We start from the raw sequence: 288,358 nt of genomic DNA on the forward strand, positions 1-288,358 counted from the left end.
GCAGGTTGATGAGAAATTCAGACACTTCTACTGAGGCTTGTGGGCTCCGTCTGCAAAAACGCAGGCAGCAGCTGCCTATGGGCCTGTTACTGGGGGGCTGTGATGGGCTTGGGGGCCTGGGCTATTTTAGGGGGTCTGTGGGTGTCTGAAAGTCCAGGCGGGTGTGTGCCACAGTGAGCAGCTGTCTCTGTGCCAATTGTGCGTGTGCATGTCGGCACTCCTGTGGGCTGCTGTTTGTGTATGGATGGATGTCAGTGTGACTCCGGTTGTGTGTCAGGCTAACCGTGGGTAATTGCAAGTCGATGTGTGAGCCAGTGTACGTGGGTGTCTGGCGTCTGTCGGTGTCACTGGGGGTGACTATGGTTTGTGTCATCCGATTATGGTGCCCCCTGACCCTCCTCATTAAAACTTCAGCTCCAGGAGGGTAAGGATCTTCATCTCTTCCACCCCCAGTGCTAGAACAGTGCCTGGTACATAACAGAGGCTCAGTAAGCAAGTGCTGGATTTGTGGGCTGCCAGGTGACTGTGGATTTCTGCATGTTCCTATGTCCTTTTCCTGTATGTCATTTTCACTGCACATGTTTTATTGTGTCTGTCTGTGGGTCAGTGATATTGTAGGTGTCCAAGGGTATAATCAAGTGTCAGGGTGGGTGACTATGGGTGTAGGTACTGTTGGAGTGTTATATCTGTTTGTGGGTGACAGAGTTGTAATGGGTGTCTAGGAGGGTCAGTTTAACTGTATGTATGTAGGTCAAGAATACTATGACCCGATGTCAGGATGTCAAGCATCTGTGCAGGCCTTGTACCATCTGTGTGTATGTGTCTCAGGTTGCCTGGGTGACTGTGGGTGTGTCCTTGCCCGGGCGGGCACATGGACATCTACGAGTGCATGTCCAAGTTCTTGTGAATAATGGTGTCTATATGTACCTCTGTTGGGGCATTTACCTATCTGTGGTTGTCACAATTACTCTGGATGACAGCCCATGGGTGCCCATGGGACGGTGAGCCTAGGAGTATCTGTGGGTGCAGTGGAAAACTATGTGTGTGTCAGCGTTATATGCAAGGATGTGTCTACCACGGTCGGTGGCAGCTTCATTTCTCTGTGTGGCACTGTTTTCACGGGTGTCAGTCCTGGATGTCCGCGTCATTGTGGGTGATGTGTGTGCCCACGTGGCAGTGTTATGATGGGTGACTGTGTGTGTGCATGTGTGCATCAGCGTTCTTGCAGGTGATGGGAGTAATAATGGGGATGAGGTACGTCGGAGTATAGGGTGTGGATTTGGGGGTCTTCACCAGCGATTTGGGAATATCTAATTGTGACTCTGTAAATGTATCTGTGAGCCGTCCAGGGAGGTGGAGAATCGGTGGGAAAGGAAATGGGGGGAACTTAAATGTAGTGGGGTGGGGGGGCACTTCTCAGGTCCCATCAGCCAATGAGGGGTCTTCTCCGTCCCCTCCTCCCTTCCCCCCCACCTCATGCCCTCCAGGGCGAGGGCCCTGTGAAAGGCGCCCTGTCGCTTTAAAAGGGCTCCCCAGCAGTGGGATTCCGGGCCATTTTTCCTTTTTATGGCCACTTTTGGAGGGCGTGATCCTGTTAGCAAACCTTCGCCCCAGTAAATACCCTGCAGCCTCCGCCGGTAATGACAAGCCGGCGGGGAGCCCACTGAGGGCTCCGGGGCTCCGGCAGGCGGCGCCGCTGCAGCCCCGGGCCCGCGGCCGCAGCGAGGCCCGAGCGAGGCCCCCGCCGGGATCGGTCTCGGCAGGGCCCGCACAGGCCTGCGCGGCCGTGAACTTGGCCGGGAGCGCCTTCCCGAATGCGCGCGCCAGCCGGGAGCCTCTCCCGGTCCCGGATATCCGAGGCCCCCACCCGCTCGGCGCCCCCAAGAACAAAGCTCGCCGCCGCCCTGTCCCAGGGCTCCCGCGGTCAGGTGTCAGGCGGCCTGGGCACCACTGCCCCTACGACCCTCGTCATGCCTCCCCGCCCCGCAGGGGCATCTCGGCCTGCCCTGCCCGCGGCGGCCCCCGCTCACTCGGGACTTGTGTGTCTGTCCCCTGTGGAGGGGTCTGGTCCTCCCGGGGCCCCTTCTCCGGGAAGGCGAGACACAGAGAAGCCGCCGGGGCCTCCCCGCCCCCCTTCCCCAGCCGCCGCAACAATGGAGGGCCGGGCTGCAGAGGCCGGGTCGCCAGCCCCCCGTCCGCGAGCAGGTGCGCGAGGGGGCTGCGGCCGGGTCCCGCCGCCGCCCCGCCCGGCCGCGCCCCCTCCCCGTGGGCGGCCCCCGCGCCGCTCGCGCCCCCAGCCCGCCCGGCGCCCGCGCTCACCTTGTTTGGGGCCGCCTCCGCGTTTCCCCTCTCCTGTCCAAAACCCTCCCGGAAAAGCCCCCCGAGCCGAGGCGCCTGCACGGGAAATTGCATTTTGGCGGCTCCGGGGCTGGGCGGGGGCTCCCCAGGCCACGGGCAGGGGGAGGGGGCCGCGGTGCTCCGGCGCCGGCTCGAACCCGCGGCCGCCGCCTCCCGCCCACCCGCCTGTCTGTCTCGGTGACGTGCCCGCGCTCCCCGCCGCCGCCGCCCCCTCCCTCCTCCCCGCGCCGTGCCGGGCGGTGGGTCCAGCCGCGGCCGTGTGCGCCCCGAGGCCTCCCGCCAGGCGCACCGGGACACAAGAGGGGATGCCCATGGGCTCCAGGACGCAGCTGCCGGGCTCCGCGCAGGGAACACGGGGGCGCGAACGGGCACACGCAGGAACCCAGATGCACGCAGACCTGAAAGGCGCACGGGGAGCAAACGCGCACAAAGGCACACGGACCACAAACACAGGGAAGGGTGTGCAAGGGGCTTCCAGACACAACCCCACCGGAGGAAATTGTAGGACACGCAGGAGCACCCGCCACACAAGGATGTCCATGAAACCCAGCTACACGCATAGGGACACCCAGGGTCACACAGACACATGCAAGATACAGACACACACCACCTCCAAGGGACAGGAGGAATGTCCTCAGAACTGAAATAGAGTACATAGAGGATCCCGGGGCGCACACGGAAAATACTGGCACACAAATACACAGACTCACAGGAATGGCCCCAGAACACACACATGCATGCACACAGGCCCAGGGGCATACACAAGGTACACAGACATACAGGTGTAAACATAAAACCAACACAGCTCCCCATTCATCGGGTGCACAGCCATGGGAACACCCTTACACACAGCATGGATATATACACAGACACAACACACGGATATATACACAGAACAGAAACCCACAGAGACCATACACAGTCTCAGGGGCACATGCAGACACACAAAGGTCACAGGCACACAACTATATGCACAATCACTCACGTACAAAGGGTAGAGGCACACTGGAATCCATAGAACCAACACGCACACCCACAAAACCCCCGGGCAGGTCCCCAGGGCCACAGGGGTCTACTAGGACACACAAAATACAGGGACACTTGGGCATATGTGTGCCTGGGACCATCTGGTGTAGGCACACACACAGGCTAGGTATACAGGTCACATACAGGAAGTGGACTCAAAAGTTGAACATGGGGTGGGGCTCTTCTGGCTTCCTGGAATTGCTCACACGGAGCCCCCATCTTCACACACACACACGCACACACACCACGTACATGGGCACACACAGTAGGAAAAGTACACTGGCTGAGGAGTCCTCCAGGGATCTGCGCACAGGTCCCCCCCGCAATACTCCCTAACAATACACTCAATCCCTGCCTGTCGTGGCCACCTCGACTGGTGGAAAGAGGTCACCTCAGGGCAGACTGTGGTACCAGCCGGACCTTCCATTGGCTGGGACTCAGCTGACAGATTTCTCATTCAGTTGATTTATTTCTCCCCCACTCCAGTCTGAAAAGGGGTAAAGGAAAGCTTCGAGCCCCCCACCCCCAAGCCCAGGCCTTAACCTTTGTGGGCCGGGGCCCTGCTCCACCTGGCCATGCCCCTCCCCTTTGGGCCCCCTCACCACAGTCCTGTCTCGCTTCTCCTTGACAAGTCTCCCTTTCCCATACCCTCCCCCCTTTCTTCAGGTTTCAACCCAGAAAGCCAAGCTCCAGCTGGTCCAGGAGGGTGGATGTCCCCAGGACCCACCAGAGGCTATTGGGGTTCAGCCCTACTCTATACCTGACTTCCCCGCAAATGGGGGATAATTCCCTGGAAGAGAGGGCCACGCAAGAAAGAGGATGAGAGTAAGTAGTAACTGGGCCTCCGTGGGTGGGGACAGCTTTGTTGATGTCTCTTATGTAGCCTCCCCCTTCTAACTGAAAAGGAGGGGGTTGTTTTGGAATATACAACATTTATTCATTCAGTCCCAACCATCTCAGACTCTTCCTGGCAAGCCAATGAAGTGAATATTGTAATTTTTACATATGGGCAACTGAGGCCCAGAAAGGGACTGCCTCTTGCCTAGGGAGGCACAGCCTGTAGGTTGCAGAGCTGGGAATTTCCCCAAGGCCTTTCCTCATCTGCTTTCAGGATGGGCTTGAAGAAGCTCTCCCGCCAGCTTTCTGGCCTGCTGAGCTTCCCTCAGCTGCCAGCAGGGGGAAGCAGACTCCAGAGCCCTCCCGCTGTGGGGGCAGGCTGGCTCTCAATTCCCTCTTCCTCCCAGCCCTCCCCACATCCCAGCAGCTGAAGACTCTGCCCGGACCCCGCAGGCTGGAATCTCCAACTGTCAAGATGCAGGGGCTCCAGAAGAAAGGAGCTTTTCTTAAATAAAGCCCCTAGAACTGACATCCCGACCAAGGCCTCACTCGCACGTGGTCCCTCTCTTTTTTTTTTTAAACATCTTTATTGGAGTATAATTGCTTTACAATGGTGTGTTAGTTTCTGCTGTATAACAAAGTGCATCAGCTCTACAGTATACATACATCCCCATATCTCCTCCCTCTTGCGTCTCCCTCCCACCCTCCCTATCCCACCCCTCTAGGTGGACACAAAGCACAGAACTGATCTCCCTGTGCTATGCGGCTGCTTCCCACTAGCTAGCTATTTTACGTTTAGTAGTGCATATATGTCCATGTCACTCTAAGCTCTAGCTCTACTCCTTCTTGCTGCAACACAGGCTGGCAGGCAGCCTCTGCATTCCTGAACTGGGTCAGACCAGGAGAGAGGATTCCTGGATCCCGGCCCAGTGTTTAGTCCCACCCCTACCCCAAAGTCCTCTGAATAGCCCCTGGAGCCCAGCACAGGATGGGAGGGTCAGCGGGGGAAGCCCCAGTGCCCAAGCCGCCTGGTTCCTTCTGGCGTGGGAACTGCCCTCCCCACCCCACCCCAGCCCCCAGTTCCTGGGGCCCCTGCCAGTGCTGACTCATAGGGGACCCACGGCTGTGACTCAGCAGCGGCCCTTCCTGAACCTCTCCCTGAGAGATTTCTCACCCTATGTCCCTCCTGTCCCCTTGAGGGTCTCCTCAGGGACCCAGATGTAGGCTTGGTGGGTGTGTAAACCAAAAGGCCCTTCTCAGCTCCATCAGTCCCTGAGCCCCAGTCCCCAAGGACCCCCAAGGCTGTGGCTCTGGGTGGATAGGCCTGGCTCTGGGGGTCTAGGGCAGGGCCCATGTGTGCCCAGATGTGTGCCCCAGGCAAGGCCCAGGCTGTGAGCATGCCTTCCTCTGCACTCCACTGGAGTCTGGGCGGAGGGTGCTCCAGGTCCCTGTGAGGCCTGGGCTGGGAGCTAGTTTACTCAACCACAGACCTGCTCCTCCAACAATTTTCCCCCTATCCGGAAATGGCAGCTCCATTCTTCTAGCTACTCGGGCCAAAACGTTTCTTAACAAACGCAATCCATTAACAAATTCAGTTACTGTCCCTTCTAAAGGCACCTAGAATCTTACCCTCTCCAGAGCCCCCATGCAGGTCCAGCCCCCATCATCTCTCCCCTGGACCTATGCAGTTGCCACCTCCTTGCTCTCCCTGTCCCAACCTCCCACAGTCTGTTCCACCGCAGCCCAAGGGCACCTGTGAACACCTTAGTCCCTCTTCTGCTCAGAACCCTCCATGGCTCCCATTTCATTCATACCAAAAGCCCAAGTCCACTCTGCGGCCCCGCACACTCTATCCTGTCCCCTCCCTCCCTCACCTCCTCTGCTCTGTCCCTTATTCCCTCTACTCCAACCACATGGGCCTCCTCACTGTTCCTCAAACACACCAGGTATTGTCCGGCCTCAGGACCTTTGCACAGGCTGTTCCCGCTGCCAAGAACTCTCTTCCCCCAGATACCCACCCACGTGGCTGCCTCCCTCACCTCCTTCAGGTCTCTGCTTAAATATCATCTCCTCAGTGAGACCTTGCCTGCCCCCCCCCATTTAAAATCACACCCCTTGCTTTATCCTGCTCTATTTTTTCTTTTCCATTGGCCTATCACCTTTGAACACACTCTATGTTTTACTGCATATTCTTGTTTCTTGTCTGACTCCTTTAGTCACATGTCAGCTCCCTCAGGGCAGGAAGCTTTGACTTGATCACTGTTGGAGCACTGAGAGCAGAGTCTCAGACTGTTGTGCGGACGTATTGATAATTACCATGTTCCTGGCATGTTGGGGAACAAAAAGGACATAGCACCCTCCTGCCACTGTCGGGTGGGGCAGATAGTCACATAGCTAGCTGATTGCAATGAAGAGTTTTCAGTGCTGAAAGCCAGAAGCACAAGGGAGTATAGGGGAGGCATGGGGCCAGCCTGGAGGATGAGGTGCAATCAGGGAAGGCTTCTGGAGGAGGTAAGTTGAGGCAGGGCCTTGACAGCCAGTGAAGAGTTTGGATGTAAGTATAGGGCTGGAAGGTTTGGAGGGTTTTAATTTTTAGTTAGGTTTATTGAGGTATCATTTACATAGAGTAAAATTCAGCCCTTATACTATTCTATGAGTTTTGACAAATGCATAGAGCTGTGTAACCACTGCCTGAATCACAATATAGCAGATATAATAGGAGTATGAGGTCACGAGCACCAGGCCGTGCACACAGCAATGGGGACACGGGTAGAAGCAGAGGGCCAGAGGGGAGACCAGTGTGGCTGGCTATCCATTGGCCTGGATTAGGACAGAGGCCTGGGGGACAGGTGGGAATGGGAAGCTTCAGGAAATGGGGCGGACAGGTCTCAGAGGTGGACCAAGTGTGGAGGTTGAGGAGGAAGGGTGGGCAGGTTGAGTCAGAGGCACCTGTGGGCCCCCCGGGAGGAGATATTCAGAGAGGGAGGTCATCAATACGTGGTGGTAACCAAAGCTATGCCTAGGTCGGAGAGCATTTGAGAGGCATTTCACAAAGACTGAGGAGGAGGAGGATGGGAAGGAGGGAGGAGAAGGGCCACCAGGAGAATGTAGTGTCCTGTGGCCAAGGGGGAAGTGGGCAAAGGTGACAGATTCTTTTTTTTTTTTTGGTCATGTGGTGTGGCATGCAGGATCTTAGTTCCCCCACCAGGGATCAAACCCATGCCCCCTGCGGTGGAAGCATGGAGTCCTAACCACTGGACAGCCAGGGAGTTCTCAAAAGATGACAGAGTCTATATAGAGGTCGAGGACAGTGATGACTGGGAAAATTGTCCTGACTCAGCAACTTGGTGTCAGTGGTGTGATCAGGCAGCCCCTTGAGAAGGAAGGAAGGGAAGGAAACAGGCGGTGAGCCCAGTGCGGCAGTCTCCGACACAAGTACTGTATACTGTAAGCCACAAACGCAATGACATATGTGTAATTAAAAAAAATTTTAGTAGCCCCTTTGCAAAAAAGTAAAAAGAAACAGGTGAAATGAATATTGATAATATATTCTATTTAACCTGATATACCCAAAATAGCATCGTTTCAACATGTAATCAAGATTTAAAAAACCCTCTCAATCAGATATTTCACATTCTTTAAAAAAGCTTGAGGGACTTCCCTGGTGGCACAGTGGTTAAGACTCCGTGCTCCCAGTGCAGGGGACCCAGGTTCCATCCCTGGTCAGGGAACTAGATCCCACATGCATGCTGCAACCAATAGTTTGTGTGCCACAACTAAGGAGCCCTCGAGCCACAACTAAGGAGCCTGCCTGCTGCAACTAAGACTTGGTGCAACCAGATAAATAAATCAATATTTAAAAAACCCCAAAACTTTATATTTACAACACATCTCAATTTGGAATAGCCACATTTCAGGTGCCCAGTAGACAAGTGACAAGTGGCAATGTCACTGGTAAAGCACAGATCTAGACAGGACCCAGTTTTGCCCTTGTATGACTCACCTCACCTCATTCACATCTCCTTAATCCCCACCCTATGGGATCCTGTCTTTATTAGTTGATTTCCCCCACAAACACGTGTACACAAATGTTCATAGCAGCATTATTCATGTTAGCCAAAAAGTGAAAAATACCCAAATGTCCATTAACTGATGAATGGATTTAAAAAAATGTGGCGTATCCATACCACATATGATTTGGCAATCAAAAGGAATGAAGTTGTGATACATGCCACAACATGAATTCATCTTGAAAAGTGAATGAAGCCAGTCACAAGTCACATTATATGAGTCCATTAATATAGAGAGACAGAAAGTAGTTTAGGGGCACCAGGGGCTGGGGGAGGGGAGGGACTTGGGGAGTGACCACCTGTGGGTGCTGGGTTTCTTTTGGGGGACAGTGACAATGTTCTAAAATCGATTGTGGCAATGGTTACACAACTCTGTGAATATACTAAAAACATTGAATTATTTAAATAGGTCGATTGTACGGTATGGGAATTTTATCTCAATAAAGCTGTTATAAAAAATATTTAACCTTAATTACTGAGTGTTTCTGTGCTCCCTTAAATTGTGCCTCCCAATGGAGTGCCTCTCTCTTCTCAACTTAGTCCAGGCCCTGCTCTTCTTCCCAAACACCACGCTTAAGAGGGACAGATAAGGTGGAGAAAAGGCCCCAGGGCAGGTCCAAGGAGGGGAGGCCAGGGCAGAGATGTACCCCCAGCGCCCTTGTTTCCTACCGGAAGTCATGGGCTTCCCTGAGTTGCAGGCTCTCCGAGGTGGGAAGAATGATGCCTCCAGAGCCCGATTCCAAGGGCCCCGGCCTACCGGCGCAACCAGACAGCCTGACTCAGTTTGCCCGCTGTATGCGTGTGACCTTCCGCTGTCCCCCTAGTGACTCAGGCTGCTTGGAAGCCCCCTCCCTGGGGATGCTTGGCTGCCCACGATGAGTTTTCACAGACATTGTGAAAGTGGGCTGGCGCCTCCCGGGCCCAGGCCGGGGTCCTGTGGGCAGGCCACCAGGGCCTTGTCCCCACAGCCCGTCTCCCCCAGAGGGCCTGGGTCTGGGGGAGGGAGGTGGGGAGCTCTTCTCAAAGGGCCTTTGTGGGAGCGGCTGGGACGCTTGGGGGGGGGGGGCTGCCGGGGGACCACGCCCTGCGTGACTCACTCTTCATTGCTGGGCAGTGACTCACGCCTAGGCCCCCCCCTCCTGCCCGCTTGCAGCAGGTGCTGCCAGCGCCAGTTTCGGGATGGGGGCCCCCCGAAGCCAGGTTCATGCCACCTTACAACGGGCCTGTGATCTGCACTCATTTCCAGGGGTGCCCGCCCTGCCCTGCCCTCCTCGCCCTGCAGGGCTCAGACCACGGAGAAAACGTCCCACAATCCCTCTTGTTCTTGGTGGGATGGGGCGGGGGGCACAGCCCTGGTACTGAGATGTGCCAGCTATTATCTCACGAATGATTCGTGGAATCCCCAAACCACCGGAGTGGTAGGGCGTTCTTGCTACCTCCTTTAACAGATGAGGAAACTGAGGCTTGGTGAGATTATGAAGTTTGCCCAAAGACCCAAGAAGCAGACCAAACCCAGAGCTGGGGCATATCAAAGTGATGCCCGCGTGTATATAGGTAATGACCCCAGCTGCCTTGTGCACCAGTAATGGGTTACTGCAGCCTGTAATGTTGCGTCCATTTTACTGATGAGCAAACTGAGGCAATGAGCGCCTAAGCCACACCCGAGAGTGAGAGGCTGGGACGGGATTCGAACCGGTATCTGCAGCCGGGGCTTTTTCCGACGCTTCGCAACCGGCCTTGAGCACCCACTTGGGGGCTGGGGCGCCCCAGCCGCCGGGCCCCTCCGGCCGCCGGGGCCAGCCGGGACCCGGCCGCCCGCCAGGCTGCCGGGCGCCGCGCCCGCCTGCATCACGCCGCTGTGAGTCACCGAGCGCGCCGGCCCCGCCCCCCGCGCCAACAAACAGCGCGTTGCCTGGCAACCGCCGCAGGTTCCCCGCCCGGGCCGCGCTCGAGGACCGGGGTTCGAGCCTCCAGCCAGGTGGAAGCTGTGAGAGGCTCCGCGAGCCGGTGGCTTTATTCAGATTAGGAACTTAGATCAGGCCTGCAGTCCTGGTTAGCACGGAGATGAGGGCAAAAGACACAGCAGTGGTTCAACGGCAGGGGAGGTGGGGGTGGCGCGGGGTTGGAGTTGAGGGGGGTGGAGAACAGAGGGTCCCTAGGCCAGACCTGCCCCTGGTTCTCAGGAGGCCGGTGCCAGGGTCAGGGGATGGCACGGGAGACTCGCTGTGGGGTGAGACGTGCCCTGAGGAGCTGGGCTAGAGCTGTGGTCAAGAAGCCATTGTCCTAGAGGGATCTGGGGAGCCGACCTGGGACTGGGGATCAGGAGGGCTGTGGTGGGAGCTTTTGGCTTTTGACCATCCCCCCACCCTCAAAGGAGCTAACACAACGAGCACGTTCTATGTTCCAAGCTCTGTTCTACACACGTGTGTACCTATAGACATTAATGTTCACAACAGCTCTCTGACATTCCACTGGTATTATTCCCATTTGACACATGGGGAAACTGAGTCACAGAGAAGCAAAATCCTTTGCTAGAAGAGCATCAAGCTTGAAACCAGGCAAGGTGACTTGGGCTCCTTTGCTCCTGTCAGTGGGTGCATGCCCCCTCTTGGGGGCCGTCCTATCTGTGGGAGTCTCCAGCGTGGTTATGAGTGACAAGTCCACTCGGAGCTTGGGTGGGACATGTAAGGCTGTAGTAGGGGCTGGGTGGGCTCCTTGGGGACTGCTGACACAAGGCTGTGTCCTCCAGAGGCTGTGCCAGGCCCCCTCCCAGGCTGCCAGGCTATTTGAGGGCAGGGAGAGAGTTCCCCAAGGGGCAGCATCACTTCACTCTAGGCTCCCCAGGACCCATACTAGCCACCTCGGAGCTGCCCATGGGACCCCTAAGGGGGCTTCATGAGGGGTTTCGCAGGGCCCCAGACCCCGTGGGGTAGGGAAAAGAGTAGGCACCAACGCTGGAGCAGGGTGGGCAGGGACATGCCCCAACCCCACCCCTGGGTACTTTTGCGTCATTTAAGAGACGTTCATTTTACTTAAATGATTGATTAAATTACCCATATGTTTGAGTGAGGAGACAGAAGCGTACAGAGTCTCTGGAGAGTGTAAAGTCAGAGGGTCATGGTGGGAGGTGAGAAAGGCTTCCTGGAGGAGGTGATGGCCTAGGACCTGAAGGATGCTCACGAGTTGGCAGGTGGGTATGAAAGGCAGGTTGGAGAGAAGGTGGGGACCTGACAAGCAGGGTCTTGTAGGTGGCAAGGGGGAGCACGGTGGAACTTTTCGCAGCGGATGGTAGAAGGGAGATGTGACTGGATTTAATTGGCTCTCTCTGGAGAATGGATGGAAGGAGTAAGGCTGGAAGCAAGGAGACCAGGGAGACCTGACTGTTGGAGTGTTTTCAGGCCAGAGATGATGGTGGCTCAGAAATACAGTTGCCAGATTTAGCAAATAAAAATACAGGAGACCTAGGTAAATTTGATATTTAGATATAGAGCAAGTAAAAACATTTTTTTGGTAAAATATATCCCAACTATTGCATGGGATATACTGATACTAAATGATTCATCGTTTATCTGAAAATCAGTTTTAACTGGGTGTCCTGCATTTTATCTGGCAAGAGTACTTGAGGGTCTCAGGGAACCCTGGGGATGGGGAAACGATAATATAACAACGATGGAGCAAATGCACTTTGAAGTGTGTACTATCATCCCCATTATGCAGATAAGTAAACTGAGGCCCAGAGAGTTTTTTTTTTTTTTTTTGTAACATGTCTCTACAGTTAGTAAATTGGTGACCCCCGATTGGAACCTAGGCATGTTGATTACAGTTCACCAGCCGATTAGAGCTGGCATCCCCCCCCCTCCCCGGGAGTGGGGTGGGGAATGGAACTTAGGCGCCAGGGTTTCCTCGGTTTCTGGTGACCCAGGTAAGGGCCTTCTTAATGCAATAGACTCCTCAGCCCCCTCTTGCAGCCTGGGATCTGTGCCACCTCCTTTGCGCCTCTCCTCTCAGGATACTGAGGCAGTGGAAGGGACGGGAGTCGGCCTCAGGGGGGCTCCTCTCCCTGGCCGAGGCTCGGCCTCGGCCTCCTCCAAGCCGGGAGGATCCGCCGTCTGCGCCCGCCGGCAGGGGGAGGGGGAGGGTTATTTTTACCTCCCTCCAGGCAGCCGGGGCGACAGGAAGCGAGCGCGCAGCCCGCCAGATGTGGGGAGCCAGACAGCTGGGAGCAGCCACAGCTGGACTGGCGGCCGGCTGGGGGCGGGGGGAGGCAGGGTGTGCAGAGGGCGGATCCCAGGCTCAGGTCCCCCCTTTGTTCCCGGCCGCCCCAGCCTCCCCTCTGAGGTCCCCCCTCACTCCCATCCCCGCTTGCTCATCTCAGGGGTGACCTCGCTGTCCCCCATCTTTGCGCTAGTGTCCCCGGTGCTCATGGGCTCTCGGGAATCGGGCGGAGAGGGGACCCTGCTTCTAGCCCCGGGGACCCCCTGGTCCCAGCAGAGTGAGGAGTGGAAGGGGGAGACAGCCCCTCGCCGGCCCTGCCTGCCACCGCCATTGTTTACCCGTCGGCTGCCTCCTAGGAAACTTAACCCGCCCGCGGTAATTTTATTTGGGAACTTCGGCCAGTTGCCATAGCAACCCCCAGTGACGTCAGAGGGGCTGGGGCCCGAAATCCCCGGGAAAAGGGGGATGGGTTTAGGGGGGAGACCCCCCAGGAGGGACCCTCATTAACCCTGCGGCTGCCGGGCCCCAGTCAGAGGGGAGATGGCAGCCAGATGCGACACCTCTTGGGCGCCCCCATTCTGGCCCGGTGCCAAGTTAGGGTGGCCGGCCAGGCCCTGATGTCATCCAGTGCTGGGTGGGTGGTGAGTCAGTCCTCGGGTGGGGACTGGGCCAGGCCTGGGGGGCTCTTCCTATCTGACTCACCCCTCCCCCAGCACCCTGATGGACCTTGCCCTGGGGATTTCAGGCACCTGGCTGGGGGTCCCCATAGATCCCTGGGGTCTCTCTGCCGCTCTGAACTGTAGGTGGGTAGGCAAGGGCTTTTCTGGTTCTCTCAACACCAGTTTGGTGGGGTCGAATGAAAGGGTGTCAGTGAACTGGGGCCACCACACAATGTCCTTCCCTGGATGTGGGGAGTGGCTGGTGTCCTAGTGAGGGGGCAGGTGGTGGGATCCCAGCTCAGTCCATAACACAGCCTGTCACCAGGGTGACGGGAGGCAGGGGCCCTGACTGGCAAGGAGGAGCAGAGCACCAGCCTGGGGCTGGGCTGGGAGGAGCCACCCTAACCACAGTGACGTGGGACTTCCTCGGCAGGGCCTGTTTGATGTCTCTGTGTGCAGCGTTGCCATGGGGCCAGGCAGACGGCCCTGCGTATGAGCCGGGGTGGCCTACAGGGTGACTGAGTCTGTCAGGGTCCTTTGACCCAGCTCCCCCAACCCAGGTGTGCATGACTGCATAACCCTGGCGTACCTATGTGAACATGCTTATCCAGCTTTGACCCCGCCTCAGGCCCTGGACCAGGAAGGACATGGTGCAGCTCATCTCTGAATCTCATAACAACTGCAAAAGGCACATTTTCAGGCCCATTTTACAGATAAACTGAGGCTCAGAGAGGTGTGATTACTTGGCCAAAGACGTCCAGCTAGAAGCTGGGGAGCAAAAATTGGAAACAGTTTTTCCACTCTGCTTCCCGCCCCCCACCATCACACTGGTCTCCTCACTGTTTCTCAAATACTCCAGGAACTTCCTGCCTCAGGGCCTTTGCACTGGCTGTTCCCTCTCTACCTGAAACTCTCTTCCTCCAGATGTCTGCATGGCTTCTCCCTTGCCTCCTATAAATCTTTGTTCAAATGTCACCTCCTCCTCAGGGTAGCCTTTCCTGACCTGGCCCCCACCACCTCCCTCCTCATCTCCTTTGCCCCCTTCTATTCTCTCCCTAACACATACCATACCACCCAACACACCAGGTGTCTTTATACCTGTCTATTTATTGTGTATTTCCCCATAGATGTGGACTCCATGAGGGCAGGGTTTTTTTTCTGGCTTGTTCTCTGCTGTGTTCCCAGTGCCCAGAACAGCACCTGGCACACAGCAGGCACTCAAGAATGTTTGAAGAATGAACAAATGGGAGTGTGTGTATGCCCTGTGCCACTTGACCGCTTGGCCTGGTCTCACCCTGGCCCTGTCCTCTCACCCCTCCCCGTCATTACAAAGGATCAGTTGGCCACATTGGAGAGCTCCGATCCCTGTTGGCTGCTGTCCCTGGGTAAATTGGCCGGCTCAGGACCAGGGTGTGTGTGTGTGTGTAGGGGGCAAATGTCAGGAATCCAGATGGAGGGCTGAGGGCACCGGGAGGACCCTCCAAACTTGGGCTGAGGGAGGCTGAGCTGTGGGGGTCCAAGCCACTTGCAGGGAAATGGCAGAGTGGCTTACATGGGCTCAGGGCCTTTGGCACGGGTATCCCTGGAGGCCATCGTGGAGGAGGCATTTCCCCTAAATGTGTGCCCGATTGGACTAATAAGGAGAGGAGGATGGTTCTGGATGGGAGACCTTGCCCTGCGGTGTAAAGGTAGTCTTCTGGAGGGGTGGCGTGGAGGGGGTGCCCCACTGTAATTTAGTTGCTGTATGCTTCTGGAATGATTGTGTGTGTGTGTGTGTGTGTGTGTGTGTGTGTGTGTGTGTGTGTGTGTGTGTCCACAGGAAGACTCTGGACCCTGGGAACTCCATTCCCCTGTTTGTAGCTGCTCAGGAAGCCATGTGGCGAGTGCCCCACCCCCTCTGGGCCCCACCCTGAGTCGGGGAATTCTGTGCCACCCCAAATCTCCCCCTGGGGCCCCACAGGCGGCTCTGCCCCCTCCTGCCCCAACCTGCCAGATCCTGCAGCCTGGGCCAGCCTGCCCCTTGGGCCCCAGAGAGAAGAAAGACCCAGGAGCCCCCAGGGCTGGGCCCCATGGGATAGTAGCTAGGTGTGGCTTCTGCCCCTCTCTCCGCAATCCCACCAAGATCCAAAGTAGGAGCCTGTTGAGCTGTACTGAGGAAATGAGGGACTCTGGAGGAATTCTGGGGTGCAAAGTGACCCAGAGGCACCCAACCAGCTCCTCCAGTCTTCTGCCTGGGTCTGCTGCTGGGTCGCCCCCTCCCCACCCCAGCTTTAGTCTTATTGCCTGGGAAGTGGGGTGGTGAAGGATCTGACCCCCAGCCCTAATTATATGACTTTGGAAATGTTGGAGCGGGGTAGGGTGGGAGAAAAACCGTCTCCCATAGCAATGCTCACACAGGTCTGGGAAGGGTCCTCTGGCTGCAGAACCTTGCTGTGGCATCGTGGTGGTGGTGGTGGTGGTCTGGAGGCCATTGGCCCCAGTCCCATCTTGGAGAGGGCAAAGTGGCATCCAGGCATGCCCAAGGAGGCTGGCTTGGCATCAGAGGGCACCCCGCCCCCCCTTTGCTGAGTTTTGTTCCTGGCCCCCCACCTGGGCACAGGGCCAGGCCCCAAGGCAGGGCCCCGTCCTGGGGAACAATGCCTCCGTGTTCCTCCTCCCAGTGGAGGGGAGGTCGGTGGAGGATGAGGTGGGACAGACACGCATGCAGGGAAGGAGGGAGGGATCCAGGGAGGGCCTCTCTCCCAGGGATACTCCAGGAGCTGGGGAGTTTCCCAGAGGCCCTGGTGTGTGCCGGGAAGCCTGAGGGGGGAGGGGACCTAGACCAAGGACCACCTGGACTGGGGTCAGAAAGTCTTCAATGGCAGCAGGAGAGGGTTGGGTGGGATAAAAGGAGGGACTTCCTGAGGCTAAGGAACGCACTGTGGAACTGGGAAGAGTGGGGATTCGTGTTTGGCAGAATCCCAGAATACCCAGGCCCATGCCCTCCCAGGGAAGGGAGGGGGTCCGCGGTGGCAGTGTGACACCCATGCCCCCTCCATCTCCCCTCCCCTTGTCTGCGGCCTCCTGGGTTTCTCTCCCTGCCTAGGGCAGGACCTAGGCCAAGAGGAGTTTCGGAGGTGCGATGTGAATTAGGACCCCTGCTCCCGCCCTATCCCAGCAGGAAGAGCGTTCGCTGAAAAACTGGGGCTAGACCCCGAGTCCAGGACCCAGAGGGAGGAGCTGGGCTGAGTATGGGGCCCAGGAAGAGTTGGGACAAGGGAGGAGAAAGTTGGGGCTGAGTTGGGGACGGGACAGAGTTGGGGGACCGGAGAAAGAAAGTGGGGGCGGACCGGCTCCGGGGGCACATGACGGCGGCGCCCGCCCCGCCCCGCCCCGCGCCCGCCCCCTGCCCGGCCGCGGGGGAGGAGACGGGGAGGTTTTAAAAGCGATTCGACCCCGCGGCGGGCCGGCCAGTGAGTGGGATGGAGCGCGGTCGGCGACCGCCCCCGGCTCGTTTCGGCCCCGCCGCCCGCCCGCCTGTGTCTCCGCCGGCCGGGCCGGGGCGGCGGCCGGAGCCCCGAGTGCCGGCTCCCCTCCCCCGTGGGTGAGTCGGGGAGGGAACCGGGAGGGAGGCGGCGGCGCCGTGGTGGCGGCGGCAACTTTTCCGCGCCGGACTCTGGGGCTGAGTGGGGGTGCGCCCGGCGGGTCCGCCGGCCCTTGGCGAGGGGGAGGGCGCCGCCCCGCGCCCCGCCGCCGGTGGCTGGGGGAGGACCGCGGGGCCCGTGTAACTGGTGGTGGCGGCGACGGAGTCCCGGGGCGCCCCCTACAGAGCGGGGGAAGGGCGGCCCACCTCTACCCCGTCCCCTGGGACCCGCCGCGGCCCCCCCCCCCACTCCCCCCCCAGGAGACTCCTGCGAGTGTGGTGGGGAGGACGGGTCCCAACGCGACCGGCGCAGGTCGAGGTGGGCAGGAGTTGGCCGCAGGGTGGGAGGGTATGTGCCTCGCTTGGGGTGGAGGGAATGGCCTCTGGGGGTGCACGTCTGGGCTTTGTAGGTCGGGGTCTCCCAGAGTTCTGTGGATGCGGGTGGGAGACAGTGGTTCAAGTTTTTGACATGTCAGCCAGTGAGTGAGGGGAAGGCCTTCCACAGAGGAGAGGGCTGGGGCCCAGCGGTACAGCCTGGGCTTAGGAGGACTTGGGGGACCCTCTCCTCCCTTCCCACTCCTTCTGGCCCAGTGGAGAAGGGCTCATTCATAGGAAGGGGGCCAGGTTTGGGAGATTCCTGGAGGGCTGACTCCCCAGCCCTGCGTAGCTTGGGGTCCCCGTGCCCTCGGGAGGCAGGAAGAGGGTGAAAGGACCCAGACTGAACTCTGACCCCTTCATCCTAGCCCCAGACTGACCTCTGACCCCAGCACCGGACTTGACTGCTACCAAAGCCCCCAGCCGTACGCTGACTGTCCTATGCAACCCAGCCAGGCCCAGACCCAGTGAGTGGCCTCTTGAATGCCTTGGAGGTGCAGTTGGCTCCCTGTCACCTGTCCCCTCTGCCCCAGCCCCAACCAGCTGCCTGTCCATGGCTGGTGGTATATGAGGGTGAGGCTGGGATGTGTGGGACCCTTGGCAGGAGGGGTGTCCTCTGGCAGCCCTGCCCATGCCAGCCCGAGCTGGAGGGCAGTACCCAACAGGTGCCCGGGCTTAGAGGCGAGGTGATGTAGGACACACCCTGTCCGCTCGCCCACGCACCCTGCCCGGGCCAGCCGGTGCGCATGTGTTCACATGCCACCGTCCTGGGAAGGCATGGGCCCTAGGGCCTGGTGCCAGCTCTGTCCCAGCGCCCAGGGGGCACCCATTGCCCTCTGTCCTTGCAGGATGTCCTCTGGGAGCTCCCTCAAGACCCCAACGGGCAAGTCTTGTCTGTGGGCCTGGAGGGGGCCCTAAAATAGCTGCTAGCCTGGCTCGGGGCTGGCACGCGGAGCACATGCGTGACAGGGCGTGTCCAGGGGGGTCGGGCCTGTCTGCTGGCCCAGCCTCTGAGTCTCGCAGACCCTTGCTCACTGGAAAGAAACAGCAGAGGCAGATGCTCCAGGGGTCCTCCCCGGGACCCCCCTACCAACCCCTGCCTGTTGTAAGTGGAGGCCAGATGTTCTGTGCAGGCCGCAGCTGCGGGGCAAACCCCTGACCCATTTGCAGTCACAGGGTCACTGGCCCCATGGGTGTAGTGGGATGACCTGTTCTCTGGGGGCCCAGGTGATGCTTTGATATACCGTAAGGCATTTTTCAGAGTTTGCCCTTCACTTTGGGAGGCTGGGTGGGGGAGTCTGTTCGAAGTGAAGGACACTGCAAGGAACCCTGGGCGGTCTGAAGAAGACTCCTTCTGGCCCCTCTCTGGGCTGGCTGGCTGGCCCTTTCCCACTTTGGATACACTTTATGCCAGGATCAGGCCTGGCTTTTCCTTAGACTTCCCGCATGACCTTGGGCCTGGTTCTGAATCCTCTGGGCCTCAGTGTCTCCATCTGTATATGGGAAGCATTGGGAAAAACGAGCAGATGGAAGTGTGTGCTTCCCTTCCCTGTCCTGAGCCCTCACTTTCAGATCACTTGGAGGGCACTCTGGCCACCTTTCCTCCTGCCATTGGGTGTCCTGTGTGAACACGGAGGTGCGCCTGGGGAAAGGCCGGTCCCCCGGGAAGGACGTACTCGGAAGCCAGTGGGTGTGGGTGTGTGAGAATCCTTGGGCAGAGAAGGACACCGCCATGCTGGGCACAGCTGAGTCATGCTGCAGCGGCGCCTTGCCCCAGGGTGCTGGAGCTGGCGTCGCCCTGGGTGTGGTCACTGAGCTGTGGCCCTGGGCAGAGCAGGCCTGGGTGGTCTGGGATGGGGTCCTGGATGGTGAGGGGCCAGGGAACTGACTTCTGAGATGCTAAAGCCCCTTGGCCTCCCTCTGGCCTTGGTCAGGCGTCATCGTCCAGGACCATGGTCACCCACACCCTGAGAATACCTTGGGGAGCCAAGGAATCCTGACCTTTGGGCCTGGGAATTGTCAGGGTGCTATAGGAGGGGGACAGGGCCTGGAAGCCAACAACTGCCTTCAAGGCCATTGGCCCCCAAAAGGCAGGCCAGGAGGCCAGGACGAGGGTAAGGCCGAGACGGACCTGGCAGTAGGGTGTACCCCTCAGTAAAGGGCCCAAAGTGTGGCTATCAGGGATCCCCTGGGAATTCTGTGACTGGTCCGAGGGGGAGTAAAGTTGAAGGCAGGGGTTGGAGCGTGGCGTGGCTGGGCACCATGGGGGCTGGGATGTGACTTGCACGGTTCCCCTATTTATAACAAGTGATTCAGTCCTCACTTACTCACCCCTTCCTGAGCCTGCCCCCCTCCCCCGAGCCCTGGGTGGGCAGCGGGGCCCACCCACTTACCAGTGCCCTGCCTCCCTCCAGCCGGGCGCCAACCTCTGAGGGCTGCCCATCGGGCCGGTTGTTATGGTGGCCACGTTGGGCCGGGGGTGAGGGGTGGGGGGCGGGTGGTCAGGCGGCACTTGGCTGGGCAGCCCAGGTTAGCGGCTGGCTCGGGGCCTGGCCTCGGGAGCCTCTGCGGAGAGTCTGGGCCCATTAGGCAAAGCGTTAGTGACAGGCTGGGAGGGCGGGCAGCAGCAGCGGGCAGGGCGGGGCCTGCAGCCCTTGGTATTTTCCGATCCCAGCTGCTCTGAGAGGGTGGAAAGTATTTGGGGACCAGGCTTGGGGGCGGTGGTGGTGGCGCCCCCGGCGGAAGCTGCCCCTGATTCATTCTTGGAGCATGGGGTTGGCGGGGGGGGGGCAGGCATTACAGAGTATGTCTCACGAGTCCACGCCCTGTCTGCAGAGCGTACTCAGACATACATCCATACATCCATCCATCCATCGGTGTGGCCTGGGGCCTGCTGTGCTCCCTGCGCCCAGGGCCCTTCCTCCCCACAATGCCTCCAGCTGCCAGGAGCTTGGCCCTCCTTGGACACCATCTCCCCAGAGCCTGAGAGACACGCCTATGGTAACGGGGGCCCTGCTTCTGGGCACCTGCATGACGGTGCCCCCTCCACTCGAGAACCAGGCCTTTTGCGCCTGTGGGGATGGGGAGTGGCCTTGGCCCCGGCCCGGGGCTCTGTGCAGGGGAAACCCCACAGGAAACGGGCCTGGCCAAATGGCCGCCCTTCCCGTTCTCGTCCCTGGGACACGAATGTGCTGTCTCACTTCCGGAGGCGGCCCAGGGAGGCCGGCCGCCCTGCGGGGCCTTGTCTGCTCCTGGTTGGTGCCCCTAAACCTTGAGGGAACAGGGCTGGGCTAGGGCCCGACCGTAAAGCGGGTGGCCGGTGTGTATGTATGTGTGTATGGAGGAGGCACAGAGCAGGACACCTCACTCCACCTGTCTCCCAGTGGCGGCCACCACCTACCAGATCTGGACGCTGGGGTCCTACCCGTGTGCAGCGTCTTCCGTGCCATCATCCTTCCTGTTTATGCCTGGTGAATGGTGACAGAGTAGCCCCATCCTAATTACACACAGCACTCGCGGGATCCTTACCATGACATTATCCCCGCTTTGCCGATGGGGAGACGGAGGCCCAGAGAGACTGAGTGACTTGAGAGCCACCCAGCTGGGAAGCTGCAGAGCCAGGGTTCATATGCAGCTGGACTGGCTCCAGAGTTGGATCTCCTAGCCGCAGGACTCTCATCACACGGGAGGTCTCTGTTTACTGAACACAGGGCTGGCTTCATGGGCATGTGACCTGTGTCATTCACAGGGTCACCCGCCACTGAGAAGGACCTGGAGCTTGGGTTCATGCTCTGCTGTCGTCTTGAAATTCTTAATTTGTGAGCAAGGGGCCCCAAGTCTTCATTTTGCACCGAGTCCCACAAGTTCTGTAGGTGGTCTCGGTGCCAGGTACTTGCTAGGCAGCACTCTTGGTGAAACCTCACCATGCTATGTGGTAGAGACTCTTGGCTCCATTCTACAGATGGGGAGACTGAGGCTTGGAGGGCATTTGGGAAACTGCCGAGCTGGAATTTGCACCTCGAGCCTGGGTCCGGTGCTCTGGGGGCGTGCGTGCCTCGGGGGAGACCTGGGCGCCCGCTGCCAGCATCCGCTCACTCTGGTAGGGTGCGGGCTGAGGCCTGACCACCAAGGAGACAGGGCCACGCGGGGTGGCCCTGGTGGTTTCCTCCTGCCCTTCAGGCTTCTAGGAAGTGGCGCCAGCTGGGGTGAGATCACTTCCTCACCCTCCTGCCCGCCACCCCCTCAGCTTCCTCTCCCCGTGGCCCCAGTTAGCCTGCCCAGGGCTCAGTGGTGGGGGTGGTGAAGAAAGGGAGGGGGGACCTGGCTCTGGGAGCTTCTGCAGGCTCCTTGGCTGAAAGTGGCCCTCTGGGTGTCTCTACCTCTCTGGGCCCGGGAGGCATGGCTGGGGCTGGGGGTATCCAGCCTGGTGGTCTAGCTCTCTTTAGTGGCTGCTGCACGTGGGGAAAAAGGGCTTCCCTGCAAGACCTCAAAGGATGGCAGCAAGTGGGGACCTGGAGGGCAGATGTCCTCAAATCTCATTACCTCCTTTTGTCTCTCCTAGGTGCCAGCTGCTGGCCCTGCCCGGTGCCCCCCCACCCCTGTGCCATGGCCGGCTGGGGTTCCTGGGGATGGGATTTGCTGCCTGTCACAAATCACATTGCCAGGGATTTCCAACCGACCCTGAGCCCTGCCTCTGGGGCCACCGCTGTCACTGCTTCCGCTGAGGACACTGACCCAGGGATGGGGATGGGGTGGCAGAGAGGCCTCCGCCGCCTGCGTCTGGCCTGGGGAGCAGGGCTTAGCTGCTTGTGAGCAGGTCCACAGCAAGTCGTGTTCACAGTGGCTAAGTTCCGCCCCCCGGGGCCCCGCCTCCTCTGGCCCTGCCACCTCTCCCCTCCGCCTGCCTGTCCGACCTCCGGGCCTCCCTGGGCTCTGCCTCCCGTGCCTACTGAGCTGAAACACAGTTGATTTGTGCAGACTGGCTCAGTTCAGCAGGAACAGGAGTCAAGCCCCCTTGGAGTCTTCGGCCCCCGCCTGCCTTGGGTGGGCCATTCGCCTCCTGTGAGAAGAGATGAGGACCCTGCCCTGGACCTGTGTCTGGAGGAGGAACCCGGGGACGAGTGGAGCCTGGGATGGGATGGGTCAACCCCGCTGTCTGCTGCAGGCCCCCTCCTCCAGTTCTGCACTTGGGGACCCTCACACAGTCCCATCTCAGGCTGGGCTGTGTTCCCAGGGAGGACGGGTAGGCAGGCGGGTGGCCAGCCTTTCCATGAAAAAAGGAAGCCAGCTGTGTCCCCGCCTGGCCGACCCTCGGCCCCTCCTCTCCCAAGCTTGCTTGGGGGATGGCTGGCTCGCATCTTCCCAGCAGTCAGTTACCCAAGAGGAAGCTGCCTTGGGCCCCCAGACCGTTAAATGCCAACTCCAGGCTTCCGGAACCAGGCTGGCCCGACCTGAACCTGCCTGGCCCCTTCTCCCTGGGCCTGCGGCTTCCTAACTTGGGGGGGAGGAGCCATGACACCCTCATGGCACGTGGGGCAGGGAATGAGGTCCCTGTGGGCCCAAAGGACACAAACAGGCCCGCTCAGTCCTTGGGTGGCCCCAGGGCATGGACGCATTGAGACTTTGTCCATCATCAGATGGAATGGGGCTCTTTTGGGGGTGAGACTGGGGAGGCAGTGTGAAGCCCCCCCCCGAGTTGTCTCAGTGTACCCGTCCCACTGGGGCAGGGGCAGACAGCAGCTTGGGAAAGTCTATGCTGTGTGTCGAGCCTGTTGTCCAATTAAATAAAAGCTGCCCCCTGCCTCATTCTGAAGGTCTGGTGGTTTGTGATTTATTCTGGCCTCCAACCCTGGAGTTTCTGGCTTTTTGACTGGGGAGGGTTGATTGGTCTGAATTTACTGTCCTGGCATCCTGGGCTCCTGACTTCACAAGATCCCCATCCGCCTGCTCTGAGGAAGGTGATAATTTAGTCACATGGGCGGAAAGGGTGCCCTCGTCATGGAAAGGTGACCTTGAGGAGTGTCCTAGGGATGGGTGTTGACCCCACGTGAAACCCTGGGCTGGAGGGACTGACTTTCAGGGGTGGTGTGGTGACAGGGAGGACTGTTCTTGGAGGGACTTAGATGGGATCATGAGGCATGCCCCACATCCAGGGCTGGGCGTGGGAGAGAATGGGACCCAATCTAAGCTGGTGGCTGGGGGTGACCCTAAGGGAAACACTGGACATTTGGGGAGAACTGGGACCTGAAGGTTTTGATCTAGTGACATTTGGGGATGATTTAGACATAAGGGACAACTGGGGCTGGGGGTAAGATTTGGGGTGTGTGGCATCTGAGAAGGCTGGTGGGGAACTTGGGCTTGAGGTGTGTATGTGGGCCCAAGGGGGACATCTGGCTGTGACTGGGACCTGAGTCGCGCCCTAGGTCTGTGGGGAACACCTGTAGATGACTTTGAGAGGTGAGGGGCACGGTAAGGGGCACCCCAGGTCTGAGGATGTTTGGAGGGAGCTGGGACCACAAGGGCCAAAGCTGATGTAGAGTGCTCAGAACTGCCACTCCTACCCTCCCAGGCCTCCAGGCGGCACTAAGGAGCGTGCGGGTCAGCGGGGGGGGGGGGTCTCCCTGCACATACCTGCGGGAATACGTGAGGCGGGGCAGGAGGTGGGACCGCCTCCAACTGGTTCCCTCCAGCGCAGGGAGGAGCCACGAACCAATCGCCAGGCCCAGCGCCACCGAAGGCCCGCCTACTGCTGCGCGCGGACCCTCGGCGCCCTCTAGCGGCCGGCTCCGCCCAGCCTCGCTCTGAGCCCCGCCCCTCCGGGAAGCCTCTGTCCTCGCCTGCCCCGGCCCTGATAGTGACCCAGACAGTCTGTCCCTCTGTTCGTCACTCTCTAAAGGCAGGAAGCCAGTAAAGGAAGGCAACCAAGGGCCTTGTTGCCATCCTCCAGATCCCTCACTCTATTTGGGGACTGGGAGCCTCATCCGCGGTGTAGGAGCCCAGACACGCCCCCCCCACTGACCTCACCCACCAAGGCCTTGTCTAAGCCGAGTTTCCACCTTTGGGGGGGCGTGTCTTCCCCACCCAGCTGCACCCAGCACCTGACACGCACCACCGTCCCGTGCTCAGAAACTTGCAATCAACTCCAATGGCTACTGCTGGAGCCAGGGCACCCCCTAGTGGCCACTCCCACCGCTGCATGGCCCATGCAGCCCGGGCCGAGCAACCAGTGGCCCTACGCCAGCAAGGTACTAAATCTAGCTCTGTCGCTTTCTAAAACTGAGTGCCCTTTCTTAAACTTTGGAGCCTCAGTTTTCTCCTCTGTAAAATAGGAATGCTAATCCTACCGACTCGTAGCGCTGTTATGACAGGTGTTGTAACAGATGACAGGTGTAAAGCGCAGGTGTCAGCCCCCGGCTTGCTCATAGTGAGCTCTCTCTCCCTGTCTGCTACCATCCATACTGTCACCACTGGAGGAAACCAGCAGTGGCTCCCATTGCACCCCTCACTTGAAGCTGTACCCAGAGAAGAGGCTGGAGATTTTCTGTGGGGGGGGGGAAAAGGAAGCCCTGGCAGGGGGCCACAATGGCGGCGGCGGCGGGCGGGGGCAGAACATGCCTTAGTCTCAAAATAAAATTAAAAAGAACAAGCTGTGTTCAACCTTTAAAAAAAAGGAAATACAATATATGGTTCAATAAATAGAAAAAAGTTACAAAATGTGGTAATCTTTGTACTTAATTACAAGAGGAGAAAAGATAGAGGAGGGTGATTGTGGGGTGGGACACTCTCCTCCCTGGGCCAAGGTGGGGGAAAGGGAGGCCAAAGGGAGACAGCAGCTGGGACTTGGGGATGCAAATAGAAAGACAGGCTAGATGGAGAGAAATATGGGAAGGGGGAGTAAGACGAAGGGCAGAGCAGGGAGGCAGAGGATCAGAAAGGGAGAGACAGAGGGCCAGAAAATGCTAAGATGTTGGCCTCTTTCCTTTCTAGATCAGGGGGAAGGGGGGGGTCCCTGGCTTGCCTGCGCTTGGATCCCCCACACACACCAGGTTTGGAGGACAGTGTGAGCCTGGCTCGGTTCCTGAGTTGTATGTCCAGTGACTAGCAGGTAGGGGGAGGGACAGTAATGAGCCCCCAGCCCACCCTGGGACCCTGGCACCCAAGGGAATGGGAGTCCTGGCGGGACGGGTGGTGAGGTATGTGGCCGAGGCCTGAAGCCTCTTCAAATCCTTCAGTGGGGGTGAGCCATTGGTCCCAGCTCTGCAGCCTGGAGGGGGCGCAGGCCTGCGGGTGGGACCCCTGAGGCAGTGAGGGGAGGGTACAAAAGGAGTTTAGATGCCCTAACACAAGCCCTCCGGGCACCCAGAGTTGGTTGCAGGGAGGGTCTGCTACGTTGACTCTGAGAGCCAGTTTCTGGAAAGTCCTGCCTCCCAGCTCATCCACCCCAGCCCAAGGGAGACCTGTGGGTTTGGGGAGGGAGAGCTTGCCTATTGCTTTTGGGGTGCTCAGGGTGGGGTCATACCGGCTGCACAAGCACACACCCCCTTCCAGGCCTCTGGGTGGTGGTATGGCTTCTGATCCTTGCGTCTTGCACACTCGCTAGGCACGCATGTGCCCTAGGCACGCATGTGGCAGGATGCGACCCCCTGCTTCCCACCTCCTTCTGGGCTTGGAGGGGATGGCAGGCCAGACCACCCAGCTGCAGCCGGGCTCCTTCCCTGACTTAATACTGAAATGCCACATAGGCCTCCAGTGTTGAGGCCCGTGATGGAGGGCGGGTGCCACAGAAGCAGGGGCGAAGGCGGATGTCCCCACCGCCTGCCAGCTGCCCCTCAGCCGAAACGCTCCCGCACCAGGAGCATGAGCTTCTTCTTGCCCTTGTAGGTCTGTTTGAGGTTCTCCAGGAACTGGGCGAACTGCAGGTGCCCATCGGGCGCCAGCAGGAAGGTCTCGCGGGCCTTGCCCAGGAACTCGATGAAGTCGCCGTAGTGCCGCGGGCTGATGTGCGTCAAGCGGGAGTGGCTGGTGGTGATGTAGGCGGCCACCGCCGCGTCCAGCAGCTGGCACAGCGGTGCCCGGTCGGCGCCCAGCGGCTTGGCAGCCCGGCGAGCCCCGAGGGGCCCCAGGCCGGGCGCCGAGAGGGTCCAGCGGCGCAGGATATCGGAGAGCATGGGGGCGCAGTGGATGCTGCGGATGATGAGGGGAACGATGGCGGAGAGCTCGTGCCGGCCCAGCGAGTGGCTGAGCGAGCAGGCCCAGAGCACGTCATTGACGGCCGGGTGGCTGTCCTGGTTGAAGGCGATGCTGAGCTGCGCCAGGGCCAGCGTCGCCAGCTTGTAGGCCCGCAGCGGCAGGCCGCGGTGCTCCATGTAGCGGGCCACGGTGAAGAGGTGGGCGTGGCCCAGGCCTCCGGCCGCGGCGTCCAGCACAATCTGGTAGGCCGCCTCGAAGGCCGCGTGGTTCTTCTCGCACAGGGTGAGGGCGGGCAGGGCGCAGTTCTGCGGGTCCTTCATGGCGCACTGTAAGGCCAGGGTGCGGGCGCATGCCCAGAGCTCCTCCCGCCGGGGCGCATCCAGCTGCAGCCGCAACAGCGTGGCATGGGTGGTGCCCGTCACTGCCACGATGGTGGCTGCCTCCACCGGTGTGAATAAGGAGTACCAGTTCTGCATGATGTTCATCAGGGCTTGCAGGCCTGTGGGAGAGGACAGGGTGACACTGGTCAGGAATGGGACAGGGGGCTACCCTGTGTGCATGGGTTTATCCCGACCTACTATCCCCACCAGCCAAGGCTAGAGCTGTACCCCCTCTACCGCCACTCTTGGCTTGACAGAAACTTCACTTTACTTTTCCAAGGGAGGAGAGGGCAGCTGGGCTGGGTGGGATCTGGGGGGTGGGGGCTAGGCATTGGAGGGACTGTCCCTTCTCCAAGCCACTTCAGCCTAGCCAGACTCCAGGTCTTTGTCCAGCTCGGTCCCCCCTCCCAACATTCCCTCCTGGCCTAGGCCTGAGCACAGGCTGGAGTCGGGGAAATGGCTCTGCTTCTCCCTCATGCCTGCCCAGTTCCACAGGGAGGTGGGTGGCGGGTCCCCTTGGGGACTCTCACCGACTTCCGTGGCACAGCTGACCAGCCAGCGCACCATCTCCCTCCGACGCCAGGTCATGGTGTTCAGGGTCATCTGCATCACCTGCAGCATGGGATGGGGAGGGGTAGAGAAGGGGGTCACCCAAGCCAGGGCTGGCGTGTGGAAGGGGGGCGGGCGGGGGATCCTTAAGGGCCCCGGGAAACTTGGAAGTTAAGGGCTGAATCAATGAGCCATACAATCTGGGCAAGGGGCTTCACCTCTCTGGACCTCAGCTTCCCCATCTGTAAAATGGAGATAAAAACAGTATCCACCTCATCGAGTTGTGAGAATTAAGTGAAAGTATGTAGGTAAAGCTCTTTGCACGGTGCCTACTTCTTCAAGGTGCTCAGCTGATGCCAGCCATTACTGCTAGTGTTGGTGTTATTCTGAGGCCCCATGGATCCTACCTGGGACCACAAACCAACCCGTCCCTTCTCTCTGGAAAGTTCCATGCTTCCTGTCAGCAGATTTCCCCCTGCAGCCCCAAACAAAGCACCTGCCCTACAGGTCCCGCCTTCTTCAGGTCCCACCCGCAATAAGCACCTTCCTTGCTGGCCTCTCTTCTGAGGCCCCATCCCCAGGTCCTGTCCGGAAGCTTCTAAATAGTGGGTCACCTGCCTAAAGCACCACCCTTATCTCAACTCCCACATGTGCCCCACAATGGCTCCGCCCCCCTCAGGGGGTGGTTCAGAGGCCAATTCTGCCTCCTGCCAGCCCTTTGCTGGCCAGTTCTACCTGGGAAGGTATCACCCGAATCTGTACCTTATTCTGTTACTTTACTTTGGCCACCGTCTGAGGCCCCGCCCCCAGGAGCCCCATACCTGTCTATCCCCTCAGGCTGCAACCATGCCTCTGCCTTGCCCTTGCAGCACTGTCCCTCGTCGGGCCCCTGAGGATGGCCTGGACACTCACCTGCAGGCCCTGCCTCCATGACTTTCAACCACAGACCCCACCCTCCAGAGGCGGCTCTTCACTCACAGGACTATCCCCAAGCCCCGCCCCTCAGTGGTGACCCCTCCTTCTAGGCCGCAGTCCCCTACAGGCCCTTTCCCCAAGAAAGCTCCTTGCAGGCAGGTTCTGCCCCTTCAGTTTCAGCTCCGCCCACCCGTGGTTCTTACGGCACACCAGCCCCAGGCCCCACTCCCAAGGCCAGCACCCTTAGGCTCTGCTCTCTCTTGTGGCCAGTCCACTCACCTGCATGCTCCGTGACCCCTTTCCTTGTCCTCAGCCACACCCCCGGAAGTAGATTCTCACTTTCAGGCTCTGCTACTGAGTCACTCATTCATAGGCCCCACCCTCACTGGTGACTCCATTCCCTCACTCTCAGGACTTACTCACTCACCCTGCTCCTCTGTAGACCTGCCCAAGAGGTGCCCCGCACATCCAGGCCCTGCCCCCAGAGGCGATGCTTACCCTCAGGCCCCGCCCCTAGAGGCAGACCTCACACTCAGGTCCCACCCCCAAGTGGCCCTCACCTGGCCGGCCCTCAGGCAGCAGCCCCCTGCCCCCATCCTCCCTGCGGCCAGTTACCTGCAGGCCAAGCTCCAGCGCAATGCCCAGCAGTGTGGTGTCTGGTGGCGCACTGGCCGGCGTGGCAGTCTTGCAGGCGTCCTGCGCCAGCTTGAAGAGCAAGGCTGGAGAGTGGATGTTCTGCTGGATGGAGCCCAGCACTGCGTGCAGCCACTTGGGGTCTCCTGGGGTTGGGGGAGGGACAGAGGATATTGTGGGCATACCCAGCACCAGCCCCTGCTGCTGCCTGACCTGCTCACACTGGTTCCTCTACAAATGTGCAAATGTGTGAATGTGGACGGTGAGGCACCTGGCAATGGTTCTATGAAGACCTAGACCACTCTCGGCACGCCCCTTTTTCTCTCCTCTGCCCCTTCCTTTCCAGTGGGAGGAAGCCACCCAGGGACCCACTGGACCCCTAACTGTCAAGGGCACCGATTCTGGACCCAGATGCCTGGGTCCAAATCCCTGCCACTCACAAGCTGTGTGACCTTGAGCAAGTTGCTTCACCTCTCTGTACCTTGGCTGCCCCATCTGTACAAAGGGTAATACTAATGCAATGGTATGTGTCTCACGGGGCTGCAGTGAGCTTATACTTGTAAAGGCCTTAACATGGCAAGAGTTACACAAATGTGAGCTTTTATTACTATTATTATCATTGGCCCAGATCCTACAATTCTGTTACTCTGCTCCAGCCACATCAGCCTCCTCTCTGTTCCTCAAACATAACCGGGCACAGTCCAGCATCAGGGTCTTTGCACTGGCTGTTCCCTCTGCCTGGAATGCTCTTCCCAGATGCTATGGACTGAACTGTGTCCTCCCCAAAATTCACATATTGAAGCTCTAACCCTCCAGCATGATAGTACCTTTGGGAGGTAATTCTGTTTAGAGGAGGCCATGTGGCTAGGATCCCCAGGATGGGATTAGTGTCCTTATAAGCAGAGAAGACCAGAGCTCTCCCTTTCTCTGCCATGTGAGGAGGCAGTGAGAAGGCAGCTGTCTGTAAGCCCGGAAGAGAGCCCTCACCAGGAATTGACCATGCTGGCACCCTGATCTTGAACTTCCAGTCTCTAGAACTGTGAGAAAATAAATTCCTGTTGTTTAAACTACCAAGTCTATGGTATTTTGTTACGGCAGCTGAGCTAAGACACCAGATACTGGCGTGACTCCACCTTCACTGTCATGTCTTGGCTTAAGTGTCAACCTGCTTTATTCCCCTCCTTATCACTTATTACCTCTCACTGCGTAACTATCTTCTTTACCTTATGTGTTGTCTGTCTGCCTTCACTAGAATTAACATTACAGAGCACAGGATTTGGGACAGTTTTGTTCGCTGCTGCCAAGCTCAGCACCTGGGACAGTGCCTGGTACATATAGAAAGCGCTCAAGGAGGGACTTCCCTGGCAGTCCGTGGTTAAGACTCCACACTTCCACTGCAGGGGGTGTGGGTTTGATCCCTGGTTGGGGAACTAAGATCCCACATGTTGTGTGGGGTGGCCAAAAAAAGAATGCGCTTAAGGAAAACTGTGGGTGGGATACGGTAAAAGGATAAAAAAGCAGGCAGGAAGGAATGAGGGAAAGGAGGGAGGGGACTAAGGTAAAGGAGGACAGGGGGACGGGGGTGGGGGGCAGCCGCTGTCCTCACCCTTGGCGGCGGTCAGCATGGCGGAGGCCAGTTCACACTGGCGGGTCTCCAGGTGGCCGAGGATGAACCAGCGGGGGAAGCGGTTGCTCATGATGGAATCCAGTGGGTTGCCGTGAGGTTCTCCAGCTGGAAACGCTGTCTCCAGTATGGGCAGCCTGTGGTGAGGAGAGAAGCAGCCCTGCCCTGAGACAAGGCTGGTGTCTCCATCCTCTCTAGGAGAGAAAGGCCTCCTGCCTCAGCCAGAGCCTACCCTCCTAGGCCAGCAAATCTCTGGGCATCCAAAAAGATGGAGGATGTATGTTCAAGATATTCACGGCAATATAAAATAGATAAATAAGGACCTGCCATATAGCTCAGGGAACTCTACTCAGTACTCTGTAATGACCTATATGGGAAAAGAATCCAAAAAAGAGTGGATATATGTATTGATATATGTATAACTGATTCACTTTGCTGTATGTACACCTGAAACTAACACAACATTGTAAATCAACTATATTCCAGTAAAAATTTAAAAAAAAGATGTTCATTGCAGTGTTGTTTATACCCATCACTGTGGGGTTGATTAAATAAATGATGCTCTATTCACGCACCAAGGGCTGATAAAGAGGTAAGGGGATTATTTGTGCCCTGATGTGGCCCCACCCCTCGCTCACTCTGCTACAGTCACTGTTCCCCTTGACATCCCTCACATACCACCAGGCACAGCCCTACCTCAGGGCTTTTGCACGAACTATTCCCTCTGCCTGGAACACTCTCCCCTAGACATTCTTGTGACTCCTCCTCACCTCTTTCAGGTCTTCGCTCAAATGTTTTTCAAGAAGCTCTTCCCTGACATGCCCAACACACGGGAGAGTGCAACTTCCTACTCCCAACTCCTTCCACCCCTTTCTTGCATGTCACTGTCTGACATACAGCATAGCTTACCTATAAAATTTATTTACTGTCTCTCCCTAACTACAAGGTCAGCTCCATGAGGGCAGGAATTTTTGACTCTTTGGTTCACCGACACTGCCTCTCCAGCACCAGAACAATGCCTGACACACAGCAGGTAAATAACAAATGTTTGTTGAATGACTCAACGTCCCCCCTAAGATATTTTGTTCAGCAGCTCACTGTTTACATGCATTCTGTGCTAAGGAAGTTTTTCAAAGCTGTTAAATGTAATCAATAGCATGGAATAGGAGTCAAGACCGTCCTGGTTCCAAATATCTAAATGACTTTGCTACATAATTCGGGACACACCTTAAGCCTGTTTATGTGTAAAATGGGGGTAAACATACTTATTTCACTATGTGAGTCACAGATTTAGATCGGGGGGGGGGGGTCAGCACCTTTTTCTGCACAGGGCTGGACAGCCAATATTTTCAGCTTTGTGGGCCATTTGGTCTCTGTCACAATTGTCACTGTTGTATAAAAGCAGCCTAAGACAATAAGGAAATGAGTGAATGGTGCTCTGTGCCGATAAAACTTTATTTCTGGATGCTGAAATTGGAGTTCCACATACTTTTCACGTGTCACAGAATATTGTTTTGATTTTTTTCCAACTATCTCAAAATACAAAAACCATTCTTATCTCATGGGCTGCACAAAAACAGGCAGCGGGCCAAATTTGGCCCGTGGGCTGTAATCTGCTGGCACTGGCTTAGAAAAAAGTCGAGCACATGAAAGAGCGTTCTCTAAATCATGGCTCTTAACAGATGATTCTTTCCAAATATTCTGGAAAAATGCACTCCGAATTGTTAATAGGTGCCTCTGGAGAATAGGATCAGAGGATGGGGGACAGATTTCACTTTATTTGTTGGACATGGTTCACTAGAGACAGGGCCTTTTAAAATTCTGCTTCTATGATTCGCTGTTGCACATGGGAAATAACCCGGTTATTCACTGCAACATCTTTTTGGAAACAGTGTAAATGTCTATCAGCTCCAGATTGGTTTTTTCCTGGTGTATCCCTACAGTGGTTCACATGCTATGTGACAGGATATAGCTTTTAAGATGCAAATGTTCAGTGAAAACAAGGTGCAAAGAATAGGTGCGGTATGTGTCATGGAGTAAAGGAGAACCAACTTTTCATTTTCAGATTATGGGTTTGCAGAAATATGGACTCTTGCAGTATAGATAAGAAAGTGGTGCCACTGCTTGCCTCCAGAGAGCTTTGGGTAAGTTGGGACAAATCTGCCTAGAAAAGGACTCTGAATTCTGTGTCATGTGGATATTTCTCAAATTCAAAATAATATGACATTTCTAGTGTGTAATCAAGAGCACAGGGCAGTCTGGAATGCCCGGATGAGGGAGGTTGAATGAACCAAGCTGTGAGTTCAGGCAGAAGGATGTGGCTCCCAGTAGCCTCCCATTCCCCACTCCTGCCCGGCCCAGTGGGAGTCCCCAGCTGCCTCTCCTCACCTCATGGCTCGCAGCGCGAGGCGGTAGGCCAGGTCGGGGTCGTAGGGCAGCAGTGCAGTAAACAGGTAGCGGGCACAGGTGTGCATGGGCACGCTCTCGCGGAACAGCACTTCTCCAAAGCCGCTGAAAGGACCCCCTGCAGGGGCAGCCTGAGCTCAGCCTCAGGGTGTGGGCTTGCACGGCCCCTCCCCAGGTCTCCCCACACCCCAGGCTCTGAGTGTGGGATGGGCAGACTCAGGATAGAGTGGCTGGGGCTAGAGAGGTCCCGGGGGTAGGAGCACAGGACTAAGACTGAGACAAGCAGGAAAATCCACAGAAAAGAGACCCTGGGCACCCCTGGATAGGGGGCAGGACTCAGATGCAGGGTGGGGCCAGAGGGTGGAGGTGGGGCTGCACCTGCTCCAGGGGTGTGGCCAAGCCAGCTTCCTTTTGCAGTAGGGGAGGGGCCTCACAAGGCAGGACCGTGGGCAGAGCCAATCAAAGTCTAGCTGGGCACCAGCGACTAGGCTCATTGGCTCCAAAGTGGGCAGGGGGTGGGGGGGGCCTCATCACTCAAAGCCGTTATTGGCTGCCAGCACTGCTGGGGGCGGGGCCAAGGTCTGGAGCTCACCTTTTAGGAACTGCCAAGGTATGGAAAGGCAGTAAGGACAAGGAGGTGGAGCTAGGGGCGGCGTCTCCCGATCCAGCAACAACCAGGCCACTACAGTACAGAGGCAGGACCCTATCTTTCAGGAACGGCCAGGCTAGCAGTGGGGCCTCACCTTCCAGCAGCTGTCCCGCCTGCTTGCGCAGCACCTGCACCAGCCGCTCGTCCAGCTCCACCTCCTCCAGCAGGGCCAGCAGCTGCTCCTCGTTGCGTACCACCTTGTCCTGGGCATACAGCCCCTCGGGCAGGGCCCGCTGCTGTCCCAGGCCCAGCAGTGCCACCTCTAGCGCCATTGCCAGGTAGGACTCCCCAGGGCTCCCGGGCACCGGGACGTGCTGGTAGGCCACCTTCCGCTTCTCAGGGCCTGATTCTGTGGGAGAAGGACACCAGGGCAGCTAGAGGGGAACCCCTTTTCCTGGGACTCCAGTGGTCCTTGACCTTAAACACGGACACCGTGTGTGGGGTCGGGGGGGGGAGGTTTAGGGAGAGCTCAGCTGCTTCCGCACACACCAGGGGGTGGGGCCCACCTTCCAACAGCAGATAGGCCTACGGTGGCCTCACTTTCAGAAGCTAAGCCTCTTGGCACCTGGCACTGGCCGAGGGGTGTGGCCAAGTGTAAGGGCGTGGCCTCACTTTCTAGGGGTACTGGGCAAGAGGGCATGGCCAAGAGGCGGCGATTTTCCCACCTCCTCAAGGGGCCCCCAGTGTGGGTACCTGGGTAAATGGCAAGGGTCTCCTCCTCTAGGTGACAGGCCTCCAAGAGTGCCCTGCAGAGGCAGCCAATGGGGTCCAGGGGGTGGCCCACCCATCCTTCCATGTTGGTGATGCAGGTGGAGCCTTTCTGCAGTAGCTCTGCAGGTAGGAAGAGAAGGCTCAATGCCCAGCCCCCCTCCACCAAGCCCCCGGGGGGGGCTTCCTCTCCCTGAACCCCAAGCCCAACCTCCCAGTGCCCACTCACCATCTGCCCACCCAGCACCCTTTTCTCTGCCCCCTGAGCTCTGCAGCAGCTCTCACCTCCACGGCCCTGGCCTCCTGTCCCACACCCAGACCCAGGCCTGGCTAAACTGGGTGCTTTCTAAAACATCCAACCAGTGTCGTTCCCCTCCTTATAACCCGTGATCCTTCCCACCTCTCTCAGGCCCAGCCAGCTTTCAGGGCTCCCAAGGACTGATATGAAAGTTTCCCTGGGGTGGTCACCCATCCCACCTGGAAGCCCATCCTCCAATCTCCTGCCACAAGCCGTGCTCTCCCTTGCCTCTGGGCTCCTGCCCGTGCTGTTCCTTCTAACTGGAACATTGTTGCTCCCTCCTCTTCTCCTGGGAAACTCCTAAACATCCTTAAGATCTCAGCTTAGCTCTCACCTCCTCTGGGGGGGGGCTAACCCTATGCCTTGAGGCTAGGTCAGGGGTCTGCTCAGATCCCAATGCCCCCATTTCTCCCCCATTACACCCTGTATTCAATTTCCTGGTAACTGACCCATCAACTCAAGTCCATCACCCAGAGAACACAACTGGTAGCCTCTCTCCTGTCCCCCCATATCTAGTCCACAAACGTGTCCATTTTTTGGGCCAACACAGTGTGAGTTTTTTTTTTCCTAATACAGTTTTCAAATTGTTGCCCATATTGAATAAAATCAGTAAATTCCACATTAGATTATCTGGACTTCTGGCTTCTCTTGAAAAATCAGAAGATCTGGCCACACGGGGTCCATGTTCCTGAAAGGCACGTGGCTACATCTATAGAAACTACATTTCCCAGACTTCTTTGTGTGAGGTGTGGAAGGTGGGAGAGAATGAGGCCATTACTCTCCTGCAGTAGCTGTGAGCAGGTGTGTGGCTGTCTGCAGGGCACAGACGTGAGGTTTGCCAGCAGGTTCTGGGTTGTCCTCTTGGGAACTGCCCTGCCCCCCTGTGAGGGCTACAGCCTGCTGAACCTCATGTGCTTCTGAAGTTCAAGTGTGTGAAGCCAAGCAGGGGCTTCCCTGACTTTCAATCCTGCGGCCCTTCCAGTGGTTTTGAGAATCCTCAATCCCCTGCATTAGATATTTTCTGCTCAAGACACCTAGAGTGGTCTGTTTTCCTGCTGTACCCACGGACTCTCCAGGTTGCCACCGCCCCCAGCTGTTGGCATTTGTGTCTGCGGCCCCAGGACACGATGATAATATTGGTGCCCACCTTTTTTCTGCTGCTTGTAGGTCTCAAGCTGATGTCGCCGCTGCAGCCGGAGTGTGTTGACTATGGCGCCTGCCAGTCGCAGGGCCTGGCGGGGGTATCCGTGGGCCCTCAGGGTGTCCACACGTGCGCAGGCAGTGGGGAAGGGCTCGCCCAGCCAGAGTGGGCGGCCCTGGGGGTCAAAGGTTGGCTTGTCACCACCCCCGTTGCTTGTGAGGCTGGGGCCGTAGGAGTCGCTGGCCAGGATCCTCTGCAGGTGGGCGTCACTCCAGTGCAGCGACCCAGCCTGCAGGGCGCGGCCAAACACGGTGTGGCGGGAACCTGCAGCCTCCACCTCCTCCTCCTCCTCCTCCTCCTCTGGGCCTGTGGGAGAGGCGCCCAAATGCAGCCCCATGAGGGGGGCCCTAGCAGTCAGGCGCTGGTCAGCTCTGCCCCACTGAGTGCCAGCTTGGTGCTAGGCTCCAGGTGCAGCGATGAGTGTGTGTTATCTCCCCAAATCCTTCCAGCAGCCTTTTAAAGGCGTGTGTGTGTGTGTGTGTGTGTGTGTGTGTGTGTGTCAGTGGAGATATTCCTTCATATGAATGGACCACTGATCTTGAACAACTGTGACTCTCTGTCCATCTTTCTCCCTCCACACTCCAGTTTTTCCTCTCCTTCACTATCTTTCCCTCTCCCTCTCTCCCTCCATCTCTGCCTCTCTTTACTTGTCTCTCTCTTCTCAATACCCGTTTCCTTTTCTATCTGTTTCCCCTACCCCCTGCCTGATTCCTGCCTCCATGGCCAGAAGGAGACTGAGTCAGGAGACCAGCCCAGAACTATAGGCATCTTAAGTATTTCACATCGCTGTCCCTCGGGCTGCCTGCTGCCCCTGTCCTGGGCACTCCCTCCGGGCTGGGAGGCAGGCAAGGGCTGGTCCCCCCTGCCCTGCCTCCATTTTCCCCCAGAGCGCCATGATGGGGTGGCTGGGCCACAGGAAGTAGTGATGGTTTGTTGGGGGGAGTGGCGGGGACCCCTCTCCTACCTGGGCTGAGGGCTACGGTGGGCTGCAGGCTGGGCCCATCAAAAGAGTAGTTGCCTTCCTCCAGTGGGCACACGTCCAGCTTGTCCCACTTGGTAAGCATCTGGAGCCAGCTCGCCCGCTCCTCTGGTTTGCAGTGGGGGCTCAGGACGATGCACACCCACAGGGCCCCTGGGGAGAGAGGGCAGCAAATGTGGGCACGGGGGAGGCTCAACATTCATGCAGCAGGAGCAGCACGCACATACGGAGTGCCCGCTGTGTGCTGGGCACTGGTCTCTGCTCAACCCTCACCTCTGGCCTCTGAGGGTGCAATTCATCATCTCTTCACTTTACAGTCCAGAGAGGTAAAATCGCTTGCTCAAAGTCACACAGCCGGGAAGCCAGAAGTTAGGACTCAAACCCAGACTACTGGACTCCTTTTGCAAAAAAATTTTTTTTCTATAGCACTTATCACCATCTATCACAGGGGTCAGCAAACTATCACCTGTGGAGAAAATCGAACCCGCTACGTGTTTTTGAATGGCCCGTAAGCTAAGATTTATTTTTACATTTTTAGATGGTGGAGGGGGTGGGGAATAAATAAAAAGAACATTTTGTGACTTGTGAAAATGATTTGAAATTCAAATAAATAGTGTCTGTAAATACAGTTTTATTGGAATGCTACCACACCCACTTTGTTATGTGTGTCTGTGGCTGCTTTTCTGCTACAACAGATAAAATCGAGTAACAGCGACAAAAACCAAATGGCCTGAAAAGCCAAAACTAACTATCTGGCCCTATGGAAAACGTGTTGACCCCTGGTCTAATGGGCTTGTGGGATTTTCTTGTCCGTCTGCCCTACTAGGTGTCAGCTCTCTGAGGACAGGTATTTAATCTCTCTTATTTCTTGCTGAAGTCCCAGCGCTCAGTACAGTGCCTCGTACATTGGCGGTGCTAATGAATGAGGAAGGATTCACAGACAAGACCCTAATCTCAGGTGGGCAAGACCCTAATCTCAGGTGGGCAAGCCTGGGTGCCTGCCGCACTCCGGGGTCTGGGACTTACCCAGCTCATCCCACAGCTGGCGGCACTTGTCCGTCATGCCGGCGCCCTGTTGCCGCCACAGGGCCAGGCGCGGATCCTGCAGGAATTGCTCAGTCATGAGGATCAGCATGCGTGCGCCATTGGAGTCCCGCATTCGCAGCATCTCCCGCACCTGCGCCAGACCAAACGGTGAGGAGGGGCGGGGCTCCGGCACCCAGCAGTCTAGTCCCGCCCCCCTGTACCCGCCCAGCCAGCACCTTGCAGAACATGGAGCGCAGCTGCTGGCTGGCGCCATAATAGCCGCCGTTGGAAAGCAGCTGCTTCACCTGCTCCTGGATCTGCTCCTCGTCCAGGTGCCAGCAGTTGGCGTCCTCGATGCCCGCGCCCGCCGTGGGGTCTGGGGCACCTGTGGGGAGGGAGGGACGGCTGAGGCTGGGGCTGGGGGGAGGGGGTGTCTGTCATTCAGTCCTTCAAATCACCCAAACCATCCCAGAATTCCATCCATCCCACCTGAAAACCCATCCATCCATCCACCCATCATCTTACCCCAAACATCACCTACCAATCCATTTAAACCACTCAACCATCTGTCCACACCCCCATGCCATGCCATGCATCTTTCCATCCACACATCATAACCCTTAGCACACCTACCTACCCCATTAGACCATCATCCACCCTGCCCATAACTCCCACCTACTCACAACTATATACCCATCCCACCAGTCCATCCATCCACCTACCCACCCCTATTTGTCTTTCCAACTCATCTGTACTAACCACTCAAAATACCCACTGACCTATTCATCCACTGACCTACACAACTCTGCTATCCATCCATCCAATGAACCCAAACTTTCCATCTATTCTTTCCCCACCAACCACCCTTCATATGTATCTCCCCAAACACCCACCAGCCCATTGGTCCATCCATACATCCTACATAAAACACCCACCTACTTGATCCATCCACCATGTTAGTCCTCACATAAGAACATTCAGGCACGCATCAACTCACCCTCAATCCATGCACCCCTTGGTCCTTCCAGTCTTCCACCAACCCCATCTGTCCACTACCTCAAACTCCCCAATCAAAGCCCATCCCATCCTACCCTACCACCAATTACCACCAACTCCCTATTCACCTATCATCCTAGTAAATCACCCATCCACTCATTCCATCCATTTTTCCACACCAACAGTTCACCCCAACACCCCATCATGAACACCTTCTATATCCACCCATAGCCACCCTCAAATATCCATTCATGCCTCCACCCACTATGCATCCGTCTACTCACCCACCACCCTACTCCATCCTTCCATCATTATAGTTAAGCAACACACTTGTAGCTCCAAACCACCCCAGAACTCATAACACCTCCTGGTCTATCTCCTACCCTGTCCCACTTCTGACACCCACTAATGGCCACACATACTCCTTATGACCTCCACACACCCATACTCAGGCCTGCTCCTGTGATCTTGAGACACCCCCACCCTGGGGCTGGATCTTCCCACTGGCTGATTTCTTGACCATTCATCTGCCCAGGGCCAGATCAAATCCAGGATCTGCCACTTACTGAGGTGTGTGATCCTTTTTTTTTTTTTATAACATCTTTATTGGAGTATAATTGCTGAGGTGTGTGATCCTGACCTCATGCAGTGGTGCTCCCCCACCCCTGCTCATGGATCAAGGGTACCTCTGGGGTTTTTTTTGGCCACACCACGTGGCTTAGGGGATCTTAGTTCCCCAACCAGGGATTGAACCTGGGCTGCAGCTGTGAAAGCACTGAGTGCTAACCACTGGACCACAAGGGAATTCCACAGTCAGGGGTACCTCTGGATGCTGTGACAAATGCCTGTGGCACAGCAAGTGAGATGGCTGTGAGCTGGGGCCTCACTGCCCCATCAGACCTTGGGGCGCCCTTACCATGCACCAGGTTGATCTCGGAGCCCAGCAGGAGGATCTCGTCCGCCAAGCGCTGAGCAGTGGGCAGCACCTCAGTGTGGTGGGCACTGATGAGGTACTGCACGAACTTCTGCAGCTGATCCCGGTTCATCTGGGAGAGTGTCTCGGAGATGGGTAGCCGCAGCTCCACCTGGCGGGCATGCCGAATGCGATACAGCGACAGGGCCACCACATGAGCACAGTAGAAGAGGTCTCGGTTGTCGCAGCCGCAGCTCACGGATGTGATCTTGCAGCGGTCAAAGCTGATGGAGACATGGTAAAGGCGCTCGGGCTCTCCAGGGCCCCCTGGCTCCCGGATATTTCCGCTCAGGTGGAACCCTAAGACCAAAACCAAATTGTCACTGCTGTGTCACCCCAGAGATGGGTAATCTTTTCCATGGTGCACAGCAAGACCAGGTGCAAATCCCAGCTGAGTAACCTAGCACAAGTCACTTAACCTTGCTGTGCCTCAGTGTCCACATCTGTGAAATGGGAACAAATAGTAACATCCTCCTCATGCGTTTGTAATGAGGATGAAATGGGTTAATATTGGCAAGTGCTTAGAACACTGTTGGCAGATAGTAAGTGCTTAATAAATGTTTGTTCTTCTTCTAATTCTGAATAATATTATTACAGCAATGCTGTTGAAGATGATTTTCTTAGCCCTTGGGTAATCATGGATACAGCCCAGGCTCCAGGTGCCCTGTCACTTCCTGGGAAGATACCAAAGATACTTGGGGGGCGAGGGATTGAAGTGGCCGGCCAGGGGCCAGGTCACCCCATCACCCCCCACCCCTCCCTGGCCCCTGGGGAGCCCAGATGCCAGGCTCATCCGACTGGTTGGGCAGCTCAGGCCCCAGCTGGCCCTGGCTGCGTCATGCAGGGAGACGGCGGCTTCCTCATACCGGCTGGAGGTGGCCGAGCCTATGGCCAGCTGGGTCATGTCCAGGCAAGGGGGCCCCCAGGCTGACAGGGTTCAGAGAGGGTCATCTTGGCTGAGCCCCTGCCTCCAGCTGGGAGACATGACCTGCCCCCATGGGAGGTATGGCATTCCAGGGCTCACCTGCCTTCTGGCTCAGCCTCTACTGGTTCCCTTCTCAGCCCTGCTGCCTGAGGTCTAGAATCATCTTTCGTCGCTAGCTCTAAACCTCCACCCCTTCCCCTCTCCTGGACCCTGCTGCCTGGGGTTTAAGACCACTCCTCACAGATGATCCCCAGCTTCCACCCTAGACCCCACGGAAGCCTCGTTGCCTTAGGTGTGAGACCATTCCTAAACCTCTGAACCCAACCTCCACCTGAGTCTTTCTGCCTGACGTCCAAGACTGTCGCTCATCACTGGCTCTAAAACGTGGCCACTCTCACCGAGGACGCCGCAGCCTGAGGTCTAGGATCATCCTTACCTCTGGCTCTAAACCTTGGACCCAGAGCGTCCCTGGGTCCCTCTGTCTGAGGTCTGGAACCTCCTCTCACTTCTGGTTTACCATCGCTCCTCAAAACCACTGCCTCGGGCTTCCCTGGTGGCGCAGTGGTTGGGAGTCCGCCTGCCGATGCAGGGGACACGGGTTCGTGCCCCGGTCCGGGAGGATCCCACATGCCGCGGAGCGGCTGGGCCCGTGAGCCATGGCCACTAAGCCCGCGCATCCGGAGCCTGTGCTCCGCAACGGGAGAGGCCACAACAGTGAGAGGCCCGCGTACCGCAAAACAAAAACAAAAACAAAAACAACCCACTGCCTCGGCCCTGCCTTCTTCCCTGCTCTCCCCCCTATCCTACCACCTCTACCCCTATGCCTCAACTAAGCTGACTGAGGTCAAGGCAGACCCTTGATCTTGAGCTCATAGTATCTTGTACAACCCTCCCTGGGCATCAAAGCCTGACATTTGGAACCTCCCCCAGCCCTCCATGTCTGCTTTGGACCCCCTGGCCTCCCAGGGTGGGAGGGGTAGGGGGCAGGCACTCACCCACTTGCAGCACACGATCTACGGCCCCGCTCTGTAGCAGGTGCAGTCCACGGGTGAAGGGCACCCGGGCATCGTGCTCGCCCTCCGGGGGCTGGTAGCCCAGTGATGAGTACATGCATATCTCCCGCTCGCTGCGTGGAAACGACCAGAACACGATACGTTTCTGGACCGGCTCTGGCACCCGGGAGAACCGCTCCTCAACCTGTGGGAAGGCCCAGTGTGTTAGAAACCCTGGCGCTTGAATCCTGGCTTTGCTGCTTACAAGTAGTATGACCTTGGGCAAGTCACTTTGCCTCTCTGAGCTTCGTTTTTTCTCGAGTGTAAGAAGATGTTAAGAGCACCCGCCTTCTGGGTGTCATGAATATTACATATGCACTAATATATGTACAGCGCTTACAATAACACCTGGCCTATTGTTAGTGTTCTGGAACTTTCTGCGGCTTCCCTCCTGGATGTCAGGTCTCAGGGTCCTAATGTAAGGTAGTCTCACCTCTCAGGCTTTGAGGGGGGACGAGGGAGGAAGACAAATGTGATAAGAAGACCAGTGATCAGGCCTACGTGTTCTTAGCCTACATTGTGCTAAATGCTTTATGTGTGCGATTTCCCTTAATTCTCATAACAACAACCCAGTATTTTTGCAGCCTGGGGAATCTGAGGCTCAGAGGCGGAGTGAATTCACTTGTTCAGGGTCCCACAGCTGGTGAGCTCCAGCTCCCAAGACAGGCTCTCTGCTCCAGCTGCTAAGCGTTCTCAGGAAGGGAGGGGTGTCCTGCTCACCCCTGGGGGCTTTGGGCAATGAACTGATCTGGTTGAGCCTGCGTTCCAATCCAGGCTTGCTACTCACTGGCTGAGTGTCCTTGGGCAAGTTTCTCAACCTCTCTGTGCCCCAGTTTCCTCAAAGAAGGAGAACAACTCCCAAAAGGCTACAGAGGATTCTGTGAGTTTCTGCAGGGCAAGAGCTTTCCTAGGGCCAGACCTGCCCAGGGCAGGTACATGGGAGCCCTGGAGAAGGTTTTAGGATTACTCTGGGGGGGTCTCACACACAATGAAGGGGCAGGGACCTTTCAGAGCCCCCAGTCCTAGGTTTGAAAGGGAAGTGGGAGGACCAGTGACTGGCCCAGGCCTCGGGGACAGTTGGCAGATGACTAAGGAGGGATTTTCCAGGCCATGAATCAGAGCCCGCCCTATCCACACTTGGCCCAGACCCATCAGTCGCAGCAGACTCACTCTGGAGAGGCCAGGGAGCAAAGAAAGCCCCCCAAGGCCAAACAGAGGACAGAGCCTGTGGGGGCCAAGGAAGGCTTGCTCAGGTCCTGGCCACAACCCAGCTCCGTGGGGACCCACACTGAGGCTGGGAAAGGGGACTTTGCCCAGCCCTGGGGCATCCTGGCAGGGCCCCCCAGAAGTTATAGGGGCAGGATTCCAGGTGCACCTGTCCAGGTACCGAAACCCAGGCCCCACACCTGCTGCCAAACTCTGGAAGGACTGAGATGGCTGCGGGGCAAGGGGAGAGTGAGCATGGGATAATGGGGAGGGGGGACTCTGACGATGGAGTAATCTCTGCAGCCAGCCAGGAGGGGCTGGGCAGCCCCAGGTGGGAGGTAGTTCCAGAATTACTGAGGGGTGTGTGAGTGTTAGTGCCTGAGGGAAGGATCTGCAGGAGAAGAAGGGGGTCCCCATGGGACAGGTAGGTTCTGGAGGCTGGAGGCAGGGATTGGAGACAGAAAGGGGTGTCTTGGGGCCGGGCTCTATATAAGTGGGGGAGTCCTCTACTGGGGGTGTAGGACAGAGATCTGGAGTCTCTAGGTGCTGAGATCTGCTCTGTTCCCAAGTGGGGGCAGGTTGTAGGAGTTGGAGAGAGGAGTGAGGATTGAATGGGGTGCCCTAATTGGGAGATGAGGATAAGGTGGGAAAAGAGAGGTACCCAGGGTTGTGAGAGGACCATGGGGCAGGAGGAGAAAAAGTGTCCCGAGTTGGGATCTGGGGCACTGAGGGAACCCCTGGGTCTTGTGGGCTGAAGGGCAGAGCTGCTGGGGAAGGGATGGGGGTGGGTCATAGGGTTTGAAGGAGTGAAATGGGAAGATGAGGGGATGTCTCGGGCAGAGTTAAGGATCTTGGAGGAGCTCTCTGGGGGTGTCTCCGATGGAGGCAGGTCCGGAGGCTGGAATCTGGACAGGGGGAGAAGGTATGTCGGGGACGGGGCTGGGAGTGGGTCCCTCCCCACCGCACTCCTCGGTCACCTGCTCGAAGGCCCAGCTCTCGGCTACTCGCTTGGCGCTGAGGTCCAGCAGCGCTTCGGGTCGGCCCCGGCCGCGCACTGCCCCGGCCCCGGCGTCGCGCTCCTCCGGTCCCGCGGGGCCGTCCCGGCTCCGCTTGGCCGCGGGGGGGTCCATCCGGCCTGGCCGGGGCCGGGGCGGGGCCTGTGTGTAGGGGGGGGTCGGTCCGACGCCTACTCCGCCTCACCGTCTCCCGCGACCCCTGCCCGCCTTCCCGTCCTTCGTCCGCGCTCGGCCGCCCCGGTACTCGCTCCGCACCCACCCCCGGGCCGGCGGGGTGATGCGGCCCCTTTAAGACCCTTCACAACAATGAAGCTGCCTCGGCCTCCGCTTTATCCTCGGCCGTCGTCCCGCCCCCACCGCCCGTCCCCATTGGCCCCCCTTCGGCCTCCGAGGCCCTCCTCCGCCATTGGCTGCACCGCCAGATCCGTCTCCAAGTTCTTGCTGTTCATTCGTTGTATGCACTGCCTGTCTTTTCGGGACTACTCAATCAGGGCGCTCAGCGAGCAGCGCTGTCAATCACGGGACGCCGGAGACCAATCACAGTGGGAGGAGACCACCGGCGCCGGCCTTAAGCGGAGTTTCGGGGCGGGTCCTGGGTTCATTCACAACATTCCTCCCCCGCCCCACTAGGGCTGGACAGCGCTCCCCGGGCAGCTGGGGCTGCGCCCACACAAGGCTTTGTTTACTGAGGGTCGCTTCCGGGCGCCGCGAGGGGACAATCAACACTGCTCGGCCCGGGAGCGAGACAGAGCGGCGGGATCCCCGGGCAGCCCCTCAGCCCCGCCTCCCTCTGGGCTGTGTGACGAGAAATTCAGCCTCTTTGGGCGGCGGGTCAAGTTTTGATGCTTTGCGGGATGGAGGGATCACAGGTCCCTTGGTAGAGTTTATGGGGGCTGCGGACACCCTCGCTAGAAATAGAGCCCAATCCAAGCCCATCCTTGAGCCCCAAGCTAAGAATCTCCAATCCATTCTATGCCCTATATATTACGTTAAGTCCTATGAAATTACTGATTTTCAACAATTTTTGATACACTAAATGGCAATTTCATAAGGTTCAACGTAATAGATGTCAAATCCGACCACCTCTGATTATTTTTTCTGATTCAGCTTGTCTAGGTCACATCTCTTGATGTGACCTTGAAGCAGGCAGTGGTCCTCATCGCCGGTCCCCGGCGCCACCACCCCTGCCATCTCCATGTTGCTAGAGAACCCTGCATTTCCCCCTCGCCACACTTCTCTCCGTTATCATTACGTTTCTTTATCTATTTCAGCAGTTGTTTAACTTCTGTCTCTCCCCGCCCCACGGTGAGCTCCAAGGGGCAGTCTAATTGTCTAACTGATGCACTGCTTTACTGCCAGCACCTGAACACCTCGGGACATACAGCAGTCACTCAATCTATATATAACTTGTTGAATGAACCAGCTCATGCTTTGCTCCCATTCCACTGAAATGATCTACAGAGCAGGAAAACCGAAGCTGGCCCCTAAGTGGCCTGATTGCTGCCCCTGCCTCTCCCCACATGGAAACTCTGCCTTTTTCCTTCCAGGAATTTCCAGTTTCACAGCTGCATTTTCTGGCCAGTCCCCAACCCACCCTTCAGTAAACTCCCTCCGACCTGCACTGTCCAGTATGGTCACCACTGGCCACAAGTGGCCTTTGAGTCCTTGAAATGGGACCAAGCTGAACTGGGCTGTGCTGTCAATGTAAAACACATTGGATTTTGGAGACTTAATAGAAAAAAAAGGCGGCAAAATATGTCATTAAGAATTTTTTATATCGATTACATGTTGAAATAATACTATTTTAGATGTTTGTGTTAAGTAAAATACATTATTAAAATTAATTCCACCTGTCTCATTGTGTATTTATTTTATTTTATTCTATGCGGTATCAGGGCGTTTAAAGTTACATATGCAATTTGGATTGTAATTTCTATGGGACAGCAGTGGTCTTGAGAAACCACAGCTGACCACAATGACAACAATGAAACAACAATAATAATAATATACTGATTGCTTATGTGGTGCTCTAGCTGTTCAGACACATTATCAAACGTAAGCCTTCCAACAGTGCTGCGAAATGGGGATGTCATCTCCATTTCTCATATGAGGAAACTGAGGCTTAGAGAGGTGGAGTTCTTGCCTGACTGGGAAGCCTTAGACTTATTAGAGCACGTCTTTCCTGCAAGGATTTGAGGCAAAGATAGACTTATGGGGAAGGAGAAATGGGTGGGGAGACAAGCAGGGAGAACATCAGTGAAACAAGTATTTCAGGTGCTCCCCTAGCAAACAGGACCCAGGGTCCAGGTTTTCCAAGCAGCCCCCTTCAGCATTTAGTATGTGGCTGGCCCTTGTCCCTGAGGATGCTTCAGTGGATGTCCTGAGATGCTGAATCAGAAAAGGCACTCCAGGCCAGTGGAACAGGATGTACGGGAGGAATAGAGAATGGGACATCACAGGGTGAGGATGTTTTATTTTATTCTCTCACAAGCGATACTAATATTTTCATCATCCCCATCTCATGGATGAGAAAACTGAGGCACAGAAAGGTCAGGTGACTTAACCTAGGTCCACAGCAGGAAAGGGTAGGGCCAGCATTCAAGCCCTGGTGGGTGGGCTGGTCTTGTCACATTGGCTGGGGATCAAATGCACAGTTTGGGAAACACCAACATTCTATTCCGTTCCTCCGATTTTACAGATGAGGGCAATGAGGCCCAGAGAGGGTCAGAAAGTTGCCCAAGGCCACACAGCAATCCCTGGAGAATGTGAGAAGTCAGGAAGGCCCTTGGGAAAATGGGGGTTGCCTCCAGGATGAAGTCTCCAAGACTGTTTCACGCCTACCCTCTTCCTAGCAACACTTTTAGGAAGGGTGACGTTGCAAGGGGTGTTCTAGCTACCCGCAAGTCCTCCCTTCTCAGTGTAGCCAGTGAGTCTGGGCCTCAGGAAAATGGAACCACATTTATCCCGCCTGCCGCTGTGAGCTCACTGTCTAGGCATCCACAGCTCCTGACCCCAAACCCACATGTGTACTGACATCAAGACCCATGAGAAACAGGGTGACTCTGAAGGCTGGGATGAGGGGGCCCACGGCCCCCCCACCCCCCAGTTCTGTGCCACCCCATCCTAACATTCTGAGGGTCCCTCCCTCTGCTACCCCCCTGAAGCACCCCAATGCCCCTGTTAACTCAGGCAGGAAACCAGCCAGGGCAGTTTTACTTCCTGGTCCCGATGCAGCCCCTCTGGGCTGCCCAGCTGGCAAGATTTGCTTCTTACATTTCTTCTCTTCCCTTTTGGAACACAAGTTCATGGGCAGAGAGTCAGGGCCCTGCCAGGAAAAATGGGCATTCCAGGCAGAGGGGGAAGGTGGAGGCAGGAGAGGAAAAGGCTTGAGCAGGAATAATTGTCTGAAAAGCAACATTTAATGACTGCCCTGGCCCTGGGGAGTGGGGAGGGGCAGGGGAAAAGGCAGGGAGTAGACAGGCTGAGTGGCTGGAACTGGGCTTCCCTCCCCATCCAGGAAAACAAAGGCAGCTGTCACAGTCTTCAGACTCCCCACATTTCCATACTCAGGGAGGGGTGTTAGGGTCTCCATTTAACAGATGAAGAAACTGAGGCTCAGAAAGGGACTTGCTGAAGAGAACAAGAGGTGTAGGGATTTCCCAAAGTCTGGGGCTCTTGGCTGCGACACTAATGGGGGATTTGTGGGCAGGACCCACATGCTAGGAAGGACCTAGCATGGGAGGGCAAAGTCACCCAGGTCAGTGATGGGGTGGAGGGTGGAGGTGGTGGGAAAGTGAGGCTGTTTGGGGAGGCCGAGGGAGTGGGGTGAAGAGGGAACAGGTGGGTTGACATTCCAGATCCGAAACCTGTCACACCTGAATGCCTTTCCTCACCCCTGGGGTCCCCCTCAAAGGGGCTGGCGTCAGAGGGACAAAGGGAGCCAGTTTACAGGAGTCCTTGGCCAGCCCGGGCGCCGCCAGCGGCAGTGGGCTTGGCCCGGGTTGGAGGCGCCTCCTGGTGGCTGAGGGAAGCGCCAGATGGCGCCCAGAGCCCAGCCGGTCCCACCCCTCACCCTTTCGAGATTCCAGACAGAAAGGTTAAAAGATAATTTTCAAAAGCGGGTGCAGTCAAGGCTCTCACCGACAAATAGAGACGAACACGTGTTAAGATTTTTTGTATTGAACTCCTGTGGGAACCAGGCAGATGTTATAGGAGGTTCAAAAGAGAGTCCGGAGAACGGGCACTTTTACAACAGATCAGACTATTTGAGTAAATAAATGTGCGAATGGAGGCAAATTGGTTTTTCCACAGGGGAGGAGGGCTGTCAATGGAACCTCAGCTGCGTGGGCCACAATGAGCAGATAAGAGTGGTTCTGTATTGCTATCAGTTGCTTACAATTCATGGATGGAGCTGTGAAATAGTTCAAAGACGCTGTTATGAACCAGCTAACCCGGAAGGGAAGGACGTGTTGTATAGCGATGACGCTTTGAATGGTCAGAACTGATTTACAGAGACGCAAAATGTTCCTTGCAGAAAGAAACAATTCCTTCCTTCCTTCATTCAACAAACACCTGTTCCTGGAGCAACTATTGTGCGCTGTTCCAGGTGCTGGTGACACAACAAAGATGCAGAGTAGAAAACGGATGAGAGTGGCACAGAGTGACCCCTTCCAGGAGCAGGGGACAGAGAACGATTCTCTGAGGTGACACCTGGGAGGGGGAAGGAACAGGAAGTGAAAAAGGCCAGGGGGCAGGACTGGGTGGAGGCGGGGGTCTGGAGGGGGTGGCCTGGGGCTTCCTTGCTTGCTGTTCTTCCCACTAGAATGTCACTTCTCAGCTCTACCTAGCCCAGAGGTTGGCATGCAGTAGGCGCACAGTAGATGCCCAACGTGCAAAGCGACTCCGTATCAAAGGGCAGAAGTCACTCGCTGTCTGCTTAGGGGAGAGACCGCTGTGAGGTGGGCAGATGGCAGGAGGGTCCAGGTCCTGTAGGTGGGGCTCAAGGAACGGTAGACTCTGGGCATCACAGAGCCAAGCGGCAGCCCTGCCCTCCAGTCCCGGGCCTGGGCCCCATCCTCCGCCCCTCTCCTCCCCCTAACAGGAACCCTGAGCCCCGGGCCCCAGACAACTCCAAACTGTGAAGTCTCGCCATCAAATTAGGGCTCTGCTGCCACAATTCCTGTGCTTTTGAGATGTAAATCAGGATTTTTTGTTTTTTTTTTTTTGCATGTGAAATTACCGTTCCTGCCTTTTCCGGGGGTTAAAACTCACATGGAAATTTCACCATTTAGAAGGGTCTAATTCAGTGGCACTTAGCACCTCCACAACATTTGCAACCACCAACTTTATCTAGCTTCAAAACCTTATCACCTCCCAGAGATGACCCCATACCCATTTGCCGTCACTCCCCATTGCCCTTCCCCCAGTTCCCGGCACCCCATAGAGAACCACCATCGCTATGGCTTTGCCTCTTCCGGACATTTCACATGAATGGAATCACACATTATGTGGCCTTTCGTGTCTGGCTTCCTTCAGAATGTTTTCCAAGTTCACCCATGGTGAACTGTATCATTCTGTTTTATGGCTGAATAATATTCCATCCTGTGGATAAACTACACTTTGCTTATCCAGTCATCTGTTGGCAGCATCTGGGTTGCTACCACCTTTGGGTGACCATGACCGGTGCTGCTGTGAACGTACGTGTACGAGATACTGAGTCTGTGTTCGATCCCTTGGGGTGTGTGCCTGGTGGGCAACGGCTGGGTCACGTGGTAACTCCAGCCTGAACTTACCGAGGAGCCACCAAACTGTTTTCCAGTGTCTGTCCCTTGCTTTTAAGAAAAATGTTGGGAGTTCAGTCACCCACCTCGGGGTAACAGCCGCCGCACTCCCACCTCCCTCCAAAGACAGTGGCTCAGCTGATCCCACAGGCACAGATATTTTAGCGGAGGGGAGCCCAGGATGGAACAGAACAGAAACTTGGTCTGTTAAGAGAGGCAGCAGATGGGCGGCCGGGAACACGTACTGGGGCTCCGCCAGTGCCGGGTTCAAGTCCCTGCTCTGGAATGTTAATGTGACCTGACCTGGGCATCATGAGGACTGAGGTGATGTGTAAAAAGCACCAGAGCAGGGCCTGGGCCACAGGCAGTGCTTCATACTTGCTGTTCTGACTTATGACTTTTTTTAAAGATCGAGGTGGCACTGAGAAGTTTATAAGTACATTCTGGTTTAATCGGCATTTTGACTCTACAAGGTGGTGTCAGTACCTGTCCTGCAGATGGGAAAGTGACTCACTAGGCTGCCTGGCCGGTCCCCGGCAGAGGGGGTGACACAGGCATGTCCGTGGAGGGTATGTAGGTGAGTCACCCAAGGCAGGAGGAAAGAACACTCTCCCCTGGCTCCCAGGCTGGAGGTGCAGAAGCCCATTCGTCCCTCGCTGGCACGTGGCTAGCCTCCTGTGGAAACTGCTGGGGATGGCCTGGTCGGCGCACCTGGCCGCAGGCCCCAGCGCGTCCCGCTCACAGGAGCATGTGACCGCGGGAGGAATGACAAAGTCAGGTTTATTGCTCTGGGTTAAGCCAGTGGAGACAGGATGTGGGGAGGGGTAGGGGGCACAGCAAGTTGGTGAAGACATCCTCCTGGCCTTGGCCTGCGCTTGGCCTGGCCTTGGCACGCTGGGAAGCCAGCCAGTGCACTTCTGACCTGCTGATCACCTGCTCACGGGCCAGGCCCCCAGTAAAGTTTGAGGCACAACCCAAGGCTCTGGGGAGCACGGCCTCTCCTCCCTGCACAGGCCTGAGCACAGACAGGGCTGCGGCGATGGCCTCTGCTGGGGTGCATCCTTAGGAAGGCGTCTTGGTGGAGGCGGGGTCTGCTGCCTTCTTTTTGGTGGGGGCCTTCAACAGCGCCAGCTTCTTGGGCAGGCTGGTGCTGGCTTTCATCAGCACATCATGTTCGATCTTCTTCCGGATCCCGCCCTCCAGGTTCTGGGGGAGCAACCATGGCATAATCAGACTGGGGCCTGAGGTGGGAGGGGGGGCCTGGTCTGCTGCCCTTTCTCCTGTGCGCTCACAAGGGGCCGGACCAGCAACTCCCCCCGAAACACCACCTGAGAGTCTGGTGGCTGGGGCTTAAGTCCTGCTTCTGCCCCATACTCTGGGAACACTGCACACCGAAGAACCCCTTCTCATCTCTGGATCTCAGCTTCTAGACCTCTGCCCATTTCCACTTCACAGCTGGGGAAACTGAGGCCCATGTGGTGAGCAGGCACTTGCCCAGGATTCCCAAATCATGTGAGCGATGGGAGATTGGAACCCAGCACGCCCAGAGTCTCCAGCCTCAGCCTCCAGGCGGGCAGCCTCCCCTTGTCTCTGCTTTGCTAATGGTGAACTGGGGCTCTGAGAAATAGGGCTGCAGGCAAGTAAAGGCACAGGAACCAGAACCCAAGTGTCTGGGTCCAAAACTGGTAGTTTAATCATATTACCTAAACTGCTCCCTTGCCCTACCTGTGAGCTCCAACGACCATGACAACCATGACTGTCACCACACGCCTGGGCGCAAGGGAAACAACAGCAAAGACACAGAAAAACCTCTGCCCTCATGAAGCTGACATTCAGTGCGTGTGGACAACACAGCTGTCAGTGACAAATTCTGGTAAACCTTTTTTTTTTTCCTTTGGCCACGCCCAGTGGCATGCGGGATCTTTGTTCCCCAACCAGGGATCGGAACTGGAACTGGCGCCCCCTGCAGTGGAAGCGCAGAGTCTTAACCACTGGACCGCCAGTGAAAGTCCCTCTGGTCAACTGTTGAAGGATAACAGATGACAAGTGCTGCTATGGAGAAAAGAATACAAGGGATGATGAGTGAGGGATGGGGTGGGGTTGCCATCAGGGATAGCCGCTCAGAAGCAACGCTTGCAGCCAGACTTGACTGGGAGGAAGGAAGCCGTGCAGATTTCTGGGAGAAGAATCCAGGCGGAGGAAACAGCTAGTGCAGAAGTTCTGAGGTGGGGCACGGAGCAGCTATGGGGCCAGTGAGGCTGGAGGGAGAGAGGGAGGAGGTGAGGGCAGGGAAAAGACAGGAGCGGAGTGTGCCGGGTCCTGTGGGCTGTGGGGAGAACCTGGGCTCTTCCTGAGTGAGGTGGGAGCCACGGAGGGTTCTGAGCAGAGAAGGGAAGTGCCCTGATTCAGGTGCTCACAGGTGCCCTCTGGCTGCCATGGGGAATGGCGGGGCCAGGAGATCTGGGAGGATGTGACTGCCCTGGTCCAGGTGGGAGATGATGGGATGGGACCAGGTTGGGGGGGTCAGAGAGGTGGGAAGTGGGTGGAATCTAGATTAATCCTGAAGGCAAAAGGGATGAGATCCAACCTGTATGTGAGAGAAAGGGAGAATCCCGAGTATCTGGAAGGAGAGACTGTGGCAGGATCATGGTGGAGTCGGGGTGCACAGTGGGGGTAGGATCAGGACCCTGGTTCTGGACATACTGAGCTTGAGATGCTCACGAGACACTTTCCCCCTCCGGCTGAGACATGGAGGTAAGCAGGTTGCTGGGTTCCCAGGTCTAAGAAAACTGAGTCTCTGGCGATCCAGTGGTTAAGATACCATCTTCCACTGCAGGGGGCACGGGGTTCAATCCCTGGTTGGGGAACTACCGAAAGCTGTGTAGCGCAGCCAAAACAAAAAACAAAAAACTGAGGCTCTAAACAATTTGCTCAAGATTATAGGGTGAGTTAGTGTGTGTTGTACAATTAGAATTCAGGTCTGCCTCCACCAGATCTCTTTGTAACTTCTCTTTGCAACCTTAACAAAAATCTCTTTGCAACTTCTTTATAAGATCAACCCTATTCACCTGCACACGAAAAAGCTACACTTAAAAACAACCACAAAAACGTTTATTTCAGCCCTGTGCTGTTCTCAGGGCTTTACAGGTGTCCTATGGCATTGAATTCTTACAACTCTAGGAGAAAAGTGCTATCACTACAACCATTTCTTCTTTAAGAAGCTCAGGGTGAAGATATACTAGCTGTCGATGGAACTGCGCTTTGCTCCCAGCACTGTCTTCTTGCAAAGCTGGGGTTTTCAACCCCTTTCCCAGGCTGCCTTCCCTCTCGAGGTCTATTAACGAGGACAATTTCAGCGAAAGCAGCCAGTGTGTGCTGAACACATTTTGCGCGCCACTCGTGGGTTTAGGAGTCTCACTGATTGGGAGATAATGTTTCCGTACCCACTGCACAAGGGAGGAAACTGAAGCTCACAGCACTGGGAGTTCTCCATCCCGGGTCTCTCACACGCTCGAACTCACCTTCTTGAGCTTTTGCTGTTGCACGATGCGTGCCTTCTTGGGTGCGATAACGAGACCTGGGGAGAGATGCGCTCTCGTGAGGCCGGAGAACCTCGGGCCCACCTCGCCCCCCAGTCCCCGGCCCGCTCCTCACCGCCCTTCCTCGGGCCCCGGTTCCGCTCCGAGGCTGTCGCCGCTGTCTTGCGCTTCGCTGGTTTCCGCGCCTGGAACTTGCGCTGCCCCTGCGCCATGATCAGTCATGCACCGGAAGAGGCGGGGCTGTGGGAGGTCGCAGACGAAAAACGCAGGGCACGATGGGATACAGTGGGGCCGGAGGGCGGAATGGCTCACGGGATACAACGTGGCAAAGAGTTAAAGTGACCACTACCCACGACGGTCGATGATAGCCCGCATTTCGCAAAAATTTCGAAGTAAAGGTTATAATGATAAGCTAACACTTACTGGGTGCTTATCTGCTTTATAAAACTTATGCTGTTTTATGCTCTTTATACATAAACTTCAAGTCTAGGACTTACGGTCAGGCAAGTGAGGCACTCTGGTGCAAAATTTAAGGGGTGCCCCGAACTTCAGTTATCAAGATAAAAATATATTCAACATTCAAAAATAATATTTTAATACAATGAAAAATCGTCCAAATACAGCCTGTGGACTGGCTGCTTGATGTTGTAAATAAAGTTTTGTTGGAACGAGGGCTGGTATCAGGAGTGGAGGGAGTAGGGTCAGGATACGCAAGGTCAGGGTTTCGTTCTATTTAATATCTTTATATTTTGTTCACCATGGATTGTTTTTGCATTAATTTTGATTTTTCGAAAGTAATGCATGAAGCTATTCTTTATCTTGACTACTGAGCTTCTCAGGGCCTCCTCTAAAATTTTGCACCTGAGGTGTCACCCTAATTCCAGCCCTGAGAGCAACCAAAAAGGGAGGTACTAGTATTGTCTCCATTTTGTAAATGAGGAAAACAAAGCATGGAGAGGTGAAGTGATTTGGCCAAGATCACACAACAGAAAAAGCGGTGGAGGACTTCCATGGCGGCGCAGTGGTTAAGAATCTGCCTGCCAGTGCAGGGGACACGGGTTTGAGCCCTGGTCTGGGAAGATCCCACGTGCCTCAGAGCAACTAAGCCCGTGCGCCACAACTAATGAGCCAGTGCACTAGAGCCCACGAGCCACAACTACTGAGCCCGTGTGCCACAACTACTGAAGCCCAAGCGCCTAGAGCCCGCGCACTGCAACGAAGAGTAGCCCCTGCTCGCCACAACTAGAGAAAGCCCATACGCAGCAACGAAGACCCAACACAGCCAAAAATAAATAAATTAATTAAAAAAAGAAAAAGAAAAGGCGGTGGAACTGCGATATGAACTCGGGCAGCTTGACTTCAGCTGCTGGGATCTTAAGGGCCATGCAAAGGCCCTGTCTGCTTTCTCTGTTCTGGGAAGAATTGTGGTTGGGGGAACAAGGTCAGCTTTTGGGCAGGCCATTCAATAAGTTTATTATAAAAATAATGGGGGCAGGATATGGACAGCTAGGTTGGTTACTTCTGGGGTCCATCTAGGGTGACCGTGGCACCTAGGGCTTCCCGGAGCTCCTCAGGGGCAAAGACACCCAGCTCTGTGATGATGCCGCCAGTGATGAGGTCGTGGGGGGTGACATCAAAGGCAGGATTCCAAACCCCAATTCCTTCAGGGGAGAGGGGGGAGGCAAGAAAGGCAGGTATTAGGCTCATTGAAAGTTCTCAAGCTATTGTCACCTGTCTCACTCACAGTGGTTTTTGGGATTGGGGAATCCTTGAGAATCTAGAGATCCCCACCCCCAAAGTGCATGAAGGCATGGGTTTTGATACCAGTAATGAATTTAGACCCCCCACATTCCTGGATTGTCACTGTCTAAGAAGAAGCCTTCAAAGTCTTATATACATCCACCCACTTGTGCCTGCTCCAGGAATTTCTTTAGGAAACTCCAAGAATCCACCCCAGGGCCTTTGCATGGGCTGTGCCCTCTGCCTGGATGCTTTCCCTCAGATACGCACATGACTTGATGTTTCACTGCCTTCAGGTTTTTTCTCAAATATCACCTTCTCAGTGAGAACTTCTCTGATAACCCTGTCTAATCCACCCCCTGCACAGACACTTCCCATATCCTTCTGTGCCTCATTTATTTCTCCTCAGCCTTTACCCCCTTCTAACATACACTGGAATTTTGTTATTTACCTTGTTTGTTGTCTGTCTCCCCACTGGACTGTCAGCTCTATGAGGGCAGGGACTTTTATGTTTTTTTTCACTCCTGTTTCCCCGGCCCTATCATGTCACCTGGCACTGGCCAGGTGCTCAAAAATATTTGCTGAATGAATAACAATCTCTTACACAAGAGGCTGCAAACTCTGTTTTCTCTGGTTCACAGTTTTTTAAGCCCACTGAATTAGCTGCCAGCTCTCCAAGTGTGGGAGCTTTCAAACATATAACAAACGTAAGGCTTCTCTTAGAAAAATCAGAAGAAAGACCTGTTCTCCTGGGGTCTGCATTCCCGTGATCCTGGGCCAGAACAGAGTATCGGGGTCCCCAGGGGGGAGGGACACGGTGGGTTGTCAACTCTGCTTTCCATGGTCTTATGGGTTTTGATCAGTGCTAAATAATTAAGCCTCCAGGAAAGCAGGAGCACCAAAAAAATCACGAGAAAATATATATTTTTTCAGAATGAATGTATCTATTTTTATTATCTATCTATCTATATTCTTTTCCATTATGGTTTATCACAGGATATTGAATACAGTTCCCCGTGCTAGACAGTAGCTCCTTGTTGGTTATCCATTTTAAATATAGCAGTGTGTACACGTCAGTCCCAAATTCCCTATCCCTAACTGGTCCTTTTAATAAAAGGTTTTTGATCATACTTGTTACTATTTAACGAGCACTAAGGGCCAGGCACTGTTCTCCACTTCACGTGGGTTAATTACACTGAACCGCCTCGGGTATATGAGGTAGGTCATGAAAACAGCTCATGGGGCTCTTAGGGATGAATTTTAGGCAACCAGGCTACACAGCCGGGAAGTGTGGGGAGGCTGAGAAATATCTGTCTCTTCATAAGCACTCGGCCAGGTGGTACTCTTATTTCTTATTCAGGTGAGAAAACAGAGGTGGAGAAGAGCAAGGCAATGCGCTCAAGGCTTCCCAACTCATTAGCTGTATCTTCTGACCTTGAATCTGACTTCCAAGACGTGTCTGCTCTAAAATATGGCTTGAAGGAGCACCTTATGCCCCAGAAGGCTGATGACACCCCAAATACCACCTGCTGCCTGTGAAGGGGTCAGGGTGCCTCAACAGAGGTGCCCAGGCCTATGGTGCCCCCCTCTGAGCGGATGGCTTACCGGGTGCCGCAATCCTGACCCCGCTGACATGGGTCAGCTCCTGGCCAGGACGCTCCTCGATGATGATCTCCCGGCCCGTCTTCAGGTGGAGGTCACACGACGAGCTGGGGGCAGCCACATAGAAGGGGATGCCGTGGTGCTTGGCGGCGATGGCTAGCTGGTAGGTGCCCACCTTGTTGGCCGTGTCGCCATTGGCAACCACGCGGTCGGCTCCCACGACGACAGCTGGGGAATGAGATGCCGGGAGTCACCACGGGGCCCTGGATGCCTGGAGCCCTGCCCACTGGCACCCCCCACCTGCTGACCTGACACTCCATAGTGGGCCATGGCGGCTGCCGCCATGCTGTCGGCGATGAGGGTGGCGGGGATCTGCTCGTAGACGAACTCAAAGGCCGTCAGCCGGGCTCCCTGGTTGTAGGGCCGGGTCTCCGTGCAGAAGGCACACTCCAGACGGCCCAGGCTGTGCAGCGAGCGGATCACACCTGTGGGGCCCAGCCCACCGGGAGGATGAGATGCAAAGGGACAGATGGGCAGGGCAGCCCACTGGTTAGCAGCATGGTTCTCCAAACCATGCAGTCCCACCCCCGGGCCCTTGCAGTGGCTGTTCTCTCTGCCTGGTACAAATGTGTTTAGAGAATGCCTTCTCCGTGAGGTCTTCCGGGATTCCTCCATCTCACAGAGCAACCCTCGCACTGCCAACCCCTACTCTTTCTCTTTAGCACTTGCCACCTTCAAATGCATCATACGTATTTGTTCTGTTCCTGTGTCTGTTCCTCCTATTTTCCTGCTCCTGATGGCAGAGATTTGATCTACTTTCTCCACTGCTGGGTCCCTAACTCCTAGAACTGTGCTCGGCACACAGTAGGTGCTTAATAAATGTTGAGTGACTGAAGGAATGGATGCATGTATGAATGATGGGGTACACAGGAGATAAGCATTTACTAAGCATCGATATTTGTTGAGTGAATGAATGAATGTCTTGCCATCAGAGCCTCAGGCCCAAGGGTGGCACCTAGGCAGGTAGCGAAACCTCCTGGAGAATTTAGGATCAAGTGGAATCCGCTGCCTTGAACTCCAGGACCCAGTCCCCCTGGTCCTGGTCACAGCTACCCTAATCTTTCTTTAGGGGGCTACGCCCTACCCCTCAGTCCTCTTGGAGTCCACATCCCACCCACTTTCTTTTTTTTAAATTTTAATTTAACTTTATTTTTATTTAAAAAGTATTTAATTTTTTTTTTTGGCTGCACTGCACGGCTTGTGGGATCTCACTTCCCCATCCAGAGACTGAACCTGGGCCACAGCAGTGAAAGTGTTGAGACCTAACCACTGGACTGCCAGGGAACTCCCCCCACCCATTTTCTAGGCACATGGCACAGGCCAGGCCTATCGAGTGACTGATCCTAGATGGACAGATGACTCCATCAGAGCCCCCGAGGTACAAGGAGACTTTTCTAACACTGTCGGAATAGAGACCCTAGGCTCTTTTCCTTGTGATCTGAACCCTGGCCGACGAGTGGAGCATGAGGGTGATGCCACCATGGAGGAGGGCAGATCTTAGGGATACGGATAGATGGACCCTGATGCTATTATTTGGGCCTCTGGATCCAGTCATGCCTGAAGCCAACCCCCTGAGTGTTTCTGTACAAAAACTAATCAATTCACATTTTGGGGGGTGTATAATTCACATTTGGGGGGGTTTGGGTATATAATTCACATTTGGGGGGGTTTGGGTTTCTTTCTCTTGCATCCAAAAAGGGCCCTCCCCTATCCCTGTGATGCCCACTCACCTAGGGCTGTACCATAGCCAGCAGTGGCCAGCGCACCGGTGTTGCAGTGTGTCAGCACTATCACCTTGCCGCCCTCGGGGGCTGCCCGCTCTAGGAGGTGGCGGGCTCCCAGGTCCCCGATGCTCCGATTGTCCCGGAGGTCTTTTGCCAGCATGTCCTCGGTCCAGCGGATCACTCTGGGGCCGACAGGGGACTCTGGGCACAAGTCACAAGCCTTCAGGGCCCACACCAGCCCCTCCTCCCTGCCCAACACCGCTCTCCTGGAGCTCCCCTGCTGAAAGCCTCTCACAGCTGTGGGTCTGGACCCTTCTGCCACAGCCACCTGACTGTAACTCCATTTGCTCTTGAGACACACTTACTAAGCACTTCCTGTGCATCAGGGGCTGGGGGACACAGCAGTGAACAAGACAAAAATCTCTGCTCCTCTGGAGCTGACACGGAGGTGGGGGAAGCAGGTGATGAACAGACAATAAAGTGAAGGGAAAGGCAGCGGAGTCAGGAGACAGAGGACAGGAATGAGCTGTATTATACGGGGGGTGGGGAAGGCACAAACCTGAAATCTGAAGGAGAGGAGATTAAGTAGATGGATACCTGGCTTGCAGAAATGGTGTGTGCAAAGGCCCTGAGGCAGAAGGCACCCTGGTGGGGGTTAAGGAACATGGAGAGTATCTGTGCAGCAGATGGGGAGGGAGGGAGTGGGAAGAGAGCAGGGAGAGGACGAGGGCTAGAAACAAAATTCTACAAAAGCAAAAACTAGGTAAATGAGGTGGCACTTAAAAGGGCCTCCAAGGGCAGATAGGGCTGGGGACGTTCAGGGAGCTCAAAGTCAGGGCATTGAGTTCAAGGATCTCGGGGCCAGGCTGCCCGGTGGTGAGTCCCAGCCCTGCCTGTGTGGCACTGGACTAAGAGCACTTTGCCTCAGTTTCCCCATCTGTAACATGGGTCGTTGTGCAAAAAAAAAAAAGAATGAATAGCCGCCGGTTAAAGCAGCGCTTGGCACAAGGCTCCTCTACCTCTCTCGGACCGCCTCCTCCGTGGCGCCCTCCCGCTCCGCTTCCTGGGCTGCGAGGTCGGCCAGGTCTCGGGCGGCGCGGGCCATGTTGACGGCGGTGGGCCGGGCGGTGACAAGGAAGCTCAGAGCGTCGCGCACGAAGGCCACGAGCGCGGCAAGTCCGGGTCCCCCGGCGCCCGCCTGCAGCTCCACGGCGAGGCTGAGGCAGCCCACGAGCGCAATGGCTGGGGCGCCGCGCACCTGGTGGGGAAATGGGGGCGTCAGGGACTGCAGGCATGGGAAGCCCCCCACCCCGGTCCCACCGAGCGACCCCACCTTCATAGCGCGGATGGCCTCCCAGGCCTGGCGCACCGAGCCCACCGCCTCATAGCGGCTCTGCTGGGGCAGCAGCAGCTGGTCGAGGATCTGTAGTGAGCCCCGCGAGTAGCGGATCGCCTCCAAAGTCATGCTGTTGCAGCCGCGATCACCGCCTTTCCCGGGGCTCAGCTGGCCGCGCGCACCAGAGGCGGGGCCGGAAAGGGCGCAGGAGGCGAGGCCAGGGCCCCAGGGGTGGGACCTCTCCCGGAAGGAGGAGCGTGCGCACATCAACTTCGCTGGCTCCCGGGACCCGCCAACCAGGCGCCGGGTCCTACTTCACCTTCTCCGCCAAACCTGGGCAGTTAGCCGCCCCCTCGGAACCAAAATGGTGCCACTATTTATAGGGTAACTATTGCATGCCAAGCCCTGTGTTTGGCGTCTGGCTATAGCAAGACTCCTAAGTGCCAGGTGGGTACTCTCAGGTGCCTGACTTCTTCAGCCAGAGCCAGTGCTGCCTGTGGCCTCACGTAGAGCAAGGCACCAGAAGGGGGTTCTGAGATCCAACAGACTCTTACTGCTGCCTTGAGACCTTCCCATCCCCGCGGGGAGTAAAGGCCTGCGGGCTGGGGGCCACCACTACCTCCGGACAGGGCACATTACAAGTTCAGCAGAATTCAGCCGGAACCTCAGCCCCGAGAGGTCCGTATGTCTGGTTTGTTCACCACTGCATCTCCAGTGGCTCGGATAGCGTCTGGTGCACTGCAAGTGCTCCGTTAATATTTGTGAAAGGATCCTTCTCCAGGATTTAGGGGGAGGTGCTGGGCCATGAGTCACCTGGTGGATGCTCAGCTGTTTTTTTTGCTCAGTTTACTAGTTTCCGTCAAAGGAAGCAACACGCTGGGGACTCTTTCATGACCCTTCCAGGGTGCCCCCATGGGTGGGGGATAATGAACAGCCCACACCTGTGTGCTCCATCCCCTTCTGCATCCGGCCTGGATCCTGAGCACCCCTGCTGTCCAGTCCCATTTTCATCCTTCATACCCAGCCTGTGCCACCTCCTCCAGGAAGCTGGCACCGATTACAGGCCAGCCTGGGCTACTACCTTTCAACTCTCATCAAGCTGGGTGGGGACCCAGGCTGTGGTCACAGCATCAACATTGGCTGATGAGATGCTGGGCAAGCTTAGTTGGGTTGCGGGGGGAGGGGTGCAGGCATAGCTCCTGGGCCCATCTAGTAACCTGAGGCAGAGGCAAAGAAGCAGGGTTTTAATGCTGGGAGGTCGGGGGTCCCACAAGGCACAGACACTCTCTCCAGGACCAAATAAACAACAACTCCATTACTGTGAGGAGGTGAGGTCTGGGGAGGGTGGTCACTGAGCTCTCCAAGGGCTGGTGGGTTAAGGGGCTGCAGCCTGTGAGGGGCCTCCTCGGTGGGTCTTGGCCTCCTGAGTGAATCTGGCCCCCAGAATCACTCACTCTCCGAACCGGAGTAGTCAGCCACGAGGGAGGAGCTGAGGCTGCAGGGCTGGGGTGTGTCCTGGGGGTTGGCTGCCTCCTGGGAGGAGCCTGGCAGGGGCTGGGGCCTGTCCTGACAGCTCTCCTCCTGCCCCGGTGGCCTACTGTTCTTGCACGTCTTGGCTGTCTCCTGAGAAGAGTCTCTGGGGGATGTGGGCCTGTCCTGGGCGGTGCCCTCTGGCACCCGTGGCTCCCCAGACTTGGGGGCCTCAGCTGTGTGCTGAGGGCTCTCTGGGACCTCCCGGGACCGCCGCCGCACAATGCCCAGGTGCCCCACGGTGATGGGGGAGCCAGTGGGAGCAGATCTGCGGTTCTGGGACAGCTTCTTCAGGACACTGCTGGCTTTGCTGCTGCTGGCGCCAGGTCCCGGGCTGGAGGGGAACCAGGAGCGGCTGATGATCTCTGTCCGCTTGAGTTTCTGCTTGTCCTCATATGCTGGGGATGGGGAGAGGGAGGGGGGAGGAGGAGGTCCAGAGCCGCCCTCTGCCCGAGCAGCCCCCATCTCCCCCCACCCCGCCCCCCTCGCCCCCTGGCCCCCACGCACAGTCTAGAGTGTGGAACTTGAGCAGGGCGGCCAGCCTGCGGTCATCCTCTGTCTCCGGCACCAGCGGGATGTCCAGGCTTGCCTTGGCCTGCAGGGCCTGGTCCCTCTCTTCCTCCTCCTGCATGGCTTTTTTCTTTTCCTGTGTTGGGGAGAAGGGGTTGGGGAGGGATGGTGGGTGTCAAAGCCGTGCCTCTTTGCCCTCTGAGCTGGAGGGGAGAATCCCTCCGGTGTTCAGGGTCTCAGTTTCCTTCTCTTCAAGCTTATGCGAGGAAAAGGCCTCACACAGCGCTCGGGACATAGAATTTGTTCAACAGCAGGAGACACAATCATTAGTATGTGTACCACTGGGTTCTTCACTCATTCATTCTTTCCACAGATATTTACAGAATGTCTTTCTGGTGCCAGGCCTTGTTCTAGACACTAGGGACACAGCAGTGAGCAGACAAAGTCTTTTGCCCTGGTGGAGCTGACATTCTAGTGGGTGGGCAAGACAAAGTGGTGAGGGGAGAAAGAATGCTGGGAAGAGGGTAGGAAATAGGCAGCGGGTTCAACTTTAAATGTGGTGTGCATGGTAGAGGGGAGAGTTAGGGACAGTATCCTGAGAAAATCATGTTTGAGAAAAGGTGTCTGAGTGAGGGAGCCATGTGGGTATCTGGTGGAAAAGTGTTCCAAGGTGGAGGGAACAGCCTGTGCAAAGGCCCCGAGGCAGAAGTGTGCTTGCCAGTGAGGTGGCCAATGTGGATAGAGCAGAATGAGCAAGGGAAAGGTGGAGATGGGGGTAAGGAGGGGAAGGGGCAGATCATTTGGGCCTGGTGGGCCAAGGGCAGGACTCTGGCCATTGGGAGCCACGGAGGGTTTTGAGCATAGCAGGGATGTAATCCCACCCAGGCGCTCACTGGCGCCCCCTGGTGGCTGTGAGGGGAACAGCCTGTGGGACACAGGGCATGAGCCCCTGGGGACCAGGGTGGAGGGACTGTGCTGGTCCAGGCAGGAGATGATGGAGGCTGTGGAAGTGGTCAGAGCCTGCCAGAATTTGCTGACAGATGGGGAGAGGGGAGTGGTGGTTATAGCAAGAGGAACCAAGGCTGACTCTGGGCTTTACGGGCTGAGTGTCCGGAAGGACAGAGATGCTTCCATTACTGAGAAGGGGAGGATGCAGGCAGGGCAGGTTAGGGACTGATGGGGCTCCTTGGGATGTTACGTTTGAGGGTCTTTAGACCCCATTCGGGGATGCCCACAAGGCAGGGGACACCAGCTCTGGGCAGAGGCCTGGCCAGAGAGGTACACTTTCAGTAGCAAATAATTAGTAAGAAAACCCACAATTTTACTCCTAATAATAACAACCACAGGATGATCAGAAAAGGTGATGTGAAAAAATGGGAGTGGCAAGATGATGAATACGGAGCTTGTGCCTTGTGGGGTCGCCCGGGATGCTCCTGCCCGGGCTCTGTTTGCAGGCTCCAGGGGTGTAAGCTGCCCCACAAAGCGAGGGAAGAGGCAAAAGTTCTCATGTTCCCAAAGGACGTTCCACTGCCCTGTCGGATGCCCGCGAGGGTAAAAAACCCATTTCTATTATACTCCTCTGACCCCAGACCCCCACTCCCTGTGACTTAGCTCCACTGAGTATTTTTGGCACAATTGTAGTAGCCATTGTGTCACTGACAGCAACGCCCTAGGGTGTCCTCCAGCTACGACCCTGTCCCCCTGGGGTCGGGAGTCTGCGTTTGCACCTGCGCCCTCAGTGGCTCTACAAGCAGGTACAGGTGTCTGGCCCAAGCATTTACATGTTGAGACAGGCATTATACATTTTATAGGTAATTTCCTTTTTTATCTCTAGGGATTTGACTCTAGGGATGATTGTGGAAATTACGTGGGGGTGGGTTGTCAAACTATGGATTTTGTTTCAGGACAGCTGATCGGTGCCCTCCTGGGCCTGTGCCTGCCCCGGCCACGGCGGGGTGTCGGGACTCACTTGTGCCCCAGCTTGAGGATTTCTTCCCTTTGAGAGTCTGCTGTGAGGGCCAGAGTCCCCAGGGGAAGGGGCCACATGCTTAATAGTAGCTGCTGGGCTAGATGCCTCCCGTGGGTGCTGTGATGTGGGGATGTGGTGGCGAACGGGGAAACCGCGGGTGAAATGGCCTGCCTATAGCTGGGAGGTGGTAGGGAGTGGGCTGGACCTGGGTCTCAGCCTGCTCTTTGTTCTCCTCGCTGCACTGCTGGTGATGCCAGGCCACCCCCGCCTGCCCGGGGTCCTGACCCCGGGCCGGAGCCCTGCTCACCCGGAACCTTTTCCGCAGCATGCTGTTGAGGGCGAAGTCGTCCTTCCAGGCGCTCTGGGCCTCCTGGATGTGGCTCAGGGTGGGGAGGGCCTTCTTGAGCGTGCTCCGGTCGGCCTCACCGTGCTCCAGTCGGAACATGGCATCTGTCTCCAGCTTCTGCTTCTTCTCGTGCTCTGCGAGAGTGAGAGCGGGGCTGGGCCTTCAGGGCCCTGGCTCGGGGCTGGGCTCAGGGCTGGCAGTGGGCTCGGAGCCCACGCTGGGCGCTCACCTGTCGTCAGCACCTGCTCGTTGTCTGCCATGTCCCAGCGCTCCTCCTTGCGCTGGGCGCCGCTCACGATCACGTAGTCGCAGTTGGCGGGGTCTGTCTGCATCTCGATGTAGTTGATGCAGAGGTGGCATTTCATTCGGAACCTGGCAGGGCGGAGGGTGATGGGTTAGAGTCAGGACACCGTGGCCCGCTTCCTTCCATCCGTGCGCGTCATCAACTAGTGTTCACGGAGCACCTGCTACATGCTGGGCTCCGTGTCCGGGGGACAGCCGTGGCTGAGACAGATATGGTTCCTTCACCCCGGCACTGACCTTCTGTCTGGAGTTTGTTCACTTGTTCATCCATCCATTCATTTGTTCGTTCGTTCATTCATTCAACAAACCCTCCTGAGGGATGGAGCAGAGCCTGCGGGGCCTTGTGGGCCACGGGGAGGACTCAGGCTTTTACTCTGAAGAAGGTGGGAACCATGAAGGGTTCTAGGCAGGATGTACCCTGACTGACAGACCATGATGGTTTCCAGGAGACCCCCCAGGGAATAATCATCAGGCAGAGGGTAGAAACTTCCCTCTGACTCAGACTCCTTTGTAGCCCCCTCACCCTGCGGCCCACCAGGCTGCCTCTACCTGTAGATCGGGGTCGTGTAGTAATTGCCAACCTTCTTCTTTTCCGCATTGTAACGAACACCTAGGAGGAGAGGGAGAGAATGAGGCTAGGGCTCAGGCCACCCTCAGCGTCTTTTCCTGGGGTGGGGAGCAGATGGGGGTGGTATTTTACTCCCCTGCAGGGGAGACACCTCTGGAGGACACTGAAATTCAAGCACAAAAGAGCCATGTCTAGGCTGCGGGATGGGTGCTCAGGCCACAGAGGAGGGTGGGCTGGATGGAGCCAAAGGGCCTGGGTTCAAACCCTGGCGCCACCCCACCGGCTGTGCGACCTTAGGCCAGCTGCCCTGGCCGTCTGGCCTTGGGTTCCCCATCGATTGGATAGGGATGCCTACGATGCCTACCGCACAGGGCTGGTGTGAGAACTGCAGAAGCTATTAATACACACGGATCGCTTAACACTGGGCCAGGTGCTCAGCAAGCATTCAAGAGGGTTGGCTTTTGGGAATTCCCTCCCTGTCGGTCCAGTGGTTAGGACTCCGTGCTTTCACTGCCGGGGCCCAGGTTCAATCCCTGGTCGGGGAACTAAAATCCCACAAACCGTGGGGTGCGGCCAAAAAAAAAAAAAAAAGGTTGGCTTTTATTATTTTTCTAGAGAATCCAGGTTTTTTGTTCCTTTTTCACTAATTACATGGTATATTCTTGACTCTTATCTTGCTTACTGAGTGAAAAAAGCTTAAACTAGAAAAACAGAGCTTGGGGGGGTTGGTGGTGTGGCCTGGCCGGCTGTTCCTTTTCTGGGGGGCTGCTTCTGTTCACGGCCCTGAGGTTGACCCATGTGCGGTGTCAGGCTGCGCCCTGCTCTTTGTCGCCTGAGCGCCTAGAGGCCTTTGGGGCAGATGCCCCTTGCTGGGTCTGATCAGGGGGATGTGTTGGGGGGAGTCATTCCACTTCAGCAGTGGGGTGGCCTGGCCCCTCTTTCTTGCACTGGACCCTCCTGCCGAGAGCTGCCGGCTCCTGTTTACAGAGCGAGCTGCTGCCCTGGGCCAGGCGCCGTGGGAAGGGCGGAGGATCCCTGTACTATAGTGGAGGAAACGGAAGCCAGGAGGGTCGAGTCACCTGCCGCAGGCCTCAGGGCTGCTGAGCAGGGCCGCGGACCCATGTCTGTCCATCCATCTGCGCACCTGTGGGCACGATCAGGGGTCTGAATGCTCACGGTAACAGTAAGGGTAGTGGCAGCAGCAGGTTGAGTTTACGAGCCCTCGCGCATGCCACATGCTGTGCACTAAGCACTTTATTTTTTATTTATTTTTGGCGGCGCTGTGCGGCTTCTGGGATCTTAGTTCCCCAACGAGGGATCGAACCCATGCCCCCTGCAGTGGAAAGCGCAGAGTCCTAACCACTGGACCGCCAGGGAATTCCTTGCACTAAGCACTTTATATGCCACACAGGCGGGCACTCATACCACCTGAATTTCACAGATGGGTAAATCGAGGCGCATGGTGGCTCAGTCGCCTGCCAAGGGTCACCAGCTAGGAAGTGGCAGAGATGGGATTTGAACCCAGAGCCTGCTAACCGCTCTGCCATGAGGCATCCACAGCCCACCAGGCACTTGAGCCCACTGTCCCCTACTTGACTCCTGACTGGGACCCGTGCGGAGATGGTCTCTCACGGTGCCCAGCAGTTAAGGGGCTCGCTGGCTGTGGGGCTGAATGGTGGGGGTCAGGGTGGGGAGCAGGGGAGCGGGCGGAAGCTCACCCATGCCGATGTGGTTCTTGCAGCCGTCACACCAGATGTTATAGGGCATCTCAAATCTGCACAAACAGAGAACAGCTCATTTGTCCCTGTCCACGCGGGCTCTCCCAGGCTCTCCAGGTCAGCGACTCTGGCTGCAGTCACATTGCAAAGGGCGTGCAAGTGGGAGGGTAAAGAACGGTGGTCAGGCCAGGCCAGGCCAGGCCAGGCCCATCACGTGGCTCTCTGGCCAGCTGACCCAGTCTGGGCGAGCGTCTCTGCTGGGTGCTGCCCTGTCTTCCATATCCCACCACGTCAGCTACACAAGTTTCCAAGCAGAGGAGGAAGCAGGCTTCAGGGAGCACTGGTGTTTGATTCCGGTTTAGCTAAGTTGTTGCAGTGACACCGGTTTTTTTTTGTTTTTAATACATTTATTTATTTACTTTTAGCTGCATTGGGTCTTCGTTGCTGCGGATGGGCTCTCTCTAGTTGCGGCGAGCGGGGGCCACTCTTCATTGTGGTGCGCGGGCTTCTCACTGCAGTGGCTCCTCTCGTTGCCAAGCACAGGCTCTAGAGCACAGGCTCAGTAGTTATGGCTCACGGGCTTAGCTGCTCTGCGGCATGTGGGATCTTCCCGGACCAGGGCTTGAACCCGGGTCCCCTGCATTGGCAGGTGGGTTCTTAACCACTGCGCCACCAGGGAAGTCCCTGGGTTTCTTTCATCCAGTTCTATTTGCAACGTGCAATTCTGGTAAATTTCCATTAACAGCAGTAATGGAGCTTCTCTTTTAAAACAGAACCATTAAGTAATGAATAATGAGGTGAATTTAAGACACTGTACAGATGGGATGAGGGCTTGGCAAACAGAAGGCAGGGTGGGTGGCTGGCTCTGGCGTGTGGGGGCGTGGCGGGAGTTGGAGGTGGCCTTCAGCTCTGTGGCTCTTGCGGCCACTGCTGAGATTTGCATCTTGACTACTTTTCCACGGAGGTTCCTGCCGGTTTTGCCACTGGATGCTCTGCTCAGGCCCGGGGCGGACCCCAGAGGCTGAGGGCAGAGTTCATGAGGCAGAGAGGGGCTTCTGCTTCCCGCCACGGCTGACCCACAGGGTGCTGGCCAGAAATACGAGGAGAACCCCGGAATAGCCGTCGTCCTGGCTTGACTGCAGCAATGTCCGTGCCCTTTGCAAGATGACTCTGCAGCCATTCCTGTCAAGAGGTGGAGTGTGTTGCCCACCCCCTCCCTGCATCATGACTTGCTCTGGGGAATCAATGAGACAGAAGTGACAGGGTACCAGCTCAGGGTCTCTGCCTCAAGAAGCCTTGCATGCCTCTGCTGGCTCTCTTTTGGAACCCGGCTGCTGCTGTGTGAACAAGCCCAGATTAGCCGGCTGGAGGATGAGACTTGGAACACAGCCCAGTCATACCAACCAAAGCCATGCTGGACCAGCCAGTCCCCAGCCAGGCAACCCCCAAACATGTGAGACAGCCCAGCCCAGGTCAGCCAAGACCAGCCAAGGGCAGCAGAGGCATCCAGCTGAGCTGCAGACTCGTGAACAACACGAGTGCTTAACATGTGCCTATCGTTTTGTTATGCAGCAATGGCTGACTGATACAGCAACTTTCTGCTTTATGGAATTAAGACCCTGCAGCACTGGGCAAAATCAGGGGGTGCTGAACGCTCCTTGAGGTTGACACCAGGTGGCACAAAGGGCAGGGGTCCTCAGGTGATGCCAGGGCCTTACCTGATGATGAGGATGCCCTGGGACAGCTTCCGAGCCCGCTCCCGAAGAGGGTGGCTGTTATGGTATCTGTTGAGTGAGCCATGCTGTGTGGAAAGGAAGAGGGAGCAGATTAGCACTGCTGAGCTGGGGGAGCTCAGGCCCTCTCTCACAGGCCGAGAGAGGCCTCATTCTTATGTCCTGCTGGGAGTGTTAACAGCAAAATGGGAGGCACTTAGGCTTTGGTGAAGCAAGTGGGCTTGGAATCAGGAAAACAGGAGTCTGCATCTTACCTCTCCCATTTAGGAGCTAAAAGAGCTGTGTGACCCTGGGCAGTGACCTCACCTTTTGCCTTCCACAGCCCTATGAGTCAACTGGGGACGAGGATCATAATTACCTCCAGGTGTTGTGGGATCAGGTGAGATGACAAGACCAGCAAACCCCTGCTGGGTACTTTAAGTGTGTCATCTCACTTTAATCCCTCAACGTTTCTGGGAGGTCACGTTGTTTTGTTTCCCCTTTGGACCTATGGGGAGACTCTGGTGTAGAAAGACCGAGTCATGTGCAGGGGACCACATAGCTGAGACATGCTGATTCATTTACTAGCCCCTTACTGAGGGCCCACAGTGTGGGGACACAGATGCAAGTGAGACAGATGAACATCCCTGCCCTTGAGGCGCGGACATTCTAGAGGGGGAGATGGGGGGCTTCCCTGGTGGCGCAGTGGTTAGGAATCCACCTGCCAATGCGGGGGACACGGGTTCAGGCCCTGGTCTGGGAAGATCCCACATGCCGCAGAGCAACTATGCCCGTGCGCCACAACTGCTGAGCCTGCGCTCTAGAGCCTGCGAGCCACAACTACTGAGGCCCGCATGCCTAGAGTCCATGCTCCGCAAAAAGAGAAGCCACCGCAAAGAGAGGCCCACACGCTGCAACAAAGAGTACCTCCCGCTCGCTGCAACTAGAGAAAGCCCGCGTGCAGCAACGGAGACCCAATGCAGCCAAAAATAAATAAATAAAATAAATAAATAGAGGGGGAGATGGATAATACGCAAATAAATGGGTGATGCATCACGGAGTTAAGAAGGCTACGGAGAGAAATAAAGCACTAGGTCATGCGATAGAGAACGAGAGGGTGGTCAGGGAGGCCCTCGGTGAGGAGAGACCTAAAGGAAGGAAAGGAGTCTTGGGGTCAGAGGGAGGGAGAGGTTCCAGGCAGAGGGAACAATGAGGAGGCCAGACGAGCTGGAGCTGGGAGGGTGAGGGGATCTGACCCAGAGGCCGTGTGTGGGACCTCATCCTGGACTCCACTGGAAACACACCACACCTGACACTGGGCATGCTGGTGTTTACATGGGTCATTGACCAGGGTCACACTGACCACCTGGGAGGGAAGGCTGCCCCAAGACTCAGGTGACAAGCGCAAGGCAGGGAGACCTCGGGGGCCGCCCGGGCTTCTGCAGCTGTGGTTCTGACTCCAGGAGGGGATGAAGAGCGTGGGGCCCCTACCCGGCGGGGTCGCTATGCTATCGTGGACATGGAGAAGGAAGCCTGCCCCTTACCTTTGTAGGGTTGAAATCCGGAGGGTAGTACTTGTTTACGCCTTTCCTTTCACCCTGGAAAGCAGAAGAGAGACGCGAGTCAGAGAGGGTCCTACAGGAGACCTACTTGTGCAGCCTTGAGGGACGAGACCTGGACAAGGAAGACAGGGATATCCTGGAGGATGGCCCAGGGCTCCGTGTCCCATCGAGGACTGGTGACTTGGGGGAAAAAGCCCCACTGTTGGGAATTCCCCGGCGGTCCACTGGTTAGGACTCAGTGCTTTTACTGCCGTGGCCTGGGTTCAGTCCCCGGTCAGGGAACTAAGATCCGGCAAGCTGAGCGGCTCAGCCAAAGAAAAACAAACAAACAAAACAAAACCCACTGTTGTCGCTGTGGAAAATTCCGCAAGGGTTAGACTCTCCTAGAGCAATGGCTTTCACAGTTATTTTGGGACCGTGACTTAAGGTAAGACATATTTAACCCCAAATACACAAGCACAGGTTTCAGGAAAGAATGCTCACCCAGCTGTGAAACTCTCTTTTAAATGCTGACAGCCAACTGCTGAATTGACTTATTGACTTAACGATCCACTGAAGCAGTGGGTCTCAAACTTGGCTGCATGTTACAACTACCCGAGGAGTTTCTAAAATACTGATGCCTGGGACCCACGCCCAGAGGTTCTCCTGACAGAGGACCTGCTCTAGGGCATGGTGCCTGGACACAGGGCTTTTCCAAAGCAACCCCGGAAAACACGTGTGTATACACATCCCTGTACATACAGGTCCATTCACAATAGCCAAATGGTGGAAACAACCCAAGTGTCCATCAGTGGATGAAAGGATAAACAAAACGTGGTCCATCCATATAATGGGATATTATTCAGCCATAAAAAGGAAGGAAGCTCTGATATATGCTGTAACGTGGGTACACCCCGAAAAAATCATGCTAAGTGAAAGAAGCTGGATACAAAGGGACACATGGTACATGATTCCATTGATACGAAATGTCCAGAACGGACAAATCTACAGAGGCAGAAAGCAGACTGGTGGTTGCCAGGGGCTGGGGTGGGGGAACGGGAGTGACTGCTGTTGGGTATAGGGTTTCCTTTTGGGGTGACGGAAATGTTTTGGAACTAGACAGAGGTGGTCATTGCAAAATATTGGGAATGTACTAAATGCCACTGAATCATATGTTTTAAAATGTTAGTTTTATGTTATGTGAATTCCACCTCATTAAGAAAAAAAAAAAAAACAGGAAAAAAAAAGAAAAAAGCCCCCTGGGTGATTTTAGTATGCAGCAAAGTTTGAAAACCACTGCACCCGAAGACCATGATCCAGAGTTTGAAAATACCTGAGAGCTTGGGCTCAGGGGTGGGGAAGGAGACTTTTAGGGGAGGGAAAGGGCTATTCAGGGGACCCCTTCCCTTCACCTAAAGATCAGAAGAGAAACCCAATGAGCACAGCCTGTCTACTCACCATCTTGGAAGCTGCCTACTGGTCCTCAGCTGCCACTCAGCCAATCTGAAAAGACGACGAGACACTGCTTTGCCGACTCACTGCCCAGTGCCACCCTCCTGGACAGCCTGGCAGACAGTCACGGCTTCTCTGTGAAGATGCGGTGGGCTGTGCGTGGTGGTGGTGGCGGCTCAGATGATCCTCTCCGCAGGTGTAGGAGGCATCCAAGGAGCGGCGTTTGTCTGTCTGGAAAGGGAGTGTCCTGTCCACTCTCCATCCAACATATATTTCCCAGCTGACACTTCTCATCCCTCCATGGCCCCCATCATCACTCACCTGGACGAGTACAGTCACCTCCTCCCTAGGCCCCTGGCTCTGCCCTTGACTCTCACGGTCTGTTCTCCTCGTAAGGGCTAGAAGGATCTGTGAAAATATAAATCTGAACTATCGCTTTCCTGCTTAAACCCCTCCAGTGATTCCCATCGCTTTGAGAATCAAGTCAAACCCCTCCCCATGGCCTATGGGGCCCCTGCCTGCCTCTCCGAGCCCACCTTTTACCCCTCTCCCTCTCACTCACTGTTTCAGTCACTCTGGCTTCCTGGCTGCCTTCGAAAGCTAAGCAGGTGCAGGCCAACTGCCTTGAACGCTGCTAAACACCTACAACACACAGGATAACACCCACAAGTGTTGTCACAGGTCTCAGCTCAAACATCACCTCTGTCAGAGGCCTCGTCTGATCACCTGATCTAAAGTCACTTCTTCGCTGGAGCTTCCACCACATCACCCTGTGTCTGTTTACTTGTTCACAGTCTGTCTCCTCCGCCAGGTGCCACTGTGCTACGTCTCCGGCACCCAGGACAGCTCCTGATAAATGCTGACTTCATCAACCTCTGATAACTGACTGAGGTTCCATAAGACTCAGTGTGGGTGACACAGAGACACTGGGAATTTGGGGTTAGCAGATGCAAACTATTACATATAGAATGGATAAACGACAAGGTCCTACTGTATAGCACAGAGAACTATATTCAATATTCTAAGATAAACCATAATGGAAAAGAATATTAAAAAAAGAACATATATATATATGTTTAACTGAATCACTTTGCTGAACAGCAGTAATTAACACAATATTTTATGTTTTTTTGTGTGTGTGTGTGGTACGCGGGCCTCTCACTGCTGTGGCCTCTCCCGTTGCGGAGCACAGGCTCTGGACGCGCAGGCTCAGCGACCATGGCTCACGGGCCCAGCCGCTCGGCGGCACGTGGGATCTTCCCGGACCGGGGCACGAACCCGTGTCCCCTGCATCGGCAGGCGGACTCTCAACCACTGCGCCACCAGGGAAGCCCTAACACAACATTTTAAATCAACTGTATTTCAATTTAAAAAATTAAAAAAAAATTAAAAAAAAAGAGAGACACTATGAGGGACTAAAGCGTAGTCCAGAATGGGGATTGGCAGATTTTCTCGATTGAGGGCCAGAATTTCTGTCCCAACAGCTCAACTTGGCTCAACTCTGCTGTCACTGCTAGAAAGCAGCCATAGACTGCTGAACGGGTGTGGCTGCATTCCAACAAAACTTTATTTGTGGACCCTGAAATTTCAATTTCACATGATTGCCACATGTCACAAAATATTATTCTCCTTTTGATTTTTTCCCAACAATTTAAGAAGTTAAATCCATTCTTTGCTGGTGGGCTGTACAAAATCACGCAGTGGTCTGGTTTTGGCCTGTGAGTGTAGTTTGCTGGCTCCTTGTGCTCGAGTCAGGAAGTCACTGTTTCTGCAAACTTAGCTGCGCGCTCTCTAATAGTTACTGTGTGCTACCTGCTACAGAGAGTCCAACATCATTGCCCCATTTACTCTATACTATGTTAGTATTACCTCCAGTTGACGAATGAGGACGTGGGAGCTTAAGTAACTTGCCAGGGGTCAGAAGCTGATAGGAAGGCAGAGCCAGGGTGCAAAGCCCCAGATATAAAGTGTTCCACCATCCCCCCAAACTCCTCTCCACCTCGGATCCTCCATCTGTAAAGTGTGCCCCTGGACCAGATTTTCTTAAAGTCACTTCCAAACTAAAAATGCTTTTGCCAACAAAATAGCTAAGTGCCCACCCAAGCTTTGGGGGCACAGTTCCCTGGGCTGGAATCCCTGCTCCATCCCTCACTAGCTGGGTAACCTTGGCCAATGTCTGAGCCTCCCTGAGCTTATATTTCCTCACCTGTAAAGAGTGGATGACGGCAAGAGGACTTTCTGGAGTTGCTGTAAATGAAATAACATACAAACATGGGTAATGCTTGCACAGAGTAAGTACTCCACTTACAGGAGTTGGGGGTCTTACCGTGGTTTTATCACCCCAGTGAGTGGTACCGGTGGGGCTACAGGGTGGATGTATAGAAATCTCTGGTCCTTGGTGTCAAGAATAATGATCAACCCCACTGGCTCAGGGCATAATGCTTGGGCTTGGATCCCGACTCTGCTTTGCTTGCTAGCGGCTTGACTTTGGGCAAACTGCTTCTCTCTCTGAGCCTGTTATCTTATTTGTAATATGGGGTTTATACAAGTATCAACCTGATGAGGTTGCTGTCAAGACTCAGTGAGTTAAAGTATCTGGAAGAGCGCCTGATGCTGAGTTAAACGTTTGTAGTTCTGATTATTTCTCATGCCAAACCGTTTTACAAGCATCATTGAAAAAAATCTTCACCAAGACCCAAAGAAATACGGGCTTACTGTCCCATTTTCCAGATGAGGAAAACCTGAAGAGGTATATAATATGGGCTAGGGTCAGGTCTGGGGTCGCAGCTAGGGCCCGGGGTTTTGTGTCGGGGGTCGCGGTTGGGGGGCGGGCAGCTACCGAGCATCGGGCCCACGTTCCCGGAGCCCCGCGGCCCCCGGCGCGTTCGACCCCATAGGGCGGCTCCGAGGCCGGGTGAAGCAGTGGACGGACCCCCAGCCGTACCGGGCCTAGCCGCCCCTCTGGCCGCCTGCACTTACCTGCCCTCCTCCTGACGTCACTCCGCGCCCGTCCCGGAAGTCCCTGCTGGGCGCGTAAGGGGGCGTGGCGCACTCCCCGCGTGACAGGGACGCCTGCGCGAGGCGGGGCGAGGAGGCAGCGCAGCGCTGACTGGCTGAATGTCTAACACGCTGCTCGCTCACAGCCGCCGGAGTGGACCAATCCGGGCCTGCCCTTCCCAACTGCGCGCACTACACAATGCCCCACCCTCGGCCCCGCCCACTTTGCCTGACCCAATCCGAGGACCGCCTTTCTGATGATGCTCTGCAGAGAGCGGGATTTCGCCAGCTGAAGCGGTGGAAAGGAACTCCAGCTCCTGGGCCAAATCAAACCAGCCCCTTGTGTTTGAATGGCTAGCGAGTTAACAAATGTTTTTAAATTTTTAAATGGTTGGGGGGGGAAATCAAAAGAATAACATTTTATTACTTGTGAAAATCAAATGAAGTTCAAATTTTAGTGTCCGTGTATAAAATTTTATTGGAATCCATCTGCGCCCACTCATTTACCTGTCTGTAGCTGCTTTCCCACTACAGTGGCAGAACTGAATGGTTGTCACAGAGCGCCTATGGCTCATGGAACCTGAAAATGTACTGTCTGGCCGTTTACAGAAGTGGGTCAGCCCTTGTCTTAGAACCTTCAGATCAGCTTGATTTTGCCTTCTGCACAGGGCAATGGCTTTTGAATGTACTTTTGTGCCTTGTACAGTTTAGCAAGATCTGTTTGTTCGTTTGTTCGCTCAACAGCTGTTTACTAGGTGCCTGCTATATGTCAGGCCGTGGGGATTATGGAGCAAAGGACACACCCTTTTCTCACTGATGAGGCTGGCATGTCAACTGGAAATTTATCGAAGACAGTGTGAAAAATGATGACACTGGTACTGCTACGATTGCTACTATTACTATACTATTTGGTGCCAGGCCCTGTTCTAAAGCTCTCATAAGTCAGATCTCGTGTAATCATAGTGCTGCCTATGGAGTGCTCACTACTCCCCAGACATCATTCACCAGTGCTCACTATTCAATGAATCACCTCGGAATGCTGATTCCAGGAGATGGATAATCTATCATTTTCATTTTACAAATGAAGAGACAGGCCCAGAGAGATTAAGCAATTGGCCCAAGGTCACACAGCTAGTGAAAGGTGGAGGATTTGTCTTACATCTGCTGACACTAAACCTTGTTCCTTTAACCTCTGAGCTATACTGCTTTGGGTTGTATGCATTAAACATAAGGGCTGTGGGAACCAGGAGGAATCTTTAACAAGGATCGGGTGTTTGGGAGCGGGCACAAGTGAGGGTGAGCAAGACCCCTGTGATGGGTGACACCGGAGCTGGATAAAGAGAAGCCAGGCAGAGGAAGCGGGGGGCAGGGCAGAGGACTGCTCACGGATCCTGAGGAACAAGATGGAGCTGCACTCAAACCCCAGTAATCTTGCTTGCTACCTCTGAATTTTGGTTGAGTCCTTGTCTTGCACCTGAAAGAAGAGCTAGTGACTGAAAAGCCACAAAATACTCCCTTGTGAGTAATATTTTGGTGAGAAGTGTGAGAGCCCTGGGCTTTCAAGGGACGTGTAGAGCTTCACTCTTTTTTTAAAAAAATCCTTTATTTATTTTTAATTTATTTTTGGCTGTGTTGGGTCTTTGTGGCTGTGCACGGGCTTTCTCTAATTGCAGCGAGTGGAGGCTACTCTTCGTTGAGGTGCACGGGCTTCTCAGGGCAGTGGCTTCTCTTGTTGCGGAGCACAGGCTCTAGGCGCACGGGCTTCAGTAGTTGTGGTGCATGGGCTCAGTAGTCATGGCTCGTGAACTTTGTTGCTCCACAGAATATGGGATCTTCCCAAACCAGGGCTTGAACCCGTGTCCCCTACATTGGCAGGTGGATTCTTAACCACTGCACCACTAGGGAAGTCCCGAGCCTCACTCTTATTACTCAAACACAGCTCACGTGATGGAAACAAACGTCAGCCTAGGATACGAAGAGACTGTCTATAAAGATGCCAAGCGCGAGGCAGTTACCGTGGGACCAAGGGAACTGGCTCAGGGAGAGGAAGACAATTAGACAGGCCGGGCAGGGTGACAGGAAGGGACCTGGATTCTAGCTCTTGGGAACCCTGACCAAGTCACATCACCTCTGTCTGCTTACCTGTAAAATGGGATATCTCAGCCCTGCCCATGGGAACAAATGCAGTAAATGCCTACCAATGCATTTGTAAAACAGTTTGAAGAGGAAGAGAGAAGCCAGTGGGCCGGGAAGGGCGTTCCAAGATCATGGTGTGTCTTTGGGGGACAAGAGCAGAATGACCAAGGAGGAGGAGACCTCTAAGCACCAGGAAGTTCTTTACATAAAACTGAAACCCACTTCCCTGCTATTGGCATCCACTGTGTGGTCCTATTCCTAACTTTGGGGGCCACAGAGGACCGACCCCTCTTCCACGTGGCAGCCCTCCAGCTCCCTCCCACCTCTAAGAGTCTGTGGTTCAAGCCTACCTCTGTCTTCATGCCCCAATCACCAACCAGCTCAGAAAGCAGGCCCAATAGGTTAGACGTTTTATATTTAATCTGTGACTGTGACCAAAACTATTTGGGGTGACTGTCCAGCCCCCACCCCTACCTTTGTGTGAGAACATCCAACCTCCAGAGGGTGCTGCAGCATTTCTATTTATGGCCCATCTTTGGCCACAGCTGATTGGATCAGGGGTATAGATTTAACCCAAGCTGGGCCAATGGGATTTTCTCCTGGCAATTTACAACTGGGATCCAGACATGCACAGGAATCTGCTTGTGGCTTAATCTGAGGACATAGAACTTTGGGACTTAGTGGGAAGCCATCTTTAGCCACGTGCAGAGAAAAGCAGAGATGAAAACCGTGTGGTGAGAAAGAGAGAGATAAAGAAATAGAGATAAAGAGGGAAAGAGAGAGAAAGAGAAAGGAATAGAGAGGCAGAGAAAGAAATAGAAAAACTTTCCTTATCCCTGGAGACCTTTCAGTTCTTAAGTGGCTTGATATATCCCTGTATCCCTAAAATAAACTCTCCTCTTTGACTAAGCTAATCTGAACAAGTTTCTCTTTCTTGCAAGCAAAAGAACTTTAACAATGTGTGTGTCTAAGATGCAGTGTTGGTATGTGGAATTTACAAGCTCCAGATCGTTCACCTCATTTTTTGTGAAAACTGACACCAAGACTAGGGAGCCTCAAACAATTCATTCTATAGATAGAACTGCAAAGTATGAAATAGCTATAGAATGATAAAAATGAAGTCCAAACCAAATTAATCATCTTTTATAAGTGAGCACTGAGGCTGGTCAATAATGCAAGCTCTCTGATTATGGAAAACAAGGTAACAGGATTTGAAATTCAGGGGGCTACAAAACCAGGACGATGGACCTTTGTGCAATCCTACTGCTCTGGGTCTCTTAACATGAAGTTGTGCTTGCAGGTTACTTAACACATTTCCCAGGAGTATCAGAGTTCCAGATTTGGTGGTTGAGGGGCTCTGAGTCCAGAGAGAAAATGAAAGGTAGGATCAAGAACTCGACAAAAGGAAGCTTGATACATTTTCAAATCAACTGCAGACAAAACAGAAAACTCAATGACAGGCCTATATATCTGCCTCTGTCAGATCCTGATGAGATCAGGACAACACTTGGGTTTCTCGGACAAATCCTCTTCCCGGTGCAAGCTGGAAGACAGAGAGGACAGGGCCAGCTCCTACGTGGGCCACTCCTCCAGTGGCCAGGCTCTGAGCACACAGGGCACCCAGGGAACCTTGGTGTCCTTGCCATGATCCTGTAACTCCAGAGGAAGGGGCAGGAGAGGACCTGCAAAACGAGAAAGTTCAGTGCCACACCTCCAATTGTTAGCTGCGGCACCTGGCTTATTCTGCAGTTAAATTCTTTGGGGGAAACAAAAATATGGAAAAGGAACATCTGACAGGTAAACAAGGTCTTCCTGTATAGCACAGGGAACTATATATATTCAATATCGTGAGATAAACCATAATGGAAAAGAATCTAAAAAAGAATGTATATATGTGTATAACTGAATCACTTTGCTGTACAGCAGAAATGAACACAACACTGTAAATCAACTTTACTTCAATAAGAAAAAAAGAAAAGGAACATCTGATTAGAAATACGTTTCGTGTGTGAAAAGAGGAGTGTGGCGATGCAGAGGGCTTTGAGCCCACGCAGGGTAGTGAGAGCTACTTAACTGGGCTGCTGTCTTTAAAGAGGAAGAAGACAGGATTGGATTAAATGAGAGAGGGAGCCTCCCTTCCCAGTGGTGGAAGGGCACCTTGAAGCCACGAGGCCCCATCATGCTTTGTGGCTCTGTAATCAGCAAGAGAGAACATGGAGCAGGTCTGGACCTTGAAGAGTTCAATGGCATCTGCAAACTACCTCCAAACAAGAAGAATGACATGCTTAACTCAGGCACTGCTTTTACTGTACCAGGTTCAAAGGACTTTTAAAGGAGGCCTGCGCCTTTATGGGTTTAGGAAAACTGGGTTCTCGGGAGCAGCGGGTTCTATTCTTGGCTCTGCTGCTTGGTATTTTAGTTGACCTGGTGTGCCATAGGAAGGGTTTGACAATCTCTTGGAGTCTACTGTTCTTGAAATTTAAGGAGAGAGCAAGGAAGCAGAGATGCAGAGACACTCATAGCATTTCTGGCTTTCTAAGTCTTTTAAGGAATAACTCAATGCATTTTTGCATGCGGCTGGGGGGAGGTACCAACAGAGTGCATGAGGAAGGCATTTGCTGCTCTCTTGGTGGCCCTGTTGCAGTGGTGCCTTATTTACCATTAATTGCCCACAAATGCAGTTTACTTCATAATGTCCTTCTGACAACCAAATCTGAAGGACACGGGGGCAATAAGCACAAGGGTGCTGTGTTCAGTCACAGGTAGGTGGGCCAGAATTTGGGCTAACGCATGCTTTGGTCCTGGCTTGAAGCCTTAGAGTCTAAGGCAGCGTCGGCAAACTTTCTGTAAACAGCCAGATAGTAAATATTTTACACTGGTGGGCCAGACAGCTCCGTAGCAACCGCTCAGCTCTGGGGTTGTTGAATGAAAGCAGCCACAGACAGTACGTAAAAGAACAGGTGTGCCTGTGTGCCAATACAACTGTATTTCTAAAACCAGGCAGAGGGGGACTTCCTGGTGGTGCAGTGGTTAAGAACCCGCCTGCCACTGCAGGGGACATGGGTTCGATCCCTGGTCCGGGAAGATCCCACATGCTGAGGAGCAACTAAGCCTGCGAGCCACAACTACTGAGCCCGCATGCTGCAACTATGGAAGCCTGTGCGCTAGAGCCCGTGCTCCACAACAAGAGAAGCCACCGCAATGAGAAGCCTGCGCACCACAATGAAGAGTAGCCACCTCTCGCTACAACTATAGAAAGCCCGTGCAGCAACGAAGACCCAACGCAGCCAAAAATAAAAAAGAATAAAAAATAAAATCAGGCAGAGGGCAGATGGTTTGCTTAGCCATGGTCCAAGGGATCAAAAAGGTGAAATCTTTATCTTCAGTGCACCTACAAGTCAGATCTACCAGTCTTTTTGATAAAAGCAGCTGCAAAGCTGCTGTGGATAGGTTGCAGGGAGGTCCTGTGTTTGGACCATGATCATTTGCTTACTGGTTGTTACAAAGATTTTAACTTCAAATCTAGGGATTTGAATTCGGGCCCCATCACTTCCTAATTCTGTGACCTGGGCAAAGTTGTTAACTACCGTATGGCTCAATTTCATCACCCCAAGATGGGGAGAATGATCCTTAAAATTCAGAGTTGTGGAAGAGGCTTCATGGGATAACATTGGGAAGGCACTTAGCATGATGCCTGGTACTTTAGTCTAGATTCCACCAATGTTGACTCTGTAGTCTTTGGCTTAGAAAATAGGTTTTCCCCTTTCCACTGAATACATGAATTGATGTTTATCAAAATGGACATGAGACAACCAGTACTTGTAACTTTTGGTCTTTTGCATCTAGGACATCTATGTTGAGTCACTCTATCAATTCATGATGATAAACACTGTCCATAGGAGAAATGGCCCTAAAGAAAAGAAGTGTGTCCAGAATATCACCCTTAAAATAAATTAAAATCTTAAAAAAGAATGTTTGGGACAGAACCCGTGCGCGCCTTCCAAGAGTGGAGTCTCTGTTTCCCCCAGCCTTGTTGAATTCCTGTGATCAAACCCTGCTGGCCTTCAAAGCCAGATTCTCTGGGGGCTCCTCCTCCTATTGCCAGACCCCCAGGCTGGGAAGCCTGATGTGAGACTCAGGACTTTCACTCCTGTGGGAGAACTTCCACAGTACAGTTATCTTCCAGTTTGTGGGTTGCCAACCTAGCAGATAACACCTATAAAGCCTGGAACAATAGTAAAACAAACGAACAAAGAAAAACAAAATGAAACAAACAAAAACACTAGTTAAAGGTACTGGAGAATAATCAAAAGCAGGCAGAAACTCAGAAACTGGAAGGAATTCACACTCGAAGGGATTTGCACCAGGTCACAGAAGAGAATTTTGTACTAGGACAGCTGGAGACGTGCTTCCGTCTAGAGATACACCAGAAATACATCTACACGTGGAACAACTCCTACAGAACACCTACTGAAGGCTGGCAGAAGACCTCAGACCTCCCAAAAGGCAAGAAACTCCCCACGTACATGGGTAGGGCAAAAGAAAAAACAGAGACAAAAGAATAGGGACGGCACCTGCACCAGTGGGAGGGAGCTGTGAAGGAGGAAAAGTTTCCACACACTAGGAAGCCCCTTCGAGGGCGGAGACTGCGGGAGGCGGAGGGGGGAGCTTCGAAGCTGCGGAGGACTGCACAGCAACGGGTGCGGAGGGCAAAGCGGGGAGATTCCCGCACAGAGGATCGGTGCCGACCGGCACTCACCAGCCCGAGAGGCTTGTCTGCTCACCCGCCGGGGCGGGCGGGCCTGCGAGCTGAGGCCGGAGCGCAGGGAGAGGACTGGGGTTGGCGGCTTGAACATAGCCTGAAGGGGTTAGTGCACCACAGCTAGCCGGGAGGGAGTCCGGGGAAAAGCCTGCACCTGCCGAAGAGGCAGGAGACTTTTCCTTCCCTCTTTGTTTCCTGGGGCGTGAGGAGAGGGGTTTAAGAACGCTGCTTAAAGGAACTCCAGAGACGGGCGCGAGCCGCGGCTAAAAGCGCGAACCCCAGAGACGGGCGCGAGCCGCGGCTGAAAGCGCGGAATCCAGAGACGGGCGCAAGCCGCGGCTAAAAGCGCGGACCCCAGAGGCGGGCGGGAGACGTTAAGGCTGCTGCTGCCGCCACCGAGGGGCCTGTGTGCGAGCACAGGTCACTCTCCACACCCCTCTTCCGCGGAGCCTGTGCAGCCCGCCACTGCCAGGTTCCCGGGATCCAGGGACAACTTCCCCGGGACAGCGCACAGCGCGCCTCAGGCTGGTGCAAAGTCACGCCGGCCTTTGCCACCGCAGGCCCGCCCCGCACTCTGTGCCCCTCCGTCCCCGCCGGCCTGAGTGCGCCAGAGCCCCCAATCAGCGGCTCTTTTAACCCCATCCTGTCTGAGCAAAAAACAGACGCCCTCCAGCGATCTACACGCAGTGGCAGGGCCAAATCCAAAGCTTAGCCCTGGGAGCTGTGAGAACAAAGAAGAGAAAGGGAAATCTCTCCCAGCAGCCTCAGAAGCAACGGATTAAAGCTCCACAATCAACTTGATATACCCTGCATCTATGGAATACCTGAATAGACAACCAATCATCCCAAATTAAGGAAGTGGACTTTAGGAGGAAGATCTATGATTTTTTCCCCTTTCCTCTTTTTGTGAATGTGTATGTGTATGCTTCTGTGTGAGATCTTGTCTGTATAGTCTTGCTTCCACCATTTGTCCTAGGGTTCTATCCGTCCATGTTTTTTTTAAATTTTTTTTCTTAATAATTAATTTTAATAACAATATTATACTTTACCTTCGTTCTTTCTTTCTTTCTTTCCGTCCTTCCTTCCCTCCTTTAGACAACGAATCATCCCAAATTGAGGAGGTGGTCTCTGACAGCAAGATTTAGGATTTTTCCCCATTTACCTCTTTTAGTGAGGGTGTATGTGTATGCTTCTGTGTAAGATTTTGTCTGTATAGCTTTGCTTCCAACATTTGTCCTAAGGTTCTTTCCGTCCCTTTTTTTTTTCTTTTTTTTTCTAAAGAATTTTTTAATTCAATAACTTTATTATACTTTATTTTATTTTTACTGTATCTTCTTTCTTTCTGTCTTTTTTCCTTCTTTCCCTCCTTCCTTCCTTCCTCCCTCCCTCCCTCCCTCCTTTCTTTCCTTCTTGCCTTCTTTCCTTCTTTGCTTCTTTCTTTCTTTCTTCCTTCCTTCCTACCCTCCTATCCTTCTTTCTTTCCTCATACTTCTACTAATTCCCTCTACTTTTTCTCCCTTTTATCCTGAGCCGTGTGGATGAAAAGCTTTTGGTGCTCCAGCCAGGAGGCAGGGCTCTGCCTCTGAGGTAGGAGAGCCAACTTCAGGACACTGATCAACAAGAGACCTCCCAGCTCCACATAATATCAAACGGCGAAAATCTCCCAGAGACCTCCATCTTAACACCAGCACCCAGCTTCACTCAACGACCAGCAAGCCACAGTGCTGGAAAACCTATGCCAAACAACTAGCAAAACAGGAACACAACCCCACCCATTAGCAGAGAGGCTGCCTAAAATCATAATAAGGCCACAGACACCCCCAAACACACCACCAGACGTGAACCTGCCCACTAGAGAGACAAGATCCAGCCTCATCCACCACAACACAGGCACTAGTCCCCTCCACCAGGAAGCCTACACAACCCACTGAACCAACCTTAGCCACTGGAGACAGACATCAAAAACAGGAGGAACTACGAACCTGCAGCCTGCAAAAAGGAGACCCCAAACACAGTAAGATAAGCAAAATGAGAAGACAGAAAAACACACAGCAGATAAAGGAGCAAGATAAAAATGCACCAGACCTAACAAATGAAGAGGAAACAGGCAGTCTACCTGAAAGAGAATTCAGAATAATGATAGTAAGGTTGATCCGAAATCTTGGAGATAGAATGGACAATAGATTGGACAAAATGCAAGAATCAGTTAACAAGGACCTAGAAGAACTAAAGATGAAACAAGCAACGATGAACAACACAATAAATGAAATTAAAAGTACTCTAGATGGGATCAATAGCAGAATAACTGAGGCAGAAGAACGGATAAGTGACCTGGAAGATAAAATAGTGGAAATAACTACTGCAGAGCAGAATAAAGAAAAAAGAATGAAAAGAACTGAGGACAGTCTCAGAGACCTCTGGGACAACATTAAACGCACCAACATTCGAATTATAGGGGTTCCAGAAGAAGAAGAGAAAAAGAAAGGGACTGAGAAAATATTTGAAGAGATTATAGTTGAAAACTTCCCTAACATGGGAAAGGAAATAGTTAATCAAGTCCAGGAAGCACAGAGAGTCCCATACAAGATAAATCCAAGGAGAAACACACCAAGACACATATTAATCAAACTGTCAAAAATTAAATACAAAGAAAACATATTAAAAGCAGCAAGGGAAAAACAACAAATAACACATAAGGGAATCCCCATAAGGTTAACAGCTGATCTCTCAGCAGAAACCCTACAAGCCAGAAGGGAGTGGCAGGACATACTGAAAGTGATGAAGGAGAAAAACATGCAGCCAAGACTACTCTACCCAGCAAGGATCTCATTCAGATTTGATGGAGAAATTAAAACCTTTACAGACAAGCAAAAGCTGAGAGAGTTCAGCACCACCAAACCAGCTTTACAACAAATGCTAAAGGATCTTTTCTAGGCAAGAAACACAAGAGAAGGAAAAGACCTATAATAACGAACCCAAAACAATTTAGAAAATGGGAATAGGAACATACATATCGATAATTACCTTAAATGTAAATGGACTAAATGCTCCCACCAAAAGACACAGATTAGCTGAATGGATACAAAAACAAGACCCTTATATATGCTGTCTACAAGAGACCCACTTCAGACCTAGAGACACATACAGACTGAAAGTGAGGGGATGGAAAAAGATATTCCATGCAAATGGAAGCCAAAAGAAAGCTGGAGTAGCAATTCTCATATCAGACAAAATAGACTTTAAAATAAGGACTATTAAAAGAGACAAAGAAGGACACTACATAATGATCAAAGGATTGATCCAAGAAGAAGATATAACAATTGTAAATATTTATGCACCCAACATAGGAGCACCTCAATACATAAGGCAAATACTAACAGCCATAAAAGGGGAAATCGACAGTAACACATTCATAGTAGGGGACTTAAACACCCCACTTTCACCCATGGACAGATCATCCAAAATGAAAATAAATAAGGAAACACAAGCTTTAAACGATACATTAAACAAGATGGACTTAATTGATATTTATAGGACACTCCATCCAAAAACAACAGAATACACATTTTTCTCAAGTGCTCATGGAACATTCTCCAGGATAGATCATATCTTGGGTCACAAATCAAGCCTTGGTAAATTTAAGAAAATTGAAATTGTATCAAGTATCTTTTCTGACCACAACGCCATGAGACTAGATATCAATTACAGGAAAAGATCTGTAAAAAATACAAACACATGGAGGCTAAACAATACACTACTTAATAATGAAGATATCACTGAAGAAATCAAAGAGGAAATCAAAAAATACCTAGAAACAAATGACAATGGAGACACAACGACCCAAAACCTGTGGGATGCAGCAAAAGCAGTTCTAAGGGGGAAGTTTATAGCAATACAAGCCCACCTTAAGAAGCAGGAAACATCTCGAATAAACAACCTAACCTTGCACTTCAAGCAATTAGAGAAAGAAGAACAAAAAAACCCCAAAGCTAGCAGAAGGAAAGAAATCATAAAAATCAGATCAGAAATAAATGAAAAAGAAATGAAGGAAACAATAGCAAAGATCAATAAAACTAAAAGCTGGTTCTTTGAGAAGATAAACAAAATAGATAAACCACTAGCCAGACTCATCAAGAAAAAAAGGGAGAAGACTCAAATCAATAGAATTAGAAATGAAAAAGGAGAGGTAACAACTGACACTGCAGAGATAAAAGAGATCATGAGAGATTACTACAAGCAACTCTATGCCAATAAAATGGACAATCTGGAAGAAATGGACAAATTCTTAGAAATGCACAACCTGCCAAGACTGAATCAGGAAGAAATAGAAAATATGAACAGACCAATCACAAGCACTGAAATTGAAACTGTGATTAAAAACCTTCCAACAAAGAAAAGCCCAGGACCAGATGGCTTTACAGGCGAATTCTATCAAACATTTAGAGAAGAGCTAACACCTATCCTTCTCAAACTCTTCCAAAATATAGCAGAGGGAGGACCACTCCCAAACTCCTTCTACGAGGCCACCATCACCTTGATACCAAAACCAGACAAGGATGTCACAAAGAAAGAAAACTACAGGCCAATATCACTGATGAACATAGATGCAAAAATCCTCAACAAAATACTAGCAAACAGAATCCAACAGCACATTAAAAGGATCATACACCATGATCAAGTGGGGTTTATTCCAGGAATGCAAGGATTCTTCAATATACGCAAATCTATCAATGTGATAAACCATATTAACAAATTGAAGGAGAAAAACCATATGATCATCTCAATAGATGCAGAGAAAGCTTTTGACAAAATTCAACACCCATTTATGATAAAAACCCTGCAGAAAGTAGGCATAGAGGGAACTTTCCTCAACATAATAAAGGCCATATATGACAAGCCCACAGCAAACATCATCCTCAATGGTGAAAAACTGAAAGCATTTCCACTAAGATCAGGAACAAGACAAGGTTGCCCACTCTCACCACTATTATTCAACATAGTTTTGGAAGTTTTAGCCACAGCAATCAGAGAAGAAAAGGAAATAAAAGGAATCCAAATCAGAAAAGAAGAAGTAAAGCTGTCACTGTTTGCAGATGACATGATCCTATACATAGAGAACCCTAAAGATGCTACCAGAAAACTACTAGAGCTAATCAATGAATTTGGTAAAGTGGCAGGATACAAAATTAATGCACAGAAATCTCTGGCATTCCTATATACTAATGATGAAAAATCTGAAAGTGAAATCAAGAAAACACTCCCATTTACCATTGCAACAAAAAGAATAAAATATCTAGGAATAAACCTACCTAAGGAGACAAAAGACCTGTATGCAGAAAATTATAAGACACTGATGAAAGAAATTAAAGATGATACAAATAGATGGAGAGATATACCATGTTCTTGGATTGAAAGAATCAACATTGTGAAAATGACTCTACTACCCAAAGCAATCTATAGATTCAATGCAATCCCTATCAAACTACCACTGGCATTTTTCACAGAACTAGAACAAAAAATTTTGCAATTTGTATGGAAACACAAAAGACCCCGAATAGCCAAAGCAATCTTGAGAACGAAAGAAGGAACTGGAGGAATCAGGCTCCCTGACTTCAGACTATACTACAAAGCTACAGTTATCAAGACGGTATGGTACTGGCACAAAAACAGAAAGATAGATCAATGGAACAGGATAGAAAGCCCAGAGATAAACCCATGCACATATGGACACCTTATCTTTGATAAAGGTGGCAGTAATGTACAATGGAGAAAGGACAGCCTCTTCAATAAGTGGTGCTGGGAAAACTGGAGAGGTACATGTAAAAGTATGAGATTAGATCACTCCCTAACACCATACACAAAAATAAGCTCAAAATGAATTAAAGACCTAAATGTAAGGCCAGAAACTATCAAACTCTTAGAGGAAAACATAGGCAGAACACTCTATGACATAAATCACAGCAAGATCCTTTCTGACCCACCTCCTAGAGTAATGGAAATAAAAACAAAAATAAACAAATGGGACCTAATGAAACTTCAAAGCTTTTGCACAGCAAAGGAAACCATAAACAGGACCAAAAGACAACCCTCAGAATGGGAGAAAATATTTGCAAATGAAGCAACCGACAAAGGATTAATCTCCAAAATTTACAAGCAGCTCATGCAGCTCAATAACAAAAAAACAAACAACCCAATCCAAAAATGGGCTGAAGACCTCAATAGACATTTCTCCAAAGAAGATATACAGACTGCCAACAAACACATGAAAGAATGCTCAACATCATTAATCATTAGAGAAATGCAAATCAAAACTACAATGAGATATCATCTCACACCAGTCAGAATGGCCATCATCAAAAAATCTACAAACAATAAATGCTGGAGAGGGTGTGGAGAAAAGGGAACACTCTTGCACTGCTGGTGGGAATGTGAATTGGTTCAGCCACTATGGAGAACAGTATGGAGGTTCCTTAAAAAACTACAAATAGAACTACCATATGACCCAGCAATCCCACTACTGGGCATATACCCTGAGAAAACCAAAATTCAAAAAGAGTCATGTACCAAAATGTTCATTGCAGCTCTATTTACAATAGCCCGGAGATGGAAACAACCTAAGTGCCCGTCATCGGATGAATGGATAAAGAAGATGTGGCACATATATACAATGGAATATTACTCAGCCATAAAAAGAAACGAAATTGAGCTATTTGTAATGAGGTGGATAGACCTAGAGTCTGTCATACAGAGTGAAGTAAGTCAGAAAGAAAAAGACAAATACCGTATGCTAACACATATATATGGAATTTAAGAAAAAAAATGTCATGAAGAACCTAGGGGTAAAGCAGGAATAAAGACGCAGACCTCCTAGAGAACGGACTTGAGGTTATGGGGAGGGGGAAAGGTGAGCTGTGACAGGGCGAGAGAGAGTCATGGGCATATACACACTAACAAACGTAGTAAGGTAGATAGCTAGTGGGAAGCAGCCGCATGGCACAGGGATATTGGCTCGGTGCTTTGTGACAGCCTGGAGGGGTGAGATAGGGAGGGTGGGAGGGAGGGAGACGCAACAGGGAAGACATATGGGAACATATGTTTATGTATGACTGATTCACTTTGTTATAAAGCAGAAACTAACACACCATTGTAAAGCAATTATACCCCAATAAAGATGTTAAAAAAAAAAAAAAAAGAATGTTTGGGAGTTAGGCTTGATGTAACTGCTATATACAGACAATTGAAATATGGAAGAAATGGAATGGACCCCCTTACCCATACCACCCCCTTGGCCAAATGGAGACATTTATTTATTATTTATTTATTTATTTATTTATGGCTGTGCCACGCGGCTGCGAGATCTTAGTTCCTCAGCCAGGGATCGAACCCGTGCCCCGTGCAGTGGAAGAGCAGAGTCCTAACCACTGGACCGCCAGGGAATTCCCAACAGAGACTTTTACTACAGATGGTTCTCCTCCTTAAGGAGTGTGTTGTCCAAAAGAAATGAGTACTATTGACAATTTTAAGAGGAAGTCTCTCCTTTTGTTGCTTCTGAGATGGATCTAATAAAAGCATGGAGACGCTAAGAGAAATTCAGGACTCGGAGCCTTGGGACTTCCCTGGTGGTCCAGTGGGTAAGACTCCATGCTCCCAATGCAGGGGGCCTGGGTTCGATCCCTGGTCAGGGAACTAGATCCCGCATGCATGCAGCAACTAAGAAATCTGTATGCTGCAACTAAGAAGCCCGCATGCTGCAACAACAACAAAAAGATCCCGCCTACCGCAAAGAAGATCCTGTGTGTTGCAACTAACACCTGGCGCAGCCAAAATAAATAAAAACAAAAATCTTTAAAAAAAAAGGTGAGTCAGGCATCCACCGTCTGACTCACCTGCATTAAGGTGATGTTTTCAAACAGCGAACCAGAAGCATATGGAACAAGCTTTTGGGATAAGACCAGGATGCAACACAGCAGGGGCGGGGCACAGGAATCAGGCTCAGGGACCACAGAACTGCCCCCCATCCCCCACACCATGAGCCCCAGGTAATCGATTCCTTCACCTCTTGCGACCAGGAACACAGGTGAATGCTGCCCTCCGAAAGTGTGCTGATGACACAGAGCCGACCCAGATGAGGGAGGAGATGCTTTGTCAGATGAGAGAACTGGTGAGGTAACAGAAAAAAGGGAGGAGGGAAAAAAAGGGAAATGTTGTCTAGTACACCAAAACTTCCTAGAAGGCTGAAACATAATCTTAAACCTCAAGCAAAATATTTAGATTGACTTTATTGATGACTTACCCAAATATGCCTTGTTCAGTCATTCATTTGACACATTTATTCAGTGTTACTAGGTGTCTAGCTCTGGTCTAAGCACTGGAGATGCAGTGATAAACAAGACGGGCAACCTTTGCCCTCTTTTTTTTTTCAGCTGCGCCGCGCGGCTTGCAGGATCTTAGTTCCCCTACCAGGGACTGAACCCGGGCCCTCAGCAGCGATCTTTGCCCTCGTGAGCTTACATTCTGGTGGGCTCAGGTTGCATCATCCTGGGCAGACCATTTTCTATGAGCAGGATCCTGATTCCTTCAAGTTTCTGCTCTTTGAAGTTAGGTCATAGAATCTTCTGACCCATTACTCCAATCTGGCAACTGCAGAGTACATGGAAAGGCAGGTGGATGCTGAAGAGAATTAACTAAAGGGATGATCTATGGCTTTTTGTACGAAGACCAGCCAGGTCAGAATAACTTACGTAGATTCTTGGGACATTCCTATAATTTAAGCATCACATCACGGGGCATTTTATTGTGTTTTTTTGTTTTTTTGTTTTTTTTGCGGTACGTGGGCCTCTCACTGCTGTGGCCTCTCCCGTTGCGGAGCACAGGCTCCGGACGCGCAGGCCCAGCGGCCATGGCTCACGGGCCCAGCCGCCCCACGGCATGCAGGATCCTCCCGTACCGGGGCACGAACCCGCGTCCCCTGCATCGGCAGGCGGACCCCCAACCACTACGCCACCAGGGAAGCCCTCATGGGCCATTTTAAAAGGCCAGTTTTAATTTAATTTTTCCTCACGCAAACATCAGGATGCCTTGTGCTTAAACAAGCCCCTGCCACTGCTGTGTTAAACACCACCATAATTTACTTGTTAGAATCAGGGATAATAATGAGTTTGTTTGAGTGGTAACAAAAGCCTGGACGAACTGACTCTTTTCTAATCTCTTTTTTTTTTTTTTTTGGCGGTAAGCGGGCGTCTTACTGTTGTGGCCTCTCCCGTTGCGGAGCACAGGCTCCGGACGTGCAGGCTCAGCGGCCATGGCTCATGGGCCCAGCCGCTCTGCGGCATGTGGGATCCTCCCGGACCGGGGCACGAACCCATATCCCCTAGCATCGGCAGGTGGACTCCCAACCACTACGCCACCAGGGAAGCCCCCAAACTGACTCTTTAACATGTGTTTAAGGGACCAGGCCAGGAGGCTGAGAGAAGTAACAAAAGACATTTGGGAGTGAAGGGGGCACTTGGAGGGAGGCTGGGTGGCTTAAATGACTTCAAGGTTGGGGGAGGTATCTTGTCAGAATCTGAGCGTTTCCATGTCCTTAGAAATCATCTCACTGTCTTCATTTGACAGACGGGAAAATCAGTCCAGAGAGCTTAAGTGAAAAGGCCACAGAGTTTGTAATGGCAGAACTTGGTACAGAACCCAGGTCTCCTGATTTTTGCCCAACGCTTATTCCACAGTTGACCTGTCCATTACAGTCATCCATTGTACTTCATATAATGCAATTGGGATAACCAGTTTCCAGAAAATTGGGCTATTTTTAGGGTCTCCAGAGAGAGCGAGAATTAATATATACTTCGGGGCATAGAACATGGTTCATGAATTCAAAATTTACTTAGTGAAAAAGGAATAAATTTATCTGTCTTTTAATTTTTGGCCCTGGTCCGTGGTTCTCAGCTGGGGAGAGTTGTCCTCCAGGGGACATTTGGTTGTGACAACTTGGGGGGGGGTCATGTTCATGGGATCTTGCGGGTAGAGGCTGGCTATACTGCTAGACAGAAACATCTTACAGTGCACAGGACAGTCCCCGCTACCACAAAGAATGATCCGGCCCCAAATGTCAGTCGTGCTGATGTAGAGAAACGCTGCGCTAGAGGCACAGGAACCAAAACGGGAGCTCAGATTGGAATCTGGACCCTGGTGGAGATGCTAGGCGGGCTGAAGAATTTGCCAGCAAAGGTATTGTTTCAAAATGTAAGCATCTTTGGGCTCTTAAATCCATCACTTTCCCCATCCCGTTTATAATCCGGATGGTATTCAGGGCATTTGGGGCTGCTATCTCTTGCCCTCGCTCCTACTTCCCACCCCCAACATTTAAACACAACCTGCTCACTCCTGCCACGGCACAAGGCTCATCGCACCCCTAGATCCTCCAACGGGGGTTACCCCAGGGTGGGCAGCTTCCCCTCCTCGTTCTGCCAGGCACTAGCTGAGCCCCTTGAGTGGGTCTCACTTCATTTTTCTGGCTTCAGTTTCCTTCCCCGTAAAAAGAGAATATGCCCACCTCCTCGGTTTGTTGAAGGGCATCCCTTCACGCTACTACTCCCACCACGAAGGCCCCTGAGCGCTCACCACGGAGCCCGCCCTGTTCCCAGTTTTATGAATCTTCTTCGGTCTTTGAGGTAGGAACTGTGAATCCCCACTCTAAAGATGGGGAAACTGAGTCTAGCCAGGGACCTGGAGTGCGGTCTCACAGCTGTGAAGGAAGGTGCCGGTCTGGAAGGCGGGTGTCTTCTCCCTGTGACCCCGCTTCCCCGCCAGGCGAGGCTCTCACAGATGAGCAGGACCCAAGCCAGGGTCTGAGGAGCCCAAGGTAGGTGCGGCCTCCGCAGCGCAACACCAGTCCTCAGGCGCATGCGCGAGCGCCAGTGCGCCGGGGCCTTTGGGAGGCTGGCCAAGTGTCCCAGGCTCTGCTCTGAGGCCCGCTCGGTTGTCAGGGCAACCGGGGCGTGGCGGGCCGAGAACTTGAAGGCCTAGGCTTCCTTTGTTCGTTCACAGCCTTTTACCTCAACTTGGTGACGCTTCTCCGAGTTGTTCTTTGTTGTCCCTTCGTTCATTTACTTTCCGATTGGAGAGAAGCTGATTTTCTATCCCCATGACCATGAAATGACAACCACGGGCGGGCGGATCCCGGCCCAGATCCGGTGCTGGTGGGGACCACTTTGAAGCTCTCCCTGTGTCCATCCGGTTCACACCCACGTGCCATTTTTTTCTTAACTCTCTTGCTTTCGTGTACTCTATAATTTATTACCGATCTCTATAATTCATCTGACTTCTCCGGCCAGATCCTGCGAAGGCCAAATCACGAATCTGAATTTTGTGGAGATGACTCATTGGTGACTAATTCCATTAGGAAAGCATTCTCTGCAAAGGAATTCGCAGCAGGATTTCTTTAAATAGAAAACTTCCTCAGTGCACTCAAAACGATTCACTTTATATAAAATTCATTTAAATACAAGATCCCACCTCCCCTTTTTCTACATATAAACTGCTGTGTATGGCTGTTCATGTTGTGCCTGGCTAAGAGGCTGGAAAGGGGCTGAAATCCAGCCTAGGCTGTGTTCCTCAAGTTGAAGGACAGTGCATCTTATTCTAATTCTGTTAGAATGGATGCCTTTTTCATGGAAACTTTGCATGAAGTTTGCATCCGCGCCAGCTACCTTCCTGCACATAATAATTTTACCGTAATTAGTTGCATGGCTTTTAGCTTTATGGAATGTTTATAACAAGATTTTATAGTATGTCATTCCATTTCATTCATGCCACAGACTTTGTGTGGACTCAAGTCTTTGATTAAAATTAAACAGGGACAAATAAGGTCACGTAGGATTGGGTATTGTAAGGTCGGATCTTAACAAACGGCACCGTGAAACAGAGGAAAGCTTCAAGTGAGCTTTGTTTGGGAGCGCTCCCGGGCGAGGTTCACTGGTCCGAGAGAAAGAGGCCAGAGAAGTCGCGCCCGGGCGAGGGTTGGGCAAGATTTTATAGGGGAAGAAGGGAAAGGGCTGTGGCGAATCTGGGAGGGTGCAGGGTATTCCTTATTTGGTGGTCTTTTCAGGTATCGTGGCAATATCTGGTGCCGGTTGCATCAGTCTTGGGACCGTTAGTCCCGCCCCTCGAAAGGCGGGAAGGCTGGGCCGGGTGGAAAGTCTCCAGGTCAGTTCCTGGAACTGGGTGGTCCGGAAAGTCTCCAGGTCAGTTTCTGGAGCTGGGTGGTCCGGAGAGTTTCGGTCTGATGCAACCTGTGAATCTGATTGCGTTCCCCTGCCTCGGGCCAGTTGGCCTTACAGGTATTAATTCTTTTCTGTGCTCCATCATGTCATCCAGGAACCCAGATTCCTTCCATCTTGTTGCTTGTCCAGCTCCTAGGGTCTGTCCTCAGATACACAGTAGGAGCTGGCTTGCCTCTATATCCAAGTTCCCAGCAGAAGGGGGAGGAGGAAGTCTAAGGCGAGTAGTTTTGTGTTTAAGGAGATGACCTCCAAATTGCTCTGATGTTTGCTTGAATCCCATTGGGATTCAACGTAGTCACACGGCCACACCTGGCAGCAAGGGTTCCTGGGAAATGTAGTTTCTAGCTGGGGGCCATATATACCCCTACAATTCAGGAGGTTGTATTACTTAACGGAATAAAGAGAGAGTGGATGCTGGGGATTTTTTTTTTTTTTTTTTAAGTTGTGAACCTCTTGACGGTAAGGACTGGCTGATAAGCAGCATTGCATAGTAGAGAAGCAGGGATTCCAATCCTCCCTGTGCCTCTTACTGACTGTATGACCTTGACCAAATTATATCATTTCCTAGCCTCAGATATTCTAAGTGTATAAAGTATCCTTTATAATATCCTTTATAATAAACCAGTAATAGTAACTAAACTGTTTTCCTTGAGTTATGTGAGCTGATCTAGCAAATTATTGAACCCAGGGAGGGGATCATGCGAGCCCCTGATGTATAGATGGTTGGTCATAAGTTCAGGAGGCCCAGGATTTGTGATTGGCATATGAGGTGGAACTGAGCCCTTAACTTTTGGCATCTGGCATGAACTCTGAGTAGTTAGTGTCAGAACTGAATTGAATTGTTGGACACCCAGCTGGTGTCCAGAGAGTTGGAAAATAGGTTATTGGTGTGGAAAAAATACACTTGGTGTCAAAAGTGTAGGTAAAAACATCTCAACAGTTACCTTATTTGGAAATACGGTCTCTGTAGATACAATCACGTTAAGAAGAGGTCATTAAGGGGGCTCTATTCCAATATGACTGGTGTCCTTATAAGAAGAGAGCACTGCAGAGAGAAACAGAAGAAGGCCGCATGAAGACAGAGGCAGAGATTGAAATGTTGTTATCACAGGCCAAGGAAGCATGGCCATGCCAACACCTTGATTTTGGACTCTTGGCCACCAGAACTATGAGAGAATAAATGGTGTCTTAAGCGACCCAGTTTGTGGCAGTTTCTTAGAGCAGCCCTAGGAAACTAATACAATAGCAGAGCAAGGGAATGAAAGTACCTGGGTCCCGAGTGATCAAACAGAGAGCAGCTGCTGTGCACAACAGGACCACTTACCTGAGGACAGTTACCTGAATAAGGTTCATACTTCTGCATTCTTTATACCGGTACGTTTTTGGGTGTCTGTTCTAGCAACTTAGTTCTTTTTTACCCTGTTAATGATCTTGACAACATGGAACACTGAAGTTTCTTTCTTCCAGAAGCTGCTCTTTCACTTTCCTCCTCCTTCCTTTTTTTCTCATTCCATCTGTTTTAGAAAGCTAACTTTTTCCTCTCTTGGAATATCCCTTGTTTACTACTCTAGTTTTGTGACTGACTGCTTTTGAGTGTTGCTTTCGAGGGAGAATTGTAGAAGTTGTGAGAGATGTATGTGACAAACTTGGCATTCTGTAACACCAACCAGATTACCAGTTTTTTTTTTTTTTTGGAAGGTTTTGGAGAAAACAGCATGAATCAACCAAATTATTTGTAAGTAAAATTAGAGTAGTTTCAAGCTGTCACTTTTCTCTGCCCTACACACATTATTTGAATAAGTTGGCAGGAGAATGGTGTTTGAGTTTGTGTTAGGGAATCATGGGGATACAAACCTGGGTTTAAATTAGTGAAATTTAAAGGGGAAAATACTTTAATTCTTAGAGACAGTGTAGTGTAGTCATCAAGAGGGCAGACTCTGGTGCTGGGCTGTCTGGTTGAAGCCTTATCTCAACCATTTCCTGACTGTTAGACCTTGGGAGAGCACCTTAATTTCTGTGCCTCATTTTCCTCATCTGTTAAATGGGGATTGTCCTAGTTTGGGTCCCCTTGAGGCAAGGACTTGGGATCAGGTTGTATATTTGGAAGGCATCAAAGAAAAATTGCACTGGACAGTGTTAAACAAGCAAGGAAGATTTCATTCAAGACTATGGAAACAGGGGAGAGAGACTGACCTCAACTCCTAATACAGCAGGGGCAGCTGGGAGGTTATAACCAATGGGTAGGGTGGGGGAAACAGTGGATGGACAGTTACTAAGAGGAACTTGGTTATGTGTCAAGTGTGGGGAGATTCTTGCTCAACTGGGCTCAGAAGGACAAGAACAAGGGCTGGCCAGAGAGAGCTCAGAGGAGCCCAACTAAAGTTTGGCCAAAGAGAGGGGTCCTTGTCAGAAGTGACCCCAGGGAGCATGAGTGAGGAGAATATGACCAACAAGGGGGAAAAGCCAAGATAAGGTGTGTTATTGCGGCCACTGCTGTGGGCCACAGGGTAAAGATTCCTCCTAACAATGTCTGTTTGAAAGCTGGAGGCAGGAACATTTATCCACTGGATCAGGTTCTCCATCGGTTGAAGGCCAAAACCTGAAGCCTGTCTTTTTAAACTTTTTATTTTGAAATGATTTTATTTTTTTAATTTTTAAAAATTTATTTATTTTTATTTTTGGCTGTGTTGGGTCTTTGTTGCTGTGTGAGGGTTTTCTCTAGTTGGGGCGGATGGGGGCTACTCTTTGTTGCGGTGTGCAGGCTTCTCACTGCAGTGACTTGTCTTGTTGCGGAGCACGGGCTCTAGGCGCGCGGGCTTCAAGTAGTTGCGGCACATGGGCTCAGTAGTTGTGGCGCACGGGCCTAGTTGCTCCGCGGCATGTGGGATCTTCCTGGACCAGGGCAGAAACCCGTGTCCCCTGCATTGGCAGGTGGATTCTTAACCACTATGCCACCAGGGAAGCCCTGAAATGATTTTTGATTTACAGGAAAGTTACCAGAAGAGTAACTCTGCTTAACTTAACTCTGCTTCCCTGAAGGTTAACATCTTATATAACCAGAGATTTATCAAAAGTAAGAAATCAACATTAGTAGAATACTGTTAAATCAGCTACAGCCTTTCTTAGGAATTCACCAGGTTTTCCACTAGTGAAAGCTTTATCTGGACCAGGAACCCATCCAGGACAGCACATTTCATTTAGTGTCACATCTCCTTTGTCTCTTCCAGTCTGTGACAGTTCCTCAGTCTTTCCTTATCTTTCATGATCTTAACATTTTTGAAGCATTCTGGCCACGTATTTTGTAGAATATCCCTCCTGATGTTTCCTCAGAATGAGGTTATGCATTTATTTTATTTTATTTTACAAGTGCTTGTAGAAATAGGATTATAGTTCTACACCCAGAAAATCAGTTAAAAACGTTATGGTAGAGAATGGCCATCACCAAAAATATCTACAAATAATAAATGCTGGGGAGGATGTGGAGAAAAGGGAGCCCTCTTGCACTGTCGGTGAGGATGTAAATTGGTGCAGCCACTATGGAGAAGAGTATGGACGTTCCTTAAAAAATGAAAACTAGGGGCTTCCATGGTGGGCCAGTGGTTAAGACTCCACACTTCCACTGCAGGAGGCACGAGTGCGATCCCTGGTTGGGGAACTAAGATCCTGTGGGCAGCCAGAAACCAAAAAAACAACCCCCCTCCCAAACCTAGAGTTACCATATGATCCAGCAATCCCACTCTTGGGCATATGCCCAGAAAAGATGAAAACTCTAATTTGAAAAGATACGTGCACCCCAATGTTCATAGTAGCATTATTTACAATAGCCGAGCCATGGAAGCAACCTAAATGTCCATCCACAGAAGAATGGATAAAGAATATGTGGTATATATACATAATGGAATACTACTCAGCCCAAAAAAAGAAGGAGATAATGCCATTTGCAGCAACATGGGTGGAGCTAGAGATTATCACACGAAGTGAAGTCAGACAGAGAAAGACAAATGTCATATAATATCACTTATATGTGAAATCTAAAAAAATGATACAAATGAACTTAATTATAAAACAGAAATAGACTCACAGGCAAAGAAAACAAACTTAAGTTACCAAAGGGGAAGGCTGGGGGAGGGAGGGATAAATTAAGAGTTTTGGATTAACATATACACGCTACTATGTAAAAGAGATAAACAACAAGGACCTACTGGATAGCGCAGGGAACTATATTCGATATCTTGTAATAACCTGTAATGGAAAAGAATCTGAAAAAATATATAAATATAAATATACATACCTATATATATCTGAAGAGCTTTGCTGTACACCTGAAACTAATACAACATTGTAAATCAACTATACTTCAATTACAAAAAACACTGTGGTAAATAGGTATAGCATAACATTTGCCATTTTAACCATTTTAAGTGCTCAGTTTAGTGGCATTAAATACACGCACATTGGGAGTTCCCTGGTCATCTAGTGGTTCGGATTTGCTGCTTTCACTGCTGTGGCCCGGGTTCAATCCCTGATCGGGGAACTGAGATCCCACAAGACTGCAGTACGGCTGAAAAACAAAACAAAAAAAACCCCTCAGAAAACAACAACAAAAAACCCCACTCACATTGTTGTGCAGGCGTCCTCACCATCCATCTCCAGAGCTCTTTTCATCATCAAACTGAAACTCTGTCCCCGGTAAATACTAACTGCCCATTCCCCTCTTCTACAACCTCTGGCAACCATCATCTACTTTTTGTCTCTATGGATTTGACTGTTCTAGGTATGAGGTTACGCATTGCTGGCAGGAATTCATAGAAGTGATGTTGTATTGTCTTTGTTTTAAGTCTGTTTGGACTGCAGTAACAAAACACCATACATGGGGTGGCTTAAGCAACAAACAGTTGTTTCTTACAGTTCTGGAGGCTGGGAAGACCGAGAACAAGGGATGGGCAGATTTGCCATCTGGTGAGGGCTTCCTGGTTCAGAGACGGCATCTTCTTGCTATGTCTCCACATAGCACAAGGGTTGAGGGAATGATCTGGGGTCTGTTTTATAAGGGCACTAATTCCATTCATGAAGGCTCCATCCTCATGACCTAATCACCTCCCGAAGGCCCCACCTCTTTTTTTAAAATTTATTTATTTATTTATTTTTGGCTGCGTTGGGTCTTTGTTGCTGCGTGTGGGCTTTCTCTAGTTGCAGCCAGCGGGGGCTACTCTTCGTTGCGGTGCACGGGCTTCTCATTGTGGAGCACGGACTCTAGGCGCATGGGCTTCAGTAGTGTCACGCCGGCTGAGTAGTTGTGGCTCGTGGGCTCTAGAGCACAGTCTCAGTAGTTGTGGCGCATGGGCTTAGTTGCTTTGCAGCACGTGGGATCTTCCCAGACCAGGGCTCAAACCCGTGTGCCCTGAATCGGCAGGCGGATTCTTAACCACTGAGCCACCAGGGAAGCCCAAAGCTCCACCTCTTAATACCATTACATGGGCACTTAGACTCTTAACATATGAAATTTGGAAGGACACAGACTTTAAGTTTATGGCAGTCCTTTTGATTATATCCTGTTAGGGAACATGTGATGTGGTATGTTGATGTTAACCGTGACAAGCTGCACCCCAGGGGTCTTCAACCCCACACTTTCCTCCAGCCTGCAGGGTTGGAGAAGTCTGGATCAAGTGAAAAGATGTGTGGCATAGTCTTGAGATGGGACACAGTCAGCAAGAGGTCACGTGAAGCTGGCAGGAACTGTCCCTTGAGGCTGAAAGCAGAAGGGACTGAAAGAAAGGGACACGTAGCACTAGAGGGTCTACTGCAGAAAGGATGACAAAACAGCCCATCAGCTCCCAAGAGTATGCTCAAGAGTAAATAGATTAATATGGTGCTTGGTACATAGCAAGCTCAACAAGGGTGTGAGCTGGGCTTCCCTGGTGGCGCAGTGGTTGGGAGTCCGCCTGCCGATGCCGGGGACGCGGGTTCGTGCCGCGGAGCGGCTGGGCCCGTGAGCCGTGGCCGCTGAGCCTGCGCGTCCGGAGCCTGTGCTCCGCGGCGGGAGAGGCCGCGACGGGTGAGAGGCCCGTACAGCCAAAAAAAAAAACAAAAACCAAAAAAGCAAAAAACAAACAAGGGTGTTAGCTACTACTACAAGATGCCAACTCTGGGGTAGTATCTGTCCGAGACTGTCCAACTGTGGACCCCACCAGCTTACCCAGTGGCAGCACCTTTATTTCTTGGCATTTCCTAAGACCAAGAAGCTAAGCAGTCCCAGTAGCACTGAGACCAAACATTTTGTGTCTCTCCAGAAATATTTCAGAAACCAACAAAAGTAACATGACTGAAGCTGGAGGACTTAGGTAACTTCAGCTTCTGCTCCTGCCTTGTAGTGAGTCTATTCTCCATACAGCAGCCAGAGGGAGCCTTTGTTTTTCCTTTTAGCAAAGTTTTCACATTTGTATATCACTTATTTTTTTGCTTTAAAAAATTGAAGCGAAGTTCACAAAACATAAAGTTAACCGTTTAAATATGAAGAATTCAGTGGCGTTTAGTACATTCTCAGGGTTGTGCAACTGTAGGCAGATAAGGTAGGGGTCCCCAGAGAAAGAGAACCAGACATGGCTTTCTTTTCTTTTCTTTCTTGGTTACGCCTCCCGGTGTGTGGGATCTTAGTTCCTCAACCAGGGATCGAACCTGCACCCACTGCATTGGAAATGCGGAGTCTTAACTACTGGACCTCCTGGAAAGTCCCAGGCATGGCTTTTTTTTTTTAATATATATTTATTTATTTGGCTGTGCCAGTTCTTAATTGCGGCTTGTGGGATCTTTAGTTGTGGCATGTGGGATCCAGTTCCTTGCGAGGGATCAAACCCGGGCCCCCTGCATTGGGAGTGCAGAGTCTTAACCACTGGACCACCAGGGAAGTGCCCAGGACTGGCTTTCTTGACATAAGTGAAGCCATTTCCGGCCTAAGCCATTTTGTGATCTAAACCTGGATGCCGTGCTTGCCCTTGAACACGTCTCAGTAATCACTGATCTTCAGGGAAGTGAGGGAATGCAGGAACACAGGAAAAACAGTCAAGAAACAATAGTTCGGTGATAGAACAGAGTCCTAGTTCCTCCTCGAGGGTATACATAAAAACCTGAGGGCTTCCCTGGTGGCGCAGTGGTTGAGAGTCCGCCTGCCGATGCAGGGGACACGGGTTCGTGCCCCGGTCCGGGAAGATCCCACATGCCGCGGAGCGGCTGGGCCCGTGAGCCATGGCCGCTGAGCCTGCGCGTCCGGAGCCTGTGCTCCGCAACGGGAGAGGCCACAGCAGTGAGAGGCCCGCGTACCGCAAAAACCCCACAAAAACCTGATACGTGTCTTTGAGTTCTGCAGGAACTAAGGCTCCCGCCCAGGTGGAGGATGGCATGATGGTGTTGACCCTCGCGACTCAGGCAACTAAAGCTTGGACTCTGTCGACCTTGCTCCAATTCTACGCTGAGCTCTCCTCTGCTCAAGCCCCTTCATGAATATGCTCGTACCCTTAGCTTAAAACCTCCCCAATATTGCTGTTTGGGGAGACACTGCTTTGGGAAATATCCCCAGTGTTGCTGTTTGGGGAGACACTGCTTTGGGAACTATCCCCAGTGTTCCCCTTACTTGCTGCAGGTAATAAATCCTTCCTTCTTCCCATCTTTGGCTTTGTTGTGCCTTTTGGGTCAATATCCTACCAAGAGGCAAACTCAGTTTTTGGGTAACACAACCATCACCTCTATCCAATTCCAGAATATTTTCATCACTCTAAAGGAAATTCTGTACTCAGTAATCATGAATTGAATGTAATAGCCAGAACCCCCATAATATTGGGGTTACTTGGAAGGTTTTTTTATGCCTTGTGTGGGGCTGCACCCTTTGTCATGCCCTTATATGACTCAACTTTGCTTTTTTCCCCACTTCTCATTTAGGTGCAAGCTGAGTAAACAATCAATTAAATCACTCACTGATTTGTTTGTGGACAATCATTTATTTTGTGTCAGGTGCTGGACCAGATGGTGAAGCTACAGGGATGGAAAAACTTGCCCTTGCCTCAAGGTAGTTACACTTGATAGAGGAGGTGAAGCAACTCAGGCATGGTAAGTATCAGAGGCTGCCAAACTATGGCCCCAGGGCCAAATCTGGCCCTCCACCTGTGTTTGTAAGTAAAGTTTTATTGGAACACAGACATGCCCATTTGTTTACCTATTGTCTATGGTTACTTTCATGCTACAAGGGCAGAGCTGAGTCATTGCGAAAGAGACCGTTTGACCAGAAAAGCTGAAAATATTTACTTCCTGGTCCTTTAAGAAAAAAAGGCTCATCAACCCTTGGTATATATAATTATGGCAAATTTAAAGTGTGGACAGAGAGCCTTGGAAACTGAAGAAGAGCAGCTAGCTGGGGGTGGGAACAGTTGCAGTGGTAGGAAAGGCTTGCTGGTGCTAAAACTTAGATCCATAAATGGATAAATCTTAAGCATACAGCTCGATGAATTTTTACATTTGTATACACCCAAGTAACCACTACTAGCTTCCAGAGGTAGGACATTTCCAGCTTCTCGGAGGCTCTCAAAATCGTTGGTGTAAAGGACACTGTGTCGTAAGTCGCTTCATCCAGCTTTTCGTTTGCACTCTCTCCTGCTATGTCCTTCCAACTTGCTTGCCTCACTGCTGCCTGGAACTCCGCTAGCGGATGCTTCGGATCGCATGTGTCTGAAAGGCTTGGAGTCCCTGTGGTTCTCACCAGTTGGTCTTCGAACTGCATTACCCATTCTGGCGCATGACACCCACAGGAGGGTACAGGAAATCTGTCGCCGTACCCAGATATTAGACGTTGTCTCCGAAAAAGTTCTTTTATTTACCCTTTCCGTCTAATTTGCTCCACGAATGTGACTTTATTCACAAGTCCTACCTGGATTTTGATTATTTATTTTTTTCTAACATTTGGAAAGAATGTCAGCCTTACAAAATAAGTGGCCAAAATAGCAGAAGAAATTCCATTCCTAGGTATACGCCCCAAGGAACTGGAAAGAGGTACTTTGGAAGCAAAAACTTGTACACAAATGTTCATAGCAGCATTATTCATAACTGCCGAAAGGAGGGAACTACCCAAATATCTATCAATGGGTAAATAGATGAACGTTGTGTATCCACACAATAGAAAATTATTCAGCCATAAAAAGGATTGAAGCACTGTCTTGTGGGGGGAATGCTTTGAGATTCTGCAAATATCCTATTTCTCAGCAAACTTTTGACCAGTAATTTTAGTATCTAATGATGGTTCTTGCCTGAAACAATTATTATCGCCTCCCTGGATTAAAAAAATTGTGGCAAAATAGGCATAACATAAACTATATCATTTAAGCCGTTTTTAGTATACAGTTCAGTGACATTAAGTACACTCCATCCCCATCACCACCATCACATGCAACTGTCACCGCTATCTATCTCCAGAACACTTTCATCCTCCCAAACTGAAGCCCTGTACTCATGAAACAGTAACTTCCTATTTCCCCTCCCCTCAGCCCCTGGCGGCCACCACTTTATTTTTTGTCTCTATGAACTTGACTATTCTAGGGACCTCATATAAGTGGAATCAGGCAACATTTGTTCTTTTGTGTCTGTCTTATTTTGCTTAGCATAATGTACCTGGAGTTTTAAGATGAGAAATTGTATTTTTCTTCCCGCTCTTAGAATGAGCACAGGTGTTATGGGTTGGTCCCTAGGTATGAACTCATATCAGGAGGGTTTTCCAAGTTTTTTCATGTCTTCTTAGCAACTCTGCTCTTCTGAATATCTCTAATACCTTTACCCACAAGTTGGAAGAAGAGAAATAAGACAGGTAGAGATAGAGGGAAACATATTTATTCACTTTCTCTATAACTTTTAATTAACTATTTTCAGAATAGAACCAAATACTTCTCCTTTTGCCCTGGGATGAGTTAGTGATTTGAAATGGCTTTCTTTTCCCCAAATCCCAATTCTTCTTTTTTTGTCTCACTCTGACTATAATTTGTGGTCTGTCTGTAGCATTTGACATTATGACCACTCTTTGTCTTTAAACGTGTTCTCTGCCATTGTGTCTTAGTTTTGTTTTTCTGATAGTTTATTTGGAAAGTGGCTTCAGGAAGTAGTAGCAGAGAAGCTGGGAGAGGGAGACAAGTAAGAAGAGAACCCCAATAAAGGCTGCATTGTTGAGCTGGTTATCACTGCGGGCACATGGTGAAGAATACACCTCAGTATGAGCCCTGTGTAGGAGGGAGTTTGGGACATTGACCCACTGACTCCCTTTCTCCATGGGCTCAGAGTTTCCTCCTGTGGGCTTGATCTCCCCTGTACTCCTGGGCTGCACCTGCATTCAGAGGAGCCTTCTGTAGCTTAAGAAAATCTCTGAGGCAGCAAAAGGAGTTATCATGGAGGGTACTTGAGGTAGGAGGCATTGTGGATGCGCAGAACTTATGCCGCTTCTGTGTTGAAATCAGAGGTGGGCTAAGGGCATGGGACATGGGGCAAAAAAGTGTCTGCCTTGGGTTTTCAATGTACTATCTGTGCAGGGTTGAGTAGTGTCCCCTCAAAAGTCATGTCCACCTGGAACCTCAGAATGTGACTTTATTTGGAAATAAAGTCTTTGCAATGTAATTAGTTAAGTTGAGGTCATCCTGTATTAGGATAGGCTTCGTATTAGGGTTCTCCAGTGAAACAGAACCAATAGAACTTCTGTCTGTCATCTATCTATGTATCTGTGTGTCTATCCGTGTATCTGTTTCCATTTATTTCAGTCTTTATAAAATTCTCTTAATGGAAAAAATTTCAATTCCCTGGAAGACTATAAAAGGCACCTGGAACAGTTCTTTGCTCAAAAAGATAAAAAGTTTTGGGAAGATGGAATTTTGAAGTTGTCTGAAAAATGGCAGAAGGTAGTGGAAGAAAATGGTGAATACATTGTTCAATAAAGCTCTTGGTGACTTATTTTTACTTAAAAACCAAAGGAAATTTTTGGCCAACCCAATATTTATCTATGTATCTAGTTATCTAACTATGTAGCTATCTATATATCTATTTCTCTATCTATCTACCTCCATCTCCATTTCTTTCTCTGTATAGCTACATACATCTATATCTATATATATTTGAAGAGTTTTCCTCCCCTCCTCCTCCCTCCCTCCCCTCCCCCAACCCTCTCCTCCCCTCCTCTTCCCTCCTCCCCTTCCCCCTCCCACAGGTACATCCAGAAATAAGGTTAAACCTTATAAATTTTTAAAAAATAATTAAAAAATAAAATAAATTTATTTATGGCTGCGTTGGGTCTTTGTTGCTGCGTGTGGGCTTTCTCTAGTTGTGGCGAGTGGGGGTTACTCTTCGTTGTGGTCTGTGGGCTTCTCATTGTTGTGGCTTCTCTTGTTGTGGAGCACAGGCTCTAGGCACACGGGCTTCAGTAGTTGTGGCACGTGGACTCAGTAGTTGTGGCTCATGGGCTTAGTTGCTCTGTGGCTTGTGGGATCTTCCTGGACCAGGGCTCAAACCTGTGTCCCCTGGACTGGCAGATGGATTCTTAACCAATGTGCCACCACGGAAGTCCCTCTATTTTATATATAGTAGTGTGTATCTGTTAATCCCAAATTCCCAATTTATCCCCTCCCCTGACCTTTCCACTTTGGTAACCATTAGTTTGTTTTCTATGTCTGTGTTTACTTCTGTTTTTGTTTGTTTGTTTTTGTTTTTTGCTTTTTGTTTTTTTGGCTGTGTTGGGTCTTCATTGCTGGGCGCAGGCTTTCTCTCTAGTTGCAGCAATCAGGGGCTACTCTTCGTTGCCGTGCGTGGGCTTCTTATTGTGGTGGCTTCTCTTGTTGCAGAGCATGGGCTCTAAGCATGCGGGCTTCAGTCGTTGCAGCATGCGGCCTCAGTAGTTGTGGTGTGTGGGCTCTAGGGCACGTGGGCTTCAGTAGTTGTGGCACACAGGCTTAGTTGCTCTGCGGCATGTGGGATCTTCCCAGACCAGGGATCAAACACGTGTCCCCTGCATTGGCTGGCTCACGGGCCCAGCCGCTCCGCGGCATGTGGGATCTTCCCGGACTGGGTCACGAACCCGTGTCCCCTGCATCGGCAGGCGGACTCCCAACCACTGCGCCACCAGGGAAGCCTGGTAGTCAGATTCTTAACCACTGTGCCACGAGGGAAGTCCCGAATACTGTCTTGTTGTTGTTGTTTTCTTTTGACCATGCTGCACTTCTGTTTTATAAATAAGTTCATTTGTATCATTTCTTTAAGATTCCATATATAAGTGATATCATATGATATTTGTCTTTCTCTTTCTGACTTATTTCACTTAGTATGATAATCTCTAGTTCCATCCACGTTGCTGCAAATGGCATTATTTCCTTCTTTTTTGTGGCTGAGTAATATTCTATTGTGTGTGTATGTATATACATATATGTGATATATATATATCACATTTTCTGTATCCATTCATCTCTTAGCAAGACCTTTCTTTTTTTTTTTTTTTTTTTTTTTTTGTTGTACGCGGGCCTCTCCCTGTTGTGGCCTCTCCCGCTGCGGAGCACAGGCTCCGGATGCGCAGGCTCAGCGACCATGGCTCACGGGCCCAGCCGCTCCGCGGCATGTGGGATCTTCCCGGACCGGGGCACGAACCCGCGTCTCCTGCATTGGCAGGCGGACCCCCAACCACTGCGCCACCAGGGAAGCCCTGCAAGACCTTTCTTGATTGGGTCTGCATTAGCTCTTCAACTTCACTTCCTGCTGCCACTCATGCCTACCCTAAGGGCAAGCCACAGCGAAATCTGTGCTGTGTTCTTCATGGCTGGGGGCCTTTACACAACTTTTTCTTCAGTCTTGACTGTCTCTTAGTCATCTATGTAATTCCTTTTGTACTCTATGCTCAGTTCAAGCATCACTTCTTTCCAGAAGTTTTTTTCTTATCCTTTGAGGTAGGCCCCTCCCACCTCTGTGAATTAATAGTACTTATCACAATGTTGTAATAATTAGCTTTCTCCTCTAAGGGCAGTATAGCAAAGTGGCTAAGAACCTAGACTCCAGAGTCAGCCTGCCTGAGTTTGAATCCTGCTTTTGTTTCTTATTAGCTATTTACATAAACTCTGTGACTCTGCTTACATACATCTAAAAAAGGAGAAAATAATAGTATCTTCCTCCTATTACACTTATAAGGTTTTAATAAATTTATATAAATATATAAATATGTTTAGATATAATATAAATATATGAATATATTATTTATTTAAAAATATTTATTTATTTATTTAATTTGTTTGGCTGGGCTGGGTCTGGGTTGCGGCACATGGGATCTTCATTGCAGCATGTGGGATCTTTAGTTGCGGCCTGCAGGATCTTTTAGTTGTGGCATGTAAGATCTTTAGTTGTAGCATGCGGGATCTTTTAGTTGCAGCACGTGGGATCTTTTAGTTGCAACATGTGGGATCTTTAGTTGCGGCATGTGAACTCTTAGTTGCAACATGTGGGATCTATTTCTCTGACCAGGGATCAAACCCAGGCCCCCTGCATTGAGAGCAAAGAGTCTTAGCCACTGGACCACCAGGGAAGTCCCTATAAGATATTTAGTATACACTGTGGATGCTAGTCATTGTAGTAGTCATCTATTGCTGCATAAGAAAAGAACCCCCCAATACTCAGTATCTTGAAATGACGATGTTTTAAACGTTCTTCTTTTGACATATAGGCATTCAAAGCTAATTTCTCTCTAATCATTTCTTTAGCAGCATCCCACAGCTTTTTACATGATACATTTTCATTATCATCCAGTTAAAAATATTTTCCAATTTCCACTGTGATTTTTTCCTTTGATCTATAGGTTATTTAGAGCTATGTGGTTAAATGTCCAAACACTTGGGACTTTTCTAGTTATCTTTCTGTTGTTGATTTCCAGTTTAATTCCACTGTGGTCATACTCTGTATGATTTCAGTCTTTCAAAATGTATTGAGACTTGCTTTCCAGCCTAGCATATGGGCTACTTTGGTGAATGTTCCAAAAGCAACTATCTTTTAATCTTGCCTCCACGTCTGAGGGTTGACTGGGACTTGGCTGAGACATGTGAGGATCAGCCGGCCCGCCTGGATTCATGCATGAGCTTCTCTGCAGATTGCATCCAGGTCCACTTCTACTCTGTATGTGTTTATTCTGGGGCCTCAGCCAAAGAAGTAGCTGTTCCCCGGGGGAAGCTCTCTGCCTGGTAATGACAGAGACAAGAGGGCAAGTGGAAACACATGAGGTCTTTTGAGGTCTAGGCTTGTAAAGGACATAGTGATTCTTCCACTACATTCCATTGACCAAAGCGGGGCATATGACCCAGTACCAACGTGTATTAACTATGTCTTCTTTTTTTTTTTTTTCTGTATTCTGATGCTTTGACCTCTGGGGTCTTGCTGACCCTGCAGATACTGCCCCTCCTAGGGTTAGTCATTTCCTAGAGATAATAAACAACTTGCCTATGAATGTACCTTTCATGTGCAAACCGGGCAATCCTGAGTTCACACTCCAACCACCTCTTTTATGGGGCTCTTGCACTCAGGGCCACTATCCACCTGACCTAATCAACTCAAGTCCAGGTATTGGACAACTAGGGGCAGCATCTATGCCCAGAGGCTGCTGAAAGTACTCAAACTAGCCAATCCCAAGTCTGTGTACCCAGCCTCACCTGTTTCCTCCTAAGGGAAACACAATAAAGTCTACCCACACTTCCCCCTCCCCTCTTCCTCTGGCTGACCCTGGTGCATCCACGTGTGGCCTCACATGGCTTGCCATGAACCCCTCCTTATGGAAACTTGGAGTAATAAGCTATCTTTTCAATGGAAATCATCTCCTGATCTATTGGTCTTACTATAAGTCAAGCTTTCTAACATACATTTTTATTTCATTGTTTTATTTTATTTATTTTGCCTCGCTGGACAGCTTGCGGGATCTTAGTTCCCCGACCAGAGATCGAACCTCGGACCATGGCAGTGAAAGCACGGGGTCCTAACCACTGAACGGCCAGGGAATTCCCCCTAAAATGCACTATTTTAAAACACAAGGGGCAGGGATTCTACCTCTCGTGAGAATGACAGTAAAGTCCCATGGTGCAGGGTATGGTTTGGGGAGGGGTAAAGAAATGGGACCAGTAATTCAATCTACCACACTCGTTACTACTTCTCTTTGTTACTATTTACTCTTGTTACTACTTCTCTTGTACTCCTCACTGTACTACAAGCTTCCAAGGGCAGGAACTGGCAGAATCCTCTGTGTTTTCCGAAGCTTAGCATAGCACCTAGAACGTAAGCACTCCATGAATGTATATCAAACAAATCAATTAATAATAGGAAGCCCAACTCTTCTGGCACCCTGATAGACTTGGATAAGGTGGTGTTGCTTCCCAGACAGCAGAGAAACTGTCCTGGTTCCACAGCTGGGCACTTTGACCCAGATTTGGAAAGAGAGGAAAAGGGTATGTTTTCATGCATCGCTTCTGCACTCTCTCATTTTCTCAAAATCTCTGCTTGACATTCCATCACTGTGGGATGTCGAGGTCCCCACGCGGCATTTGTCTGACATGCTGTGAAAGGGCGTTTTGAACATCTTTATTTCGGGATTTTGACAGCATCGCCTTCACACCCATCAACTCCTTCCACTCAATCTGTTCCCACAAGGGCAGAGACGTTTCTACTTATCTTTGTGTTGACCGGGAGTTGCAGATGCCTATTTTGTCTTGCAGATATTCTGTCTTTTTTTTCTCACCAGCTTCAAAATATTCTAACAACCCACATTCCAAGATTCGCATCTATCCTAAGGTTCCCTGGCCCTGAAATGGTTTATGCAAATCTTGAAAGCATTCCTACTTTCAGAGGAGAAAAATGGCTCTTTAATCTGGACAACACAATTTGCTTGTGGGTAGAGATTGGAAAATGTAGATCATCCGTGGCGAATGTGTATTGATAACCAAGTATTTTCTGAAAATCTCCAATATTCTTCCTCTATATCCTTTATTAAACTCTAACTTGGGGGGCATTTTGATACCCAGATTCCATACTTGAATTAATTAAAATTTTGGCAATAGACTAGGTAACTTGTTCTTCTAACATTTTATTTTGAAAATGTTCAAACTTATAGAAAAATTACAAGAACAGTACAATGAACATCCACAAACACTTCACCTAGACTCTCCAATTATTAACATTTTCCATGTTATTTTCATCTCCCTATGTCTCTGTCTGTCTTTATATATATATGTATATACATTTACACATGTATTATTTTTCACAGTTTCATTGACATATAACATTGTGTAAGTTTCAGGTGTACAACATGATGATTTGATATATGTATATATATGTATATATATATATTTTTTATTCTTTTGAAGTGTAGTTGATTCACAATGTCGTGTTAGTTTCAGTGATTCAGTTATACATATATACATATTTATGTATACACACATATATGTGTATTTTTCAGATTCTTTTCCCTTATAGGTTGTTACAAAATATTGAGTATAGTTCCCTGTGTTAGACAGTAGGTCCTTGTTTATTGACATATGTATGTATCGTGAAATGATTACCATAGTAAGTTTAGTTAACATTTATCATTGCACATAGTTCAAAAATCTTTTTATTGTGAAGACAACTTTTCAGATCTGCTCCCTAAGATTTTTTTTTTTTTACTTAAAATTAAAAAAAAATTAGCTTTAACTTCTTCGCATCTCATTTTCTCTATTTGTAATATGTAGTGAGGAGAGGTGGGACAGCTGCTACCTCACAAGATTATTGTAAGGATTGAACAAAATAACCCACAGAAAAAGCTTTGTCTAGTGTCTGGCATACAGTGTGTGCTCAGCAAATATTATAATCATTCCCCATACCCCATCACAGTGCCTTGCAAGTAGTAAATCCCTCAATTGTTAAATGACAAATAAAATCAAGAATTTCAATAGAATATTTTAATCTATGTTAACACTGATAGTGGTCCCAGGTTATCAACAGGACATACCATTACCAGGGACATAAGCTCTTTTTTTTTTTTTTTTCGGTACGCGGGCCTCTCACTGTTGTGGCCTCTCCTGTTGCGGAGCACAGGCTCCGGACGCGCAGGCTCAGCGGCCATGGCTCACGGGCCCAGCCGCTCCGCGGCATGTGGGATCTTCCCGGACCGGGGCACGAACCCGTGTCCCCTGCATCGGCAGGCGGACTCTCAACCACTGCGCCACCAGGCAAGCCCCATAAGCTCTTTTTTTTAAAATTAATTTTTATTGGAGTATGGTTGCTTTACAATGTTGTGCTAGTTTCTTGCTGTACAGTAAAGTGATCAGTCATATGTATACATATATCCACTCTACTCCCTTAGATCTTATTTTCAAATATATAATACAGTATTGTTAAATTGTGTCACCACGCTGTACATGACCCTGATTCTTTTCAACAGCACAGGTTGAGTACTTTGTGGAATGCCCCTCAGTTTGGCTTTATCTGATGTTTTCTCCTGATTAATGCCATTTTGGTGCGAAAGTTGTGGAAGTGGTGTTGTGCTCACTTCTGGGTATGGCTGGGGACTTTCTGGCTCTAGTGTGCACTTGGATTTTGTCGCACATGGATAAAAAGAAAATGGTACTAGCTTAACAATGAACCCGAAGAGCACTATCTGGGAAGTTCATTGGATTCTGGGTTTGGTAATCTGCGAGGAACATTTAACCCAGTGATTCTTGACCTGGGGTGCCTTTTCTCCTTGGAGAGTTTGATAGAGCTGGAGACATTTTTAATTGTCGTGAATGGGGTCAGAGGGGGCTACTGCCATCTAGTGGGTGGAGGCCAGGGATGCTTGTGAACTTCCTATAATGTGCAGGACGGCCCCCACTGCAAAGAAGGATCTGGACCCAACTGTGCAGAGGTTGAGAAACCCCGGTCTCTGTTTATATGAAACCTACAGAGCTGTCATGCCCCCAGAAAGGCCCAGGTGTTGGTACTATTCCATGAGATTCAGGTTTAGTAAAAATACAGCCACTGGCCGATGAACTCACAAGTGTAGGTAGTGTTCTACATGAGGGGCAAGTTTTTCGCTAACACCACAAGGGTCTCTGGCCCAATGAGTGGAGTTTGATAGTAATACTTGCTACAAATGTATGATTTTAATGTACGAAAGCTTTAAGGAGAGATGAAAACATTTTAAAGATGACCTGTGTTTTCTTCTGCTTTTCTCCATGATTTCTTAATCTTGGACCTCTCAGGCATTACTTGGCCTTTCTGTTTTCAGACTAACTTGGTGTATCCTGCTGTACGATCCTAAAAAGGGAGCTCACTCAGCGGGTCTGATGTGGTGGATGCTTGCCCAGGAAGTTCTGCGCATGCGTGGCACCATCTCCCGTGAACATCCATGGGAGGTCATGCGTGATCTCTACTTCTACAGAGATCCTGAAGAGACTGAAAAGGAAGAGCAGGCGGCAGCTGAGAAAGCTGTGACCAAGGAGGACTTTCAGGGTGAATGGACTGCTCCAGCTCCTGAGTTCACTGCTACTCAGCCTGAGGTGGTGGACTGGTCCAAAGGTGTGCAGGTGCCCTGTGTACCTATTCAGCAGTTCCCCACTGACTGGAGTGCTCAGCCTGCCACTGAAGACTGGTCTGCAGCTCCCACTGCTCAGGCCACTGAATGGGTAGGAACAACCACTGAGTGGTCTTAAGCTGCTCTTCCACAAACTCTTAAAATGGAAGTAGGTTGACGGAAAATAAACAGTTTCTAAAAAAAAAAAAAACAAAAAATACAGAAGGTTGGAGCATGGGGGCTGTATGCCTGCGGGTGGAGAGAATTCTAGAGGACCGAGGATGGGATTTGAACTCAAACAGGAAACAATAGGGAGGAAGAAGAAAATCAAAACCTATTAAAAAGTCAACACTGAGATATTCCAAAATTTCCATAAGTCAGATATTGTAAAGCAAGTCATTCATTTGTTCATTTATCCGTTCCTTCAATAATATGTACTGTGTACCTACTATGGGCCAGGTACTTTCTAGATGTCTGAGCTACAGGAGTGAATAAACAAAGCTCCCATCCTCAAGGGGTTTCAATTCGAGTGGAGGGTGGTGGATAATAAACACGAGACATAGAGACTTCCCTGGTGGTCCAGTGGTTAAGACTCCATGCCCCCAGTGCAGGGAAACTAGATTGGTCAGGGAACTAGATCCCACATGTCACAACTAAGACCCGGTACAGCCAAAGTAAATAAATAAATATTAAAACCTCCCGAGACATAAAGTATGTTAAAATGTGGTAAAACGTGGTCCAAAAGGATACATGCACCCCAATGTTCATTGCAGCACTGTTTACAATAGCCAAGACATGGAAGCAACCTAAATGTCCATCGACAGAGGAATGGATAAAGAAGATGTGGTACCTATATACAATGGAATATTACTCAGCTATTAAAAAGAATGAAATAATGCCATTTGCAGCAACATGGATGGAACTAGAGATTATCATACTAAGTGAAATTAGTCAGAGAAAGTGAAATATCGTATGATATTGCTTATATGCGGAATCTAAAAAAAAATGATACAAATGAACTTATTTACAAAACAGAAACAGACTCACAGACTTAGAGAATGAACTTATGGTTATGGCAGCGGGGGAGGGGAGGGGTGGGGTGAGGGGAGGGATAGTTAGGGAGTATGGGATTGACATGTACACACTGCTATTTTTAAAATGGATAACCAGGGACTTCCCTGGTGGCTCAGTGGTTAAGAATCTGCCTGCCAATGCAGGGGACACGGGTTTGATTCCTGGTCTGGGGAGATCCCACATGCTGCGGAGTAACTAAGCCCATGCACCACAGCTACTGAGTCTGCGAGCCACAACTACTGAGCCCATGTGCCACAACTACTGAAGCCCACGCCTAGAGCCCGTGCTCTGCAACAAGGGAAGCCACCGCAGTGAGAAGACTGTGCACCACAATGAAGATCCAATGCAGCCAAAAATAAAGTAAGAAAATAAAAAATAAATAAAATGGATAACCAACAAGGACCTACTGTATAGTACAGGGAACTCTGCTCAATATTATATAACAACCTAAATGGGAAAAGAATTTGAAAAAGAATAGATACATGTATATGTATGACTGAATCATTTTGCTGTACACCTGAAACACAACATTGTTAATCAACTATATTCCAATATAAAATAAAAAGTTATTTCCTAAAAGAAAAAGTTGGTAAATACTATGGAAGAAAGAATATAGAACAGGGTAAGTGGATCGGGGGGTGCTGGGGAGTGAGTTGCAGTTTCAGGGGGTTAGAAGTAGGTTAGAAATTTGAGAACTGAGTAAACTTGTTGCAGGTGAATGAGCAAGCTGGGAGGAAGGAGCTTTCTAGGCAGTGGGAACAGCAAGTTCAAAGGCCCTGAGGTAGGACCATGCCTAGTATGTTTGAGCAACAGCAAAGAAGTCAGTGTGGTTGGAGGGAGTAGGTGAGGGGGAGAGTGGGAGGAGGCGAGGGCAGGGAGTTGTTGGCGGCAGACTGTGCAGGGCTTTGGGGGATGTGGGAAGGACTTTGGCTTTTATCCCAATGAAGTGGGAGCTGTGCAAAGTTCTGAGCAGGGGAGGCCAGTGACTGGACTCAGGTGCTCACTGGCGTCCTCTGGCTGCTGCAGGGGGAACAGACCATCAGGGGTGAGGGCAGGAACCAGGAGACCTGGGCAGAAACAACAGCACTGGTCCATGTGGGAAATGATGGAGGCTTAGACCAGGGTGTTAACAATTTGTGTTATTTTAGATCATCCATTTTCACCTTTTGCATTTTTGTATGATAAATTCATTATTACGGGTTACAAATTTATTGGAATGGTCTGGGCAAAAGAAATTACATACGGCAAAGGAGCTCAGGTGGTTAAAAAAGTTGGATATTGCTAAATTTAATATATGTACAACTCTAAGACCGTGCCTGAGCTGTTACGATTTTTCTTCTGCAGAAGTTTGTTTCCTCCTTATCCTGCTTCAGGCATTCAGGCCTTTACATGAAATGTCTGCGTGCCAACCTCTCATATTCCAATCTGATGAACGTGACCTTTCAAACTGAGGACATGACACAACTGCAGAGAGGAGAAAACTGCAAGTAAATTTGGATATCATCAGTTATGTGCCTGGAAAACTGTTCCTGTACTGAGGACAGACCAAACATAAGCAAATAAGCCATTTGTTAATTTCAGTGAGTTTCTTGGCAGAAAGAGGCCTGAGGATGTTGCCAACATCTCTGCCAAGTTTAAATTTAGGATAGCAGGTTCCCCAGGAGTGGAGAAGCTTTAGAATTCTTGCTCCCATGCTCACTATAACCTTTTCGTGATCTTCAGGGGTTGCGATACGGAGGGTAATTATTTCCAAATTTCCTCTCTTCTCCCTTTCCCCAGATTTTTTTCAGACTGAAATTAAAATCAAGGAAAGTTTTTAAAATGAGAGAATGGATTGCAGAGACTTTCCCATACAGCCTTCCAAATGGGGAAACTGAGGCCCAGATGGGTGAACTGACTTATGTGCCTCACTCCTAGGAGAGGCTCTTGGCTATATCCCCTTTAAAGAGACCCCATGGCATCCACGATGTAATAAATGATTTCTCCTCTCTCATGAAAAGGGGATCAGCAAACTGCTGCCTATAGGTCTTAGTTCTTCACTAAGTTCTGTGAATTCTTCTCGGAAAATGAATTATGCAAATTGTAGCTGGGGAAAATGACATGTAACGTCTGCAAAATTTCCCTGAGAGTTCTCCCTTTGTCCACAAAGTAGGCTCACTAGTCAGTGTAAGTCTGCGTTCAGTGGTGATAACAAACAAACTGGAAACTTTAGTGGCTGTGCCCAGCACAAGTCTGTTTCTCATTCCTGTGAAGCTGGTTAGCAGGGCTTGCATCCAAGCAGTGACTCAGGGATCCAACCTTCCTCCATTTTGCACCAGCACCATCTCTCACAGGCTTCCAAAGCTACCTTGGGAGGGGAAGAGAAGGATAGAGTGGGCACACCAGCTGTTAACTGCCTCCATCCGGTAGTGATAATCCATTGGCTAGAATGAGTCACATGGGTCTGTTCTAACTGCAAGAGGGTCTGGGAAATGGAGGAGAACATATGGGTGAACACCAAACACTGTTTATTCTTTCTATTAGAGAAAAGAGAGAGGCGTGACTTTCAGTACCTTAGATATGGCAAGAGAAGTGTTTGGATACTACCAGGGTAATAAGAGGGGTCAAAACCTTTTCCCCTTTTGTAGCAGACATGTAGACATGCCACTGATCTTTATTTATTTAATTTATTTACTTTTGGCTGTGTTGGGTCTTCATTGCTGCATGCAGGCTTTCTCTAGCTGCGGCAAGCGGGGGCTACCGTTCGTTGCGGTGCACAGGCTTCTCATTGTGGTGGCTTCTCTTGATGTGGAGCATGGGCTCTAGGCACATGGGCTTCAGTAGTTGTGGCATGTGGGCTCAATAGCTGTGGCTCATGGGCTCTAGAGAGCAGGCTCAGTAGTTGTGGCACATGGGCTTAGTTGCTCCGCGGCATGTGGGATCCTCCTGGACCAGGGCTTGAACCCATGTCCCCTGCATTGGCAGGTGGATTCTTAACCACTGCACCACCAGGGAAGACCTGATCTTTTAATTTAATTTAATTTTAAAAATTGCAGTATAGTTGATGTACAATATTATATAAGGTTCAGTTGTACAACATAGTGATTCACAACTTTTAAAGGTTGTATTCCATTTATAATTATAAAATATTGGCTAGATTCTCTGTGTTGTATTTTATATCTTTGTAACTTATTTATTTTATACGTAGTAGTTTGTATCTCTTAATTCCCTACCCCTGTCTTCCCTCTCTCCACTTCCTTCTCCCCACTGGTAACCATTAGTTTTTTCTCTATATCTGTGAGTGTTTCTTTTTTGTTATAGTCACTAGCTAGTTTTATTTTTTAGATTCCACATATAAGTGATATCATACAGTATTTGTCTTTGTCTGACTTATTTCACTTAGCATGCCCTCCAAGTCCATGCACATTGTTGTGAATGGCAACATTTCATTCTTTTTTGTGGCTGAGTAGTATTCCATTTTATATCACATCTTCTTTATCCATTTGTTTGTTGATGGACACTTAGGTTGCTTCCATATCTTGGCATTTGTAAATAATGCTACTATGAACATTGGGGTGCATGTATCTTTTCGAATCGGTTCTTTCTTTCTTTCTTTCTTTCTTTCTTTCTTTCTTTCTTCTCTCTCTCTCTCTCTCTCTCTCTCTCTCTCTCTCTCTCTCTCTCTTTCTTTCTTTCTTTCTTTCTTTCTTTCTTTCTTTCTTTCTTTCTTTCTTTCTTTCTTTCTTTCTTTCTTTCTTTCTTGTTTGAGCTCCTCTCAAAGCAGATCCTGAGACAAGGATTTGAAGTCAAATAATTTGTTTGGGAGGTGACCCCCAGAAACACCAGTGGAGGAGAGAGGAAGGGGAGGAAGACAGTGAAGGGCGTGTTTCGTGTGTTTTCCTGCTGGAGCAACTGGAGCTTAAGTCTATTTGGGGACCTATGGGAGACAGCATAAGGCATGTACACTTCAGAGCTGTCCCACTGAAGGGCGAGAGAGCTGAGGTATTTACCCACCAATTCCTGTCAGTTACTGGTTGAGGGTTGCTCCCCAGGCTATTAATTCTGAGGCTTGTGTGTGGCAAAGCATGATTCAGCAGCAACAAAAGCTTCCATTCTGGTATTTGGAAGACAGGCTGGTATGCGCTGAAGGGTAAGGGCAAGGGGCCATGGGTCAGAATTCCTGTGCAAGAAATAAAAGCAAGAAGAGAAATGCAGCATGCTTATTGTGTCAGAGATTGCTTGCTTCTTGCATCCTCAGTATATATCCCCTATTCTTTGCTCTAACAGAACTCCCCATATTTACGGGGAGTGACAATGTGCTCAGCTAAAAGCACATTTCCCAACCTTTAATGCAGATAGCAGTGGCCTCATGAAATATGAATGAAAGCTATTGAGTGGAACTTCTAGTAAACTCTCAAATGTTGATGACTCATTTGGCAGGTATGCCCTAGCCCTTTACCTCTTAAGATTGCATGGAGCATGTGTATGATGGCTGGAGGTGTAGCACCCATTCTGTGGCCATGAGGATGGAAGCCAAAAATAAGAGAGCGAAAAGTTAGAAGTCCCTTAGGTCCCTGATAACTGTGGGGATGCCCTACCAGCTGTGAATTGCCTACTGTACACCTACAAGGGAGAAAAAAAATACCTCTTTCTTGTTTAAGCCACTGTTATTTGAGTTTCCTGATCTGTGCAGCAGAATTGAATTCTGATTGATAGACTTATCCACCTACTGAAAGAGAAAAAGACTACTACTAAAGTACTTCATCCTTCTCTTTCTCCTCCTCTTTTGCTGAATTGTGCTTTAGAGGGTCTGGATGCTCAGTTGCCTCTTCTAGGAAACACTGGTAATCAGAACCTAACTTGTTCATTTGTGGTTAGGATCAAGTGAGATAATGTACCTGAAGCACGTAGAAGAGTGACCCAGAAAGGACCCAGAAATTGGCAGCTCCTACTATTCCAGAGTAGAATAAGTCAATCAGAAATAACACATCCTGGTGGCGCAGTGGTTGAGACTCCGCCTGCCGATGCAGGGGACGCGGGTTCATGCCCCGGTCCGGGAAGATCCCACATGCCGCGGAGCGGCTGGGCCCGTGAGCCATGGCCGCTGAGCCTGCGCGTCCGGAGCCTGTGCTCTGCAACGGGAGGGGCCACGACAGTGAGAGGCCCGTGTATCGCAAAAAAAAAAAAAAAGAAAAAGAAATGACACATCCTGATAGCAGAATACTTTCTAGGGCGCCAGCTCCATGTTTGGTTAATCCATGGTTCAGTATGACTATCCCAGAGGAAATAATGCATCATATTGCTTTTCAAAAATCCTTGGCATTTGGCTATTTATTCGTGTTGTGTGAAACTTCCGGACAGTTTGTTTATTTACTTATTTATTTATTTGTTTGTTTATTTGCTGTACGCGGGCCTCTCACTGCTGTGGCCTCTCCCGTTGCAGAGCACAGGCTCCGGACGCGAAAGCTCAGCGGCCATGGCTCACGGGCCCAGCCGCTCCGCGGCATGTGGGATCTTCCCGGACCGGGGCACGAACCCGTGTCCCCTGCATCGGCAGGTGGACTCTCAACCACTGCGCCACCTGGGAAGCCCCCAGTCTGTTTATTTAATTGCTCTGATTGGAACTGTAAGAAATTGAATTTAACATCTGTAAGCAAGGTTTTTATGACATGGGATTTTGGCTAACAGGGTAGGATCTTATCCCAATTTTGACCAGGGGGAGCCCCTTCAGGCTAGTTTGTGTGTTCTTTTGACAGAACCCTTAGTCTTTAAAAGCCCTTTCCTTGCTTTCAGACACAAGTAGATATTCTAAGCTCATCCCGTTTATTTCCAGGGCACAGATTTTTGTCTGCTTTTTCCTTACTGTATTCCCAGTACCCAGAAAAAGGCCTGGCACTGAATGAATGAATAAATTCTTTCATTTCACTCTTTCTTCTGCTGCTTCCCCAATAACTCTCAATTCACACCATCTACTAAATCAGATACTGTAACCTGCACATTATAAGGATGCTCAAAGTCCTCTCTGAGGTGAGTCTTCTCCACTGACATGTTTTTGCTGCAGCTAAGTCCAGCCTGGTCACAGCCTAGATCCTAAGGTTAAAAATAGCTCAATGCAGCCTCAACAGCTTCCAGCATCCTGGTTATTTTTAGGACAGAGGAGGGGGTGAAGGAAAAATGTGACCGAGAGTCACCTCCAGGGAGGAGCATCCCCTTCCTCTGGCTCAGAACTAGGGGCATCACCCAGCTAGAGATGCCCACTCCTGTGAACGGATCAAGTTTGAGAAGTGGATGTTCACAGGATACAGTTTCCCCCATTACTGGATTGTGAATACTAGGCAGATTTCCTGCTCTGCTGGGGATGCAAAGAAACACACTGTTTGAGGGTCAAATCAGGGAAACCACTAAGATGCTATACAGGCTCTGGACTTTCACTACCAACTGCTGAAGAGTAATCATTCCATAACTCCTAGAGAATATTGATCAGTTCATTCATACAATTCACTGTGACAGGTGCTGTCCTAGATGCTGGCGTTAGAACAGGGACTACTAAAACAGACAAATGTTTGTGCTTCCTGGGGCTGACACCCAGTCTGGGAGTCAGTCAACAAAGTAAAGAAGTAAACTGCACAGTATGTCACGGATTGTTCATTGTTGTGGAGAAAAACCATGCAGTAAAAGGGAATGGAGTGTTGGCGTGGGGTTCTGCGTTAACCATGTTTCTGATGCTTTGACATCTGGGGCCTGGTTGAGTCTCAAAAGACTGTGCCTCCCAGGGTTAGCCAATGCTTAGAGCTAGTAAAGGACTTCAATCCAGATTCCACACCCCAATCACCTCTTTTTATCAGTTCCAACACTCTGGGCCACTATCTACCTATCCTAATCATTCCAGAGCCAGATACCAGACAACTAAGGACAGTTCCTATGCCCAGAACCCACTGAAATTATCCAGACTCGTCACGCCTAAGCCTGCTCACTGTGCCTCACCCATTCCTTTCTGCAGAAACCACAACGAAACCACCATGTTTCCCCTTGCTCCCCCTGCCTCCTGACCAATCCTGGTGCTTCTCTGGGTGGCTCTTCAAGGCACGGTGTGCCTCCCCTCCTGCTGGGAACTGTGTCTTTTCCATGGCAGTCCTCTCTTGATCTGTTGGTCTCACCATACCTGAATGATAATAAAATCTACATTTTAAAACAGGGTTGTTTGCAATTTTAGATCAGATGGTTTGGGATGGTCTCAATGACTTTGAAGGAATTAAAGGAAGTGAAGAAGCAATCCCCACGGTTACCTGGGAAAGAGCATTCCAGGAAGAAGGAACAGAAAGTGCAAAGGCCCTGAGGCTGGACCAGGCATGGTACGTTTGGGAATAGCGAGGAACCTGGATCAGAGTGAACGAGGGGAGCAGTGGAGGAGGGAGATGATGAGGCAGGGCCTTGGGGGCTACAAGATGGACTTTGGCTTTTGCTCTGAGTGAGGTGGGAGCCATGAAGGGTTCTGAGCGGAGGAGGGACATGATCTAACTTAAGTTCTTACAAGCGCCCTCTGGCTGCTTGTGGGGAGGAGACAGGGATGGGAGGAGTGAGGGTGGAAACCCAGAGACCAGAGAGGAGGCAACTGTACTAGACCGGGTAGGAGATGGTGGAGGCTGGACCAGGGTGGTAGCAGTTCAACAGAGACTATTAACCTGAGTATGTGGGGTGCCCCTGAAATCTGGACAAATATTTTTTCTTTAATTTCCTTAGTGTTACTTTGAAAATTATCTTTGGGAAAAAAGTTTTTACATGCCCAGTTACGTTATTTACAGATTATTTCACTCCAAATGTAGGAGGGCAGGGAACAGCAGTCCGAGTTTTTGTCTGCATGCAACAGAAATGGATCCTGTGCATACTAGCTTTAAAGGATGAGTTTTATGGAAATAATATCAGAGGCTCACAAAATTGACTAACAGCTATAGAAATAGACTTGGAGAAAGGGGTGAAACTGAGGGCTCTCTGGAGGTCTAGTGGACACCGTGAGGGTTATGAATTGCTGATGCTAAAGATGAATGGCTGTAACCTTTGGTAGATACTCCCAGCTGCTAGTGTCTGCATCTTTTGCCCAACAGGCTTCTCTAAAGTTGCCAAAGCCTGCACAGCAGGTTAGAAGTGCCTGGGAATGAACAGCTAACAGCTACATCTCCACCCCTGTCACCATCAGCAACCATCAACTAACAACTGATGGGAACTGGTGGATCAATACCCCAGTTCCCTCTGCCCTCAGGTGGGATGACTCTGAGGGGCATGTCCAATGCAGTCCCCCAGAGTTTCCTAGCAGGGCTGGGCCAGAGTTGCCTACAGCGGAAACCTGCTCATCTGTGCACCAGTATCAGGTGCCCTCCCCTTTCTTTTGCATATCCCTGAACACCTACTGGTGTCTCCTGGGTCCGCCTCCAGAATAAATGATTTGCCCACGAGTCCTTGGGTCAGTATCTACTTCTGGGGGAACCCAAGCAAAGACAATTGCATTCCATGGCAGAAGCCCCCACATTACTGGATTAGAACCCACATTGAGAGTGAAGGGCTGAGAAATGGTGTCAATATTGGCATATAGAATTTTCCTTAACATCTCCCAGTCATCTAGAGACAGTGGCCCCAGAGACAGGAGTTGGGCACAGCAAGTTTGCCCAGGTCTGGGAACACAGTTCTGTTCAGATTTCCTCTTCTTTCTACCCAGCTAATACTTCATGTTGTGGGGAAGGAGGAAGTTCCCAGCAGGGCTCAGTGCATCCCTTCTCCTGGTCACTTGTGTATTATCACGGGATGTCGGTGAACTTTCTTGATGGACAGAAAGTTCATAGGAATTACATCCTCAGCTCATCTGTGTTAGATGAGCCTTCCTCCTTGGGGGCCAGCAAGAGGATTTAGAGCCAAGGTCATAGAGCTGGCAGACAGCTCTGGCCGCATGCTACCCTGCCACTGTCCTTCAAACACTTTCAAATGACCCTGGGCCACTCATCCAAGAGTCAAAACAATGAGCCTTATGTTGGCTGAGCATGGGTCCCATTCCTGCCCCAGGAGGGAAGGCTGGTGTTGGAACAACCATTATGCTAAGACTATTCTCCGTGGGGAATTTTCCCCATAAAAGGGAGATCAGGGCTTCCCTGGTGGTGCAGTGGTTAAGAATCCGCCTGCCAATGCAGGGGACATGGGTTCGAGCCCTGGTCTGGGAAGATCCCACATGCCACGGAGCAATGAAGCCCGTGTGCCACAACTACTGAGTCTGTGCTCTAGAGCCCGCGAGCCACAGCTACTGAAGCCCACGAGCCACAACTCTGAAGCCCGTGAGCCTAGAGCCCATGCTCTGCAACAAGAGAAGCCACCACAATGAGAAGCCCACACACCGCAAGGAAGGGTAGGCCCCGCTCACTGCAACTAAAAAGCCCGTGTGCAGAAATGAAGACCCAACGCAGCCAAAAATAATAAATAAAATAAATAAATTAAAAAAATAAAAGGGAAATCAAGGTGATCATAGGTAGATGGAAGGTTAAATGACAGGTAGCCAGAAATATAGCCAATGTCAGCTTCCCAAGGGAAAGAGGTGCTGTCACCTTCATAATTTCTTGGTTGCATTTGCAACAATTTTCCAGAGACAAAAAAATAAAAATAAAAATATTCTATTATAGCAGATACTATTGGTGCCACTACTGTCTTGGACTGCCTTGGAGGTCACTTGCAAACAGTTCCCTTTTACACCACAAGTGCCTTCAGCTCTCTAACTGCATTAGTTTCCTAGGGTTGCCATAACAAATGACCACAGTGGTTTTAAAAACAGAAATCTGTAAGTTCTGGGAGCCAGGTGTCCAAAATCAAGGTATCAGTGGTGTTGGTTTCTTCTGGAGGCTCTGAGGGACAAGCCATGCTCTCGTAGCTTCTGGTGTTTTCCAGCAGTCCTTGGCATTTCTTGGCCTATAGCTACATCATTCCAATCTCTATTTCCATTGTCATGTGGGCTTCTTCTCTATGTGTGTCTCTATGTGTTACCTCCTCTTCTCAGGAGGACACCAATCATTGGATGTAGGGCCCACCCTAAATCCAGGATGATCTCATCTCAAGATCCTTAATTATCTGAAAAGACCCTTTTTCCAAATAAAGTCACATTCACGGGTTCTAGGGGTTAGGGCATATCTTTTGGGAGACCATCATTCAATTCACTACACTAAGGCCATTCTCCTCAGCCTGTGTGGACTGAATGTATGTCCTCCCTAATTCCAAATTCATATGTTGAAATCCTAATTCCCAATGTGATGATATTAGGAGGTGGAGACTTGGGACATAGTTATGTAGGAGGGTGGAGTCCTTGTCTATAAGATTAGTCCCCTTGTAAGAAGGGGTCAGAGAGCTCTCTTGCTGTCTTTCTGCCCAGTGATCATACAATGAGAAGTCAGTATCTACAACCCAGAAAAGGGGTCTCACCAGAGCCTGACCATACTGGCACCCTGACCTTGGACTTCCAGCCTCTAGAACTGTGAGAAATAAATTTCTATATAAGTCACCCAGTCTATGGTAATTTGTTGTAATGCCCCAAAGGACTAATACATACTATAAAATTATTGCCTTTGGAGTGGTCCTCAAACAATGTGGGACAGGCATTGGTGGATAGATATTCCACTTCCTTACTCCTCAGGGGGTCAGTTCTGAGGGCTCTGCTATATGGTCTCTCAGAGTGCCCTGGAAGGATTGAGCTCTCATTGCTAAGGGTAGGGATGTGCTTGTGGAAGACAGACTCGAAGATTATCCCCAACGATCCCTGCCTCCTAACCCGGATTTGGGATGCTTAGAAACTCTTAGGTTAAAAAGTGTGTTAAGTTGCTAAGTTTTGGGACTTAGCAGTAACTAATTAATACAGTGTTTGGTATCACACATTTTATTGACTTCTCTTCTACGTCTTGATTCCACATTTCTTCACTCTGCTTCCTGGGATCACCTCCCCAGTAATTGCTCACATTGAAATAATTGTCTTCAAGTGTGCTCTTGGGGGAACTCAGACTAATACACCTGTTGTTAGGATTATGGGCCATCTGCTTTTGTTTATATGGGAATCAGTGCAAGTTGGAAAATGTCAAAAACAGAAAGCGTCTTAAAGTTTCTGCCTGGAGGTCGATATGGGTGGACTTATACTTAGTCTCCATCCCAACACCCTTCTAATATCTAATGCAGAGACTGGCCAGCAAAACATGACCTTTCAAAGAATCCCTTGCAGCTAGAATGTTGGAGATGAGCTGGGTCCAGCCAACTGGAAGCACTCTAGATTTGGAAGGGGGGTGTGGGTTGGAGGCCAACTCTTTGCTGTTTCAACTGTTAGTACTGGTGACTAATTGTAACTGAGAAGAACCCTATAAGGCCTTCCCAGAATAGACCCCCACCCATGTCCTCTGCCTGCCTTTTCTTTTTTTTTTTTTAACATCTTTATTGGAGTATAATTGCTTTACCGTGTTGTGTTGGTTTCTTCTGTATAACAAAGTGAATCAGCTGTATGCATACTTATTCTCCCATACCCCTTCCCTCTTGCGTCTCCCTCCAACCCTCCTTAATACACCCCTCTAGGTGGTCGCAAAGCACCAAGCTGATCTCCCTGTGCTATGTGGCTGCTTCCCACTAGCTATCTATTTTACATTTGGTAGTGTATATATGTCAATGCTATTCTCTTACTTCGTCCCAGCTTACCCTTCCCCTCCCTGTGTCCTCAAGTCCATTCTCTACGTCTGGGTCTTTATTCCCATCCTGCCCCTAGGTTCTTCATGATCTTTTTTTTCTTAGATTCCATATATATGTGTTAGCATATGGTATTTGTTTTTCTCTTTCTGACTTACTTAACTCTATATGACAGACTCTAGGTCCATCCACCTCACTACAAATAACTCAATTTCATTTCTTTTTATGGCTGAATAATATTCCATTGTGTATATGTGCCACATCTTCTTTATCCATTCATCTGTTGATGGACACTTTGGTTGCATCCATGTCCTGGCTATTGTAGATAGAGCTGCAATGAACATTGTGGTACATGACTCTTTTTGAATCATGGTTTTCTCAGGGTATATGCCCAGTAGTGGGATTGCTCAGTCGTATGGTAGTTCTATTTTTAGTTTTTTAAGGAACCTCCATACTGTTCTCCATAATGGCTGTATCAATTTACATTCCCACCAACAGTGCAAGAGGGTTCCTTTTACTCCACACCCACTCCAGCATTTATTGTTTGTAGATTTTTTGATGATGGCCATTCTGACCGGTGTGAAGTGATACCTCATTGTAGTTTTGATTTGCATGTCTCTAATGATTAGTGATGTTGAGCATCTTTTCATGTGTTTGTTGGCAATCTGTATAACTTCTTTGGAGAAATGTCTATTTAGGTCTTCTGCCCATTTTTGGATTGGGTTTTTTGTGTTTTTGATATTGAGCTGCATGAGCTGTTTGTAAATTTTGGAGATTAATCCTTTGTCTGTTGCTTCATTTGCAAATATTTTCTTCCATTCTGAGGGTTGTATTTTTGTCTTGTTTATGGTTTCCTTTGCTGTACAAAAGCTTTTAAGTTTCATTAGGTCCCATTTGTTTATTTTTGTTTTTATTTCCATTTCTCTAGGAGGTGGGTCAAAAAGGATCTTACTGTGATTTATGTTTAAGAGTGCGCTTCCTGTGTTTTTCTCTAAGAGTTTTATAGTGTCCTGTCTTATGTTTAGGTCTCTGATCCATTTTGAGTTTATTTTTGTGTATGGTGTCAGGAAATGCTCTAATTTCATTCTTTTACATGTAGCTGTTCAATTTTCCCAGCACCACTTATTGAAGAGGTTGTCTTTTCTCCATTCTATGTTCTTGCCTCTTTTATCAAAGATAAGGTGACCATATGTGCGTGGGTTTATCTCTGGGCTTTCTATCCTGTTCCATTGATCTATATTTCTGTTTTTGTGCCAGTACCATACAGTCTTGATTACTGTAGCTTTGTAGTATAGTCTGAAGGCCAGGAGCCTGATTCCTCCAGCTCCATTTTTCTTTCTCAAGATTGTTTTTGCTATTCAGGGTCGTTTGTGTTTCCTTACAAATTGTGAAAATTTTTTTTTGTAGTTCTGTGAAAAATGCCATTAGTAGTTTGATAGGGATTGCACTGAACCTGTACATTGCTTTGGGTAGTATAGTCATTTTCACAATGTTGATTCTTCCAATCCAAGAACAGAGTATACCTCTCCATCTGTTTTCCTCATCTTTAATTTCTTTTACCAGTGTCTTATAGTTTTCTGCATACAGGTTTTTTTTCTCCTTAGGTAGGTTTATTCCTAGGTATTTTATTCTTTTTGTTGCAGTTGTAAATGGGAGTGTTTCCTTAATTTCGTTTTCAAATTTTTCATCATTAGTGTATAGGAATGCAAGAGATTTCTGTGCAGTAATTTGTATCCTGCTACTCTACCAAATTCATTGATTAACTCTAGTAGTTTTCTGGTAGCATCTTTAGGATTCTCTATGTATAGTACCATGTTATCTGCAAACAGTGACAGTTTTACTTCTCTTCCAACTTGGATTCCTTTTTTTTCCTTTTTCTTCCCTGATTGCTGTGGCTAAAACTTCCAAAACTATGTTGAATAATGGTGGTGAGAGTGGGCAACCTTGTCTTGTTCCTGATGTTAGAGGAAATGGTTTCTGTTTTTCACCATTGAGAATGATGTTGGCTGTGGGTTTGTCATATATGGCCTTTATTATGTTGAGGTAGGTTCCCTGTATGCCTACCTTCTGGAGAGTTTTTATCATAAATGGATGTTGAATTTTGTTCAAAGTTTTTTCTGCATCTATTGATATTATCATATGGTTTTACCCTTCAATTTGTTAATATGGTGTATCACATTGATTGATTTGTGTATATTGAAGAATCCTTAATCATGGTGTATGATACTTTTAATGTGCTGTTTGTTTCTGTTTGCTAGTATTTTTTTGAGGATTTTTGCATCTATGTTCATCAGTGATATTGGCCTGTAGTTTTCTTTCTTTGTAACATCTTTGTCTGGTTTTGGTATCAGGGTGATGGTGGTCTTGTAGAATGATTTTGAGAGTGTTCCTCCCTCCACTATATTTTGGAAGAGTTTGAGAAGGATAGGTGTTAGCTCTTCTCTAAATGTTTAATCGAATTTGCCTGGGAAGCCATCTGGTCCTGGGCTTTTGTTTGTTGGAAGATTTTTAATCACATTCTCAATTTCAGTGCTTGTGCTTGGTCTATTTATATTTTCTGTTTCTTCCTGGTTCAGTCTCAGAAGGTTGTGCTCTTCTAAGAATTTGTCCATTTCTTCCAGGTTGTCCATTTTATTGGCATATGGTTGCTTGTAGTAATCTCTCATGATCCTTTGTATTTCTGCAGTGTCAGTTGTTACTTCTCCTTTTTCATTTCTAATTCTATTGATTTGAGTCTTCTCCCTTTTTTTCTTAATGAGTCTGGCTAATGGTTTATCAATTTGTTTATCTTCTCAAAGAACCAGCTTTTAGTTTTATTGATCTTTGCTATTGTTTATTTCATTTCTTTTTCATTTATTTCTGATCTGATCTTTATGATTTCTTTCCTTCTGCTAACTTTGGGGTTTTTTTTTTTGTTCTTCTTTCTCTAATTGCTTTAGGTGTAAAGTTAGGTTGTTTATTTGTGATGTTTCTTGTTTCTTGAGGTAGGATTGTATTGCTATAAACTTCCCTCTTAGATCTGCTTTTGCTGCATCCCATAGGTTTTGGGTCATCATGTTTTCATTGTCATTTGTTTCTAAGTATTTTTTTATTTCCTCTTTGATTTCTTCAGTGATCTCTCGGTTATTTAGTAGTGATTTGTTTGGCCTCCATGTGTGTGTATTTTTTACAGTTTTTTCCCTGTAATTGATATCTAGTTTCATAGCATTGTGTTTGGAAAAGATACTTGATACAATTTTAATTTTCTTAAATTTACCAAGGCTTGATTTGTGACCCAGGATATGGTGTATCCTGGAGAATGTTCCATGAGTACTTGAGAAGAAAGTGTATTCTGTTGTTTTTGGATGGAAGGTCCTATAAATATCAATTAAGTCCATCTTGTTTAATGTAGCATTTAAAGCTTGTGTTTCCTTATTTATTTTCATTTTGGATGATCTGTCCATTGGCGAAAGTGGGATGTTAAAGTCCCCTACTATGAATGTGTTACTGTTGATTTCCCCTCTTATGGCTGTTAGCTTTTGCCTTATGTATTGAGGTGCTCCATGTTGGGTGCATAAATATTTACAACTGTTATATCTTCTTCTTGGATTGATCCCTTGATCATTATGTAGTGTCCTTCTTTGTCTCTTGTAATAGTCTTTATTTTAAAGTCTATTTTGTCTGATATGAGAATTGCTACTCCAACTTTCCTTTGATTTCCATTTGCATGGAATATCTTTTTCCATCCCCTCACTTTCAGTCTGTATGTGTCCCTAGGTGTGAAGTGGGTCTCTTGTAGACAGCATATGTACAGGTCTTGTTTAATAACCATTCAGCCAGTCTATGTCTTTTGGTTGGAGCATTTAATCCATTTACATTCAAAGTTATTATTGATATGTATGTTCCTATTACCATTTTCTTAATTGTTTTGGGTTTGTTATTGTAGGTCTTTTCCTTCCCTTGTGTTTCCTGCCTAGAGAAGTTCTTTTAGCATTTGTTGTAAAGCTGGTTTGGTGGTGCTGAATTCTCTTAAGTTTTGCTTATCTGTAAAGGTTTTAATTTCTCTGTGGAATCTAAATGAGATCCTTCCTGGGTAGAGTAATCTTGGTTGTAGGTTTTTCCCTTTCATCACTTTAAATATGTCCTGCCACTCCTTTCTGGCTTGCAGAATTTCTGCTGAAAAATCAGCTGCTAACCTTATGGGGATTCCCTTGTGTGTTATTTGTTGCTCTTCCCTTGCTGCTTTCCATATTTTTTCTTTGTATTTAGTTTTTGATAGTTTGGTTAATATGTGTCTCGGCGTGTTTCTCTTTGGGTTTATCCTGTATGGGACTCTCTGTGCTTCCTGGACTTGATTGACTATTTCCTTTTCCATGTTAGGGAAGTTTTCGACTATAATCAGTTTAAATATTTTCTCAGACCCTTTCTTTTTCTCTTCTTCCTCTGGGACCCCTATAATGCGAATGTTGGTGCGTTTAGTGTTGTCCCAGAGGTCCCTGAGACTGTCCTCAATTCTTTTCATTCTGTTTTCCTTATTCTGCTCCCTGGCAGGTATTTCCACCATTTTACCTTCCAGCTCACTTATCCGTTCTCCTGCCTCAGTTATTCTGTTATTGATTCCTTCTAGAGTATTTTAATTTCAGTAACTGTGTTGTCCATCACTGTTTGTTGGCTCTTTAGTTCTTCTAGATCCTTGTTAAATGTTTCTTGTGTTTTCTCCATTCTGTTTCCGAGATTTTGGATCATCTTTACTATCATTACTCTGAATTCTTTTTCAGGTAGGTTGCCTATTTCATCTTCATTTATTTGGTCTTGTAGGTTTTTACCTTGCTCCTTTTTCTGTAACAATTTTTTTTTTTTTTTTTGCAGTATGCGGGCCTCTCACTTTTGTGGCTTCTCCCGTTGCAGAGCACAGGCTCCAGATGCGCAGGCTTAGTGGCCATGGCTCACGGGCCCAGCCACTCCGCGGCATGTGGGATCTTCCCGGACCGGGGCAGGAACCCATGTCCCCTGCATCAGCAAGCGGACTCTCAACCACTGCACCACCAGGGAAGCCCTGTAACAATTATTTTTGTTGTTTCTTTTTTTTTTTTTTGGACAGGTGGTGCTGTATTCCTGTCTTACTGGTTTTTTGGCCTGAGACATCCAGCACTGGAGTTTGCAGGCCGTTGGATAGAGCTGGATCTTGGTGCTGAGATGAGGACCTCCGGGAGGCACAAAATAAAACTAGAAAGATAAAAAATATATTAGGAAAAATAAAACTATAATTGAAACAACTGCATCAAGGTAAAATAAGGCCACAACAGAAGAAAGAGAAAAGGTGGTGGGGGGAGGAAAGAAGCCAAAAGGAGAGCTCACCAGTCGCTGGGGGTTCCTCCCATCCCCTTGGGTGTCCATGGTCCCCCACCAGTGCCTGGTAGGTGTCCTAGCTGTGAGGAGATGTGAATTCCCTGTCCTCCTAGTACACCGTATTGACTCCACCTCTCTGACTGCCTTTTGTCTGTAGAAAAACTTTAGTCAAAGAATAAATTTAGGGCTTCCCTGGTGGTGCAGTGGTTGAGAGTCCGCTTGCCGATGCAGGGGACACGGGTTCGTGCCCCGGTCCGGGAAGATCCCACATGCTGCGGAGTGACTGGGCCCGTGAGCCATGGCTGCTGAGCCTGCACTTCCGGAGCCTGTGCTCCTCGACGGGAGAGGCCACAAGAGTGAGAGGCCCGCGTATCACACACACAAAAAAAAGAATAAATTTAATCAGAGAATTGAGAAAATGCAGAAAGAAAGAAAAACAGTCAAGCAAAACAAAACAATAATACTTCAGCCATTAAACAGAGTCAAGGACATTTAGTTCTTCCTCAAGGACTATAGATAATCTTCTGAGCCATGTCCTTTGAGGTGTTTTGCAGATACTGAAACCCCCACCAGGTGGAAGATGTTAACTGTATGCTGCCCACGAGCACATAGACCCCAAATCATTTGGAACCAGAAGGTTGATGATGCTGACTCCCCATTACCTCACCACCAACCAATCAGAAGAATGTCCACGAGCTGACCACACCCTGCTCCCTGAACACAATAAGACTCCTCAGTACCCACTCCAGGGTGGGACACACAGTCTTGAGGGCATTAGCCTGCTCTGGGCCCTTTGCCTGGCAAAGTTATAAAAACTGCTCTCTTCTACTTCACCCAAAACTCTGTTTCCGTGTTTCTATTTGGCACCGGTGAACAGAGGCTGAGTTTCGGCAACATAACTGGTGACTGGCTGGTGAGACCTTGGTTTTTCATTTTTATTTCTTAGCAGAATTCCTGTGTCCAGCCCTTAGCTTTATGAGTTTCAAAAGAAATTGTAGCAGCTGCAGTGGCAGCTTCCCGATCTATGAATCACAGACCTGGAGTTGTGGTTTTGAACTTAACATTTTGGGAAGTGGCACCCCGACTCCCTCCTGTATTAAGTAAGGTAACAACAGCTGCTGTTACAGGTAAATCCTGTAACCCTAGTGTGTTTTAAGACGATAGAAGCATGAATTTTGCTCATGGGAAGTCAATGGCGGTATTTGTCAAATGGTTTCCCTTTTGAGCCTGGAATCTCCAAGATGCAGAGGTCAAGATGAGTTCAGCGATGTAAGAGATTTGTTGGAAGCCATGCTGATGTGGGGAAATGAGATGGATGGAGCCAGGGAGGCTGGGAGAGCCCTTGGTGATGTACAGAGAGAGGGAAGGGAGAAAAAGAGAGAGGGAAGGAAGGAAGGTGTGATGGAGACAGTTTAGACTGCAGGGTAGCTCTGAGAGATTTGGCCAGGTCACTGAGCTCATTTGCTTGTTCCAGAGGAGTTCTGGTTTCCCAGGACCTGGACTGCCCCAGTGTCCTTCCCCTGCTCAGTCACTTGTGGGGGCAGCCCATGGGAAGCATGGCCTCAGCACCTGTGCAACGCTGGATTTCAGATTCCAACTGGGGTCCTTCCCACACCAACCCTGCAAAATGTGTACTAGATATTCATAGCAGGATTATTCAGAGTTGCCAAGAGGTGGAAGCAACCCAAGTGTCCATCAGTGGAGGAATGGATAAACAAAATGTAATATATCCATACAATAGAATATTATTCAGCCTTAAAAGAAACGAAACACGCTACGACATGGATGAACCTTCAGGACATTATGATAAGCTAAGTGAGCCAGTCACAAAAAGGACAAACACCATATCATTCCATTTGCTTGAGATCCTTAGAGGAGTCAAATTCATAGAGACATAAAATAGAATGTTGGGTGCCAGGGGCTGGGGAGGGGGAAGGAGGAGTTAGTGTTTAATGGGTATAGAGTTTCAGTTTTACAAGATGAGTTCTGGAGATAGATGGTGGTGATGGTTACACAAAATATGGAAGTACTTAATGCCACTGAACTGCACACCTAATTGTGGTCAAGATGATAAATCTTATGTCATGTAGATGTACCACAATTGAAAAAAGAAGGGCTTTTTCCCACCTTAAATTAACCCTGCCAGGTCCATTGAACCTTTCAGTTTTCTATTTATCATTCAATTGATGGATCACAAAAGCTTGGTGCTGCTTATGTGGCAAGATTCTCATCCCCTGAAGCTTGAGGATTTTCCCTCTTCATCAACACTCTAGTGAACACTGGCCCCATTTCCAGCTGCCAAGTCCTGCCTTTAAAAAAAAAAAGTTATTTATTTTTTGGCTGAGTTGGGTCTTCATTGCTGCGCGCAGGCTTTCTCTAGTTGCGGCGAGCGGGGGCTACTCTTCGTTATGCAGCACGGGCTTCTCATTGCAGTGGCTTCTGTTGTTGCGGAGCATGGGTTCCAGGTGCGCAGGCTTCAGTAGTTGTGGTGCGTGGGCTCAGTAGTTGTGGCTTGCGGGTTCTAGAGCACAGGCTCAGTAACTGTGGTGCACGGGGTTAATTGCTCCACAGCATGTGGGATCTTCCTGGACCAGGGCTCGAACCCATGTCCCCTGCATTGGCAGGCGGATTCTTAACCACTGCACCACCAGGGAAGCCCAAGTCCTGCCTTTTTTTGATCAGAGGTTTTCTCTTGCAACCAGAGTCTGTTTTGCCTTCGTTGTGGCAGCCAGAAGTACTTGGCAATTAAAGTCCCCCTGAGAGCAGACTTCTACAAATGACTGACTGGAGTCGGTGAATCAGTACCCCAACTCTCTCACCCCTCAGGTGGGATAACTCTCAGGGATGTGTTCTACACTGGCTGCCAGACTTTCCCAGAGGGATTAAGCTCTAGTTACCCATGGCAGTAACTCTCTTGCCAATGCATCATTTACTGTCTGCCTTCTCTTCCCTGTCTTACATTTGTACTCTCTACTGACACTTCCAGGGGTTACTTTCTAAATAGTCAATTTATCTCACATCCTTGTCTCAGCTTCTGGGGGAATTCAAATTAAGATGCTCTCAAAGTAGATTGAATATGTTAAGTCTATCCATCTTGAACTTGTGTGTGTGTGTGTGTGTGTGTGTGTGTGTGTGTGTAGAAAGCACAATTTAGAAAGGCAAAACTTTACAAGGAGTTGGCATTGCCCCAACACAAGACATTGTCTTGACCCCTCCTATAGCACGTGGAATAGGACTCCAGTAGAGTTATGTGTCCTAGAAATGGTTGAATTGCTTTGTGATTTGAAGCAGGTGAAGAAAACCAAAGAATTGTGTTTGCCATCAACCCAGGATTGCTAACGGTTCTTTTTAGTGTTTTGGAAGCGGGTTATGGAGGAGTTGGCAGCTCCCCATCTCTGTTCCACGTGCAACTGGATGGAACCACAGACGTTTCTGAGTGCAAAGAACAAATGCACAACTACTAATGCCCGTGGACACCATCCAAGGAGAATTTCCATTTTCTGACCCCACTTTGGAAATGACAAGGCTGTCAATATCTGTAAAAGACTGAGGAATTTCCTTGCCAATCTAACTTCCACTGGAAGAAATCTCTCGGTCTTCCAGCTCAGGAGCATCTGTGATGCTTGGCCCCACACCTGGCTTGGCTGCTCCGGGGGATGATGGAGTGGCTCGTGACATCCTGAGTTACAGCCTCTGTAGGGACTGCCAGCCCACTGATAGCTATATCATTGCTCCTGTGCCAACCACTGACATCCATGGAGTTCAGGACTTGAACAATTGCCTCTTCCTAGGGGTTGGTCAAGAAATAGCAGCAGAAAATGGTTTCTTTTTTCTTATTGCACAGAAGTTGGCTGGATTTCAAGGCAAATGATTTTAAGACAAATGCTTGATTGGCCTTTAGGAGGAAGTTTCTTGGTTTTCTTCTCACTGTCAGAGCAATCTGACAGGGAGATCAACCAGGGCTCAGCAGTACTTTGGAACCATCTGAATGAGGGGGAAATCAAGGTCCTGTGGTGACAGTTTTGGATTTTGTGAAAAACCTAGGAATTCTTTTGGTCAAGTTGCCAGGTTGTAAGAGGAGATCGGAGGCTAACTCTGTGGAAATTTCAAACTCTAGCAGGAGACTTCTGCAGCCTGGTGTGCAGGGACAGAAATGTGCAGATATACAATTATAATTTACTTCCCCCATTAAAACAGATTTATAAGCCATCTCTTGCTGATTTCGCACAGGAGTAGCATAAAATGTTGTTGCCACCTAGACATAGACCCCAGCTCTGTGTGTGCATCCCCCAGCTTCTTCAGGCTTACCTGCTACTTGCTCACACCTGTGACCTTCAGAGGGTCGCTCATTAGTACTGGAGCCACGCTCCTCATACAGAATACCAGAAGTACCTGGGAGTTTGTCTCACTTCCCCATCCTGGGTGGCCAATTGCTGATGGACTTAGGAGTCTGTTGTGGACTGAAAGTTTGTGTCCCCTCCTCCCCCCACCTTATGTGTTGAAGCCCTAACCCCCAAATGTGAATGCATTTGGAGATGGGGGCTTTATGAGATAATTAAGGTTAATTGAGGTATTAAAAGTGGAGCCCTGATCAGATAGGATTTGTGCCCTTATAAGAATAGGAGGAGGGCTTCCCTGGTGGCGCAGTGGTTGAGAGTCCGCCTGCCGATGCAGGGGACACGGGTTCGTGCCCCGGTCCGGGAAGATCCCACATGCCGCAGAGCGGCTAGGCCTGTGAGCCATGGCCGCTGAGCCTGCGAGTCCGGAGCCTGTGCTCCGCAACGGGAGAGGCCACAACAGTGAGAGGCCCGCGTATCGCAAAAAAGAATAGGAGGAGACACCAGATAGCTCTCTCTTCCTACATGCACCGAGGAAAGGTCACGTGAGCACACAGTGAGAAGGTGGCTGTCTGCAACCCCAGGGGAGAGTCTTGTTTTTTCTGTTGTTGTTGTTGTTTTCGGTACGCGGGCCTCTCACTGTTGTGGCCTCTCCCGTTGCGGAGCACAGGCTCCGGATGCGCAGGCTCAGCGGCCATGGCTCACGGGCCCAGCCGCTCCGTGGCATGTGGGATCCTCCCGGACCGGGGCACGAACCCATGTCCCCTGCATCGGCAGGCGGACTCTCAACCACTGTACCACCAGGTAAGCCCGGGGGGACAGTCTTTATTAGACATCCACCCTGCTGGCACCTTGATCTTGGACTTCCAGCCTCCATAATTGTGAGAAATAAATTTCTGTTGTTTAAGTCACTCAGTCTGTGGTACCAAAGTGTTAAAAAAAAAACCAGGCTCTTTTGCCTGGGTATAATTTATATACCTGCTGGATCAGTCTGAGTTTGGGACTTCACCTGACATTGGACCCTTGTGTGTGGATTCTTCCTTTTCCCTGTCCTGCTTCTCCCACTCCCTTCATGGTTATGTTGGGAGTGCTTCGTAATAAGTTACTTGCACCTGAATCTTTGTTTCAGGTTCTGCTTCTGGGAAAATCTGACCTAAGAAATCAGTGATGCAGAACCTTGCCATAGGGCAGCTCAGTTCTGAGTTGAGGACACAGAAACTGCTGGGAAAAACTTGCAGAGCTTTTGTAGTTTCTATTAATCGGAGTTCTGATTCTCCTTGGGCATTAGTTAGATTAAGCGATGCAGCTGCTACAACAGGCAAGTCCTGAAATCTCAGTGGCTGAACACAATAAAGGTTTATCTCTTACTTGTGTGCAGTTGGAGTAGGTTGGGCAGCCGTCTTCCATCTTATAGCTGTACCAAATGGAGCACATGGTTTCCAAGGTTGTCGGGCAGAGGGGAAACATCGGTTCTTAACTGCCTCTGTCAGTAAATTGGTACAGCCTCTGTGGAGGTCCCTCAAAAAATTAAAAATAGAGTTACCATATGAACCAGCAACCCCACTCCTGGGCATATACCCAGACAAAACTATAATTCAAGAAGAGACATGCAACCCTCTGTTCATAGCAGCACTATTTACAATAGCCAAGACTTGGAAACAACCTAAATGTCCATAGACAGTTGAATGGATAAAGAAGATGTGGTACATATATACAATGGAATATTACTCAGCCATGAAAAAGAATGAAATAATGCCATTTTCAGCAACATGGATGGAACTAGAGGCTACCATTCTAAGCCAAGTAAGTCAGAAAGAGAAAGACAAATACTGTACGATATCACTTATATGTGGAATCTAAAATACAAGACAAATGAACATATCTGTGAAATAGAAACAGACTCACAGACATAGAGAAGAGACTTGTGGTTGCCAAGGGGGAAGGGGGGTGGGGGAGGAAAGGATTGGGAGTTTGGGATTAGCAGATGCAAACTGGTATATGTAGGATGGAAAAACAACAAGGCCCTACTGTACAGCACAGGGAACTATATTCAATATCCTGTGATAAACCATAATAGAAAAGAATATGAAAAAAATGTGTGTATATGTATAACTGAATCAGCTAGTAGTACAGCAGAAATGAACACAATGTTGTAAATCAACTGTACTTCAATAAAATATAAAAAAATGAAAGAAACTTGACACAAAATTGTACATATTGTAAGATTCTGGTTATATGGATTTCAAGAACAGGCAAAACTATTCTATGGTGGTAAAAGGTGGAATAGTGAGTTGTCTCTAATTTGGGGTATTGACTGGAAGGTAACATGAAGGGGACTTATTGGGTGCTAGAAATTTCTATCACTTGATCTAGGGGATTGTACGTGGGTGTACATACATAAGTAGATAAATACATACAGAAGGGTGTACATATATAAAATTAATCAAACTGTACACATTAGAATTTTGCAATCTGTTCCATTCCAACTTTTACTTTGAGAGCAATGAGTAGTTAAACCTTTGACTCAAAAGAGATGCAATAATAAACGTGTCCTACACTCACTGTATGCCAGGTACTGTGGTAAACACTTTACTCAGTATTAATTCATTTATCACCCATGACAACCCTGCAATGTAGGTGCTATTAATAATCTCCATTTTTTTGGATGAAGAAAGTGAGGTTCTGGGGGAAAAAGTAATTCTTTAGTGGTTATACAGTCACTGTACTGCTCAATTTGGAATTAATTTCAAAATATCTTAGAAAGCATTCATTAATACTTGCCTGTAAACACAGACATAGAAAATAAACTTATGGTTATCAAAGGGGAAAGGGTGGGGGGGATAAATTAGAAGTTTGAGATGAACAGATACATACTGCTTTATATAAAATAGATAAACAACAAGGTCCTACTGTATAGCACAGCGAACTATATTCAATTCAATAGATTATAATGGAAAAGAATCTGAAAAATAACATATATATGTGTATGTATAACTGAATCACTTTGCTGTACACCTGAAACTAACACAACATTGTAAATCAACTAGACTTCAATCAAAAAAATACTTGCCTTTAAAATGGATGAGAAAGGCTTATAGCTTTACACTCATTGTTTTTCTATACCACGAAGGAAATTAATTTCCAGTGCATTAAAATAAACGGCGTATATGTGAGAATATGTGCCTTTTGGAAGGAAGGAGCCATAGCTCTCAGATTTCCAAAGAGACTGTGACTCCAAAACAGTTATAAACCACTGAATTATAGGAAGTAGCCTGCAACAACGACTAGTACCTAAATAAATTTGCAAAGTGAACTCAGGGCTACTGTTGATGAGAGTAGCCATATATATTTTAGTTTCTCTTTTGGTCTATTTAAAAATGAGATTTGATTTCTTTTGTTGGTATCAGCTCTGGATGCAAATGATGAATGATACTCTTGCAATTGAACGTTGGGTGGTGTGTGAATAATGACTCAGCTGCCATGTGGCTCCTGGATGCTGAAGCCATGTTTTTTTGTTTTGTTTTGTTTTTTTTCGGTACGCGAGCCTCTCACCGCTGTGGCCTCTCCCGTTGCGGAGCACAGGCTCTGGATGCGCAGGCTCAGCGGCCATGGCTCACGGGCCCAGCCGCTCCGCGGCATGTGGGATCTTCCCAGACCGGGGCACAAACCCGTGTCCCCTGCATCGGCAGGCGGACCCTCAACCACTGCGCCACCAGGGAAGCCCTGAAGCCATGTTTTTTATATTGATCAGCTATTAGTACTATAATGCTATGTAACAAACCACCCAAAATGTAGCAGCTTACTCCAAATAAACCTTTATTCTTTTTTAAAAAAATTTATTTTATTGAAGTATAGTTGATTTACAATGTTGTGCTAATTTCCGCTGTATAGCACAGTGGTTCAGTTTTACATTCTTTTTCATATTCTTTGCCACTATGGTTTATCACAGGATACTGAATATAGTTCCCTGTGCTATACAATATGACCTTGTTGGTTATCCATTCTATATATAATAGTTTGCAGCTGCTACTCCCAAACTCCCAATCCATCCCTCCCCACTCCCCTCCCTTTGGCAACCACAAGTCTGTTCTCTATGTCTGAGTCTGTTTCTGTTTCGTAGATAAGTTCATTTGTGTTGTACTTTTTAAAAATTGATTGATTATTTTATTTTATTTTTGGCTGCGTTGGGTCTTCATTGGTGCGTGCAGGCTTTCTCTAGATGCGGCGAGTGGGGGCTACTCTTCATTGCGGTGTGCGGGCTTCTCATTGCGGTGGCTTCTCTTGTTGCGGAGAACGGGCTCTAGGTGTTTGGGCTTCAGTAGTTGTGGCACACGGGCTCAGTAGTTGTGGCTCACGGGCTCAGTAGTTGTGGCTCACGGGCTTAGTTGCTCCATGGCATGTGGGATCTTCTTGGACCAGAGCTCGAACCTGTGTCCCCTCCACTGGCAGGCGGATTCTTAACCACTGCACCACCAGGGAAGTCCTGTGTCATATTTAGATTCCACATATAAGTGATATCATATGGTATTTGTCTTTCTCCTTCTGACTTACTTAGTCTGATGATCTCTAGGTCCATCCGTATTGCTGCAAATGGCATTAGTTCATTCTTTTTTTTATGCAAATCAGCTTTTATTCTTATGCTTGTGGGTCTGCAGGTAAAGATTGGTTCAGAATTGATCTGTTCAAGGATTGGCTGGGTGATCCCGCTTCAGGTTGTGGATTGGTTGGTCATGCAGGCACACTTAAATCCTTTGTTCACATCTGCTAACATCCTGTTGGCCAAAGCAAGCCATATGGTCAAGCTCAGTGTCGATGCAGTGTGGAAATACACTCCACTCATGAGGGAGGACATTCCACCTTCACATGCAAAAGGTCTAGATGTATTGCATTTCTAGAAATGCAATCCCATCTGCCCATAGCTGTCACAGTTAGGTTATGGGAGGGTTGAAAGGAGGTCCTTACCCAATGGGCAGCAGATCTGAGAGATAGAGTGAGTTCTGATGACAACCCTGGACCTAGTCATGCTTGGAGCCTGATTCATCCTTGGACTTCCCAGAGTCACCAATAGATAAATCTCCCTGTCACTTCCCTTTCTGAGTAAGCAATTTTGAATCAGGATCTTGTCACCTGCAACCATGTGATTTCCCCATACGTACTCGCTTTCACAGTAAATTACAGTGCTCATTTCTTCTTACCAACAACAGCACTGGGTGTTAATGTTTCTTTTCAGTTTTTGCTAGTTTTCCAGTGAAGAATGGTACCTTGTTTAAACTTCATTTATTTACCAGTAATATGGAACGTCTTCACGCACTTACTGGCCATTTATATTTCTCTTTTGTGAACTGAAGTTGGCTTACTTTTGCAATGCGCTGATTTTTCAAGCTGGAGTTGGGTTTGCAGTAGGGATACATTTCCCAAGTGTTTTGGGTGCTGAAATGTTTTTTGCAGTTGATTATAACATCCTTCCAGACTGAGGGTGCTTCTACCTTCATGTAGTCGATGTTTCCTGTTGAAATGAGCACAGAATGACTTATGTCACCTTTTCTAAACAGCCTCAGTGAATGTTATTTTGGGTTAGAGAACTAGAGTCAGAAAAGACAGAAGGTGAGACAGCTGTCACAAGATCTCCAGAAAGTGGCATCGTACTTCACAATTTCATAGTGACTGCTCTTTGGAAGCGTGACACCTTCCTAAGAGAAATCTCATGCTTGAAATAGAATTTGCCTATTAAAAAACCCTGAATTTATGAATCCAACTAATTTCCAGGAGAGGGAACAGCACAGAAACGGAAACATTTATTTTAGGGTGCCCTTCATTGTCATTTAGAGATCTGAGACTAGAATTTGGAAATCTGGAAGTTTAGCTCCCAAATCTTAGGAGAGGCAAGGGAGTGGAGTGGTTGAAATCCTTGCTCCACAAACTGTGATTCATGGCCTAACAGCATCAGTACCACCTGGGAACTTTCTAGAAGCTCAGAATCTCTGCCTCTGCCCTGGACCTACTGAATCAGAACCTTCTGCATGGGCTTTGGAACATGATAATCCTGGCTTCCAATTCTGTTTGCACCACTTGCTGGTTTTAGGATCTTGGGCAAATTATTTAACTTTCCTTGAGTCTCACTTTCCTTATTTGCAAAATGAGACTGATAAAAGTAATCAACTCACTGGATTGTTGTGAGGATTAAATGAACTATCCTATTATATTAGTTAGGGTAAGGGTTAAGATGCTGTAACAAAAAGGATCCCCCAATACAGTGGCTCATAGAGCACGGACAAATGTTTCTATTTCCAATCATGGTCTTTCATGAGCCATCTAGGTTGGCAGGGCAGAGCTGTTCCACACATCTTCATTCCAGCATCCTGCTTGTTCCCTTCTTGTTGTTCTGCCATTCCTTAGGGCATTGTCCTCATCTGATAGATTCAGACTGGGTTACGGACGCATCTACATTCCAATTCTTGGACAAGCCACTCATCACTTTGGCTCACATTTAATTGGCAAGTCCTTACTCACCTGGCCGCATCTAGCCCCAAGGGAGACAGGGAAATGTACTCTCCAACTGCACATCTCTGTGTCCACTCTAGACATCTCCACTTCACATGCGTCAGAGTCTTTCCCCAGAGTCTGGCTTGATGAATTTCAGCCTTTGTTATTGCATTATTCTTTACTGCGATGTTTCTCAGCTCAGAAGCACTTTCAACCTTTGATCCTGCCACACAGCTTGTGATACATCACAGGTTGTGATATATCACTGCCTCTGCTATTTGGCCAAGGCAATTATCCAGTTCTTTCTAATTACCTGGTCAAGAGGGAGATGAATAATACCGCAGTCACCACGGGATTCAGCAGCAGTGGTGTATTTAGAATACTTCCCCACGTGTGGGTGGCTGATTAGCTACATTTGCAAAGTACCTAATGGCTACTATTAGCATTTAATGATCTTAATTCCCAAAGTAGCTTGGTGGCAGAAAAGCCATCCTCAGATTTGTCCCTGACAAGGTTCCCAGGGGACAAATGTTTGCTCTCAGCATCTGTACGTTAGGGACCAGGAAGGAATCATCTCTGGATCCTGAAGATTTCTAGCCAAGGGGGTTTGTAACAGAGCCCATATTTGGCGGAAAGATTAAACCCTGAGATAGATATTGCTGTGACTTTATCCCAGGGGCGAATGGATTATGTTCTCTCAAAACATTTGCCTTTAGAGATGAATCAAGGAAAGGTTTTTTTTTTTTTTTGGTATATTCAATAAGAGTTTGCCTTCTTGGTGAAACCGTGTACAAGCCCCTGTGTCCTTGTCTTTTGAAGTAAAAGACTGACTCAGGAGTTAATCATTGGGAAATGTGAAGATGTAGAAACAAAGAATAGCTGTTGGGCTGGGGAACAGGTAACAATTTAGGCTGTAATTCTGCCATATAGAAGAATCACCAAACTCCCAGTTCCCTGAAAGATATAAATAAAGGCCCGACACACATTCCTAAGTTGTTTTTACAGGAAACAGACCCCCACCAGATGAAAACTGCTGACTGAAAGAACATAGACCCTAGACTGGTTGAAACCAGAAGATTGATGATGCTTGAAACTTCACTTTGATGCCAACCAGGCCAAGATTTGTCCACAAGCTAATCACTCCCTGTTCCTTGAACACTATAAAACTCCTCACTATCCCTTCCTGGGTGGGTCATGGAGTCTTGAAACCATTAGCCCTCTGTGACCTCCTTTGCCTGGCAAAGCAATAAAAGCTACTCTTTTCTACTTCACCCAAAACTCTGTCTCTGTGTTTCCATTTGGCACTGGTGAACAGAGGCCGAGTTTCAGCAACATTGGTACTAAATCACTTGCTTTGCTAGCTTTCTTGTTCACAGTCCTAGGAATGTCCTTATCATTCCCCCAAATAATTACTTTGCACGTAAATGCAAAGTAACCTTTGGAAATGGATTTTCTTAAGACTTTCAGCTAGAGTTTTAAAACTCCAGCTGTACTACTTACTAGCTGTGTGTCACTGGTCACATCGTTTAGTCTTTCTAGATCTTAATTTTTTTCATTTATAAAATGAGATTTACAATAGTATTTAACTACCTTATAAAGTTGAGGATTAAATGAGTTTATAAAAATAATGTACTTAGAGTAGTGCCTGGCATATCATATATAAATGTTAGCTGGTATTATTATTAGTAGTAAAAACAATTGTAAGTAAACCCCAGCATGCTCTTATCCCCCTCCCTTCATGGCAGGCATTGTCCTCTGTCCTAGGAATCCTCCCCTTTGCACTTTTGGTAATAGAACTTCCTTGAGTTTGGTAGGGTACGTGGTTACCCAGCTTCTCTTGCAGCTATATAAGGCCATGTGGCCAAGGTGCAAGCAATAGAATATGGGTGGAAACAATCCATGCTACTTCTGTGTTGCTTCCTTAAAAATAAATGTTTGCCCTTCACTTTTTCTCTTTTCCTCCTCATGATGGCTGGAATAAGGCCACAGTGGTAAGCCAGGATGGGCATGTGGATGAAGACATACTCTAGAGATGGTACAGCAATGAGATAGAATGAACTGGGCCCCTACATGATCTTGTGAAGTGGAGCCCGTGTCAGAGCACCTGCCTAATTCTAGATTCTGAAGTGAGAGAGAATTAAACTTGTTTCTTATTTGTGCTATTGTTTTCTTGGGTTTCTTTGTTTCAGAATCTTGTTTATATACTCAATAATGTAACCACTTACCATCTGGGCATTAGAGTATATCTCAGGGAAATGCATTTGGCTCTTAATCTGAGTCAAAATTTATTTTGAAAATTTAGAATTTATTGGTCAATTAGTAGACTCTAGAGGCAAATAAGCCCAGGCCCAACTAGCCTGTGAATGCTAATGAGGCTGCTTTAACATTAATGCTTTAATTTTAATAACTCATTATTTCTCACATGTAGGAAGGACCTTACTGTCTCCTCTCTACAAGTTTCCCACATTATATTGAAGAATTCTGAGGGTTTTTAAAACTTGTGTCAAAGAAATAGTTTACTCATGGTAGATTTGCTGCTGTTGAAGTCCCAATGGCAGACACCTTTCTACCTTCTCTAGTGCTTTCCATGGGTGTCCTACCCATCCGTGATCCTCAATAATGGACTTCTCAGGTCACATGACACCAAAACTGCTAAGGGTCTTTGGGGAGAAAGACTTTTTTCTCTAACTCTGTAATGATATTGTTCCATTGCTGCCTGCCTTCCATTTTTACTGTTGGAAAGTCTGCTATGTTGAACTTGACATTCCTTTGTAGGTGATTTCTCTCTGTCTGTTTTAAAGATCTCTCTGTCTTTGATGTTTAAAGTTTCACCAATATGTACCTAGGCATGTATTTCTTTATCCTGCTTGTTATATGTTATGCTTCTTGAATCAGAGGACTTACGTTTTTCATAAGTTTTAGAAAATTTGCAGTTCTTAATCTTTTTAAGTGTTGCCTTTCCTCCATTTTCTCTTTTGATCCTCCTAGGTCTTTGATTAGATGTACCTTGGATTTAATCATCTGATTCTTCATTTCTCTTACTGATTCATTTTATATCTCTTCTCTCTTTGTGTTACATTCAAGGTTATTTTTTCAGCTATGTCTTCCAGTTCACTCATTTTCTCTTGGGCTGTGTTTAATCTGCTTTTTATCAGTTGAATTTTTATTTCAACAATTAAATTTTTATTTTTACAAATTCTCTTAAAGCCCCTTTTTATTTGTTTCTACAAATTTCTTGTTGTTTGATCATCTTTGTGATTGCATTTTATTTTTAAATTTTAATTTATTTTAATTTATTTTTTTTGTAGTACGCGGGCCTCTCACTGTTGTGGCCTCTCCCGTTGTGGAGCACAGGCTCCGGACACGCAGGCTCAGCAGCCATGGCTCATGGGCCTAGCCACTCCGTGGCATGTGGGATCTTCCAGGACTGGGGCATGAACCCGTGTCCCCTGCATCGGCAGGCAGACTCTCAAACACTGCACCACCAGGGAAGCCCTACTTTTTATTTTTTAGATGTTGGGGTAGGAGTTTATTAATTGATTTATTTAGTTTTGCTGTGTTGGGTCTTCGTTTCTGTGCGTGGGCTTTCTCTAGTTGTGGCAAGCGGGGGCCACTCTTCTTCACTACTAAATATGTATTTATTTACTTATTTATATATTTGGCTGCACTGAGTCTCAATTACATCACACGGGATCTTTGTTGCACCATGCAGGATCTTCAGTTGCAACATGCAGGCTCCTTTAGTTGCGGCATGTGGGATCTAGTTCCCTGACCAGGGATTGAACCCAGGATCCCTGCATTGGGAGGGTGGAGTCTTAGCCACTGGACCACCAGGGAAGTCCCCTAAAGATTCTGAATTAATTGTTCTGCAGTGGGACTTGGGCATGGGTGTTTTCTTTTAAAGCTCCCCAGGAGACTTAATGTATAGCCATGTTTATGACCCACTGTCCTGTAGCATTGCTTTGTTCCTCTGCTCAACACCAGGTCACCATTACATCTCAATTCCAGCCAGCAGGAAGGAGAAAGAGAGTACACAGGAAATGTATGTGTTGTCATAAGACTCAAGCCAGGAAGTAGAACATGTCACTTCCTCTCAGCCCCATTGGTGGGAACTCAGTCACATGATCCCACCTAGCTGCAAGGGAGGCTGGGAAATGTCTAGCCAACCAACTAGGTTCCTGGCTATGATTCGATTACTTTGGAAGAAGAGGGAAATGGATATGGGACAAAGGATGGGGTCCAGAGAGCCAGTGGGTCTGTAGAGATGGCTCTAGCAGTGACTGGCACTGGCCAATGTATTAATTTCCAAGTGTTGCCATACAAAGTACCACAAACTAGGTGGCTCAAAACAATAAAATTTATTTCCTCATAGTTCTGGTGGCTAGAAGTCTGAAATCAAGATGTTGGTGGTGCCACAGTCCCTCTAAAACCTTTGGGGGAGAATTCTTCTTTACCTTTTCCCAGCTTCTGGTGGTATGCCTGCAATCCATCTTGGCATTCCTTAACTTGCAACTGTAGCACTTCAATCTTTGCCTTGCTGTCACATGGTGTCCGCCCTGTGTCTCTGTATATCTCCTCCCCTTCTTAAAAGGACACCAGTCATATTGGATTAATGGCCCACCCTACTCCAGTATGGCCTCATCTTAACTAATTACATCTGCAATGACCCTAACAAGGTCATATTCGGAGGTACTGGAGATGAGGGCTTAAACATATTTTTTTGGGGGGGAGGGCACAATTCAACCCATAGCAGCCAGGAACCAAGAACCAAAATGATGAAGAACCCCTCAGTGGGACCATCATGGAGAGACAGTGCCTTGGCAACTTAGTTTACGTTTCTCCCTGCCTCATCCCCATCCTAGGCATCATCTAAGCCCCAGAAGACTAAGATGCAGCACTACGGCACCAAGAAAAGGCACCCCACCAAGCAGAAGAGCACCTCAAATTGCCTGAGATGAAGTTTCCACCACCCCCGCAGAATGGGGGCTTGAACTAGTCATGAAATGGTTACCAAAAAATAGTTACAGCTCTCAGGTATCCAAACTGGGCACTGAAATTTACACAAGCAACATCCTCAAGGGTTCGACAGAAGGAAGTGCAAACTCCTAGACCAGGGGTTGGTAAACTATGGCTCACCAGCCAAATTTGCTGGCTACCTATTTTTGTTTAAAGTTTTATTGGCACGCAGCCACACCCATTCATATACCTACTGTCTATGCCTGTTTTGAATGCTACAAAGTTAGATTTGAGTCACTACAACAGAGACTGTACAACCCACAAAGCCAAAAATATTTACTATCTGGTCCTTTACAGGAGTTTTCCAACCCTGGTCTAGATCAAGCTTTCAGATCCTCCACAATTTAAGACCAGTTTTTCAAGCATATACTCAACTATTCTACCACCAAAACTCTCCAATGTATTGAAACTGGTATCTACAATACCTGCACCCTTTATGTTCATAGCAACACTATTCACAATAGTCAAGACATGGAAACAACCTAAATGTCCATCAACAGATGAATGGATAAAGAAGATATGGGGTGTGTGTGTGTGTGTGTGTGTGTAATGGAATATTACTCAGCCATAGAAAAGAGTGAAATAATGCCATTTGCAGCAACATGGATGGACCTAGAGATTATCATTCTAAGTGAAGTAAGCCAGACAGAGAAAGATAAATATCATATGATATTGCTTATATGTGGACTCTAAAAAAATGATACAGGTGACCTTATTTACAAAACAGAAATAGACCCACAGACATAGAAAACAGACTTGTGGTTTCTAATGGGGAGGGGGCTGGGGGGGATGGAGTGGGAGTTTGGGTTTAGCAGATGTAAGCTATTATATATAGATAGGTAAACAAGGTCCTCCTGTATAACACAGGGAACTATATTCAATATCCTGTGATAACCATAATGGAAAGGAATATTAAAAAAGAATGTATATATGTATATATATAACTGAATCACTTTGCTGTACAGCAGAATTTAACACATTGTAAATAAACTATACTTCAATAAAAAAAATAAAAATAAAAACTGGTATCTACAAAGTCCTCTAAGCCATCAGCTCTAAAAAAATTTTTTTGTCCCCCATCACAACCAGGAGAGAATCAAGACCCCACCTGTTCCCACTTTCCAATGGAAAACAATTGGGTGGTAAGAATGACACGTCATCCTAAACACATCCTAAAAGTTGGGGAATTCTGCATACATCTGCTTTAGCGATACGAGTAGAGCTGATTTCTATTTTCACTCAAGGCATACATGACTTAAAGTCTACTTATTGAAAAATTATAGACCAAAAGTACAGCTGCTGCAAATGAGTGTTATTAAACACTGTAGGATTTGCCAAATAACCCATGACAAATTAAATTGATAATAACAAGCTAAGCCCATAGTAATTTATGATTAGCTAAGCAAAAACAACAGCATTTGAAAACCATGGCCTACTCAAGATAACACAAAGACAAAATGTTCCTTCAGGAAATTATGGAAATTCCTACTATGGGTGTACATGTGTGTGTGATGCTGTGGGGTGTTATTTGGCAGCCAGACTTCTAGGTGGAGCACCAAATTAGAAAGCTCTGTAAACAGTAGTAAATTTCTATTTTAAGTTTATGAACACTATGTTTTAGTAAAGCCTTAATGACTCACTTAGCATAGGCATAGTGGGTATTTGTTGGGTTTGCGTTTGCCTGTCCAACATGCATTTCTATTTCTTCTGTCAATATCTTTCTTCTGATTTTCATTTGAGGAATCATTGTCACATTCTTTTTTTAAAAACATATTTATTTATTTGGTGGCGGTGGGTCTTAGTTGTGGCAGGTGGGCTCCTTAATTGCAGCTCACCGGCTCCTTAGTTGTGGTATGCAAACTCTTAGTTGCGGCATGCATGTGGGATCTAGTTCCCTGACCAGGGATCGATCCCGGGCCCCCTGCATTGGGAGTGCAGAATCCTATCCACTGTGCCACCAGGGAAGTCCCGCATTGTCCCATTCTTACCCATGTGGTTTGAGAAGACCCAACTTTAGAACTGGGTATGGGACCAAGACTGGCCATTCAGTGTATTTTATCTCTTTGCTCATAGTTCAGCCATGAGCACATATCTCAAGCCGATGAGACTTAATCCCCGATTTCTGTCATAGTGGCTACGCTTGGAGAATGGAACTGCCTACAGCAGGGAGAGCCTGACAGCTAATGAAGACAGCACAAGGGGAAGCAAGGCTAAGAATGGAAAGAGACAGATTCCTGACACAGTTTGAGCACCTGGATCCAGCCAAGCCTGAAGCCAATGTGTGACAATCTCCCTTAAGAACCAAGGAAGGGATTTGCACTTTTGCAGGCCCCTCAAAACCATACTCTGAAAAAATTTTAACCTAAACATGCCAATAAAGTCACATTTTATAACTGAAGTTTTATGCTGGAAAAATAAACCCCAGATGGGATTTTTGTTGTGTGTGTTATTGGTTGCTGAATGAAATTCAAGAGTATTTCCCCTTTCTGGAGTCTTTCTGAGGGAAAATACTTTTCAGATATGATATGAGCTCAAAACTTTAGGCTTTAGAATGTGATAATAAATGATCAAAATAAATCACCCAGAGAAAAAGAGAGAGAAGGAGAGAGAGAGGATGAGAGAGGAGTGTCTGTGTTTTGAGAGGTAACTTGACGGTGGTTTTTCCAATTGTTCCAAACTGATCTATACAGATGTTAGACAAGGCTTGGCAAACATATGCTTCAAATTTCCTGAGTGCTTGTGTTTGTTTGCTATAGCTGCCATGGCAAAGTACCATAAACTCAGGGGCTTAAACACCAGGAATTTATTGTCTCACAGTTCTGGAGGCTAGAAGTCTGGGACCGAGGTGTTGGTAGGGTTGGTTCTTTCTGAGGGCTGTGAACAAGAATCTGTCCCATGTCTCTCTCCTAACTTTTGGTGATTTGCTAGCAAACGTTGATGTTCCTTGACACGTAGAAGCATTACCCCAATCTCTGCCCTCATCTTCATATGGTGTTCTCGTTGAGTGTGTGTGTGTGTGTTAAATTTATGCATTCATTTGTTCTATAAATATGTATTAGTTCTTGGTGACTCCTGTTGATGACACGGCAATGAAAAAACTCCACGTGCCTTCCATCTCCTGACACTCACTTTTAAGGAGGATGGTGTGTAATTACAAATGGTGATAGTTTCTCTGATGGTGAAGCTCAGGGTACGACGAGGGAATAGAATTGGGGGACCTGGTTTAGAATGAGGAGGTAGAGGAAGCCTCTCTCCAAAGACGCATTTTGATCTAATGATTCTGATACCAATTCTAACGTGTGACTTTTTTCCCCACACCACCAAACAATTCTCCAACACGCTGGATGTCCCAGAGTTCAACTCAATTCCTACATTATCTACCTGGAGGTAGCGTCAGGGACCACAAGTTAAAGGCTCTGTCTCCTAAGGCTACCTCCACTGCAGATACCAATCACAATTCCAGGTCGTTACCTGTACTTCTGACCAACTGGGTATAAATCAGAGGTTCCCAAGACCCCCCTCCTTGGATTTGATTAATTTGCTAGAGCGGCTCACAGAACTCAGGAAACTGGTTTACTCACTAGATTACAGGTTTATTACGAGGGCTAATAAAGGATATGACTCAACAGCCAGGTGAAGAGAGGTACATAGGGCAAGGTCCTGAAAAAGGAACTTCTGTCCTCGTGGAGTCTGGAAGTGTTCGGGTTCACCAACCTGGAAGTTCTCTGAACCCCAATCTTTGACTTTTTTTGGAGGGTTCATTACATAGACGTGATTGATTAAGTCATTGGTCATTGGTGATTGAATTCAATCACCCCAGAGGTTGGGAGATGGGAGTGAAATTTCAAACCCTCTAATCACAAGGCTGGCTCTACTGGCAACCAGCCCACATCCCTGGGTGCTTTCCCTAACATAACCAAAGACACCTCGATCACTCTCGTCACAGAAATTCCAAGGTTTTAAGAGCTCTATGCTAGAAACAAAGATGAAGATCAAATAACGTATATTTTTTACTATAAATCACAATATCACAGATCTGAAGCTTCCCTTTCTCAGCTTGTCAATCCCAGGAAATTCCCATGCTTTCCTGCCTGTCCATTAAGTATCAGGAATTGTCGACGGCCAGGTGCCTAATCGCCTTAGGAAACCCTCACGGAAACTCTCCTTTCCCCTATGAGTGAGAAACATGGTCTCCAGGCAGCAAGGTTAAAGTTCTCTCTGATTTCATGTCACTTCCTTGGGAGTTTAGTTTTCCAAGACAAGAAAAAACAACAAAAAAAAACCAGGTACCTTATTCTGATTTGTGTACAACTTGCAGCAATTTTGAATAAAGCCCCTAAGAGAAATATTTCTACCTTTCTTTACTGTTGCTTCATAATAAATTCTCAAAACGATTGCTCTGAAGCAAGGTGGTGTGATGCCTAAAATCTGCCTTGACATCTGGCAAGGAGGCAAGGAGGCAAGGAGGGAAGGAGGCAAGGAGGGAAGGGGGCAGGGCACAACCTTTAAAAGAATGACAGAACTGGTGAGGATACGAGAAAAACTGATTAGAACCTGTTAGGCCCAAGATGGCAGAAGATTCGACTTCCAGTGGGCCTTGGTGCTCACTGTAATACATTAGTACATGCTAAATGACACACCCACAGGCGCCAAGACAGTTCCGAGGCCGATCAAAAAAGGCCAAGGGCTTCCCTGGTGGCGCAGTGGTTGAGAGTCCGCCTGCCGATGCAGGGGACACGGGTTCGTGCCCCGGTCCGGGAGGCTCCCACATGCCGCGGAGCGGCTGAGCCCGTGAGCTATGGCCGCTGAGCCTGGGCGTCCGGAGCCTGTGCTCCGCAATGGGAGAGGCCACAACAGTGAGAGGCCCGCGTACCGGAAAAAAAAAAAAAAAAAAAAAGGCCAAAAAGCGGGTGGTGGCCCAATTCCTGGAAGTCTCCACCCCTTCTCCAAAATAGTTGGACTAATCCGCCCACTCGTTAGCTTATGAAATTACCCAGCCCGTAAAAACTATCCACCCCATATTTCGGGGCTGCTCTCACCTTCTGAGAAGGCCCACATTCTGTCTATGGAATGTGTATCTCTCTAAATAAACTTGCTTTCATTTCACTATGGCTCGCTCTTGAATTCTTTCCTGCACGAAGCCAAGGACTCTCACTTGGAAGCCCGTCCTAGGGACTCACCTGAGACCTGGGACATGACCATCCCCTCGAGCCCCATTTTCCTGCAACAAAACCAGGGGGGCATCAGATGACCTAATCATAAGTTCCCCTCCGCAATCTGCTCTCTGGTCAAAAGACCTTTCTTATCAAAGAGATCAGGCGCAGTGCCTGCTTACCCCTGAGTAGTGGGTTTCACTTCCCTGTCAGCCCCTGGAATTATTCAAACAAGCCAATCACATTCTCCCATGGGAGCCAAGGGCCACCTCACCCTCTTGTTACTGCTAAGTCTGCCTCCCACAGCTGCTGGCTGTTCACTTTGTTCCTGAGTACAATGTCCATGTGGCCCTGCGTGGCATGCAGTGTCCTCTTTTCCCCCCGGCTGTGAGTATATGTGACTAATAAACTGCTGTTGATCTCATCTGTCGAGTGTTGGGTGTTGTGTTTTTGGCCATGCCCAGAACCTAGGGCAGGAATCCCTCCCTCACCAATGGGGTGAAGGGGAGGTAATTAAAACAAGCAGTGTTTTTTGTCCCTCCCTCCTCCCTGCCTTCCCACCACCCTGCATACCTAAGGGATATGACACACCCCTCTTAGAAACACCATAGCTGTAAGTTCATAGTCTTTAACAGGGACTTAGCAGCCCCATGCAGGGTGGGTAGTCTTCGTGGGTGTGTGTGAAGGATTAAAAAGCCCCACAGGTGGAATCCTATGTGGCAATAAAATATGAAGCAATATTCTAGAGCTAAAGTTTGTTCTGATTTTATTTTTAATCTCAGCAGAATGTATACCATGTCCCTAGAAAAAGTCTGAGGAAGACTCTGGGGGCCTGACACAAGATAGGGACAGATTTGGGTGTGCTAAGGCAGTCCTGTTTGTGCGTGGTTCTAGTTTTTATATTTCTGGGTATTTTTTTTTCCTGAGAAAAAAGTTTCAGAGTTTAACTTGTTTGAAAACCCACTTGAAAAATGTATGAGGTTTACACTACTGCAGAACAAATAAAACCATGTTTCTCAATTAAAAAAAAAAAAGAACAAACCATGGATATTCAGAACAACGGGGATGGATATCAAGACGTTACACTGAGTGAAAAACGTCAATCTGAAAAGGCTACATGTGGTATGAGTCCATTTATATAAAAGTCTTGAAATGACAAAATTATAGAGATGGAGAACAGATCAATGGTTGCCAGGGGTTCAGGAAGGGGGGTGTATGATTATAAAGGGTTAGCACAAGGAAGTTATTTTGTGGAGAAGAAATAGTTCAGTAGCTTTATTGTGATGCTGGTTCTACAAATTTATACATAGAATAGAATCATACAAACCACACATACACACACACACAATACTCCCAGGTGATACTTTAGGCCAGGTGCTCCCACTCCAAGATGCAAAGCCTCTAACTTCTCAACCGCCCAATGTAAAAATGATTATGCATTTATTGATTTTGATTGAAAAAAAGTCAATTTGAGGTCATATGGCCTCTACCATCATTGTGTCTCCTCACTTTTACAAGGGACAAAAAAAATCCTATGCAATTAACCCCTCAGTCAACCAGTATCTATTGAGTACTGATGCTGTGGGTGGACTGTACATTTCCCCTTGGCCTTCAACTTTCCTACATATATCAGTGGCTTCTTACTATCTGCAACTTTGACTCTACCTGAGGGCTTTCTCTGGCTACAGGAACCCACACTAACCATATATAAGATTGGCTAGATGTGTGGGGGAGTAAACACCCCCATGAGCAGCCCTCCAGTGATACATGGAAGGTGGAGGATAAATACCCCAGCTTTCTCATCCCTCTGGTGCAATAACTCTTTTTTTTTTTTTTTTTGCGGTACGCGGGCCTCTCACTGTTGTGCCCTCTCCCGTTGCGGAGCACAGGCTCCGGACACGCAGGCTCAGCGGCCCTGGCTCACGGGCCCAGCCACTCCGCTGCATGTGGGATTTTCCCGGACCGGGGCACGAACCCGTGTCCCCTGCATCGGCAGGCGGACTCTCAACCACTGCGCCACCAGGGAAGCCCTGGTGCAATAACTCTTAGGTACATGTTCCAAAGTGGTGCTGTCTTCCAAAGTTTCTCAGTGGATCAGCCTTCAGTAGTCACCTGCTCATTGACACACCTATATGAGCTGCCTTCCTTTCACCGTTTCATATTCCTAGTAACGCATCCTGTGTCTACCTCTCAGATAAACTACTTGCCCTTGAATCCTTGTCTCAGGCTCTGCTTCCAAGGGATTCAACTTAAGACAAGGCACCACGCTTGGCACTGTGGTGCCTATTTTGATGAGCAGAGGGGAAGTCAAACATATGAACAAGGGGGGGCTTCCCTGGTGGCGCAGTGGTTGAGAGTCCGCCTGCCGATGCAGGGGACACGGGTTCGTGCCCCAGTCCGGGAGGATCCCACATGCCACGGAGCGGCTGGGCCCGTGAGCCATGGCCGCTGAGCCTGCGCGTCCAGAGCCTGTGCTCCGCAATGGGAGAGGCCACAGCAGTGAGAGGCCCGCGTACCGCAAAAAAAAAAAAAAAAAAAAAAATCAAACATATGAACAAGGGGGAAAGAAGGGTATTAAAATGCATTGATTTTAATTTTTAACTTAATGCATTTAATTTTGTCAGATTTCAAGTGCTTTTACCTCTGTTTCCCTCATTTAATACTTACAATAACACACGTTGCATTTACTTCTAAGTGCTTTATACCTATTAGCTCAGTCTTCACAATACTATGAAGAACAGCTGGTTCTTATCTGCAGGAGTTGTGTTCTGTGAATTCACTCAAACACGGAATTAGTGACTTCTGAACCATTGCTCTCAGGGAAACATCTCCTATCACACAGATTCTAATCTTAAATCCTAAAAACAACTGATCCTGGTAGAGCCTATTTTCATTATTCTACAAAAGTGAACAGTGAGGCTCAGAAGTGTTAAGTGACTTGCCTGAGGCCATCCCACTAACTAGTGCCAGAGTTGGGATTCAAACTCCATCCAACTGGGCCCACAGCCAGAGCTTCTTGCACAATGCTGCACTGCCCCCTCCTGTCTCCATCCTTTGGGCATTTCTGTATGAGGGCTGAAACAAAAGGGCAGAACATCACCTTGTTTGACCTCAGCTGGGACCGTGCTCATTGGGCAACTCAAAATTTTCACTGCTCTGTGCATGTTCAGGAATGAACACCAAAGTGCCACAGTATTGTTTTTGGAGCTACAAATAAGTTTTAGTGGGTAGGCCAGTATACAATATGGGGTCTGAAAATAATGAGGATTGACTGTATGTATTGTTATTATATCCTCTTGATAGATGAAGAAACAGAGGCACAGCAGGTTTGAATAACTTATCCAATGTGACACAGCTAATAAGTACTAGTGGACTGGAGTTTGAATGCAGGCAGCCTGATTCCAGAGGCTCTAACCACTACTCCACACTGCCTTTTGGTAGACCCATGTGGGAAATTATAACTTAGCATCAAGTCATGGCTGTGAAGGTGGAGGTGGAAAGATATCTGGCTTTTCCCAACTCCTCAGAGAGGGGAAAAAATTAACAGAAATTCTGTAGAACTATGAAAAGGATAAGAAGTCTGCTATGTAAATTGTGAAACAAAATTCTATGTCTTCCATGTTCTACTCCAGGGTGTTAAGGTAAATGATAAATTGCTTTAACAAAGAGAACCCAAGTAGCAATGGCTAAAACAAGATAGAAGTTTATTTCTTCTTCCAGGAGGGCGGGCAGCTGTCCTCCATGTAATCATTCAGGGGCCCAGGCCACTGGTGGCTTTGACATCTTCCACCTATGACTTCTTGAGTGGCTCTCCTTGGTGCTATTCCTGTAAAAATAGAGAAAGGGCATAGAGAGGACACACCTTCTTAAAAGCCTCAACTTGGGAGTGGCAGTCACTTCTGCTCCACTGTTGCGCATCAGTCACATGAGCAGTTTAGCTGCAAGGAAGTCTGGGAAATGTAGTCCTTGACGGGGGGAACCATGTTATTAGGGAAAGGGAGGATGGATTTTGTTGGAACCCAGCCATCTCCAGTCAACAATGTAAATTCTATCAGGAAAGAAAATTAAAGTGAATACCTCAGTGAGCTATTGCCTCACACCTGTTAGAATGGCTTTTATAAGAAAAACAAGAAATAACAAACATTGGAGAAAATATGGAGAAAAGGGAATTCTTTACACTGTTGTGGTACTGTAAACTGGTGCAGTCACTATGGTAAGCAGTATGAAGATTCCTCAAAATATTAAGAATAGAGCTACCATATGACCCAGTTATTTCACTTCTGGGTATTGATCCAAAGAACTTGAAAACATTAATTTGAAAAGATATATGTACCCCTGTGTTCATTGCAACATTATTTACTATAGGCAAGATATGGAAACAACTTAAGTGTTCATCAATGAATGAATGGATAAAGAAGATGTGGTTTATATATACAATGGACTACTACTCAGCCATAAAAAAGAGTGAAATTCTGCTATTTGTGACAACATGGATGGACCTTGAAGTTTTCATGCTAACTGAAATAAGTCAAATGGAGAAAGACAAATACCGTACGATTTCACCAGTGTGAAATCTGAAAAAGAAGAAAAAATGAACAAACAAAATGGAAAAAAATAACTCATAGATACAGAGGACAGATTAACGGTTACAAGAGGGGAAGGAGGGTGGGAGGGGTGGGCAAAATGGGTGAAAGGGGGGTTAACTGTACAATGATGGATGAGAATTAGACTTGTCATGGTGATCATTTTGTAGTGCATATAGATGTCAAATTATAATGCTGTACACCTAAAACGTACATAATAATTTTAAAAAAAGAAAATTAAAGAAAAGAGAAATGAGTCCAATTCCAGCTAATACAACTGAGCTGGGCAATATTATTTCAGTTATGCCGAAGTTCTCAAGCTGGCATTCTGTTTCCTGTCCATACAAATGTGTTTGGTCATGTCAAGATGTGCATAATTTTTTATCTCTAAGGAAACACATTTCTTACTTTCCTTTGTTAATATTTTTGTCCTAAGGTTAAACACCTGTTTTCTTTGAGATCCATTCCTTCCTCCCTTTGCCCAGTGTCACAGGGATCTACATTTCCCAGGTTCCCTTGCCCAAGAAGTTTGGCTAATTGGAGGCAGTGGTAGAAGATTGGAGGGTGGGGCAAGGGAGGAGATGGGGTTTATCTCCTCTTTCTCCCTCTGGTCTTGTGGCTTCTCCACAGCAGTGGTGGTGTCTCCTCCATGCTTCCAGCTCCACTTGCACACCCTTTTCTTTGTCCCAGCTCCTTCTGGGCAATCCATGTGGTATTAGCTCCCACAGAACAGCCCTATTTCTGGACTCTGGTAAACTTTGTCCCTCTAGCCCTAAGAGTGGTAGCCAATTCCTGCTGATGCTAACTTCTGAGTTGCCTCTCTGTTCTCCATTTGGCTTCTCTCCCCTTCACCCCAATCACCCAGGCATTGGTCACCCAGGCATGACCAATTCCCTGTATTTATCTCCCTTTGTTTGAAAGCTCTATAGTACTATTTTCCTAGCCAGACCCTAACGAACACCCTCATGTTTCTGCTTTTGCATTGTTTCTCTTGTGACTTTGCAGAACCTCCCTCTAGAGTGGGCAGAATTTCTTTTCTTCATACCCCTCTTGCAACTCTGCCACTTGATGTGAGAATAAAGTGGTTTCAATAAGAGTGGGTGATTCAGGCAAGAGTTTAAGTCAGGGTCTTTAGTTTGAACTCTGTAGAAAAGGCCAGGAGGTGGGAAACTCAGGAAGGATTTATTTTTTTTTATTTTAAAAATAAATTTATTTATTTATTTATTTTTGGCTGCGATGGGTCTTTGTTGCTGTGTGCGGGCTTTCTCTAGCTGCGGAGAGTGGGGGTTACTCTTTGTTGTGGTGCCCAGGCTTCTCATTGTTGTGGCTTCTCTTGTTGAACAGCACGGGCTCTAGGTGTGCGGGCTTTAGTAGTTGTGGCACGTGGGCTCAGTAGTTGTGGCTTGTGGGCTCCAGAGCACAGGCTCAGTAGTTGTGGTGCATGGGCTTAGTTGCTTTGCAGCATGTGGGATCTTCCCAGACCAGGGCTTGAACCTGTGTCCCCTGCATTGGCAGGCAGATTCTTAACCACTGCGCCACCAGGGAAGCCTTCAGGAAGTATTTTTATGTTGGGTCTTGAGGCAGAATTCCTTCTTCTCTAGGAAACTTCAGTCTTTGCTCTTATGATCTTCAACTGATTGTATGAGGACCACCCACATTATCAATAATCATTTACTTAAAGTCAACTGATTGTAAATTGTCACATCTACAAACTACCTTCACAGCAACATCTAGACTAGTGTTTGACCAAACAACTGGGTACCATAAACTAGACAAATTGACACATTAAAATTAACCATCACAGTCTATTCTTTGACAACTTGGCGCCCATATACATCTCTTAAACCATACTAAATATCCAAATAAAGACAATAATAAATTTGTATTTCTGCCTAATATGCTGTAATTATCCTGCAAACAACTGAAAATGCACTAAGATCTTCCCCAGAAAAGAATGCAAACTCCTTGGGTGATGTTCACTCTTCCTGATATTCTGCAACTTAAATATTGTGATGTAAAGTTAAAAATATTTATGTATTATGATGTGAAGTTAATACACCTTATAAAAGGATACGAGAAGGAAGAAAAGAAAGAAAGCAAAGATGTTTGCTTAATAAATATATGCACAAAACATATTTGTAATGAAATAAGAATGAAATATAACAGTTATAGTCCTCATTTCTGTATCTGGTCATATAGTCATAGCTGGTATTTATAATTACCCTTTATTACCCATTCCATAGTCTCTTTGCCCTCAGCAAGCATCTCAGGTGGTCATGGTTCTTTACCTGGTGGGGTGACCCAAACTTTCATTCCTGAGGTCTGGGCCATTAGCACATTAGCAGTCTTGCTTGAATTGGATTATTGTACTTTTTCCATTGACTTTGAACATGGGGCACGGTCATCCTTAGAGGAAATTCGAATCTGTCACACAACCTGCTGACTCTCATACCTGTAAACAAGGAAAACAAATTTTGGGATTGTGTGTTACATGGCATGATTGCTTCAAAAACCAAAGAATACAAACTATAGCTCTACACAGATATGGATACAGTGTGGTCACAAAGCCCAAATAATAGTGCAAAGAAAAAAAAGCCTTAAGAGAAAAATGCCACGAAGTTAACAGTAGTTGGCTTTGGAAGATGGGTGTGTTGGTTGCCCAGGTCAGAAATAGAATACGTATTGCTTTTTTGCGGGGGGGGGCACACCTGGCAGCTTGCAGGATCTTAGTTCCCCCACTAGGGATTGAACCCTTGCCTTCGGCAGTGAAAGCACAGATTCCAAATCACTGGACCCCCAGGGGGTACCCAGAAATTGTATTGCTTTTGACAACAACAAAACAATGGAATTCATGAGCTCACATTACTAAACGTTCATGGATAGACTTAGCTTCAGGCACAGTTGGACCCAGATACTTGAAGGATGTTGTCAAAACATGATCTCTTTCCATCTTTCCACTCAGGTTTCATTCTCAGGCAGACTAACCCCTCATGATGGCATCCTGGACCCTGATCATTTCACATTCCCTTTTAAAATTTAAATTTATCCATACCAATTAATAAAGTTCATCTCTTTCCTGCTGGCTCCAGTCAAAATCCTGGCATTACCAGATTGGTTCTGTTTGGGTCACCTCCCACCCTTGAACCAATCTCAGAGGCCAGAGAATGGGTTCCTCCTGAGGGGTGAGCTTACTCCAGGAGTTAGAGATGCAACCTGATTTATTCTGGCCACACGGAATGAGAAAAGTATGGGGGTGAGTGGTTCTCCAAAGGAAAATCAGGCTGTAGCTATCAAAAAGTAAGGGGGTAATGGGTGTTGCACAGTTAAAAATAGTATCTCTCTACCCAAATGGTGCTTTTATTTCTCTATATCTTTTAGAGTTTAGCTGGTTAGTAAGTATTTCTTCTGTTATAGGATGAATGTTTGTGTCCCTCCGAATTCATATGTTGAAACTTCATCCCCAATGTATTGGTATTTGGAAGTGGGGCCTTTGGGAGGGCGGAGTCCTCATGAATGGCATTAGTGCCCTTATAAAAGGGACCCTAGAGAGATCTCTCATCCCTTCAACATGTGAGGACACAGTGAAAAGATGCTATCTATGAATAAGAAGTGGGTCCTCACCAGACACTGAACCTGCTGGTGCCTTGATCTTGGACTTCCAGTCTCCAGAACTGGGACAAATAATTGTCTGTTGTTTATAAGTCAGTCAATCAACAACAAGGTCCTACTGTATAGCACAGGGAACTATATTCAATATCCTGTTATCAACGATAACGGAAGTATATCTGTATAACTGAATCACTTTGCTGTACAGCAGAAATTAACACAACATAGTAAATCAACTATACTTCAATAAAATTTTTTTAAAAAGTCAGCCAATGTATGATATTCTGTTATAGCAGCCCAAATGGACTCAGACAGCTTCTATAATGGAAGCAATATTATTTAAAAAGAACCCCCCTCCCAGAGTCTTCTGTTGCCCTGCTTATGTATCCTTCATGTCTATGTCCTCATGGGCGATGTGTCACTTGGAAAGCCTCATGATCCAGAAGGGAGGAAAAGTTCTCAGCTACGAACAATTGGATTCCTAAATTGAGACCAGATGTTTGGATTGGGGGACTTTTAGAGGTGCCATGTGTCCCTAAGCTGATCACTGATTTCTAAGGCCAGGAACTTCTGCTCTTCAATTTCTTAATACATGTGATGCTGAAATTCCATGATGTTCTGCCATTGGAAAGACACTCAGCCCTGTGTTTCTGAGAGATACTCTGTGGTTGTCGTGGGAGCACTCCAGGTGGAAGAGACAACCAGTCCCTAGGGTTAGGAAAAGACTGTCCTCATAGAGTTAGGAGAGAGTAAAGGGCATCCAGAAGAAATTTAACATTCAGAATTGCTAGCTGAAGGGAAGTAAGACAAATGCCATATGATATCACTTATTTGTGGAATCTAGAATATGACACAAATGAACTTATCTGTGAAACAGAAACAGACTCACAGATACAGAGAACAGATTTGTGGTTGCCAAGGGGGTGGGGTTTGCGGGGAAGGAATGGATTTGGAGTTTGGGATTAGCAAACGCAAACTATTATATATAGAATGGATAAACAACAAGGTCCTACTGTATAGCACAGGGAAATACATTCAATATCCTGTAATAAAGCATAATGGAAAAGAATATGAAAGAGAATATATATATATCTGAATCAGTTTGCTGCACAGCAGAAATTAACACAACATTGTAAATCAACTATACTTCAATTAAAAAAAAGAATGGCTAGCTGAATACTAAATTTACCCAAGAAGCATTAAGAACACAATGTATTCAGGGCAAAGAGGTAGTGGTTAGAGGTGCTTGAATTTTTTTTATTGTGGTAAAATAAATGTAGCATAAAATTTACCATCTTAACCTTTTTTTTTTTTTTTGCGGTACGCAGGCCTCTCACTGTTGTGGCCTCTCCCATTGCAGAGCACAGGCTCCGGACGCGCAGGCTCAGCGGCCATGGCTCACGGGCCCAGCCGCTCCGTGGCATGTGGGATCTTCCCGGACCGAGGCACGAACCCGTGTCCCCTGCATCGGCAGGCAGACTCTCAACCACTGCGCCACCAGGGAAGCCCGATCTTAACCATTTTTAAGTTCAACGGCATTAAATATATTCACACTTTTGTGCAACCATCACCGTTATCCATCTTCAGAACTTTCTCATCTTCTCAAATTGAAACTCTATCCCCATCAAACAACACCTCCCTATTCTCCCTGCCCCCAAACCCTGGCAGCCACCATTCAATTCTTTGTCACTATGAATTTGATTATTCTACCTCATATAAGTGAAATCATACACTATTTGTCTTTTTTGTGACTGACTTATTTAACTTAGCAAAATGTAGTTATGCTTGACTTTTATTCCTGGTTTCTAACCATCCTGTGATTTTCTTGTCTTTCTGCAGAAGCTTTAATGGTGATTACGTTTCTCTTCTTGAGTAAACTTAAGCAAATCTTCAGCGACAGCTTGGTGAGTTTTTACGTGTGTATGCCCTTGTGTGATCACCATCTAAGATAGGATGTAGAATATTACCAGTATTCCAGGGGGAATTCTTTAAATACTTTACTCATCAAATTAGCAAAAACTAAGAAGTTCGCTAATACCAAGTGCTGGTGAGGATGTGGGGAAATGGGTAGACTTCTACATTATTAATAAAGTATAAATTGGTGTGCAACTTTCCTGGAGAAAAAAAGATGATAGCTATTATATACGTTGACCTGGCAATCTCATTGCTAGGTATTTCCTCTTCTGACACAGTTTGCTGAGATACAGGGATAAGAATGTTCGTTGCAGCCTTGTTCAAAGTAGATTAAAACGGGAGAGGGTCCATCATTTGACATCTTAAACACTGTTTGAACAAATTAAGGCACCTCCACACAATAGAATACCAATGCAGTTCTTAAGAAAGACATAGATCTACATAGTGTGCATTATTCTGGAAAGTTCCACAAGGTGATTATTATGTGAACATATGCAAGTTGCAGAGCAATTGGCTCAATATGGTTCCTTCTGAATAAATTGAAAGGAATATATAGGAAGATTCGTATGAGTAGGAGCCTATAATAAACGTTTATTCAACTCTCCTTCTTGTTTTGGAAGAATTCCCCAAAATTGGATTGTCGTGATGGGAGGCGGTGCCCGTAGCTTCCCTCTTCCTGCCCCTTGGAGGCTGGGAAAATCAATGACTTCGGCTCAGCTGATTCTTTGCTCTCACCGAGGGGCTTTGATTTTTTTTTTTAAAAAATCGTTTTTTAGGGGCTTCCCTGGTGGCGCAGTGGTTGGGAGTCCGCCTGCTGATGCAGGGGACGGGGGTTCGTGCCCCGGTCCGGGGGGATCCCACATGCCACGGAGCGGCTGGGCCCGTGAGCCATGGCCGCTGAGCCTGCGCGTCCGGAGCCTGTGCTCCGCGGTGGGAGAGGCCAGAACAGTGAGAGGCCCGCGTACCGCCAAAAAAAAAAAAATCGTTTTTTAAATTTATTTATGTATTTATTTGGCTGCACGGGGTCTTAGTTATAGCACGTGGGTTTTTTTTTTTTTTACATCTTTATTGGAGTATAATTGCTTTACAATGTTGTGTTAGTTTCTGCTGTACAACAAAGTGAATCAGCTATATGTATACATATATTCCCATATCCCATCCCTCTTGCGTCTCCCTCCCCTGCTCCCTATCCCACCCCTCTAGGTGGTCATAAAGCACCGAGCTGATCTCCCTGTGCTATGCAGCTGCTTCCCACTAGCCATCCATTTTACATTTGGTAGTGTGTATATGTCAATGCTACTCTCTCACTTCGTCCCAGCTTCCCCTTCCCCCACTGTGTCCTTAAGTCCGTCTCTACGTCTGCATCTTTATTCCTGCTCTGCCCCTAGGTTCATCAGAACCGTTATTTTTAGATTTCATACATATGCCTTAGCATACGGTATTTGTTTTTCTCTTTCTGACTTACTTCACTCTGTATGAAAAACTCTAGGTCCATTCGCCTCATTACAAATAACTCAATTTCATTCCTTTTTATGGCTGAGTAATAATATTCCATTGTATATTTGTGCCACATCTTCTTTATCCACTTAGCTGTTGATGGACATTTAGGTTTCTTTCATGTCCTGGCTATTGTAAATAGTGCTGCAATGGACATTGTGGTACATGTCTCTCTTTTTTTTTTTTTTTTCAGTACGTGGGCCTCTCACTGTTGTGGCCTCTCCCGTTGCGGAGCACAGGCTCCGGACGCGCAGGCTCAGCGGCCATGGCTCACGGGCCCAGCCGCTCCGCGGCATGTGGGATCTTCCCAGACCAGGGTATGAACCTGCGTCCCCTGCATCGGCAGGCAGACTCTCAACCACTGCGCCACCAGGGAAGCCCCATGTCTCTTTTTGAATTATGGTTTTCTCAGGTTATATGACCAGTAGTGGGATTGCTGGGTCATATGGTAGTTCTATTTTTAGTTTTTTAAGGAACCTCCATACTGTTCTCCATAGTGGCTGTATCAATTTACATTCCCACCAACAGTGCAAGAGGGTTTCCTTTTCTCAACACCCTCTCCAGCGTTTATTGTTTCTATTTTTTTTGATGATGGCCATTCTGACTGGTGTGAGGTGATACCTCATTGTGGTTTTGATTTGCATTTCTCTAATGATTAGTGATGTTGAACATCTTTTCATGTTTGTTGGCGATCTGTATGTTTTCTTTGGGGAAATGTCTATTTAGGTCTTCCGCCCATTGTTGGTTTTGGTTGTTTGTTTTTTTGATATTGAGCTGCATGAGCTGCTTGTATATTTTGGAGATTAATCCTCTGTCAGTAGCTTCATTTGCAAATATTTCCTCCCATTCTGAGGGTTGTCTTTTCGTCTTTTTTATGGTTTCCTTTGCTGTGCAAAAGCTTTTAAGTTTCATTAGGTCCCATTTGTTTATTTTTGTTTTTATTTTCATTTCTTTAGGAGGTGGGTCAAAAAGGATCTTGCTGTGATTTATGTCATAGAATGTTCTGCCTATGTTTTCCTCTAAGTGTTTTATAGTGTCTGGCCTTACATTTAGGTCTTTAATCCATTTTGAGCTTAGTTTTGTGTATAGTGTTAGGAAGTGTTCTAATTTCATTCTTTTACATGTAGCTGTCCAGTTTTCCCAGCACCACCTATTGAAGAGGCTGTCTGTTCTCCATTGTATATTCTTGCCTCCTTTATCAAAGATAAGGTGACCATATGTGTGGGGCTTTATCTCTGGGCTTTCTGTCTTGTTCCATTGATCTATGTTTCTGTTTTGGACACGCGGGTTCTTTACTTGCGGCATGTGGGATCTACTTCCCTAAGCAGGGATTGAACCCGGGTCCTCTGCATTGGGAGCACAGAGTCTTAACCACTGGACTACCAGGAAAGTGCCAAGGGGCTTTGACTTTTGAATGAGTGACGCTAAGTGACATTTGGGAATTTGTTCACACAGTGGTGACAGCAGTGGGGTCCCAGACAGATGATGTCTGCTAAAACACAGCTTCTTAGAATTAATGTGCACATGAATTCCCAAGGGATCATTAAAATTCAGATTATAATTTAGTATCTTTGGGGGGGGGTCCAAGGTTCTGTATTTCTAAGAATTTCCCAGGTGATGCTGATGCTTCTAGTCTGGGGACCATATAAAAAGATGGTTGCTCTGTCTTCTACTTATTGGCATTAGGTGGTACTTTTCACTCCTGCCTGTGTCACCAGGATGGTTCTTCAGCCCTTGTCAATTCTGCGGACCCCAATATCCTTCCAATAAATATCACATTTTCAAGCCAGAGTCTGGTATTTGCGACAAAACAATTAATTGACATGATGCCTAAGATGTTTTATATTTGAAGTAATAACACATTGTTAAGAGCAGCTACCCAGGGCAGCAACTGATGTCTACCAAAATTCCATCTCCATTTTCCACATAATTTAGTTAAACTGGACACCTGGCTGCCAAAATACATTTCCCAGCCTCTCTTGGAGCCAGGTGTGGCTCTATGATTAAGTTATCACCAACAAGATATAAGTAGAAGTGATACATGCAATGTCTGCAGTATCAGTTAGCTATTGCCAAAAATGCTGTGTAGCCAAACACCCCAAAATGCAGGGACTTAAAATGACAATAACCTATTTTCATTTATTTCTACAGGTTGACTGACCTTGACTGGAGCAACTGAATTCTACTCCCTATGTTTCTCATTCTTTTTCAGGGACCAATGGATTAGCGAGCCTGGGCATGTCCTTGCCATGACAATGGCAGAGGCACAAGAAAGCAAGGGGAGACACTCAAGGCTTCTTGACGCCTAGGCTCAGGAAGGGCATACCATCTGTTTTGTCTTTTTGTCTCGGCCAAAGCAAGTCATGTGATTAAACTGAAAGTCAAGAGGTGAGGACATATGTTCTGCCCGTGACGAGATTATTGCAAAGGTATATTAAAAAAAGGTAGGAACACAGGGAGAAGAAAAGATGTAAGAAAATTTCTACTCCTGGAAGTTTGGGTTATCTATCGTTTATCGAACCACCCTCAAGTTATAATGGCATAAAATAACAACCATTCTGTGTGCTATCAAAGTCTGTGAGTCAAGAATTCAGGACGGGCATGACAAAGATGGCTTGATTTTGCTGCATGGTGTCTGGGCCTCAGCTGGGAAAGCTTAAAGGTTGAGGTGACTCAACAGCTGGAGGCTGAACTCATCTGGAAGTTTGATGTCTCACTTCCATGTCTGGTGGTTGATGCTGAGTGTTGGGGTTATGGGGGGACCTCAGCTGGGGCTGTTGGTCAGTACAAGTGACCTCTCTATGTGGCTGCTTAAGCTTCCTTACAGCATGGTGGTTGAATTCCAAGACCAAGTGCCCCAAGAGAACAAGACATAAGTGCGTGGTATTTTTATTGTCCTGGACTTTATTGTGTTGGAAGTCACACAGGGTCATTTCTGTTGTACTTACTGGTTGAGGCAGTCACAAAGGCCCACCTAGGATCAAGGAAGGCTGACATGGATCCTACCTCACATAAGAGTGCCAAGGTGACATTGTTAGAAGAGCACGTGGGATGGGAGATGGATATTACTGAGGCCATCTTTGGAAATCTGCCACATGAAATGTCCCCTATGTCCCCTTCCCATGATCCAGAAGACAGCTTCAAACTTTCAATTGAGGACAACACCTTAGAGAATGAAGGGCAATAAGATGGACAGAATCTGTATCCCTGAGTGACACATGGAGCAGAGCCACCCATGAACCAGGACTTCCCTGTCTGGACTGTTTTGCAAGGGAAATGACACTATTTTCACTAAGCCTTTCCATTGTGGAGCCTCTATGTTACAGCACCTTATCTTAGTATCCTAACAAATACATTAACTTTAATGAAAGAATTAGAGGTGAGGTGCATATAGAAGTTTTTCCCTTTCTTTGGGGACTTTTTGTACTCTTTGAATTATATAACTACACACACACACACATGAAAACGCCAGTGGGATTATCTAGATGGTCTTAGATCAATTATTTTTCGTTTCACCAGCAAATATTATTTCAAACTTCATTTGATGAATGAAACCATTGTGTTATGGGCTAAACTGTGTATCCCCCTCAAATTAATATGTTGAAGCACTAACCCCCACTACCTCAGGGTGTGATTGTATTGGGAGATAGGGCCTTTTAAGAGGTAATTAATTTAAAATGAGACCATTTTAGTGGACCCTAATTCAATCTGATTGGTGCCCTTATAAGAAAAAATTTGGACACACAGAGAGACACCAGGGATGTGGATGCACAGAGAGATGACCGTGTGAGGACACAGCGGGAAAGAAGCTCTCTGCAAACTAAAAAAAGAGGCTTCAGGAGGAACCAATCTTGCCTATACCTTGAGAGAAGCCTGTGCACCGCAACAAAGAGCCTGCGTGCCGCAACTAAGACCAGATGCAGCCAAAAAAAAAAAATTAGTGAGAAAAGTGGCATTACTTTGCATATTTGCAAATCTCCTTAATGTCAGGCTTAATAGAAGACATCAGTATTCTCATTTGTGAAACTATCTTGTCACTCTGTTGTGATATTTTGTTTTAGTCCAAGTCTATGAAGAAAATCTACAAAGATGAAGTTGGAAAAGGAAGGAAAAAACATTCCAATAGCCTTTTCAGGAACTCAGGAATTCTTTTTTATACTATACTAAAATTCAAAGAGTAGTAGTTTCATAAAGGTTAGCTGTAGTGGGCAATCACCATTTCAACGGGTTCGGCTTTATTAAAATCCATTGGTCTACCTTGCATTTTTTATGACATCATGTATTGGCCTTTTGGAAAATATTAGTTCACTAAGTTATGTAGATTTTCCAAACATCTACACATTTCATTACATGATTAAAAAATCCATTTCTTTATATCACCACCAATCTCATCAGAAAAGTCAATATTAGAAAACGGTCAAACACAGTGACAAATACATGACTTCCAAAATTCTAATTTTCTCCTGAAAGCTCAAATTTCATTACTGGCAACAATCACTGTCAGTTGTTTTCCTGGAAGCAGGAGGCCCACTTCATTCATTTATGAGAAAATTTCTGCCAAACGCCCAAGTCTGAATCACCAGAGTTAGCGTGTTATTTGTTCTTTAAATAAATCATTGTTCATGAAAAAAACTGGCCAATTCAACTATCAAACATTCACACAAGTGCTGTCCTCAAGGTACCCACCTACTTGTCTATCATCATTGGCTCAGAGGTGGTCATGTGATATAGGCTGGGCCAATCAGAGTGCATCTCAGGACAGAGACATTCTATCTCTTTCTCCAGTTGTGAACAGGAAGCATGGAGTTCCAGGGAAGCTGGCAGCCAACTTGTGACCATAGGGATGGCCTACACCATGAATGGCAGGGCAGAGAGATGGGAAGAAACTAGGCCATTGGTGACATCATTGAGCCAGTATACCAAGCCTCTCTTGAAAACCCATTCTATTTTTCATTTATTATATTTATGATGTCTGCTTGGGTTTATCATTCATTGGGTGACTTAAACAACAGACATGTATTTACTACAGCTCTGGAGGCTAAAAGACCAAGATCAATGTTCCAGTCAATTAAGTTTCTAGTGAAGGCTCTTATTCCTGGCTTTCAGATGGCCCCCTTCCTGCTGTATCCACACATGGCATTTCCTTTGTTTAAGAACATGGAGACAGTGTGATTTCTCTCTTTTCCTCTTCTTATTAGGACTTCTTATTGAATTAGGGCCCCACCTTTATGAACTTATTTAATCTTAATTACCTCCTAAAAGCCCTATCTCCAAATACAGTCACATTGGGGGTTAGGGCTTTAGCATATGAATTTTAGGAGGACACAATTCAATCCATAGCAACCAGTAATTCTCTTTATGTCCAATGCAGTTTGAGATTTTACTTATTCACAACCAGAAGCATCCTAAACAAGCCAGTGGGAACTTAAGTGATTTTTAATGTCTGAGCCTCAGTTTTCTCATCTGTAAAATGCTTAAAAGTCAGGAGGTCCCTCTTGTCCTCATGTTACCATGTGGATTAAGTGAAACAATGTATTTATGAATGTTTGGAATAATATGAACTTCATGGAAGATACTCATGAAAATTAATATTAACAAGAAGGCTGCCAGACAAGGGTCAGATGTAGGCACAGCAAGGAGAATGAAGAAGGGGGAAATGACATCCTGTTTTTCCAAAGAGACAGATAAATAGTGATATGAATGTGCATAATTGGGGTATGCACGCCTGACTCACAGATCCAAAAATAAACCTTTAGACCCTATATGGCGAGAGTAATTATAAATATAGCAATATTAGCTGTGAGTGACAAGCCCAATTAGAGGACGTGCAGATGATTTAGAAGGTCTTCATGCAAAGCATCTTGAGTCGCTATAAAAGTATTTGATATTTACAGCTCAAGAAAGAGATGAAAACTAAGAGAAGATAGCTCATGATCTGACTGTGGATCTGCTCTATTGTAGGTGCTGTCAATGCCAAGTTTTTCTCTTCTCATCCTCAGTCATCACACCCTGGCCCAACTTCCAAAGGCCAGCATCTGCGTTCATTTGTCTGAGACTTTCTCTGGCCTTTGAGGCACACACTGTGATCTACACAGTCAGGCCAGAAATGCCAGGGAAAGAACAGCTTCCGTAAGTGCAGTCAACCAGTGACTGGTAGGAAGTGGTGGATAAATACCCCAGCTCTCTCGCTCCTCAGTTGGAAAATACTGAGATCTGTATTCTATGCTGCTTCCCAGAGGCTCCCAGAGAGACTGAGTTCCAGTTTCCCACTGTGGTAACTTGCTTGATAACATGCTCTGTACTGGCTGCCTTCCTTCACTGTCTCAATTTCCATTCCCCTCCTGGGTCCCCTGGAACCACCTCTAAAATCAACGACTTTCAGTGAATAGTGTCTAAGAGTCTGCCTCTGAGAGCCCAAACGAAGACACATTTCCCCACCTGCATGCATATATTTTGCCAAGAGTAAGAAGTCCTTACGATTCTCTATAGTGTTTCACACTTTTCAAGGTAAATCCACATACAAGGGGATATTATTTAGCAATAAAAAAGAATAAAATAGTGATGGGGCTTCCCTGGTGGCGCAGTGGTTGAGAGTCCACCTGCCGATGCAGGGAACACGGGTTCGTGCCCCGGTCCGGGAAGATCCCACATGCCACGGAGCGGCTGGGCCCGTGAGCTATGTCCGCTGAGCCTGCGCGTCCGGAGCCTGTGCTCTGCAACGGGAGAGGTCACAACAGTGAGAGGCCCGCGAACCGAAAAAAAAAAAAAATAGTGATGGACACAACAACATGGAGGAATCTCATATGTATTATGCTGAGTGAAAGAACCCGGAATCAAGTGACTACATACAGTATACTTCCATTTATATGATCTCCTGGGGCTGACAAAACTATAGGGACAGGTCGATCAACGATTGCTATGGACTGAAGGTGTGGGAAAGAGTTAATTACAAAGGGTCATGAGGGAACTGTTTGGGATGATGGAACTCTTCTATATCTTGATTTTGGGGATGGTTCCATGACTTTGTGCATTTTTCAAACCTCATAGAACGGTACACTAATAAAGGGTGAATTTGACTGTATATAAATTATACCTCAATGAAAATGGTCATTTAAAGAAAAAGCATTCATCGTCTTAGCTGGTTGTCATGACAACCCAGCAGCAATCAGGCATGATTATTCATTTTTTCAGCCAACTGTTTTGAGCCGTATCTGCATTCTGCAATGCTGCTTCCTCCTAAACCCACTGCTGCTTGCCTTCCAACCCACCATTCCTCTCAAATTGTTCTTGCCACGGTCGCTAGTGACCTCATATTTGCTCAAGCCCTTGGCTAATTTTCAGCCCTAACTTCCTTGACTTTTATTTATTTATTTTTTTTACCACTTGGCATTCCTGATGCTCACGCCTTGGATCTCCTCCAGCCCATGGCTTTCAAGATGCTGCTCTTTCCCGCTCTGCCTTTGGCTGTCCTCAGTTGCTTCTTTATCCCATCCCTCCCCATTTGCCTACTTTTCCTCTACACATATTTCTCCTCACCTCCCTAGGGGAGCTCATCCAGCCTTTTGGCACCAAATATCACTTAGATACTCATGACTGCCAAATCTGTTTTACCTCTTATCCCCTTACTTCCTACTCACCTGGATTTCCAGTATAATACTCATCAGTTGATTTTGCAGCCTCCATTAGTGACATTAAATCAGGGAAGCGTTTTCTAAAACAAAACTTACAGCTCAGTGCTGCTGTCACTAGGTTTCAGGCCACTTACTTAACTTCACATTTTCTTTATCCATTTATCTATTGATGGACATTTAGGTTGCTTTCATATCTTGGCTGTTGTGAATAATACTGCAATGAACATGGCAGTACAGATATCTTAACAAGATCCAGTTTTCCTTTCCTTTGGATATATACCAGAAGTAGGATTGATGGATCATACGGTAGCTCTATTTTTAATTTTTTTATGTTTTCCATAATGGCTGTACCAATTTATATTCCCACCAGAGTGCACAAGTGTTCCCTTTTCTCTACATCTTTACCAACGTTTGTTATCTCCTGTCTTTTTGAGAATAGCAAAGGTTTATAATCTTGACCTCAAATGGCTAAATACAACACTATCCTGAATAAAGCTGATTAAAAGAGCCCTATTTCATCTTCCTTTGAATTTTTTAATAACTGTTAAAAGTTATACACATTGAAAGAAAGACTACACTTTAGAAATGCAAAAACTGGAAGGTAACGATCTCCATTAATCTTTCACCAAGAGCTCACTAATATTAGTCATTTACAATTAATCCTCTCAAACATTTATTTAGAAATATACACTACTGGGCTTCCCTGGTGGTGCAGTGGTTGAGAATCCACCTGCCAATGCGGGGGACACAGGTTCGAGCCCTCGTCCTGGAGGATCCCACATGCCACAGAGTAGCTAAGCCCGTGAGCCACAACTACTGAGCCTGTGTGTCACAACTACTGAAGCCTGCATGCCTAGAGCCCGTGCTCTGCAACAAGAGAAGCCACAGCAATGAGAAGCCCGCGCACCACAATGAACAGTAGCCCCTGTTCGCTGCAGCTAGAGAAAGCCTGTGTGCAGCAACAAAGACCCAATGTAGTCAAAAAAAAAAAAAAGAAGTATACACTACTATTAGTTTTCAAAGTTAGAACATATTGTACATACTGTTCTGTTACCTGCTTTATTTACTTCATAAGATATATTGGATGTCTTGTGATTTTAATGCATTTATTTCACAACTGCAGAGGATGCTGCGGTATCCTAAATAATGCTTCTTCACTGAGTTAATCCCTGAATCTGTGAATATTACCTTATATGACAAAAGGGATTTTGCAGATGTGATTAAGTTAAGGATTTTGAGATGAGGAGATATTCCGGATTATCCAGGTGGGTCCAATGTAATCACAGGGGTCTTTATAAGAAGGAGGCGGGAGATTAGAGACAGAAGGCAATGCGACGATGGAAGCAGGGGGAGAGAGGTATCTGAAGGTGATACATTGCTGCTTTTGAAGATGGAGGACGGGGCTATGAGGCAAGCAATGCAAAGAATGCATCTCTAGAACCTAGAAAATGTGAGGAAATAGATTCTCTTCTAGAGCTCCCGGAGAGAAGGACAGCCCTGCCTACAATTAGGTTTCAGATTGGTGGAACCCATTTCAGACAATACCTTTATACTATTTTAAGCAACTAAGTTTGTGGTAATTTGTTAGAGCAGTAATAAGAAACTAATACAGATGCCATTCCATGTTGTGGTATAATTTATTTAACATATTTTTTGTTGGTGGCCATTTAGGTTACTTCAAGTTTTTTTTTTTTTTTGCCGTTACAAGCACTGCTTGTGTTAGATTGCCAAAATGGTACCAATTCTTCCTGCTTCTCTGTATCCACACCTTTTGCCATTAATTTTGTAGCATCCTATCACTTTGACTGTGGGCTTGGCTATATGACTTGCTTCGGGTCAATGGAGTGTTGGTAAGAAGATGCATGAAAGGTGCGTATTTGACTGGGCTTACTTACTCTTGCACCAATGCCATCACCATGAGAACACACCCAGGGTAACCTGCTGGACAATGAGAGACATGTGGAGCATAGCCAAGTTGCCCTTGTCACCCCAAGGTCAACCAGCCAACCATCAATCTTGTGAAAAAGTCTGGCTAAGATCAGCAAAACCATTTGATCTTCAACTGACCCCAGACATATGAGCAACAAACTTACTGTTGTGTGCCATTGATATTTTGTGCTTATTTGTTATGCAGTATTATCATGACAATAGGTAACTGATACAAGCCTGTTCTGAGCATTTGTGCAATTGTCTCTCTAGGTTAGGGTAAACACTAGAAATGAAATGTTGAGAAAATGGTGATTGTAGTGGATATCTTTTGGAGTATCTACTTGTCTACAATCCAATGACCTCCACCCCTCTCATTCTCCCATCCAAAGGAATGGGCCAGGAAGCCATGTTGGTGCAATGTGATTGCTCCTCCCTCCTAACTTCCCCAGCCACCAATTGATTAGATTGGGAAGCGTATCTCACTCAAACTGGCTACTTCAGAGCCTTTACTATCCTTTGGAATTGGGACCAACTGATTCTTTGGTTTAAGCCATTGGTCCCTTGATTGGAAAACACAATGGGAAGGGGATCATTTTTATTTCTTTCCCAACATACTGCATGCAAGAAAAAAATAATCATGGGATTCCCTGGTGGTGCAGTGGTTGAGAATCCGCCTGCCGATGCAGGGGACGCGGGTTTGTTCCCCAGTCCGGGAAGATCCCACATGCCGCGGAGCGGCTGGGCCCGTGAGCCATGGCCGCTGAGCCTGTGCTCCGCAACGGGAGAGGCCACAACAGTGAGAAGCCCGCGTACCGCAAAAAAAAAAAAAAAAAAAAAAAAAGAAAGAAAGAAAAAGAAAAAGAAAAAGAAAATAATAATCACCAACTATCTTGAGTGCTTACTGTGTTCCAGGCACTCTGCACTTATTATCTCATTTTCTCACACCAGCCCTATAATTCAAGTCCCAAGATTATTCCTATTTTTCAGATGAGAAAACTGAGGCTCAGAGAGATTAAATCCCTTGCCCAAGAGCACACAGTCAGAAAGAAGCAGAGACAGATTTGCCTCTCACATAGCTAACCACAGTGCTATATATTCTGCCGTCATATGGCAGGAGCTCAAAGAATAATGAGCATGAATATATGGATGGATGCAGAGTGAGAAGATTGAAGCTGATGTGTAGGTATTGAAGAACTACCAGGTTCTGATGACTTTTTAAAAAAATCAATTTTTATTGTAGTATAGTTGCTTTACAATGTAGTGTTAGTTTCTCTGATGGTTTTTTGATGACTGGTCCTAGTTCCTGTGAGAGGAATGCTTGACCTTGCATTATATGAGGTGTGGCATGTCCCTTCCCATTTATCATCATCATCATCATCATTTTGGTTAGGCTACCTTTAGTTAGTTTATACTACACACTTCAAAAATAATAAATAAATATAAGTATGCATGTTTAGGTTTTAAATAACATTTTAACAATATAAATATTAATAATATTAGTATAACTTTGCCCTCCCAACACTGTTATAAAATATTCACCCCCAGAACAGCGTGAATTAATGTGTCTTTCCACATCCTAGCCCACACTGGATATTATCAAAAATTTTTTTTTTTATGTTCAAGGAAGAGACAAGCTTCCTTTTATTCTCCCTGGGCTGGTAGACAAAGTTTTCCTGGTACCTATTCCCTAGGGTGTGGTCCTACCTGAGTCCCAGCTCTATATAGAAAATGTCAATTCCTTTTCATCTATTCACTAAGGATATTAGGCCTCATCTCTTGCCTTGCAGAGTCAGTAAAGCCCCTAATACTCCCTCACCATTATGCTCTACAAGCTTTTTCAGGACCAGGTCACATGCCTACCTCCTGACTCTCAGCTGTCTCTTCTCTGACTCCTGGGCAACCCTTTATTTCTTTAGAGCTCACTCATGCATGTATATTTGTACAACATCATTAACCATTAGGGAAATGCAAATGAGCACCCCAGTGAGATATGACTATACACTCACTAGAATGGCTATCATCCAAAAGATAGATGATACCAATTGCTGGCGAGGCTGGGGAGTGACGTGCCCACTGCTGGTAGAAAACAGTGTGGTAGCTTCTTATGGAGTTAAATGTATGCTCACCTTATGACCTGACAATTCCACTCCTGGGTATTTACCCAGGATAAATGGAAACACGTCCACACAAAAGCTTGTATGTGATTGTTCACAGCAGCTCTCTTTGTAATAGTCAAACACTGGCACCAAGCCAAATATCTATCAACATGTGAGTGGACAAACTGTGGTCCAGCCATACAATTTAATATAATAAAAAGGAACAGATACTGATAAACAGACCAATGTGGATGAATCTCAAAGCATTATGTTGTATGAAAGGAGCTGGACACGAAAGAGGAAATACTGTATGAGTCCATTTATGTAAAATTATAGAATAGATGAGTTTAATCTATAGTGACAGAAAACAGATCGGTGAAGGTCTGGGGACAGTGATGGGGTGTTGGTGATAGGGATGGGAGTGTTGACAGCAAAGGGGCATGAGGGAATTCTGGGGTGATGGATATGTTCTGAATCTTGATGGTAGTGGTGGTTATGCGGTATATACATTAGTCATCAAACTGTACTTTTCAGATGTATGCCTTGTATTGTAGATAATTTATATCTCAGTAAAGTTGGTTACAGTGTGTTCCGTGTTATCCAGTAGGGACTTGATATAGTGACGGGCTTTTCTCCACGTCCTGTCCCACCGTTGGACTCCTCCTGGAAATCTTTGGCATGTCTTTCGCTAGCCCAACATTTTTTGAGGACCCACTTTGTGTGGGACACTATTTAAAGTATTTACTTAAAAAGATAAAGTGCTCATTTATTTCAGAATTACTTCATCAAGATTAGCCCATTCACAATTCTTAACCTATTTTATAAGGAGGAAACTGAGACTCAGAGTAATTGTTATGGATTGAATCGTGTCTCTTCATAATCTTAGTCCATTCAGACTGCTAGAACAGAACGTCACAGTCTGGATGGCTTATAAACAACAGATATGTATTCCTCACAGTTGTGGAGGTTGGGAAGATCAAGGCACCAGCAGATTCAGTATCTGGTGAGGGCCTGCTTCCAAATGGCCATATTCTCCTTGTGTCCTCACATGGCAGAAGGGATGAGAGAGCTCTCTGGGGTCTCTTCTTCTAAGGGCATGAATCCCATTCTGGAAGGCTCCACCCTCATAGCCTAATCACCACCCCAGAGGCCTCACCTCCTAACACCATCACATTGGGGTTAGGATTTCAACATATGACTTTCGGGGGATATATTCAGTCTATAGCATCCCTGAAATTCTGACCTTGAAGTCCTACCTCCCAGTACCACAGACTGTGACCTTATTTGGAAATAAGGTCACTGCAGACATACTAGTTAAAATGAGGTCATTAGGGTGGGCTGTAATGCAAGGTGACTGATGTCCTTATAAAAAATGGGAAATTCAGTCACAGCCACACCTACAGGGAGAATGCCGTGTGAGCATGAAGACAGCCATCTAGAAGCCAAGGAGAAAGGCTGGAGCAGACCTTTCCCTCACAGCTCTCAGTAAGAACCAGTCCTGTTGCCAGCTTGATTTTGGGCTTTTAGCCTCCAGCACCATGAGCAAATAATATTCTTTGTTTGTTTGTTTAAATGCCCAGTTTGTGGCACAGTCCTCCCACAGTATCTGTGAGGCATTCATTTCAGGTCCCTTGTGGGTACCAAAATTCGTGGATGCTCAAATCTCTTAAAGTTGGACTTAATCCACGAGTCCCTGAATCCGAGGGTTGGTTGAATCCCCAGACGTAGAACCCACATATTCCAAGGGCCGACTGTAGTTTGTTCCGGCTGAGCTAGCAAACTAAAACAGCAACCTAGGATTCATTTTGCTGTACAGCAGAAACTAACACAATGTTGTAAATCAACTATACTCCAATAAAAATTTTAAAATTAATTAATTAATTTGGCTGTGAGGGGTCTTAGTTGTGGCATGTGGGATATTTAGTTGCAGCATGTGGGATCTTTAGTTGTGGCATGAGAACTCTTAGTTGCAGCATGTGGTATCTAGTTCACTGATCAAGGATCGAACCTGGGCTCCCTGCATTGGGAGCACGGATTCTTAGCCACTGGGCCACCAGGGAAGTCCCTCCAATAAAAATTAATTATTGAATATTAAGAAAAAAGAAATCATGAAGGTAGGAGGTGCCAAATCTTGCAGTCTGACCACAGATTCAATTTCAAATTCAATCAATTTCACAAATTCAATTGATTGCTTTCACTGTGTGTCCTTTCTTGGTTTAAATGATTGGCTCACACGGGTGAGGGATAAGGGCATTTCATGTGACATTTTCATCTCTTGCTTTTCTCTCTCCTGATTGCCCTTCCTAACTAAGTGATTGGACTTTGCCCAGGATATATAAGCAGCAATTCCCTAGCCTGGGAGGATGGCAAAGGCGTTCACTGTGCGGGTGGTGGAAGGTGTCATATTTCCTCAGCAGCTCTGTGTGTGCAGTTTTAGCTGTGGGGCTCTGAAAGAGACCTACACCACTCTGGAGGGCATTATAAGTTTTGTCAGCTGTCTGCTCTTTGGCCAAGAGAAACATGATCGGGAGACCATAAATAATGACCCTCTTCCTTTGGGAGAGCTGGCTCAAAAACAGACATCACTATAGATATAAATGTGTATGTGGAACATTCCTTAAGATTTATCGGGGATTCCTTGAAGAATGTATTTTCCCTTTTGTATCTGTTTCCTTTTGTAGCCAGAGGAGACAAAAAATCAGGTCAAGCAGACTGCTGAGAAAAGTGACCCGAATCACAGGGACTCAGAAAATAACTTATGATGCTCTGGCAACAAAAACCTGGTTAAAAAAAATTGGTTAAACTCCATTTGTCATTCTGCTACACATGTTTTCCACCTTATTCTGTGCCCTCAGAGGCTGACCTATAAAGATGACGTCACTGGGTCTTATTGTCTTCTGCTGTACTAGTCAGGGTTCTCCTGAGTAACAGAACCAATAGGATGTATATATAAAGAAATAGATTTATTATAAAGAGTTAGCTCATGCAATTATGAAGGCTGACAAGTCCAGAATTTTCAAGGTGGGCCGGGAAACTATAGCTCTAAGGGAGCCAATGGTGCAGTTCCAGTCATAAGGCTGGCAGGCTCAACAGACCCAGGAAGAGCCAATGCTGGATGTTGAATTGGTGGGATGGGTCAGAAATAGATATAATTGAAGAGAAAGAGAAAAGAGAGCCAGGTAGAGGTGATAGCCAGCCCAAGCAGCTGATATAGTGTTCTTGGTCCAGGATCTGTGAAAGCTCTTGACACAGGAATTTTGACAGGTCAAGCTCAGAGCTCTGCACTAACACTTCTCTGGAGGTGAGTAAAAGAATGGGGGGAGGAGCTACTGACTGGACCTCATGCATTGGTTGTACAGGTTGTGCACTGCACAAATCTAGGAGATGCCCTAGCTGTACGCAGCAGACCTGGTGTGATGGCAGTCTCTTCCCTTCTAATCTCTTATTTCAGTTGCCTCCTATTTTTGAGTGGAAACACTCATAACAGTCTGGTTGGAGTAGCACATACTTATCCTGTGAGTGACACCTTATTACCATTCCAAATATCTGGCTGCTCTCAACTTCCAGACGGTAGTAGACACAAATGACCACACATTTTTCGCAGTTTCTCCCATCGTGAAGTGGAGGCTATTTCCCCATACCCCTGAAGCTGGGCTGGGTCATGTGACTTGCTTTCACCACTAGAATATGGCAAAAATGATAGCAGGAGAGTTTTGACTCTAGGCCTCAAGGGATTTGTAGCTTCTGCTCTTGCTTTCTTACAACTCTTCTGCCATCATGTAAACAAGCTCAGGCTAGTCCACTGGAGGATGTGCTACCACAGGGGGTGGAGGTGAGCTCTTCTAGCAAATAACCCTCAGACTACTCAGCTTGCCAGCAATATGAATGAGGTCATGCTAATCATCTAGACCCAGCCACAACACCAGAAGACTGCAGAGATCAGCTAACCTGGCCAAAATCAGAGGAACTGAATTAACCTAAACGATTATGACAAATAGCTCATGTTTTATTGTTCTAAACCACTAATTTTGGGGGTGTTTTGTTATACAGAAAGTGCTAACTAATACGTAGACACAGAGGAGGATAAATTTTCTCTACCCTCTTGAAGTTTAGTGTAGTCATGTGACTTGCTCTGGCCAATGACATATGAGCAGAAGTGATGTGAGTCACTTCTATGGAGTATTCAAGAACTGGGGCACCATTCTCCATCTTCCTTTTCACTGCCATGGTAACTGCCGTTGTTTGAGCTGGTGGAGACTTCAACAGTCTGGGTCCTTGGATGACAGTGTTTGTGGAGAACTTTTCATCTGTGAAGGACTTTTAACATGAGTGAAAATGCACTTTTACCATTTACCAGTATCACTGAGATTTGGAGATATTTGTTATTGCAGCATAACCTAGCCTATACTGATGAATACATCTCAGTCCAGAGATCTGAGATGTCCTTCCCTGGCCCACATGAGCTACAGTTTGCATGGATCTTTGTGCTGGGGAGACTTTTACATCATGTTCTCTTTCCTCTTAGAAATCGCAAGTTCTTCATCCATATCCTGCCTCAGACACAAAGTTTATCCTCACTTAGCAAAACCCTCTTTCCTTGCTTCAAAGAGGAAGGAGTGGAAACTCTTTGTTATTTAAAGAGACATAGAACAAAGGGGAATATTCATTCATTCATCCATTCAACAAATATTTTAAAGGAGCTTATTTTATTCATTCATTCATTCACTTATTTATTCATTCATTCAAAATATATTTATTGAACATCTTGTGCTACAAACAGTTGCAGGTGCTGCAACTGCAGCTATGAATGAAACAAAGCCCCTGCCTTCTGAATTTCATGTTCCAGTGGGGGGATACTAACAATAAACAGATATATAATATAATATCAAGTAGTGATAAACACAACTATGAAAAGATCAACAAAGAAAATCAGGGTAAGGGGTTAGAAAGTGACGAGGGCTGTTTTTCAGGTAGGGTACAGAAATGATCTCTCTGAATGAGTGATATTGTTACTGAAAGTGGGGTTCCGGCTGCTCAGTGCTCAAAAGGCAATAAAGGGGCAAGGTTGGTGGAAAGGAAAGTCTGCTTTATTTTGGATGCCAGCAACTGAGGGGGGTGGAGGAGGGCGGACTCCCGTCCAAAGGCCACCTCACCCCCCCCACTGACAATCAGTGGGCAAGAGCTTTTATAGACGGAGGGAGGGGGCTACTTGCAGAAACAGCACAGTCAGCTCTGACAGTCATCTTGAAATTGGTCATGCGGTGATCTGGTGATCTGACCAGAGTCATCTTGATTGTTTTTGTGTGTGTGTTGGGGGGCCATGCTGAGCAGCTTGCGGGATCTTAGTTTCCTGACCAGGGATTGAACCGAGGCCCTCGGCAGTGAGAGAGTGGAGTCCCAACCACTGGACCGCAAGTGGATGGATTCCCCCATCTTGATGGTTTTAAGCACAATCTTCAGTTCCAGGGGTCGGTTTGTTCCCATTTCCTTGAGACCAGTTCTCGGAATTGTGGCAGCTTATATCATGGCTACAGTCTGTTCATCATGTAGTTAACTCCTTCTACCTGGTAGGGGTTTCAGTATCTACAAGATAGCTCACAGGATATGGCTTGGAATAGTACCTATAGCCCTTGGGAAGGAACTAAAGGTCCTTGACTTTGCTTACTGACTAAACTATTAATGTTGTGTCCTGGTTCACTGTTTTCCTTTGCTTCTGTATTTTCTCACTTCTCTGATTAAACTTATTCTTTGGCTAAAGTTTTTTTCCACAGACAAAAGGCAGGCAGAGGACATGGGGGGAAGGACCATAGGGTCCTGCTCCCTTTCAGTATTTCATCAGAGACCTGAACAAAGTGATGGAGTGAGGCTGGGGGCTCTCTGAGGCAAGGGAATTTCAGGCAGAGGGAAGAGCAGGTGTGAAGTCCCCAAGGCCTAGTTTTGTGACTGAAAGTTCAGTGCAGAGAGAAAAGGGGGAAACATATTTATTGAACACCTACCATTTCCCAGAGACTTTATTAGGTGATCTCACCACACATTAAATCATTGAGGCACAGACTGCTGAGTGTTTACCAAAATCCATCCCCTTTTCGTCTCAGGGCTGCAGCTAGAATACATTCTCCAGCCTTCCTTGCAGTGGGTGCAATGAATCCAAGTGGGAATTAAATGAAATACCATGCTGGATACTCCTTCTGGACTGGCTGACCGTTGTCCTCCCAGTCTCCTGATTAGCTCAGCACATCACATTGCCTTCTAAAATGTCTCTCTTCAGGCATCATTTTTGCGGGCAGAATTGGAAAACCAATTGGGATTGTTCAGAAGGTGCCCAGACTTTGGCTATCGGGCCAATTTCATCTTCCTTTTCTTTTTTGAAATTCTTAAATCAATATTTTAATAAGTCCACATAGAAATTCACTCTAAGTGCCTTGATTAAATGCTGCATACATAGGACATTTAGACACGGAAGCAATGTCTTGACCATGCAGAAGAGATAAAGTGGTTACTCCATCTCAATGTACAATGGCCCAACATTATTATTATTTTTTTAATTTGTATTGGAATAGAGTCAGTTTACTATGTTGTGTTAGTTTCAGGTGTACAGCAAAGTGAATCAGTTATACATATACATATATCCACTCTTTTTTTTTAAGATTCTTTTCCCATACAGGCCTTTACAGAGTATTGAGTAGAGCTCCCTGTGCTCTACAGGAGGTCGTTATTAGTTATCTCTCTTTTGTATAGTATGGCCCAACATTATTTTATCCCATGCATATAACTGCTCATGTCATTGAAAGACTATAGAAGCAAATACATGGGAAGCAACTTTCTTTTCTTCTTTTAATTCAGTCTGGCTGTATTTGAATTTCACAGGTTTTGGGCTTCTTCTCTGGGCCAGTGGATTGTTACAATTATGCTTCATTACAAACTACCCCAATGCTCAGGGGCTTAAAGCAATAGTCCTATATCCCCATGCACCTGTGAGTCTTCCAGGTTGGCAAAACTGGATAGGGGCTCAGCTGGTTGACTCGGCTCCATGCGTCTTTCATCCTTGTTCTGGGATAGCTGTGCTCATGGTGATAGCAGAGGTGCAAGAGGGCAGGTGGAAACATGGGAGGTCTCTTAAGGCCCAGGCTTGGAACTGGCTTATTGCCATTTCTGCCCATGTGCTGTCGACCAAAGCAAGTCCAAAGGCAAGCGTTGAGGAAATACATGTCACCCACAATGAGGATTTGCCAAACATAGGGATACAGGAAGGAGTGAATAGTTGGGGCCAATCTATCTATGGTCACCAACTCTTGCAAAAGACACAAGAGTTTAGGTTGACTCAGGATGGTCTCATCCACATAAAGGAAAAAGCAGAAATTTTGGACATTTTCAAAGGACTTTTAAGGAAACCAGGATGGCTATTTATATTCATCATGAAGTGACTCATACAAGTCATGTGATTTAAAAATAGGAAAATTCAATGCTAATTGCATAGACTAACAATAATAACATCTTACACTGCATTGCATTTTAGAGTGCACAATGCATTTTAATATCTGATGCCTCATTTTATACTCAAAACAGCCCTCCTCAAGTATTATTATCCTAATTTTGAACATGGTGTGATGGAGGCTTAACTGACTTGCCCAAGGTCACACAGCTTGCCAGTGGGAGAGACTAGAATTAATAAAATCACTTGATATGTAGCAGATGCTAAGGGATTTACATACACCAGAGGTCAGCAAACTATAGCCCAGGGGCCAAATAAGCCTGTAATGATTTTTTTCCTTTGCCCATTTTTATTGTTTTTTAACATCTTTATTGGAGTATAACTGCTTTACAATGGTGTGTTAGTTTCTGCTTTATAACAAAGTGAATCAGTTATACATATGCATATATCCCCATATCTCTTCCCTCTGGAGTCACCCTCCCTCCAACCCTCCCTATGCCACCCCTCTAGGTGGTCACAAAGTACCGAGCTGATCTCCCTGTGCTATGCAGCTGCTTCCCACTAGCTATCTATTTTACGTTTGGTAGTGTATATATGTCCATGCCACTCTCTCACTTCATCCCAGCTTACCCTTCCCCTTCCCCATGTCCTCAAGTCCATTCTCTAGTAGGTTCGCATCTTTATTCCCTTTCTTCAACCATTTTTTTGTTTGTTTTAGATTCCATATATAAGTATTAGCATACGATATTTGTTTTTCTCTTTCTGACTTACTTCACTCTGTATGACAGAATTTAGGTCCATCCACCTCACTGCAAATAACTCAATTTCGTTTCTTTTTATGGCTGAGTAATATTCCATTGTATATATGTGCCACAACTTCTTTATCCATTCATCTGTCGATGGACACTTACATTGTTTCCATGTCCTGGCTATTGTAAATAGAGCTGCAATGAACATTGTGGTACATGACTCTTCTTGAATTATGGTTTTCTCAGGGCATATTGCCAGTACTGGGATTGCTGGGTCGTATGGTAGTGCTATTTTTAGTTTTTTAAGGAACCTCCATACTGTTCTCCATAGTAGCTGTATCAATTTACATTCCCACCAACAGTGCAAGAGGGTTCCCTTTTCTCCACACCCTCTCCAGCATTTACTGTGTGTAGATTTTTTGATGATGGCCATTCTGACTGGTGTGAGATGATATCTCATTGTAGTTTTGATTTGCATTTCTCTAATGATTAATGATGTTGAGCATTCTTTCATGTGTTTGTTGGCAATCTGTATATCTTCTTTGGAGAAATGTTTATTTAGGTCTTCTGCCCATTTCTGGATTGGGTTGTTTGTTTTTTTGATATTGAGCTGCATGAGCTGCTTGTAAATTTTGGAGATTAATCCTTTATCAGTTGCTTCATTTGCAAATATTTTCTCCCATTCTGAGGGTTGACTTTTCATCTTGTTTATGGTTTCCTTTGTGGTACAAAGCTTTTAAGTTTCATTAGGTCCCATTTGTTTATTTTTGTTTTTATTTCCATTTCTCTAGGAGGTGGGTCAAAAAAGATCTTGCTGTGATTTATGTCATAGAGTGCTCTGCCTATGTTTTCCTCTAAGAGTTTGATAGTGTCTGGCCTTACATTTAGGTCTTTAATCCATTTTGAGTTTATTTTTGTGTATGGTGTTAGGGAGTGTTCTAATTTCATTCTTTTCCATGTAGCTGTCCAGTTTTCCCAGCACCACTTATTGAAGAAGTTGTCTTTTCTCCATTGTATATTCTTGTCTCCTTTATCAAAGATAAGGTGACCATATGTGCATGGGTTTATCTCTGGGTTTTCTATCCTGTTCCTTTGAACTATATTTCTGTTTTTGTGCCAGTACCATACTGCATTGATTACTGTAGCTTTGTAGTATAGTCTGAAGTCAGGGAGCCTGATTCTTCCAGCTCCATTTTTCTTTCTCAAGATTGCTTTGGCTATTCGGGGTCTTTTGTGTTTCCATACAAATTGTGAAATTTTTTGTTCTAGTTCTGTGAAAAATGTCCTTGGTAGTTTGATAGGGATTGCATTGAATCTGTAGATTGATTTGGGTAGTATAGTCATTTTCACAATGTTGATTCTTCCAATCCAAGAACATGGTATATCTCTCCATCTATTTGTATCATCTTTGCTTTCTTTCATCAGTGTCTTATAATTTTCTGCATACAGGTCTTTTATTTCCTTAGGTACGTTTATTCCTAGGTATTTTATTCTCTTTGTTGCAATGGTAAATGGGAGTGTTTTCTTAATTTCGTTTTCAGATTTTTCATCATTAGTGTATAGGAATGCAAGAGATTTCTGTGCATTATTTTTGAATCTGCTACTTTACCAAATTCATTGATTTGGTCTAGTAGTTTTCTGGTAGCATCTTTAGGATTCTCTATGTTTACTATCATGTCATCTGCAAACAGTGACAGCTTTACTTCTTCTTTTCTGACTTGGATTCCTTTAATTTTTTTCTTCCCTGATTGCTGTGGCTAAAATTTCCAAGACTATGTTGAATAATAGTGGTGAGAGTGGGCAACCTTGTCTTGTTCCTGATCTTACTGGAAATGGTTTCAGTTTTTTACCATTGAGGATGATGTTGGCTGTGGGTTTGTCATATATGGCCTTTATTATGTTGAGGTAAGTTCCCTCTATGCCTACTTTCTGGAGGGTTTTTATCATAAATAGGTGTTGAATTTTGTTGAAAGCTTTCTCTGCACCTATTGAGATGATAATATCCTTTTTCTCCTTCAGTTTGTTAATATGGTGTACCACACTGATTGATTTGCATATATTGAAGAATCCTTGCATTCCTGGGATAAACCCCACTTGATCATGGTGTATGATCCTTTTAATGTTCTGTTGGATTCTGTTTGCTAGTATTTTGTTGAGGATTTTTGCATCTATGTTCATCAGTGATATTGGACTGTAGTTTTCTTTCTTTATGACATCTTTGTCTGGTTTTGGTATCAGGGTGATGGTGGCCTCGTAGAATGAGTTTGGGTGTGTTCCTCCCTCTGCTATATTTTGGAAGAGCTTGAGAAGGATAGATGTTAGCTCTTCTCTAAATGTTTGATAGAATTCGCCTGTGAAGCCATCTGGTCCTGGGCTTTTGTTTGTTGGAAGATTTTTAATCACAGTCTCAATTTCAGTGCTTGCGATTGGTCTGTTTATATGTTCTATTTCTTCCTGGTTCAGTCTCAGAATGTTGTGCATTTCTAAGAATTTGTCCATTTCTTCCAGGTTGTCCATTTTATTGGCATATAGTTGTTTGTAGTAATCTCTCATGATCCTTTGTATTTCTACAGTGTCAGTTGTTGCTTCTCCTTTTTCATTTCTAATTCTATTGATTTGAGTCTCCTCCCTTTTTTTCTTGATGAGTCTGGCTAATGGTTTATCAATTTTGTTTATTTTCTCAAAGAACCAACTTTTAGTTTTATTGATCTTTGCTATCGTTTCCTTCATTTCTTTTTCATTTATTTCTGATCTGATCATTATGATTTCTTTCCTTCTGCTAACTTTGGGGTTTTTTTGTTCTTCTTTCTCTAGTTGCTTTAGGTATAAGGTTAGATTGTTTATTTGAGATGTTTCTTGTTTCTTAAGGTGGGATTGTATTGCTATAAACTTCCCTCTTAGAACTGCTTTTGCTGCATCTCATAGGTTTTGGGTCGTCGTGTTTTCATTGTCATTTGTTTCTAGGTATTTTTGATTTCCTCTTTGATTTCTTCAGTGATCTCTTGGTTATTAAGTAGTGTATTGTTTTGCCTCCATGTGTTTGCATTTTTTACAGATTTTCCCCCTGTAATTGATATCTAGTCTCATAGCACTGTGGTCAGAAAAGATACCTGATAAGATTTCAATTTTCTGAAATTTACCAAGCCTTGATTTGTGACCCAAGATATGATCTATCCTGGAGAATATTCCATGAGTACTTGAGAAGAAAGTGTATTTTGTTGTTTTTGGATGGAATGTCCTATAAATATCAATTAAGTCCATCTTGTTTAATGTATCATTTAAAGCTTGTGTTTCCTTATTTATTTTCATTTTGGATGATCTGTCATTGGTGAAAGTGGGGTGTTAAAGTCCCCTACTATGATTGTGTTACTGTCAACTTCCCCTTTTATGGCTGTTAGGATTTGCCTTATGTATTGAGGTGCTCCTATGTTGGGTGCATAAATATTTACAATTGTTATATCTTCTTCTTGGATCGATCCCTTGATCATTATGTAGTGTCCTTCTTTGTCTCTTGTAATAGTCTTTGTTTTAAAGTCTGTTTTGTCTGATATGAGAATTGCTACTCCAGCTTTCTTTTGATTTCCATTTGCATGGGATATCTTTTTCCATCCCCTCACTTTCCATCTGTATGTGTCCCTAGGTCTGAAGTGGGTCTCTTGTAAACAGCATATATATGGGTCTTGTTTTTGTATCCATTCAGCCAGTTTATGTCTTTTGATTGGAACATTTAATCCATTTACATTTATGGTAGTTATTGATATTTATATTCCTATTACCATTTTCTTAATTGTTTTGGCTTTGTTATTGTAGGTCTTTTCCTTCTCTTGTATTTCCTGCCTAGAGAAGTTCTTTTAGCATTTGTTGTAAAGCTTGTTTGGTGGTGTTGAATTCTCTTAGCTTTTGCTTGTCTGTAAAGGTTTTAATTTCTCTGTCAAATCTGAATGAGATCCTGGTTGGGTAGAATAATGTTGGTTGTAGGTTTTTCCCTTTCATCACTTTAAATATATCCTGCCACTTGCTTCTAGCTTGCAGAGTTTCTGCTGAAAGATCAGCTGTTAACCTTATGGGGATTCCCTTGTATGTTACTTGTTGTTTTTACCTTGCTGCTTTTAATATTTTTTGTTTGTATTTAATTTTGATAGTTTGATTAATATGTGTCTTGGTGTGTTTCTCCTTGGATTTATCCTGTATGGGACTCTCTGTGCTTCCTGGACTTGATTAACTATTTCCTTTTCCATATTAGGGAAGTTTTCAACTATAATCTCTTCAAATATTTTCTCAGTCCCTTTCTTTTTCTCTTCTTCTTCTGGGACTCCTATAATTTGAATGTTGCTGCATTTAATGTTGTCCCAGAAGTCTCTGAGACTGTCCTCAAATCTTTTCATTCTTTTTTCTTTATTCTGCTCTGCAGTAGTTATTTCCACTATTTTATCTTCCAGATCACTTATCCGTTCTTCTGCCCCTGTTATTCTGTTATTGATTCCTTCTAGAAAATTTTAAATTTCATTTACTCTGTTGTTCATCACTGTTTGTTTGCTCTTTAGTTTTTCTAGGTCCTTGTTAAACTTTTCTTGTATTTTTTCCACTCTATTTCCAAGATTTAGATTATCTTTACTGTCATTATTTTGAATTCTTTTTCAGGTAGACTGTCTATTTCCTCTTCATTTTTAGGTCTGGTGGGTTTTTACCTTGCTCCTTCACCTACTGTGTGTTTCTCTGTCTTTTCATTTTGCTTATCTTACTGTGTTTGGGGTCTCCTTTTCACAGGTTGCATGTTCGTAGTTCCTGTTGTTTTTGGTGTCTGCCCCCAGTGGCTAAGGTTGGTTCAGTGGGTTGTGTAGGCTTCCTGGTGGAGGGGACTAGTGCCTGTGTTCTGGTGGATGAAGCTGGATCTTATCTTTCTGGTGGGCAGGTCTACATCTGGTGGTGTGTTTTGGGGTGTCTGTGACCTTATTATGATTTTAGGCAGCCTCTCTGCTAATGGGTGGGTCTGTGTTCCTGTCTTGCTAATTGTTTGGCATAGGCTGTCCAGCACTGTAGCTTGCTGGTGGTTGAGTGGGTCTGGGACTTGGTGTTGAGATGGAGATCTCTGGGAGATTTTCTCTGTTTGATATTACATGGAGCTGGGGGGTCTCTGGTGGACCAATGTCCTGAACTTGGCTCTCCCACCTCAGAGGCACAGCCCTGACGCCTGGCTGGAGCACCAAGAGCCTGTCATCCACATGGCTCAGAATAAAAAGGAGAAAAAAAGAAAGAAAGAAGGAGATAAAGTAAAATAAAATAAAATAAGATAAAATAAAGTTATTAAAATAAAAAATAATTATTAAAAAAATTAAAAAGTAATAAAAAAATAAGAAAGAAGAGAGTAACCAAACCAAAAAATAAATCCACCAGTGATAAGAAGTGCTAAAAACTGTACTAAAAAAAACAACAACAGACAGAATCTTAGGACAAGTGGTAAAAGCAAAGTTATACAGACAAAATCACACACAGAAGCATACACATACACACTCACTAAAAGAGAAAAAGGGAAAAATATATATATATCATTGCTCCCAAAGTCCACTTCCTCAATTTGGGATGATTTCGTTGTCTATTCAGGTATTCCACAGATGCAGGGTACATCAAGTTGATTGTGGGTATTTAATCCGCTGCTCCTGAGGCTGCTGGGAGAAATTTCCCTTCCTCTTCTTTGTTCGCACAGGTCCTGGGGTTCAGCTTTGGATTTGGCTCCACTTCTGCATGTAGTTCGCCTAAGGGCGTCTGTTCTTCGCTCAGACAGGATGGGGTTTGAGAGACAGCTGATTCAGGGGTTCTGGCTCACTCAGGCCCGGGGGAGGGAGTGGTACAGATTGTGGGGCGAGCCTGTGGCGGCAGAGGCCGGCGTGACAATTGCACCAGCCTGAGGCGCGCCGTGCGTTCTCCAGGGGAAGTTGTCCCTGGATCCCGGGACCCTGGCAGTGGCGGGCTGCACAGGCTCCCCGGAAAGGGGGTGTGGATAGTGACCTGTGCTCGCACACAGTCTTCTTGGTGGCTGCAGGAGCAGCCTTAGCGTCTCATGCCCGTCTCTGGGGTCCGCGCTTTTAGCCGCGGCTCGCGCCCGTCTCTGGAGCTCCTTTAAGCGGCGCTCTTAATCCCCTCTCCTCGCGCACCAGGAAACAAAGAGGGAAGAAACAATCTCTTGTCTCTTCGGCAGGTCCAGACTTTTTCCCGGACTCCCTCCCGGCTAGCTGTGGTGCACTAGCCCCCTTCAGGCTGTGTTCACGCAGCCAACCCCAGTCCTCTCCCTGGGATCTGACCTCCGAAGCCCGAGCCTCAGCTCCCAGCCCCCGCCCGCCCCGGCGGGTGAGCAGACAAGCCTCTCGGGCTGGTGAGTGCCGGTCCGCACCGATCCTCTGTGCGGGAATCTCTCTGCTTTGCCCTCCGCACCCTGTTGCTGCGTTCTACTCCGTGGCTCCGAAGCTTCCCCCCTCTGCCACCCGAAGTCTCCGCCCGCGAAGGGGCTTCCTAGTGTAACTAGGAAGGTTACACTAGGTTTCCTAGTGGAAACCTTTCCTCCTTCACAGCTCCCTCCCACTGGTGCAGGTCCCGTCCCTATTCTTTTGTCTCTGTTTTTGATTTTTTCTTTTGCCCTACCCAGGTACGTGGGGAGTTTCTTGCCTTTTGGGAGGTCTGAGGTCTTCTGCCAGCGTTCGGTAGGTGTTCTGTAGGAGTTGTTCCACATGTAGATGTATTTCTGATGTATTTGTGGGGAGGAAGGTGATCTCCGCATCTTACTCTTCCGCCATCTTCTGTAATGATTTTTTATAAATAAAGTTTTATTGGCACACAGCCACACCCATTCATTTACACTTTGTCTATGGCGCTTCTGTGGGGGCAGAATTGATTGGATGTTATACAGACCATATGACTTGCAAAGCCTATGATATTTATTACCTGGCCCTTGACAGAAAAAGTGAGCCAGCGCTTGACATACACAATCACACTTTTTCATTTAGTGTTTTAATCTGTATTATACCCACATGGTGCAAAATCTGCTAAATATAAAAAAGTAAGCAGGAAAAGCCCCTCCGTCCCTGTCCCTTCAGGTGGGATCCCCACCCCCAGAGAGAGCCCCTGCGATTAGTTCTCTAGCATCTTTCCAGAGAAGGTTTTAGTACACATAGAAGCAAATATTCTTTTTTAAAAAATATTTATTTATTTATTTATTTGTTTGTGCCAGGTCTTAGTTGTGGTACACGGGATCTTCATTGTGGTCTGCAGGATCTTTTAGTTGCAGCATATGGGAAATTTTAGTTGTGGCATGCAGGATCTAGTTCCCTGACCAGGGATTGAACCTGGCCCCCCTGCATTGGGAGTGTGGAGTCTTAACCACTGGACAACCAGGGAAATCCCCAGATATTCTTTTTCAATGCAATCTCATGTGATTCTCACAAAATCCCCACAAGGTAAGAAGGACTAGCCCCATTTTATTGATGAGGAGACTGAGGCTTGTCTGAGATTGCAGGCTGATAACGTGGAGTGGGGTCTGTTTGTTCTCCCAGGGGTTGACACCCCAGGGTTCAGCTCCATCCTCCACATTTTGGCTTCGCAGCCTAGGGTTCACCTAGTTTCTGAACTGAGGGTGCACTCACCTAGAGAGAAGCCCCCTCTACCCCACTTCTGTTGGCCCAAACCCACCACCATGGGCTGAGTTCTTCTTATTCCATTTCCACACCCATATTTATTATTATTATTATTTTTTGCTGTACGTGGGTCTCTCACTGTTGTGGCCTCTCCCGTTGCGAAGCGCAGGCTCTGGACGCGCAGGCTCAGCGGCCATGGCTCACGGGTCCAGCCACTCTGCGGCATGTGGGATCTTCCCGGACCGGGGCACGAACCCGAGTCCCCTGCATTGGCAGGCGGACTCTCAACCACTGCGCCACCAGGGAAGCCCCTACCCCCATATTTTAAAAAAAATTCAAACATACACAAAGCAGAGAGAAAAATATGGTGAAAAATATGATGGACCCCCTTGTTCCCATCACCCAGCTTCTTCAATTAGCGATGCTGTGCTGTCATGTTTATTTTCGTCTCCCTTTTTTGTTGCATTAAAAAAAATTGGAAGGAAATTCCTATCACATGAAATTAACCCTTTTAAAGTGAACAATTAAGAGCATTTAATACATTCACAGTATCATGCCACTTATCTTCTACCTAGTTCCAGAACATTTCCATCGCCCCAAAAGGTAGGCATCCCCTATCCCCCCATCTCCCTGTTCCTGGAAACTACCAGCCTACTCTCTGTGCTTTTGGATTTGCCTCTTCTGGACATTTTGTATAAATGTAATCGTACCCTGTGTGACCTTTTATGTCCCCTATGCGTACCCTGGCTTCTTTCACTCAGCATAATGTTTTCAAGGTTCATCCATGTTGTAGCATGTATCAATGCTTCTTTCTTTTTAATGGCTGAGTAATATTCCATTGCACAAAGGTGTTACTGAGTCCAAGTTCGTACTGCTCACCACACGACAGGCCAATAAATCAAGAGACAAGTTGTTGGGGCAAGGAATAGCGACTTTATTTGGAAAGCCAGCAGACCGAGAAGATGGAGGAATAGTATCCCAAAGAACCATCTTCCCCGAGTTAGAATTCAGGCTTCTTTTATACTGAAAGGAGAGGGGGTGGTTGCTACAAACTTCTTGGTACCAGAATCCTTTGTTCTTGCATCTGTCCACGTAGGTCAAGTCACGATGTTTCTGTAAACCTCCAAGACAAATGCTATTTTCTGTTCTGCGACTTTTTATCTCTATATGAATGGAAAAGTGTTATACCTTTAAAGGTCAGAGCCTTGAGAATGGGCTATCCAGTATATTTCAGTCTACAGGCAACCTTCTTAACTTGTAGCAAAAGCAATAGAATACAAAGGTTAAAGTAAAGGAAACAGACCCGATATGGAGTCACATTTGTGACTTCCCTATTACAGAGGGACCACGTTTTGTTTATTTATTCATCAGTCAATGGATGTTTTGATGGTTTCCTGGAAACGACCCATCACTTCACCTGTAAATACTTCAATATGCTTCTGTAACACATAGACTAAAAAGAAAAAATAATCAAAATATTACTAACAGGCTTTATAAAGTGAACCCTAATTCTTTAAGATCCCCTAACACCCAGCCCAGTTTTGATTGCCCCTAACTGTCTAAACAATGCCACTCTCCCCCGTGAGGTGGGTCCTCCCACTTTGACCCCACCTTGGGAAAAACATGGGGCTCCTCTCTGCCCTAGATGCCTCTTATAAGAAAAACATACTGCTCACCTTTAAAAGGAGCCCCTTTAAAAAGAGAAAAAGGGTCACCCCACTTTTGGAAACCTAATTCTACGCATGCAGCAAACAAACCTATAAGACTTGCAATCAATTGCTTTTTTGCATCTAAAGACCCCAATTTTCTTCTCTCTGTCTTTGTGTTCAGATAATACCACCCCCTCCGCCTTAAGGGAGGAGGTAGTGGGGTGGTAAGGAGAAGCTGTTTCGAGAGTGAACAGAAAAGACTTGGGGGGGGCGGCTAGCATTGTTTTTGTAAGGGCGTCAATAATGTAGGTTGCAATCTGGCGGAGGGGAGATGGTTAAATTATAAGTGTGATTCCATATTCCCACTGCTTCACGCCTGTCACACACGCCACCTCCTCAAACCCCCCCTCCGCAAACCCCCTAAGTGGAAGAGAAAGAGCTCTCCTGTTACCACCTTTCCTCTGCTCCTTAAGAGAAGCCGGTCTGAAAGGAGGTAGAGTGGGTGAAAAACAGAATCGTTCCAGAGACTAGGGTCCTGCACTGTGCTGGGAGGTTGAGGTGCAGTGTTAAGGGGTGGAGAGATGAGAGTAAGAATTCCCTTTATTTTCCTCTGAGACGCAATGTGAGGACGGGGGGCTGGATCTGTCTCCCTGTGCTGGGTTCCTGTGCAGTACTTTGCTGGAGATGATCAGGAGCTGATGTGATGCTAGTTCTCCCCTGTCTCCTCCCAGCATCAAGGAAACCTCCTCCTCCTTCTCTTTTTCCCCCCTGGCAGCTGGCACAGCAGCCCCACTTGGTGCCTGCCTTTGTGGGGAGCCCTCAGCTTGAAGAACAGCTGCTCTTGGCACCCCCTTTCTCTCCTCTCGGGGGCCCCCTTTTCCTTTCCATTGGGCAGGCAATGGATGCGTGGACTTCAGCTGGCTTGGAGCCCTGGGTGCTGACAAGGTGGGACCTTCAGGGCAGCTGGAGGACTCTTTGCGCTGCCCAGTAACCACACAGCCTGAGCCCCGGAGCCGATGCGATACAGGTGAGTGAGCGATACAAGATCCTGGGGGCAGAGTCCTGCAGGCAGTCTAATCTTTATTTCCTTGCTGCAACGTTACCTGCATATGCAAAGGTAGAAACCCAATGACCCCCCCTTCCTGTGAATAGCTTTCCTTTGGGGGTGGGCAGTTTCTCTTGGTGGGGACAGACCCCTGATTTCCAGCTTATACTTGTTTCTCGATGAAAAATCCATTTTCTTTCAACTGCCCTTAGCTCCCTTGTAGTACTTGATGTCTCTGCCACCTGCCCTGGACATGTGACATTTCCCCAATGACTATAGTTTCCAAGCTAAGTCTAATTCTACTTTTTTATGTCCTCCCCACCCCATCACTCAAGTCTACATTAGTCTCTTTCTGCTTTAAGACCCAGGCAGTCTGGACAAGTGACAGAACTTGGAATCTTGCGTGCGTCCCCCTCCCCTATCGCCTACAGCTTTGTTGCGGGAGGCGGTCCCCGAAACAAAAGTTTGCGACGCCCGTGTAGCCGGGGTCCTTCTTTGCTGTGCTCAATGCAGCGTGAATGCGTTGGAAAAAGGGAGATGGCAGATGGCTGTTGAGGATAATGACACCGTCTTAGGAAACCAGTTGTTCTGTTTAATATTTAACATTCTCCCCTCCCTTGCTCCAAATGAAAAGCAGAGACAGCACTGACACCCCTCTAGACCAACCCCTCCCTTTTTAAAAATGTTTGGACAGAGTTGACTCTCCGGGTGGCTTTCATTTCTCGAGAAGTGAGAGAGACAGAATCCCTCTCCTCTCTCGCTCTCTCTCCGCTGACAGTTTCAGAGAACACGTGGCTGCCGCGGCTGGTGGGGGCAGAGGGGGAAGCGCCCCGCAGGCTGGGCTCCTCTGCCTTTTCCAGGGGCTCCTGCTTTCGGGGCTCCTGAGAGACTGAGCTGGGAGAAGGAACCAGAATAGAATGTAAACAGGAGGACGGAATACCTTCCCAGAGGTAGTAATCTCTGTTGAGGGTAAACGGACAGGAAGGGAGAGCTCATCCGCGTGCCCCATCTCTCCTTGGCTCCAAGCGAAGGTGCATTGAGGGTGGGGGGTCTCCGCTAGGTATCCGGGCTCCATCCTGAGTTTCCTGTTCTGAGTTGACAACTTCAGGGCAGACTTGCCATTTCCCATGCGGGCTCTTTCAAGGACAGTCCTAGGTGGGGAGAGGACGGGGGTAAGGTGGGGAGGAGGAGTCTAGGGTGTCTGTGGCTGACGCTGGCCCCTCATCCCCTACTCGGCTTCTAGTCCCTCCAATACCAAGCCCAGGCTGCAGGAAGTCTCCCAACTCCAGCCATCTTAGTAGCTGACTATTCCGTTGATATTGCTTTCCTCCAAGACACAGGGATTTGCAGAGTTACATAAAGATGTCACTCAGGGCAAATGCCACCCTCCCTCTAGATAAGACTGGTTTAAGTCAATGCTGCCCCTCCCCGTCCCCCAAAGTAAGGGGAAAGATCAGGACCGGGGTTCTGGAGGCAAAGGGCACATTTGACTTTGAACAAATTACTGGGTAAATGACCTGCAAAGTAATGCCAAGTGCAGCTCTTGGACATCACATGCTCCGGCAGAAGGTTTGACTTATTTATATTATTATTCTTTTCGAAATGTTAGCTTACAGGACCAGAGGGCCCTTAATGGTCAAGGGCAAGTGAGGGAAGATTCTATTCCAGGATCTTTCAATCTCACTGTCTTCATAGTGACAGACAGGCAAGGGCTCTTGGCAAGCTCTCCTACCCCTTCTGGCAAGGCCAAGCCTGTCTGATGGCGGACAGTGAGCCTGACTTAACCGAGTGGGAGGGGCCGCTGGTCAGAATCTCCAGACCTTCTTCTCAAAGTGCAGACCTTGGACCAGCATCCTCTGGGAATGCAGAGTCTTGGGACCCACTCAGCCCTGAGTTAGAATCTGCATTTGAACGGGATTCCGGAGCAGCTAAGTGCTGGTCAGAGTCTTAGAAGCCCTAGGGACATCACTCAGCCCCTTTGTGCTTCAGTGTTCCTAGCTGATGATCAGGCTAACCATGGCATCCCAGTGGTAGGGGTCCTGGGAGGCCAGGCCAGGTGATGCTCAGTGCTGGGCACATAGTAGGTGCTCACTAAATCTTGGCCACTTTTTTTTGCTGTTGCTGTTCTTGCAAGAGTTCATCAATGTAATTTGGTTTTTAAAATTTTTTTCTTTATTTTTTATTTTATTAACCATTCAGACCTACTAGAGAATGGACTTGAGGACACTGGGAGGGGGAAGGGTAAACTGGGACAAAGTGACATATATACACTACCAAATGTAAAACCGATAACTAGTGGGAAGCAGTCGCATAGCACAGGGAGATCAGCTTGGTGCTTTATGACCACCTAGAGGGGTAGGATAGGGAGGGTGGGAGGGAGGGAGATGCAAGAGGGAGGAGATATGGGGATATATGTATATGTATAGCTGATTCACTTTGTTATAAAGCAGAAAATAACACACCATTGTAAAGCAATTATACTCCAATAAAGATGTTAAAAAAAAGGAAAAAAATTGAAGTATAGTTAATTTACAATGTTGTGTTAGTTTTAGGTATACAGCAAAGTGATATATATATATATATATAATATATATATATATTCAGATTCTTTTCAGATTCTTTTCCATTATAGGTTATTACAAGATAGTTTGTATAGTTCCCTGTGCTATACTTGACTACTTTTAAATTTCTCTCCAGAGCAAAAGTGTGTATCCAATTTCTTTACTTTTTTAATTGTAAAATACACCCAACATAAAGTCTACTGTTCTCACCATTTTAAAGGGAACAATTAGACGGCACTTAGTATATTCAATAATGTTGTGCAACCATCACCTCTATCTAGTTCCAGAACTTTCTCTTCACACCAAAGCGAAGCTCTCTACCGATGAAGCAGTTATTCTCATTCCTCAGTCCCCCAGCAACTGGCAACCACCAATCTGCTTTCTGTCTTTACGGATTTCCCTCTTCTCCACGTTTCATAGAAATGCAGTCAGACAATAGGTGGTCTTTGTGTCCGGCTTCTTTTCACTTCTGATTTCTTCTGTAGTTCATGCTTCAGCTTTCCCTTTCTTCTGCACGTCCCACCCATCCCTCCCCTAAGACATGCAAGCCAGATGAGTATTGGAAACATATTCTGGACCCGACTAATCCACATGTTAATTCTTAGTGACCAAGAACAAAGTGTAGGGAGGCTCATCTTCAAATATTTTTTTCAGGACTGGAGACTGGGCTATTCACTTCTTTTTTTTTTCCTTTTCTAAAAATGGTTCCAATTTTGGTATCCAGCTATTTCCCCCCAGCAAAAACCATCACTACAATTTTTTTTTTTTTTTGCGGTACGCGGGCCTCTCACTGTTGTGGCCTCTCCCGTTGCGGAGCACAGGCTCCGGACGCGCAGGCTCAGTGGCCATGGCTCACGGGCCCAGCCGCTCCGTGGCATATGGGATCTTCCTGGACCGGGGCATGAACCCGTGTCCCCTGCAGCGGCAGGCGGACTGTCAACCACTGCGCCACCAGGGAAGCCCTACAATTTCTTTCAGCCTTAAGGGGATGCAGCTTTTAGACGATTTCTTGAGAGTTTTAAGATCCCAAGATGTGCAATAATTGCGTCACAGTGGCACACAGTGGGTACTCAGTAAATATTTGCTGAACAAACGAAGCACATCAGGACTAATAATTAGCATCGTAATGAGTTAGTGTCTTCACGTATTAATATGTTTGTAACCATCCACAGCCACTGGCTGGCAGAAGTTGCAGAATGAATGAGGGAGATTGTGAAATCCCCACTAACGCAAAATACCAAGAAGTCACAGACATGTATTGAAGGAAAAGTATTCCAAAGATGCAGCTGGTAGGTAAAACTACCCACCCACTCCTGAGAACACAGAAGAGAGCAAATGCTTAACAGTTTAGTTTAAGGGAGCAACATTAGAGGAACACTCTCCCCTGGGAGAAGTTTTATTCTTTTTTTCCTGGCAGTCTCTTCTTTTTCCTTTTAACCTTCCAGCACCAATAGAGTCAAGCAAGTTTAAGAATGATAAATGGTGTCCGGCGTATAGAACATGGGTCCAATTGTGCTATTGCCCTGGACAAGAGGAATAATTGATCTACCTTTTTTTTTTTGGCCCTGCGGCTTGCGGGATCTTAGTTCCCCGACCAGAGATTGAACCCGGGCCACCGCAGTGAAAGCACCGAGTGCTAAGCACCGGACCACCAGGGAATTCCCTGATCTACCTTTCAATAAGTGTTCATTGTGTCTTTCCTGCTGGCCAGGCACTGTACTAGGCTTTGAGGATTCAGCAGAGGGTGGAATCATAATGGTAGCCACAGTCATAATAATATCAAACACGTCTTTAGGGAATTACCATGTGTGGGATGCTGTTCCAGGCACATTATGTAGAAATGAAACGATTTAATCCCCACAAGAACTCGATGAAATATGTGCTCTCATCATCCTCATTTTACAGATGGGGAAATTGTAGCCCAGAGAGGTGAAGTGACTTGTCCAAGGTCACACAGCAGGATGGGGCAGATCCAGGATCCAAGCAGGTTGGTTGCAAAGCTGGGGCCATTTCTCTATCAACTCCCATCAGTCATTTGTTGAGGAATCTTCCAAGGGTAATAACTCCCCAGCACCTCTGGCGTGTCTCTCGCTCCTGCAGCCAGAACTAGCCCCATGCAGGGAGTGGCAGGTGCTGGAGGTAGAGAGCCATGGGCATTTGTGGGCAGGTGAGGGGTTTGGGCACTGACGAATTATCTTGGAGGCTTCAGAGCAGAAGCATCTTTTGAGATGGACTTTGGGGGTAGGGAGATAGAAGGGCATTCAGGATGGAGACAAAGAGTTGCAGAAGTTGGGGATGTGTTCAGGATTGGAAGTGAGGAGTCCTTTTGGGATTGGCCAACAGATGACCTGATAGTCTATGATGAATTTGAGGGAGGAGAGACTCAGAACACAGAGGAAAGTATTACGGTCCATCTGCATGGGGCAAATGAGGGCCTGAACCATGGAAAGTGGGAGAGGAAGTATGAGGTAGAATCAGCAGCCCTGATGATGAGTAGAATGTGGGGTGAAGGAGGGAGAGAGGGAGTCCCACAATGGTTGGTGTGATCAATTCCACTGCTTTTTGGGTTTCTTACAAATCTGACCTCTAGAGGATGCCTGAGAACACCTGAGTCAGGTCAAGTCGCTCCTCTGCTTAGACTCTTCCATGCCTCCTACCTTACTCAGAGCAAAAGCCAAAGTCCTCCCTGTGGTCCACAAGGCTCCATACCATCTGTCCCTGTCACCTTCCTCTATCACCTCCCCCCATTCATCCCCTCACTCGCTCCACCCCAGCCGCACAGGCCTCCTAGCTCTTCTTTGAACACACCAGGCACGTTCCAGCCACAGGGCCTTTGCACAGGCTGTTGCCTCTATCTAGACCGCTCTTCCCCCAGCCACCCTCATGGCTCCTCCCTCACCTCCTTCAGATCTTTACTCAAATGCTTCTTTCCCACTAGGGTCTTTTCTGACCACCTTCTCTAAATGACATTCTCCTTCCCCTTCCTTTTCCTCCTCTCCTGTTTTCTTTCCTCCATCGGCATATTTTACTTGTTTATCTTGTTTCTTGTCTGTCTCCCCCTCTAGAATGTGAGTTTCATGAGGGCAGGGACCATGTCTGTTTTGTTCACTGCTGGGTCCCCAGTGTCTACAACACTGCCGGACACACAGTAGGTGCTTAGTGAATATTGCTGAATGAATGAATGAATGAATGAGTGATGGGGAGGGTAATAGAGCCGTGAAACTGAAGTTGGGAGGAGGATTCCTTAAGCCCTGGAGGTCTCCCATCCTTTCTCCTTCCTAAATCCCAGTCAGTGTACTGAAGCCGTGAAAACCATCTGGCGGTGCCAGGGGATCTGTTCATCCTGGGGGGAGGGAGTGTGTGTATCCCTGTGCTGTGATGGGCAATTGAACGAGCGGGTGAAAAATGAGACCAGCTGTGACATGGTTTTTACTCACCGGGGATGGACCTTTGCAGCCGTATTCACAGCTATGCTGGCATGCTGGTCCCAGCCTAGCCTTCAGCCTTTGCCATCTGGCCTGGCATTTTATTTAGCTCTGTTCTCCTGTATGTGGGGCAATTCTGGAGTTTGGCCCCAAGCGATGAGAGCTCTTGTTGGCTCTGGTTTTTTCCTTTCACCTTGCTCTTAGCTTCTGGTTGCAAAGGTGGGGTATGGGGTGAATTCACACTGCCTGAGATGGGGTGGCTTTGGGTGGTCTGAATCAGCATGAGAGCTCTGGTCTGCGTCTAGATCTACTTATCGGTGCCCTCAATAAGTGGGTATTTGATGCTGGGAGGCAAGAAAGCTGAAATTCTAGGGTAACTGTGAATATTTAAGTACCTTCAAGAAGATGGAGGGTGGAATTCTCCGGCGGTCCAGTGGTTAGGACTTCGAGCTTCCACTGCAGGGGGCACGGGTTCGATCCCTGGTCAGGGAACTAAGATCCTGCATGCTGCACAGTGCGGCCAAAATAAATTAAAAAAAAAAAAAAAAAGATCAGGAATTCCCTGGCAGTCCAGCGGTTAGGAATCTGCGCTCTTACTGTTGGGTTCAATCCCTGGCTGGGGAAATAAACCCCCACAAGCCACGTGGCACGGCCAAAAAAAAGAGAAGGTGGGTGGATGTTTCTGGATCACCTGTTAAGAGTTTTTTTGTTTTTTGTTTTGTTTTAATTTATTTTATTTTTGGCTGAGTTGGGTCTTCGTTGCTGTGCGTGGGCTTTCTCTGGTTGCGGCGAGCAGGGGCTACTCTTTGTCGTGGTGTGCAGGCTTCTCATTCCAGTGGCGTCTCTTGTTGTGGAGCACGGGCTCTAGGCACGTGGGTTTCAGTAGTTGTGGCACACGGGCTCAGTAGTTGTGGTGCATGGGCTTAGTTGCTCCACGGCATGTGGGATCTTCCAGGACCAGGGCTCGGACCCGTGTCCCCTGCATTGGCAGGCAGATTCTCAACCACTGTGCCACCAGGGAAGCCCCTGTTAAGAGTTTTTCTACACTTTTTTTTTGGTAAAACAGACATAACATAACTTTTACCATTTTAACAATTCTTCAGTGGTATTGTGTACATTCATAATGTTCTGCATCACCACCATTCATCTCCAGAACTCTTCTCATCTTCCCAAACTGAAACTCTGTCCCCGTTAAACACTAACTCCCATTTCCCCTTCTCCCAGCCCCTGGCATCCAGCATTTTACTTTCTGCCTCTATAATTTGACCTCATATATGTGGAATCAAACAGTACTTGTGCATTTGTGACTGGCCTCCTTCACTGAGCATAATGTCCTCAAGGTGCGTCCATGTGGTAACATGTGTCTGGATTTCCTTCCTTTTCAAGGCCAAATAATATCCCATGGGATATTTTGTTTATCCATTCATCCATCGATGTGCATTTGGATTGTTTTCCTGTTACCAGTCAACACTCCCACCAACAGTGCATGAGGGTTCCCTTTTCTCCATATCCTTGTGAGCATATGTCATCTCTTGTCTTTTTGATGACGGTCATTCTAAAGGGTGTGAAGTGATACCTCACTGTGGTTTTGATTTGCATCTCCCTGATGATTAGTGACGTTGAGCACATTTTCATGTGACTGTTGGCCATTTGGATGTCTTCTCTGGAAAAAAATGTCTATTTAGTTCCTCTGCCGATTTTTTAATCAATTTTTTTGTTGGTTTTGCTACTGAGTTGTATGAGTTCTTTCTAGATTTTGGATACCAACCCCTTATCCCATATATAGTTTGCAAATATCCTTTCCCATTCTGTAGATTGCCTTTTTGTTTTGCTGACGGTTCCTTTTGCTGTACAGAAGCTTTATAGTCTGATGCAGTCCCACTTGTTGATTTTTGTTTTTATTGCTTCCTGTTAAAAGTTTTTACTTCTAGGTAGAGTCTTAACACTTGCTCCTTACCTGGCTACCTGCTCTGGAGATTGTCTGTTCAGGGTCCGGATATCACTTTTACTATCAGCCAAATAAGACATCTGGAAAGTGACGAATGCATTTGAAGGTCAGCTCAAAATGACATTTGGATTAGCTTCGCCTTGGTTGTTAGAATCCACGGTCTGTTGAAGTTCACACTCTTCAGCCTAGAACTCAGGAGGGGATACCATTTCTTTCCGTGGGTCTTAGCAACCCTTGTTTTGTCTGGGGCTAGATTAAGATGGCTTATTGACAGATCTTAGCACACGGAGCAAGATTGGAAGGAATGAGACTGCCTAACAGAAGCTCAAACAACAAGCAGAAGAAAGAGAATGAAGGCTGAGAGAGAGAACAAGAGGAAAGAGGTGAGAGGAAATGATTTCTTGCAGAGATGCTATAATTAGCTCTCTTTTTAAAAAAAACTTTATTGGAATATAATTGCTTTACAATGGTGTGTTAGTTTCTGCTGTATAACAAAGTGAATCAGCTATACGTGTACATATATCCCCATATCCCCTCCCTCTTGTGCCTCCCTCCCACTCTCCCTATCCCACCCCTCTAGGTGGTCACAAAGCACCAAGCTGATCTGCCTGTGCTATGCAGCTGCTTCCCACTAGCTATCTATTTTACAGTTAGTAGTGTATATATGTCAATGCTACTCTCTCGCTTAGTCCCAGCTTACCCTTGCCCCTCCCTGTGTCCTCAAGTCCATTCTCTACAACTGCGTCTTTATTCCTGTCCTGCCCCTAGGATCATCAGAACCACTTTTTTTTAGATTCCATGTATATGTGTTAGCATACGGTATTTGTTTTTTTCTTTCTGACTTACTTCACTCTGTATGACAGACTCTAGGTCCATTCACCTCACTACAAAAAACTCAGTTTTCGTTTCTTTTAATGGCTGAGTAATATTCCATTATACATATGTACCACATCTTCCTTATCCATTTATCTGTTGATGGACACTTAGGTTACTCCCATGTCCTGGCTATTGTAAATAGTGCTGCAATGAACACTGTGGTACATGTCTCTTTTTGAATTATGGTTTTCTCAGGTTATATGCCCAGTAGTGGGATTGTTTGCTGGGTCATATGGTAGCTCTATTTTTAGTTTTTTAAGGAACTTCCATACTGTTCTCCATAGTGGCTGTATCAATTTACGTTCCCACCAACAGTGCAAGAGGGTTCCATTTTCTCCACACCCTCTCCAGCATTTACTGTTTGTAGATTTTTTGATGATGGCCATTCTGACCAATGTGAAGTGGTATCTCATTGTGGTTTTGATTTGCATGTCTCTAATGATTAGTGATGTTGAGCATCTTTTCATGTGTTTGTTGGCAGTCTGTATGTCTTCTTTGGAGGATTGTCTATTTAGGTCTTCCACCCATTTTTGGATTGGGTTGTTTGTGTTTTTGATATTGAGCTGCATGATTAGCTCTCTTTTTAATGAACGCTTTGGTGTTCTCAACAGGATGCCACACCTGTGTAGATTCCCCTTGAATGCAAAGATTTCAGAGCACAAGAAAAACATTCATTGAATGAAACCAGTGTTGCTTCCATCAAGTAGTATATTAGTTAGGGAAAGGCTATGGACTTACTGATGTCCCCCTAAATTCATATGTTGAAGACCTAACCCCCAATGGGATGGTATTTTGAGATGGGAGGTAATTAGGTTTAAACACGGTCATGAGGTTGGGACCCTCATGATTGGATTAGTGTCCTTATACAAAGGGATACTAGAGAACTCGTTCTCTCTTTCTCCTCCATGTGAGGACACAGAGAGAAGGCGGTCATCTACAAACCAGGAGGAGAGCCCTCCCCAGGAACTGACCTGGTCTTGGACTTCCAGCTTTTTGAACTGTGAGAAAGTAAATGTTTGCTATTTAAGCCACTCAGTCTATGATATTTTGTTATGGCAGCCCGAGCTGACTAAGTCAGGAATGCTGCTGTAACAGGTAGGTTCCCAGTTGGATAAAAAGTTAAACACAGCAGACGTTTGTTTCTAAACCACCTGATTGCCCTGGGAGGGTGTTCCTATTCAGTGGATGGCTCTCCTCCTCCACACAGTGACTCAGGGACCCAGGCCACCATGCTTTCGTGGCTCTACCACACAGGGGGCCCTTAGTGTCTTCCATATCTAGCCAGGAGAGGAGAAAGGGAACTTATTGAGGGCACACCTGCTTCTTAAATCTTTGGCCCAGGGTGATACTCTACACTTCTGCTCACATTCCATGGGTAAAAATGAGTCACATGGCCATACCAATTCAAGAGGAGCTGGGAGTTTAGTCCCTGATCACTATCTATTCCCCAGGATGTTGCCTTCATTTTGGTGGCAGTATCTGTCAAATTTTAAAACGCACATAATCTTTAAAATATTGATAGCAAGGCCACTTCTAGAATTCATCCTACAGAAAAACTTGTAGCAGCTTCATGGGGACTTATGTACAAAATGATGGCTACAACATTTTGAGGAACAGCAAAAAATGAAAAAGAGCCCAATGTCCACACTAGATAAATTCTATGGAGTCATTAGAAAACCCTATAGGAACTGGTGTGGAATGTCACTTAAGATATATTATTAAGTGCAAAAAAAGTCACAGACTTTTATGTATATATGTTTATGTACATATATGCATCTATATAGATACCTATATATATGGATACATATAAATAATCTCACAGTTTTTACAAATTCTTGTAAAAATTATTCTACATGATTGGGATTGTGTATTAGTTTTTTTGTGCTGCCCTATCCAATGACCACAAAATGACTAGCTTACCAACAGCATGCGTTTATGATCCCACAGATTCCATGGGTTGGAAGTCTGATAGGCTTGGCTGGGTTGCAATCTAGGTGTTGGTGGGCTGTGTGCCTTTCTGGACACTCTGGGAAGAATGCTTTTTCATTCAGGCTATTGGCAGAAGTTGGTATTAAGCTGTTGCAGGACTGGGGTCCTGTTTCCTTGTTGGCTGGAAGCTGGAGGTTGTTCTCAGCTTCTAGAGGCCACCAGCATTCCTTGGTTTGTGGCCCCTTCATCTCAGAACTGATGACCATGGGTCAAGTCCCTCTCATGCTTCTTATCTCTCCTGCTTCACCTTCCATAGCATCTCTGACCTATTCTTCTGCCTCCCTTTTCTACTTTTAAAGGCCTATGTGATGACCTTGGGCTCATAGGGATAACCCAGGATACTCTCCCTATTTTAAAGCACGTAACCTAATTCCACTTTCTTTTGCCATGTTATGTAACATACTCATGTACCAAGATCATGGGGGACAAAATCCTTCCTACCCCAGATTGTTTATGTTTTGGGAGAAGTGCCTGGCAAGGAAAAAGCTCAGTGTCAGACTCTGGGTTGGACCTCAGAGAGAGGCCTTGGGAGTCCCAGGAAACCTGGATCTACATCCCTACCTGTCTGCTCCAGGCTGATTGACCTTGAGTGAGCCATCGCACCTCTCTGAACCTCAGTGTTATCTGTAACACGAGGGAGTAGATTTCCCACTTCCCCTGGGACTTGTGTTTGGGTGGGGATATCTGGCTTATATCCCTTTTTCTGCCCAATTCAAAGCTTGATTGTAAGGAGGAAGGGCATATCTAATTTCTCTTAATGAATTTAGTATGATTATTTTAGCTTTAAAAATATTTGTAATGATGTAACAAATATGCAGAAAACTGCACAAATGAATTTTTACACACGTCTGTATACTGTTTCCCCACCATCACCCAGGTAAAGGTTTAAGGAATTTCCATCCCCTCAGTGGGTTGTCAGGTTAAGCAAATTAAAAAAATATCGGAGACCACTAGTTAAATTTGAATTTCAGATAAACAATGAATAGATTTTTATCATAAGTATATCTCATATAGCTAGACATCCTGTGTTTTATCTGGCAGTCCTACCAGTAGGCTCCCTTGTTGTTTTAGCCCAACACCCCTTCCACCCCAAAGGTCAACAATATTCTGACTCTCATCACCATAGATTAGTTTTACCTGTTTCTGAATGTCATATCAGTGGAATCACACAGTGGGTCCTGCTCTGTGTCCGTCTGTGAGATTCAACCACACTGCCTGTGGCATATTCTTTTTCATTGCTGTGTAGTATTCTGTTTGATGGATGCATCACACCCTATTTTACTATTTTCTTGTTGTTGGACCTTTGGGTTGTTTCCAATCTTAAGCTACTATGAATAGAGCTTTATGAACATGACTTTCAGTGGCTAGATGCAGTTAGGGGTGAAATTACTGGCTATTTTTAGTTTTAAAATTTTCCTCCCAAATGGAGAAAAAAGACATCCTCCCACACCAGTGAATAAATTGAAGCCTTGTAGGGTTACATTCCAGGCCCTGCCTGGTCTTATTTTTGTTTCCTGGATGAAGGAACTCGTGGGGCATTTTTGAGTTCCCATCCTCTCTAATGTGTTTAAGGAGCCTGTGAAGTTTTAGAGAACGCTTTTCCTCTACTTTTATTTTAATTTAATTTTTGTATTAAGATTTTTTAAATCACACTTTATTTTTATTTATTTGTTTGGCTGCCCTGTGTGGCTTGTGGGACCTTATTGATAGCTCTCCAACCAGGGATCGAACCCGGGCCCTCAGCAGTGAGAGGGGGGAGTCCTGACCACTGGACTGCCAGGGAATTCCCTTAATTGATTTTTTTATTGAAGTATAGTTGATTTACAATGTTATATTAGTTTCAGGTATACAGAAAAGTGCCATATATATACATATATATATTCCTTTCCAGATTCTTTTCCCATATAGGTTATTACAGAATATTGAGAATAGTCCCCTGTGCTATACAGCAGGTCCTTGTTGTTTATCTTTCTTATATTTAGCAGTGTGTGTCTGTTACTCCCAAAATCCTAATTAGGAATCCTATCCCTCCCCCTTATCTTTCCTCTTTGGTAACCATAAGTCCTCTACTTTTAGGTACCATATCTTTTACTAATTTTTAGTAGTTTCACCTGTGGGTAGTGAAGCCTGGTGCCCAGCCCAGCTGTGTAAATGTCCCTGTCCATGTGGGGGTGGTACACAGAAGGCCCCCAGACTTCCCTGCTGTCCCTCCCTCCCTGCTTTTCCCCCGGTAGCTCCTGGACCAGCCTGTATTAATCAGGAGCATCTCCAGGTACCATCTAGTTGCTATGGCAACTCAGGCTGGTCCAGGCTTGGCAATGGGGGTCAACCCCACCCCCCCCCTCAAGTGTGGTTTCAGTTTGGATTCGGGGAAGTAGACACACGCGATACCTGGTACTTCAGGGAAGTTCTATTCTGATTACATTAACAGTAAGGTTTTTTTGTGGCCTCAGGCTTAATGCCGCTTCTTTTCTTCTATTTGCTTTTCCCTCATTGTCATCTCTTTGCACCGTCTATTCGTGGAACCTGGCTGCTTCTAGGGGAAGCAAACCCCACATGCTTTGCCATTTTCTCTGCACTGTGGTTGGACAAACAGAGAGAGGGAACAGCACACCTCGTCACGGGCCCCCGCAGGTGCCAGGGAAGGACACCTGGCTGGAAGCGCCCGTTGGCCGGGGATGTGTTTGTTTCTTGTGTGTACACACAGGACAGGTGGGGCTCTGTTGTTAAAAGCACCTGTGAGGGCTCTGCAGAGCACTCTGGATGGTGTTTGCTTGAGCAGCTGTTCCCCGCCCTCCCCCAGCTTCCAGGCTCCACCCACCTGCCACAATAGCCACCTGAGAGCCAATGTTGACCAAGCGCTTTCCATGGCCTGGTGCTGTGCTCAGGGCGCTGCCTTCCCACGGGTTAACCCACTGACCCCTCACAATGGCTCTCTGTACTACTTATGATTATCCCCACCTCGTGCAGGAGAAGACAGAGACTCAGAGGATTAAGTAATGCTGGGGACCACACAGCTAGTTGATTGCGTGCTGGGGTTGGACCAGGCTCTGGAATAAGCCTTCTTTCCCACCACGCTTCATCCCTTCCTTACTTAGGAGAAGTCCTGGAGCCCCGGCAGCAGTTTTCTAGGTGCTTGATGATGTTTTCTTGGGTAGACGCAGCGCTAAGACCATTCATTCAGGTAAGAAATATTTAAGGTGTCAGGGACCCAATGGCAAACGATACAGGTCAAGATCCTTGTACGTATGGCACAAACATCCTGAGATAAAGCCCCACGAGGAAGACCTCATTGGAAGCTGTGATGGGGAGTGCCTGCATCTGACCCTAGCCTGAATGATGAGAGGAAGCTGAACCATCAGAGATGATGAGTTGGTCTTCTTAGGAGAGGCTGGGAGAGCTCTCATTTCTTTGAAGCCTTTAAGCAGAGCAAGAGGAAATAGTCAGGAGGGAGATTAGCCTCTACTCCCACACCTGGTTCTTTGCACCCATCTCCTTACACCTCTGGGTGTTGAGGTGACTCTTGCAATATTTGTGCGTGAGACTTAGGCTCCTAATTCTACTTCATTCATGCCGGCCTTCCAGTGGGTTTACTTTTCTTGGACAGACACTGGGAGGCTAGTGGTGGGGGCTGATAGGTGGAGAAAATCAGTCTGAGGTTAAAAATATGCTGTTGGGTGAGCTGTGGTTCTGAAAGCCATGGGCCATCTCACTCCTAGAAGAACCAAGGTCCTGAGTGATTTGCCCCATCGCCTCCCCACCCTCATCTCCTCTACTCTCCTCCTCACTCACAGCTACCCAGGCCCCTTTGTTGTTCCTTGAGCAAGTCACACACAGCCAAGCCTCAGGACCTTTGCATGTTCTGTTCTCTCTGCCTGGAACACTCTTCTCTCAGATACCCAGCAGAACTACTGCATCACCCCCTTCAGGCTTCTGCTTAGATGTCACCTCCTCAGTGAGGCCATCTCTGACCCCCTATTTAATACAATAACCAGCCCACCCATCACTTCCTGTCATCCTCTGCGGTGAGCGGAATTGCATCTCCTGCCCCCAAATTCATATGTTGAAGTTCTAACCCACAGTAGCATGTGACTGTATTTGGAGAGAGGGTCTTTTAAAGACATAATTAAGGCTCCTCTTCCCTGCCTACACTCCTGCCAGGTCTCCCTGTGAGTCTATCACATCCTGCCTGGGTCTGGCCAGCTTGGGATGCCCTGTGGACCCCGGGGGCTGTAGGGTCCGTGGGAGCCCAGTGGGATGAGGCTGTCTGCCCCTGGGCCTGGCTGCTCCTGCTGGCAGCAGGCGCAGATCGGGAGCTCAAGGATGCTGGTGTCCAGTTTCCCTTGACCTTGAGGACCCGGGAAGGTCATTTGCACCATGTCTATGGCTAGTGTCAGATTGCCCAGCAGTGTTTAAAGAAAGTCAGATGCCTGGATTGGACTCTGCAGAGACACCTTCACACGAACACTGTGCTTCCTGGAATCAATACTTTTGTTTTTCTAGTACCAAGTTAAATGCGTCACATTATAAAACATTTTTGTTTTTTTGGCCGCACTGCACAGCTTGCAGGATCTTAGTTCCCCGAACAGGGATTGAACCGGTTGCAGTGGGAGCACAGAGTCCTGATCACTGGACTGCCAGGGAATTCCCATAAAACGCTTTTGTGTAACATTGTCTCACTGAGACTCCCAAGGCTTTTAATATCTCCAGAATATATTTTCCAATTTTCCATAAGACTCAAAAGTCATATAAGCTCTAAGAAATCCACTAAAAAGACTCTTCAAAAAGTAGAAGATGGAGGGGACTCTGATGAAGAGAGTGACCATAATGAGTGAGCAGGAAGAGAAGCCTGAGGACGACCCCACTGGGGTCAAAGATTATAAAGACCTGAACGAAAGTAGCTCAGTCTTTTCGGTAGGATGTTATTCAGAAGCTAGGCCTAGATATCAGAAGAAATAAAGTCAACCCCACAAAGGTGAACTCAGGCTAAATGGGGGAAAATTATGGAAGAAAAGCAGCATGGTGAAAGTGGGAGATAGGTTGGATCTTCTAATGGGAGAGGATAAAGAAGCAGAAACAGAGACGGTGATGCAGATTCTCCTGAAAAAAAAAAAAGTGTTTAAAGAGAAGACTGGCAGTGAGAAATACAGAGTAGTGTTCCGACAGTGGAAGAAATGGAAATTGCCTAAACAGAGTATGCTCAAATAAATGGATTCCTTTTCAGCAATAAACCTGCTTTTTAGTGGTGGGGGAAGGGGCCAGGTTAAAGAGAGGACTTTTAAAAAAAAAATAAAGTTCTCCTACCATTTGGGGAAAAAAAGAAAAAAAAAAAGAGGTAATTAAGGTAAAATGAAGTGGAAATTAGGACACAGACACACCCAGAGAGGAGACCATGTGAAGACACAGGGAGAAGCCAGCCATCTATAAGCCAAGGAGAGGCCTCAGAAGAAACCAACCCTGCTAACACCTTGATCTCAGATTTGCAGCCTTCAGAATTGTGAGGAAATAAATTTCTGTTGTTTAAGCCACCCTGCATGTGGTACTTTGTTATGGCAACTCCAGCAAATGAATATACCTTTCCTGCTTAATTGCCCTCCACTGCACTTTTCAGCTCCTAATCCCCACATGATGTACTTATTTTGTTCAGCGTCTACCTCACCCTCTAGAACCTCCATGCCACGAAGAGGGAAACATTTGCTTGTCTCATTTACACTGTGTCCCCAGCACCCAGTGCAAGGCCTGCACACAGTGGCTGCTCGCTCAGCGTTTGTTGAGTGAATAAGTGAATGAAATGGAGACAAAGATCTTTTCCGGGCTCTCAGTCCCTCTGGGGCTGAATATCCACCTGATACATTCATGAGAGGCAAGAACTCTGTCTCTTTTCTCTTTTTAAAGAACCAGCCAAGGTGGCAAAGAGCGGGCTCACTCACAGATGGCCATACCCTGTGTGGATTTTTAAAACGACCTTTGAACTCGCCCTTTTAGTTTTCTAAATGACACTCTGGGGCTCACAGGACCCAGGGACCAGCCGAGAGTGAACAAGCAGGCTCTTTATGACCCATTTTGCCGAGGGCAACACTGAGATGCTGAGAAATACGGGGTCCCACCCTCCGTGGCGGGCACCTGGGAGGTGCTGCTCTGCGACACAGCCTCGTGGTCTTTTGCTCCATGGTGCTGCCTCTGTTGCTGGGCAGCTCCTAAGAACTGGCTTCCCAGCCCCGAGTTGCCAAGGAAATACTAAATCCCGTTGGGCCGGGCCTGGGGTGTATTTTGACTTCCTGTAAAGGAGGCCAGCCCCCTGTGCGGTCCTCCGACCTCCCTTCTCTTCCTCCCTGTGTTTGCTCTCTGCATCCCCCTTACCTTCGCTCTTTCTCGCTCTCTTCTCTCTCCTCCTCTAGTTTCATCCCGGGCTGGAGGCAGAAGACCCTGGGATTTCTGCGTGAGGCCCATGGATGTCGAAGTCCTCCCGGGTCCTGGACCCCATGTTCTCGCCCCGCAGTTATGATGCCCTGCACGACCGCGGCTTGGGGCCTGCAGGTACGGACGGCGCCCCCGCGGGCACAGGCAGCATCCCTCAGGACTCGCGGACCCACCTGATGAGCGGCGGCTGCAAGGGCCCTCCCCTGAAGCGGCGGGGCGGCGTGGTGGACCACCGGGATGTCATCTTGGCCCACCAGGCGCATAAAATCCACAGCACCCCCCAGGCCAGGAGGAAAGAATGGGAGTGAGTATGCACGGGGTGGACAGCCAGCCCCAGCCCGGGACAGGGACCCGGCTTGGGGAGCAGTAAACGGGGTCTCTTGGGGTCAGGTAACGCTTCTTTCTGACAAGCTTCTGCGGCGGGGTGGCGGAGGTGGGGGTTGGCGTGCGGGGGCGGATTCAGACGGCTGGGCTGGTTGCTGAAATCTCAAATCTCAAATTCCTTCCCAGCCTGTTGATCCATACCCGCTGCCTGGAGTCCCTTCTGTGAACCCCTGGGGCACCCACGGGGCAGCAACAAAGGGGTTAATTATGGGCGTGGCGGGGCGTGCTCGCAGGACTCTGCTCCGGGGTTCTGTGAGTGTCCACTCAGAGGGGTTGGCAAATCTTTCCAATGGGATGGACATTTCCGAACCAGGATGAGAAATGCCACTTTCTGGTGGGGGGGGGGGACGGGGGGGGGAAGCGGGAATCACACTTGCACCTCAAGCCCTGAGCTTAAACCTGAGAAGTGGGGTGGGCAGGGGGTGGGTGCCGGGTTGGGAGGATGTGGTGAGTCCGGTGACTCTGGGGTCCTGGGACCCTTTTCTCTTTGCCAATGACGCCCAAAGTGGGTCTTCTCCTGGGAGCCACCATAGGGTGGAAGGGTGGGCTTTGAGACAGCTCTGCTGTGTGGTCTTGGGCAAGTGACCTCTCTGGGCTCGATCACCACCCCTGAAGTCTCTCTTTCTGGGCTGTTGGAGGGTTGAAGGCGGTTTGTGTGAAGGCTGTCCCCCCGTATGGAGGGAGAGCTGGTACTTTTTTCTTTTTCTTTTTCTCAAGAGCTTCTCTGGCCAAGGCTCAGAGCTGAGTGGATTCCTGGGCAGACAGCAGGGAAGTGGGATGTGAATATGAGTTTAGGGCTCTTGGAGCTGAGGCTGACGAGGACACTATCACTCCTGGGGACCCGGCAATCGCTTCTCCCACCCACTTCACGCCAGCCAGTCTGACCTCTAGGAAGCTAACGATGTCTTCACCAGGCTTCCTTCTGTCTGCTGGAAGGGGGAACTGGGTTACAAATGCCAGTTGGCTTTGGAGTGTGCTGATGAGGAGTGTGCAAGTACAGAGTGCAATGAAAACTGTATTATCGAAAGGAGCCAGTGCTCATTTTGAATTGGAGGGCTTCAGGTTAGGTGAGAAAGGTGGAGCCCATGTGGCCTCTGAGGTGGTTTCCTGAGGTTAGGCTGACATCTGGTGGCACATTCAGGCATCATCTAGAAAGGCAACGTGGTGACCAAGCTTTATTTTTTTTCCCCCATGCTGTCTTCCTTTTGACAATCTCTCCTCTCCATCCACACATCTAGCCACCCACCCACCTGTCCATCCATCCACTCACCCACACATCCACTCACCAATCATCCATCCATCCAACCATCCACTCACCAATCTTTCTATCCATCTATCCATTCATCCACCTCCCCATCCATCCATCCCTTCACCTGTACACATTTCCATCCATCCATCCATCCATCCATCCATCCATCCATCCATCCATCCATCCATCCATCCATCCTTCCATCCATCCTTCCATGCACACACTTACCCATCTTTCTATCCATCTATCCATTCATCCATCTCCCTATCTATCCTCCCATCCATCCTTACATCCATTCGCCTGTCCATATGTCTATCCATCCATCCATCCACCCACCCATCATTTCATAAATAACCAGGGTGCACCTAATATCTGCAGCTGCAATGCTAAATACCACTCCTCTCTTATCCCCTCTCCAGGACTCGCCTTCTCTCTCCCTTCCCTTCCCATTTATTTCCATTCTCCTCCTGTTTCCTTTTATTTTCTTTCTTTTAAAAATTAATTAATTATTCTTTGGCTACATTGGGTCTTCGTTGCTGAGTGTGGGCTTTCTCTAGTGGTGGTGAGCGGGCGCTACTCTTCGTTGTAGTGTGCGGTCTCCTCACTGCGGTGGCGTCTCTTGTTGAGGAGCACGGGCTCTAGGTGCTCGGGCTTCAGTAGTTGTAGCACGCAGGCTCAGTGGTTGTGGCTCGCAGGCTCTAAAGCACAGGCCCAGTAGTCCTGGTGCCCGGGCTTAGTTGCTCTGCGGTATGTGGGATCTTCCTGGACCAGGGCTCGAACCCGTGTTCCCTGAATTGGCAGGCGGATTCTTAACCACTGCGCCACCAGGGAAGCCCCTTTTATTTTCTTTTGAAAAAGAAATTTGATTAGTTCTTGCAGAAAATGAGGCTTCTTTAAGGGGTTAGAGTGAGTTATTTCTGCATACCCACTGAAAATAGATTTTTAGGATAAGGAAAAGTGTCACAGCGACTTAAAGAATTTAAAAACCCTGTTGCCCAAGGAAAATGATAACTTCTAATGATAATTTCTAATAATAATGACAGCTAATGTTTATTGGGCACCTACTGTATGCCAGACACTTTTGATCTTGTTGTCTTGTCATAACTCTGCCACGCTGTAAATTCTACATTATCCCCAATTTACAGATGAATAAAGGGAGGCTGAGAGAGGCGAAGTAACTTGCTAGACACTGGCAGAACTGAGATTCGAACCCCAACCTGTCGGAGTCCCAAACTCAAACTCTTTTTTTTTTTTTTTTTTTTTTTTGCGGTACGCGGGCCTCTCACTGTTGTGGTCTCTCCCGTTGCGGAGCACAGGCTCCGGACGCGCAGGCTCAGTGGCCATGGCTCACGGGCCTAGCCGCTCCACGGCATGTGGGATCTTCCCAGACCCGGGGCATGAACCCGTGTCCCCTGCATCGGCAGGCGGACTCTCAACCACTGCGCCACCAGGGAAGCCCAACAGTGATTTTTACATCACCTAATTTCCAGCCCACATTCAAATTTCCCTGCTTGTTCTTTTACAGTTGATTTCTTTGAGTCAGGAAAGTCTGTGTCTTGCATTTGGTGGCCATATCTCTTTTTTTTAAGTTGTGGTGAAATAGATATAACATAGCATTTACCCTTCTAACCATTTTTAAGTGTGCAGCTCGTGGCATTAAGTACATTCACATTTTGTTCAACCACCACCACCATCCATTTTCAGAACTCCTTTCATTTTGGGAAACTGAAAGTCTGTCCCCATTAAACACTAACAGCCAATCCTCCCTCCCCACATCCTCTGGCAACCACTATTCTACCTTCTGTCTCTATGAATTTGGCTGCTCTAGGGACCTCATTTAAGTGGAATCATACAGTGTTTGTCCTTTTAGCATAATGCCCTTGAGGTTCACCCGTGGAGTCACATGTGTCAAAATTTCCTTCCTTTTTAAGACTGTATACTATTCCATTTTACGGATGGACCACATTTTGTTTATCCATTCATCCACTGATGGACACTTGGGTTGTTTCTACCTTTTGGAGATTGTGACTAATGCTGCTGTGAACATGGGTATATATATATATATATATATATATATTCGAGACCCTGTTTTCAACTCTTCTGGGTCCATACATAGAACTTGAATTCTTGGATCATATGGTAATTCTACAGTCTTATTTAGTCTACAAGGATTCTCTCTCTCCCACCCCTCACGTTCTCCTATCCCGTTGTGATTTATCATAGAATAAACCACGTCAATTGTCCTATAGAATATGCCCCATTCTGAATCGTCTGTTTGAAACTTTATTTTTTCAAATCCTGTTAACTATAGCGGCTTTGCCCATCCTTAGGAATCCCACCCAGGCACAGTGCCCACCAAGATGAAGCGAACCATAGCGAACATGACTCCACATTTCAAAATGTCTTCATGAGAATTTGGAACGTTTTTGGGCCATCTTCTGATAGAGACTCAATGAGATCACTATGGTTTCTATTTCTTCCTGTGACTGATGGAGTCCTGGTACCAGGAGGGGAGAGTCCCAGCTTTGCCATTTCTCACTGTTCCTTTCTGCTCTTGTTACTATTTCCTTCAACCCTTTCTTTCCAGGCAGGGATCTTCCACTTCACCAGCCAATATCCCAGTCCATCAACCCATTTACACAGGTCTCAGGAGACCACAGTGCATCACCACGACACGGTTCTTTATCCTGTTTCTTGTCTGTCTTGTCCACTAGAACGTCCCTGGCAAGGATGCTTGACTGTGTCCCCAGCGCCTGAGACCGAGGCTGGCACCCATAGGCACTCAGTAAATATCTGTCGAATGAAGGCACCAGATGAGAATGAATGAGGGAGGGTTGCTGCCAAGCAGCTAAGTGGATTTAGTCAACCATACATGAAGGGTTAATAAAGTCCAGTGCTTCATTGTAGATGAAACATTAGCAGACATGGAAGTTCGAGAATTTGGTTCCATACTTTCACAGATGTACTCACTGGGGGTGCACCTAACCCACTTTGGAGGTTCTTGCATGAAGAGTTGAGTGAGGAGATGCTGCCTCCCTCCTCCTCCCCTTCACTTCTCCCTCCTTCCTTCCCCTTCCCTCCTCCCTCCCTTCTCCTCTCCACGCACTCTATCTCCCTTCCTCATTCCTGCATCCCTATCTCCTTCTCCTTCCTCCATTCTCCCTCCATCTACCTCCCTCCTCTCATTCCTCTCCCTCCTCCCCCTTTCCACTTCATCCCCCTCCCTTTCTCCCTTCTCCTCTCCCTCCCTCTCCCTCCCTCCTACTCTCCATCCCTCTCCCTCCTCCCTCCCTTTCTCCTTTCTTCTCCCACTTCCTCTGTCCATCTATCTCCCTCCTCTCCTTTGTCTCCCTCCTTTCTCTATCCCCCTCCTTCCTCCCCTTCTCCCCTTCATCCCCTTCCCTCCTCCCTCCCTTCTCCTCTCCGCCTACCCTACCACCTTTCTTCACCCCTTCACCCCTCCCTTCCTCTCCCCCATTCTTCCTTACACCAATATTTAGGACATTACCTCTGTTCTCAGCTCCATGTGGGGCCTTGGGAACACATCAGTCAATAGTCCGCTCTTTCCAGAATGACACTCTCCACTCAGCAGGAAAAACCAACATGAAACAAATGGTGACAAGCAGGAATAATGCCCAGAAAGGGCCGAGCAAGAGTCTGAGGGGAGCCGGGAAGGCCTCCCTGAGGAAGAAATTTCCAGGCTAGTTCTTCACACACCTTACTGCATTTTTGAACACCTGAGGGAGGGGGTCTTGTTAAATGGAGATTCTGACTCAGCAGGTCTGGGCTAGGGCTTGGGACTCTGCATTTCTTTCTAACAAGCTCCCAGCTGGAGCCAATGCTGCTGTCGGTGGACCAGGGTCTGAGCAGCCAGTTCTGAGCCGCCATCATCATCATCATCATCAAATAGAGGACGTGGGCGGGAGAATGGAGGGTGGAGAGAGGAGAGCTAAGCGAACTGCAATGAGTATCATGAATAATACGCTGGGGTGATAACGATAATATCCAATATTTATGGAGCACTTACTATGGGTGAGGCACAGCACCAAGCCCTTTATATATATTAACTCATTTAATCCTCATCTCCATTGTTATAAATAAGATGGTGCAGCATGTCTTTGTTTTCCAAAATATTTTTACGTTTCTTGTCTTACTGCATGCACACAATAGAATCATGAAGCAGCTTGGGTAGGTACTGTTGCTCTTATTATTATTATTACTATTATTTTGCTCCTTATGCAGATGGGCAAACAGTTCCCAGGGGTTACCAAGGCATCTGGAGGCTCAGACAGGACAGGGAAGGCATGATCTCGACTCCTAGGTCAGAACTGACCATTTCTAGGATGTGGGGACTCAGGTCTAGCCATCCTGCAGGTCACCAGCTGGGGCTGAGGGTGGTGGCCTGAATTGTCTGATCCCCAGAGCCTGAGCTGAGAGGAGGGGATATGCAAGGTGAGGAAGGAGACACTGATTCTTCTAGTAAATCAATTTCCCCACTTATTCTCTGCCCCTCCCCTCCAATGCCTCCATCTTCAACACCCAACAGAACAGTTACATGGTTTTCAGTGGGAAAATTAGGATTCTTTAGGATTATATGAGACTGTTGGTGAAATGATTAATGCCACTGGACCCCAAAGAGAGACGTTTAACCTGAAGGTGACCTCAGTGGTTGTTGAGATTGCCCTAGGTTTGCTATGGCTTCCACTTCACTCAGGTAAAAACTAAAGTCCTCCCCAAGGTCCTCAAGTCCCTGTCACCTTGCCTGTCACCTCCCTGCTCTCACTTCTTTTCACCCTCTACCTTGCTTCCTTGCTCCAGCCACATGGGTCTCCTCAGTGTTCATCAAACACATCAGGGTTGTCCTGCCTTAGGACCTTTGCACTGGCTGTTTCCTTTACCGGAAGTGCTCTTCCCCCAGATACCCACATGGCTCCTTCCTCGCCTCCTTCTAGCCTTTACTTAGAGGTCACCTCCTCGGTGAGCCTTTCCTCACCAACCTAGTTAAAATTCAGGCCCTATACATGTCAATTCCCCATGCCTTACTTTACTGTTCTCATTAGCACCAATGACCAACTCATAGGTATCATATACCTGGCTTTTATTTTGTTGATTATCTGTATTCTCTCCACTGGCTCCACGAGGGCAGGAATTTTTCTCTGGTTTGTTCTTTACCAGGTTCCCAGCTTCTAGAACAGGCACCAGCAAGCTTAAGTCAGGGGGCCAAATCCAGCTGGACCCCTGTTTTTGTATGGCCCACGGGCTAAGAAACGTTTTTACATATTTAAGTGGTTGAAAACAATAAAAAGAAGAATATTTCTTGATATGTGAGAATTCTATGAAATTCAAAGTTCAGTAACCATGAAGTTTTATTGGGACGCAGCCGGGTGGGTCTGTGTGCAGACTGTGGCCACTTGGGCTACAGCTACAGAGTTGAGTCTTTGTAACAGAGACTGGCCTGCAATGCCAAAAAAATTTACTCTGAGGCCCTTTGCAGAAGAATTCCGAGCACCCCTGGGCTGGAACAGCTCCTGGCACAGATTAAGTGTTCCATAAGAAGCCAACTTTGGTCATTGCGTGGGGAGACGGAGGCCAGGGGGACTCCACACTCCCCTGAGTTCACCTCTTCTTACCTGCAACTGCCACAACTAGCCACCAGGTGGCACTGTGGCTCCCGAGTCCGGTGAGCGCAGAACAGCGGAGGTCGGGGAAGCGGTCAGCAAACCCTTCCCCATTCCCACTTCCTGGCCTCTCCCTTCCTGCTCGCGGTGGACTGAGAAACGGAAGGCAGCCCCAAATCTAGAATCCAATTGTCATCATATAATACTCAGTCATTACATATATGACGACTTCTTTCTTCATGCACAAAGCGCTTGGGAAAGACGACGGGTCCCAGGGCTTGAATGGCTCCCAGGAGGGCTGAAGGGTTTCAGGGGGATCTTGGGGTCAAGTGTGGGGCCCGGCTGTCTTTGGTCTGGGGTGTGGTTGAACTCCTGGGCTGGGAGCCAGATGACAGGAGTTCAAATTGCGGCTCTGACCCTCACTGACTCTGTGACTCTGGACGAGGGGCATTATTCTCTGCTCTGCCTCAGTTTCCTCGTCTGTAAAATGGGGATAACATTAACACCCGTCTCTGGGATTCTGACAAAGGTGAAATTCAATGCATTATTATATAGCAGGCATTTAGAACAGAGCAGGCCCGTAGTAAGGCTTGATAACAGTTTGGTATTGTCCTGAGGAGGGTAAACCTTTAGGCATCAAGAGGCCTTAGTTTACACTAAGTTAAAAAAATAAAAGGATAGCAGGTTGTTAAGACATCACAATTAAATGGAAACTTGGCCTTTAAAGAAGACCTGCTTGGGAATCAGAGCACTGTTTTTTTCTTCTTTTTCAAGGGAGGCAGTTGGACAATGCTAGCCTAGTTGATATTAAAAAAAAAAAAAATAGGTCTGGTCCCAGGGAGCTTCTTTTTCAGTGCAGCTGGCTGGTTTTTAGTGCAGAAAGACCCGCCTTTTGTCTTTCAAATTAGCAGCTTCGGCTGCAGCCAGCCACGGAGGGCCTGGGGAGGCCACCGCCCCCACCTGCCCCCAAGAGATGGTGTCCCTCATGATCTAACAGATTTTCCATGTGAGTCTTTGGAACCCAAGCAGCTTGTGAACAAACGTCCCCCCGGAGTCACCATCTTGCCCACTGCTCTCCCATCTTTTTTTTTTTTTTTTTTTTTTTTTTTTTTTTTTGCGGTACGCGGGCCTCTCACTGTTGCGGCCTCTCCGTTGGGGGGCACAGCCTCCGGACGCGCAGGCTCAGCGGCCATGGCTCACGGGCCCAGCCGCTCCGCGGCACGTGGGATCTTCCCGGACCGGGGCACGAACCCGCATCCCCTGCATCGGCATCCCCTGCATCGGCAGGCGGACTCTCAACCACTGCGCCACCAGGGAAGCTCTGCCTCCCATCTTTTATTCTGCCATCATCACTCCAAAAGTCTGCCCTTTCAACACCGCAAGGTTCTTTTGACAGTGTCTGTGCACTCTTTCTCCAGGCTCTCCCCACTGCTTCCACCCAGGTGGGGTCTGTCACCTTCCTCTCTGCCAACACTTTTACCATGATTACTCTCACGTGGGGCCGAGGCTCACTAGCCACGTTTCTGTTCCCTGCTTTTTCAAGCACTTGTTCACCTTAGGACCTTTGCACCTGCTATTCCCTCACCCACCTGGAGTGCTTTTGCCATGGCTGGCTCCTTCTTGCATTCCAATCTCAGCACAGATGTCACCTTCTCATGTAGAGCCATTCGCTCCACCCCCTACCCTGCCCGGTGGATCATATCACTCTGTTCATTATTGACAATTATGTATTCTCTCCTAAATTAGACTGCCAGCCACTTGAGGGCAGGTTTTTGGTCTTTCTTGTCCATGACTGTGTCCCCAGTGCTTAGAAAAGTGCCCAGTGCATAGAAGGTGCCAGTGTTTTTTGCCTGAAGAGCTGATTGATCCTTGGGAACATGAACCTCTCTATTTTTTTCTCTCTTACAAAAGAAATTTATTATAAGATTTTTTCAGGATACTGTCTTTTACATGTGTTCACAGTATTTTTTTTTTTACGTCTTTATTGGAGTATAATTGCTTTACAATGGTGTGTTAGTTTCTGTTTTACAAGAGTGAATCAGCTATACATATACATATATCCTGATATCTCCTCCCTCTTGCGTCTCCCTCCCACCCTCCTTATCCCACCCCTCTAGGTGGTCACAAAGCACTGAGCTGATCTCCCTGTGCTATGCGACTGCTTCCCACTAGCTAGCTATTTACATTTGGTAGTGTATATATGCCCATGCCACTCTCTCATTCTCACTCTGTCCCAGCTTACCCTTCCCACTGCCCGTGTCCTCAAGTCCAATCTCTAGGACTCTAGGTCCAACCACTTCACTACAAATAACTCAATTTCTTTTTATGGCTGAGTAATATTCTATTGCATATATGTGCCACATCTTCTTTATCCATTCATCTGTCTATGGACACTTAGGTTGCTTCCATGTCCTGGCTATTGTACATAGAGCTGCAATGAACATTGTGGTACATGACTCTTTTTGAATTATGGTTTTCTCAGGGTATATGGCCAGTAGTGGGATTGCTGCGTTGTATGATAGTTCTATTTTTAGTTTTTTAAGGAACCTCCATACTGTTCACCATAGTGGCTGTATCAATTTACATTCCCACCAACAGTGCAAGAGGGTTCCCTTTTCTCCACACCCTCTTCAGCATTTATTGTTTGTAGAGTTTTTGATGATGGCCATTCTAACCGGTGTGAGGTGATACCTCATTGCAGTTTTGATTTACATTTCTCTAATGATTAGTGATGTTGAGCATCCTTTCATGTGTTTGTTGACAATCTGTATATCTTCTTTGGAGAAATGTCTATTTAGGTCTTCTGCCCATTTCTGGATTGGGTTGTTTGTTTTTTTGATATTGAGCTGCATGAGCTGCTTGTATATCTTGGAGATTAATCCTTTGTCAGTTGCTTCATTTGAAAATATTTTCTCCCACTCTGAGGGTTGTCTTTTCATCTTGTTTATGGTTTCCTTTGCTGTGCAAAAGCTTTTAAGTTTCATTAGGTCCCATTTGTTTATTTTTGTTTTTATTTCCATTTCTCTAGGAGGGTCAAAAAGGATCTTGCTGTGATTTATGTCATAGCATGTTCTGCCTATGTTTTTCTCTAAGAGTTTGATAGTGTCTGACCTTACATTTAGGTCTCTAATCCATTTTGAGTTTATTTTTGGGTATGGTGTTAGGGAGTGATCTAATTTCATTCTTTTCCATGTAGCTGTCCAGTTTTCCCAGCACCACTTATTGAAGAAGTTTTCTTTTCTCCATTGTATATTCTTGCCTCCTTTATCAAAGATAAGGTGACCATATGTGCGTGGGTTTATCTCTGGGTTTTCTATCCTGTTCAATTGATCTATATTTCTGTTTTTGTGCCAGTACCATACCGTCTTACTGTAGCTTTGTAGTATAGTCTGAAGTCTGGGAGCCTGATTCCTCCAGATCCATTTTTCTTTCTCAAGATTGCTTTGGCTATTTGGGGCCTTTTGTGTTTCCGTACAAATTGTAAATTTTTTTGTTCTAGTTCTGTGAAAAACGCCATTGGTAGTTTGATAGGGATTGCATTCAATCTGTAGATTGCTTTGGGTAGTATAGTCAATTTTCACAGTGTTGATTCCTCCAATCCAAGAGCATGGTATATCTCTCCATCTGTTGGTATCATCTTTAATTTCTTTCATCAGTGTCTTATAGTTTTCTGCATACAGGGCTTTTGTCTCCTTAGGTAGGTTTATTCCTAGGTATTTTATTCTTTTTGTTGCAATGGTAAATGGGAGTGTTTCCTTAATTTCTCTTTCAGATTTTTCATCATTAGTGTATAGGAATGCAAGAGATTTCTGTGCACTAATTTTGAATCCTGCTACTCTACCACATTCATTGATTTGGTCTAGTAGTTTTCTGGTAGCATCTTTTGGATTCTCTATGTTTAGTATCATGTCATCTGCAAACAGTGACAGTTTTACTTCTTCTTTTCCGATTTGGATTCCTTTTATTTCTTTTTCTTCTCTGATTGCTGTGGCTAAAACTTCCAAAACTATGGTGAATAATAGTGGTGAGAGTAGACAACCTTGTCTTGCTCCTGATCTTAGAGGAAATGGTTTCAGTTTTTCACTATTGAGAACGATGTTGGTTGTGGGTTTGTCATATATGGCCTTTATTATGTTGAGGTAAGTTCCCTCTATGCCTACTTTCTGGAGAGTTTTTATCATAAATGGGTGTTGAATTTTGTCGAATGCTTTTTCTGCACCTATTGAGATGGTCATAAGCTTTTTCTCCTTCAATTTGTTAATATCACATTGATGATTTGCATATATTGATGAATCCTTGCATTCCTGGGAAAAACCCTACTTGATCATGGTGTATGATCCTTTTAATGTGCTGTTGGATTCTGTTTGCTAGTATTTTATTGAGAATTTTTGCATCTATGTTCATCACTGATATTGGCCTGTAATTTTCTTTCTTCGTGACATCTTTGTCTGGTTTTGGTATCAGGGTGATGGTGACCTCGTAGAATGAGTTTGGGAGTGTTCCTTCCTCTGCTATATTTTGGAAAAGTTTGAGAAGAATAGGTTTTAGCTCTTCTCTAAATGTTTGATAGAATTCGCCTATGAAGCCATCTGGTCCTGGGCTTTTGTTTGTTGGAAGATTTTTAATCACAGTCTCAATTTCAGTGTTTGTGATTGGTCTGTTTATATTTTCTATTTCTTCCTGGTTCAGTCTCAGAAGGTTGTGCTTTTCTAAGAATTTGTCCATTTCTTCCAGGTTGTCCATTTTATTGGCATATGGTTGCTTGTAGTAATCTCTCATGATCTTTTTTATTTCTGCAGTGTCAGTTGTTACTTCTCCTTTTTCATTTCTATTCTATTGATTTGAGCCTTCTGCCTTTTTTTCTTGATGAGTCTGGCTAATGGTTTATCTATTTGTTTATCTTCTCAAAGAACCAGCTTTTAGTTTTATTGATCTTTGCTATTGTTTCTTTCATTTCTTTTTCATTTATTTCTGATCTGATCTTTATGATTTCTTTCCTTCTGTTAACTTTGGGGTTTTTTTTGTTCTTCTTTCTCTAATTGCTTTAGGTGTAAGGTTAGGTTGTTGTTTGAGATGTTTCTTATTTCTTGAGGTAGGATTGTATTGCTATAAACTTCCCTCTTAGAACTGCTTTTGCTGCATCCCATAGGTTTTGGGTCATCGTGTTTTCATTGTCATTTGTTTCTAGGTATTTTTTGATGTCCTCTTTGATTTCTTCAGTGATCTCTTGGTTATTTAGTAGTGTAATGTTTAACCTCCACGTGTGTGTATTTTTTACAGATTTTTTTCAATAATTGATATCTAGTCTCATAGCGTTGTGGTCGGAAAAGATACATGATACGGTTTCAATTTTCTTAAATTTACCAAGGCCTCCTTTGTGACCCAAGATATGCTCTATCCTGGAGAATGTTCCATGAACACTTGAGAAGAAAGTGTATTCGGTTGTTTTTGGATGGAATGTCTTATAAATGTCAATTAAGTCCATCTTGTTTAATGTATCATTTAAAGCTTGTGTTTCCTTATTTATTTTCATTTTGGATGATCTGTCCACTGGTGAAAGCGGGGTGTTAAAGTCCCCTACTATGATTGTGTTACTGTCGATTTCCCCTTTTATGGCTGTTAACATTTGCCTTAGGTATTGAGGTACTCCTATGTTGGGTGCATAAATATTTACAATTTTTATATCTTCTTGGATTGATCCCTTGATCGTAATGTAGTGTCCTTCTTTGTCTCTTGCAATAGTCTTTATTTTAAAGTCTATTTTGTCTGATATGAGACGTGCTACTCTAGCTTTCTTTTGATTTCCATTTGCATGGAATATCTTTTTCCATCCCCTCACTTTCAGTCTGCATGTGTCCCTAAGTCTGACGTGGGTCTCTTGCAGACAGCATATATACAAGTTTAGTTTCTGTATCCATTCAGCCAGTCTATGTCTTTTGGTTGGAGCATTTAACCCATTTATATTTAAGGTAGCTATTGACATGTATGTTCCTGTTACCATTTTCTTAATTGTTTTGGGTTTGTTATTGTAGGTCTTTCCCTTCTCTTGTGTTTCCTGCTTAGAGAAGTTCCTTTAGCATTTGTTATAAAACTGTGAACCTCTATATTGATGACCTCTCTATGTCTCTGGCTTAGAGACCTGAAAACCCCTTATAACAAGTGAGCCTCATTTTCTCTTTAGTTCTCTGTCCAGGATATCCTCTTTCCAAGTCTTGCATTCTTACTCAAGGGCGTCTGCCTGGACTAGGAGGCAGACATACAGACAAGCAGCTGTACACAGCATCCAGGGCCTACACAGAGACCAGTCCCCATTTATCCCACAACTACCATGAGCCCAGCCTTGGGCCAAGGGGCTTAAGGCATGGGCTCAATCGGTCCTTACCCTAGCACCCATTTCACAGAGGAGGGAACTGAGGCACAGAAAGAAAAATAATGAAGCCAATAGGGCAGAACAAGCATTGAAACCCAGGTCTGTTCAAATCCAGATCCCAGGCTCTTAATTCTTCTGCTTACAAGATCATGAACTTGGAAACACTTGGCACATAGTAGAATGAACGAATGAACTGTAATCATTAAGCTTTTCCCTGCACTTTAGGTACTAAACTCCACGAAGGCAAGGTCCTTCTCTTATTGATACTTGAATCTTTGGAATTGTTCAGCACAGAGCTCTGTGGGTAGAAGGTACTCAATATCTGTTGAATTGGTTGTGTCAAGTCTTGAGATGGGTTCAGAATGAAATCTATAAAATTCTCAAGGCGAGAGTGGCATACATAACCCAGTCTCTAAATCCTGGCCACTAGAACCAGCCTAACAGAGGCCAAATTGGGATAAAATGACATAATTTCTTACCTTCTAATAGTTCCAATTTTCAAAGCCCCTTTGGGCAGGGGTTAGGCCTTATAACCTCCTGGGTGAGCCCAAAGCCACAAATCAGATCAGCAACAGTTAAGAAACAGTCCCACCGTCTCCCTGAAATTCCACTTTGCAAAGCAAATGTGTTCTTTGGGCATCCAAGGAGGCTGTTCTTGATTGTTTTAAGGTCTTCTGGAGGGCCTCAAATGTGGTACAAAGGACAGATTTGAGGGCAAAAGGAGCTGCCTTCAAATTTTAGCCCATCCTATTAGAGCTGGCTGGTCCTGGGCAAATGCCACAGCCTCTCTGAGTGCTTGGGGAGGTTACAAAAGTACCTGGTCTTGGGCAGTGCATTGACGAGGCAGGGCTCAGAAAACAGGGTGTTGGAAGAAAAGTCACCCTTGTCTTTCCCCTCTTGTGGTCTGGGGACCACCTGGGCAATATGTACCTGTAGCTTCTCCAATCTGCATCTTACGTCAAGGGATTCTGAATAAGAAGCCCACACAGCTTAGTGGCTCTGGAGCCAGCCTGGCTGGATTTACACTCTGGTTCTATTTGCTGTGTGACCTTGGACAAGTGACCCCACCTCTCTGAGCCTCAGTTGTCTCATGTAGAAAATTCAGAATACAGTAACGTAGGGTTATTACAAGGATTAAACATTTGCAAAATGCTTAGAACGAATGATGCCTGGAACATTATAAATGTTATAGATATGTTACATTAAATAAAATGAACAAATATCTACCCACAACCCCAGCTGTGACCTCCAAAAGGGCTCAGACCTTATCTTATTGATTGTGTATCACTAGGGCTTAAGCACATAGTAGGTGGTCAGTAAAGGTTGAATGGAAGCGGGATGTGAGATTGGAATGAGTTTGTGGCTAAGAGATTAAAAACCTAACCTCTTAATCTAGTGTTGGCAAACTTCTGTAAAGGGTCAGATGGTGAATATTTTCAGCTTTGGGGGTCATGTGGTCCTATGGTCTCTGTTGCAACAATTTAACTCTGCCCTTGTAGTGTGAAAGTGGCCACGGAAAATTTGTAAATGAAGGAGCATGGCTACGTACCAATAAAGCTTTATTTACAAAAACAGGTGATGGGCCATATCAGTCTGAAGGATGTAGCTTGCTGACCCCTGCTATAAATCATAGTGAGAGTTAGTGGGAACAAAGAGAAGATATTTCAGATGGTGCTTTCTGGAGATGGGTGATGTCAAAAGCCACCAGTGGTCTCCCCTAAGCCCCAACTTGAAGGGCCTATTTATTTTTGTTATGTATTAACATTTATTAAGCACATATTATGCTATTCACATGCTGATCATTGTAATAGGCTCTCTCATACTTTCTTTTAATCTTTAGGACAATCTTGGTGGATATCTTTAATTATCTTTCCCTCTTTTTTAAGTCAGGAAACTAGAGACCAGAGTGGTTAAGAAACTTTTCCAAGGTCACACAGCTCAGAAATGTTTCAGCCCAGCTGGGTCTGTTTCCATGGTTCTGTCATTTTCCTCGCAGGCCAGAGAAGGACTGGAATATTCTTTCAAAGCTGTCATTTAAAAGTTCACAGCTGGGGCTTCCCTGATGGCTCAGTGATTGAGAATCTGCCTGCCAATGCAGGGGACACGGGTTCGATCCCTGGTCCGGGAAGATCCCACATGCCACAGAGCAACTAAGCCCGTGCACCACAACTACTGAGCCTGTGTGCCACAACTACTGAAGCCCATGCACCTAGAACCTGTGCTCTGCAACAAGAGAAGCCTCCACAATGAGAAGCCCGTGCACCGCAACGAAGAATGGCCCCCTCTCGCCACAACTAGAGAAAGCCCGCGCGCAGCAATGAAGACCCAATGCAGCCAAAAATAAAAACAAATAAATAAATTTATTTTTAAAAAAAGTTCACAGCTGGGGGCTTCCCTACTGGTGCAGTGGTTAAGAATCTGGCTGCCAATGCAGGGGACACGGGTTCAAGCCCTGGTCCGGGAAGATCCCACATGTCACGGAGCAGCTAAGCCTGTGCACCACAACTACTGAAGCCCACACGCCTAGAGCCCTTGCTCCTCAACAAGAGAAGCCACCACAACGAGAAGCCCGCACACTGCAACGAAGTGTAGCCCCCACTCGTCGCAACTAGAGAAAACCCGTGTGCAGCAATGAAGACCCAATGCAGCCAAAAATAAATAAATAAATATTTTAAAAAATGAATAAATAAAAGTTCACAGCTGCACACACAGTTCCTAGAAGCAATCTTGCACACATGGAAGCATTTGAAGACTAATGTGAAAGTGTTGGGTTTTTCAGCAGACACGTGTGATTGAATTTCTTTACAAATTGATAGGGAGCTTGTGCATTGGGCCTATTGGTAGGCCTACTGGAACATTCTAGGACTTTTCAGTGCTTGCCTCAGAGTAAGAATGCCCCATTTAAAAGAGGCTTCATCAAACAGGGCCAGGCTGGAGAGCTGATTGTGTTTCTTAGCCACGGATTAGTTCCTCTCAGTGCTGCCAATTCTCTTTAGATCTGTGTCTAAAATCTCCAGACCTGAGTTAGGTCTGTGTGCTGGACTCTGGCTGACCTCAGCAGGTTAGCAGCACGGAGTCTTGGGTTTCTTTGCAGCGGAAAAGAGTTTTTGGTGACAGTGCATCCGTGTGGCTTTGGCTGACCTGGGGATAATCAGTAGCAGATTTTTAATTCTGGCAGCTCTCATGGGCTTGAGGACACATCATCACCCCTTGACCCCTTGGAGGACCTGTCAAAAAAACACAGGTATTGGGACTTCCCTGGTGGTCCAGTGGTAAAGAATCCGCCTTCCAGTGCAGGGGACGCGGTTGGATCCCTGGTTGGGGAACTAAGATCCCACACGCCGTGGGGCAACTAAGCCCACGCGCCACAACGACTGAGCCCCTGCGCCTCAACTAGAGACCTTGTGTGCCGCAAACTACAGAGCCTACGCCACAACTACAGAGCCCACGCCCATGCACTCTAGAGCCTGCATGCCACAATTAAAGAGAGAAAACCCACACACCACAACTAGGGAGAAGCCCATGCACTGCAGCAAAGAGCCCTCGCCACAATGAAAGATCCCACATGCCGCAACTAAGACCCGACGCAGCCAAAAAAAGGAAAAAAACAACCTGAAACCAGAAAACAACAAACAAACAAACAAGCAAACAAAACACAGGTATTGCGGGGCCTGCTTGGAGTTTTTGATTCAGCAGGTCAGGGCAGGGCCTGAAAATCTACATTTCTCACAAGTCCCCGGGTGATGCTACTGTTGGTCCGGGGACCACACTCTGAGAAGCATGGCTTTAGGTCCATGGTTCCCAACTTGGGATGCACATTAAGGTCACCTGGGAAGTTTTAAAATTCCCAACAGCCAAGCCATACCCCCATTAAATCCCGTTCTGGGAGTGGAGTCCAGTCATGGGAACTTTGGAAGTTTCCAGGTGATTCTAACATGTAGTTATGCTTGAGAACCAAGGTTCGGGTCATCACTCTTCACTTTGCTCGTGATACGCTCAGAGGAGGCTCCCAGGCTTACACACAACTAGGAAATTTAAAATCTGTTGGGGGATTAAAAAAAAAAATCGTGGTGTCTAATTCATTCCTAAGCCAACGTGGAATTATTCTTGTTTGATTCACTGTTTGGATTCTTATTCTTTTGGCTTCAATTATCTCCTCTCTGTGTATTCAGTGCAGATATTCAGCTGGGACACATTGCTCCAGCTGATTGTTCAAATATTAACATATTTCCATACCAGTTGGTAAATAGCCATTTCCCGGAGCCCCCTGAGTTCCCCCTCCAGCCAAGTCCTTTCCTGGGTCCTCCTACACCTCCTAGCAATGCACACTCCAAGGGTGGCGTCTCTTGCTTGTTGCTAAGTATTTCAAATTTCTCCCCAGTACATTTGAACTACTTACCAATATCCGTATCTTTAGTTTCCTTGTCTGAGCAGAGGGGTATCTTGAATAGGTAGGAGGTTGGTTTACAAACTCAGGAGTGTGGGAAAGTGTCTTTATGTTTGGAGAGAGGAGTGGTGCTGATTCCAATCCCGATTGTGACATTGAACAGCTGGGGAAGTCCTCTAACCTCTCCGCTTCAGTTCCGCATACTGTTGGGGTGAGACTTACGTGAATTAATGCATGGACAGGCCTTAGAATGCAGTCTGGTGTGTAGTTATTATCAAATAAGTGCTAGTGTTTGTACTAGTCACCTAGTGCCGTGTAACAAATGGCCATAAACCATGTAACAAGTTCCCACAACCTTAGTGGCCTTAAATAACACATGTTTATTATCTCACAGTTCTTATGGGTCAGGGATCTCCATGTCACCTCATTGGGTCCTCTGCTTCTAGATCACTCACAAGGCTATAATCAAGGTGTTGGCCAGAGTGAGGTCTCATCCAAAGGCTCGTCTGGGGAAGGATCTGCTTCCAAGCCACACCTGGTTTTTGGCAGGGTTCAGTCCTTGCAAACTATTGAACTAAGGGCCTCGGTTCTTAATTGGCTGTTGGCCAGAGGCCCACCCTCAGTTCCTCCACAATATAGCAGCTTGCTTTGTTGAAGTCAGTATAGAGAGAGACTCTGCTAGCAAGATAAAAGCTGGAATCTTTTGCAATCTAATTACAAAAGTGATGCCTTCTCAGTACATATATACAATGGAATACTATTCAGCCATAAAAAAGAACAAAATAATGCTAATTTGCAGCAACATGGATGCAATTAGAGATTATCATACTAAGTGAAGTCAGAAAGAGAAAGGCAAATACCATATGATAGCACTTATATGTGGAATCTAAAATATGACACAAATGAACCTATCTATATAACAGAAACAACTCACAGACATAGAGATCAGACTTGTGGTTGCCAAGGGGGAGAAGGGGAGGGAGAGGGATGGGCTGGGAATTTGGGGTTGGTAGGTGCAAACTATTACATTTAGAATGATAAACAACAAGGTCTTACTGTATAGCACAGGGAATTGTATCCAATCTCCTGGAATAAACCATAATGGAAAAGAATACTAAAAGAAGAATGTATATATGTGTAAAACTGAGTCACTTTGCTGTACAGCAGAGATTGGCACAACTTTGTAAATCAACTATACTTCAGTAAAAAGAAAAAGTGACATCTTCTCAATGTTGAGATATTCCATTGGTTAGAAGCAAGTTCCTCAGGAAAGAGAATAATGCAAAGACGTGAGCATCAGGAAGTGGAAACCATTGGTGGCTGTCTTAGAAGCTGCCTTCTGCAGTATTATTATTATTTTTTTCACTTCTGGATGTAGGTAGTGTAACCTCAGTCATCATTTTTCCCTCTTGGGGCATACGTTTTATGAAATATCAAAGCTTCCAGAAGCCCCTTGAGTCATTAGTTCTCACTGGTTTGAGACCCTCCCATGTCTCAGACTGCAGGGTTCCCTCAAGTTGGAGACTCTACTGCTTCTGAGACAAGTTTGGGACCTAGAATCCTCGGGGTGGCCTAGAACCTTTCCTGAGGGTCCAGCGACCCCAGATGCCCCATGCATCCTTCCCTTTTGGGGAACAGTCTGTACATGGGGGATTCCCCAACTTCCCAGTTCTCCCACTTGTTGACCCTTCAAGGAACCTAGGGACGCTTGGGCACAGCTGGTATAATTTCCTAAGTGAGTTCAGGATTTCCCAAGAGTCAAGGAAGGTGTTGACTTCAAAGACTTTTTGTCTCTTTGAGGCAGGAGACCACAACTTTCTGTAATAGAGAGTGTTGTGTTTGAAGAAAAGGATTGAGCAAAGTTATGGGGCTGTGAAGGTTGGGGAGAGAGTCTGGGGAGTCTGGGGTGGGTGTTGGAGATAGTGAGGAGGGTTTCCTGGGGCAGGAGATGGGAAGCAGGGCTGGTGAGGCATGCCAAGGAGGAGGAACAGCGAGGACACACCCACAAGGGTGGGAAAGTACCTTCCAGAGTCATCGAATGAGAGAAAGTTGAGAGGGTTTGAGGGAATGGTGAGAGATGAAGCTGGCCAGATTGTAAAAGCCATTTAAAGCAATAATACTTGATGATTAGTTTTTGGGATTCTTTAGGTCAGGGGTTTGAAAGAACTCAGCTGGCTGCTTCTGCTGGGGTCTCTCACTTGGCTGTGCTGTGTTGATGGCTGGACTGTGCTAGCTAGTCTAAGAGGCATCACTCACATGTCTCTGGTGGCCTCTTTCTCTCCATGGGGTTAGCTTGGTCCTCCTCACAGCATGGTGGCCCTGGATTTTGGAGAGGCTGGATTTCAAAAGAGAGAATGCCAAATGTGAAGGCAGAAGCTGCACGTCTCTAAAGGGAGGCTTCCAGGTTTGAAGGAGCTCAGATACCAGGTTGGGGAGCTTGGAATTTATCCTGTTGGGCAGGCTATTGGAGGTCTTCGAGTAGAAGGGAGAAACATCATATTGGCGTTTTAGAAAGTAATTACAGAAGAGAGCACCGTTCAGTGAGAAGAACGGAGAATCTGGGAACGGAAACCCCGGTGCTCTTTCTACTCTGTGTGACCATATGTGTGTTATTTAACTTCCCTGAGCCCTCAGCTGTATCATCTGTGAAATAGGATGGTAAGAATCCCCACCTTACATACCCTATGGGGCTTTTAGAAGGATCGAATAAGGAACTATTTGTAAAATACTTTGTAAACCAGCCAAACTCACTTGTCAGGTGACAGATGATTGGGGCAGGCTTGCTTTAAGGTGATACATTTCAGTGAATGCTCAGCTTCCATCCCAGACAATAGGGAGTGGTGTGGCCTGTGGCAAACTGGAAAGCTCCAGCCCCCTCTGAAGGATATGGCCGTCATTCAATAGAAGCTGATTGATGCCATGATTTTATGAGAAAAGGCAAAAATTCAGGACTTCCCTGGTGGCGCAGTGGTTAAGAATACGCCTGCCAATGCAGGAGACAGGGGTTTGAGCCCTGGTCCGGGAAGATCCCACCTGCCGCAGAGCAACTAAGCCCGCGCGCCACAACTACTGAGCCCATGTACCAAAACTACTGAAGCCCGTGCTCTGCAACAAGAGAAACCCGCACACCACAACAAAGAGTAGCCCCCACTCGTCGCAACTAGAGAAAGCCCGCGCGCGGCAACAAAGACACAATGCAGGCAAAAAAAAAAAAAAAAAAAGGTAAAAATTCCATCTTTATGTGTAATCTCCTGACTTGTTCTTAACATATTTATATCTCAAGATGTGGATAGACCAAGGAAGTTTTTGTGAGCTCTCTGTAGCATCTGCTGTAAACCATAGTACTCAGTGTAGATATTAGTTATTAATTTCTTGTGGGCTCTTAAAACTGAAAGGCAAGGTGAGCCAGAGGGAGGCCTGGAAGAAGGAAATGCTGTGAATCAGGGAACAGACAGGGTGGATCTGAACTGGGACAGGAATGTGGAGAGTGAAGATGGGGAGACCCAGAAACATGTCAGATGGAGATTCAATAGGGCTCATTAGCTCATTGGCTACGGCAGAGATCCTTAATATTTGCTGAGTCATGGAGCCCTTTGCCGTCCAGTGAAGCCCAGGGACGCTTTCCCAGAGCTGTGTTTTTAAATGCATAAAATCAAACACAAAGACCAATTATATTGGAAATTCATTATCAAAATATCTTAAGCGGTGGATTTGCATACCGTTAACAAATGTGCTTCTTTAATAACTGGTAAGAAACGAGATCTGGTGACAGCCCTAACAATTTCAAAGTAGTGATGAGAAGCAATGATATTTTAAGGTATCTACAATAATTGCGACATAAAAATACGCTTTCTGTAGATGACAAAGTCACAGGTGTTGCTAACACTGTTAATACGACTGTAATTTGTTACCTCCATTCATAATTTCAGCTAGAGGTAGTGAAAATTAAGATGTGATTTTTTTCCCCAACCTAAGTCACAGACTTCCTGAATTAAAAACAAGTGAAGTGCCACCTCATCTAGGAAGTGAAGGAAGAGGTGGGTTCAAAGGGAACTCTGGGGAAGGTCAAGGTGGAGTTACCCAGGAATCTGTGAGAAATTACAGGAGAGAGCATAGTGGTTAAGCCCATGGGCTTGGGAGCCAGAGTGCCTGGGTTCAAATCCTGACCCAACTTCTTTTCAGCTTTATAATCTTAGTGGTGTTCAACAGCACCCCACCTTTGGGTACCAAATCTGGACTCCATTGGCTTGTATGTAAAATTTTGGGCCAACCTCTTCTGCCTCAGTTTACCCAACAGTAAAATGGGGTGATAATTGCATCGCCTACCTCCTAAAGGATAAAATGAGTTCATTAATATATGCAAAGCATTTGGAACAGTACTTCGTACATAGCAAGTACTTTAGAGACACAGCCATTATTACAGAAGGGATGGAAGTGGATGTTTATTCATTAATCATTCATTCAACACATATTCATTGAATACTTTGAGGCACAGAACAAATCAGACAAAGACCCTATTCTGATGGGGTTTAAATTCTCTAATGGGAGACAGATGATACACAAATAGATAGATAATGGGATAATTTTAGGTAGTGATAAGTGACAATAAAACATGGTGATGAGGTGAAATGTGACTGGGACTGGACCATCTTAGAAAAGATGTTCAAGGATGGCCAATCTGGTAAGCTGACATTTGAGTTGAATCCTGTATGGAAGGATTCATGCAAAGATCTTGGAGAGGGAATTTCCAGGCAGTGAGAATAGCAAGTGCAAAGGCCCTGAGGCAGGAGTATGTCTGGTGTGTTTGAGGACCAGCAAGGCAGTCAGTGTGACTGGAGCAAGGTGAGTGAGAGAGAGAAAGTGGTGGGAAATGAAGATGGAGGGGGAGCAGCTCCTGCATTATATGTCAGGGATACAAGGATGGATACATCCTAGTTAGTGCCCTCAGTGAGATCAAAGACATAGCCATAGACTGTTCCAGTGAAGTAAATGCTTTAAGAGAGGTATAATCGAGGAATTAGTCACAGCTTTCCAAAGGACTCAAGAGCCAAGACCTAAATTAGGAAATCAACACAAGAACAGAACAAAAATGAAGAGGCATGATCAACCAGCTAAGGAGATTACAATCAGATCACGAAAAGCAAGAGAAGGTAGTGTTTCTAGGAGAATGGGGTACCTAGCATCAGATCCAACAGAGAGACAAGTAGACAGAGACTGGGAAGAAATCAGGTATTGGCCAAGCGGGGGATTTCCAGATGAGCAATGGCTCAAAACCAGATGATTGTCTCATGTGAACCGAGGGGTAGGTGGGTGAGCTGTACATCCTTTTTCCTAATCACTGAGCATCAGGATATGGGAGTCATGTTTTGACTCATCTCTTTCTTTCAGTTCTGGTAATCAGTGTGTCATCAAGCACTTTCTGTTCTTGCTTTGAAATGTCTTGCTCATCCACCATTGGTGGGCATCTAAGAACCCCACTTCTGACACCAAGTTCCAGTCTTCGCCAGCCTATGTGCCAATGACTGGACCAACCTCTTCACTATTTTCTCAGATTTCTGTCTCCTCCATCCACTTATTAATTCCACTTTTCAATATGCTGCACTTTCATGCTGCCAAACCTTCCCATTTGATTTATCATCAGACATTTACTCTGCTCCTATGTTGTTCTGGACATTGGAATGGGAATTGGATAGCAATTGTTACCATTTATCAAGCACCTACTGTGCAAAGTCAACTTGGATGAGGTTCTTACTCATGAGGAGTTTACAGTCTGATGGGAAGAGCAATCAGGAAAGCAATGATCAACATAGTCACCAGTGATATTCATCACAGGTGCTATTTCTGGTCCTCTGCTTCCTCTATCTAGAGAATAGGAATGACCACATGACTTGCTTTGGTCAGTAAGATGTGAGTGAAAGTGACTTGAGTCATTTCTAGGTGGGCGTTTTAAAAGCCAATGTGTGACATGCCACATTCCCTTCTTCCTGTTGTGACAAGATAAGACTTTGGTCATCCTGGGTCCAAATCACCGTCTCCTACCTCCTGTGTTGGACATGCAGCAGGGGCAAGAAATAAGCATTTGTTCTGTTAAGCCCCCGGGACTTGGAGTTGTTATAGCGGCAAAATCAAGCCATCCTGACTATGATCATAGCATTTTTTAACATCTTTATTGGAGTACAATTGCTTTACAGTGGTGTTAGTTTCTGCTCTATAAGAAAGTGAATCAGTTATACATATACATATGTTCCCATATCTCTTCCCTCTTGCATCTCCCTCCCTCCCACCCTCCCTATCCCACCCCTCTAGGTAGTCACAAACCACCTAGCTGATCTCCCTGTGCATGATAATAGCATTTATCACTTACCCAGATACTGCATGCTGGCTTCCCCTTTACTGTTATGACCACATTCTTCCCTTTACTTCTAATTCCTTTCCAAACCCCATCAGTGTTTAAAAAACAGCTTCAATGAAAGCTTCTTTTTTTTTTTTATTGAAGTATAGTTGATTCGCAATGTTGTGTTAGTTTCTGGTGTACAACAAAGTGATTCAGTTATACATAAATATACATTCTTCTTCATATTCTTTTCCATTATGGTTTGTTATAAGATATTGAATATAGTTCCCTGTGCTATACAGCAGGACCTTGTTGTTTATCTATTTTATATACAGTAGTGTGTATCTGCTAATCTCAAACTCTTAATTTATCCCTCCCCTCCTTCCCCTTTGGCAACCATAAGTTTGTTCTCTATGTCTCTGAGTCTGTTTCTGTTTTATAAATAACTTCATTTGTATCATATTTTAGATTCCACGTATAAGAGATATAGGGTGTTTGTCTTTCTCTTTCTGACTTACTTCATGGATGGATAATCTCTAGATCCATCCATGTTGCAGCAAACGGCATTATTTCGTTCGTTTTTATGGCTGAGTAATATTCCATTGTATATACTTATATACCACATATTCTTTATCCATTCATCTGTTGATGGACATTTAGGTTGAGTGAAGCCTCCTTCAAACGTTCATGACATTTACAGTCCCTCTATCACTCTTTAATACCTAATTGTTTGCTGTGGTGGGTATTTTGCCATTGTTTCATAGGTTAGTCTTGTTTCCCTATTATGGGATGAATCATGTCCCCCACCGCCCCAGATTCTTATGTTGAAGTTCTAACCCTTAGTATTTCAGAGTGTGGCTGAATTTGGAGATAGGGCCTTTAAAGAGGCAATTAAGGTAAAATGAAGTCCCTAGGATGGGCCCTAACCCAACATGACTGGAGTCCTTGTAAGAAGAGGGGATTGGGACACAGACAAACACAGAGGAAGGATGATGTGAAGACACAGGGAGAAGAGGCTGGGAACAAGCCGAGGAGAGAGGCCTCAGACACATTGATCTCAGGCTTCTAGCCTCTGGAGCTGTGAGGAAATACATTTCTGTTGTTTCAGCCTTCCAGTCTGTGGTACTCTGTTACGGTGGCTCTAACAAACTAAGACCTTTACTATGCAGAGCAAGAGCTTCTCAAATGCTGGACCTTTGCACTTTCTGTTCCCTCTTTTTGAAATACTTTTCCCACAGATATCCTCATGGCTCCTCTCTCACCTTCGAGGCTTCCCTCGAATGTCACCTTTGTGCCCACCTAGAGGGGTGGGATAGGGAGGGTGGGAGGGAGGGAGACGCAAGAGGGAAGAGATATGGGGACATATGTGTATGTATGACATTCACTTTGTTATAAAGCAGAAACTAACACACCATTGTAAAGCAGTTATACTCCAATAAAGATGTTAAAAAAAAAAAAAGAGAGAAGCTAGAAATCAGATTTTTTAAAAAAAGGAAGAAGAAGGAGAAGATAGCCGGGAGCCTTCCTGGACACCCCTCTCATCTCCCCAGCCGAGTCAGGTCTCTGGGTGTCCCAAGTGGGGAGGGTGTCAGAGATACTCTGACCTTCATCTATTGCCTACAGAGGAGCTAGAACTGATTAGAAGAGCTTTCTCCCTTTTCTCTCTCTCTCATGATCTTATGGGGACCCTTTGGGAAGCTCTCTGAGTCTCTCTCTCACAGTCTCTCTCTCCCTCCCTCCCCCCCCCTCGCACATGCACAGACTTTCTCTCACTCTCATGCCCCCTTCACCCACCCCTGTTTTTGCTGCTCCGTCTGCGTGACCTGACCCCAGTGACAGGTCTTAGCCACTGGAGGGGCACGTTCCACGGAAAGCACATATCTTGGGTCAGGTTCCCTGAAAGCAGAGCCTAAGATGGGGATTCTTGAGCTAGAGATTTATTGAGGGGGTATTCTCTGGAGAGACCTCTAAGACAGTGCTTCTCAAAGTTGGCTGCACATTTTGATTCCCTGGGGAGACTTTAAAAAATCCCGATGGCTGGGCTTTACTCCTTACCGATTAAGTCAGAACATCTGGGGGTATTTCCAGTTTGAGAGCCAGTGGTCTGTGGCAAATGAGGGAAGCAGGATAGTGCAGAAGAAGAAGCAAATTAAGGATGTGCGTTCAGCCCAAGGTCAGCCTATGCCTGCTGGGGTGGGGGGAGCTCTGGAGCGGGAAGACCACCATAGAACTGACCCCACCCAGGGCTAGGGTACTGGGCTGGGAGCCAGTAGCAGCCCAACTCACAGGAGCCTGGGGCTGGGTGCCCCAAGCCTGGTAAAAAGGTACCAGCAGCCTCCTTTCAGGATATAAAAATAAGTTTGATAATACAGGACCGCTGAGATTCCAGGGTTTCCATTTCTGTTTTGGAATCTCATGCCTTTCATCCTGGAAGACATTGGCTACTGAGCAGAAAGAAGACAGCAGGTGCCAATGGGGTGAGGTTGATTCATTTATTGAGTTCCCATAACATGGCCAGCCCTTTACGAAATTTACATTCTCATAGGAAAGACAAGTAAATAAACAGTTGAGCCCAGCATCAGCAAGTCATTTCGGATCAACGCTACAAAGAGGTGCTTTCGGGTGCAATTATAGGTGGGACCAGGGAGAGGAGTGACAATGCCCAACCACAGGCAAGGAAGGCCTCTCAGAGCTGGTGGCACTGAGATCTGAAGGGAAAGAAGGAGGCAGCCACTAAAGATCCGGGGATCAGTGTGCCAGGCTGAGAGAACAGCAAGTGCAAAGGCCCTGAGGCAGCGATGAGCTTAGTGTGTTTGGGGAGCAGAAGGGAGGCAGGTGAGGATGGAGCAGGGTGAGCGGGGGTGCAGTGAGCTGTGGGAGACCAGGTTGGCAAGAATCAGATCTTGCAGATCCTTGCAGACTAGCAGGAGAGGCTGGGCTAGTTTTCCTCAGTACAATGGGGAGCAATTGAAGATTGAAGCAGGAGGGGAACGTGATTTGATTTAGAATAAGTTCAAATAAATAAAATGAGTCACTTTAAAGTGAGCAATTCGGGACTTCCCTGGTGGTACAGTGGTTAAGATTTTCCCTTCCAATGCAGGGGGTGCGGGTTCGATTCTTGGTCAGGGAGCTAAGATCCCACATGCCACGCGGCCAAAACACCAAAACATAAAACAGAAGCAGTATTGTAACAAATTCAATAAAGACTTTAAAAAAAAATGGTCCACATCAAAAAAAAATCTTTAAATAAAAAATAAAGTGAACAATTCAGTGGCATTTAGTACATTTAGAACGTTGTGCAACCACCACCCTTATCACGTTCTGAAACATTTTCATTACCCCCAAAGATCACCCCATACACATAAAGCCGTTATTCCCCATTTTCCCATCACCCTCAGCCCTTGACAACCACCAATCTGTTTCTTGTCTCTATGGATTTATCTCTTCTGGATATTTCAGACAAATGGACTCATATAATGTATGTCTGGTTTATTTCACTTAGGATACAGTTTTCAAGGTCTATTCATGTGCTAGCATGTATCAGAGTCTCATTCCTTTTCATGGCTGAATAATATTCCATTGTATGGCTAGACCCGATTTTATCTATACACTCATCCGTTAATGGATGCCTGGGCTGTTTCCCCTGTTGGCTATTGGTGCTGCTATGAACTTTTGTGTACGTGAACTTGGTTCAATACCTATTTTCAGTCCTTTTGGGTATATCCCTAGGAGTGGATTTTGCATTTTTAAAAGATACCACTGGTTTCTGTGAGAAGAAAAGATTGTTGCGAGTCAAGGGCAGAGCTGGGAGGGCAGGAAGGAGGCCATTGTCATAGTCTGGGTGAGCAATAATGCTGACCTGGCTGAGGGATACAGCAGTAGAGATGGAAAGATGGATTTGGGTTGTACTGGGGTGCCGGCACTGCCAGGACTTACTGCTGGAGACGATGTGGGCGGGCGGCGTCTGGCTCAAGGAAATTCTCCTTAAAGGTTTCCTATGATTTTGTAGTGGAAAAGATCTGAAAAGAACGGCAGCAAGTCTTTATTGAGCCCTTTAGAATCCACACCACTCAGCTCTTCTTCTGTCACTGAGCAAAGCTCCCCATGGACTCCTGCCCTTTCCTGCTTCTCTGATCCCATCTTCCCCACAACCCTCCTTGTTTTCCACTCTTGGCCCCTCTAGCCTCCCTCTTGCCCCTAAAATCCACAGGCTTATTTTCCCCAGGGCCTTTGCACATGACATTCATTCTGCCTTGAGTTCCCTTCTCTCAAGGTTCACAATGTGACCACTTTTAAGTATCAACTCTGAAATCACCTGCTCAAAGAGACCTTCCCTGGTCCTTGTTATTCTCTATCACATGTTCCCATATTTTTATAAATTTATCTGAAGTTATCTTTATACATTTGAGGCCTTATTGGTTGTCCCTTCTCAACTCATTAGAATATCAGCTCCTTGAGGGCAGGAATCTTTGTTTTGTTCACAGCTATATCCCCAGGCCTAGAACAGCATCTCACATATAGCAGGTGCTCGATTGTTGTCTCTCTGACTGGTGCTTTGATGGAGTGATCCAAATAGTTCATTAACGTGCATTGGATTCTGCCCAGAAGGGGTCAGAAATTCGGAAATTTCAAGTGGGAGAAAACCTAAAAATACGACCAAAGGAGCCAGCTTGGCGCATTCAGTGTCTTATCAAGACTAAGATTCTAATGAGAGATGCCGCATTGGAGAGGAAATGTCAGCTGTCCTGGGAGGGAGGCTGCTGTGTGCCCTGGAGGAGCAGAGAGTTAAATATAGAGCATGATCTTTCCTGTTTCATGGGCAAGCGCAATGTGGCCCAAGGGCTTCGTGGCTCTAAGCCCAGCTACGGGGGGGACGATTGGCTGTGTGCCTTGGGCAAGGTCTCTGGTCTTTGTAAACCCATTTCCGTGTCTGGAAAATGGGGACAAGAGAGTCTCCCTCCCAGACTTTTTAGAAGAACCCTAGGAAAGACTCTCGGTCCAGCGTCTCGTGTGCAGTCAATAAACTCTCTCCAAATGATGCAGTGTTGGGTTGCTATTACAATCAGTTAATAATTATTAGTAATGAATGTCCATGATGATTAATATTATTATCATTAGAATAATCATTAAGACTGTTATAGCAACAATAGTAATAGGGGCAGCTGTAGCATAGCAGTTCAGAGAATGGACAGTTGGCCCAAATGGTTGTGTTCGAGTCCTACTTCCGCCACTCACTAGCTGTGCAACTTTGGGCAAGTCACTTCACCTCTCTGGTCTGGGCCTTGGTTTCCTCATCTGTAAGGTGGGATCGTGATCATATCTGCCTCGTAAGGTGAGTTAATACATGTAAAGTACCTGGCATGTAGATGATGCTAGGAAAGTATTTGCTATTTATTCTTATTCTTAGTCTTGTCACTACTATGGGATCTGTCAAGTTTGAACCTTCCCCGTAATTTGAGATATCTTCTTTGTGCAGAAAAGCGGGTAATATATTAAAACAGCCGTTTCCAGAATAACCTCAGTGGATGGTGTCTACAACCCTGAATGTTTTCCCTCCTCTCTCCTCCTCTCCAATGCTCCCTCCCACTCCCCCAGTTCTTAGGAAGATGCTGACGGTCAGAGGAAGGTGAGGGAGAGAGATTCAGCCTGTGTAGCCTTCAGTAGGTTTGCATTCACACAACTGATATGCCAGGAGGACTTTGGTGTGTTTTGAAATGGTCAAAGTAAATGTCACCAAAGCACTGCATCTCAAGACACCCAATGCCATTGTTCCCACGTATTATTGACCAGGGATAAAGGCTTTCCTCAGAATGGTTTTTCCACACACCAGAAGGAAACGTAAGAAGTAGATGAAAAAGGCAGAGCTGGATTTGCTGAGAGTGTCAACTTGAGAAATGACAGAGAGAGCACCAAGTTTGCCACTTACACTGCTTTCTTTTTTTTTTTTAATGATTTATCACAGGATATTGAATATAGTTCCTGTGCTATACAATAGGACCCTGTTGTTTATCCATTCTATATATAATAGTTTGCATCTGCTAACCCCAAACTCCCAATCCATCCCTTCCTGGCCCCCCGCCTCCTTGGCAACCAAGTCTGTTCTCTATGTCTGTGAGTCTGTTTCGTAGGTAAGTTCATTTGTGTCATATTTTAGATTCCACGTATGTGATATCATATGGTATTTGTCTTTCTCTTTCTGACTTACTTTGCTTAGTATGGTAATCGCTAGGTCCATCCATGTTGCTTCAAATGGCATTATTTCATTCTTTTTTATGGCTGAGTAATATTCCATTGTATATATGTACCACATCTTCTTTATCCACTCATCTGTTAATGGACATTTGGGTTGCTTCCATGTTTTGGCTATTGTGAATAGTGCTGGAATGAACATAGGGGTGCATGTATCTTTTCGAAGTATAGTTCTGTCTGGATATATGCCCAGGAGTGGGATTGCAGGATCATATGGTAATTCTATTTTTAGGTTTTTGAGGAACCTCCATACTGTTTTCCATAGTGGCTGCATCAATTTACATTCCCAACAACAGTGTAGGAGGGTCCCCTTTTCTCCTCACCCTCTCCAGGATTTGTTATTTGCAGACTTTTTAGTGATGGCCATTCTGACCACCATGAGGTGGTACCTCATTCCAGTTTCGATTTGCATTTGTCTAACAATTTTGCTTTGCTTTCATCTTCTCTCTCGAAAGAAATGTCTTCGGGGCAGGGGGGCAGAAAGAACAGACTTGATGAAGGGAGAAGTGAAGCCCAGGATGGCAGCAGGGGCAGATAAGAAAGAGCCCAGCTTCTTTAAATGTCCTCAGCCTGAACACATCCCTTTGGAAGGCAGAGAGAGACTATGCAGAGGTGGTTGGGAAAACTACTGGCCACAAACTTTAAATCATGGAAGATGCCAGAGAAGGATTGCCTGGATCAAGATGAGGCAAGTGAGGTGTTTGCTTTGGGTGCAAAATTTAAGGGGCGCCAAAAAAACTCAGCCTTTGAGATATATATTTTAATGCAATATTTGAAAATATAAAAATCAATGCAAAAATCCTTCATGAACAGGACGTCCCTGGTGGCAAAGTGGTTAAGAATCCACCTGCCAGTGCAAGGGACACAGGTTTGATCCCTGGTCCGGGAAGATCCAAAATGCCACACAGCAGCTAAACCTGGGTGCCACAACTACTGAAGCCCGTGCACCTACAGCCCATGCTCCACAAGAAGAGAAGCCACCGCAATGAGAAGCCCAAGCACCACAAAGAAGAGTAGCCCTCGCTGGCTGCAACTAGAGAAAGCCCGCGCACAGCAACGAAGACCAAACACAGCCAAAAAAACCCCACAAAAAAACAAAAAAAAACTTCATGAACAAAATATCACCATTTTAAATAAAGGCTACATCAGGATTTCTGATTTCTCCTTTGGCCTCAGGCACCAATATGGCTTGGCATGTGTTATAGGTTGACTTGTGTCCCCCCACCCAAATTCCTGCGTTGAAGTCCTAACTCCGGGACCTCAGAATGTGACATTATTTGGAAACAGGGTTGTTGCAGATGTAATTAGTTAAGATGAGGCAGACTGGAGTACGGTGGGCCCTCATCCAATATGTCCTTAGGAAAGGAGGAAATTTGAACACAGAGACATGTGCACGTGGGGAGAATGCTATATAAAGCCTGTAAGGCTGCCACAGGCCAGAGAACTACAAGAAGGCAGGAGGGAAGCCTGGAATAGAGTCTTCCTTAGGGGTTTCAGAGGGAGCCTGGCTCTGCTGACACCTTGATCTCAGACTTCCAGCTTTCAGAACTGCAAGACAATAAACTCTGTTGTTTAAGCCACTCAGTTCGTTAGCAGCCCTAGCTAACTATCACAGCCAGGCACTGTAACTGTTAAACTTTTGTGCCCAGTGAGTACCTTACTCTTTAAAATTTTTTTTTAATTTTAATTTTTTAACTGAACATTGTTTAATTACACTTTGTTGTTTACCATATTTCAGGTGTACAGCAAAGTGATTCATTCTACATATATATTTATATATATATTCTTTTTCAGATTCTTTTCTGTTATAGGTTATTTTAAGCTATCAAATATAGTTCCATGTGCTACACGGTAGGTCCTTGTTGTTTATCTATTTTATATATACTAGTGTGTATCTGTTAATCCCAGTCCCCCACTTCTCCCTTTGGTAACCATAAGTTTGTTTTCTATGTGAGTCTATTTCTGCTTTGTAAATAAGTTCATTTGTCTCATTTTTTTAGATTCCACATGTAAGTGATATCATATGGTATTTGTCTTGCTCTTTCTGACTTACTTCACTTAGTGTGATAATCTCTAGGTCCATCCATGTTGCTGCAAATGGCATTATTTCATTCTTTTTTATGGCTGATTAATATTCCATTGTATATGTGTACCACATCTTCTTTATCTATTCATCTGTTGATGGACATTTAGGTTGTCTCCATGTCCTGGCTATTGTAAATAGTCCTGCAATGAACATTGGGGTGCATGCATCTTTTCGAATTATGGTTTTCTCCAGATATATGCCCAGGAGTGGGATTGCTGGATCATATGGTAGCTCTATTTTTAGTTTTTTGAGGAACCTCCATACTGTTCTCCATAGTGGCTGCACCAATTTACATTCCCACCAACGGTGTAGGAGGGTTCTCTTCTCTCCACACCCTCTCCAGCATTTATTGTTTGTGGATTTTTTGATGATAGCCATTCTGTCTCAGTCTCACTTTAAATAACAGCTTTCTTTAGACAGAATTTGCATCCATGAAATCCACCCCTTTAAAGTGAATAATTCACCGTCTTTTAGAATATTCATAAGGTTGTCCAATGATCACCAACATCAAATTTCAGAACATTTTCATCATCCCCCAAAGAATCCCATACCCATTCTGGGCTATAGTTTTCTGGGTTCAAAACAAAATAAAACAAAACAAAATGACTTGGCTCAGACCTTACCTGACCAGCTTAGGTAAAGCTGATGACACCTGCTTTGGTCTCCCCATGGAGGACTCACCTCCGTGATAATCAGATCAGGCACAGGCAACAGCCAATCAGAGTTCAGGGACCATAACCCCGGAGTAGGACCCTGGGGCTCCTCTAGGTGCCCAAACCACCCCTTTAAATGCTGGTTCAAGAGGAGGTCCAGGATGGCTTGGAGGAAGCACCCAGTGTGCTCCCTGGGCCCTCAGGGAGATTAGGAATAGTGGCTATATACCAACTGGAATAGAAATATTTCACAATTGTAACAGTCCAGAGAGTGAACAGCAACTGCGATTATAACCTCTCAGCTGGAGTTTTCTTCTTTTAAACACTAGCTTCCCAATTAGACCTTGAGCTATTTAAGAGCAGAATCAGTTGTCTACGTGGCCCCAGTGCGTGCGTGGCCATACCATGGGTGCTCAATACATGTTCGTCAAACTGACATTTAAAGCCTGGTGAGTAACAAGGTTTGGGGAAAAAAAGATGGTGAGGCTGGTTTTCCCCATAATGAGCTTGCAAGGAGAGTACTCCCTTTTGTAGGGGTGCAGCTCATTTGACAGTGATGTGGTTAAGAGGTGGAAACCTGCACTCAGCCATGTTACCTCCTTGCTGTGTCACCTGGAATGGGCTTGACATTTTTACGTTAGCTGGTCTGTAAGTTGAAGGTGATAATAGTTCCTCCTCAGTCTTAGTTTGGGGTCTCTGGAGGCAGATCCTGGGGTAAGAATTCAAGTGCAAATAATTATTTGGAAGGTTATGCCAGGAAACACCAGGAGGGAAAAAGGGAAGGAGGTGAGGGAGAGAAGGCAGCTGGTGAATGGTATGTTATCAGTCCAGTTACCGCTGTGGACAACGGGGGCTCTGTTCCACCAGTGGCCTCTGGGGGGGCAGCAGAGCACACACTCTTCAGGGTCACCTCACTTGAGTGGAGAGGGTGCTGGGGTATTTATCCACCAGTTCTCATCTGTTGCTGGTTGAGGACGTTAATTGCTTCTGAGGATGTGAACCACCCAGCACGTCTGGCTGTCCTCCCTCCCTCAAAACTCACTGGAGGGATATCCTGGGTGGGACACCAATAGCAGCTGGCATAGGGTTCTTATGAAAATTCATTGAAATAATGCATGAAAACCACAGGTCCTCAGTGTTGGGTGCTATTATCTCTGAAGCTGTAGCTCCCAAGCTCAATGGAAAGAAGGCTGATCTATTCATTAGGGTAAGGCAAGGCTGCTGTAACAAAGAGGCCAATACTAATTCAATGCCATGAAGAGGTTAGGAGTTTATTCCTCTCATTTGTTATAGACCAGGTTGATGGTGTGGCTCTGCTCCAGGCAGTCGTTCAGGGGCCCAGGTTCCTTCTGTTCTGTGGCTTTACCATTGCAGCAGATGCTATTGATGCTCACCCATACCCCCCTGGCACTTATCATTTCTGAACCTGCCAGCCCCATTCTCAACAGACAGCACCTGTATTTCTTTGCCTGAGAGCATTTCCTGGCAGCTGGAGCTCACTGCGTGTACAAGCAAGACAAGCCTGAAGTGCTAGGGAGCTTACCCTCTCCAGGTAGCAGCTCCAACCAATGACTGCTGAGGCTTGGTGGATAAATACAACTCCCTCCCCCTTGGATGGGGTGGCTCTAAGGTGTGTGTTTTATGCTGCCTTCCAGAACTCTCCAGCAGGATTGTATTCCAGGCGCCCATGGTGGTAACTGGCTGCTTTCCCTACTCTGTCTTACTTCCCCACTCCCCTGCTATATATATATTTTTCTGGGATCACTTCACAAATAAATATTTACACTGGAATCCTTGTCTCAGGGTCTCCTTTTGGGGAACCCAAGCCAAGATACCATCCTCTAGGTTTTGTCATTTTCTGGCTCACCAAGGATGACAGCCAAATGAGAAGAGATGTCCCTTTCCTTAAGGTCCAGAATAGGCACCTAAAAGTTCTGCTTGCATTTCACTGTTCACATGACCATATGAATCACAAGGGCAGCTGGGAAATGTAGTCCACCCTTATGCTAGGATATCGGTGAACATGACTAATCTCTTCTGCAAAGGTGATTGATCGAGGATGAAAACTTGACAACCTTTATGCATAAAGGGCGGGATTCACTTGTGGATAACATCATGTTCACAATCATGTCTTCCTCTCTGAGTTAACCTAAAAGTTCCTTTTTTGGCTCATTTCCAGGAGCAAAACCAGTTCCCAGCCCTGAAATCTTAGTATTATAGCACCTGAACAGAGAAACACAGAGAAATCTGCCTTTTTTTTTCTGATTAGATGATACATCTATGGATTAAATGTCTGGACTCTAAATCACCTGCTCCCACCCACGCCTGCCAACCAGACAGTCACAGAGCCCCAAAATATGTATGCGTTTTTTAAGTTAGGTTGACCTAGTATTTGTACCCAATTTTCTTGGAAGCACTTTCTGACTCAATATTCTTTAAACGGCTTAAAAATATTTTTAAAGTGAGCTCTATTTTCATTTTTTGTGGGGGGAGGGGAGGTTGCTGGTGAAGCTTAAACACTGCACCTCCTCTTTTCTCTAGAGGAAGCAGGTATGGGTGGGAATGTCTCCAGCCTGCCAGGCAATGCATCCAGTGCCCAGAAAAGCTGGTTCTTCATCCTTTTTGCCTTGGAAGCATTTTTTCCCCACCACCGCAGCATCTTGCCAGCCAGTTCTTCCATGCTCTTCTTTTCCTGCCCCGACTCAGAGCCTTTTTCCAAAGGTCTCAGATTAAAAAGTGCTGAGGCCAGTGTCTCTAAGTGCTCTGCCCTCCTGTTGTCACAGCCAAGGGAGCTGGCAAAGATGGACTAACTCATGCCTCCTCAGGGGGACTAGCAACCTGGGACCGTGGTTCAACCTAGGGCTTTAGCCCCTCCTAATTCCCAACAGCAGCCCTCTACCAGCCAACACATCATGCTCTTTTATTATTTATTTATTGCATTAAAAAGTCTTTAAAAAATGAAATGTAAGATACATTGGGCAAGAAGTGCAAAGCACATATACTTTAAGGTTGCCTGCATTACCAGGCAGATTCTCAACCACTGCGCCACCAGGGAGGCTGGTTGAATTTTTACCAAGGTGTACAACAATGTCAGCATCACTCACATCCAGTTGTAGAACAGCCCCGCCCCTGACAAGGTTCCTCAGTGTCCCTTCCCAGTGCCCCCCATTATTCTATTACTATTGATTAGGTTTACCTATTCTTGAACTCCTGATAAATGGAAACCCCCACTGTGTTCTTTTGCACCATGTGTGTGGGATCTTAGTTCCCCAACCAGGGATGGAACCTGTTCCCCCTACATTGGAAGCACAGAGTCTTAACTGGACCGCCAGGGAAGTCCCCCCACTATGTTCTTATACTTTGCCATAGACAGGTGCCGTTTTCCCAATTGTAACTGTGACTAAAAACATCTTTAGGAAACTTTGCTCTTTTTATTGACTTATGACAACAGTAGCCAGCCTTTACACAGTGCTCACTGTGTGCCAGACACAGGTCTGAGTGTCTTGCATATATCAACTCTTTTAATCCCCACACAACCCTGCAAGGTAGGTACTAAGATCATGCCCACTTTCCCAATGAGGAAACTGAAGTACAGATAGGTTAAGTGACTTGCTCAAGGTCACACAGCTGAATTTGGCAGAGCTGGTGTTCAAACCCAGGCAGTCTGGCTCTGGGATTAACCATTAAGCCTTACGTTAGGTGTGGTGGCCCTTGAGAGGGTCCCAAGTATCCCACCTCTTGGTCTCCATGCCCTTGTGTAACCCCCATCCCTTGAGTGTATACTGACCTAATGATTCACTTCTAACAACTAGAATACAGCAAAGTGATGGGATATGACTTCCCATCAGGTTACAAAACGCTGGTGGCTTCTGTCTTGCTTTACTTTTGTGCACTCTGGTTTGCTGGCTCTTGGCCAGCAGCCTGGGAGGAGCTGAATCCTATCAACAACCACATGAGTAAGCTTGGAAGTGGAGCCTTCCTCACTTGAGCTTTCAGATGAGACCTCAGCCCTAGAGGATGCCATCTTGATGACAGTTTCATGAGAGAGCTTGAGGCAGAGAACGCCCTCTCAGCTGTGCCAGAAACTATGAAATCATAAATGTTCACCGTTTTACACTAAGTTTGGGGGTAATTTGTTATGTAACATTTAATAACTCAATGAGCCAAATAAAGGCATGAGGTTGTTATGCAAATGTGACTTCAAGACACAACCACAGTCCCAAATGCAAATCCAGTCGAAGCTCCTAAGCCTTTTCAGTGTAAACATTCCAGAGCTGCTTAAGCTTCAAGGCCTAGTTTAATACAAAAGTCCAATCCCACCCTTAACGCCAGTGGTTCGATCCAAAATTGCTAAAAATCTGGCTGTGATGGTCTTGTGCCTAGCGAGGCAGGAAGTACTGCACATGCTATCTTTTTTCCCCCTCCAATATATGCTTTTCTATGAAATCGAAGAAGTCTCATTTTTTAAATAAAAATCAGTGTTTTTGAAATGACTGAATTTATCCTTTAAACCCCACCCCCACCTCAAGATAATCCCCATTAATGGTGGCAATGGTCCTTTAGAACTTTTTCTGTTTGTGTGCTAAAGCAAAATTAGCATGATACATACCTATTGTTTCGGAATGTGTTCTTTTCCACTTAATAAGGGATGATGATGTTGTCTTTTTGCTGTGGGCTAGGATTTGTTCCAAAACTTCCCTCCACATTTTTGAATGAGCACCTACTATATGCTAATATGTGTTCCAGGGCTTGGGATCCATCAGTGCCTTCCTTTGAAAATATTTTTTTAAAATCCCTGACCTGTTTCTGCTTTATTTTTGCTCCCCTTTCTCATCTGTATAATGGGGATGATGCTAGGACCTTCCTCACACAGTTTTGGGAAGGATGAATTGAGTTACTCTATATCAAATTGTTAGCCAAGTGCCTGGCATAGAGTCAGAGCTACACTTATTAGCTATTGCTATGATTGTTTCTCCTTTATCTTTTCCTTCTTTTCTTCCTCCATCCATTTCTCTTTTGCATGCCTTCTCCCTTTTCCTTTTCATAGGGAGGAAGTGTGGTTGAATTCCGACAGTGTGTTTTGTGTGGGTCCATTACCAGGGGCTGGGAAAAGAAGAATGAACTAAATTAGAAGATGCATTTGGCTAGCTCAGGGAGCAGTGGTGGAGAGCTGGAGCCGGCTGGAATGAAACGGACACATCTTCCTCCCTTTTCCCATCCGATCTCCCCCGCCCCCTCCTCAGACAAATTATTTCTCATTGTTTCCGGGGATCCAGAGGAGTTGGTGGCAGGTGGGCACTGGGGGCCGTGGCTGGACACACACAGCAGAAGAAGAAAGAAAGGCAGGCTGCTGGCAAGAACCACCCACTCCTTTATCTGCCTGTCTCCGAGGTCCCTCCGTTCCCTTCCCACACACCTTGCCTGCTATTTAATTGGAGGAGAGAATGCACGCATGAGCCCTGAAGCCACCATCAATGGTACAGCCTTTGCTTTTCTTTCCCTGTTTAAAAATAAATCCATTGTCAGAGGAAGGTGACACTTTACTATTTAATCATTCACTTACTCGTTCATTCAACACAACAGTTATTTACTGGGTGCCGCTGGGGTCACAAACATAAAAAGGCCCTAGTGCTTCCTCGCCAGGAGCAAACTGTCTAGTGCAGCCGAAACACAGATCAACAGTCATCACGGGGTTAGACAAATGCTGCAGGGGGGGAACATGCAGAGTGCACTGGGAACCCCTAGGTTTGCTCTGGGGAATCATGGAAGCCTACCCAGTGGAGGAAGCATTGAACCAAGGTGTGAGTGATGAACTGAAGTTTGTCAGCCTGATAAATGTGTTGGTCTTGAGGAGGGCATTTCCTATGGATGGGGTATCAGTCAACATTCTTTTAGTGTAAGAGGTGGAAACACAACACAAAGTGACTCAGGTTTAAAAAAAGGGTGGTGGTGGTGAATTTATTGACTCAAATAATTTTTAAAAAAGGTTTCAGGAATGGTTGCGTCCAGGGACTGAAGTAAAGTTAGGTTTTAGGAATGGCTGCATTTGGGGGCTAAAACGAGGTCATCAGCCTGTGGTATAATAAAAAAATATTTGGGCTTTGTTCCGAGGTCCCAGCACTCAGCTCCTAAAACCCTTGGAATCTCTGAAGTGTTGAGTATCTTTGGTATGCTAACGAGGTGACTTCTGGCTGAGGGGCTCCTGTCTGCCAGCAACTGTTCTAGATGGAAGGGGGGCAAAGATAAGATGGAATCCCTCCTCTCAAAGGGCTTATGTTCTAGATGGGTCAGGCAACCCTGGTAAGATAGGGATACACAGGGGCTCTAGGGGGGCCTGGTTGATTCTATTGAGAAATGTTAGAAAAGAATTTACAAAGTGTGTGATTCTTGATGTGGGTTGGTATGTGTCAAACACTCAGAGCGTGAAAGGGTTTCCAGGGTAGAGAGAGCCTGGTACACAAAGGCCTTGAGGTACAACATATCTTAGGTACTAGAGGAATGGAAAGTGATGGAGCATAGATACCTGTGCTTCTCCAAAAAGCCTGCTCACCTGATGTTCTGGGGAACTTAAATGCTCTGAGGGTAGGTATTTTTAAAAGCCCCCTGGGGATTCTAACGGGCAACCAGCATCTCTGGGTTAGAATTTATGGTTCAAGAAGGATGCAGCAAGATAGGGATCTGGTAGACGGAACTAAAATCAAGGCTTTTGACTTTATCCAGTGGGCAAAGGGCAGCCTCTGGCGACAGTGTAGATACCGGGTGGGAGGCACGGAGGCCTAGAGCAAAGGAGTTTAATGTAGAGGCAAAAGAGAGTCATTGAAAGAATTACCATATGACCCAGGAATTCCACTTCTGAGTATATACCCATAAGAATTGAAAGCAGCGTCTTAAAAGAGATATTTGTACACCGTGTTCAGAGCAGCATTCTCCACAATAGCCAAAAGGTGGAAGCAACCTACATGTTTATCAATGGGTGAAAGGATTAGAAAAAGTGACATATACATATAATGGGGTATTATTCAGCCTTAGAAAGGAAGGAAATTCTGACATATGCCACAACGTGGATGAACCTTGAGGACATTATGCTGAGTGAAATAAGCCAGTCATAAAAGGACAAATACTGTAGGATTCTACTGATACGAGGTCTCTAGATTAGTCAAATTCATAGACAGAAAGTATGAGTGTCCTTAATGCCACTGAGCTGTACACTTAAAAAAAATTAAAATGTTAAATTTTAGGTTATGTGTATTTTACCGCAATTTAACAAAAAGGAGAGTCACTGAAGAATTTGTGAACCAGAGAGTTCCTTGAGCAGACGTATGAGTTAGAAAGAGCCCTCTAGGGGCAATGTGACAGATGACTGAAGGGAATTAATAGGGAGGATACTGCAATAGTCCAGGCAATTGATGTTGCAGGCCTGAACTGAGTGGTAATGGGCTAGAGGAGTATTTGACAAGTGGCTGGTGGATTGATTGAATAGTGGTGGTAAAGAAGGCTTTGAATCTGTTTAGTTCTATTATTAATTTTGTAAAAACTTGTATCATCTGGACTAGGATTCCCAGCAGGGCCTAAACTGGGATTCTGAGTTTGACAGTTTCAAATGAACTATTGCACTCTTGGCCTACCTTTCTGGCAAATCCGTACAGATTTGCTTAAACTGGTACATGTGGGGCCTGCGTGAAGAAAGTTTTATGTGGCTGGACCAGGTTAGGTTGATGGGCTGCAGGTCACAGCCAACACAGGCTGATTGAACAGCAAGGGAAGGTACTGGCTTTCACGACTGGAAATACAGAAGTGGTGTGGGCTTCAAGATGGGATCAATCCAGCACTATTTTCGTCTCTCAGGGTTCCAAGATCTTAGGGTGGGTGCCATTGCAATTGGGGCTACCTGCTTCCCTGTTTATGCCCAATGGAAGAAAGAGGGTAGTTTCCTACAAGTCTTTTAAGAGACAAGAATTCCTTGCAGATGTCCCCAGGAAATTTTCCTGTGGGCTTTATTGTCCAAATTAACACGTGTGGGGCAAGTTGTGGTCACTGCTGATCATTCAACAGGGCTTGAGGCAAATTCTATGATGTCACATGGAGTTGGTTAGGAACTAGGTTGGGTTGGGGGAACTTAGCAGCCCCAGGGGTCAGACACCTACATCATCCCATCATTCCATGGAGGTGTGCCACGGCCCAGGCACCCTGTTGGACTGCAGTGGGGAGCCTGCAATTCAGGATACATGGCCTAGCTGGTGGAGAGTAGCACTTCAGGTGAGGTGAAGGCTCTCTTTCCCCCAGGCAGATACAGTCTACTCTGGGGAGCATGTTTAGGAGCACGTAGGTTCAACTTTTTTAATTTTCAGAAAACTTTTTAGGGACTTCCCTGGTGGTGCAGTTGTTAAGAATCCACCTGCCAATGCAGGGAACACAGGTTCGAGCCCTGGTCTGGGAAGATCCCACATGCCGTGGAGCAACTAAGCCCGTGCGCCACAACTACTGAGCCTGCGCTCTAGAGCCCGCAAGCCACAACTACTGAGTCCACGTGCCACAACTACTGAAACCTGCGTGCCTAGAGCCCATGCTCTGCAACAAGAGAAGTCACCGCAATGAGAAACCCGCACAACGCGATGAAGAGTAGCCCCACTCGCCGCAACTAGAGAAAGCCCGTGCACGGCAACGAAGACCAAATGCAGCCAAAAATAAAAAACAAATAAATAAATTTATTAAAAAAACAAACAAAACTTTTTATCATGAAAATGTTCGAACTTACCAAAATTGGAAAGAATCATAAAAACAACCTTCATGTACTTACTTCCTAACTTTAGTAACTATCAACATTAGGTAAATCTGGTTTCTCTATGACCCCACCTACTGTCTGTACTTTGCTGGATTATTCTAAAGCAAAGTCTAGGCATCATATCATTGTACCTGTTAATCTTACAGCATATATCTCTAAGAGATAAAGAGTCCATTAAAACATAAAAAACAAACTTATGGTTACCAAAGGGGAATAGGCGGGGAGGGATAAATTGGGAATTTGAGATGAACAGATACACACTACTATATGTAAAATAGATAAACAACAAGGACCTACTGTATAGCACAGGGAACTATATTCAATATCTTATAATAACCCATAATGGAAAAGAATCTTAAAGAATATATTTATATATATATATATGAATCTGAAGAATATATATATTCTGAAAAAGATACATATATATTTATACATATATATTCTTTTTATGTATATGACTGAATCACTTTGCTGCACACCTGAAACATTGTAAATCAACCGTACGTCAAGAAAATAAATAAATAAAAATCAAAACACATGGTAAAAAAAAAAGAGTCCATTAAAAACTACAATCACAATGCCATTGTTTTAAAATAAACTTTGAATAATTTAATTTTTATTTTTTTGGCTGTGCCATGTGGCATGCAGGATCTTAGTCCCCCAACCAGGGATCAAACCTGTGCCCCCTGCAGTGGAAGCGTGGAGCCTAACCACTGGACCACCAGGGAATTCCCTAAACTTTTAATTTTTAAATAATTTTAGATTTACAAAAAGTTGGAAAGATAATAAGGAGTTCCTGTGTGCCCCTCACCCAGTTTCCCCTAATGTTACCATCTTACATTAGTGCGATCCATCACTACGGTACATTCTTATTAACTAAACCACAGATTTCATTCAGATTTTACCAGTTTTTCCATTGGCGTCCTTTTTGCTGTTCCAGGATCTTACCCCAAATATCATTGCATTTTAGCACAATGCCATTTTCACATCTACCAAAAATGACTATAATTCTTTAATATCATCAAATATCCAGTCATTATCATCACTACCCATGTTGGCTGATATGTCTTGTAAGTCTCTTGGAATCTGTAACTGTTCTGCCTCCTTTTTGTCTTTCTGCCATTTATTTATGGAAGGAACTGGATCATTTGTCCTGGAGCCCATTCCACACCTTGAATTTTGCTGACTGCATCCTCTGTGGTGTTGGTTTAGCATGTTCCTCTGTCCTCCAAATGCTCTGTGAACTGGTGCCTAGATCAAGTGCAGAAAGGCAGTGTTACAGCTGCTTGATTGAGGATAGCTGAGGAAGAGGAAGAAGCTGAGGTTCCCTCTTCCATCCCACATATGAATCCCTCCCCCGGGACCTGGGTGTGATAAGAGGGCAGTCTCACAGCATTTTGTTCCCCTGCCCACTGTCACTTGTCTTTCCTGTACTTCAAACAACTCTCTTGGACCTCTTCTTTTTTACAGACACATAACTGTGCCTGTTCCCAGGTCCTCAAGCCACCACCCCTCCTCCCTGACCTGACTTACTGTTACCGAACTGTGTAATTTGGGCAAGATACTGACACTCTCTGGACCTCAGTTTCTTCACTGATAAGATGGGATGGCTGTTAGTGTATACGTGATATGACTGTTATGAGCTATTACATATAACGCATTTAATTAAAAATTTTTTTTTATTGAAATATAGTTGGTTTACAATGTTGTGTTAGTTTCGGGTGTACAGCAAAGTGATTTAGTTATACATAGGCATATATCTATTCTTTTTAAGATTCTTTTCCATTATATTGTAGGTTATTACAAGATATTGAGTATAGTTCCCTGTGCTATACAGTAGGTCCTTGTTGATTGTCTGTTTTATGTATAGTAGTGTGTATATTTTAATCCCAAACTCCTAATTTATCCCTCCTTCTCCTTTCCCCTTAGTAACCATAAGTTTGTTTTCTATGTCTGTGAGTCTATTTCTGTTTTCTAAATAAGTTCATTTGTAACATTTTTTTAGATGCCACATATAAGCAGTATCATATGATATTTGTCTTTCTCTGTCTGACTTACTTCACGTAGTACGATAATCTCTAGGGCCATCCATGTTGCTGCAAGTGGCATCATATCATTCTTTTCTATGGCTGAGTAATATTCCATTGTATATATTTATATACCACATCTTCTTTATCCATTCATCTGTCTATGAACACTTGGGTTGCTTCCATGTCTTAGCTATTGTAAATAACGCTGTTATGAACCTAGGGGTGCACGTATCTTTTCAAGTTATACTTATGTCCAGATATATACTCAAGAGTGGGATTGCTGGATCACATGGTAACTCTAATTTTAGTTTTTTGAGGAACCTCCATACTGTTCTCCATAGTGACTGCACATTTTTACATTCCTACCAACAGTGTAGGAGGGTTCCTTGTTATCCACACCCTCGCCAGCATTTATTGTTTGTAGACTTTTTGATGATGGCCATTCTGACCATATAATGCATTTAGAATAGTGCCTGGTATGAAGTAAGTGACATGTACCTAAGCTATGATTATTTTTTTTTGTGGTGGTCCACAATTTATTAAACCAGTCCCTACTGATGGATACAGGGGTTGTTTCCAATATTGTACCATTATATACAATGCTGCAGTGAGTGACATCGTACCTATGTCATTCTAAAAAACCTGGGTAAATTTTTTTTTCTTTTTTTTTTTGCGGTACATGGGCCTCTCACTGTCGTGGCCTTTCCCGTTGCAGAGCACAGGCTCCGAACGCACAGGCTCAGCGGCCATGGCTCACGGGCGCAGCCGCTCCGCGGCATGTGGGATCTTCCCAGACCGGGGCACGAACCTGTGTCCCCTGTGTCGGCAGGCGGACTCTCAACCACTGCGCCACCAGGGAAGCCCCAAGCCTGGGTAATTTTTATTGACATGGCCAAATGACCCTCCATGAAGCCCGTGCCAATTTCCATTCCCACCTGCCATGGGTAAGACTGTCCCCTGGTGCCCCTCAGCCCAGCCAGCAGGGCACCTTATCATGCGTTAGGATTTCTGTCCACGTGCTAGGTGGAAAATGGCATCTCCGTGCAATTTTAATTGCTTTTCTCTCATTATGAGTGAAAATGGGCCCCTTGTCTTCTATTTCGGGGCCATTTGTATTTCCTTGGGCACCTGGGGAAAGTGATTACTAAAGCAAAAGGCAGGACATGCATAATAAGTTGACTGGTTTATTTTTAAATCCCCGCCACTGCTGCCAGTCCACAGTAGCAGCACTGACTATCATTTGGCTTGATTTGGGGCATGGAATTGGCATTCTCATCTGTTTAATTTCAAGTGCCTGAGGTCTCAGATCAAACGTCACCTCCTCAGAGCGCGTGGCGTGTGTCATCTTCTGGTGCTAAGCGGTTTATTTGTGTGCTTTCTATTGTCTTTGATTGCTCCCTTGCCATCATCTGCTCACCCTCAAAGAGAATGCAAACTCCATAAAAACAAAGATGGGCGAGAATGTGGTCTCATGGTTTTAGGGTTGTCAAAATGACAAGTATCCCTGCTTTCCTTTGGACTCACAGATTCAGACTCAGCATCTTGAGGGAGAAATTCATCCATCCATCCATCCATCCATCCATTCATCCATCCATCCATTTATTTATTCAACAATATCTTATCAAGAAACCTACGTGCCATGCTCCATGCTAGACCCTGCAGACACAATAATGAACAATACAGATGTAGTCCCTGCCGGTTAGCATTCTAGTCAAGCAGGTAACGAGTTCGCTGAATGAAGGGCAAGGTTTATAATTTCAGGGTCAAATGTAGTTTAGTGAGTTCAAAGAAGGCTTCTTGGGAAAAGGAGCGTTTGAGCTGAAACCTGGAGTGAGCGGAAGTTGATTGGGGAAGCGGGAGAGGAGGGGAGAGCATTTCTGACTATGGGGATAGTATTACGAAGACCCAGAGGTGAGAAAAAAGGATGGTGCATTTAAAGAATTGAAAGAAGTCCAGGACAGCTATTGATAGAATGTAGAGCATGATAGAGCGGAGGCTGGGACTGGGGCAGGGACCAGATCACACAGGGTCACATGAATGGAATTGGAATTCTTCCTAAGAGATGATGGTGGCCTGGAATTTGATAGAAACAATGGTGATGGAGAGAAACGGATGGATTTGAGAGATATCTGGATGTAGAATCAATACCTCTTGGCGACTGAACAGTGGGATAAGGAAGAGGGAAGAGTAAAAAAAAAAAAAAATTAACCCCCAGCTCTCTATTTCAGTAACTAGATTGTCTTAAAAGCTTACATGCTTGGTTTGCCTAGTGACTAGAGACCAGTATCACCAAGGCCAAAGTCATGGGTATGATGCTTCCAACTGGCTTTCAATCTGTCCCACAGCAGCAGACAGCATCTCTGTTCATTTAGACTGAAGCACATACATTGTCTGCCATATCTCTTTAGCATTTCAGGTGGAGACTAGTGCAAGGGCAAAGACACAGAGGTGAGAAACAGGTTGGACAGGATAGTGACAGAGGTGAGGATGCCTAAGAGATGGTGGAGATGCTGCACGGATGGTCTGAGTCTTGAAAGAGGATGGATTATCCCTCAAGGGGAGGAAAATAAAGGTTTAGAGGCAGAATTGAAGAGAATGTCAATTCTCCTTAAAACTTGTTGGCTACACACACCATTATTGAAAGGGTGTATCAGTCATGATAAGTAATGCTAGCTGCTGTAACAAATAAGCCCTGAACTCTCAGTGACCGAATACAGTGAATATGTCCTTGCCCACTCAGTTGTCCAAGATGGATGGTTCTCTTGGGAGGCTTTTATCCAAGTGATGACTCAGGGATCCAGGGTCCTTCCATCTTGTGCCTTTGTTTCCCCCTAGGTAGGGTTTTTTTTTTTCTCTCTACAAGCCAGATGTTATTTTATTTTATTTCTTAACATCTTTATTGGAGTATAATTGCTTTACAATGGTGTGTTAGTTTCTGCTTCATAACAAAGTGAATCAGCTATACATATACATATATCCCCATATCTCTTCCCCCTTGCGTCTCCCTCCCTCCCACCCTGCCTATCCCACCCTTCTAGGTGGTCACAAAGCACCGAGCTGATCTCCCTGTGCTATGCGGCTGCTTCTCACTAGCTATCGGTTTTACATTTTGTAGTGTGTATATGTCCATGCCACTCTCACACTTTGTCCCAGCTTACCCTTCCCCCTCCCCGTGTCTAGGCAGGGCTTTTGAGTTCTCAGGTGGTGCTTCTGAATATGGCTGGCAGATGAGGAAACAGAGAGAACCTGGGGGATTGTGCTAGACGTTTTTTAGGGACCAGGCTTAGAAGTGGTTCCCATCATTTCTGCTTAAATATCATTGACCAGAACGCACTTCCAGAGCCCTAACAAACTGCAGGGAAAGCTGGCACACATATCCTTGTTGTATGCCCGGGAGGAAAAGGAAATAGGATTCAGCAGATAGTAGCATTTTCTCTGCCACAAATGGGACTAGCAAGAGAGGGTGGCTGGATAAGTAAAAATCCATCTCCATGATTTACCAAATTTGGAGGAAAATGCGTACACACCCAGGGTATACCTTTGGTGGTATAGGGTCGAGAACATCATCTGTGAAGGTGGATAGCACTTTTTAAAAAAATTGAAATATAGTTGATTTGCCATTGTTGCGTTAGTTTCAGGTGTACAGCAAAGTGACTCAGTTATACATAGGTAAGTATATCTATTCTGTTTCAGATTCTTTTCCATTATAGGCTATTACAAGATATTGAGTATAGTTCCCTGTGCTATACAGTAGGTCCTTGTTGGTGTTGGATAGCACTTAAGAGTCAAAAGTCTTCCTATTTCATCCTACCAAGATCTCATTGAACATCAGAACCTACTTTAGAAATATCCCCTTCCCCCCTCCCTTTTTTTATACCCACCTTCCTTCCTGACCCCGGGGTCTCTATTTTGATAGAAACTTCGGACTATTTTTTCTTCCCCAATGCATAGCTTCTAGGTTGATTTTCCTTTCAAATGTCTCCTTAAGTCCTTGGTCCTTTCTCCAGTACAATTGGTTATTTTCTTTGCCAGCCCCAGGCAAGAGAGAGACTGAGCAGTTGTATACTAATTACTAGGCTATTACTGTTATTATTCAGCTGTGGAAAAGAGCATTCAGAAAGCCCCAAATATGATTCACCTTACTGACACCTCTCTGTGTCTCTGTGTCTCTGTTTCTGTCTCTCCCCCCATTCTCTCTTCCATCCTCCTTTTCTTTGTCTCTCTCTCTGCCTCTCTCTCTGTATATTTCTCTCTGTTTCTCTCTCTCTCTCCTTCTGCATCTTCATCTCTCTCCTAGACCTCCTGTGATATACCTTGCTTGCATCGTGTGCCTTTCTTTCATTACCCTTGTCAACATCGTCGCTTATCCCTTATTGATGTGATTATCTGATGAATATGAAGATAAGGGCTATGTCCAGTTTGGCTCCTAATGCATCCCTAGCACAGAGCAGGTGCTCAAAAAAAGTTTATTCATGAATCGAGGCACAGCTGTTAATTCCTAATTATTAACATTCCTTTCTTACAATTTTCTTATTCTTGTGATTTATTCCTGCCATCTGCTTGGCTCGTGCCCTCACCTCCTTCAGATCTCAATTCAAAGTCACCTTCTCCGACCCCACCCACCTTTGTAAAGTTGCAACAACTTTACACCACCAATTTTTCCCAGTCTCTGCTCTGTTCCTCTATTATTTCTTGTTTTCCTCTTTTCCTTTTTTAATTTTTTAAAACCTGGGCTACCACACACCAAGGTCCACAAATATTTTTTTTAATTGAAGTATAGTTGATTAACACTGTTGTGTTAGTTTCAGGTACACCAAAGTGATTCAGTTTTATATATATATGTGTGTATATATATGTATATATATATGTGTATATATATATATATATATATATATGTTGTTTTTCAGATTCTTTTCCCTTACAGGTTATTACAAAATATTGAGTAGTGTTCCTCATTCTGTAGAATAGGTCCTTGTTGTTTATCTATTTTATATAGTACAGTGTGTATCAGTTAATCCCAAACTCCTAATTTATCCCTCCCCCCCCTTCTCCTTTGGTAACCATAAGTTTGTTTTCTTGTTTTCTACGTCTGTGGGTATATTTCTGTTTTGTAAATAAGTTCATTTGTACCATTTTTTTTAGATTCCACATATAAGTGATATCCTATGATATTTGTCTTTCTCTGTCTGGCTTGCTTGGTATGATAATCTCTAGGTCCATCCATGCTGCTACAGGTGGCATTATTTCATTCTTTTTTATAGCTGAGCAATATTCCATTGTATACATATAAAATTCACAAATCTTTAGTGCATGACTCCATACATTTTTGTATGTGCGGACACTTGTGTGACCATCATTTAATTCAAGATAAAGAACTTTTCCATCCCCCCCAGAAGTTCCCTCTCATTCCTCCCCAGGCCAGTACCCCCACCCCTGAGGCAACTGCTGCTCTGATTCTTGTCACCGTGGATTGGGTTTGCCTGGTGTGGTATGGAGCAGCGGTCTGTCCTTTTTCATTGCTGTGTAATATTCCGCTGCATGGATACTCCACCACTTATTCCATTACCATAGATTAATTGTGCCTGTTTTGAACCTCAAATAAATGGGTTGTCTGTTTTATCTTTACCCTAAGAAATTGTCACCATCTAACATACTATAAATTTTACTTATTTATCTTGTTTATGCTTTTCTTCTCTTCAGAATGTCACCTCCCTGAGGATAGGTTCTTGTTAGTCTTGTCCACTGCCTTGTACCCAGCATGTAGTATTTGGTCCTTGTTGAATGATCAGACCAGTGAAGAAACTTTTAGTAAAGTAGATCAGTCTGTGATTGGAGAGGAAATCTTCTCAGTAGATCAGTCTGTGATTGGAGAGGAAATCTTTTCTCTGCCACAGGCTACCAGCATGTGAGGTGCAAAGAAAATTTGAGGATGAGAAAAAAACGAATCTGGGAGTAATAAAAGGGTTTTTGACATAAATGATTTAATTTTTTTCCTGATAACATCATTTTTATTATTTATTGGAAATTAATTTTTGTTTTGTTAAAAGTCCAGAAAACAGAAGGGAAAAATCACCCATAATTGGGACAATACTAAATGTTCATACTATCATTTTAATGGCTACATAAGGTTCTTTTCCTTATACTTAACAATTCTGCTACTTAGGGGCATGTTTTGACATTATAAAAAATGCTACAATAAAACCTTTATATACCTTTCCCTTCTTTTGGATTAGTTCCTTTGTGTAGATTTCTAGGAGCAGTTTTACTTGGTCAGAAAAATAGGACCCATTTTAATGATTTTTGATATATATGGCGAAAAGGCTTCTCTAAAAGCCATTGTAAATTCTCTAAATTCACACGTCTACCAACGATGCCTGAGTCTACCAATGTGAGTGCACACTGACCAGCACTCAGGGGACCAGGGGACCCCTGAACAGCACAGGTTTGAACTGCAGGGGTCCACTTATATGAGGATTTTTTCAATAAATATGTACTACAGGATCCAGGGTTAGTTGAATCTGTGAACTTGGAACTGCGAACACCCAGTGCAGACTGTAAAGTCATACAGGGATTTTTTGAGTTCTGGAGGTCAGTGCCCCTAACCACCCCGCCCCCTGTTGTTCAAGGGTCAACTGGATTAACATCTTAAAATATTTTTTTTATTTAATAGACAAAAATGATATCGCCTCCTTATTTTTTGATTTGTTTGATGCAAAGTGAGGTTAGTTATTCCACAAATGTTTATTAAACAACTTCTCCATGCCTGGCCGTGTGCTGTGTCTGGAGGATTGGTGAGTAAAGCAGATGTGTGTTCCATGCTTTCATGGAATTTACCATCTGGTGGGGGTGTCTCTCAGGGTCCAGTGAGGAAGCAGAATTAACTTCCCCACCTCCTCACCATCCATAGTTCAAGTGAAGAAGCTTTAAGGAGGAACTTCCTTGAAGAGGTGTGGACAGAGTTAAGGGAACCCACAAGGGATGGGAGGCACCCAGTTGCTATCGATAGCAGAGAGCCATTATCACCCTTGAGTTGAAGAAATGGCAATGCTAGAGCCATTAAGAATTGGAATCACGGAGGAGGAGCTGCCTGGTAGGAGCCATCATCGTGGAGGGACCCAGCCACTGACCAGAGATGTGGCACCAAAGCAGAGAGGGAATGGGGAAGAAATACCCCATCCTGTTTCTCCTCTCCCGCTCTGAGTTCCTGCTGGTGCCTCCTGTTGGCTGAAAGCGATAGGAACCCAGAGGGCCTGGAAACTAGGTGATGCTCAGAGTAGAAAAGAGCAGAGAATGGGTCTGGCATGGGTAGGGTGGGCAAATGAAGAATGCCCTCTCAGGTGGAGATGCTTATGAAATAAATAAATCAAAACATAGTTGTGCAGAGGACTTGAGGGAAACCAACAAGGTGTTGCAATGTAGAGCAATGGTGGGGCAGGGGTATGGGAGGTCAGATCTAGTTTTGCTAGAGCTGTCAAGAAATACTAATAGCAATGGCAACATTTAAGTAGCACTTACAATAGACCGGTTACCATTCTCGATCTTTTGGCTGTCATGACTAATTTGACCCTCACAGAAAGCCCACCAATAGATACTGTTATTATGCCCATTTCACAGATGAGGTTTTCCAAGGCTTCAGGAGTTCTTGGTGGAAACCTGGGGTAGGGGAGCTTCTCAGATGGCCCCCATGGACATTTTGTCATTCAGACTCTGGCCCGTTGTCTTTCAATTGCAAAAGTAGAGCTGCTAATTCATTCAACACTTTTTTTTTTTGGCCGCACTCTGCGTGGCATGTGGGAGCTCCCCGACCAGGAATCAAACCCGTGCCCCTGCAGTGAAAATGCAGAGTCTTAACCACTGGACCATCCGGGAAGTCCCTTCATTTAACATTTCTTGAGAGCTCACAAAGCTATGTAAAACTGCACTCAAGGAGACTTATGCAGAGAAACAGGTAACAATACAGCTTGTTCAGACCGTCTGTATGTATCAGTCAAGAATTTTATTTGGCTTTACCTAAAAAGTGGCCCAAGAATGTCATGGCTGAGGTCCTCTTTGCTTTCTCTCATGATCAGCCTCAGAATGGCTGCTGCAGCCCCAGACATCACATTTGCATTGCAGGCAGGAGAAAGGTCAAAGGACAAAGGACACTTGAGACCAGTGCCCATATGTTTCATTGAATAGCACTGTTCACATGGCCATACCTCCCTGCAAGGGAGTCTAGGAAATGTAGTTCTGTTTTATTGCTGGATTCTGAAAGCTAGAGAAGAGTGGATAATAGGTGGGCAACTGGCTGTGTCTGAAACACTCTTATCTCAGGTGTCTATTACAGTGCCTGGAACATAGTGGACACTTGAATAAATAAACAAGCTAGAATAAGGCAAGACCATTACTATATAAAGGTTACACAAACAATAACGAAAATAGACCTGGGGACTCTAATCCAGTGTTGGCAGAGGATAAGAGGGAAGGAGTAGGGCTGCCAGTTGGAGGAGGTAGTTTTGTTTTTCTCCCTCTAGATTGAGGTGTCCTAATCCAGTCTGTCCTTAAATTACCAAATATCCATTCCCCACAATCACTTTATTTTCTTGCCTCCAATCCTTCTTCAGCTCCGTTATGTTTATCTTTATATTCAGATGATCTGTGGTTTTATAGAAGAGTAGATGAAGGAATGATCATGTTAGATTTCTTTTTGGCCGCACTGTGTGGCATGAGGGATCTTAGTTCCCTGACCAAGGATGGAACCTGTGCCCCCTGCAGTGGAAGCGCAGAGTCTTAACCACTGGACCGCCAGGGAAGTCCTGATAATGTTAGATTAAAAAGCTTCTCACACGAGGCAGAGATTTTGCCTTTCTCCATATTCTCTCTGACGGCACTTTATTAGTTTTGATAACTGTAGAAACATAGTTTGGGATTTTTCTGGCAAAATTCCCAGAGAGCAGGGTTTAACTAAACTACCGAATATGGAACATTTGCAAATAATTATTAATAGATGTTTGCATTTTCATTCTTTATGAATGCTGCTGTGGGGGTAATTCTGTAATTCAAGGGGGACGTGGCAAGTCAGTGTGAATCGTTTCATCCCTCCCAACACTACCCCTCCCTCAGTCTTCTCCATCTTAGTTGATGGCAGCTCTGTCCTTAGGCTGCTCATGTTAAAATCCCTGAGGCGTCCTTGACTTCTCTCCTTTGCTCAACCCCTACGTCTAATCCATAAGCAACACCTGTTTGCTTTGCCTTCACTATAAATGCAGAAGTGACTCTCCAGGGCACACAGCTGGTCACAGCTCCCATCATTTCCCAACTGCAGTGCAGTTGCCCTTCCCTAGTCTCTAGTTTCTGCTTTCCTCTCCCTCTGCTTTCCTGGCCAGAGTGAGAGGTGAATGCCTGATTCAGGGCATGTTCCTCCTCTGCTCAGAACCCTCCATAGCTCCCACCTCCACCAGCATAAAAGCCAAAGTCTTCACTGTAATCCACAAGACGCTGAACAATCTACCTTCACCTACTTATCTGAATACATGAAGCATGTGCCTGCCTCAGGACCTTTGCACTTGCTGCTGCCTTAGCCTTCCCATAGATTTTTTTTTTTATTTTTTAAGCATCTGTGCTGAGTCCCACGTATGGGCTTTGGAACCAAGCTCCAGCACTTGTGAGCAGCCCCCTTCCCACTCTGTGTGGTGTGATGGGATATAACGGGGACTGAGCTCTGGGTAAGTAGGTCTGGGGGACCGTGGTGCTGCTCTTAAACCTCCACATTCTTAGCCGGCCTTAGCTCTATCCCCAGGCTTAGGTAAGAGTAATCCCAGATTACGGTTGGAAGGTTGGAGGAAGGTCACGCCTGCTTCTTTATTTATTTTTAAAAATATTCATTTATTTATTTTTCATTCATTCATTCATTTATTCATTCATTCATTCAGCTCTGGGTCTTAGTTGCTGCATGCGGGAACTTTTTTTCTTTTTTTTTAGTTATGGCATGTGGGCTTCTTAGTTGCATGCCATCTAGTACCCCGACCAGTGATTGAACCCAGGCCCACTGCATTGGGATCTCCAAGTCTTACCCATTGGACCACCAGGGAAGCCCCTTCCCCGAGATTTTTGATGGCTCCCTTCCTCACTTCCTTCAAGCTTCTTCTTGAATGTTACCTTACCAAGGAAGATCCCTGATTATTCTCTCTGTACCCTACCCGACCTTTACCACTATGCCCTCCTTCATGATTCTATACCACATCTGCCATATTAAATAATTATTTGTTTATCGTCTATTTTTCCCAGTTAGAATATCAGCTCTATGAGGGCAGAGACTTGAGGCTGTGTTGTTCCGGACTGTGTCCCAGGAGCCTAGAACAGCTCGTGGCACACAGTAGGGGCTCAAAAATATGGCTAATAGATGAGGAGCAGAAACATCTCAAATGTTTCTGATGGCCAAGTACATTTGTACAGCCAGTTTGGAGAGAAATTTGGAGATACGTATCAAGGATTTTACGAAAGCAGCAATTTCATATCTGACCCAGTAATTCTACACGTAACACCAGGGACAGATCTTTGTGTTCAAAACACCAAAATATATGTCCATGCCACTCTCTCACTTTGTCCCAGCTTACCCTTCCCACTCCCTGTGTCCTCAAGTCCATTCTTTACACCTGTGTCTTTATTCCTGTCCCACCCCTAGGTTCTTCAGAATCATTTTTTTCTCTTTAGATTCCATATATATGTGTTAGCATACAGTATTTGTTCTTCTCTTTCTGGCTTACTTCACTCTGTATGACAGACTCTAGGTCCATCCACCTCACTACAAATAACTTAATTTCGTTTCTGTTTAAGGCTGAGTAATATTCCATTGAATATATGTGCCACATTTTTTTTTAGCATTTTTACTGGAGTATAATTGCTTTACAATGGTGGGCTAGTTTTTGCTTTATAACAAAGTAAATCAGTTATACATATACATATATCCCCATATCTCTTCCCTCTCGTGTCTCCCTCTCTCCCACCCTCCCATCCCATCCTTCTAGCTGGTCACAAATCACCAAGCTGATCTCCCTGTGCTATGCGACGGCTACCCACTATCTATTTTACATTTGGTAGTGTATATATGTTCATATATACACTAGCACTCTCTCACGTTGTCCCAGCTTACCCTTCGCCTACCCCGTGTCCTCAAGTACATTCTCTAGTAGGTCTGTGTCTTTATTCCCATCTTGCCTCTAGCTTCTTCATGATATATTTTTTTTTAGATTCCATATATATGTGTTAGCATACGGTATACGGTTTTTTCTTTCTGACTTATTTCACTCTGTATGACAGACTCTAGGTCCATCCACCTCAGTGCAAGTAACTCAATTTCATTTCGTTTTATGGCTGAGTAATAGCCCATTGTATATATGTGCCACATCTTCTTTATCCATTCATCTGTTGATGGACACTTAGGTTGCTTCCATGTCCTGGCTATTGTAAATAGAGCTGCAATGAACATTGTGGTACATGACTCTTTTTGAATTATGGTTTTCTCAGGGTATATGCCCAGTAGTGGGATTTCTGGGTCGTATGGTAGTTCTATTTTTAGTTTTTTAAGGAACCTCCATACGGTTCTCCATAGTGGCTGTATCCATTTACATTCCCACCAACAGTGCAGGAGGGTTCCCTTTTCTCCACACCCTCTCCAGCATTTATTTTTTGTAGATTTTTTGATGATGGCCATTCTGACTGGTGTGAGATGATATCTCATTGTAGTTTTGATTTACATTTCTCTAATGATTAATGATGTTGAGCATTCTTTCATGTGTTTGTTGGCAATCTGTGTATCTTCTTTGGAGAAATGTCTATTTAGGTCTTCTGCCCATTTCTGGATTGGGTTGTTTGTTCTTTTGATATTAAGCTGCATGAGCTGCTTGTATATTTTGGAGATTAATCCTTTGTCAGTTGCTTCATTTGCAAATATTTTCTCCCATTCTGAGGATTCCCTTTTCATCTTGTTCATGGTTTCCTTTGCTGTGCAAAAGCTTTTGAGTTTCATTAGGTCCCATTTATTTATTTTTGTTTTTATTTCCATTTCCCTAGGAGGTGGGTCAAAACGTATCTTACTGTGATTTATGTCATAGCGTGTTCTGCCTATGTTTTCCTCTAAGAGTTTGATAGTGTCTGGCCTTATATTTAGGTCTTTAATCCATTTTGAGTTTATTTTTGTGTATGGTGTTAGGGAGTGTTCTAATTTCATTCTTTTATGTGTAGCTGTCCGGGTTTCCCAGCACCACTTATTGAAGGTGCTGTCTTTTCTCCATTGTATATTCTTGCCTCCTTTATCAAAAACAAGGTGACCATATGTGCATGGGTTTATCTCTGGGTTCCTACCCTGTTCCATTGATCTATATTTCTGTTTTTGTGCCAGTACCATACTGTCTTGATTACTGTAGCTTTGTAGTATAGTCTGAAGACAGGAGCCTGATTGCTCCAGCTCCATTTTTCTTTCTCAAGTTTGCTTTGGCTCTTTGGGGTCTTTTGTGATTTCATACAAATTGTGAAATTTTTTGTTCTAGTTCTGTGAAACTAGAACAAAAAATGGGAGTGTTTCCTTAATTTCTCTTTCAGATTTTTCATCATTAGTGTATAGGAATGCAAGAGATTTCTTCGCATTAATTTGGTATCCTGCTACTCTACCAAATTCATTGATTAGCTCTAGTAGTTTTCTGGTAGCATCTTTAGGATTCTCTATGTCTAGTATCATGTCATCTGCAAACAGTGACAGTTTTACTTCTTCTTCTCTGATTTGGATTCCTTTTATTTCTTTTTCTTCTCTGATTACTGTGGCTAAAACTTCCAAAACTATGGTGAATAATAGTGGTGAGAGTGGACAACCTTGTCTTGTTCCTGATCTTAGTGGAAATGGGTTCAGTTTTTCACTGTTGAGAACGATGTTTGCTGTGGGTTTGTCATATATGGCCTTTATTATGTTGAGGTAAGTTCCCTCTATGCCTACTTTCTGGAGAGTTTTTATCATAAATTGGTGTTGAATTTTCTCAAAAGCGTTTTCTGCATCTGTTGAGATGATCATATGATTTTATCCTTCAATTTGTTAATATGGTTTATCACATTGATTGATTTGCATATACTGAAGAATACTTGAATTCCTGGGATAAACCCCACTTGATCATGGTGTATGATCCTTTTAATGTGCTGTTGGATTCTGTTTGCTAGTGTTTTGTTGAGGATTTTTGCAGCTATGTTCATCTGTGATATTGGCCTGTAGTTTTCTTTCTTTGTGACATCTTTGTCTGGTTTTGGTATCAGGGTGATGGTGACCTCGTGGAATGAGTTTGGGAGTGTCCCTCCCTCTGCTATATTTTGGAAGAGTTTGAGATGGATAGGAGTTAGCTCTTCTTTAAATATTTGATAGAATTCGCCTGTGAAGCCATCTGGTCCTGGGCTTTTGTTTGTTGGAAGATTTTTAATCACAATCTCAATTTCAGTGCTTGTGATTGGTCTATTTATATTTTCTATTTCTTCCTGGTTCAGTCTCGGAAGGTTGTGTTTTTCTAAGAATTTGTCCATTTCTTCCAGGTTGTCCACTTTATTGGCATATGGTTGCTTGTAGTAATCTCTCATGATCCTTTGTATTTCTGCAGTGTCAGTTGTTACTTCTCCTTTTTCATTTCTAATTCTATTGATTTGAGTCTTCTCCCTTTTTTCTTGATGAGTCTGGCTAATGGTCTATCAATTTGTTTATCTTCTCAAAGAACCAACTTTTAGTTTTATTGATCTTTGCTATTGTTTCTTCCATTTCTTTTTCATTTATTTCTCATCTGATCTTTATGATTTCTTTCCTTCTGCTAACTTTGTGGGATTTTTTTGTTCTTCCCTCTCTAATTGCTTTAGGTGTGAGGTTAGGTTGTTTATTTGAGATGTTTCTTGTTTCTTGAGGTAGGATTGTATTGCTATAAACTTCCCTCTTAGAACTGCTTTTGCTGCATCCCATAGGTTTTGGGTCATCGTTTTTTCATTGTCATTTGTTTGTAGGTATTTTATGTTTTCCTCTTTGATTTCTTCATGATCTCTTGGTTATTTAGTAGCATATTGCTTAGCATCCATGTGTTTGTATTTTTTACAGATTTTTTTTCCCTGTAATTGATATCTAACCTCCTAGTGTTGTGGTCTGAAAAGATACTTGATACAGTTTCAATTTTCTGAAATTTACCAAGCCTTGATTTGTGACCCAAGATATGATCTATCCTGGAGATCATTTGTTTGGTCTGGAGAATGTTCCATGAGCACTTGAGAAGAAAGTCTATTCTGTAGTTTTGGGATGGAATGTCCTATAAATATCAATTAAGTCCATCTTGTTTAATGTATCATTTAAAGCTTGTGTTTCTTTATTTATTTTCATTTTGGATGATCTCTCCACTGGTGAAAGCGGGGAGCTAAAGTCCCCTACTATGATTGTGTTACTGTCGATTTCCCCTTTTATGGCTGTTAGGATTTTCCTTATGCCTTGAGGTGCTCCTATGTTGGGTGCATAAATATTTACAATTGTTATATCTTCTTCTTGGATTGATCCCTTGATCATCATGTAGTGTCCTTCTTTGTCTCTTGTAATAGTCTTTATTTTAAAGTCTATTTTGTCTGATATGAGAAGTGCTACTCCAGCTTTCTTTTGATTTCCATTTGCATGGAATATATTTTTTCCATCCCTTCACTTTCATTCTGTATGTGTCTCTGGGTCTGAAGTGGGTCTCTTGTAGACCACATATATACAGGTCTTGTTTTTGTATCCATTCAACCAGTCTATATCTTTTGGTTGGAGCATTTAATCCATTTACATTTAAGGTAGTTATCAATATGTATGTTCCTATCACCATTTTCTTAATTGTTTTGTGTTTGTTATTGTAGGTTTTTTCCTTCTCTTGTGTTTCCTGCCTAGAGAAGTTCCTTTAGCATTTGTTGTAAAGCTGGTTTGGTGGTGCTGAATTCTTTTAGCTTTTGCTTGTCTCCAAAGGTTTTAATTTCTCTGTCGAATCTGAATGGGATCATTGCTGGGTAGAGTAATCTTGGTTGTAGGTTTTTCCCTTTCATCACTTTAAATATGTTCTGCCAATCCCTTCTGGCTTGCAGAGTTTCTGCTGAAAGATCAGCTGTTAACCTTATGGGGATTCCCTTGTATGTTATTTGTTGTTTATCCCTTGCTGCTTTTAATATTTTTTCTTTGTATTTAACTTTTGATATTTTGACTAATATGTGTCTTGGCATGTTTCTCCTTGGATTTATCCTGTATGTGACTCTCTGCGCTTCCTGGACTTGGTTGACTATTTCCTTTCCCATATTAGGGAAGTTTTCAACTATAATCTCTTCAAATATTTTCTCAGTCCCTTTTTTTTTCTCTTCTTCTTCTCAGACCCCTATAATTCGAATGTTGGTGCGTTTAATGTTGTCCCAGAGGTCTCTGAGACTGTCCTCAGTTCTTTTCATTCTTTTTTCTTTATTCTGCTCTGCAGTAGTTATTTCCACTATTTTATCTTCCAGCCCACTTATCCGTTCTTCTGCCTCAGTTATTCTGCTATTGATTCCTTCTAGAGAATTTTTAATTTCATTTATTGTGTTGTTCATTGCTGTTTGTTTGCTCTTTAGTTCTTCTACACCCTTGTTAAGCATTTCTTGCATTTTCTCCATTCTATTCCCAAGATTTTGGATCATCTTTATTATCATTACTCTGAATTCTTTTTCAGGTAGACTGCCTATTTCGTCATTTGTTTGGTGTGGTGTGTTTTTACCTTGCTCCTTCATCTGCTGTGTGTTTCTCTGTCTTCTCATTTTGCATAACTTACTGTGTTTGGGGTCTCCTTTTCACAGGCTGCAGGTTCGTAGCTCCTGTTGTTTTTGGTGTCTTCCCCCAGTGGGTAAGGTTGGTTCAGTGGGTTGTGTAGGCTTCCTGGTGGAGGGGACTGGTGCCTGTGTTCTGGTGGATGAGACTGCCTCTTGTCTTTCTGGTGGGTAGGACCACATCCAGTGGTGTGTTTTCGGGTGTCTGTGACCTTATTTATGACCTTCGGCAGCCTCTCTGCTAATGGGTGGGGTTGTGTTCCTGTCTTGCTAGTTGTTTGGCATAGGGTGTCCAGCACTGTATCTTGCTGGTCGTTGAGTGGAGCTGGGTCTTAGTGTTGCGATGGGGATCTCTGGGAGAGCTTTCACCATTTGATATTACGTGGAGCTGGGAGGTCTCTGGTGGACCAATGTCCTGAACTCAGCTCTCCCACCTCAGAGGCTCAGGCTTGACACCTGGCTGGAGCACCAAGACCCTGTCAGCCAGACGACTCTTTCTGTTCTATTTTCACTGCAAAGATGTGGCTATAGAGGGCCTGAGCCCCATCTTCTTCGAGTTGACAAAATAGAAGCGCCAGGATGCCGGGCATCTCTTGAAGATGCAAAACCAGTGTGTCAGACGTGCCCTCTTCCAGGACAAGCAGACGCTGTCCCATCATGAGTGGGGTGAAACCCTGGATGACATGGAAGCCACCAAGGCCCTGGAGAAGAACCTGCTCTATTACTTTTAAAAGCATCTAGTTGGAAACATTAAAAGTTAGCAGGGCTTCCCTGGTGGCACAGTAGTTGAGAATCTGCCTGCTAATGCAGGGGACACGGGTTCCAGCCCTGGTCTGGGAGGATCCCACATGCCGCGGAGCAACTAGGCCCGTGAGCCACAACTACTGAGCCTGTGCGTCTGGAGCCTGTGCTCCGCAACAAGAGAGGCCGCAATAGTGAGAGGCCCGCACACTGCGATGAAGAGTAGCCCCCGCTTGCCACAACTAGAGAAAGCCCTCCCACAGAAACGAAGACGCAATACAGCAAAAATTAATTAATTAAGAGTTAGGACGTCAACATACTCATTTTTTTAAAAAGTTAGCAAAAGGGGAATAAGTAAATACGTAAATGTAACCATTAAAATGATGGTTATAATATGATATTAAGTGAGAAAGTGATAGAGGAAATCTCCATTCCAGAATACTTACTACTGGAAAAGTCTTCTTAGAGTGAATCCAATGGAAGTAGGAATCCAATTGGAACTTTGTCTTGTACAAGGAATCCCAACTTCGTAAACCTAAGTTTGTTTATAGATCCCACTTAACCATATTTAAGTACTAATTGCAAATATGCTCTAATTCTTCAAATTAACAAAGAATGAGTCAAAAGTTGATATTTTGCATGTATATAATTTCCTACTGAAAAATGATACGAATGGAACATCTTTCATTTCATCTTTGGCTTTTGTGATGTACTCCTACAGGGGGTCAATTTTTGCATACGTATGCAATCTTCATCAATTTCCCCACAGGGCTTTTAAAATCCTTTGCTCGTCAGTTTTTGCTCTTTTGAGCATAACTGTTATCTGCTTGTTTCCTGTTTTTCCATCGTTAACCAGTCTAACTCTTCAGGTTCCTCACTTGTCAGTAGAGTCCTCTGTGATGCAAATGGTTCTCCCACATCACTTTCACTGACTTCATGAAATCCTGCTGTCCTCTGCAAAGATGTCCAGTTTTCATGTTGCAATCGATTCGCATCATTGTGAATTGTATTGTTAAATTTCAAACACCCGTCAACACTGAGAGATAAACATTGGCAAATATATTGATCTGATGGGCTCCAAAGTGATGTTTGTGTTACTCCAGAATGGATAATGGTGAAGTTGAAGTTCATTTGTGAATATATTTATGTTAGGACAACTTTTGCTTCTCTAAACTCATAACTGTGTGGATATCTGGGTAATAAAAAATATAGTGAATACTCGGATGTTGAGGGACTATTATATATAAAATATGTTTGCACTATATTTACCTCTATATGTAAAATAAAAACACAGGGGTGGGAGAGAAACTAGACAGAAATACTACAAAATTCTCACAATGTTTGTGTTTGGGGTAGTCCTGGGATAGAGGGCTAAAATTTTTTTAATATGAAAATTACTTTACTTTTGAAAAATATTTAAAAACAAATCATCAAAAGCTTTAAAGAAAGCCTCAGACTTATTTGTGAGGATGGGAATCTCTTCAGTAACAAAAAAATGACTCCAGGTTGGAGGCAAGGAAAGGTAGCAACACCAACACCCAGGCTCTGAGTCTGTCTAACACGATCTGTGGATTATCTCATTTAATCCTCACAACCACCAATTAAGTGAACACTCTAATTTCCCTGTTTTACAAATGAACACACTGAAGCCAGAGAGGTTGAGCAACTTGCCCAAGGCCACACAGCTCCCCCCAGTCATGCTGCCTTGAAACACACCTGTGAGCCCAATTAAACTTCTTTTTCTTGCTTCTGGTCCCCACAGGGTGATTTGGGTTTTTTCTTGATTTGAGAACTCGAGACACTTTGAGACATGTTCTTAAGCAAGCGTCTCAGGTATGAGAGTGAAGTAATTTCTGTCGGCATGGGATGAAAGCATTTTCCACAACAAAAGACATGGATGATGCTGGAGAAGAGAATAAAAAAGACCTAGAAAAGAGGCTTAATGTTCTGTCAAGTCAATCCATTAGGGTCTCTCTGTGAGACAACATGCATTCCAGCAGCCTGAACACAAATACAGTCATGTTTCTCTCTGCATGTAATTCTTAGATGGAACTTTTATTCCCTTCCAATGAATGTTGTTGGGATCTCTTTTCCATTACCTTTATTTGTCTGTGTATCTGGTGGGTCCTCCCCTGCTGCCTGCCTTGTTTCTGGGGCATCAGATGCTTCCAGGGAATACTTCCTTTGGACACAAGATGCAATTTCATCTACACACAGAAAATATTATCATCAATGCAGCCAACACTCATTCTCTACTATCCTGTGTCTGGCCCATCACATACAGTGTGTCATCCCTTTATGATCCCATAGGGTGCATATTGCCCTCATCCCCATTTTGCAGATGAGGAGACTGAGGCTTGGAGAGATTCAGTGATGGGTCAAGCTCACAGTAGAACATTGTTTGGACATTAGCGTGGAGGGGTGGTATTATTACTCTTTGTTACTGTTGCTGTGCTGTTCCTAAGTGAGGAAACCATCTCCATGGGATTAAATGTCTTGCCCTAATTCATGGAGCTTGGAAGTACAGAGCTGGGTAATCATCCAGACCAGCCCTGTCCAGTAGAAATGCAACATGGTCCCATATGTAATTTTAAACATTCCAACAGCCACATTAGAAGAGGTAAAAAGAAACAGGTAAAGTTAGTTTTAATAATGTATTTTATTTAACCTAACATACTGGAAATGCTATCATTTCTACCTATAATGAATATAAAATTATTGGATATTTCACATATTTTTCTTGTACTAAGTCTTAAAAATATGGTGTGTATTTTAATACTTACATCTCAATTTGGACCAGTCACATGGCAAGCACTCAGTGGTCACATGAGGCTTGTGGCTACATTTGAAGAGTGTGAGTCCAAATCTTTTGACAAGTAGTTCTGCATTTTTTTTCTATTACACAATGAGGCTGAGATAGCACATATATTTGGGGTACCTGATTTATATTCAATTTTTATTGTACAAGCCCCTTTAGACTGTGTTTTGAAGAAGGAAGAGGAGAGAGAGAGAAGAGAAGAGAAGAGAAGGGAGGAGGAGAAAGGAAGAAGAAGATGATGATGAAGGAGAAGGAGAAGGAAAGGAGGAGGAGGAGAAGGAAAGAAGGGAGGAAAGAAGGAAGGAACGAAGGAACGAAGGAAAGAAGGAAGGAAGGGAGGGAGGGAGGGAGGGAGGGAGGGAGGATCTTCTTTCTGCCTAAAGATTTTGAAATAGCTAACAGAATCGGTCCAAATCCATTGTCTTAGTTTGGGTTCCCCCCAGAAGCAGATATGGAAGCAAGGATTCAATTGTTTTGCGGGGGAGATCCCAGGACACACTGGCAGAGGAGCGGGGAAAGGAAGAACCAACCAGTAATGGATGTGCCCTCAGGCAAGTTACCATAGTGAACCACTGGGACTCAGTACCGGTGGAGACCTCTGGGGGGCAGCAGAGAGCACATTGTTCAGAGTTACCACACCCTAGGACCAAGGGAGCTGGGGTATTTATCCACCAACTTCCATCAATCACAAGTTGAAGTGTTCCCAGGAGCACTCATTGCCTAGCATCCCAGCCTGTCAAGTCGACACTCTGGTGGCTACAGAAAGCCCCCTGAGGGCTGGCAGTAGGAAGCCAGTCCTGTATGCACTAAGGTGGTCAGATCAAGGCTGGGCAGTGCCGGGCACACCCATGACACACCTACCTTCTCATCATTCAAAAGGTTTTTTTTTTTTTTTTCCACAAACCCTCCTTAACTTTAAGTGCGTTAACTTTGTGACAGTCGGGGTGCCATATGGGACATGAGATTATTTAGCTGTTGTCATCTCAGTGACAGAAAAGCAGAACAGCTATGGAAGGACATCACAGATGTATGCATATATTTACGTGTAACCTCGCGAACACGTGTGTGTGTTTCCATTTGTGTTGTCACTCAGCTTAACTCTTACCACATTCTCTGTTGTGTGTGTGTGTGTCTGTGTGTTTCCTGCTCTTTTTTAGTCATTGGGGAAAACAGAAGAAAATAAAAGGAGTAAGTCCACATTTTCCAGGGAAATAATTCTGCTCTGATTCTAACCAGGTGTTAGGATCAGATTTCCCTTCAGCTCTTCCTCCAGCTCCATTCCCTCTTTTTCCCTATTGGGAAGTCATTTGTATTGGTCTCTGGTTTACCCTTTGCTTCTTCTTAAAGACATGATTGAACACTTTTATATTTTCATGCATTCTGTCTCTTTCATAAAGATCATTCATGTTCTGTACTTCTCTGTAACTTGCCCTTTTCACTTATCAAGACAGTGGGTTTCTATTTTGACATTTCTCAGTTGCTGAGGCTGGAGCAATGAACAGGATAGGCAGGACCTTGAGGTCCCAGAACTCAAAACATCTTAAGGGCCATGATGTGACTTTACAAGAGGAAAAGTCTTTCTGGCAAGGGTCGTAAGATGAATGTATTAACCATGTGTGTTGGTTGCTTTGGCATCTGGGTGACCCTGAAGGACTGCCCCTCCCAGGGTTAGCCGATCCTTTGAGATAGTAAAGGATTCAGCCTTGAGCACGCATTTCAAATACAAACCAACCAATCCAGAGCCTGCGTCTCCACAACCTCCTCTACCAGGATCTAATGGCAAATATGCTCTGCCACTGCCCTGATCACCCCAGGGCCAGGTACCAACTAGGGAGAGCCCTTACACCTCACAGCCTGCTAAAATTATTAAAGCCAGCCAATCCTAAGCCTACTTACCCTGCTTTACCTTTTCCTTTCTGAGGAAACCACAATAAAGGATCTTGCCCACTTTCTCATCCTGCTCCCACTGCTTCCTGACCAACTGACCCTGGTGCTTCCCTGGGTGGCCCTGCATGGCAGGGTGTGCTCCTCCTCCTGGGGTCTTTTTTTTTTTTTTTTTTTTTTTTGCTGTACGCGGGCCTCTCACTGCTGTGGCCTCTCCAATCGTGGAGCACAGGCTCCGGACGCGCAGGCTCAGCGGCCATGGCTCACGGGCCCAGCCGCTCCGCGGCATGTGGGATCTTCCCGGACCGGGGCACGAACCCGTGTCCCTTGCATCGGCAGGCGGACTCTCAACCACGGCGCCACCAGGGAAGCCCGACAAGCTATCTTTTCTCTCGATCTGTTGGCCTCACCACACCTGAAAAATAATAAAACCTACATTTTAAAACAATAAAGCCCCTACAGGGGATGACAGCCCTGTCTTCCCCGAAACCTCCCTTATCTCATCCCCTCTCACTCCCTTCACTCCTGCCACATGAGTCTCTTTGCTGGTCTTTGAACACACCAGTCACTGTCTTCACAAGCCTTTGCTGTTGATGTTTCCTCAGTCTGCAACACTCCTCACTCTGATATCTGCATCTCTGTTCCTTTCTTTCCTCGAGTCTCTCCATCAATGTCACCATCTCAGAGAGGTCCTTCCAAAATAACTCCCCCTCCTCTTCTAGCTGGCCCAATGCCTGCTCCATTTTTCTTATAAAAACTATCTCTACCTGACATATGCTAGATCTATCCAAGCTCACTCTTTTTTTCTGGTTTCTCTGCCCTAAAACATGAGTTTCTTATTTGTTCTATTCGTGGCTGTATCCATCCCCAGTGCCTGGGGTAAGGCCTCATACTGAGCATAGATGCTCAATAAACACTTGTCAAATGTTCACAGACATAGAACTTATGGTTGCCTAAAGGGAAAGGGGGAGAGGGATAAATTAAGAGTTTGGGATTAACATATACACACTACTATATATAAAATAGATAAACAACAAGGACCTACTTGTTGAGTAGAGTACAGGTTACTCTACTCAATATCTTATGATAACCTATAATGGAAAAAATCTGAAAAAGAATATATATGTATGTATATATATACATATATACATATACACACATATATATCTGAATCACTTTTCTGTAAACCTGAAACTAACACAACATTGTAAATCAACTACACTTCAATAAAAATTTTAAAAATGAATAGATATTAAAAAAAACACATTTGTCAAACAAATAAGTAACAGAACAAATGAAGCTGATCATTTTTCTCAAGTGTTACAGGTGAAATGACATGCTCGATTCTGTCATCTGTGACTTTATTTCTGGGTGTGATAAAACTTGTTATTTTGCGAGTGGAGGGGACCTAGTTCAGTTCTCAAGAAAAACCGAGACGGGAGTTTCTATAAGCAGATGTAGTTCATTTGGTTAAATTTCCTTTGCTAACTTCTCAGGATACACATGAATATATAAGTAAGCATTTATTCAAGTTCCTGACTTAACAGAAGGGTTAGACGCTGAATATAATTTGCAATTGCCTGAGACTATAGTAAGCTTGAGTACTTTTGTCTCCATAATTAAGTGTGAGGTTCTTGTTGCAATGTGAATCAAGATTATTTCAAGTACTTTATATGAAAAGAACTTTTTTTTTTCCTTTTGGTAAAGCTCAAATATATACAGAAGAGACAATAGAATAATAGCCTTCCATGTTCCTATCTTCCATTTTCAATAATTATCAACTTAGGACATATCTTGTGTTACTGTATCCCAAACTTTAACATAACTTTACTTTGCAAATTAAAACAAACCTTTCATTTGCTTTAACGTAACCCTAGGTTACGTTAAAGCAAACCTCAGACATCATGTGATTTCATCTGTAAATATTTTAATGTGTACTTCTACAAGCTAAGGACTCTGCAGCTCCTGTGGAAAATGGTACAGCGATTCCTCAAGAAATGAAACAAAATTACCATGTGATCCACCAATTGCAATTCTGGGTATATACCCCCAAAAATTGAAAGCAGGGACTCAAAGAGATATTTATACACCCAATGTTCGTAGCAGCATTGCTCACAATAGCCAAAAGGTGTAAACACCTCAAATGTCCCTTAATGGATGACTGGATAAACAAAATGTGATCCATCCAGCCAATGGAATATTATTCAGCCTTAAAAAGGAAGGAGATACTGACAGCTGCTATGACATGGATGAACCTTGGAGACATTGTGCTGGGTGAAACAGGTCAGTTACAAAAGGACAAATATTGTATGATTCCACCCATATCAGGTGTCTGCAGTGGTTGAATTCATAGAGACAAAGTAGAATGGTGGTTACCAGGGGCTGGGCTGGGGGTGAGGAATGGGGAGTTAGTGTTTAATGGGCACAGAATTTCAGTTTGGGAGGAAGACAAAGTTCTGGAGATGGCTGGTGGTGATGGTTGCACAACAATGTGAATGTACTTGATGCCACTGAACGGTACAGTTAAAATTGGTTAAGATGGTGAATTCTATGTTATGTGTATTTTATTACAAAAAAAAAAAAAAGGTTGACTTGCTTTAAAACTGTGACCATAATGCCATCTATGGCAGAACCAGGTGGTATTTTTCAGTCCTTACCTTGCTTTGTGTTTGGCAGCCTTTGACGCTAGACTCCCCCATCTCCGGGACTTCTGTGGCATCACCCACCAGGTTTTCCTCCCACCTCCTTCCTGATGCCTTCCAGTCTCCATTAGGGGCTTCTCTTTCTGTGCTCTGCCTTTTTTTTTTTTTTAACATCTTTATTGGAGTGTAATTGCTTTACAATGTTGTGTTGGTTTCTGCTTTATAACAAAGTGAGTCAGCTCTACGTATACATATATCCCCATATCCCCTCCCTCTTGCGTCTCCCTCCCACCCTCCCGATCCCACCCCTCTAGGTGGTCACAAAGCACCGTGTGCTCTGCCTTTGAGTGTCGACACTTCTGAGGGATCCTTCCAAATACCTCAACCCTCTCTGGGTCCCTCATCCACGATTATTTCATCCACACCCAAGGCGTTCATTACTGTATGTCTTCTGATAACCCCTGTGGCTGCTGTTAAAAATTACTACAATAAAAAAGAATGAAATAATGCCATTTGCAGCAATATGGATGGACCTAGAGGTTGTCATACTGAGTGAAGTAAGTCAGACAGAGAAGGACAAATATCATATGATATCACTTATATGTGGAATCTAAAAAAACGGTACAAATGAACTTATTGACAAAACAGAAACAGAGTCACAGATGTAGAAAACAAACTTATGGTTACCAGGAGAGAAAAGAGGGGGACGAATGAATTGGGAGATTGGGATTGACATATACCCACTACTATATATAACATAGATAACTAATAAGGACCTGCTGTATAGCACAGGGAACTCTACTCAATACTCTGTAATGATCTATATGGAAAAGAATCTAAAAATGAGTGGATATGTGTATATGTATAGCTGATTCACTTTGCTGTACACGTGAAACTAACACCACATTGTAAATCAACTCTACTCCAATAAAAAAATTTTTTTTTAAATTATTAAAAACTAGGTAGCTTACAACAACAGAAAATTATTCTCTTTTCATTTTAGAGGTCAGAAGTCCTCGAAAGGGTAATTGGGTTAAGAAGTGGGCATCAGAATTATAGCTACAGTCATTTTAAGGCAGATGCCGGTAAAGAGATTTGCTGAAATCTGTGAATGGCATGCTACAGTTTACAACCCCCAAGTCCCGTGGCTTTAAAACGACAGATGTTGCTTTCTTACTCACCCGGCACAACCTCACGGTTCAAACTGGGGCTGTGCTCCACGTTCTGCTCACTCTGGGGCCCAACCTTAAAGAGTAGTCACCATCCGAAGCTCTGCTTGCTGCTGTGCAAAAGAATGCTCCAGAGCAAAGCTGTCCACTAGAACTTTCCAGAGGATGCAAACGTTCTTTCCTTTTTTAATTGAAGTGCAGTTAATTTACAATATTGTGTTAGTTTCAGGTATACAGCAAAATGATTCAGTTTTCTATATATATGTTTTTCAGATTATTTTCCATTCTAAGTTATTACAAGTTATTGAATATAGTTCCCTCTGTTCGTACAGCAAATCCTTGTTGCTTCTCTATTTTATGTGGAGTAGTTTGTACCTGTCAATCCCAAACTCCTAATTTATCCCTCCCCGCCTCCCTTTCCCCTTTGGTAACCATACGTTTGTTTTCTATGTCTGTGAGTCTGTTTCTGTTTTGGATATAGATTCATTAGTATTATTTTTTAGAGTCCACATACAGGTGATATCATACAGTATTTGTCTTCCTCTGCCTGACTTACTTCACTTAGTCTGATAATCTCTAGGTCCATCCACGTTGCTGGAAATGGCAATATTTCATTCTTCTTATGGCTGAGTAATATTCCATGGTATGTATATACACCAGAGCTTCTGAAACCAGTTGTTTGTTGATGGGCACTTTGGTTGTTTCCATGTCTTGGCTATTGTAAATAGTGCTGCCATGAACATTGGCATCTTTTCAAATTAGAGTTTTCCTCTTTTCTGCATATATGCCCAGGAGTGGGGTTGCTGGATCATACGGTAGCTCTATTTTTATTTTTTTAAGGAACCTCCATAGTGTTTTCCATAGTGGTTGCACCAATTTACATTCCCACCAACAATGTAGGAGGGTGATGGAAATGTTCTTGATCTGTGCTGTCTCCATAATAGGACCGCTAGACACACGTGGCTTTTTTGTTTTTTTGCGGTACGCGGGCCTCTCACTGTTGTGGCCTTTCCCGTTGCAGAGCACAGGCTCCGGACGTGCAGGCTCAGCGGCCATGGTTCACGGGCCCAGCCGCTCCGCTGCATGTGGGATCTTCCCGGACCGGGGCACGAACCCGCGTCCCCTGCATCAGCAGGCGGACTCTCAACCACTGCGCCACCAGGGAAGCCCCCACATGTGGCTTTCGAGTTCTAGAAATGTGGCTTGTACAACTATGGACCAGGTTTTCAATTTTGTTTAATTATAAGAGTCACATGTGGCTAGTCACTGCAGCTCTCGAGAGATTTGCACTGACAACTAAATGCTCCAACTTGGAAGCACCCACTTCATTCCCACTGAGAGCTCATTGGCCAGAACTAGTCACATGGCCTCAGCAAACACAAGGGGACCAGGGAATGCCATCTTACCATGTGCCTGAATACAGAGAAAGGGAAATATTTGGTGAACATCTATAATGCCTCTCTCAGAGAATAAGTCTTTTGGGGGGATCCAGAAGGAGAAAAACAGCTATTTTATTTTTGGAGGAGAAATATGGAGACTTAATGTAATAGTTACCTCTTGCTGTGTAACCAATTACCCAAATCTTAGCAGCTTTAAAAACAATCGTTTATTACCTATAGTTTCTGTGGGTCAGGAAACAGGGTGCAGCTTATTTGGGTCCTCTGTTTCAGGGTCTCTCATGAGGCTGCCAGCAAGGTGTCAATGGGGACTTCATTCTCATCTGAAGGCTTAACTGGGGAAGAGTTCCCTTCCAAGCTTAAACATGTGACTGTTGGAAGAATTCAGTTTCTCATGGGCTGTAGGGTTGAGGGTCTCTGTTCCTCACTAGATGTTTCTTGGAGGCTGCTCTTGGTTCTTTGCCACGTGGGACTCTCCATAAGGCAGCTCACAACATTGAACCTGGCTTTCCTCAGAGTAAGCAATAAAGAGAGAGATAGAGAGGGCATGCAATGTGCAAACCAGTCTTTTTGTAACTTGATCTCAAAAGTGCCATCCCATCACTCTTTCATCTTTTATTCATTAAAATGAGTCATGGACTTCCCTGGTGGCACAGTGGTTAAGAATCCACCTGCCAATGCAGGGGACACGGGTTCAAGCCCTGGTCCGGGAAGATCCCACATGCTGCAGAGCAACTAAGCCCGTGCGCCACAACTACTGAGCCTGCACTCTAGAGACTGAGAGCCACAACTACTGGGCCCACGTGCCACAACTACTGAAGCCTGTGTGCCTGGAGCCCGTGCTCCACAGCAAGAGAAGCTACTGCAGTGGGAAGCCCATGCACCACAACAAAGAGTAGCCCCCCACTCGCAGGAACTAGAGAAAGCCCGCGTGCAGCAACGAAGACCCAACGCAGCCAAATAAATTTAAATCAACTATACTTCAATAAAATTTTTTTAAAAAGTGAGTCACTAGGTTCACAGATACAGTGGAACAAACTAGTGGTTACCAGTTGGGAGGAGGGAGGGGCAATATAGGGGTGGGAGAGTGAGAGGTACAAACTATTGGGTGTAAGATAGGCTCAAGGATGTATTGTACAACACGGGGGAAATAGCCACTATTTTGTAATAACTGTACATGGAAAGTAACATTTAAAATTGTATTAAAATTTTTTTTTAATTTTTAAAAAGGCAAAGATTTTAAAAAGGTCCCACCCACTTTCAAGGGGAGGGTGTTACATAAGGGTGTGAACACCAAAAGGCAAGAATCATTGGAAGCCTTGTAAGAAGCTGCCTTCTACATTTAGAGATCAGAATTTAAGTGATATTTAATTGACACATTTTTATTGAGAGCTAATAGTATGTACTGTCTGCACTGCTTTGTATAACACGCCCCAAAGATCTATTTGACTCTTAATTCCTAGTGGCTGCACTCTCTATTCCCCTCTCCTGCTTTCTTCTTCTCCTTAGCACTTAACACCATCTGACAAACTATGCATTTCTGTCTTTATTCCATGTTTTTCCTATTTCCACCCAGCTCCACAACAGTGGGGATTTTTGTCTGTCTTGTTCTGTGCTCGGAAAAATCACTTGGCATATAGCAGGTGCTCAACAAAATGAAGGAATGAGTGAAACTTGTATATATGTAACGTTTTTGTAGCCACTTGTTTATTTATTTTAACTTTTTATTTTGACAAAATTTCAGACTTACCAAAGTGTTGTAAGAACAGAACTAAGAGTTCCTGTATATTGTTCATCCAGGTTCTCCAAATGTTAACATTTACTCCTTCCACTTTATTCTCTGTCTCCCCACCACCCTTGAGCCATTGAGAATAATTTATAGATATGATGGCCCTTTAACCTTATATACTTCAATGTTTTCTGAAGGGCATTTTCTTATATAACACAGCACAACGATCAAAATCAGGAAATTAGCATTGGTACGCTATTATTATCTAATCTACAGACCTTATTCAGATGTCACCAACTGTCCCAATAACATCCTTTATAGCAAAAGAAGATTCTGGCTCCCTTGTTGGATTCGGTCGCCATGTCTCCCTTAACCTGGAGAAGTTTCTCAGTCTTTATTTGAACTTCCTGACATTAACACTTTCAAAGAATATAGGCAGGTTGTTTTGTAGAATGTCCCTGATTTTGAACATTATGGAATTCAATTTATTCAAATGATAACAATCGTGGCACGAAGTCCCCAGAAGTCATGCTGTGTCCTTCTTGGTACATCACACCAAGAGGCATGTGATGTCAATTTGCCCCATTACTGGTGTGCTAATTTTTTTTTTTTTTTTTTTTTTTTTGTGCTACGCGGGCCTCTCACTCTTGTGGCCTCTCCCATTGCGGAGCACAGGTTCCGGACGCGCAGGCTCAGCGGCCATGGCTCACGGGCCCAGCTGCTCTGCGGCATGTGGGATCTTCCCGGACCGGAGCACGAACCCGTGTCCCCTGCATCGGCAGGCGGACTCTCAACCACTGCGCCACCAGGGAAGCCCTGGTGTGCTATTTTTGGTCACTTGCTTATCTACCAGGGCACTCCACTCTACAGTTACTATATTTACCATTAAAATGAACAATTGTGCGTGGGGAGTAACTATGTAAATCTGTTACTCCTTGCACTTTTATCCATAAGAGTCCTTGTAAGTTTTATGGTGATTGCCAAATTGCCTGCATATACAACTTCCACCAAAATAAAAACTAAAAATGCAATATTGCACCCAGCCCTGAGATCATTAAATACCATACTCCAATGAAAGCCACCAGGAATCCTTGGAGAGATGGCTAATTCTAGGGCAGGGCAGTGAAGGATGATCCTGGAGCCTCTTACGGTGCCAGAAAGTAAGGAAGCTTAAAAAAAATGGGAGCACATCAAAGGAACACAAGAACCAGTCTGAAGGAGCTCCCAATGGCCAAAGGGAACATTTCAAGCAACAAAATAAATAATATAGTTTGCGTGGGTAATCCAAAGAATAAAATAAATATATGAGTCTGTACTGTTATAAATAAAAGATTAAGTAAATGAATAAATGAATAAGGGAGAAGAGACAAATTTCCCTTACAAAGTATTCTAAAGAGTATAGAGCTACCACATGATCCTGCAATCCCACTCCTGGTCATATACCCAGAGAAAACCATAATTCGAAAAGATACATGCACCCCAATGTTCATTGCAGCACTATTTACAATAGCCAAGACATGGAAGCAACCTAAATGCCCATTGACAGATGAATGGATAAAGAAGATGTGGTGCGTGTATACAATGGGATATTACTCAGTCATATAAAATAATGACATAGTGCCATTTGCAGCAACATGGATGAACCTAGAGGTTATCATACTAAGTGAAGTAAGTCAGACAGGGAAAGACAAATATCATTTGATATCACTTATATGTGGAATCTAAAGAAAAGGTACAAATGAATTTGTTTCCAAAACAGAAACAGACTCACAGACATAGAAAACAAAATTATGGTTACCAAAGGGGAAAGGAAGGTAGGGGGGAGGGATACATTAGGAGGTTGGGATTAACATATACACATTACTATATATAAGATAGATAATCAACAAGGACCTATTGCGTAGCACAGGGAACTACACTCAATATTTTATAATAACCTGTAAGGGAAAAGAATCTGAAGAAGAATATATATATGCTTCTTTTATATAAGAAACATATATATATACAGTTATATATATATATAACTGAATCACTGTGCTGTACACCTGAAACTAACACGATACTGTAAATCAACTATACTTCAACAACAAAAAGAATATATGTAGATCCTCTTCCCTCCAGGAGATGGAGCTTAATCTTCTCCCCTCTCCTAACTAGTGTGGGGTGGGCTTAGTGACTCATTTCCAAAGAGTAGAGTAGACAAAGGGAAAAATAGTAACTCAACAGTGGAGAAAGCTGGTAGGCATTGTTTTAACCAAGTGATCAAGGTCAACATCAGAGTGCTAAGTCATATGGATGTCATGGCTTGCTGATATGATGCAATGAGGATGGCATTTCACCTCTGTGGTCTTCTTCCCCCAAATCCATCATCAAATTTTAATCATGAGAAAACAGCAGGCAAACCCAAATTGAGAAACATTCTAAAAAAATACCTGACCAGTATTCCTAAAAATAATCAAAATTGTGAGAAACAAGAAAAGAAACTGTCATGGACCAGAGGGACTACGGAGAAAAGGTGACTCAAAAGAATGTAGTATCCTGGATGCGATCCTGAAACAAAAGGATATTAGTGGGAAAACCAGTGAAATCTGAAAAAAGTGTGCAGTTTAGTTAATAGCATTGTACCAATGTTGGTTTCTCAGTTTTAACAAGTGTACCTGTCCCAACACATGCATAGCCTCTCCATTATCAACATCCCTTTCAGAGTGGTGAATTGGTTACAACTGATGAACCTACATGGACACATTACAACCAAAGTCCATAGTTTACATTGGGGTTCACTCTTGGTGTTGTACATTCTATGATTTGGACAAATGTATAATGACACGTATCCACCATTATAGTCTCATACAGAGTAATTTTACTGCCCTAAAAACCCCCTGTGCTCTGCCTACTCATCCCTCCCTTTACCCTAACCCCTGACAACCACTGATCTTTTTACCGTCTCCATAGTTTTGCCTTTTCCAGAGTGTCGTATAGTTGGAATCATACAGTATATAGCCTCTTCACATTGGCTTCTTTCTCTTAGTAATTTGCATTTACGTTTCATCCACATCTTTTCATGGCTTGGATAACTCATGTCTTTTAGCGTTGAATAATATTCTTTGTCTGAATGTACCAGAGTTTATCCATTCATTTACTGAAGGACATCTTGGTTACTTCCAAGTTTTGGCAGTTACGAATGACGCTGCTATAAACAACTGTGTGCAGGTTTTTGTGTGGACATAGTTTTCAACTCCTTTGGGTAAATACCAAGTAGCGCTATTGCTGGATCTTATGATAAGAGTAAGTTTAGTTTTGCAAGAAGCCAATAAACAGTCTTGCAAAGTGGCTGTACCATTTTGCATTCCCACCAGCAACGAATGAGAGGTCTTGTTGCTCCACAACCTCACCAGCATTTGGTGGTGTCAGTGTTTTGTATTTTGGCCATTCTAATAGGTGTGTAGTGGTATCTCATTGTTGTTTTAGTTTGCATTTTCTTAATGACATATCATGTGGAGAATCTTTTTCATATGCTTATCTGCCATCTGTATATTTTCTTTGGCAAGGTGTCTGTTAAGGTCTTTGGCTCATTTAATTATCAGGTTTGTTCTTATTATTGAGTTTTAAGAGTTCTTTTTATATTTTGGATAACAGTCCTTTATCAATATTGAGTCTTCCTATCCATGAACATGAAATATCTCTCCAGACTCTGGTGATTTTTAAAAAATCTATTTACCATCATATTAAAAATTGTTTGTTGTTGTTGTTGCACCGGGTCTCTGTTGCTGTGCTCAGGCTTTCTCTAGTTGCGTCGAGCAGGGGCTACTCTTCTTTGTGGTGCGCAGGCTTCTCTTTGCAGTAGCTTCTCTTGTTGCAGAGCACGGGCTCTAGGCATGCGGGCTTCAGTAGTTGTGGCGCACGGGCCTCGCTGCTCCATGGTATGTGGAATCTTCCCAGACCAGGGCTTGAACCCATGTCCCCTGCATTGGCAGGCGGATTCCTAACCACTGCGCCACCAGGGAAGTCCCCCTACCATCATTCTCGTTTGCTTATTATATACTGGTCATTGTGCATGCTTACCTGCTTGATCTTAATTAATCCTTACAGCAATCTGTGGGGTAAGGAGTCACGTCTCTATTTTACATAAAAAAACTGAGGCTCAGAGAGGCTAAGCACTTTTCCGAGAGCACACAGCTAGGAAGTATTAGAGCTAGGGTTTGTACCCAGGTCTGCATCCAGAATGTGACTCTGTCTCATTTGGTTTTGGAAATTTGCAGAGCACATACTGTTGTGCAATATTATGCCTGGAGTGACAGCCACAGTCCGTCTCCGGATTCACGCTTGAGTGCCTACATCATGATCTGCAAATATCTGGATTATCAGATTTGGTTTTTGTTGTTTATACCCTCCATCTCCCAAAGATCTTGGTACTCATTCTCAATGGGTATCCAGACTAGAAGGCAGAGACCAAATGTCTTTTGGCTGATCCATTCTTGCAACTCAAAATGACTGGATTAGTTGTTCATTGTTTTAGCAGCCAAATGAATGTGATTTGCAGCTATTTATTTGGGGCATTTATTTCAGAGTTGCTAGCCCTGTTCAATTGAATATAATTCTCAGAGCCAGTATGGTAGTGCTGCTGCTGATTGATAAATTAAGTCTCCAGCTGGCAGATGTGTTAAAGATTAGAACCAATGGCTGAGACTGATTTCTGGAGGGCTCTTGTTAAACTGCTTCTGTCTGCAATGTTAATGAGATTCTAAATCTTTCTACCTGGTCAACATTACTAATTTGGATTAATGGTGGAAAGAGGGCAAGGAACTACCTACTGCAGTCATTTGAGGAGCCTATGAAGATTTCTTGCCCATCCATTTCCATCTGCTAGGTGATATGTAAGATTCCAATATTAGGGATTCATTCCTTTGGCTATATAAATTTTTCATTCTCTGTAAAGTGAATCCATTAGGATAATGCACCTGGGTCCCTGTCACACTTTAGGGTGCGCGAGTTGATTTCTTTCCAGAAAAGGGAAGTAGAGCAATTGAGAGGGTTGGAAGACTTTGGAAGATTCTGAGGAAAGAGGGAGGAACTCCAACATGTCAAACTTCAGGGTTAAGCAAGCTTTGGGAATGCCATTTGGTGAGAAGAAAGCATAGATTCTTCTGCCACCTTGACAGGGGGCATTTGGAAATATGTGTGGGTATCTTTGCTTTTCACAAGACTGAGAGTGCTACTGACCCCCAGTGGGCATATGCCAGGGGTGCTCAACAACCCACAATGCACCAGACAGACTCAAACAGCAAAAACTGTTCCACCAAAAATGCCAACACCATCACCATTGATAACTTTAGAGAATGCCAAGATAGGGATAATAAGTTTGTCCCTTCCAGAGCAGTGATTAGCAAACCTGGATGTACCCCCACTGACTTGCTGAATGAAAATCAGGGGAGAGGGAGGGCCCAGGAATCAGAATTTTTACAACACTTTGCAGGCATTTCTGACATACAGCCAGCTTGTCTGCTGTCTAGGCTTGGGTTAGGGTGTCTTGGAAGATTTTCTTTGTCGTCTGGTAAAAAGGCGGCCAGAGTTTGTTGTAGAGACTTCATGGTTAAAGTCCACAAGGAGAATTATCACAGATCACTGTGACAAGTGGTGCTACCTGGGATCTACGTTCAGAAGCATTACAAACATTTTCTGTTGAAGTAGAGAACACCCAGAAAACTGCACAACTTATAGGTGCACAGCTCCATGAAAACTTTCAAAAGGCACAACTTTTACAAAGTGAACTCACCTGTATCATTACCACTTCAATCGAGAAGATTCTAGAAGCCCCCCCCCCCGCTTGTGCCAATTACTCCTCTACCCTCAAGGGTGATGGCTACTTCGACTTCTAAAGCATAGATTCATTTTGCCCATTTTGAAGTGTATATAACAAAAATTACACACCACGTTCTATCGTATGCCTGGCTTCTTT

The 288,358-nt window shown here is 46.7% G+C and overlaps 4 protein-coding genes and 1 pseudogene across 7 annotated transcripts; 1 reads left to right on the forward strand and 4 right to left on the reverse strand.

The window, feature by feature from the left end:
• Positions 1-25,990: 25,990 nt before the first annotated feature.
• ZSWIM4 (zinc finger SWIM-type containing 4) lies at positions 25,991-44,079 on the reverse strand (the record flags this gene model as incomplete). 2 transcript variants are annotated; one of them, XM_082835168.1, is made up of 14 exons in its annotated part: positions 43,849-44,079; positions 41,609-41,810; positions 39,632-39,988; positions 37,956-38,104; positions 37,720-37,870; positions 36,679-36,846; positions 35,661-36,014; positions 34,201-34,338; positions 33,602-33,856; positions 32,841-32,976; positions 30,435-30,589; positions 28,811-28,974; positions 27,262-27,343; positions 25,991-26,850 (listed from the first exon to the last, which is right to left on the reverse strand). In XM_082835168.1, the coding sequence occupies exons 1-14, from the start codon at positions 43,999-44,001 to the stop codon at positions 25,991-25,993; spliced, it is 3,324 nt and encodes a 1,107-aa protein (XP_082691294.1). In that variant the 5' UTR covers positions 44,002-44,079. The 2 variants fall into 2 exon arrangements, with proteins under 2 accessions (XP_082691294.1, XP_082691295.1); XM_082835169.1 differs by lacking the exon at positions 35,661-36,014.
• A 6,040-nt stretch (positions 44,080-50,119) lies between these two features.
• On the reverse strand, positions 50,120-53,443 carry LOC309959164 (leydig cell tumor 10 kDa protein homolog). The gene is made up of 3 exons (XM_082835325.1): positions 53,322-53,443; positions 53,189-53,244; positions 50,120-50,873 (listed from the first exon to the last, which is right to left on the reverse strand). The coding sequence occupies exons 1-3, from the start codon at positions 53,416-53,418 to the stop codon at positions 50,730-50,732; spliced, it is 297 nt and encodes a 98-aa protein (XP_082691451.1). The 5' UTR covers positions 53,419-53,443; the 3' UTR covers positions 50,120-50,729.
• A 1,278-nt stretch (positions 53,444-54,721) lies between these two features.
• MRI1 (methylthioribose-1-phosphate isomerase 1) lies at positions 54,722-59,812 on the reverse strand (the record flags this gene model as incomplete). Its single annotated transcript, XM_082835573.1, has 6 exons — positions 59,666-59,812; positions 59,352-59,590; positions 58,339-58,514; positions 56,857-57,033; positions 56,552-56,776; positions 54,722-54,867 (listed from the first exon to the last, which is right to left on the reverse strand). Exons 1-6 carry the CDS (start codon positions 59,795-59,797, stop codon positions 54,722-54,724), a joined length of 1,095 nt encoding a protein of 364 aa, XP_082691699.1. The 5' UTR covers positions 59,798-59,812.
• Positions 59,813-60,918: 1,106 nt separating this feature from the next.
• YJU2B (YJU2 splicing factor homolog B) lies at positions 60,919-74,313 on the reverse strand. 2 transcript variants are annotated; one of them, XM_082835877.1, is made up of 12 exons: positions 74,297-74,313; positions 73,524-73,564; positions 71,639-71,725; positions 71,324-71,544; positions 69,869-69,922; positions 68,331-68,413; positions 66,613-66,668; positions 64,876-64,936; positions 64,253-64,395; positions 63,985-64,157; positions 61,706-61,844; positions 60,919-61,596 (listed from the first exon to the last, which is right to left on the reverse strand). In XM_082835877.1, the coding sequence occupies exons 4-12, from the start codon at positions 71,324-71,326 to the stop codon at positions 61,115-61,117; spliced, it is 1,194 nt and encodes a 397-aa protein (XP_082692003.1). In that variant the 5' UTR covers positions 71,327-71,544; positions 71,639-71,725; positions 73,524-73,564; positions 74,297-74,313; the 3' UTR covers positions 60,919-61,114. The 2 variants fall into 2 exon arrangements, with proteins under 2 accessions (XP_082692003.1, XP_082692002.1); XM_082835876.1 differs by having other exon boundaries at positions 71,324-71,548.
• Positions 74,314-111,852: 37,539 nt separating this feature from the next.
• Positions 111,853-209,313, forward strand: LOC309959977 (mitochondrial transcription rescue factor 1-like; annotated as a pseudogene). The gene is made up of 3 exons: positions 111,853-112,051; positions 192,711-192,842; positions 208,301-209,313. The product of its transcript is annotated as a mitochondrial transcription rescue factor 1-like (transcript).
• The last annotated feature ends 79,045 nt before the right edge of the window (positions 209,314-288,358 follow it).

Source organism: Leucopleurus acutus (assembly GCF_964270905.1).
Source record: "Leucopleurus acutus genome assembly, chromosome: 3".
NCBI lineage: Eukaryota > Metazoa > Chordata > Mammalia > Artiodactyla > Delphinidae > Leucopleurus > Leucopleurus acutus.

Coding starts and splice junctions, on each gene's coding strand:
- YJU2B (XM_082835877.1), bottom strand. Junction 66,669..68,330: donor CAGGGCATCCTCATCATCAG/GTAAGGCCCTGG, acceptor CTGTTTGTGCAG/ATTTGAGATGCCCTATAACA. Junction 64,396..64,875: donor TACACGACCCCGATCTACAG/GTAGAGGCAGCC, acceptor CCGCCCTGCCAG/GTTCCGAATGAAATGCCACC.
- LOC309959164 (XM_082835325.1), bottom strand. CDS start 53,418: ATGGCGCAGGGGCAGCGCAAGTTCCAGGCGCGGAAACCAGCGAAGCGC. Junction 53,245..53,321: donor CCGGGGCCCGAGGAAGGGCG/GTGAGGAGCGGG, acceptor ATCTCTCCCCAG/GTCTCGTTATCGCACCCAAG. Junction 50,874..53,188: donor AACAGCAAAAGCTCAAGAAG/GTGAGTTCGAGC, acceptor TTGCTCCCCCAG/AACCTGGAGGGCGGGATCCG.